General features: G+C 42.5%; 12 protein-coding genes across 15 annotated transcripts; 5 read left to right on the plus strand and 7 right to left on the minus strand.

Annotated features, from left to right (window-relative positions):
* Window positions 1–11,585: 11,585 nt before the first annotated feature.
* On the minus strand, window positions 11,586–17,102 carry and1 (actinodin1). Its single transcript, XM_084566633.1, has 6 exons — window positions 16,963–17,102; window positions 14,993–15,037; window positions 14,474–14,619; window positions 13,435–13,848; window positions 13,052–13,306; window positions 11,586–12,933 (listed from the first exon to the last, which is right to left on the minus strand). Exons 1-6 carry the CDS (start codon window positions 17,033–17,035, stop codon window positions 11,899–11,901), a joined length of 1,968 nt encoding a protein of 655 aa, XP_084422759.1. The 5' UTR covers window positions 17,036–17,102; the 3' UTR covers window positions 11,586–11,898.
* Window positions 17,103–21,080: 3,978 nt separating this feature from the next.
* On the minus strand, window positions 21,081–26,476 carry cops9 (COP9 signalosome subunit 9). The gene is made up of 3 exons (XM_084565911.1): window positions 26,215–26,476; window positions 25,405–25,477; window positions 21,081–21,293 (listed from the first exon to the last, which is right to left on the minus strand). The coding sequence occupies exons 1-3, from the start codon at window positions 26,275–26,277 to the stop codon at window positions 21,256–21,258; spliced, it is 174 nt and encodes a 57-aa protein (XP_084422037.1). The 5' UTR covers window positions 26,278–26,476; the 3' UTR covers window positions 21,081–21,255.
* A 224-nt stretch (window positions 26,477–26,700) lies between these two features.
* On the minus strand, window positions 26,701–28,312 carry otos (otospiralin; the record flags this gene model as incomplete). Its single annotated transcript, XM_084565964.1, has 3 exons — window positions 26,701–27,137; window positions 27,780–27,803; window positions 28,255–28,312. The coding sequence occupies 3 exons, from the start codon at window positions 28,310–28,312 to the stop codon at window positions 26,950–26,952; spliced, it is 270 nt and encodes an 89-aa protein (XP_084422090.1). The 3' UTR covers window positions 26,701–26,949.
* An 836-nt stretch (window positions 28,313–29,148) lies between these two features.
* apodb (apolipoprotein Db) lies at window positions 29,149–33,154 on the minus strand. Its single transcript, XM_084566202.1, has 5 exons — window positions 33,074–33,154; window positions 31,939–32,054; window positions 31,727–31,848; window positions 30,974–31,059; window positions 29,149–29,702 (listed from the first exon to the last, which is right to left on the minus strand). The coding sequence occupies exons 1-5, from the start codon at window positions 33,111–33,113 to the stop codon at window positions 29,470–29,472; spliced, it is 597 nt and encodes a 198-aa protein (XP_084422328.1). The 5' UTR covers window positions 33,114–33,154; the 3' UTR covers window positions 29,149–29,469.
* A 1,438-nt stretch (window positions 33,155–34,592) lies between these two features.
* Window positions 34,593–111,860, minus strand: arhgap21a (Rho GTPase activating protein 21a; the record flags this gene model as incomplete). 4 transcript variants are annotated; one of them, XM_084565613.1, is made up of 24 exons in its annotated part: window positions 34,593–37,384; window positions 38,319–38,350; window positions 40,585–40,690; window positions 40,795–40,836; window positions 40,925–41,050; window positions 41,147–41,236; window positions 41,365–41,438; window positions 41,538–41,616; window positions 41,858–42,016; window positions 42,109–42,251; window positions 42,352–42,500; window positions 42,589–42,653; window positions 43,037–43,336; window positions 43,532–43,651; window positions 43,969–44,005; window positions 44,368–44,470; window positions 44,592–44,738; window positions 48,899–50,903; window positions 54,788–54,842; window positions 55,680–55,758; window positions 56,577–56,669; window positions 67,980–68,001; window positions 71,490–71,678; window positions 111,783–111,860. In XM_084565613.1, 24 exons carry the CDS (start codon window positions 111,858–111,860, stop codon window positions 35,708–35,710), a joined length of 5,970 nt encoding a protein of 1,989 aa, XP_084421739.1. In that variant the 3' UTR covers window positions 34,593–35,707. The 4 variants fall into 4 exon arrangements, with proteins under 4 accessions (XP_084421739.1, XP_084421738.1, XP_084421737.1 ...); XM_084565612.1 differs by lacking the exon at window positions 111,783–111,860 and adding an exon at window positions 76,595–76,823 and having other exon boundaries at window positions 44,368–44,440; XM_084565611.1 differs by lacking the exon at window positions 111,783–111,860 and adding an exon at window positions 76,595–76,823.
* Window positions 111,861–119,896: 8,036 nt separating this feature from the next.
* prtfdc1a (phosphoribosyl transferase domain containing 1a) lies at window positions 119,897–129,791 on the minus strand (the record flags this gene model as incomplete). The annotated part of the gene is made up of 9 exons (XM_084566203.1): window positions 119,897–119,944; window positions 122,929–123,005; window positions 123,416–123,462; window positions 123,686–123,768; window positions 124,086–124,103; window positions 126,750–126,815; window positions 128,821–129,004; window positions 129,088–129,194; window positions 129,762–129,791. 9 exons carry the CDS (start codon window positions 129,789–129,791, stop codon window positions 119,897–119,899), a joined length of 660 nt encoding a protein of 219 aa, XP_084422329.1.
* An 864-nt stretch (window positions 129,792–130,655) lies between these two features.
* On the minus strand, window positions 130,656–132,653 carry enkur (enkurin, TRPC channel interacting protein). Its single transcript, XM_084565731.1, has 5 exons — window positions 132,385–132,653; window positions 131,900–132,045; window positions 131,583–131,800; window positions 131,285–131,431; window positions 130,656–130,907 (listed from the first exon to the last, which is right to left on the minus strand). The coding sequence occupies exons 1-5, from the start codon at window positions 132,462–132,464 to the stop codon at window positions 130,734–130,736; spliced, it is 765 nt and encodes a 254-aa protein (XP_084421857.1). The 5' UTR covers window positions 132,465–132,653; the 3' UTR covers window positions 130,656–130,733.
* Window positions 132,654–133,232: 579 nt separating this feature from the next.
* thnsl1 (threonine synthase like 1) lies at window positions 133,233–142,453 on the plus strand. Its single transcript, XM_084565730.1, has 3 exons — window positions 133,233–133,243; window positions 138,210–139,612; window positions 139,903–142,453. The coding sequence occupies exons 2-3, from the start codon at window positions 138,239–138,241 to the stop codon at window positions 140,704–140,706; spliced, it is 2,178 nt and encodes a 725-aa protein (XP_084421856.1). The 5' UTR covers window positions 133,233–133,243; window positions 138,210–138,238; the 3' UTR covers window positions 140,707–142,453.
* A 6,035-nt stretch (window positions 142,454–148,488) lies between these two features.
* Window positions 148,489–153,015, plus strand: LOC311503137 (patched domain-containing protein 3-like). Its single transcript, XM_084565675.1, has 4 exons — window positions 148,489–149,325; window positions 150,461–150,582; window positions 150,958–151,103; window positions 151,323–153,015. The coding sequence occupies exons 1-4, from the start codon at window positions 148,606–148,608 to the stop codon at window positions 152,894–152,896; spliced, it is 2,562 nt and encodes an 853-aa protein (XP_084421801.1). The 5' UTR covers window positions 148,489–148,605; the 3' UTR covers window positions 152,897–153,015.
* Window positions 153,016–156,850: 3,835 nt separating this feature from the next.
* gpr158a (G protein-coupled receptor 158a) lies at window positions 156,851–217,966 on the plus strand (the record flags this gene model as incomplete). The annotated part of the gene is made up of 12 exons (XM_084566776.1): window positions 156,851–157,749; window positions 170,601–170,706; window positions 188,072–188,174; window positions 191,652–191,878; window positions 194,071–194,139; window positions 208,935–209,044; window positions 210,387–210,625; window positions 211,972–212,110; window positions 214,745–214,850; window positions 215,335–215,481; window positions 215,584–215,667; window positions 216,129–217,966. The coding sequence occupies 12 exons, from the start codon at window positions 156,851–156,853 to the stop codon at window positions 217,944–217,946; spliced, it is 4,047 nt and encodes a 1,348-aa protein (XP_084422902.1). The 3' UTR covers window positions 217,947–217,966.
* An 18,510-nt stretch (window positions 217,967–236,476) lies between these two features.
* Window positions 236,477–245,354, plus strand: anxa13 (annexin A13). Its single transcript, XM_084565861.1, is given in 13 exon segments — window positions 236,477–236,667; window positions 236,669–236,674; window positions 236,680–236,748; window positions 237,733–237,808; window positions 237,890–237,984; window positions 238,076–238,246; window positions 238,326–238,359; window positions 240,788–240,867; window positions 241,130–241,198; window positions 241,292–241,393; window positions 241,591–241,666; window positions 241,918–242,030; window positions 243,672–245,354. Coding segments are annotated over 13 exon segments (1,104 nt in total). The 5' UTR covers window positions 236,477–236,574; the 3' UTR covers window positions 243,792–245,354.
* A 7,279-nt stretch (window positions 245,355–252,633) lies between these two features.
* On the plus strand, window positions 252,634–259,542 carry LOC311503325 (coiled-coil domain-containing protein 106-like). Its single transcript, XM_084565981.1, has 5 exons — window positions 252,634–253,040; window positions 256,486–256,703; window positions 256,975–257,187; window positions 257,283–257,489; window positions 258,702–259,542. Exons 2-5 carry the CDS (start codon window positions 256,496–256,498, stop codon window positions 259,079–259,081), a joined length of 1,008 nt encoding a protein of 335 aa, XP_084422107.1. The 5' UTR covers window positions 252,634–253,040; window positions 256,486–256,495; the 3' UTR covers window positions 259,082–259,542.
* Window positions 259,543–264,242: the final 4,700 nt, after the last annotated feature.

The following is a 264,242-nucleotide window of genomic DNA, read 5'->3' on the forward strand; positions in this document are numbered from 1 at the left end:
TAACAGAAGCAATGAGAGCTTAGATAAGACTATTGTAACAAGGCCACTGAATTTGCGGAGGGAATATCGGGTGATCTTCATGAATATATCAGGATAATCTGTCACTCACTCTTGGCTCAAGTACAGTACACTCCTCAGCTTGAAATATGCATGAATCTCAAATTTAAATTCTTGAACAACAAGAACATAAGATGCAGACTGAAAAGCAGATTTTTCCTTTTTTTACATATTGTTTTGTGCACAGAAATCTAGAGCGATACATACGTTTTTTTCAGGTCTTTGACTCCCCACCAGGAAATATTGTGTAGAGACAAGACTGGCACTAAACACATTTCTTTAGTCAATCCTATACCCGCCTTCTCTTGATGATGTCTCACTGCATTTTCCTGCTGAGTCCTGAACTCTGAGACTTTCTTGTCAGCTCATCTGGGGCCAGGAACGCGAAGGAGAGCTGAAGCAAGAGGAAAAAAAACATGACAATGCTTTTTTTCTCTGGGAAGGGAAGGCAGTCGCCCACCTTGACCCTGCTTCTGTTGTAGGTTTCTTCCCGTTAGGAGTTTTTCCCTCCACGCCGCCACCAAGTGTTGCTCAAGGGTGGAATTTCTAGATTTCTCTCTTTGACATAATGACGTTAAAGTGTCCTCAGATTACTTTTATTATGATTTGATGCTCTGTAAAATAAATCTCCTTACATATTTGTATTGTTAAATTGTCAACAAGCAGAATAGTAGATTTTCCTCCTGCTAGATTCAAATGCATACTCATGAAGAACTCATCATAAGTTCAAACGCAGCAAAGATCTGACAAAGGAACACACTGATTTGGTTTATTTTTTTGCAAACAGTGTTTGCAAAAAATTTCAGCTGTTGATTCACTGCGATGACCCACTGGTTGGGCTTAATTTGGTTCAGATTTAAGCTGCTATATTAAGGGTTTAGTGAAATTGGAAACATATTTTATTCAGTCTTTTTTACATGTGGCTGTGGCTCGGGTGGTCGAGCATATTGTCCACTGACAGGACGGTTGGTGGTCTGATCACTTGGTCCCTCCAGATGCCGTTGTCATTGGGTATAGGCGCTGAAACTTGAACTGCTCTTGATGGCAGACCTCCTATCTGTGTAGGGTCCTAATAAGAAGCAGTTATTTGCTACCATATTGTGTGTGGCAAACTGTACAAGAACCAACAGGACAATGATAAAGGAGTAGGGAGATATACTGACACAGTACACTTTAATTGTGTTTCCTGTTTCTGTACACATTTGTGTACAGTAAGAAAAGTTAATGTGTTTTATACTGTGGGTGGTACACTCATGTCAGAAAGGCATTCAGATTTTGCAATCTACAACAAATCGGTCATTAATAATTCAGATGTTGAAGTGGATTTGTTTTGTTTTGTAGACTTGGAGCCACAAAAAAAGGTGTGTACTCTAAAAGGAAGGAATTATAGGAATAAAATTGTCTCAAACCAAAGAAATGAACGCTGATCTTGGCTCTTTATCTCTGTTAAAAGCGTTGGGCTGCAGGACAGAGGAGGAGCCATCTGTTGCAGTTTTAAACAGCTGCTCTGCCCGTCCGATGCACACGCACTCACACAAACACAAACCCGAGGCATCGCTGCTCCAGATGGCAGCGCTTTCACGGCCAAGCATGGAAAGTATGTAAAATGTACACAGAAAGAGGCAGGCCGGCACAATTCAGACACGCATAAGATTACGTAGTTGGACGGATTTTATTAGAATGGACTTTGTCACGCCGAGCAAATGGCTGCTCCACTTTCATGCCCACCTCAGATTTAATTTCCAGGGCGTTACTTTAATTAAATGTGCAATAGGTGACACTCGGAGAGAGGCAGAGCTAATGTTACTTCTGTTAACTGCTGCATGGGAGCAAGTTTGGAAAACAAACTCAAGTGGACTAGAAGAACAAGAACACACAGACCTGGCAGTGTTTTAAAAAGTGATTAATATTTAATAGGACGCGTCGTTAGCGACGGATGGTCCCCTTTTGAGCGGCGGGATGATCAATGAGTGCTCACGGTGAAGGATGGCAAGATAAACACCAGAGCACTGCCAAGAAGACGGCGGGATGCAGGGACATCTATCACACCAAGGTTGCCACGACAACCTGTCGCCGGGCGACCGCTTCCTGGCGCTTGGCTCTGAGGGCCGTGGCCCTTGAGCATCCCACGACACCAGATCCAACTAATTAGTAATACAATGGCGAGGAGGAATCAGAAGGGGGGGAAAGTTGTCGAGTGAACACACGCACACATCTGGCCTTCGAAAACTCTTCACTGGTTTGTTCTTCCAGACAACAACACGCTCGTAGGCCGCACACAGGGAAATGAAACTGAATTACATTTACATAATAATGTCTGCACATGGATCGAATAATGGTTCCCAACATACCTAATACATCTCAGTAATTAATAGTAATTTTCATGTAAATTTGGTATGAAATTAGTTCATGGTTTTTAGTCTCTGAGCGACCCTGCTCCACAGTGATAAGACAACTCCACCCCACCTCCCTCTTCCTTGTCCTTGTTAGACGATTTCTGTTTCCTCAGGGAACATACAGTAAGTGACTGAACTTTGAAGAGAAATCATTCAGTGCCTCCCAGCAGCAAATAAACAGTACAGTCAAAGCACAACCATTACATTTCTTTAACTCTCCACAATCCTGACCTTGAAAACTGCAGCAGAAATGAGATTCAGTCAATTAAGGATTAAAAAAAAAAAAAGATTTTCACTTCTGTTTTTTTTTTTTGTTTTGGCAATCAGAACTGAGCGAACAAGTCAAATGCTGAGTGTTTCAAAAAAGGTCCGTACTCTGCAGGTCTGTAACGACCTCGACCGAGAGCAGAAGCACATTCAAGCTGCAGGAGAGCTTGTAAAATAAAAACTGAATAACGCTCAGAGGTAGCGCCTTTTTTTTTTTCTCCTTTTTAAATCCCCTCATATTAATATCGTGGACTGTTCTTGAGTCTAATCCTGCAGATATAGAACCTAAATCTGCCTCTGAAATCGCTGACTCTGTCTTCCTCTGACCTCTGTCTGGTTGTGAGAGCAGTGACGATGCAACTCAGGTTGTCTCTTACTTTCTGTAATACTGTATAGTATTAGCTGTATCTAAAGTGCCTCCAGGTATAATTTGGTTTTATATAAATAAAACTGATATGAAATCCTGAGTCAATACCTTCTGTAACCAGGGAAATGTTTTAGAGCTGAAATGTTGTCTTGTCTATAATAAAATTACTTTGTTTGAATGTGGCCAAAGCAATAAAGTCAGTTCTAAAAGACTGGTGGTGGATTGGGGTTTAATGAACATCTGCGGTGTTGCCAATCAGACACTCGTATGACCACCTAGAGTTGGAGGAACCTGTTTTCTTTCTCCAGTGAATGGCGCTCTAACAACCCATTATCAACCAGAGGCTCCAGTCTCAAGGTGTGAACGGGGGTAAACTTTGTGGGGACAGATGTTAAGGGTCCATGGTCTGAAACCAGGAGCTTTTACGTGGCTGGTGTGAACAATCATACTGAGCCCAGTCCGCAACGGTGGTTGGTTGGTTCGTTTGCAGTGTGAACACCAGTCACCCAAGAACCAATACAGCTACCTCATACCTGTTAAAGACCTGATGCACCTTCTCATAATATATCCAGAAACGCAGTTTTCTACACAAACCGCAGATGCTTGATCAAACTGAACAACCTCTGGTACACGAACAAGTTATAAACCAATCACAAAACTGTTGACAGGAATGTAGTGTTGTAGGCTGGGTCAGAACTCTATCTTGTTTGCCCCGTGATTAGGACCGAACCAAGGTTAAATCCCACATGGTAACAATATTGTATGCATGGTGGAACAGTGGGTAGCGCTGGTGCCTCACAGCAAGAAGGTCCTTGGTTCGAGTTCCCAGGCAGAGAGGGCTCAATTCTCAGGGCCTTTCTGTGTGGAGTTTGCATGTTCTCCCCATGTTTGCGTGGGTTTTCGGCCACTCCGCTCCCATCATCAAAACATGGGTGCTAGGTGCCGGGTCAGGTTGGCCCACAGTGGTGGCGCACGCGGTCGCAGCGGCTCAGGACTAACCCTCCATCCGACCATGCAGTTTCGCTGTACATTGTATAATGACAAAATAAAGCACTTTACTTACTTAAATGATTCCCTGAATCAAATGAAGTCCAGATGTGACGACACCTAAAGACTGTAAATTAATGGAAGATTATATCTCAGTCCACCTCTTCTGTTCAGAGAGGGGTTTTCTAATTTGACGTAGATGCTTCCTTTACACCTCTTTCATCTTCTCTTTCTAAAATGTTGTCCTCTAATGAGTGTCCTATGATCCTTCTTGTGTACGTGGACAGCTGAATCTTGCCCGAGACAAAACAGGAGCAAAAACAAAAGTGAATTTTTTACTTATAGTCTGCAAATATCCAATAACGCTGCTTTATATCTACTGGTTGTGTAAGTAAGAAGCAGCAGCAGCAGTAAGAGGTGATTAAGTCTCCACTCTGCTCCTGTGACCAGAAATTGGTCACTACAGATTTATTTTACACCATTTAACCTTTTTCCAACCTGGTCCGTGTAATGAGAACAGACTGTATGTGTTATTAAAACACCACCTGCTGCTATTTTTGGACGGCGGTGGAAGAGGTCACGTAGCGCCGCTGTGATTCAAATAGATGTAGCATTTGTTGCGCTTCATTTCTTTTGCATCAAGCTTTTGGAAAAGGTCCAATGACATCAGTTTGTTTACTCTCTCACTGTAATAAAGCTCTTTATTTACACTTTTATTAGCTGTAAGTTGTTAAATCTACTGTTTTGCTGGAGGGTTTTCTGATCTGTGGCTCGTTGATGGGGACACAGAGACCTACTTTATGTCAAAATTGCCCCAAGTGCCTCTTATCTATTGTAGGGATGGTCGTTAGTTCGGGGCTCACAGCTATGGAGCTGCTCCTGAACAATCACTCTCATTACCCACACAGTCACTTTATTTATTTGGCAGACCTTGTTATAATATAAGTCACCATAAAATGATTTATAACTTAAAGTACGGCATGGCTGAGCAAGGTGAAATCGATAATCTTTATGACGGACTAATGAGGAACTTTGTTTAAGCAAGATTTAAAAGGACATTACTTAATGTGCGACCTTTATCGACCACCACCGCTCTCCGTCCGACCAGCTCATCATTTCAGATCTTGCGGTACAGTGTGTTTCTGCATGACAAATATACCTCTCTGACTTGAAAAAGGGAGGAAGAAGATAAGGAGAGTTGAACCCTTTCTCCTTCACATCCTGATAATCGGGGATGCGCTCAGAAATATTAATGCGCATCGAGACATTGTGAGCCCCGTCTTTTCAGCCGGGCGCCTGCTGCTTTGTTCGTTTTCTCACCTTTTCTCCTCCTCATCATCTCACTTTTCTCATGACTGTTCTTTGTTTTTACCATCTTTCCACCAGTTTCTTCCTCGCTCCTGCTCTGGGTCGCTAATTGGACACGCGATCAGAGGTGGACCCCCTCGACGTTTCATCCCTCCTGGTGCTATTTCCCAGTTCTGGACTCAAAGTGATAGAAGTAGCACCTCGCTTTTTTTTTTTTTTTTTGGCCATGCTGACATTTCTGGTCATGTCCTGCACTCTATTAGGTAGAATATCTGATTTAATCCTAATCTTACTTTCAGAGCAGGTACAGTTTTAAGTTCCAGAGAAGGAAGGTCTCTAATAAAGCTGTGTGATCTTTATTTAATTTAAAAAAAGTTGCTGCCTCGTGATTTTCTGCAGATCGAGATAATAATACAATATTACAATATTTTTGTGTCACACTTAGAGAGAGAGTTTTTGTTGAGCTGAAGGGGTTTGCATTCTAGGAAAACCTCCAGAGAAATGGGATGAAGAAAACAGTGAGCAGTCGTCACCTGGTTGCAGTGCAAAAGACCCTGTATTATCCAGCCAAATCAACCGAGCAACTGTTGCTGTGACGTCTAGGCTGACTGGCTAACTAGACAATGTCACAGTGCGTCGATTGAGTTTGGTTTTTCACTGTTCAACTCCGGTTGCAATATCATTTTCCAGCATCAGCCGTTTTGGATGTTAAACTACTTGAGTAGTAATGAAAAATAAACTTAGTCCTCTCATTCAGTTCATCAAGTTTCATTTTAGATGCAACAAATTGAGCAATCAAGAGCAGGCAGTGATAGTGGAGTTGATACTGTGCAATGAAGTAAATTGTTCACATTTGTACTTCATACACAAAAAAGGCAATTAAATAACTCTCTATTTAAATTACTTATTTAGGAATGATGCTCATCTCTGTTACCGCTTTCAGTAAACTGAACTATTGACGAGGTCTCTCTGCATGGAAATCATGGCCAGTGCTTCTGTGTTTTGCGGGAATATCTTGATTGCCAGTCAAGTGGCTCTTGAAGTGAAGGAAAAAAAGAAGAAACTGGTTATGTAACAGTCCTTCAGATGGCGCTTCCATGTCTGCAGCTAAAACCACGACCTTAACATGAGTCTGTGGGAACACTGCGATCGATTTGCAACCGTACTGAAATCGCCACTTGAGGCGATGTAACGATATGGTAAAGATTGATCGAGGAAGTTCTTAGGCTGGCCGGCCGCAATCATGCAAGGAGAAGGAGAAGAAGCATGTCAGGAGATGGTTAATCCATCTTGAGTAGTGCAAGGCTGCAAACATTTAAACATCAAGACAGCTTACTGACCTTCTACCTGAGAGGAATTAATATTTACCCTAATCCATGCAACATAAAACAAGCTATTAAAGTGCAATAGCAAAGAAATTATTTCTTGCAAATACACTGGTTTCATGGTGCTACATGTGTTGCAAATGATGCACTTTAGCAGCTGATGACAGGACAGAGGTGTTGAGGATGTTCTGTAATTAGTTTGACAGTGTGATCTATTGTTAGTCTCAGACAAATAATCGGCTCTGACTCTTGTTGACGGCATCAGCGGTGACTGACGCTGACCTCGTCTCCACAAGAGGGAGTCCCAGCTTGTGTGTGTGTTATCTGCAGTGCAGGGGGTATGACTTTGTGAGCAGCTGGAGGCAGACCGGCTCAGATATATTTAGGGGTGAGCATCTCTTCCAGTCACACACGCATGAGCAGAGGAGACACACGCCGTCATTCACTTCTTCATTCGCTTGGATGGAGTTTGTCTCACGCTGTCGTCTCTTTGATTTGTTGCTCTTCTGCCCTGCAGGAGTCTGAGGAAGAGGCGGAGGCGTTATCCTGTTTCTCCCCACAATATGTTTTTTTACTTCTTCCTCAAAGTCGAACCTCAAGTGGACGAAACATTTTAATGTGGTGGCTGCCTGTAATGTCACAAAATACTCACATTTTCCATTATAAAGACACAAACGGTGTAACGGTGCATATTTGGGAACATTCAGTGCATAACATAAAATTATTAGGATGACATTAAAGGTCACACAAGATGGCCTCTGAGATTAATTTGATGTTACATCCTACATTTTCAAAATAAAGGGCACTTTTTTTTATGAAACTGACTTTCCGACGATATCTGAAAATGAACAACACTATATGCTTTGGAGGGGAAATAAATCAGATAAACACAGGGAAGAATGCAGGCTATAACCAGCCCGTCTGCGAACAGCAGGAAGAGAAATCGATAACATGCAGTCATGAGCTTCACTTTGAAGGGAATGTTTGTCAAAGCAGATTTACGGTAATTCCTCAGCATTAAGTGTTTTCCTGCGGCCAGATGATTAAAACACAATGGTCAGATTCAATATTGTAGAAAGCATGATGATAAAAGGTTTAGTCTGTAAGCAGATGCCCATTTTATGAACTTCATGGAGCCGCAGTTTAAACTGCACCATATTATCTGATAAAATGGTCAGATTAGACGACGTTGGAGCCATAAATTCTTGCATTAACATGGCTGAGACACATGATAGACTATGATCAAGGATCATAATTGTGTAATGTAATCAGGAAGGCCAAAAGAATGAATTCAGTGGTGTGGATAATCCTAGTTATCTTGTGTTAGGGAAAAGAAAAGTGACTGCAAAGAGCAGTTCTGAAGCTCGGCGCGGCATCTCCGGCTGTCGCCATCTTGGCAGTCCCCATCTAAGGCCCTCCTTCTAAGTCCAGACTAATTCAGAAATGGGCAAAACATTTTGACAATAAGTGGAGCTGAGGAGAGCGCGTGACTTTGAGGCAGTGACCTAACAATCTGTGAGGTCACCCACCTGACACTCAAAATGACCATACTTTTGATTATGCACAACTTTAAGCCTTGATATTATTTAAAAATTCTCTCTGGTGAAGTCATGATGAACACAGAAATAAGCTAAAGAGACCAAAAATATATCATACCATATATGTACACGGGTTTATTTCTGCTGTTAGTTGAACATCTTAAACTGTCTGTTGCCAGAAGAAAGCACTGAGAGCATAGAGAAGCACTGAACGAAGAGAGTTCAGTTTCCCCAAGATGGCGCCCGCCTGGATAAGCGAGCCGGACGTGAACGGTACTGTGTTCCTTTTTTAATAAACTGCCTGTATACTTGCAAAGTTCTCAATGGTTCGGTTTACATGTAGAGACCCTAGTTATGCTACCGTGTAAGTGTGGTGATATTGTGAGCCTTGTTAGAACGGTCGAACTCGGTACACGTGTTATTAACCCCAGGTTCATTTTGCGCCGGAGTTCCCCTTTAACATATAAGACTAATGGAATTGACTCGCTTTTGTAACCAGCCTCAAGTGGCCATTCGAGGAACTGCAGTTCTTCATACTTAACACGTTGGCTTCATATTTCAGGTTTCAGCTTGGCGGGAGACCTCAGGAACAGCGCTGGGATGTGCAGCAGTTTTGCTGAAGTGGCATCACTTCAATTTAATGTTCATCAAATAATGAACGGCAGCCCAAAAAATTGCATATAAAAAGAGCAAATGTGGGGACAAATTTGTTTTCTGAACATAACGAACCCACAAAATGACTTTATATTATGAGAAGCGCATACAGAGGTTGTTTAATTTTGTACCATTTATATGTGTAGAAAACAAACGACATGTGATTCACACATGTTTTCTGTACTGGCTAATGGAGCAGGATGCTAACATACACGCATCCTCTATGCCCAGATTTGTGGAAGAGCAATTTATTTTCATACCTTTTGGTCTAGAATGTTTTTTAAATGACTATAATTGACTGTGAAACAATGATGTAATTATCTTAAGGCAGATGTCTTTAGTAAAACCTTTAAGGTCAGCTGCTTGTCTTCAGTGTTTATTGTTGCATAACTCTGCACCCACACACCAGCTGTAGGCAGAAGTTTTACTGATGTGATAGTGTACCTGACTTAAGAGTATCTCTTTGGTGGCAATGAAACTTTTATGTATCATATATCATTTTTAATTACACTTATGTCCTGCAGTGTTTGTGTGTAGTTGCATGTTTGCATAATAAAATAAATTCAATCCAAGATATATTAAGGTATGGATACCTCAGCAAAAGTACTAATCAGCTCAGGGATCACCACATTGATCTCTTGTTTTAGTCTCAAGTGTGTTATCTTTTATTTGCCTTTATTTGTTTTATATTTTAAATGTCCCTATCTTCACTAATGTAAAGGTTGAGTTGCCATTTTCGGCACTGCGCTATCTCCAACTCAGATGATGGAAGGCAGACATCTTCTCATCCTTCTGCTTTCTCGCACTAAATGTGATTTGAATTCATTTGCAACTTTGATTTTTATCAATTGATCCTTCAACTGGATTTTCAATGAATAAATATGAGCAGGCAGCACACAGATTCTCCTACAAAGAAGATGTTTATCATGGTTAGCATTAAGAGGTTTTACTGTCATTTAAGCAAGATGCAGCAAGCAGCAATATATGTTGTTGTTATTTAATCTTCCTGGGACCAACCGTTTTCATCTGCAGCTTCTGACATTTCCAGAACAATTAAAGTAAAAGTTGAAATATTGATTTTGCAAATACCAAGTCTGTCTAATATTAGCAACAGTTATGATGTGCTGTCTCCACTTCTGCACCCATAACGTCTCTTAACCCTGTCCTGTCCGCCACATTCTCCCACATCTTGTCATCAGTGTTTTCAGGTTCTATCCCTGCTGGATGAAAGACGAAGCGATCAACACTTTTTTTTTTTTTTATTGGGAGCTAAAGTCTGAAGTTTTCTACCAAACTTTGAAAGCGCTACAAGAGCTTCCCTCTGGACGTCTGAATGGCAGCTGCTGTTAACGTGATTGAGGGCTCTCGGATCAATGAAGTGGAGCCTCTGCTCCCTGTGACCGTCCTCACGCTGCGTTTTTGGAGTTGAATGAGAGGACCATCGTGTCAAGCGAGGATAAGACGAGGGCAGAGGGGCTGATGAACCCCTTTGGAAAAATAGCAAAAAAACAAGCCTCAGACCTGTCAGCCAAAGATCAAGTGTTATTTGAAAATCGACTTGCTTTTATTTTGTCTAGATGTGAGGAAAAACTGAACAGAGAGGTGTTCAGCTCCATGTGATCAAATCCAAAGATAAAGTTTTAATGTTTTAGTTCAGTTCGTAAGTTTTTCACTACAGCATCATTAACAACTAAAATTGTCTTTTAGATGTTACTATTATAAGAATGAACAGGAGTACCAAGGCAGAAAACACGGTTGTTGTATTACAGGTGAGTATGCTGACATAATGTGTAAATATATGAAGTTTCATAAAAGAATTGTGCAAAACATTTGGGTCGCAATAGATAACTATAAGCAATTAAGACTGGAGAGGTTGGTGGAGCCAGAACCATTGATCCGAAGCACAAGGCTTCAGGCCAAAGACACTCGCAGAAAGGCAAGAAGGGAGTGGAGGTGTGCAGCAGTTAATGTGTCATATTACTCAAGTCGGTAGGTTATACTAAGGTATCCCGTAGTAAAAGACTTCTGCTACTTCTATAATTATAGAACAGATATTTCCTACAGCGAGAAAACCAGGTGTTCTTGTAGAACACAGTATAATGTAGAGTACTCCAGCGGTAATGTGTTTTTAGATGGGGAAACTCTTGTGCGGCGCTGGTGCGGACAGCCTGTCATTTTGCAGTGACATGATCTTATTTTGTATGTCTTGACTCAGTATTTGCTGAGTCCAAACGTATTTATGAGGAGCTTTACTTATGAAAACAGTTGTATTAAACTTCTTCCTGAACTGAAGCTATATCAAAAGAAGAAATGTGCTTTTAGCTCCCAGGCCCAGTCAGCTCATTATTTTGAAATGAGTCAAGATGTATATCTTTTTCAACTGGTAAGTCAACTATAGATGTATACAAAAGGAAAACCAGTACCGGGCGTTTGTGGTTTCCTTTCATTGCCGTTTTATGTGAACACGTCAAAAATGTGACGCCCAGCACACAGTAGTGCTTCATCACTGAATCAGTTTGTCTGTACATCTGCGCCAAAATGTCAAGATCCATTAAATAAAATGCAAAAAGAGCTTTCTGAAGCTTTTTATTAGAACAATCAAATGAAAAAAAAAAATCTTTACATAATAAATCACTGACAAAAAGCAACAAACAAATCTTTAAAAAGTAAGATGCATAGATACACAAGCAAGGCTGAGGAAGTCATTACACAAATGAGTGTTTGTAATGAGGTTTGAGGTGGAAAGCAGAAAACAATACGCCAAAGCAAACATGTCTGAAGCAACTAAAAGGCAGAGAAAGCCAGGTGTGATCCGTGCTCCTACAGCAGGAAGCCATGTTTGGATGTACTTGCTTATTGGGTCCATTGACTTCACCTGTGTCCCATATCTGTTCCAGATAGAGCTGGATGCTTGGTGCGTGAGGCGTTCAAGGGCTAAGCAACAGGAACGCACGGGACTGTGTATTCATGTCCATCTGCATGCATGTGTGTTGGCGTGTTTATTTCTTGCGGTAGTCATCTGCATAAGCTCTGTGATCATCCTGCTCGGGGTACTGGTCTCCGTAGCGTCTGAGTATGTCCTGGAGGCTGGGCATACCCTGCGAGAATGGCTGGTAAGACATGTGAGGCTCCTCCTGGCCGCTCTGGTAGGGCTCTGCCTCATACTGCTCCTGCTCCTGCTGCTCGGTTTGATGTGCGCTCTCTGCTGCCCCCTGGTTGTGGTCCTCCTCGGCGTGGCGCTCGGGCTGGGTCTCGGCGGGGGACTGCTCGGGCTCGTAGCGACGCAGGCGGCAGTCGCGGTCGTACTCGGGGTCGCAGTGCGGGTTAGGGGGCTCCAGGACTCCGTTGCGGGTTCCATCAGCGTTCAGGTGGGGCTCGTAGGCTTCAGCAGGGTAGGGCATACGACGGTGGACTCCAGAGCGGGGCTCATTGGGCTTCACGGGGTAGCATTCGCGGTCGTAGCCGATAAAGCATTCGTAGCCCTCCTTGGTTTTACCTGGTGGGCCCAGAGGGTGGCGCGCTTCTGGGGCAGGCTCCTCATAGTTGGGACTGGCAAAAGGGTACTGATGTCTCGGGGTGGGAGGGCCACGGCGATGCATAGCGGCCATTGCCTCACGGATAACAGAGAAAGGGTCGTTGGGGTTGGACTCAGGAGCCGCCTCCATACGTGGAGCAGCCTCCATGCGTGGAGCATATGGGTCATTAGGTTGAGCTTGGGCCATGTATTGGCGCAGTCTGGCATATGGGTCGTTGACAGGAGGTGGGGGGGTGCTAGCCTGGCGGTACATAGCATAAGGATCAGTAACTCTGTTAGCATTTGCATAAGCATCCCTAAACATGGCATAGGGGTCGCTGTTCTGCTCAGCGGCACGAGGAGCAGCACGAATAGCAGCAGCCTGCTCTTTTTCCTCATTTCTGTACTCCTCTGGGGGAGTAGCAAATTTGGTTGCGGTGAGAGGGTTGCAGCCATCTTCAAAAAGAGGGTTGCAGGACCCAGGCCCAGCAGGGGCAGGGGGATTAGGAGCACGAGGAGCCTGGAGGGACAAATCACAATTAAAAACACAATCAGGCATAAATGCAAATAAAAATATAAAACACAACGCAGTTAATATCTCTTGAATGAAAATTATTAAAAATTATAATTAAGCGCACCACAAGAGAGGCAGCGTAGGCACAGTAGGGATCGCGGAGCGGGTCGCAGTTGGGATACTGAAGATAAAGACCAGAAGGAGCTTTCTGAACCAGTTTGGGTTTGCAGGTGGGGTCTTTCTTGGGGTCACAGCCGAGGTGGGCGTATGAAGGGAGGGGCCCGGCAGAGGGTTTATGCCCATAGGCAGCTCTCAGGTGGTACTGCAGACACTCCACATCATCAGAAGAGCAGATACGCAGCAGCTCGGCCTTCTGCTCCTGAAGCATGAGGAACACAGGCAAATGTTTAAGCTTAGCGTTAAGGAGAGGGAAAAACCTTGCAGTTAAAAATGAGTGCATCACGATTGGATCCACTAGATCCTCTTAATCGTTTACCAGAAGCATACCTTGGAAAGGAAAGGCACTGCGGATGGAGCATAGTAGTAATAGCCAGACTGTGGGTCCTTGGCTGGAGCAGCAGACCGGACGTACATAGGGGCAGGGGCCTTGACTGGTGCTGGGGCAGGATTGGCAACTGGGAGCACGAGGGGCAGGTAGGGGCTCTTGCCCTGCACCAAAGCCATGTACAGGCAGTGGGGGTCCTTGGTGGGATCACAGGTCTTTATTGGTGCAGGCTTGGGGGGCTCTGGTTTAGGTTTGGGCCTGGTGGTAGAAGATGCCACGCAGTTAGGGTCGTCAGACTCTGCGCAGGACTTGTAGATCTCCCCCAGGTGGGCCAGGTAGGCCTTGTAGGAGCGACGTCCTTCGGCACGGTTCTTGTTCTGGAGGTAGGCCAAGTAGATGCGATCCATCTCCTGAACCTGAGGAGGAGGAGATGCTGCTTAGTACCAAACACCTACTGTTACACTTAGATGCCTCTGTCTCCATGTGGAACTGAATTTATTGGGAATAATCCACAGAAACCTCTGAAGATTATTATTTTCCATGTTGTGATTCTTTGTTAGGAATATTCTAAAAACAATAAGGGAGAACTGCTGCAGGATACATTGTTTTGTGAACTTTAAAGCTGTATTTATTTACTTTTTGGCCACTAGGGGCAGTGTAACCAGCAACACAACACACACAAGACTGATTTACAGCTTTACAAAAGGGAGAACACCGTATATCAGCATTTTAAGATATTTTAGGCAGTCAGCTTTATTTTGGTTCCTACCAACTCTTGAAGAACTCTTTAGCTCACAAAGTGGTATTTTTAGTGGCTAGTCGCTAATTTTGCTGTTCAATGCCAATGACAAGTAGTGTACAGTGGAAAAACCAAAACAATAAGCTAAAAAAATTCTAAAACTACTGAGCTGAGGTTAACAGCTGCTTTGGAAGACACTCTTTCAAAACAGAACAGAGCTTTGTTTCATACTTAAAAAATAAAAGTTCTGTAACTTTAAGACTTTGATACGAAAGACACACAATAAAACAGCGTTTACTCACTGCCTCCTGGTTGCCGTTGTCAGTGAAGAATTTGTACCAGCCCCAGAAGTCAGAGTGCTGATTGTACCAGCTGATGTTCCTGCGGTTGCGGATCAGTCTCCTTTGCAGCGCTGCAGCATCCGCCCTCTCCTGAATACTTTCCCCCGCTGAGGACAGGAAAGAAAGAGGATCGGAGAGAGGCTCGGACGTCAAATTCAAGGACTTCCCAGTGACTTTTCAAAGTTTCAGCCAAGGACTTCTTCGCTGCTTTTATTTTGAGGTCAGACATGATTACGGCCTCTGTGGGAAATTGCTGCTACATCATTTTAGATATCAATCACAGGTTTTAGTGTTGACGCTACATTGAAGCAAGGTGAGGTGCAGTGATAAATTTGGGCGTCGAGCTCTAATAATACACTCATGGGCTCATTTTTCAATCACTTTCATGGTCTTTCACCGCTGGGAAGCTGCCACTGTGCGCATTTTAGAAGCAACAGTTTGTGTTTGTTTATTTAAAGAGAAAATAAATCACATATTCACCATCTCCTTTGGGCTTTTGAGCAATCGGTCCAGCAGACAAGAATGCTAGAAAAGTGGAGAAAAACAAAAAACAGATGTTAAGTGGAGCGAAGATGTAGGTACATAAGCGATAATATGACATTAATGAATCATTTCAACCTGTAAGTGTTTGAGGTTTAAACAGGGCAGAGGTAATTGGCTCAGCCTGAAGCGCAGGGACTCTTTGTAGATTTTATAGGGGAGCCTGCAACATCAAACCCCATGCTGTGTTCTCAGAGACCTGTGTGCGTGTGTGTGCACACATGTATATGACCCCCATACAGCAGATTCAGCTCTGCTCTGGGTTTCTTTCATCTCCGCGGGGTAAAGGTGTTAATCCCTTACAGAGGCAGAGGAAGAGGAGGAGAAAGAGGAAGAATAAGAAGGGAACGGATGAGAGGTTTAGAAAAAAAAGAAAAAGATGCAGGGGGAGGGGGTGGGAGATGAATCAGGGTTACGTGACGCGTGTCGGGAAAAACATCAATCTCTTAAAGAAGAGTTTTGATAAGCTTTGATGGAGTAATCAGAAGGAAGGGGTGTGCGGTGAAGCGTGTAAGGTCACGGGAAGAGGGAAAGGTTTGAAAACAGAATTAAAGGAGAAGCGAAGGTGACCTGAGGTGATGATGGGGCGACGTGGAGGAAGGAGGACGGTGGGCTAAATGATGCTGCCTCAGTGTATCCGCTGTATTATGTTTTACGAGCCCGTAAAAGAAAAAGAAAAAAAAACGGCTGGCACATCTGGAAACAGCAGCGCTTTAAGAGGGTAGAGGAGGAGGTGATGCTGACAGGTACTAATTTTTTTACTGGACCAGCACCGATGAAAGAGACCCCTCCTCCGGCTCCTTCTACAGTTTTCCCCCTTTAACCATTTAACCATCAGTGTAACTTTAAAACCCATTTAGATGAGACATAAGCAGGGCCTTGCCGCCCTCCTGTAAATATATCAATCATGTCAAGAGCAAACTGGAAACAGGTGGCAGAGGAGCGGCACGTCTGCATGTTACTGATGATATATGAACATCACAGGCATGTTGGAGCCGGATTATGATACAGCTGTGGCTATGAACTGGTCAAGGGCAGATAACCCTTCAACAAACAAAACCTTTAGATTTAGACTCGGGTAAAACGTATTCAGAAGGTTCGTTAAGATACGTTTTATCATTTCATTCACTCGCTACTGTTTTCTACAGTTTTATAAGCACAAACGTTGAATAAGCCCATCACAGAGTGTGAGAAACATGTCTATTTTATCAAGTAAAGTCTCTGAATTATGACAATTTTTTTGCCGAGTGGCACAAAGAAGTGGTGAAATCTGCCATTTTTCATCAACGCATCCCTTTAATAACAATAATCAGCACTTGCATGATTCATACGAGCACCCAGTACACTGCAGTCCTCATTTAATGACTTATATCACACTCTTTCCGTGCTCTGATCCGCAAAACCGCTTTGGGAGAGAGAGATGTTTCTTTGTGTGACCGTCAGCTGTGATTGCAGATGCACATGTGTTTACTCAAGTACTGTGTTTAAGAACAGCTTTGGGGTGTGAACAGGCAGACTTTAAGGGCTCCTTCGTTTCTCTAATAGACACTTTTATAAGTGCACTCACCTTTCAGAGCATCCCCGAGCTCTGGGGACATTTTTCAGTGAGTTTTGCTGTAAAGAGGAGCTCAGAAAACGGGCTGGTTCTGATGAAAAATGTGCAATAATTTTCCACTTTATGGACTAAAAAACAACTTGAAAATAATTCTAATAATCCTCAGTTGTACTCCTACATTAAACCACCCAACACTATCTGTAATTTTCAGCAAAGTTTGCTCTAATACTTTCATTTCTGTACCATTTTAAAGGAGAATTTTCATTGAGACACTTGTGTATAACCTTGTATCTGACACACTGACCCTGGTCCCGTGGTATTGTCCCCCCTGTCCCACTGCCCACTGTGTACTCACCAGGCAGCAGCATCACAGCCAGCAGAGCGGCGATCATCACACCGGAGAAGCTGGTTCTCCTCTGTTCAGCCATGTTTGAACCTCCTTTCCCCTCCTGCTGAGACCAAAGACACGGACAGTGATGGGAATAACGGCGTTATTTTTTTTTCAGTAACGAGTAATCTAACTAATTACTATTTCCTCCGTTACAACGGCGTTACCGAGAATTAAATGTGGTGCGTTACTTGCGCTGTCAGCCAGCCACAAGAGTGAGCTGTAAAGGTGTTTTTCGTTTTTTGTTTTTTTCCCATCTGGGTGTGGTCGGGGTGGTAGCCGCATAAGTGACAATGATCGGCTAAGGTAGGGTAAGATGGTAAACCAATCAGCAGCAGGGCAGTGTTGGGCAGGTGTTGTTTACATACAGAATTGCAGTATTACACAAGCGATCAGAGATGGCCTGCAGCAAATGCGGTTTGGAGCATTCAGAGGTAAAGGTGGAAGTATAGGCACTACTTTAACCTTACTGAGTTAAAAGGCAAGGACGTACACATGAAGTGTACATTACGCTCAAGAAAAATCAAATTATTAGACGTATTTAAACATATTTTAAAAAAGTAACGCAATAGTTACTTTACCTGGTAACTAGTTACTTTTACAGTGGAGTAATTCAGTTACTAACAGTTAGAAGTAACTAATAACTATAACTAATTACTTTTTAAAAGTAACGTGCCCAACACTGGACACGGATGCTCAAAAGGAGGCTTTATTCGCGTAACTTGTCACTCAATTTGAGTTTTGTCATTGATGTATCCTCAACTTTTCACTATGCTCTTGTCACGTTATTTAGTACATTTCCCCACATAGCTGCAGCTTTTAAGCAGATCTCTTACCACTCCAATCCTGACCTGCACTTGTGGTCACCTGGAGAGCTGGGGAGGTGACCCCTGCAGCTCGGAGGTGAACTCTTTAAACAAACATGTTGTTTCCCGGCTCCGGGCCGCGTTGAGGCTATACTGATTTGTCGTCGTAAAACAGAACCAGCTGTTCTTCAAACTTCAACCTGAACTTGAAACCTTCATGAAGCACCTAAAAACGACCGGAGCAAACGCAGACCCTCTTACCTGTGGTTGTTTTATACCAGCGCCTGCAGATCCGGACTCAAAGGAAGGCCGGCTGGTCCTCCAGGTGTGTGCCTGTGTGTGTGTTTGTGTGTGTGATGGGAGACTCCTCGTGCAGCCGACTGTTCCTCTTACAGACTGCCCTGACACAAGGGTCCCGCAAGGTTTTAAACCGAGCCCGTCATCTCTGACACACACACAAAAAGGCACACGAGTACCACCTGAGGGGGTCAAGGGCCGCCTCGACAAAGAGGCCTGATTGGCTGAAAGTTTCAGCCAATTGGAGGCACCGTAATTAAAGACGGGGTAAATGGAGAAGGTGGGAAGGTTCGGGGTAGAGTTGGAGACGTGGAAAATGGGGCTGAAAGAAGTCGCCTTAAGTGTGTATTTTATTTATTTAGTTTTTTTTTTAATGCTCTTCATAATAATTACCTTTATATTATGGGATGGAAATCAGACTTTTAAGATGGAACAATAACCGCTGCACAAGTAGAACAAAGGCTACAAAGGGGACAGAGAAGATGAAGCGGTAATGAAGGGGAGTCGAGGTGCCACATAAGCACTTCTCCTCAGAGACCTCAGCCAGGGCCAAACCACAGCTTCTGTCTCAACCTGAACACACACACACACACACAAACACACACACACACACACACACAGTCCAGGCACAGCTGGTCTACACATGAGGAATCTGATAATCTACAGTTTCCTCCTCAGTTTAACTGTTCAGACACGCCAGCCTCGTAACACACACGCACACAGAGAGAGCGGCCGTTTCAGTGGAAAAGCTTTTGCGCTAGCTGTGATGCATGAAGCAATGTCATCATATCTGACAGGACACGCCTGTAATTCAGTTTTGACATTCAGCAGCGTTATGAGGTTTGGGCTTCAGGGGAGGTTTTATTAGCTTTTGGAGGATTTTTCACTGTGAAAATATAAGTTTAACCCAAAATAAATCGAGTTATTTTCGGCAGACGAAGCTAGTTTTTAGGCATTATTTCATTGTAGTTCAGAAAGTGTGCACAGTCTCTTAAATTTAACACATCCAAGGACTGAACTATAGCTTTGGTACTTTTGAGGATGTTTGGTTTGGTTTCAATTGGTTTGGTTTGTTTCAGCTAAAAACCCTAAAGAAAATGATTTTACTTCTTGTGTTTTTCTTTGTAAAATACAAATTAATAATTAAACTGAATGACAAAAATAAAGCTTTTCAATACAAATACTATCTAAAACTTTAATAATCAAGGAGAACTATGTGAAATCTCTTCCTGTATTTTTACAGCAAATCAAACTTACTCTACAGGACTGAAATGGTGCCATTTTCCTCTGAAGTGCAACGAGAAATGAGCTGGAACTTCATATATGACTTTAAAGATAATTAATAGGCGTCCAAATTGTTAATTTACTGCCCCATTAAATATAAAGTAACCGTCCTAATTTCAGCTGAGAAGGTGCTTTTCATGATCTGAACCTGCTTTGCTTTTTCACGTTATTGGAAAAACTGGAATGAATCTGATGTGCATTGTTAAAAAGACGTGTGTCAAAAATCTGTTAGAAAGTCCTTGCTGATACTGTTAAGTTGTAGCTGGTTTGTGTCTTTAGAAGCAGCAGCAGACATTACTTTGTTTCACTAATAGTTAATGTTTTAGTGTTTTGGCTTTTGTGGCCAATCAAACTTGCAGTTTATAGATCAAGAAGAAACCATCACCCATTCAGTACGCCCTATATGAAGGACAGTCAGTGATGAGGAGTAAATTGAAATGTATTAATCACTGTCAGCTGTGAGGCGTGCTTTTGGCAGCTGTAAAATTTAACACACTGCATTGTGGGATTGTTGGCAAAAAGTTATTTGTGTTCGACTTTTGGGATTATACTGTATATAGTGAATTAAGTCACACTCAAAGTATCAAACATTAAACAGATATGGAACAGGCTTTGACAGAGACATGGTGCAGTTTTTACTTGGACCAGAAAGCAAAATTCAGGGAACAAAAGTGCTACAAACACCACAGATTCAGTATTTAGCTTTAGCTCGGAGAGAAGTTTAGATTTTAAAGGCACGTAATGACACTAAAACAACAAAAAAATGTGCTTCTAGTTTTTGTGGCGACACTTTGAAGAAGCCCTTTCCTGCTTTAAAAAGCGGTGCGCTATAAATTGTTTTCACAGTTTAGTGGCTGGAAACTAGGACTGTCACTGCTGAAAACTGGTGGAAAACCTTCCCATTAAAACGAATGATGATGATGATGGCTGTGATTTTGTGACTTTTCCTTTTTCTAAGTCTCTTTTCTGAGTAAATTCTGCAACATAACATGTTATATTTGCTGGAATTTGTTATATGCAAGTGGTTTTACTTAATTAAAGCGTGCAATGAGGGCAATGTGGATTAATTTCAGGGTCACAATATCCCTATAGGTTGGTTGCAGCTAATGTTGTAATTTTTTTTTCTAAGCATCTTTCTTGGTGAATTATGCAAAGTGACATCTGTAAATGTGAACTAAAGCTTCTTTTTTTTATTTTTTTTGGTGCACTTTCAGTCAGTGAATGCAGAGTGGCCTGAGCTCGGTCACAACAGATTAATTTTAACAGACTTTTCTCTACGAAACTTCACAAGTTTATTTCACAGTCAGTAAAACACGTTGAACCTTAAAGTAAATTTTCCATTTTATCGATTTATGAGACGTGACAGCTTCTATCTGGCTCCGTTATTCCACATCGACTTTTTAACTGCTCTGGTCAGCACCTGAACACTTCCTTTACTATGTTTTATTTTATTTTATTTTTTTTAGCGTTTCCACATTTTTTTCCAGCCCCTTTCCTGTCCCATCGTGCCCCAACTCAACATTTAGTGGTCATGTTAACACTGTATCTCGTATATAATTACGTTGGCCAACAGGTGTTTCGCAGAGCCCTCAAACCTGCAATCCAGCCGGGGAGCAGATTCAAACACGACGACGCCAAAACCATACTCATAATTTTCTCTAAAGCAGGAATGTAAGGGATCCTCAGAATTCACAGACATCTGGTTCAGCAGGACAGCTTTTATTTTGTAAAAAAACAAAAAAAGAAGTCTTTATTTCATTAGGCTGAGTGACTTATGGGTAGAAGACTGTACAGAGGGGAAAAAAAGGGGAGAACATGGAGCGAGAATACGTTTTCTTCATTTCTTTCATGTGCAGGCGTTCAGAGGCTGTCGTCACTGCAGGTCGTCGTCATCGAACAGATCCTCAAAGTCTGGAGATAAAAGAAGACATTTAAAGTGAATCCAGCTGTTTCAACATACACTACGAGCTAAACATGCTACAAATAAAAGCTTTTCTTGACTCTAGCTGCTCAGTTTAGACGACACATGATGGCATGGGAGGACTTTTATCCATGTTTTGTTCTTAAATAGTGTCCAAACACACACAACGTCTTTTATCCTTCTTTAAGAAGACAATGATCTTTTTCTCACTGTGATAAAAAAGATAAGAGATAGAAGATACATGAATTGAACATTAGGATATATCCACGTATGTGAAGCTATATCTATCGTGTTTTTTTGGTTTTGTTGTATTAATTTTAATATCTTTTGACCTGCACATTAACTGAATATATCAGCTTCAGCTTAAAGACATTGTGATGTTGTGGTGATGGGTGATTTGTCACTTAAAATAACCCAAATAAATCTTACTACCTAAAGAGTTTTCAAACATTATTTCATTTTAGATTAGAAGGTACCAAAGGCCCAAACACATCTGGTCTTTTTAACAAAGATTGGTTCAAGCTTTTTTTTTTTTGGTATTTCATCTTAACTTCTGACTCTCGTTCGGACACATAAACACTTAAGACACTGCGTCAGGCATCATGGAGGATTTCTTCACTTAAAAACAACAAATTTTTAAAAAAAATAAGAATTTTAAAGTTGGACAGAAAATGCATCATTTTGTATTTTGAACTTAAAATGTGGCTAAATGCAGCGTTTATCTGTTATGTTGGCGTTTATCATTCTCAAAAAGACAATGACATTGTTCCCAATATGACAAAAAGATATAAATTAGATAAAATAAATGATCATTGGTTCAAGCTTCACATGCAGTAAACGAATATTTCTTTTCTCTGGGGTCATGTTTGGACAGAGTTACTAATTTGTCCGTTCTGAAAGGCAGATAATTTATGGTTGAATCAGTTAATTGGGAAATATATGGACAAACAATCATTAAAATACTCGGTAGTTGCTTGAAAAGGAGACGACCTGGCCACTTCACATTTCCTCCAGTCTCTCCAGTTGAAAACATGACTACAGATGAGTTTATTAGAAGACTTTACGAGGCCCTCCTTGCCCTGGGAGTTTTTAAAATGGACCTTGACACCCGGCACGTCCTTTCAACATTTAAAATAATCCAGACCAAACAGAATAAGTCTTTTAATTTTAAGATTTTTCCCAAACTACCACAGTATAGGCAGATCTAACTCACTGTGTCAGATTAATGTTTACTAAAGAAGCAAACAAGTCATTTCCAGTCCACATCTGGTTACAGTCACACCAGATGTTGTGGAGCTGGTCTCTTTAACAGGATATTTGGGGGCCATAAACAGTGTTTTAGTTTTGCTTTGTGCTGGCCAGTGGACGTGAGTCACTACAAACACCACGGGATAAGACGGGTGCTTTCACCTCGCGAATAATTTTAGAAAAAACAAACATTGCGGGGGAAAATCTTCTAAAACACCTGGATGAACAGTCACCAGACATTTAAAATTCACTTGACGTTGAGGAGCAACGGGGGCAAGAAGTGATTTTATTTGTGCTGACCAGTTGCGATGTTTTGAAGAGTTTGTAGCCGACGTCAACGACACACTGACCTTTAAAGCTGTCCGGCTTTATTACTGTTGTTGAATCTTGTGAAATACTTGGTTATATAGGCCGTCTAGTAGCTCTGTGTGAAGACTGTATTCATGTAACTCTGTCAGAAGGCTGATTCAGCACACAAGGCTTCAGGCTCTGATTTCCAGGAACAGGACATTCCCGTGTTCGCAGTAATGAGGCGCAGCCAGTCCTTTAGCTACTCATAACTACTAAAAAGAGACTCCCTTTAACATATCTTATTATGTGTTTACAAAAAAATGTCTTTCACACAATTGAGATGACTTCATGCTGTCATGCCCGCAGAGCTGACACAAAGCAGGAAGTCTCTTTGAAGTAAAAGTCTGGTTGTGCGTGATCCCACCACCTCTGTCTGGCTGTAGCCACAACAGGCATCAAAATGAGGCTCCACATGCATCTGAGATTCAATTTTAGTTTCGCGCACTACACTATCACTCGGGGCGCAGCAGAATATTACATAACAGCTGCTGACTCTAAAGGATGGATCTCTTTAAGAACAATAAACAGCGCTGGTTGTGGTGTCTGCGTCATGACGTGGGTGCACGCTACCTATTGTGGAACAAGCCGTTAAGTCTCTTTCACTCAATGAAAGCACACATAGAGTTATTGTTTATATCTCCATCCAGACATAGGTTATTTTACAGACCTGCACAAAGCTTACATTATAACTGCGACCCTGAAAACATCCATACACTCAGTAATCTCTCCGCTGTACTGTATGCAGCAGGAAATGCGTTAAACTTAAATCCACATTGCTACTTCCCTACCGCAATAACATTTCTAATCAGCCACATGCTACTATTTTTTTGGCAGAATTACACACAGCATACTGATTCAGTAATTTATTTTGTTAATGCTTGTTTATTATTTAGTTAACAGCTACAAGGGTAACATATTTTAAAAGGCTCTCATTGCTAAAACCGGTGACTTCCGATGCTTCTCGGTGATCATTTTTAATTCTGCGTTTTGTCTCTCAGTGCAACAAAGACAAACTTAGTTTATGCGGAGGAAATCAGTTGAGTATGTGTCCAGGACGCTTTGTGTATTCACACTAGTAAACGTGTCTTGGATGTTTTTTCACACTTGTACTTAAAGCTGGTCACTTGCAATCAAATCACTCAGAACGGATGTTAGGTCGGAGACCCTGTTCAGATCTGCTAGATCCCCTGAGACAAACCTTTACAACGTTAAACGACCTCATTCTGATTAGAAGAATATGTAAATATTTGAAATGTGAACCTTTTAAAAGTGTTTAAGGTAGGATTTGATTCCTGTAGATGTTGCATTTTGGATCCGGTTCAAGATTTGCACGATATCCCAATTTTTGTAAGCTAGAGGTGCTAACGAAGCTAAATGCATTAGAAACATATCTGTAGCCTTTGTAGCCAGATGTCACTGGTTAAAACAATATATCACTAACAGCAGATCAGATCAGCTGAAAAAACTAAAAGGATTTAAAAGGATTTGGATTCAGTTTAATGCTATTCACTCCCTTGTTTAAGGCCATTACTGTAGTTTTATCATTTAATGACATACTGTATGTCATCATAACCATCTATTTCTGAAGGAGGCTAACCATTACTATACTTAGCGTGCATACATTTTCAGCTGGAGGGAACCGTGTTAACCCGAGTGATGTAAAGGGAGTGCGTGTGTTTTAAAGCAGCTGACTGGCGAGATGTCCCGCAGAGTTTCAGTCTGACAGCAGCTATAAACCCACTTTACCATCCTCCTCCCCTCATTTCTGTCCCCCCGTCTTTTTAACAATCAGCTCTTTTTTTTTTTCTAGGTCATGTGCTCCTGAGCCAAAACTCTCCTGCCGGCAGCCAGCGTTTGCAAGACGGAAAAACAGATTAGCTTGGTGTTTTTGTGCGCCCGTGTTTACGTGCGCTCGCACATAAACCGGCGTTTAAAGGGAACAACGGGATTTTCGAGGGTTAATGTGGGAAGACAACGTTGCTACAGGAAGAAGCTGGATAATGAGCTTAAGACTCCAGTTCCCATTGCAGCGTGGCAGTAATCTGGTTTCTCGCCTTCAGCCTTCCATATTACTGGAACGCTACGAGAACGTATCGGCTTTAATTCATTCAGAAACGCTCCTACTCGTCTGACACTGCTGCCTCAGATATTTTCTTACTTTCCACACGTGTTGTACTTTAAGTTACACATTCGTTCGCTTTAGTTTTTGTTTACTTATCAGATTTTCCGACTAGAAATCAACGGTAGGCATGTTAACCTCTGGCCACTAAAGTAACTTGCACATATACACATTTTAAATCTGTGTGTCCTTACAAGAAGACATTTCTTAAGACAAAAGAGGACTCGTAAGTTTTTGTTGAATTTCTGCTAAAGTCTGCAAGATTCCTCCTCAGTGCACGCAGCTCTGTAGACGTATATAATAAAAGAATAGCTTCCACACACACACTACTACAGTGTGCAAACTGAATCATTCAGGCAAACGTGCAAGAAACTGTGTCTTACCATTAAAGAAATCTGAGTGCACTGCTTTTTCATTGGCTGCCAGGTCCATGAGCAGGCCGCTGCTGCCTCCTGCCTGTTAACACGCAACAGTACAAGCAGTCATTTAACATGATCATACTGTACACTCACAGTGCTTATACAGTAGATTACACAAGAACAACATACACTTTGGACATAGAGTAATAAATTAAATATGAAACTGGCAGTTATTTTTCATGCAGCCTACTCAGGAGTCAACATCACTGACTGAAAGGACTTAAAGACAGTTTACAGGTAGAAAATGACCCACAATGTTTTGTGGACATGCACCTCCTGTGAAATAGTTTTTCAGCCAAGTACACAAGTGCACTGTAGCATCAGTGTCCGATTTATTAAACGTTGTAGCTGTACAAAACATTGCTCATCATGTTATACCAGATAAGCGCACAATATGTATATCTGAGCTTTAAATTATTTCACCATATCACTGTTAAAAACATCATAAAGAAAGATATTGTTAGCGCGTATGGTGATTTGTGGTAGCAGTTTTATTTATGTTTTGTTATCAGTGTACAAATGACAGCACTAATCATTTAACTTAATAACCTCTGTACGTCGTTTGTTTTGTTTTTTTTGTACGTAAATCCTATTAAAATGTGTACGTGCTCGATATCACTAAATCCTAACACTGATCAATGATTAATTAACTCTTGTTTTACAGTAAAGTTGTCAGCTGGAGGTTAGAGGCGAGTTAAACGCTAAAGTAGCATTTAGCCTAGCTAGCTAGCGTTAGCATGTTCGCAGGTCCGTGTTGTTTTCGCTCCAACTAACCTCGTCCAGATCAACGTAAGGACCCGCTCCTTCAGGAAACATCTCGTCCACAGCTGGCTTCATTTCGCTTCAGTAACAATTCACAAGAGGTCAGCTTGAATAATATTGAAGCTTAGAGTTTGCGGCTAGCAGCTGGGCAATCGTAAACAAAACACCTGTGTGCAACTCTAATTTCTGCCCGGTTTGCGCTACTAGCTCTTCGCCTTTGGTTCCGCTCTCCAGCTGTAGTGACACGACACTGCACAGACTAACAAGGGCGTTAAAGCGATATTAGTAGATGTCATTATTTTTATCGTGTGGATTTTTATTGTAAGGTTGCTAATTTCTATAACTTGCAAACACTGTAATGTCATCTGCTAACATTACACAAATAAAATATATAAATATTTCGAGACATTTAATGGCTGTACATTAAGGAAATGTATTAACTTTGAATAATAATAATAATAATGAGAAGAAGAAGACAAATTGTTTTAGACACTTTTGTAAAATGTTTTATTTATTTGTGGCACTCTACATGAGTATAGTAAACAATCCTACAACAGGTCTTTTTATTCTATTTCCATTCTACCTGTGTGGCTATGCTAAAAACAGTGACATATTTGGGAAAAGAATAACAAAACAAGTTGTATGCTCTCCCTTTCTTTCATTTAGTTATTTATTTTTTAATAATTCCCTTGTTTGCTCCTAATCTTTCCCTTGATTCCTCCATCTTCTGGTTCCTTCCGTCCCCTCTCAGTGTTCATGCCCTGCGTTGGTCTCGTATCCCAGAGTGTCTCCGAGGTGCTGGTGGGCGTAGAAGGCCCGGGCCATCTCGTTGATGTGGTTGTAGGCGCCGATGGACCTGAAGTATTCGACGTAGTTCCAGAAGTCAGAGGTGGAGTAGGGCCAGTAGGGAACAGCTGGTGGTTCTTCATAAGGCGCTAAAGAGACACGCGGCAGGATATGAAACAGCTTTAAGGATAAATCAGCTCGGATTTCAACACTTGTTTTGCAATTTACCCTAGTGTTTGGTCTAAAGTTTACAGTTACAAAGTTTACAGTAAAAATCTTTTCCTGGAGGTTAGATAAGACTTCAACGTTCACCGCTGTTGTGGAACGGAGAACAAGAGGCCCTGAATGTCGTTACAGTCAACAGGGACAGGGCGTGAACCTGTAGATAATGTAGGTGAAAATCCTAGAGCCGGGAGCGAGGGGCGGGGTACACCCTGGACAGGTCTGGGGTAATATTAGTATCCAAGTTTCAAGTTTGTTGTAGGACCATGTTTGAATCCAAATGTAGGACTGGCATCTACAGTAGGTTGTTTACTACTCGTTTGGCTTTAAACAAAAAAGCAGGTGCCACTAATTCATTTGCATATGAGCTACAGGTTATTGACAATTATTAGACGTTACATTTATTGTGATTTACAATGTTTTCTATAGCAGATTTATGAGAAATTATAGAAAAGGTTTGTTTCAATTTTCAATTTTTGGCTATCACTCATGTACAGAATATGTGAAGCATGTGTTCGTTGCAAAGTATGAAGGTGTCCAAGAAAAGATTTATTCATAATAAACAGTACCTCCTTCTGGGATGACTCTGGCCTCTGTGAGGTGGAGAGATGGGGGTGGGGGAGAGAGAGGAAAAAGAAGTTAACATTCCCAAACATTCCACAGTTTCCCGCGCACAAAGACGGGATTCAGGTCTGGAAAACTGAAAACCGGGCTTCCTCCCAGAGGGAAGCTGGGATACCTGCTCCCTCCTCAAATATTATTGCTGACAGTTTGCACACACGCACACACATATATAAAAATGGTCCGAACCAGAAGGAATTCATCAGGGTAAGTCGGACAGAGTCGTCTTTGTACGCAAAACAAAATGCTCTACATAGATGCACATCATGTGATTCACAACTATTCTGAAAAGCATTTTGCTCATGTATCTGACTTTGTCACAAAATTTTATCCCTATAACAATTTCACTGCAAAGATATACTATAAATACAGCAACTAGACTACAGCTTATTATTATTATTATTCAGAGATTATAAAACTCACCACTGAGATGACAGGCAAAGAGGCAGAGGAGAAAACTGAGCAACACCAGTGGCTTCATCTTGACGTCCTAAATCAACAAAAACACCATCACGCTTTCGTTTTCTAGTCTTTGCAGAAAAAAATACAAATCTGCCATTAAATAATAACTAATAAATCAACAAACTGTTCATATTTTCCAGAGAACGAAATCTAATTCTGCAGATGTTTACCTGTACAATGTTTGTGAAGCCGTGCAGAGAGACGCTGCTGCTCAACGGATGGTCGCCTGCGGTGTGAGGGGCTCAGCCGAGGAAGAGCCAGCCGACCTCCAACACAAACACACGCACGGACCAAGCCTCGCCCAGATTACACTGTACCGGATTTACCCAGCCCTCCTTGATATCTCCAGCTGGTGTGAAATGCTGTCCCAACATTGCTCGAAGCAAACGGTCTGAATGATCTTCGTGTGTCAATCCGGACCTTGGAACAACAACACTTCAGAGGCAGCTGGACGGGACAGAGGGCACCAAAAGATCTGATAATCAACTTGGAGTGAGACGTCCAATCAATAATAACCTGAAATCAATTCGGAAGGCGAGCAGGCAGCCAGTTTGAAGAAAGCAGCATCAGTGGAATACAGATTTTTGGATGTGTTTATAAATGAATGCCAGAGAGCAATGAATAATCTGGTAGTCTTATAACAGACTGGTTATGAGTGGTGAAAGACACTTTTTGTTGAAAAGAACAGATCTAATCCTTTAAATATTTCTGTGTTGACAAATTCAGGATTGAACCATTGATTTAACATGTTTGTGATCAATTTTTGAGGTATTTGTAGGACATCAAGCTTCTTTATAACTTGTTTCTTTAAATGTTGTCCGATAAAAGACAAAATCAAAATATATTCAGACCAGCTTTAATGGAAGATGTACTGAGCAGCTGATACATAATTAAAATATGAACTTCTTTATATCTTTATAATGGAAATCAAAGTGGTTAAGTTGCAATAATTACAATATTGTTTACAACAAATTGCGATCAAGTGCATTTGTTTACATTCCTTTCAGTGGAAAGTGTATTACAAAAGAGACACTAGAATAATTCTTTATGGTCTATTAAAATATAAAATATTACGCAGCAGTAGTGTGATACAGATTAAACTATACTGGATCTAACGAGTAGGTGATATATAAAGACTTCAGTCGGCAGAGGCAGAGAGAAAGTCTCCTCCAGTCCCTAGTCATCCTTGCAGCCCGTCTGATCTGTGGCCTTCATCCTGAAGAGGTCGATCCCTTCGTTGATCAGCACCTCTTTGGCGTAATACACCGTCTCTGCGGGCAGGAAGCGTGAGCGTCCGAGGATCCAGGCGTAGTCGATGTGGAAGATGCGGAGGATGTCCGTGCAGGAGTACACGACGGCCACGCTGGTGTAGTCAGTGGTCAGGACCCAGTATGGACTGTAAGGAGTGACTAGGAGCAGAGAAAAGGGTCGTTACATTTTCTAAATCAACATTTCTATTGATTTATATATATATAAAAAAAGCATGCAACAATATATTACAAATCCTAACAAATGGACACACGTGCAAAATGGAATAAGGAATAAAATAATGTAATTTTTACAATATATTGAGTAAAAAGTGTAACATTCATCTTGAGTGATCCCCTGATCATATTAAAAGAAATCATTCAATCATCATCGTATGTTTTAAGTTTATTTAACAAAAAGCGGTGCCTATATGTAAAAATAAGACTTTTGTGACCAGCTATCACAAGAAAACTGTTGTGATTTAGTTTCTGTGCATATTTGCTCTTTAGTTACCAAAACCAAGCAACACTTGAAATTGCACCATCAAATTAAACAAAATTCTTAGATAAATAAATTCAAGTATCATCTGCATAGAGACTGATGATCTAAGAGCCTACGGCCAAGATAGTGGCTGTGTGAAGTTGTACCACAGCGCTTTAAGCTAAATGCTAAAGTCAAAGCATGCTAACAGGCTCACAAGCAGTTATGGAGGCTAGCTGGACATCAAATAAACTATGGGACAGAGGATTGACAGTTCGATCCCCGGCCACATGCTTAAGTGTCGGCAAGACGCTGAACCCAGACTGTGTGGGTAGATATGTTAATGTGACCTAAATAAATACCAGCCATTTACCATTAAGTGTTGAACACTTACATTTTTATCTCATGATGGCGCTGGACAAAATAATTAAGTGCCTCCCAAACTCTGCATGATTCAACCTCCTGGGAGCATCTACCAAATTTCATGACAATTCCTCCAACAGTTGTTGACATATTTCAGTCCCGACTGCCAGCCCCATCCATTTCAAAAAACAAAACATCAACCCAAGATGTCTGACGTGACCCATGAGACATGAACCTGGTCAGCCATCTCAAGTGATGTAACTGCTTAGGACAGAAACATCTACTGAGATCCAGCAGCAGGACGAGAATAAACACTGATGCAAGGCTCTCGCTGACAGACAGACTCATTGTCCACGACAATTACAGATGAACTGATGCTACTGTGCTCACATTACTGTCACTCTAAAGGTATGTGCACATTTAATGAGTTCAGATGAGCTCAGCAGAGATGGGAAGCTCTGCTGGATGTGAAGCGGAATGTGACTTTTCTGGATTGTGGTTGGATTGCATAATCATTTTGATGATACAATGGTAGGCGTTAAACTCTTGACTCCTTATGGAAATAAAAAACAAAACAAAGAGTACTTACAATATGAGAAGCTGACTCCAAGTTGTGCTGGCTCTCGTGGGTCTGTAACCACAGCTGTCCCTTCTGCTACCCTCACCTTGTCTTTACTGAGACACATAAAGACAATGAATTGGAATCACTTCCATAAAGTAAGTAGACAAAACCCAAAGATGGTGAATTCACAGAACCCTTGTTACATTCGTAATTCTCATTTCCCCTCCGTACTCCTATGCTGTTGGCTACTCTGCTGCTACGTCTTGTTTCCTCTTGAGCTTGCTGACATAAAACACATCGCTACTCGTGTGCCGCAGGAATAGAAATCAGATTTAAAACTCTGTTTTACTCCAAAATACAGAGACGTTTTCCTGCAGCTGATTAGCGTCATCAGCATTGTGTGAACTCGTGGCAAGGACTTACATGTAACCGACGTCCATTTATGTTTAGTCCGGCTTTCAACAGATGTTTTTACCATTACTTCTGAATTATTGCTGTAAAACATGTGAGTACATCTTCCATCACTCTAACTATAACTTGCTGCCGATATTCAAGTTGCTTTTTCCTTTGGCTAGCTGTTTCCCTTTGTTTCCAGTGTTTGTGCCAAGCTAAGCTAATGGGTCGCTGCATCCGGGTTCATATCTACCATGCAGATAAGATAGTGGTATCGCTATTCTAAGAAAAACTGAAGCTGTAGTGAAAAGCTACACGACCTGCTTTAGAGTTGAAAGCAGTATGACACTTAACAGCAAGTGAAGTCAAAAATCGATCAGTACTCACTAGAACTGAGAGTTCAGCACTCGGATGGTTCCATCTTTCCTGATGGAGTAGTTCGCCTCGATGCACTTTCCTCTCTCGAAGGAAGCAGGGAGCTTCTCAATCTCATACCACCTACCCAGGTACTGTGAACGCAGACATGCCAGTTAGTGCACCGAAGCTCACCGTGTGCTGTGTGTGCATCTTATATTGTTATATATTTTATATCGTGTTACCTGCTCGAGTTTGAAGCTGGGCTGCACCTTCGGAACGGGACAGGGACCCCAGTGATAGGTCTGAGCTGAGATGAGAGGGAGCAGCAGGAGGAGAAGGTAGACGGCAGACATGTTTCCTTTAGGAGACAAGAGATGAGCTCAGACGTCAAAGGTGAATATAATATAAGCGACGTCTGTAGCTGCTCCTGATCCCTACTCCAGGCTACATTAGCTGCTAATAGTCAGCTTTGGGTTGCATTCTGGGTAATGTAGGTGCTAGGTTTTTATTAAGGGAGTAACATCAGACAGAGATCTGTAGCTGCTCCTGACCTCCACTCACAGTCAGCTGCTCAGGGTCAACGTTTGGGTTGTATTGTGGGTAATGTAGGCGCCAAGTTTTTATCATCAGCCAACCAAATGTCGCAAAGTTAAACTCTTACTTGTGTCAGAAATTCATAAAATATAAAATTAGCTTTAAATAGAGAAGTAAACAGTTGAATAAATGATTCAAATGTATTTAAATATAAAGAAAAGTATCATGGCAAATTACTGTTAATAATGATACTGTGTGTTGTTGTTACACCTGAATGCAGAGTGTTTGTTAGCACGCAATGTTGACGCCCTTCTAAAGGGTTTAACCTTACAGGTAAATGCACACAAAGCTCTATAGAACTTTTGCATACCTGAAATTGTTTGCATTTCAGCTGTTATTGTTCACAGTACAGTTGTATAATGGTTGACTTGGAGTTTAAGATTTAGTGAAATAAGATAGCAGAGAAAGTATCTCCATCTCTGCTCAGGTCGTGATTTTTTTCTTTTGTCTCTTTACACAACATCACATGCTGCCACACCTGTTCTTCTGGTTTCACATATCAGCTTCACGCAGGACACTCTTGCCTCTTATTAACAGCACCATAACAATAATAAAAATGTTATATTTAACAGTTTCTAAATGGATTTTAGACAAATGTTGGAGAAAGGCCTGTGAAATTAAATAAAATGAGCAAATACTCATACTCATCATACTTAAAACAATGAGGATTCAACTTAAAGGAAAAACAATTCTGGTATACTGCAGAAAATAAAACAAGTTTAGAGCATATTAATTATTATAGTTCAAAGTGCACTTTAATTCCCGTGATTAAATGTGTCTTACCTGAGCGATGTGAAGGTGTCTTTGCAGGTCCGAGGCTCATACAAACTGTCTGGGCGTCTCGAGCTCTCCAGACAAACACTGGCTGGCGTTCACGTTACGTCACTCGGACGGCACGAGGCAGCTCGTTAGCTAATTGCCATCATGCGCAAATTCTCGCGTAGTGAAAATGCAGACAGTCTTTATTTTCATTCATTCAGTTCCCACTATGTCCACACTGCTCTCAGTTCCTTAAGTGCATTCATTGTTATGATTTAATTGGATTTTTATTTATTTATTTATTTTTATTATTTAAGATAATTAACATAATCAGCACGTCTTTTTAAAAACTACACATTCCTACTGTAGATTTATATAAAATAAAAATATATTATATAATTTATATTATATATCATTCATAAAAGGGCTATTACTAATTACTAGTTATATTGTTATATGCTGTATTACATTGTCAGTTGTATAGAAACAGGAAGTGTTCTGTTGCCATCAGGTTGCCATGGTTCCACCAAGTTGCATTCTGGGTTGCAACTTGAACTTCGTGTTTTTCAGCCTAAATCTTTGTATATGTTGGAGAGTTGCGTCCAAAATGTAAACCGAAATAATTCTTACCAGTTTATAAATGCTAAGAATCATTGATTTTATTAATAACTATCGGTGTATTACCTTTATACCGTTAAAATCTTTAAAGTCGTATGATTCTTAAGCAAGTTCTGAAGTGTTCGTGGTAAGGTCTAACAATTTTTTCCTTTTGTGAATTACATGCGTTTCCGTTACAAAAGTATGTGTTTATAACAACTTCTGAATTTACAAAAATGTAAATTTGAAAGTAACTTAGGAGTCATAAGTTATGACATAATTTCCCCTTTCGTTTCACCGCTGTGCAATTCTTCAATGAACCACGGGGTGGCGCCAAAGCAAATAAAATAATAAATTATTATTCATTCTATCTTGATCAGATACAATCAAATAAGTCAAATAATCTTCATGTTATCTCAGTAAACACTTAGAAATAATCTGCAATCTGCATATGTGGTTACTACCAACTATAACCTCACATGGTGACAGGAAAACCTTCTAAAAATAGTTTTTAAAATGCAAAATTAATACATTTAAGCACAGTATAGTGACTGTTACTGAATAAAATCTCACTTAATTATTGAAGATGGTCGCTTTTTTTTTCTTTTTTCGTTTTGTTTTGTGGTTTAAAACTGAAATCCAACTTTTTTGTTGACAAGCTGTTCCTGTCAATTTACTTTATTGACCTGTGATAAATACAAAAAAAAAAAAAACATTAACATCTCAGAAAAAGATTTAATGTGTTCCTGGAATACTTGAGCCCAGAGGGTGTCAATAATTTGTTTTCCCAATTTAATTTAATTCAAAACATATTTCCAAGCGATGCAAATATAACATTTGTGTCTTGATTAGTAAAAGCGGGAATAACTTGTCATAAATGGCTTTGATTTTGGTGCATTACTCTTCCCAGATGTTCCCAAACACAGAGACCAAACAGACACGAGAATCTAATAAAGATTATTTATTTCCAGTGTTTGTTGAGGGGGGGAGGTGTTGCACCCATGTCTTGCTCAACACAGGCGAGACGTTCACTCTTCAGCAAACGGCTGTCTCATGCAATTTTCAAAGACGAATCTGTCGTAAAATTTTCTCCCAGTTTTTAAGCGCCCATGCGTTTTTTTTGTTGTTTTTTTTTTTTTTACTGCACTTTAAAAACACAGAAGATGGGGGATAAAATAACTGAAACATAAACGCTGACATAAATCTGAATGAGTTTAACTAAAAACAGGAAAATATCTGGAATGCCTGTGAGGTTGTTCTCAAATTCACAGCTGTCTATAAAAACAGTTTTCTTAAAAAAAAAAAATAAAAAAAAAAGAGAAAAAGAAAAGAGGCACTTTTTTTCTTCACACATATGTAAAAACTTACTTTTTGGACTATAACTTGACAAAACAATTTGGAAATAAAAACTACTGTACCAAGCATTACATACTATAGTATCAGCATTTCATTACTTTTTCAGTCCTTGTTTGATAAAACTCTAATAATCCTCAGTCAGTCCTTCAAGCTAATATCTGGCTGTTGTGAGTGTGCTGTGAAAAAAAGAAACTTCCCACAGCACCCAGCTCAGAAAGCAGCCCTCAGTTACTCCACGTACTTCAAGTACAAGCAAAAAAAAAACAAAACACATACATATTGTTTTGAAAAAGACAGTATTGTCACAAGCAACTAGTGTTAGTCCAAAAAGAGTTATACATTCTTCATACTTCTTCTAAGAGGAAGAACTGAACCTAGAGAAGTGCTTCCTCTTGCATTCTTCAGTAATACTCAAGTTGACCGTTTCATGTCCTACTGACAGTAAAGTCACATTCTTGCATGAGTAGTGCTGCAGGAGACAGTCTGTGTTTTTGTTTTTCCAGTATGGCAGCGGAATAACACACATTAAACATCTCTTCAGCATTATTCCAGGAACAATCATGAAAGCTTATACACAGTATGTACAGTAGATACATAAAGTATACTTTGTAGAAAAAATATTGTGCGGTAGCTAAAATACACACATTCACTCTGGTTTTTCCTCTCTCACATACACACACACCAGACAAAACCGCTCCGGTCGTTTCACAGATACTGGTAGAAGCGTGAGCGGACGACTTGCGCTCCAGAGAGTTTGTGTGGGTGAGCGTCTGCCCCGATGGAGGCTTTGTTTTTGCTCTGAAGCCCGCTGCCGTTCACTCCTGCGAGCGGCTGAGCGGTCGGAGAGGCTGGAGAGGGCGGAGGTCTTTCAGGAGCGACCTCCTGGGCTTCTGGGTGGTCGTCCTCCGGGACGGCTTTGGGCGCAACCTCGCCGCTGGACTCGGAGCCCTTGCACCGCTCTCTGGCGATCCAGTCCCGGATGGAGAAGTCCTGAGAGGAGCACCGTGGCTTGAGGCGGTCTAGAGCGGATAGGTCAGCCGTCTGGTCCACCCCGCCCTGCTCCCTCCAGTCGTTGATGACCGCCAGCTCTGCAAAGTCTCTCTGCCCGCCCATGGTGTGCCTCCGCCGGATGTTCTTCTTCTTCCCCCGAGCGTCAGGAGTTCGGCTCTTCTGGGTGAACATGTCGTCAGCAGATGTTCGTAGCCTGAACTTCAGCCGCTCTGTGATCTTCAGGTGCCAGGCTGGCTCGGCACGCTCCGACTCGCTGCGAGAAGACGAGCTGAGGCTGCTCGTTGACCGGCCTTTCTTCATCACCTCCAGGACTCGAGACAGCCGGGTGGAAGACTCCGTCCTGCCTTCACCGCGCTCCCCGCTCCCAGCAACGCCCTCCACTGATGACTCGCTGTCTGTTTTCTGTCTCAGCGACCACCTTCTCGAGAGGGTGTCACACTCGATCATCCTGTGCGACGGGAAGAGACGGCGTGCTTCCAGTTTCGGTGTGGTGCCGCCCTCAGCTGCGCCGCCACCTCTCGGCTCGGTCTTTCCCTGACTCTGCTCGGGGCAGGGCGTGGACTGGCTGCTGCCGCCTCCCGGAGCGAAAACCGGGAAGTCGCTCTCGCTGTCCGTCTCCATGGGTCGTCCCTCGCTAATGAGCTCGCTGCGTTCGTCATCTGCCTCCTCGCCACCCTGCAGCTCCGGGCTGAGCGCGCTGGACTCTGCTCCGGTCAAGAACGTGATGGAGGAGGTGGTGGAGTAGTCGGAGGTGATGGAGCTCACCTCTGCGCCAGCCGACGCCCCTGCTCCAGCTCCAACCGCCAGTCCGACGCACGCAGGTAGATCGGCTCCGACCGTCCACTTTTTCGGTCTTGATCGTGGCACCGACGCTCCAGAGCTCATGGTGCCGAGGTCTGAGGTGTTTTCATCCAGCTGTGACGGAGGATCCGATAAAGATGATTTCCCCTGAGGACCTGTTTGGAAGATGTTAGGAGAGCTGGAGATGTTAGGGGACGGGGAGGGTGAAGGTGAGGGGTGTCTGGGTGGAGTCTTCTCCTTCAGGAAGAAAGAGTTTCTGTGCTCTCTCTTAGATTTAGGATTGAGCTCCACAGTCCTCCCGTTCTCTTTCCTCTCTTCTGCCCGTGCTTGCTGCTTTGCGTTGGGTTTGGCGTTGGGGCTAGTCGGGCTCTGCGTCTCAGTCTGGAGGCCGTGGTGGTTCGCCTTCTGCCCGGGGATTTCCTTCTTGAGGAACACAGAGTCCAGATCGTCGTCTGAGCTGCTAGGCTGCGGTTTCTCCTTTGACTTCTTTCTTTTGCGACTGGCTGCAGCAAAGATGGAGGACACCAGGAGCTCTCGGCTGCACTGGTCCTTCCCTGAGCCCCAGGAACCCTGCAGAGGAGACGGATACCAACATGAGGACTACTATCGCAGAGAAACGCAAAGCGGACACACATGAATCCTTCACCCCTGCCTGGAAACTTAAATTCTGTACTCCACCTGCTCCCGTGAAGCAACACAAACCAGAGAAGTGGACAGAAAGAGGAACATTAGCAGCGTCACAAACAGGGAGCACGTTATTGTTTCCATGCCGGCCTTAAAGCAGAAGCAGGAAAAACAGCAGCGCAGCGTGAAGCCTGAACTCTGCCATGACCGGCGTTAAAGCTGAAGAGAAGCAGCCGGGCGGCAGCAGTGCAATGATGAAAAATATCTGCGCACTCATGAGCTTCTCGGCCACAAGTGTTAAGCCTCTTTGTGTCACTAGACACGGCTTCTAGGAAAGATTCCTTTAACGGGGATCTTTTGCTTTGTCTGGTCAGGATGAACGTTTATGGCTCAGTTCCACCACTTTACAAGCATGTTTTCCTCTTTCCTACAAATAGATTTGAGATTTCTGCCTCCTCACCAACACTAGGGATCTGGGCAGAGTATAAATTGCGGCGGTCACAGCACTGCCTCGCTGCAAACACCATTTCTTGCACAGAAAATAGTTCCAATGCCAATGTTTTTCGGTTATTTCGAGCCAAATTCTGTTTTCTACTTTTGGATGTTTCTCAGTTTCTAACCAGCTGTATTTGACACACTGGACTGGCTTCATAATCATAATCTTCATAATCTCCAGTGCTGTGAGTACCTTAAATTAAAGTCTATTCCAATGTCTGGGATGGATGCAGAAAAGAGGAACATCTCAAAAATGAAGCAATCACAACCATCTGCGATGCTCGATACCGCTCGTGATTCGGGTCATACAACCCTCGCGGTCTCGTCCTACCTCCTGTCACCCTACATTATCAGACTCCTGAGACGCTGGACGACACACACTCACCTTTGATTTAGCTGAGTCACTAGTCGGCGAATCTGTGGGCGAAAGAGAAAAGAGGACACGTTAGGCGATTTCGCAGCACGGGCGGTACATGAAAGGAAGAGGGGGAGGTGCAACGTAGGGGAATGAATCGGAAAGACAAAAAAGAGGAGAGGACAATGTTGATGAGAAGAAAGCACGACTAAGACTGATGAGAGGCGAGCACACACATGAGCAGACGACAGGCCATGCCGCACACAGGGACAGACGAGCTCTAGGTTACACTCAGGGCCACGTCTACAAGGCGCGTGATGTTCTTTCCCCGACTCGGACGCACGCCCGAGTTTCCGTCTGTGATTCTGAGTGCAACTTCAGCGATGAGCACGTTTTAAACAGCAGCATAACGGACGATGCATCATGCAACACGAAGGGTGGCGAATGGGTTTTGGTGTGAGACGATTTAACTTGAGTCCTTTTTGTGTTTGTGACCTTTTACACAAATCTGCATGTTGATATCTTATGAAAAACATTTTGAGCCTCGTCAGATCAGTCGACCGATTAAAAAAAAAAAAATTTAGGTTAAGATGTGGACCAAATGTCTCGGCTCGGCTTAGGATTTCACTCAGTGACTATGTTTACATGGACAACATTTATTCAACCTGAATGAAATCATTCTGATCACTACTTACATATTAAATAAATGTGTTTGTCAAATAAGTTCCACTCTTATGGGGCATGCAAAGTGTCTGTGAAGGCTCTCAGTCATCCAGCGTCCACTGGTTCTCCCTCTGGAGCCTCAGGTCTGCTAGAAATATAACATCAGTTGGAGCTAATATTTTCCTGTTGGACAGATTATCAAATGTTTACACCACCCCCCCCCTTCAATCTGACGGAGCTCGTTCTGATGGTGGTGGTCACATGAGGCGGTTTTATTCTAATTATTAGTAAAGTACTAATGTCCATGTAAACAAAAACCTCCGACTGTTAGAGAAAGTATCAGAAAACCTTTTATAATTTAGGAAATATTAGTCTTTTATGTTTTACTGATGAAGCGGAGTGAGGTGACATGAGCTGCCATGACAACAGTGACATGGTGACGACAGACGACCAGGAAAAAAACAAAAAAAACATAAGACTGAAATCAAGGTGACAGGGGGGTCACAGAGGGGCTAGCTATATGAAGAGAGTGGACACTACATGATGTAGAGAGAGTGTCAGCAAGGAAAGCCTATAATCAGTCCTCACCTGCTCTGTAATCACATCCTCTAACTAAAATTTGTGTGACGTAGCCCATAGCCAAGCCCCCCTATACACCCCTTTAAAAATACAGATGATGGCACAATATGCGGGTGCACACTGACCGGAGACGTAGAAACCATACCATGCTATCTCTCCCGTTGGCAAGCTTGCGAGACAGTGAGGAGAGACAGCGGAGAGCCTTTCAGACAGTAGCACCGGCCTGCGTTAGGTATACTGCGACAGAACCACAACACCGGACACTGTACAGTACCGTGTAGCCGCTTCGCTTCCCCTTTTTCAAACGTTAACGCGTTTGTCTTTTCTCTTTGGCATTTCTTGCGCTTAAAAGAGCTGCGGGTTCCTGCAGACTAGGCAGCTACACTGGGGGCAACAATCGTCCTTCTTCCTACAGTTCCAGCTGTCCATCACGGACATTATAGAGTCCATCAGTGACATCATGGTGTGATAGACTCCGCCCACTTGGCCTGTGTCAAGATCAGTATGTGTGAATGCTGGGAAAGCCTTTAGGACACCCGACAGAGCCTCACTAGAGACAGAGGAATCAGAGGTCGCCTTTCACTGTAAAAACATCTCTTTCTGACGTGGGAAAGAACATGCCTTATTAGTGCAACAGTATGCAGGGTAAAGGAGGGAGGAGTTTGACCGAAAGGGGGTATTAAGGGGCAACAGGATGATTATAGTTAACTGGTTAAAAGCAAATACCGAGGAGGGGGAGTAGATCTCTTAAAGCAAATGAAGAAGCGAGACAATTGGTTGCATCGTTTCAGGGATGCAAACAAATTGCCCACTCAAACCCACACAGGCATTTGGACTCATGGTTAGCCATAGACATTTCTATCTAATGGCAACAGCAAAAGAAGCAAAGGGGGGAGAAGCTTGGTCCAGGGAAGAAGCAGCGTTATCATCAACATTTGTCGCTAGTTTAAAAAACACACAACCGGGGGCGCTCTTTGACCACAGTGCTCCGCAGTGAAAGGGCAGAGAAAGGTAAACCCACCACAGAGTCGGTCTGCCAAAGGCAGGACGTTACCTGATACTTCACCCTGCGACGTGCCCGTCCGGCCGATGTTGGTGAGCAGGTGGTCGATGTTGGGGACAGGCTGGGACTCCACGGCACTCTCCTCCTGGGACACAGTCTGAAAGGAGCAGATTAGGGATCAGATACAGATAGACGCTCTTCAGTGTCTATAAGAATAAAGTATTTTAAATAGAATTTAACGGCAGTGATGCCTGTACCCACCACTGGATCTCCATTTCCAACTTCGGTGAAAAACCAGTCATACTTGAAGAAAGAAATATAAACATTAGAATTTTAAGTTTTTTGTTTTATATGTTGTGAATCTGTGGCGTTTGAAAGATGGGGCGCTCACATTTTGAATGAGGGTCTCCACTATCTTGTACTGGTCCGGCATGTGCGTCACCATGTGGGTCATGTTGTCCTCGGTGGTCCGCACCAGAGTGGGGCCGAACACGATGGCCAGGTTCCTTGGCTCCATCTAAAACAAAGGAAAAGTGATTGCGCGTCAGTAATCCTCCGTGACGGTTGAGCGAGATTTTTTAAAAAACAAAATTGGTCACGTTGAGTTTAATACCTTATTTTTCTCTGAGTTTTCAGCCACAGTCTTTAGATGAGCTGAGAGGAACTTGAGGGTCTCGTAATGATGATCCGGTAACTCGTGAAGCTGTAAGAAAACAACAATTAAATCACTTTTTGCTGCATTTAACACAAAACTTAATGAGTTTCCGTCACTCCAATACACATAAACATATAAATAAATAAATAATAGAATACAGAACTATCATAACTCACCAGCCTCTTAATCACTTTCAGTCTTTCCACTGGGTCTTCTATTCTGTTGGCATCTATAAAGTCTGCGTACCTATCTGCAGGAGGAAATAAAATAAGTTACCAAACCTCTATTTTGTTTTATTTTTCAGGCTGCAGTTCTCATTCTTGACCACTAGATGGCAGAAGCAGCTCACCATTGGTGAACAACGGCTCAGGAAGTTTCCGAAAGAAGGACTTCAGCAAGCTGCTGATCACATTGAGGTCCCGCCATTTCTGTAAAAGAAAATCATTATGTTTTCTTTTGCTTTCACTACTGCACACCATCAGCTGCTGGTTCGTCCAGAAATACCAGCTCACCCTGCTGCCACTCAAATATCTAATTTTAAAGGCGAGCGTGCAACAATGTCACGTGCAGCTCTTTTTCATGCGGCAACAACAAGAACGTGACTTTGTGTCACGAGGCGCCAAGGAGAGTTTAATTAAAGCAGCAGCCGATCAATAACGGGGCACTCACATCGTCCTGGATATCGATGTCGTTCATGCCCTTGTTGTTGAGCTCCTCCTGCATGTTGGAGATGGCGGCGTTGTTTCCAGGCACTCTGTAGATGCCCGTGTACTCCAGTCCTCTCTCCTCCACCAGCTTACAACAAACCTCCACGATCAGGGGCACAAACTGGAAGACGAGGGAAATATTTAAAAAGCACATTTAAGGATACGAATCCAGAGAAATGCTGTATGCATAACATAAATAAAATCAGCAGGAACCTTGTTGGTCTGTGCAGGAGGACAGTCGTCCAGTCTCACTCCAAACGTGACTCCAGGGGACGGCTTCTTCTCGAAAGGCTTCCTCATGAGTCCCGGGATGCCCTTCCGCCATGTTCCTTTATCCTTCGGAGGGCTGGTGTCATCTGCACACAGATTTTATAATACACATCACTCTCATTCTGATTTTATACGGTATATTTAAAGATATCATGGGATATAAGAGACACTAAACTCTCGTCCTACCTTTGTGCATGCTCTTCTTCTCCTGCTCTGGTTTGGGTGAATGTGGACTCGTGGCTTTGGCCTCTCCTTTGCCTCCCAGCAGCGTCTGTCTGATGCTTAGCGACTGCCGTGAAGGTCTGGGCGACGGCTCTGTCTTACTTCCAGTCGGGCTGCGTGAAACATGAACAAATCAGACTTAGCTGCTTCTGATCCCCCCGCCCTGGACCCACCTACCTACCCTCTCCCCTCGGCCCATACCTCATCAAGGTGTTGTACTCCTTGATCTTCCTGCTGATGAGGTCATGGCTGGTGAAGGCCGCGTTCTGGTAGAAAAAAACAAAAAAACAAAGGGCAGAGCAGAACGGACGTGAGACACAATAGATTTAAGTTTAAGGCCCTGCAGGCCTTCTCTATATAACCTGCTGCTATCAGGTGACACAGGTAAGACCATAGGAATGTCACAGTATGGACAGCGTGGTCATGTCCTCAAAAGAGAGGAAAGACTGGCTTAAATTACAAATGGGGGGGGAGAGCCACACCTATTTTAACGCAGCACAGGAAGCATATATAAAGAAATATCAAGGTCTACCTGTGCAAAAACAAACAATGTGCCTCGCTATAGAGCAGGTGTATATTATTATTTGAACTGCCTCTTAATTTTTAATAAAGTACAACTGCCTCAACAGTCAATATTCATGATTCGTACCTCCTCATCCAGGTTGCTGTTCTCCTGTATGACTCTGATCCAGGCCAGCATGTCCTCTCTGTCCTCAGCCTGGAACAGGTACTCACAGTCCGACGTGGTCAGCCTCAGCACGTTCTTCCGCTTCGTGTCGCTGTAGGAGATGTCGATCAGACAGGCCTTGATGCTGATCGGCACGGGCTCGTCCACTGCCTGGCAGTTGGCGTGAGCCTGCCCCTCCTTTTTGTCTTTATACAGACAGAGGTAGTGGCCCCTCAGCACGGCGTACATCTGTTTCCACGGCCTCATACCCCCTCCGCCGCGCTGCACCAACACGAATAAGAGGGGAGTTTAAAAAACTGAAACTGTCTTTTCGGCGAGGACTCTATTGTTGGAATCATAACACACAATCATTGCCTTGAGGGCAGACCCGTCACTGTTTATACAACAAGTCATAAAGTAGGTCAAGTAATGATTTTACTTGTGTGTGCTCGTAGTTTATGAAGCAACAGTGCACACCTTTCCCTTATCCGTGTGAAGCTGCTTGAAATGCAGCAAACCCTCCTTGGTGGCGTCGCAGAAGATGTCCGACGAAGAATCTCTCCTGGACCCTGAATCTTCTGAGGACCTGTCCACGGCCTGAGGAGGAGCAGAAAATAAAGCGGAAGAAAACTTTAAAAACAGAGGAGCTTTGTGGATCATTGCTCTCAGACAAAAGTTGAGCAGAAAAATTCAAACTCCTCCACGTTTTCAATCAATTATTTGCCAAAAAAGCCTGACGCGTCTCGCTTTTACAGCTGTTCCATTTACATAATATATTCAAATCACACAGGATAGAACTTTTATCTTCGGGGTGTGAGCTCAAGAGCTGATAGACCGTGTAGCAGGAAGTGCAGATAAACCCGCCATCTGCCAGGTAAGAGCAGCTGAGTTCATGTTTGGTTGAAACAACTCACCTTCCTAAGAGTTTTCAGACCAGGAATCAAGGACCTCCTAAAGGGAAGAGGAAAACAAAAGTCACGACAGAGAAAGAACTGAATGTGTGATGAGATGCGTCCAAGTGAGAGAGGATTAAGAATGAGAAATGTACCCGTTTAACAGTCCAAAGTCCATTTTACTGGCTTTGAATTGTCAAGGAAACATAATCTGTGAGAAGTCTGTATCGCCCGTGGTAAAATAAACCTGTTTTTGTTCTGTTTCTACCTCCAAAGTCATTGTGAGGCTTATAATCTGCTATTTTTCATATATGTAAATATACTGTAGGTAGGAAAGGTCATTGAGATACATGTCAAGTTTCACATGTGCCATGACCTAATTATTTTGTACTTTGTGTGGATGGTGCCAGTAAAACTCACCCTCTGCTCTCCTCCCGGTAGTTATCGAGCCCTTCATCGTACGACTTGGACCGCTCGGTTTTCGTACCAGAATCTGACTCAATAATTGTGAGACGGAGAGAATCTATTAAAAGAGGGTCAAACAATTATTTGACACTGTCCAAGAAAGCTGCACTGTTAAGATTTCATCAGCTTGACCGGGGCTTTGACGTGAAAAAGGAAAAAAAACCTTAACAAAATCAAACCTTGGTCGTGTGACAGCTGGCGTCGAATGAGAGGGGATGGCGAGGGGGGGCTGGGCGGGATGGTGGTGATGACGGGCGTTCCAGATATCACGGCGGAGGCAGGGATGAGTGTGCTGTCCTGGTCAGTGCTGGGACTGGACGGTTCATCTGAAGACAGAAATGTGGGAGTTAGCCAAGGAAATGTTTCTATCTCCTTTCAGCTTTAATCTGACTCATAAGAGCAAAAATGGGAGAAACTGAGCTTAGTATTAGTTTAGGCATCTGGCTGCTGTTTCCTTTGTAACCCAAGTCCACCCCAACTCCTCCTCATATGTGGTTTTGGTCTTAATCCATGTAATTTCTGTGTCACTGATACCTGCTTAGTTTGCTGATGCTCTCCTGGGCTTGGGCTTTCCATGTAGGGACATACAAGGACAGGGAAACGATCCCTACAACCAAATATAATTCACTGCAAATGCAAATAAGTTCCTTGACTAAAGTGATCCTGACATGACTATAATTAGTTTGTCTCCTCTCCACCGCTACTGTGAGCAGGTGATAAAGTAAGAGTAATCCAGGCTGGGAAAACATCACTAAGAAAGCTTTACACAGGTTTATTTAGTATAAGCTTGCTATTTATAAGGTATGTGGATGACAAAGGAATAATCTTCATCATAAAAACCTTTTAAACGCTGTTAAATAATACTTTGACCTTCATATCATAACTTTCCTTATTACGTGTCTACAAGGTTAGGGTTAGGGAGGGGATGCTGACTTCCTGCTTGGAGCATGAATGAATGAATCTTCTGTTGTACAGCGTACTTAAACACTTAAAGTAGATTCCCACTCTTAACAACCAATTTTATGGGTACTGACCGGAAATGTCTCCCTTGAAAAAATAATTATAATTAAATGAGAGTAGGAGCAGGTTTCTATTATGCTGTAAATGCAAGCATCAAATTCACCTCAATAAAGGTTTCACACAAGGCAGTATAATTGCGCGATAAGCACAAGATGAAAGCAAAGCGATGCAGACAGAGACGCGGTCATCCAGCAGTGACGCACACACCTTTGCCTCTTAACTACACATATACAGTGCAGTCGGCCAACGTTACATCACCACAGACAAGACTGGGTCATAATGTCTGATATGCAGTATCGGCGAGATGGCAAGCCCTAAAACCAAACTAGGAGGCACTGAACAAACACTTCCATAGATGAATCATATCAGCAAACGTGTGGTGATGCAGAGCGCCAGGCGAGACTGGACGGCATAACAAACTCTTTGTGAAGAGCAAAGGCAAAATTACTTAGCAGATTTTTTGTCTCGTGATGCCAGGCAGAGAAAATAATATGAATTCATCTTATAAAATGTCACTGTTGTTTAACTGTTATAAAAAAAAAAAAAGTGCAGAAACAAATTGTTAAAAGCTAAAAAAGATCTAAAAGATTAAATTCCTCCGGTTGCCAAAGTACTGATGCACATCTTCTACGTTCAATGGCACGACTTAATACGAAACATCTGACGTGTTTGTTGGTTTGCTACAGATGATGGCTGTGAAGTCTCTCTCCGCTCAAACCTCAAAAACATCTCCCATGACACTGCAAACCTCATTTCTGCCAAGGCAGCCAGATGCCCATTTCATTTAATCACTTGTTTATATACCTCTAATTCTGTTTCTGGGAAGACGGTGGCAGCCAGTGAGGTTTGACACGCACAGTTACAATTTATTTTCTAAGCGATGTCAGGTTTAGACATAAAGATTGATTTAGCTTAAAACCAAAAAGTGCTGCCAAATCAATCTTTACAGGAATGCAAAGGCCAGGGGATGGTTAGCTTAGCATAACGACTGGAAACAGAGTTAAACAACAATCCTGGATCTGTCCGAAGATAATGCCGTTTTAAAAACCGTGGACCATGTGGATTTCTTTCAGTGATTTTTTATCAACTTTTCCATCTGGTTGTTATTGTTTTAATGACTTTACAAACTTTACAAAATAAACAACATTTAACCTTTTAATTAGCCACAGTATCTTTGGATGTGCTTGTAGGTGGAATTTGGTCTTTACAAACAGCCTGGTTCAGTCCATTCTTTATGCTAAGCTAAGCTAAGCTAAGCTAAGCTAAGCTACAGGTCGTAGCTCACACTTGGACATTTTATCAGAGAATTTTAGTAGTTTTCTCATCAAAATCTCAGCAAAAAGGGCAAATGACGCATATTTTAAACAAAATCAAGAATATCAACCATCATACATAAAGACCGTGAAAAAGGACAGATTGTTTTAAAGATGTCTCTTCACCCTTTGAAAAAATACAAATCGCTGGTGTTAAGAAACACTTGGGATCTTAATCTAATCTAGATCTTAGAGCAATGCTCTAAAAAGCAAATGCTTGTTTGTAGGGAGACGAGTGATGATGTAAGAGGATGTGATTAACCCCAGACAAGAGCTGATCTTATTGGGTGATAATGAGTCTTGGCATCTTGTTCATGAGGTTGTTGAAGGAGAATCCATCCGCTACTAAACAAAACTCAACCTGTTATCTTTGGAGACGCTTGTACAGTAGGTGGATTTTGTTCTCTGGAAACAGCCTGGTGGTACCCAGGTCAGCGCAGTCTTTATGCTATGCTAAGCTAAGCTAAGCTAACTACAGGCTGCGGTTTAGTTAACTGACAAAGAATAACGGATAGTTTTACTGTTTTCCCATGACGCTTACAAAAATAGTTTAAAGCTCTGAGATCATAATCGAATCTCGATCTAAATCCAGTGAACTAAAAAGTGAGCGCTTGTTTGTCTGGCGAGAAGTGATGATGGAGGAGGATATGATTAACCTCCAGCATGATCTGCTCTCACTCGATGATAATGAGTCACCACTGAAGACACAACTAAGGAACCAAGGTCGAGTCCAAGCTTGTCAGCCGCTGAAGCTGGCAGAAATGTGAACAGACAGAAGACGCATCAACACCACAACATGCGAATACAGCGATCAGTTCAACTCAGCCGTGTTACGAAAGCAGCTTGTGATGGAGGACGCGGCAAAGGAAGAATCATCGCAAACAAGAGAGGACGTGACATGTTGCATGTACCGTAGCAGCACTGGCTATGCTCTGTTCCTAGCACACAATGTTTGGCAGGCAGCTAATGCACAGCAGTTGTTCCACTTATTGTTTGGAGCAGTACTATGAAATCTAACTGAAGCAGATTGCTGCAGGAATGCTCTTATTTCTCCGTTATGTCACACTCCATTAGGACGACGTTCTTGGGTTTCTCTCTCTCTGTGCAGCACGGGAGGAAACATGAGACGTTTCGGGCAGTGTGAGTTTGTGTGTACCCAGTGAAAGATGATTTGAGTACGTCATGTTTGCCTGCAGTCCAGTGTTGTCACATAATCACACACCTGACATCAAAATGCCGCCGGGAAACCGTTTCTTTTAGCATGTAAATACCTACACAACATGTGAGTGGAACTTCAGTAATGGAAACTATCTATTGAAATAAAAATATGACATTGTAAACATGTAATGACATTAGAGGCTTTACATTCTTGTGTGATGATACATATGATGTCATCCAGTCACAACTGATTTCCTTGTACATGGCAAAGTGGGGCAACAATAGACAAGCTTCCACTTGATTTTCAATGCATTCTTGTGATTAAACGCATCAGCTACTGAAGCTGTCTCAGTTGGGTTTTTTTTTGTGATCGTTTTCCACGGAAAGAGGAAACATAACACATAATAAGGAAGATATTTAACGTACGGCAACAGTCTTACACCACGTCAACTCAACAGTACAATCCATGCATGAACTGCAGATGATGTACCTGCTTCTTTACAAGTTGCAAATAAAGTATTTACACATTATCTCCGTTGCAACTGCAGTGGAGGTCCTATGATGACATTTTCAAAATAGAAATACCATCTATCACTTCTTAAATGTCAGTTTCCATACACACCTTTTGACCGTGACAAGTGTGTGTTTTGTTTAACAATCTCTGTTAACGTTTCAAGATTTATTTTTGTCTTAGCGCCAGCAGTTAGGCAAGGGCTTTCCCCACATAAAAATACATGCAGTATTTCCTGATTTCCATCAGGAAGTGTCAGTTCAAGTAATAAGTAAACAACCACTATTAGATTCTAGTTGAGGATTTTAATGCCAACTTTTGGATTCTTGATTCTACAAACAAATTTTGGTCTGATCCTGTGTGAGAACGTTTGTATAAGAGCAATATTTACACTTCAAATTGAGGTGTGAATTTGGTAGTTTTTCACAGGATTACCACATTATTGATGCTATAGAAACAAGAAGAAACAGGAGTGCAGTCTTACCTATGAAGGGGATTGAATCCAGGGAGTCATCCAGGTTACTGGAGCCAGACTTTTGTCGTGTGTCTCCCAGCCTTCTTAGATGCATCTCTCTGCAGCTCTCATTAGACATCCAACACATGGCTCCATCTGCAGAGCCTGCCTTTACCAACGGTGGCGATTTATGAGTCACTCCTCTCTGGTTGTCGTTAACAGCTAGTACGTAGGACGGAGGGCGAACGTGAGAGTGAGAGTTTTTGTCCCTTCTTAGGACAACGACTGTCGCATCAGGTCCTTCTACACCTTCTGCAACGCCGCCATTAGTCCGTACAAGTGCGCCGGTGGAACTAGAGGTTTCTTTCACCTTTGGTTTTTGGGACACGGCTCCATTAGTGGCGGGGGAACTGGAGGAAGAGGCGACGCTTTGTAGCTGTCTCTGTGTGGGCAGTTTAGAGGAGGGACCTGAGCAAGAGGAGGATCTGGCTGCCAATCCGGCCTCTGACCTGCTCTCCATTTTCAGACTGTCAGCCCTGGCCCTGATCTGCAGGTGTGGCGGCGAGGGGTAGCCTAGGTGGTTTCCCATGTTAGCTCTTTGGTCTTTAAGAGGGTCTGTGGTTTTAGTAGGGGATAAGGCAGGTGAGGGGTCTAAGATGGCGTTTTTGACGGGGAGACGTGAGGGCCTCATTAACAAACCATGTGTACTTGATGGTAGTGAAGAATCTGTTGTACCTTTAGTAAACACAGGAGCAGCTAAAGGTGAGTTCGATAATAAACTTCCTCGCCCTTCTTCCTCTGGTCCAGTGAGACTCCTGTTCTGATGAGGTAAAGCTCTCAGGCCGGCTCCCTGCCTGCTAGCTCTAGCTTCCTCTCCCCGGCACAGCAGCACCCTGTCCTCCAACCCTGCCTTGTCTCCAGAAACAACCCCTCCCAGGTCTACAGGCTGCTGGCCCAGATAGTCACAAGACCGCGCCCGAGGTTTGGGGACTCCTGTTGGGGTGGAAAAAGGCAGAGCATCTTGGGACACGCTGCGTGGCCAGTGCCTAGTTGGTATCGTCCTTTCTGCTCCACTTCCTAGCCTCTCCTGGGAGGCGCTGCGTAATGGAGCTGCCACTGCAGTACTCTGACTACCGGCATCCACCCCACGGTCATTGGATGCGCTCCTTCGTTTGACCTGGGAGCCTAGTCCCCCTCTTTGACTGGTACAAGAAGCAGGTGGAGTGCGTTGCTGCGTGTAGGCAGAACTGGAATTGGTAGCTGCACGCAAGCTGTCCAAACGCTCCTGGATGGTTCGGCAGCCGTATGTGTGCAGCCTCTTGGCGTCAATATAGTCCTTATAGGTGGTGTAGTTTCTCCAGTCAATGTTCTGGTGTGGAGAGGTGGAGGGGGCGGTGGGAGAGGGTGAGTAGTGGTTGGCGCTTGGTGAAACGGCAGTGGAGAACGTGTCTGGTGAGGCAGCAGTGAGAGGGGCCCGTACAGGTGGAGTTAAGGTGTCGGGATAGACTGTAGGTCTAGAAGTTGATGAAGGGGAGTAGACTGGGGTTTCTGTGGGGCGGGAAGAGGGGTACTGTAACTGTGCACCCCCGGGTACTGAGGGAATAAGGGGTCTGGGTCTAGCTGAGCCGGAATCTGCTGAAGGGCCGCCGTACCGGTTTTCCTCTGTCCTGTGGCTGGGTCCGGCCCGAGCCACCCGGGACCCTTTGTCAACTGGATCAGGAGTCATGGCAACTGTCCTCACGTTCTCGCTACAGACACACGCCACCGTCTGAGACTTTGACGTCTGCTGGGGGGGAGGAGACGGGGGAACGGGGATCTCCACCCGATAGCTCTTCTCCGTAGGCCCCCCTCGTCTTCCTGGTCCCTGCGCCGCCCCTCTGGACGTCTCGCCAACAGAGCCAGGCTCTGATGACTGGGCCATGCCCGCAGCTTTAACTTCTATCCGTGGGTAGCATATGGGAGGGGGCTCTGGGATGTTCCGGGCATTTCCGCTGTACGCCTCATTTCCTTTGAGGTATGCATCCTGGGAATACGCCTGCAAGAGATTACGGGACATATCACTGCGGTTGCAGAGGGGTTTAAGCGCTAAAGTAGATCATGTTAAAGCCAGAGAGGGCACATCTAACCTGGGTCAAGATAAATTCAACTTTCCTAAAAGGCACTCACGGAGCAGAGGGAACTGCTGTAAACCTTTCATGCACAAACAGCCAAGAATGCAAAGAGTGTTTGATTAGGATTTACCACTGTTAGCTCATTTCTTTGTGATGAATTTATTGCCACATCTCAACTTCACGTTTCTAAAATGACCACAGTTTTAAAACGGGGCAAGACTGGTAATCTGTGAGTCTCATTTATTGACAAAAGTCTGTGTGTGAGCTGATGAGATTATCAGCAACACAGACACCGCTACCACATTCCCTCAGCCAACCCTAAATGACAGATGTACCGCTGGATTCAGCCTTTCCGTAACAATAAACCAACAGCCTTATAAAAATAGTGCTCGAGTAATATTAAACCAAGCTTTAAACCAAGCACTGTTAACAGTTCCTTGGTCTTTTCCTAAGAGGCAGCAAACAACCATGGCACATACTGAATGCCATTGAAAAGCAACAGATGTGGATAAGTGGGTTAAGAGAATGCCAGAGAAAGAAGGAGAAAGAGAATCAACAATAAACCCGTGGAGAAAAGAGCGAGGATTAAGCTGGCAGGCGCCTACCCACCTTAGGTACCGGAGAGTGAGCCCTGAGGCATGCGGAGAGGGTGAACGGGGGTCTCCTCTTTCTGCTGCTGCCAGCTAACGTTACTTCTGTCAGCATGGCTCCACAACTCTACTGTCACTGTAGCAACTAACTCCCCGATCCAAACACTTTTCTAGTTACAATCCTATTCGCTCTCCACGGACGGCTTCAGAAGAAAACTCCCGTCTGCGATTCAAACAAGATATACTTCCACATCCTTTCAGCGCGCTTGAGAAAATGAAAGGGAGTGAGTTGTGGCGCTGGACTTTAATCAATAGCACTCTACCTGCGGTGTCAGGTTACAGCTGCATTAGCAGCAGCGGCGGCGCAAGGGTTCCTCCCTCTGGATAAGTCACAGTTAAATGCAAGCGCATTTCCTTATGATGGAAAGTACGGAGAGAAATGTTTGAGGTCTGCTGACAGCTGACTCAAGCTGTTTGTTTTTCCATCTACCTGCTATTCAGGAAAAGAAAAAAACTTACCCACGTACGCTAATAATAATACTCCACACAAATAATAATATGCCACAGAACACAAAGGGAAATATGTTTGTTGTTTTAGGTTTGCCTACATGTGCAAAGCTCTAAACGTGGTGTTACAAGAGATGTGAATGACCAGGAAAGTTAGTATGATTTCCCTCCTTACCAGAGCAGTGATATCCCTGGAAAACTGCAGTCCACAGGTTAGATAAGGGCAAGCAGAGATAGGAAAAAAGGGGAATAAAGAGAAGTAAACAGGTGAGCATTAAGAGGAAAGAGGCCACAGATGGAGGTGAGACAACTTCTCTGACTTCAGCAAACGCTAAAAATACATCTCACTGTGGGAACGCTGGACAAAGGTATCTCAGTCAGAGTCGAAGTGAAAAAAATAATAAAGCGTAAGCTCCAGCAATGTTGCGGCGTGTTTGTTTTTGTTTCCTCCCAGAATTTCTTCCTCTTACCCTCGTCCACTTCTTCCAAAAGCGTATTCTGCTGGCTTTCTTCCTCTGTCAACATACTTTGCATTTCTTTCCTTTGCTCTGTCACCCTCACCTGCTCACTGTGGTACCTCCCCTTCCACCCTCTGGCTTCATTTTACTCGGGGACTGTAGTGTGCTCCCTCCACACTCTTTCCTCATCTCTGTCATCTGTCAGATGCTTCTGCGCTATCATACGTTCTCTTTAGGGTGAGCATAACTTCACGCCTGCTTGATCTGCCGCACTGGCTTCCTTCCCTGTAAACAGTTTGCTGAGAGGAGTCAGCTGACTGCAGCGGCGCTCCCTCCGGCCGTGAGTGGATCCCAAAACAACACAACACACTTAACAACAGACACATTTTCTGGTACTTGTTGTTATGCATATGCCTTCGTTGATCTTATCAAACTAATACTGATGTAATTATTATTAATTATTATTAGAATATGAGTCTAGTACGCCACTGGATAGCCCTACAACCAATCAGAGCAACAAATTATGTGACGTACACTTCTCGACAAAATATCTTGATTGCCATTAACATCAAGTCACGAACACAACCTGTGTCAATGCTACATTCTGTTAGTCAATTGACCCTTTGTTGGACTTCTGAGTGGTCGGCTGACCACCAATCAGAAGTCCCCTTTATCAAGCCCCGCCTCCTCTTGTTACTTGCTACTAAGGGGAGGAACCCTCTGATTGGTGGTCAGCAAACCAATCAAAAGGTCAGAAAACGCTCAATTAATATTTAAAGGAGAACTACTGTTTTTTACAACCTGGATAATAAATACTATCGTTTTCTCACCCATATAACTTTTGTGTCATTTGCACTCGTTCAGGAGATAATTAGATCAACGTATATCCATATAGTGGGAGTGACTGGGGCATCGACACGCAGCCCCTAAATAACGCATTATCTGCCACGAAACTCGTTCATTCCACCAATATTTTGTTATGATACGCTAGTGCTATAACAGGTAACTCCGGACTCAACAGGGAATAGCACTAGTGTATCATATCAAAATACTGGCGAAATTTCGAAGTTTCGTGGCACATAATGCGTTATTTAGAGGCTGCGTCTCGATGCCCCAGTCACTCCCACTATATGGACAAATGACACAAAAGTTATATGGGTGAGTAAACGATCATATTTTATGCCAGAAATAAGGTCCAGGTTGTAAAAAACAGTAGTTCCCCTTTAATACTAGGAACATTTGTCCACTACCTGGCTCTTTTTTGCACATTCATGCACAATCTGTGCAGTTCCTGTTATATATTTTATTTGTTATTACATGATTTTTTTTTACTACTTTATTGCACCAAACACCAGGACAGGTTTCTTGTGTGTTAGCAAACCGTCCAAATGACTAAAGCCCATCTTTTATTCTACTTTAATAACATCTTAAGAACTGTAAAGTAAAAACACAAGCCATCAAACTCTGGATTTATTTTGACTCTTGTTTTCCACAAAGCGGCTAATTGCCTCATTTGATTCTCTCGGCCTCGTGAGCGCTCACACTCATTCCCAAACGCCAAAAGCAAGTTTCTGTGGTTTTTGGTGAGCCACGGCCAAGCTAACGAGCTATGCGAGGAATTTAGCAACACATGGAAAGATCTGAATTTCACAAACAGAGGTGAGAAATATGTGGCGACTGGTTGGACACGACTTGGCGTCGTTTTTATCGTCTGTGCGGCTCTGGACCCTGACTGATGTCTCGAGTTGGATGTTTAAGTCACGGAGTTCATCGGGCCCGATCGGCAGATTTTGATCGATGCTTTTCACAATTAGATTTACATTTTTGAGAAGTAATGGTCTTCAGGTTCGGCATCAGAGTGGTTGGAAAAACAGATGTGATTACAATAGCTTGAGTTGTTCTCCCTGAGGATCAATCCTGTGGTTGTATCCTATGATCACAATGTGGGTCCAGATGAACTGTTTCTGATTGACTCAAGTTAGCATCCACTGGAATCTGAAAAGTTATGTCCCCATCTAAAGACTAAAGACAGAGGACGTTGCCTTTCTTAAAGAAACTGTTTCACATATTGGCACATAAAGTAATTTCAGTTCACTTCAACCTAGTGTAATTCCTGTTAATCAATTATTGTGGCTGTATGGGTCAAGCTAACTTGGCAATAGGATGAATAAAATGAAGAAGAAGTAGTTTCTGTCAAATAAATGTCACATGTTTGAAAGTACTTGTAAGAATTACTGATGATTGAAAACTTACCAGCTGTAAAATGTCCTCATCCTTTGGCATCACACAGAGCTCCAGCGAGGCATCACTGAGGGATGATGAAAAAGACACTATTATAACACATGACTCAAACTGTGGACAGGTAAACACTTCACTATAGAGTATAAAATCATAGCTGTGTTTTAATGAACTGGAAATGGATCAGTGATAAGAAAACAAATTTCTCCGGGAAAGCTCTTGCGCAATGTCTCCCTTTCTCTTACTAGACACAACTACTTGCCAGTTCATTAGGTACACAAGTAAAAACAAATACACTCTAATATAACAGTCCTGCTTACATTTCGGAGGCTGTGGTTTGTTTGCCTGGCATACCACGCCATTGGGCGAGTTTCAACACATACAGAGAAAAAGACTTTCTCTGCTCGCAACTGGATAGTCACACAGCCAATCAGAGCCGTTTTGTTCTACATAGCTGTCGCTCTTCGGTCCATCCACCCAAACAGTTTGATTGGCCTTGTAGATCTTTGCCGGGGCATAATCAGTTCTCAGTGGAAGGACTCCAGACCAACGTTCCCCCTTAATAATTATGCGGGCAGAGGAAATTGGGGCTGGCTTCCGAGCTAGTGGTTTGTAGTACTGTTGAATTTTATTGTGTTGTACTGCACCAACACACACATTGTCACTTTTAAATCAATCCAGTTCAACAGCAACACAAACTACATCCCCCACAATGATCACACAGTTGAATTACCACCTTTCCGATGCTGTTTCAACACAAACCGAACATCAAAACAGCCGTGAAGCTAAGATTTATTGTACGACTGTCATATTAGACAGTGTACCTAATGAACTGGCAATGCAAGTGATTGTATGCACGCTCTCTCACTTAAAATGAAATTAAACACGCGGGAGGCGGACATCTCACCTGTTCTGGATCAAGGCTATGACCTGGGAGTACGTCTTTCCAATGATGCTCTCTCCGTTCACCTTCACGATCCGATCCCCTGCGCAGAATGAAGGCAAGAAATTTACAAACCTGCTGTTTATCGCCAGCAGCATCAGCTTTTGTTTCTGCACCGTTCAGTAAAATGATCTGAAATCCAGTCAATATGATTATTGAACAAAGAAACCACTCCGGAGCAGCTCCTTCCAGCACAAACACATCCTCCGTGTTTAGATTAAAGGAGAATACCAATACATGTTTATTTGAAAGACCCCATGCTGGGATCCATGTCCATTCAAGTTTTCAGAAGATGGCCATCTCACAGGAAGCGAGGCGAGGTGAGTTTAGGGGAGAAACTAGATAATTGTGGGAAAACATTGCACTCCCCTGTCCCAGGAGAAAAGAGGAGAGCGATACAGATAAAGGCAGACAGCTTAAAGGGCTTGTCCAGACCACTTAACATTTCCTGTAACACAGAGTGCTAACCTGGCAACACTGCTGACAGTACAAGGCTTCAGCTTCCACCTCTGTTTCAGGGGAACTGCAAGGAGCTGACTCATGCTTTCACCAGAAGGGAGTTTTATCCAAGTATTTTTATCCTCGCTGCTTAAAATTAGACGTGAATCATGTTTTAATAAAGCGAAGAAAGAAGGTACGAAAGGTTGAAATAACACGTTCCACTTTATTCAACCCCCCACAGAGGAGCCATCTGTTATTTTGTAACTCATATCTGTTTATGAGGAAGTTACCTACAGTAGAGACGTGAAGAAATCTTGGCATCAGGCAGCGCTTTTGGGAGTTAATCACAAAAAGGAGTGCAACGGTCCCCATGGAGACTGTGTGCATGTGCTACGAGCGTTAGCGCGTGTCCGTGTGTACCTGTACAGAGTCCAGCTCCGTGGGCGGGGCCTCCCTCCTTCACTTGCTTGACGAAAATGGTGTCCATTGGCTCCAGACGGTTCCTCTGTCTCCCTGGCAACGAGAGAGAGAGGGAGAGAGAGCGGGCGATTGGTCACACGGAGAGGAAGCAGCAGAGTTACAAGTAGGCCACGCTGCACTGAAACATCTGGGAAGATGTTACAGCTTGAAATAGTTTATTGTCGATTTATTCCACCTGTTTTCCCCTTGCTTTTGATTAGAAGCACTGAAACGACGCAAATGTTGATAAAAAATTGGAAAATTGAGGCAAAAATGTAAAGTCTAACCTGTTTTTTTATCCAAAGAGTTACACTTTAAGGTATCATTAAAACTGGAACTACTACTTCAATTTAGAGAAAACTATGCCATTAAAATAAAATGACGTGAAGATTTGCTTACTTTTTATCATTTTCAACTAAAGCTGCTAAATTTAGAAACTAGTTTCCTGATTGACCGGTAACAAACATCTCTTGCTTTAAGGAGGTCATGAATTCGTCTCCACTGGTGACGGTAATGCTGGAATAACGCAAAAAAATGAAGGTCTTGGTTTTGGCTAAAGAGCATTTCAGCATTTGTATGATTGATTACACTTCTCTGTAAAGACACATGTTCTTTTAGTACTTTTAAAATGCATTGAAAGATCAGGATTGAGTGTTTATTATCAGACTTTAGCTAACAGCTTTTTTCTTTATTATGATTTCTGAAGCATTCATTTGCTCCATGAGAAAAAAAAACCCAACATTTACTAAGCGTTTGTGTAGCTTCATACATTTTTAAACGTGTACCAACAACAATTTAAACCACAAACTAATTTAATTAACTACAAAAAGGCCAAAAAAATCTAATCACACATGAGTCAACAGAACTAAAAAATGTTTGACTTTATTGCTTAGAGAATAACTTGAATGATTTAAGTGATAATAAAAAGTAATTGCTCAATAATCGACTAATACTTTCAGGTCTGTACTTGTGCGTTAACGAGCGGCGCTACTAAACTTGCTCTTCCCTAATGGCAGGTATTTATGAAAAGAATTCAGCTAAACACAAAAAAATACTCCTTTCTTGTCACAAAACAAGTCTTCAAATCTAAAACGATGTGTCGCTCCCTCCTGTTTTCACAGGACAAGGAGAGGTCACTGTATGCTGACACGGCTGCATGCAAACAATCCACAAGGGGGTTTGGTTTCAGCACGGCATGTCGTGTGAAGCGCACTGAGGCAAAGCCGGCAGAGCGAAAGCATCTAATTAAAAGTCTGTGTGAGATATATAAAACAAATATATAGTATGTGCATTGTAAAAGCTCAGATGTAATTGTGTGCGTGCGTGAGATAAAGAAGAGGCAGTGACGTTGCCTTTTCCCAGAGCTGTAAGCCACAATCTGAGCTTGCCTCAGCTCCCTCTTGGAGCCTGCAGGCTTTAGGGAAGCGCAACATCAGAGCATCGCACCGCTCTTCCCTCGGGGAACGCCCGGGAACGTTTTCACGACTGCCCTGCTGCAAGTGCACTCAGGAGATACATGTATTTACCAGTCAGAGGTAAATTAGACTTTCAGGGTTCTGCAGAGCCCCGAACAGCTGGAGCGGAGCAGATGTGGGTTCAGTTTGCTGCTACTTCAAAGGTGAGGAAACTTGTAACATTATACGTAGTCTCAATCCCCTTTCTCCCTAAAATCACAACCATGCCAGACTACATGCACATACTGATGCAAACCTGCTGGAAGGAAACATGCAGATGTTTCCAGCAGAGGCTGTTGTAACATAAGCGAGTCACCTTAAATGTCCTCTTTCCCTCCAAGTCAGCGTTTATAACACATTTGAACTAATGCGCTGCACTACCGCCCCCTTATGGCTACAAGAGTTACTGCAGGGGATTAAAATTCACAGCGTGCGATATTAACAGATTATCTGTAAAATAATCCCTAATAAAACGAACCACATCAACAAAGAGTTTAAATGACACCCTTTCCGTGGTTAGAAAGTCCAGAAGTTTATTTTAACCTCGCAAAGAGAGTCATCAGGCAGAGCTGTGGTTGGAAAAACAATTCTGCAAGCTAAAAGGTCACATGTTTGATTCCCTGCACAGCCAGAGAAAGTGATTCACTCTGAAGTCAATAATTAATCCACTGCAGAGTTAGTCTGGCAGCAGTTGCAGGCTTGTTTGTAATCCAGCAGAAGGCAGTAGAGGCCATGAAATTACTCAACTCTCAGGTAGAGGGTGAAACTGATAAACCAACTTTGTATTTACGCTCATGTTCGCGCTGCTACGATCTTATTGGTGGGTGTTCGCACGGCAAAAACTCCACTTCACAGAGAAATATTAAAACGTAGACCGATGCATTAAGGTATAATGTTACCGACACTATCAAGGACAGATTCGTGTTGAAGGTCCAGATGTCAACAAACACCATAGGCTGATTCCCAATCTCCGAGCTTCGACTCAAATTGGATTCTGGAGGTTCCCGTGCGCCGCAGCTGGATGAGCGGGATTAAACGTGGAAATCTAAAGCTCTGGATGTTTTTTTAATGCTCCCAACAGTCTTAGCAAAACATTTAAACTACTGTGTGGATTAATGAAATGCATCATCCCGCCTGAAAATGACTTCGAAAACACAAGTTGAGTAACTGCTGCTGCTACTCTTGGGGTGGTGCACAGAGGAAAACGGTTCACCGTCGGACAAACAAAAACACCTCGTACTCCAAGCTCATAGAGGCTTTTCCACTTCACTTCATCCCTTTAGATCACAGTTTGAAGTTGTATTGATTTTTCAAACTATATCAGACGGCTCAGATTGAATTTACCTCATCAGCAGCATTCATTACAGCATATGTAAGTGAATTAAACTACATTCTAACTAGATTTCTGTTGGAGTTTATTCCTGCCTCACTCATTCATGGAGTAAAACAAGACACGCGTGTTTTGTTTAAGTTATAATTGTGTCTAATGAAAGTTACTGATTGTAAGTGGCACTAATATTAAAATGGGGTTATTCATTGTATATTAGTTATATTAAGTTATTCAGAAGAAAAGCATGAAAAGCCCATATCTGATAGCCTGAACCAACAAATGTTATGCATGTTATTAAAATATGATTCATGGTTGGTTTTAAGTTGTTTGGCAATGCGATTAAGCAAGAAATCAGCACACATGTTCCAAAGAGACCAGGAAATATTGAAGAAATTCAGCGAGGTGCAGCAGTGACAGGTGGAAAAAACACTTTGAGATGCTAAGTGGGCGGCGACTGTTTCAGTTCCTTGACTTATGACGAATTCCCCAAACGTTTACATGCAAAGGCCACACCCACCGTCCGTGATGGCGTGCTTGGAGCAACTGCGGCGTAGACGGTATTTTCTTTTCAAACAGAGAGCACCGCCGCCAAGAAGAGCTAGCTCTGTCCACACACCGGAAACTTTTTATGTTCTGCTCGTTTCGCCTATGATGAACATTTGGGGTGTGGGAAATATACAGCGGGGGTTACCACGGCAACCGGAGACCGGAAGGTCCACTACAGATAAAGCTACAAAGTGATGGGTGACGAGCAAATCACTTCATATTAGGACAGGATTTTATGTCTCTGTAGAAAAACATGAGTCTAAAAATCTTCTTAACTGAGAAAATACCACACGTTTTTTTGTTGGTTTCTTCTTTTATGTGAAAATATACAGTCAGTTTTATCCTAGTTGTGTTCATTCATTCATTTTCTGTAACCGCTTGTCCTCTGATTGTCGCGGGGGGGCTGGAGCCTATCCCAGCTGTCATTAGAGGGACAGCCTGGGTACACCCTGGACAGGCTGCCAGTCTATTGCAGGGCTCCTAATTGTGCTTAAACATTATTTGACAGTTTGACCCTAGGCTTAAAGTGAAGTTCATTCACATCCTCATTAAGGCTTTATATGCATCTGCTGAATGTCTTATATGTTCTGTGCATCCCTGCTAAACCAGCCATCAGCTCAGATATCAGTCGTTTCTTGCGGCATTTTCCTCCTCTAGCAGTTCACTCTTAAACCCCTTCTACTGGCGCTGCTCTCTGGCCTCAGCGAGCTCCGGCTTGGCTGCCGTCCCTGGCTGCACAGCTGGGCCTGGTTGTGTGGGCCAGCTCCCCGCTCCCCTGTTGTTTTGGGTTAGATAATGTTATTCTACAGAGGGCTGGGCCCGCTGCCCACTCGCTGCATTAACTCTGGCGTAATACCGCTCTGCCCGACGCGCTGCTCTGTACCATTTGTGTCACTCTTGCATTCAAACCACCACACCCAGATGCAAATGTCCGAATAAACAAAAATATGCAAAAAATGCATGCACATGGGTTGAGCGCTACGTGGGAGGTTTGTGTTTAGATCTACTGGCAGGTGTCTTCCAGCAGAGATATATGATAAATGGATGCATACATTTCTTTAAAAATGAGGTCCCCCTCAGCGAGGGAAGGTCAAAGCACAAGTACACTTTCCATAAATCCATAAACTACGACTTCCTTCAAAGGAACAGCATGTTTTGTTGTCAAAGAAAGACGGCAGAAGATAAAGCCCTCGTGAAAATGAATACGGCAATTCTGTCTTCCATTCCCACAAAGAAACACTGTGTGCAGTTCACACGAAGCAGTCCAAACACAACTCCGCTCTGAAAGCCTAAACTCTGCTAAAGCACCTGCGTAGCCGAGCCCTGACCTCTTTGAAATACTTAACAAACTCACATCCTCACAAAGTGACGCTAAAGCGACCTCAGACGGACAGGTCTCATTTCACTAATCGCTGCACGTTGTAAACAGCTTTTTGTCAGAAGCCTGAGCGCACACACTGGAGCGGGGTACGTCAATACGCCTCTCAGCCCCTCTGTCATTACCATTCCAGCTAACTCAGGTGTGATTAAACCGCATTTGTGGCATCTTTCCACAACAAAGAAACATAGCCTGAGCAGTGCTGAAACTGATATTCAAAAACAATCAATACAACCAATTATGTCTGACGAGAGCTCGCTGCTCGTCCAAAATGTTACGTAAGGGAATCCAGAAAGGTGACTGGTGACGAGTGAGCAACGACCCTGTTTTCTCTCACTAGTTTTCTGAACCAGACTGAAGAGACAGTTCACTCAGTCTTGTTCTGTCCTGGCGTGCTATTAATCCGGACAGATTGTTTTGTTGTAAAGTTACGAACACACCAAACCAACATCCAAGAACTACTTACTAACAAAAGCTGATCATGATGTTGGCTCATGTCTGGACCATGAAGTTGCACATGAACACACCACAAAGACGGCAGCCAACGGCAAACAGGCACATACACCGATTAGCCACAACATTATGACCATTGACGGGAGTAGTAAATAACATTGACCGTATTGTGACAATGCAATGTTCTGCTGGGAAACGTTTGGACCTGGCATTCATTCATGTGGATGTTACTTAGACATGTACCACCCACCTAGACCAGACCAGGCACCCCCACCCTACATCAATGACACTCCCTGACACAGGCACACACACAAAAATGGTTTAGGAACAACTAAAAATAAACAGCAAGAACAGCACAAGGTATTGACCTCGCCTGATCCACAGAGGATATTCAATATTAGGCAGGTGGTCATAATGTTATGCCTGATCGGTGTACGTTCTGCACCTGCATTAAAAGGAAATGACTCTCCATACCAGCAGGTGGCAGTAGTCTGAATTCATCATTCAAAAAAGGCAAACCCGAAGAACTACTAGCTGAGAAACTAGGAAGAACTTGAAACTGTCCTGAAGAGGTGGCTTTAACTTTGTAGTTTAGTTTACTTTCGTCACTTCTGTTTCTCTTTTGTCTAATCTGAGTCAGAGTAATGGCAAACCGTGAAAGACCATATGCCAAAACTTGGGACACCATTAGCTTTGTGTGTCAAGTTTTGGAGATACTCGCTGTAGAGGTTTTTGCCGGAATATAATAACATTTAAAGACGCCAGAAAAATACATTTAAAAAACAAGAAATCTTTCAGTCTGTTTCTACATTACCTAAAATACAATTGTGGTATTTTTTTGTATATCAAACATACTACCACTGTTTCGAATCTGGAACACAAGGTGTGGAAACCATTAAAAATATAACTGGACAAAAATCACGTAACATACAGCGTGGCTAAACTCCTGCAGGTCTGGGATCAATTAAGCCAAATAAGTCACTTCCAAGAATACGGCATTTCTAACCTGGGAAAGACAAGCCGATGTAGAAACACATGCCAATGTAGAAACACAAGCATGATGGTCCCGCTCCATCTGTCCACGCGTCCTCTCGTCACAACACTAACACACACACACATGCCTGGTGTTTTTCCCACCACGGCAGGAAGGTGGTGGAGTACTTTCCATCCCCTTTTTTTTCTAAGAATTACAAATACCTAAACCCACCCAGGAGAAAGAGGATATGCGCTGACATTACTCTGACACACATACACAGCAAAAAAAGGGAAGAAAGAAGGAAAGAAAAAAGTTGATTCAATGTTTTGTTTTCTTTCTGTAAAACAAACCCAACTATCCAGAGAGGGAATTTAAGTTCAAGAGACGGAACAAGTGACAAACATCTGGAGACCTATTAAAAAAAAAAGGCCTCTTGTTTCTTGGAACCTGCCGAAATGAACTAAAACCATCCCCCTGGATGGCAATTATCCAATCGTAGCTAAACAACAATAACTAGGCACCGCAGGCCTGTCATGGTTCTGATTTGTGAACATGTTTTTTGTGCAATGCCAACTATTAGCTATTAGTTTACGCAAAGGTTAGAAGGTCTGTTCTTCTTTTCTTTGTACATAAACATGTAATATTCACAGCCAACCAAAACACTGTAGAGGCCCACAGTTTCTCTTTAAAAACAAACAAGTATGCAAGTTATGCAACCGAGCAGGACTATGTTTGAATGATTTATTATCATGACGACTACCTAGCACTGCAGTGCAAGAACAATGCAGCTTTCTGTTTGGACTATCAGCTGGTGAGGAGTACTTTTCCGGGACATGCAGCTGTAGCATCACGCGTTTAACACGGCATCAGCCTTCAAATTGTAGGAGGATCGATACTTCGGAAGAGACTGGATATAAAGATGGGAAACTGAAGGCTGACGCTACGTCGTTTTGAAGCTCAGTGTGGTGGATCTGGATGTCGCCATCTTGGCAGTGCCTGACTAACTCAAAAATGGGTCAAAGGTTGGAGCGTGAGTGGAGCTAAAACAGACAGCTAGCATCACTCAAAGTGGCCATGTCCCTAATAATGGGGAATAATAATGAATTCCCAACATTAAGCCTTGATATAATTTAAACAGATAAGTTTACTTACTCGCTTTTGGAGTCAGCCTCAAGTGGCCACTTGCGGAACTGCAGATTTTGGCACTTGCGATTTCATCTTTCAGCTGCTTGTTTCAAACAAGTCAGGGAGAAAAACAGTGGCTTAACCAACTAGCTGATAAAATCAGCAAATGACAGTTTCGAGATAATTTGCCAGATAGAAAAAGAAAAGTCTTCTTTGTCTGACAGAAATTGAGAACCAGTTCTTCTGCATCTTGACAGGCGCAGCAACCGTAAGTCTAACTGTATCTCCCTTATTATATATAAATGTCACATTGTCTATGTTTCTGAGGGGCATGTTTGTACAACTGCACAAGTTTTTAGATTTATAATTACTCGTGAGTTCTTTGTACGAAACAGCGATGAATAACTAAACTCGCAGCCTGAAAGAAATAATCGTATTCCATTAAAATGAACATTTTGGCAGTCCAGTGTCACTTCAGAAGGAGACGGCGGCAGAGAGGAAGAATGAAAAGCAGAGAGAAGAATAAGGGAAGACAAAAACTTTGGACACAGCTTTGTAGAAAAAGGTGGGGCAGTAAAAAGGCCCACTGGAGAATAGAGGGGAATTCTGTTTGCTTGTGCTGCATTACGTTCCCTCTGCAGAGTTTGTGGGAACAAACCAAAATCTGACTAAAAGACGAGGGAGGAAATATAGCCTGTATTTGAAGAGGGGGAAAAAAAAAAAAAAAGTTTACAGTTGAATGAAAAACAAATATTTGAACAGATGGAGACATTTTTTATGTCGCTCCTCTTGCTGTGCAGCATCATGAGCGTTGCACAAAACTGCCCATTCGGATTTCGCCCTTCAACAGCTCGCTTAAACACACAGCCGACGAGAGGAGGCATGCAGGAAAGAGGGAGACAGAGAGACAGACAGGAGAGGGAGGGAAGAAGAGAGGAAGTGAGATAGAGGGGATGATTTGGGATAACAGTCCACTGGTATGTATACAAACCGTTGTGAAAGGAAATAAACAGATCCATGTTAGCTACACATAAAGTTAGGAGTATCCACGTTGTTGTTGTTGTTACTTCTACTGTGCGCCTACACACTGTGCATCAGTGTTTACCTTTGTTTATCTGTGTGTCTACATTGGTGTGTGTGGGTCTGACCGTGTGTCTGCTTTCTGGAGGTTTGAAGTGTTTCCAGCAGCAACACCCAGCTAGTCAACATGCGGTCAGCCGCCCGCAGCCCCTCCCACTCTCCAAACACCAATAGCCTCATCTCACACACACACACACACACATACACACACGCATACACACACTGGCCCGGAGTCAAGAAAATAAACTGCAGTGCAGCGTGTTGGGGAGGCTGCAGCGGACTTCACAGAATGCAGCGTCTTTTTAAACATTAAAATAACCAAACACATGGGATGTATTATCTGTCTGGGTTTGTGTGACACTATATGTGTGTGTGTGTTTGTGTGTGTGTTCACATGGTTTTTTGATGATGCTATGAGTGTTTTGGAGCGTATGTTGTTTGCTATGATTGTGACCAGCAGTGTCCTGTAGCTGTCACATAGCAACAAATACCAAAGCCGCTAATCAAGTTAAGATGAGAGGTCAATAATGAACTTTTAATCGCAACTTTGTTAGCAACATTTTGCAATAGAAATATCAATATTGTCTTTTGAAAACGCTTCAGACCTACAGAGCTTTTTTTATATGGACCTTTAAAATGTTATCTGCAGGCATAGGGATGTTAAAAAGATGTTTCTTTTTGGACCTTAATTGTAGGTTTGACACTAAAACAACTCCAGATACAGCACCTCCTTGTCCAGCATTACAATTAACTGCAATATGTCATGCTTAATGCTCAAACTGCAACTCTAAATAGTTAATGTCATAATGAGTTACATCTTCCCACAAAGTTTAGACCAAAAAGCTAAATCAAATAAGTATTATTTTCATATAACAATACTTTGAACAGGTCCTTTGTTCCCAATAGAAAAGCAGGATGCCAACAAATGTGATCCTGATATAATCATCAATGTCCATGATAAAGAACAACATGTTAATACAGATTTTGAATTATCCAGAGGTTAGGTCCAGTCAGACTCTGCCAAGATGGCGACGACCGGAGACACCACTCTGAGCTTCAAAAACCGCTCCTCAAGAAACCTACTGGTGACGACATAAACGGTTTGTCTATCTTTATATTTAGTCCACGGTCACCACCATTAACAACAGCTGTCACCGATTCAGCCCTCTGTGATGTTGACCATGGTATTTCTGAAGATCCTTTAAAAAAATTGATCTTGATTCAGCCGGGAGTCGGGTGGAGTTGGGCGCTGCCAAGATGGCGATGGCCAGACTCAATACACTGAGCTTCAAAAATGCTTCTTGAGGAAACCTATGGATAACGCTGGTTACCACCAAGTGTTACCAGATCACAACCAGGATAGAAATATTCAAGACTGACACTTTCAATTAAAAGAGTCTGGTCAGTCAGTAAATATGTCTATAAATGTTTGGAGAGTTTGGTCTCTCAACTTAAGAAAACACTGAATCTGAACTAGACATTTTTTTTATCCATTTTACGCTTTACATCAGTTTCACTTCCAAACTTTTCTCAAACCATAATAGTACACCTTAATCCTCCAGTATAGCTGAAAGAATTTACAGTGATTGCGTCGTTGGGATCGTATGTCCTACTCCAAATGTTTATTCTTGATTCATTTCGCTTCGTTGTGGCTTTTCAGGGAAATTCTTCACATTCCTGATATCAGTTTCTGACATCCTGCTACCTGTCAGTATCATCGTCCCTGCAGGGTCTCGACGCCCACCGAGAGGCAAAGAAGGATTTATGAACGGCTGGAAGTGAGCCAAGTGACTTCCTGTGGCAGCAGGAGGCGGCTCTCCAGGCGAGGCTCATTATTCTTCATCTACTGAGCCTCACCACGGATGGCTCTCGCGATGTAGGATTTAATGACACGCAAGACACAGTCGCACACGAGTTTTACGTGACCGCTTTCAAGCAGAGTCAAATAATCTCAGTTCATAAACTGCGCTATACTGCCATGCAGGAATGTGCGCTCCCTAAAGGGTTTCCTCTCGCCGCAGCAGGGCCCCGTGTGTGTGCGCGCGCTGTTTAATATTTTTAGGCTGAACGAGGCGGGTGGACGTGGAGGGGTTAAAGTGGGTGGAGAGGGGGTAGCATGAGGAATGTGACACCACGGGCCAAGAGGGATGATGAGGGACACTTACTGGAATCTCTCAATTTCCCGTTGAGAGGGATTTAAGAGTCAGATTTATCACAAAGCGCTCCCTACACTCACCCTCCTTTAACCTTGGACCTTTATTTATTTTATTTTTTTTACTTTCACTGTCCCCTCATGCCATAATAATTTACTGAAACACACCTGGTAGGGCTTTGGGGCCATTACAAGGCAAACAAACGGCTAATGATGGTTATCATCTCCACTTTCTCTATCGATTTCAGACTGCTTTTAACAAGAGAGTTCTGAAAAACACCATGGTTAGATCAGAAAATACAAAAGCAAAAGTGTTGGTGTATATGTGCAGACACCGAGCGGGTTTAAAAAAGGATGAAGAGCTGCAGAGCGTTCCTCCAGCATTCACGCTGTGCTGCAGACGTGAGCAGAATACTGAGAGACTGGAATGACAAGCCGGATGCTCAGAGGAATGCCGAGGCCTTGCCAAGCCAACAGCACAGACAGCTCCGACTGCCACTCGGCATAGCAGCGACTTTAAACGGCAGCAAAGTGCAGAACGACACCGCCCGCCTGCCTGACGACACGCAGAAAAGAAAGCCCAGTAACATGCTGTTTCTTTTCTGTGAAAACCGTGCTTTTATAAAGCAATCAGCGTGACCAAATTCCCAGCATTAATGACGTGTTCAAAACCAAGACAGACCTATTTCCATCTACAAAAGAGAGAATACATTAGAGTAATGGACTGTCAATCCTAATTTGATTGCTATTCAGGGAAGCTACTGAAGAAAAGCTGAGAGTAAATGGTTTCTGTGCTTTTCTCATTGCAACACCTGAGGTCCCGGGTCACAGAGTAGGTTGTTAATGAAGCAATTAAATATCCAGACTCACCTCGGCTGCCATTATCTTCATCCTGGAAGAAAAAAAAAGACAGAAAATTCATGTTAGTTTATTTTTGATTCAGTTTCATCAAAAATATTCCCCTTTTTGTGTTTGTATATTCACACATCAGTTGATTTCAACTGACCTGAACATGAATGCAGCTCATTTTCAGCCCCATTAAAAACCCTTCCACTTTCCACAAAATGTTTCACAGCTGCAAAACTTAACATCATCTAACACAAAGCCCAACTGGACTGGAGTTTTTCTTTAGATAATACTGAGAAAGTTCACAGACATATATGACAAGTTGATCAACAGAGAATAAGTTATTTATTATTTATGTAGTTCAAGCCTCACACAAGTGATAATTTGCTGATTTTTCTCGTTTTAATATCATTGTCTATAGTTTCAGGCTTTTTAAAAGAACAAATGAGTGATCTGATCACATGCTGGCGGGTTTAAGTACAGGTGTGAACATATCACAGACTAGGGCTGGATAACACTACTGATTTCATGACTCAGTCTGATTCATAATCAGCTCCAAGATATTTTAGCTTTAAAACTATTTGACGTAGTTATGAAAGAGATTTTCACAAAACTACAGTTGTCATTGGTTTCAGAGATCTGTGGTATTTGTCGTCCAATCAGCTTTCAGAGTAGGTAGCGATCTAGAGAGCGACTTTTTGTACAATAATCTACTGCACACCAAAAGATGTTGGCGTTTATTTGATTAGCGAACACAAAACTATGATTGGTCTTGAGTAGCGGCTCAAGGCGCATTTTAATACTAGGTGGGAACACACCTGTACTTTAAGCTGGGCAGCTTTACAGCTTTACAGTAGTGTCATTAAAACAACTAAACAGAAACACACACATAAAGAAACAGGAGTTGCCAAATCCAAAGACATGCACAGTCATCATCACAAATCCACAGAAAAGTAATGAACAGATGAATTAATGATCCATATAAGTGTTATTTAAACAATCTCTAGAGGAATAGGTTTTACTGACAGAGGAACTATCTTTTATAGGAAAAAAAAAGCCACTTCATAGCCATGTTTGTGTTTTTTCCATTTCTTCAACACGTAAAGCTTTAATTTCCCTCAGAGCCAGTTAAAATCCACCCTCTCCTGCTTTAATCCACCTCCCCTCATTGACACACATATGTTCCCCGCGTATCCTTTAAGACTCCCTGCTCTCCCAAGGCTTTCCTTAAGACTCTCTTCGAGCTAACCCCGATATCCTCAAACTGTGATTAGTCAACAGCTCCAATCCAAGGCCTTAAAAGTAATTAAAAGAAGACGTGATGAATGCACAAGGACTTTTTTAAACCCTCGCCTTGTCACTTGAGGTTGCATAACCTCAAGTAGCTGGTTAGGGTTTCCCAGAATCACATTTTACGACTCTAGACAGTCTAGACCAATCTTGCAACACAACATTTTATTTTAGTTGTGTGATTCTTTCTACAAGGATGAGTAAAAAAAAAACTTTGTGGTTGAGAATTGTGCCAATGCAGGAGATGAATTTGCAGTTTCATATGTTAGAGAACAAACTCCTTCTCAGTTCGCACAGTGGAAGTTAAAGAGAGATCAGAGGAGATAAAACTGGCCCATACTGGACTTAAAAGTGCCCGACACACCGCTGTGATACCCAAGAAGACCTCTGGGAGAAACAGTCTATCTCTTTGGTTACACAAATGTCTGAAAATCCTAACTGTCGTGCCACAGTTTCTCTTTCAACATGCACGACCAAAGCCAAAAGCTATAAACAGAACGTACTATGCTAACTTTGTAGGAAATCCTTCTGTGCAAACAGAAGAGGTTGTCAAAATACACTTCAGAGAAAAGTAAACCTGACTTATCCTGAATTATCACTTACAAAAACTAATACGAGGGAGGTCACGATAAGCTCTGAGAAAGCCGACTCGAAACGCCAGCCCACTATTCCCATTAAAGGAGCCCTGTCGTATGCACCCAAAGCCCTTTAGCCCGTGTTAGTCTGTGCCCATTAGGAGCTGCCGGAAGTGCTGTAACGTTAGGATTAATACCAGAGGGCAGATTGGCGCTGATGTTATCCAGCGGATGGCTGGCAGAGTTCCCAGGTGGGATGAAACAAGTCAGAAAAAGGCGCTGAAAAAACTCTGCCGTATTTATATACTATACACCTGCTACGGCTAAAACTACACGAGCATATTGACTCTGCAGTCGCACTAAAGCCTGTTATTTACTCTAGCTAACATTTAAATAACCACAGCTGTGTTTACATTACAGAATGCAAAGTATTTCCATCAGCTCTTTTGAGTCGGTGCTGCGTCTACTTAATTAAATTAAGAAATCAGATCTCAAAGATTCCTTTTACCGTACGATTAACACGCACACATCCTGTTATTATGACCTCGGCTTGACCGTAGATTGGGAAATCAGAACGTGATCAAATCAGCATTAACGCTGTGGAAAGCAAGCAGAATCTGAAGTGTATGAATGAATAATTTTGCAGAAAGGTGCCTTATAGGACAAGAAGAAAGCAAAAGTAAAAACAAAACAAGAAGAAACAGATAAAGAAAGCTATTGTGAACTGAGGTATAAACTTTCAGAGCAGCTGAGACGTTAATAAGAGTAACACATACTTGAAAATCTCCCTTCCAGTTACATTAAAAAAAGTATATAAAAAATTCCACTGAAGCATGTTATTGTGCAATTATTCACAACTAAATATCTCACAGCCTAAGTACCTTTTATGGACGCCCCTGTCTTTGAAAGTAAAAAATCAATCACATTTATGGTTTAGATGAAGTACAAATATCTGTGTTTTTATATTTAAAACCATGTATACATAAAAATCTAATGTGTGTTATGCTGGATCATCCTGTGTTTCTAACTCTGGGAATATTACTAAAGGAAAAATTTGAAATAGTTATACAGGATGGAGAAAAAAATTACTTCCTCCTTCCTCTCAACTGTTGTGCAAAGGGAAATTGAAGAGCTGCTCATACTGGAAAGAATTACATCTTTACAGATCGGAAACTTCTTTCTTCTCCTTGTTTGTGAAGTTTATTCATAGCTGTGCCCTAAGGTTACTGCAAAATATTTAAAAACTTAATACGTACATGGAAGCTTACTGTCTCAACTCTGTTTGAATGCGTATTCCCATCGCAGCACACAAATCTGGTTTCTAATCCGTATAGACACTAAACAGCTAAATTAAGTCACATTTTACGATTACAATCTGAAAAACTGACCAGCAGTCATAATTCCTGGGACTTTGACAGCGAGAACAAAGTTATCAGAGAAGATAAGAAGAAAGAACGGAAGGAAAAACTGAATGGGAATGGGAGAAAGGCAATAAAACTTGTTAAATGAAAAGGTGCCGCCTTTTTTACAGCTTTCTATCCAAGCATATAAACTCTATTAACAACTAAAAAGGGCATGATGTTTGTTATTTCATATGATGTATATTATGATATTATAAATATTATATGACCCATGGTTATCAGAGAGGAGAGAGACTATGTTCTGTCACCTTGAGTGAATTGTGGACGGCAGATTCGGGCGGGTAGACGATGAAGTGTCGCAGCGTGAAGCCGAAGCCCTGGGAGGTCCGGCGCAGGTGAAGCGTCTTGGGCCCCGGCCAGGAGAAAGGCTCCTCCTCGGCCCCAGGAGAAGCCGTGGCCGACGTCTCGCTCTGATCGCGCCCATCCTTCTGTTTGGCCTGAAAAGAAGATAAGACAAACAGAAATTTGAGTTCTACTCTTCAAAAAGAACGTAGACTTCCGACTGTTCATGAAAACAGGAAAGGACATGTTTTTAAAAGGTTTCGGGAGATGAGAAGATGCCACTTTTATTTCTGTACAGTCAAATTAAGAAAAGTATATCCCAGTTATTGTTTTTCTTTGCGTTTCCTGTTTCTATTTTGAACGTTTCTTCCTTGGTGTTTTGCTTCTTGCTTTACTTCCTGTATTTTCTACCCTTTGATTATTTGATTGGTTTCTCCTTGTGGCTCCGTCCTCATTAGCTTCACCTGTGTCTCGTCAACCCCTCAGCCTGTGTGTGTGGGTATATATAGTCCTGCCTTTGCCATTGTCAAACTGTCTGTTGAGTTACTTGCTTGTTCTGCTCATTTCTTACTCTGCATTTACCTGTTCATGTTTTCTGGTGTTTCTGTTCAGCTCCTCGTGCTTCCCTGTTTTCTGATTTTCATCTAGATTTTGGGTTTTTGGATTAAACTGCCTCACACTGCAGTGCTTTTTGTCACCTCAATCGTTCGGTCGTTGTTTTTATGGTGCTACCCGTTGCTACACATTATAACAGTTATCTCAGTTTACGATAAAGTCAATAAACAATGAGATTCTTGTAGGCAGATTCCTCAATTTTATGTGTAGTACTATAAATGGGTTTAAGGCCCAGACACACCAAATCTCAAGAAGCTACTAGCAACAAAGGCTGAAAGTTGCATTTGAACACACCACAAAGACTGCAGCCAGAAACCAGAAGGGCTACACTAAGCTAGCAGCCTAGGAAGAGCTACGGACATTGTACAGAGCGAGCCTCCCCTGACTCATGCTAACCATTTGGTCTACAGTTTGTTTATTCTATGGATTTTATGATGGTGAATCAGCTGAAAAACCACCAACATGGGTCCAACTAGTGCCAACGCTGCCAAACCACAAAAACTAGGGTTACTGATGCTCAACAACACCGACAAAAGGTTGATCATCAGCTTGGTGTGTCAGCATCTCAAACTTGTCTTTTAGGGATATATGAGCAGAAGGTCAAAGAGAAACACAAAAAATAAACAATACATTGTGTAACCGACATATTTTCCTCAATCTTTACCCTTAAATCTCCTCAAATTTATCTTTATCTCCCGTGGGGAGGTTGTTGTCAGAGCGCCCTGACCACAACACTGCTATTTCCATGTGAGAACAAATTCAAAAACCACAAAAGTGCAGTCACTCCACTGACATCAGCCTTGGTAATTGTGTAAAGTAAAAGTGGTTTTGTGAGAAACAAAGAAAAGTGTGTTTTCAAAGATAAAACAGCCCCCGGCTCTGCAAAGATCTTACTCATAGGCTTGATTTAAAAACACAAGAAATCCCTTGTTGGAATCACAGAGGAGCAGGTTGTTTCAGCTGAATAACAAGGTGTCGGTTTGTGGTTTCAGAAAAAGAAGATAGAGTCAACAAGAGGTTGCATTGTTAGTTTGTACGTTTCAGTGTTTCTTTATGAAAGATCAGTGCATAAATAATTGCTGCTGGCCATGTTTTTGCTATCTGTCATCGCAAAAAACTGATACAATTACAGTGGACAATTTCAAATTTAAACACTAGTAACACAATATCAGTGGGAAGCACTTAGAAAAAACAAATATAGAAACTGTATATCTAACCTCACCTATTTCCACCACAACCTAAATGATTGTTTTACCGATTCTGGACTTTGTCTTTACCTCAAAGACTCTCTTCAGACCTGGTGTTAACATGCCCACAGAGGGATCTAACAATAAGTGATGTGTTGACAACTAGCATTAAAATACATCTCTCTAGACCACTTGAGATCTGATCACAGTTTTGTGCTTCATTATGCAAAAAGCAAGTTTCAGTAAAATAGAATACTGTACAAAGAGCTGCTGTTGTTTCAGAACCAGGAACTATTTGTTGGGTGAGCGACCTGCCACAGTGACATGATAGAAAGTGTTGAATTAGTGTTATTTATTTATCAGAGACCCATATACATTACATATATGGGTCTCAGAATACATAACTTTGAGTGTGTTCACACCTGTACTTAAAGCTGACCACTTGTAATCAGATCATTCAGGTCACATGTAAATACCTCGGCTGAACAGGGCCAAACGTTTTGTTTTCAAAATATTCTGAAACTCTGCATTCCATCAACCCGTGAAGTGAAAATCATCATTTTTAATAGACGTTATGTGTGTTCTCTGAATGAGGCATAACTTCACTTATGCAAGAGTTAGTCAGTTGAGTAGGTCAACTGACTAACTCTGTCATCGGTCAAAGCCATTAAACATGCGCACATCACGAAAGGAATGCGGCTGCAAGTGGCACAGACCATCTCCAGAGCTGTGCTTAAAGCTGGCCACTTGTGATCAGATCAGTCAGGCCATGTGTAAATACCAAGTCTGAACAAGGCCTTACATTTGACTCTAAATTCCATGAAAGTTTAAATGAAGATCTCCTCTGCCTCTGGGCCCTCTCAAAACAGTGAGAAACATATCATCTTCTCTATAGAAGCAGGTGAGTCTCGGTTTAAAATGTATTTTTATAGCTTGACTGCAAATACAGAAACATTTTGTTATAGGAAAACTGGTATGAATTATGTTCAGCTGGGGTTATCGTCACAAAATCTGTCAAAATAATAAAGATTGCCCTTTTAAGCCTCATTGGTGCTGCTCCCTGCCCCTCACATCCATACATATGGCTTAGGTTACTGCACATTTGGGGCTTTTTGCAAGGCTATTTGGCGTGTTTGCATGATGACAGACTTTATCCCCTACATTCCTACTGTGACTAACGCGGGATAAAAACCACCCTTAAACGCTGGCGGCTCTGGCGTTACGTAACGTTTACGTTCATGCCAGCGTAACACAACACATGCCCCGCCATCAGCAGCAAAACTCCCCGTTTCAGACGTTCCTGCAACAAACAGGTGTTTACACTGACTGTGTCTCGAATGGCACCTGTAGCTAGGCTGACAATAGAGTGAGTCATTCGAGTCCTGGTAGTCCACAAACATACAGAGGGAGTACAGGTGGTCAAAATCAAGGTCCTTAGGAAGCTAAACGTTTCAGCAAACAAAAATCTTGAGGTTTCTAATTGAAAAACAAGCATCCTGAACACATCATGGGACAGTTATGTGTAGTTTTACACAAAATGTTCAAGTGACTAAGAAGTAATCAGTTTGTTTATCCATGAAATGTGTCAGAGACCAAGTATAAATGCAACAATACCCCTGAGAATTTACTCTGTTTTGAATCAGTTCTGTGAAACCAAAACTACCGTCGACATAAAACGGGAAATGTTCTGTAACTTTTAATCACAGCCACTGCGTATTGCCCCATCACTAATCCTTCCTGCTGCTGAGAGCTGTCTGAGCAGAGCGACTCCTGTCACATCCATCATCAAAGTAATGATGGAGCTGAACCGCCGCACCACAGGGTGCACGTTAGCAATAACCGCTAACACGTAGCGGCTCCAGGCTACGAGAGGCAGCCAAGAGTGTCGGCCTCAACCCAGATCTCTCCGCAGGCTCTCCTCCTACCAAAATACATCTTAGGTATGGATCCAAAACAAAGACAGTCTCCCCACCGCCACAGCTACTACCCCTTCGCTTTTCTTTCCACACCTCTCATCTGCCTGTCGGGGAGCAGCAGATGTAGAGGTCTCCGGAGACCGGGATGGGTGTGGTTGATGGTATGACTGGTGAAATCACCGCCAATACCCAGTGGAGCTGGAAGCAAGCCACAGTCCATAATGTAACTGAGAGGAGGAGGGAAAGGAGCTGACGCAGTGCTAGTCAGCTGTTTGTTTTGATATGATTTTATGCTTAAAATTTAATGTCACGTTATGCAATAGCTAAGCCATTTGGCTTAAATGCCCCATGGCAGAGTTACACACACACACACTTTCCATCTCTGCCTCTATATATAACATGTTGAATTATACAGCAGCACAGAGTGCAGGGAAACTATAGATTCCCACAATGCCTTGTACAGATTTTCCATATTCAAATCGCACAATACAGTAAATCTGCTCCGAGCAAGGTCACACAATTACCTGATAAATATACCTCAATTATGCATGCAATCTGTTCATAACAGACCCCATTAAGGGTTTGAAGTGTGTGTTGCCATATGGTGCCATGGCCTGCAGGATGGATCATTTGCATGCCTATTCCAGTTTGTATACAAGATGACTGAATTTGAATGGCGTTACTTGCTATTTATTTGAGTGTGTGAGTCACTCCTAGGTTTCCCACTTTCTCTTTCCAAATCTCTCTCTCTCTCTCTCCCCCTAAAGCTTTAGCATTAGTCACTCTCATTTGCTTTATCATAGGAAAATGTGGCTTACATTCCTAAGTTGGGCCCAGCTGACCCAAGCTTTGGTCCACTCAGAAAATAAAGCCTGGCTGTTGTCATAGTTTTAGTTCAGAAGAAATCCTGAAAATATGAGCTGGCCTAATACACACAGCTGGAACAAAAAACAATGCAAAAGTGTCGCTCTGAAACCTCCGTAGGGACCAATAACAATAAACGAAACCTAAACCAAACACACTCCGACACACTCACGTTACAGAAGATATCGGTCAGTGAAACAGGACTACCCTGCTGCTGGAAAGCAGGATGACGCACACAAAATTCCTCAGACAGCACAACAAAGTGTAGCCGCCCCTAACCTCTCCTCCCCTCTCAGATGCTTCCCATGTAAACCTATACGCCTCAGCCAGATACTGATATCCGTTCTACACGTTTATTTATTTATTTATTTATTGTTTTAGGGAGTCAAGGTATTCCAAAATGCCTTAAAGCTGTTAACACATTGTATCCTTGTAATGTCAAAGCGCATGGATGCTCTCCATCTCCATGCAGAACTGTCCTCTCCTTACCCGAGACCGGACGCAGTTCTTCCTGGAGGCTTCTCGAAGCCGAGCCCAGGACACGCTGCGGTTGGGACTGGTGAGCCCCAGCTCCACCTCGCCCCAGTACGCTCTGGCCAAGAGCTGGAACCAAAGGCAGTAGGGCTCTGACAGGCAGCCGTCCACCCCAGCTAGCCGTGCCCAGGGACAACCTCCAGATGAAGGGGATGGAGAGAGGGAGCAGCACCCCTCTGCGTTCACGTCCACATCCCGCAGGTCGGGGTGGTCCTTCAGAGGAACCGGTTTACAGCCTGCAGGCAGCCCGTTCCTCTGGGCCAGCATGGCATAGCCAAGTCTGAGGTGATACGTCCAGGTAGCAGAACAGATCCACAAAAAGTACCTCTGTTTCTGTGTGGTTTAGGTCGTCTTTTCTTCTGGAAAGACTACTCCAAGTTTCCAGCTAAGCCCATTTTACTCCCTCTTCCTTCCCCTCTCTGCCTTGGACTGTCTGCTCTGGTCTCACTTCGGAGAAACGGGGCTGTTCCTCTGGGCGTCCCACAGACACATGATGTTTCCACTCAGCCGAGAGGAGAGTACAGCGGCTGAAAGCACTGCAGAGAGCACGGGCCGACTGGCTGACGCACCCACCCACTCACCACACAAAACTCCCTCTGAAGTATGCACAGACACACACACACACACACACACACACCAGGCGGCCAGAAGTGAATTCTCTTCCTTTCCTGCCTCCTTCATCTCACTCTCCTGTCCCGCTGCCAAAATTAAAAGTTTTAGTAGTTGTGCGCTTGCCAACACGCGCGTGCACTTACAGCAACCAGGCTAATCAATAAATCATAAGAACAAATGAAAGCCAAGTGGGACTAATGCAGGTAAGGAAGCGTACAGGGACTGTGAAATCCATGAGGCACAAAAATGTACAACTAATCCGCCCACCTTCGCATGCCTGCAGCTCATCTGGTAGCTACAAAGGACTGACGCCTGGGTGGCACACATGGTGGTCAGAGGGAATACCGCGAGTGGCATAAACACAAGTAACTCATGGACAAATGATAAAAGGGACCGTACAGCTAAACAGAGTTATATCAGGATGAGTACAGCAAATATGTAACATGTACGGGGAGTAAAATGAAGCTAATTTTCATCCATGTCATAGTTAGGCTTACTTAACTGATGTACGACGTAGCAAAGGGAGACACGTTAAAATAAAACAGGCGCTGGAATAAGGTTAAAGGATCATTTGATGATCTCAAGCTAAAGGCATGGACACATCACACAGACGTCAAAGATTAAAGAACTACTGGCAACCAGCTGTAACGTTGCTTCACGCCATCTGTGTCTGAATCGAAAAGTTGCACTTGAACACACAACAAAGTCTCCAGCAAACGTCCTGCTGGTACATATGTTCCGCTACCGTGTGTGTCACACAAATGAATTGAGTGTCTCTTCTACTTTGAAAAACAGCACAAGGTGTTGACCTGGCCTCCAAATTCACTAGATCCCAAACTGATCAAGTATCTGTGGGATGATCCACAGAGGCCCCTCCCCTCAAATCATAGGACCCAAAGGCCACCACAGGACACCCTCAGAAGGCCCATGTCCATTCTCTGATGAGTGACGACTGTTTTGGAGGCACAAGGGAGACCTACACAATATTAGGAGGTCATAATGTTATGCCTGACCGGTGCATATTGTCCTAAAACGACCTTTAGTTTGGAAAATTTGAATCAGATGAGACTTGCACACATGAATAACACTGCATCTTATTGTCAAACAAAAAGCAAAGGCTGTGGACAGTCGGGAATTTACACATCAACGTACATTATTATTGGGATTACGTCACAGAGTTCATTGATGTCTCTCATTTCAAGGCTTTGCTCCACCTGACGTCCACTTGACTCCAGGTCTCGAAGCAATGCGAATCATTCAGAACATCTGTGCGGCGTCTTTAGCACAACTAAATAAAAAGTAATGTGGACAAAACGAATCCCTCATGGACACAATTTGAGGTTTTATGTGTCACAAAGGATTATCTTCTTTCACCTGACGTCGTTTTCCGAGCAGGTTTTGGCATTTCCAGCTTTTCAAAGTGTCTGCAGACACCAACAAGGATTACATAAGAGATGACGGGAAGGTGATACAGTAAACTACTAACTACATGCGATCCTTTTAAGCCCAAAGTGCGTCTCCTAATAACCAAAGCAACCTTGAGCATGTTAGCGATACCCTGCCTCTTTGCTCGGAAACAATTTGTTCTCAATTATATCCTGGTGGATACGAATGTGGAAATCTAAACTCTGCGACCGACCTGCAAACACCTTCACATCTACAAGGGAATACCTCATGAATCCTTTAAGGCAAACAAACTCCACGGCAGCTCGGCAACCGCCTTTTATTTTTAGGAGACGGTTTGGAGCGGGAGGAGGAGAAAGAGACGGGACCAAAACATCGATTTAATAATTAATCACATTTTCATCTGAGAGCTCTCCGCAGCATTTGTGCCGCTCCAACTGCAACATCAGGACGCTGTGCTGTTTATATAGACTGTTACTAAACACTGAACAAGCCTGTGTGAGGCTACTTTAAGACAATGGATCAGTCTCCAACACCTTGATATGTTTCCAGGGTTATTTATTAGTTGTAGTCAACTAATGTCTGCTAAATGGCATAAATGTCAATACCGGAGTATTTTGATTCTGGGGAATATTTGCCATTCGAGGCAGCAGTCACCGTGGAAATGAAATCAGGAACCACGTCGTGCAATGTTCCCTCTCAGTGTTTGGTTATGAGCGTCTCCTTACCACATTCACTCGGCTCAAGATAGCATGGGGTGCTCGGTATGGAAAAGACGGCAGAAATAGAAGTCGGCAGCTGAGACACTTGACTTGTGGAAGCAAGAACAGGGATTAAGTCTCATAAGAATGACTGTAATCGTATATATATGTATATGAGGACCACACAGTCTACTACACAGACTCATTACTTCCATGAAGAGATTTCAGATCATGTAATGTCCGTCTAACGTAATGGAAATCCTGTCAGATAGGAATCGTATTTGGTGACACGCAAACACCAAAAGAAAACTAGACGCGCCACCCAGGAATATTATCCTGTTGCCGGGACAACAAACCACAGCACAACAATGTCATCCACTGAACTGGGGTGTTCTCCGTGGGTGCTCGTGTGATTTCATGGTTTGCGAGTGTGTCTATGTTTATGTTCGGATCAGCAAATAGCGCCGAGAAGTCCGTGGGTCCATCTCACTTCCTCCGACTTCCTTTGATGTTAGTTAACGCAGAGGCTGATGCCGGTCCAGTTGGCTGCTACGGCTGGATGTGAAAATACAAAGAAAAAGTGAAAACAAGGATTTATGTGTTTGTTTTTTGATTCAGATTGGTTTGTTTGACCAGCAGGGAAACTGTGGCTTGGGCAGAACTCTTTAGGGATAATTTAGGTCATGTAGATGAGAGTAGTCTTTTACAGCCCTACACTTACAATCATCCTGAGATTGTTTGTACTCCTTTAAACCAATCACAAAGGTCTTGGCTGGTGCTAAGCCCAGATAAAAATGATTTGGTAGTCGTAAGCTGCATTTAAAGTGACCTTGATAGGAAGCTCCTCCTTTCAGTTGGATTTTTATTTTATTTTAACACGCAACTTCCTGCATTGTCTTTTTAGAAATCTCACCGCAGCGTCGCATGACTGGTTTCGCACGACAAATCTTGTTAGACCGCTCAATGAGATTAGTCCATGTGTAGGAAGATCCAAAACATGACAGACGCTTCAGGCCTGAAAGCTGATTGGATTTTTAAAAAAAAGTATGACGACAGAGAAGAGCTGGACAGAATCCAAATGCAAGATGTGTCAACTAGAGGTAAAATATCGTGTAAAAGCCAAATCTCTGGAACAAATGACAACATTACTTATGAGACAATCTCTTTCATAACGAAGTAAAATAGTTTTGAGACCGAAATATCTAAAAATGAATTCATATTGAATCCAATACAGACCCTGTCAATTGGAATCAAATCGATTCAGAAAATCAGTGGCGATACCCACGGCTACACTGTTGTTGAGTAGAAGTTGAAGTGTTCCTCAAGCTCGTTGTGCTAGTGAAACAAACGCTGTTAATTGACGCGTCACACAGTGTCGATAAGAACTGAACCCATTTCAACTTTGATACATAGCCCTTTACCCCTGTCACTTAGAGACAAGTGTTAGGCACCACTTTGATGCTTCATAGCTTCATAGCTTGTATTGAAAATGAATTGTAGCTTGTCACTCTATTGCTGCTAGCGTCAATGCAGCAATAAACCAATATTACAGGAGCTCAGGTGAAGTGGAACGACTTGGTTTATTAATCATGTCAATGTCATAGAGTAAAAAGACAAATAAACTTGGACTGATGGTTGGGCATGCAAGAACATCCAGGTTGAACAGCAAATATTTTAAAGATACTCTTTATAGACCTAGGATTCACCATAAGAACCGATCTGGCATGTCTTCACCCACCCTGAAATAAAAGATGGTGTGAGCTTTAAGGCTTTTACTGAAACCACATAATAATGTGACTCAGGACGTATTGCGTTCACACAACCAAAGGAATGCGGACATATGTGACGCAGACCACCTCCAGATATGGTCTAAGATCGGATCTCTCAAGTACGATCTTAATGCGTCCTGGGGGTGTTCGTACATGTCTTTTATGTTGGCCACTTGCAATCTGATTGCCCACTATTGGTCTTGAAATAAATTCTTAAATACTTTCATGAAGGTCGTAAAGTTGATAGTCTTTAATTCTGATTCATCTTTGTGTTTGGATTAGTTTACGGGTAGTTTGTGACCTGGATATGCAAAGACCGCCCCAATTTATTAATTTTAATGAACTGAACATGTGAAACTGTCCATTTTCCTTGAGGCCAAAGTCCTCAAAATACCTTGATATAAAGCAGAGAAAAGAAGAAACGGGTTAATAGGATTCTGGCCATGTTCAAACACACAATAAAACAGCTCTTTAACACCAGCTAGGAAAACTCTTTGAAGAAATTTATGAGACGACACGTAGGCGTAAATTATAAGCAACGTGGTCCATCCAAAAAAAAGCAGTTCCAGCCAATAATACCAGCGTGGTCCAGTTGATGAAATCAACTTGAGCATGGTCGCGGACGCCTGTGAAATTCCACCAGTGGGTGTGGAGGGTGGCACTCGCCGCCCTCGTTGTATGTTCTTGCGCTCACACAGCGCAGTTTGGTTTTGGATTCCCCCTCCTGATAATTCTACAAATGGCCTTGTGGCTTCACACAACATTACCAGAGCAGCCAAAGACAACTTGGAGACCGCGGATGTGGCGAAATAAAGACATGGATGGAGAAATCGACAAGCTTTTTAGAGACTGGTGTGGGATTTTTAAGACCACTCGTGAGCTGAAATTACATTAGTGGTGTGCTGAACCACCAGGACAGAGACAAGTCCAAGGAGCTGAAGCTGTTCTATATTTTGCATTCAAAGCAGCACGTCACAGAAATATCCCCAAAGTCCAAAATCTCACAGCCAAAGTTGTGTTTCCTCAATTGTGAAACTCTTTGAGATGTTTACATTTCTGGAGGACACAACACAATGAAAACCAGGTTGTTTTGCGATGCCGTTTCATTTTAATCCACTCAAATCTTGGAGTCCAGGATTTATTAGATGATTATCTGCAGCTCTGATTTGTGTAACAAAAGAGAAAAAGGGCCTGCGGTCTGTAAGCAGCTGACAGGATTTCTGGACGGGGATTAAAGACACAAGGCACCGACAGGGCTCCAAAAACTACAATAAGTAATTCTGAAGTCTCCGATTGGTGCTCGTGTGTGACCAACTCTGTGTATCTACGGCTGTGAATGTGTGTTTTTTTGTGCGTCTGTGTGTGGTGCCGAGAGCAAGAAGAAAAGAGAAAGTCTTGCAGGAGGATTAGGCTCGATTCAGGGGAGGCTTTTCAGGACTCCTGGCGGGTGTAAGATCTAATCTGGACATGCTGCATCTGGGCTCCGCGAGGTATGGCTTACTGTAACAAAGGACTGGCTAATGAGGGCCAGGGGACAGACTGCTCTCACTGTTCGCCCACACTGCTGCACACCCATAAAGCCCGTCTTCATACAGCCCTGGGGGGGGGGTTGCGAACCCAGCGATCGACTACTGTGGGGAGGTTACAGACTGCAGGTGCTGATCAGGAAGATCCCGTGGCAGACTGATCTTGTTTTAGGCTCAGATAAGTGAGTGTAAGAGGCGATGCTTGAGTAGGTTATTGTGTATGAGGGCCTGTAATATAATTTCACTGCACTCTCGTCTGCAAATGCACAGGAAGGAGGGAAGGTGTTCTGGGTGTACACAGCAGGGCAGGGAAGAAATCACAAAAGAGTAATAAGCAGGAAGCAGTTTGCAGTTGGAAATGTTATAAACAGAAGAAAATACAAAAATATGAAACAGGCAGAATGGAAATATTTCACTCTTCAGAGGGTTGAAAAAGGAAACGAGATTGTAGCTGCGACACACCAAGCCAAGGGTTGGGTGTTATCAATGGTTTGTATCTCTTCCTGGCCTCATAGATAACAGCAGCCGTTCAGAGCTATGCTCTTTTGAGTGACAATCAGAGTACTGCCACCTGCTGGTATCAAGAGTTATTTGCTTTCAACGCCTAGCTTGCCGTTGGCTGCCGTCTTTGTGGGGTGTTCAAGTGCAAATTGTTGGTTCAGACAACATGAAGCGACGTCAGAGCCTTCGTTGGTGGTAGTTCTTTGATTTCGGTTTGGTTTGTTCCTACCTTTTAGACAAAGAGTAAACTGTCAAACCACTAAGTTTATAAAAAATATTATATTATATAACTATCATTATAGCAACATTTGTTGCTTACAGATTCTGAAACACAAGGCCGTGTGGTTTTATGTCACTGGGACAAACCAATGATTATAAAGATGTTGGGCTTTTATGGTCTCTATGGTCACTTTATCCTCCATCCTAATGTTTCCAACCATAAATACAGTCATCTTCACTAATCTCAGCGCCTTAAATGTGACCAATTGATGCTTTTCTCTAACTTGTATAATAGTAAACTTAACATTTTGAAGTTTTGAACTGGTGGTCCCCAACAACCCTAAAACAAGTAGTCTGGGAAAGTCACCTTCAGGTCCTAGAAACCACATCATTGATTGTGAAAACAACCATCGCATGACGTGATTCCTGTAGATGTTGGTGTTCCAATATGCATGGGAGAAAACAGAGCACAGTCCTGTAGCCAAAACATTTCTAACATGTAGGATCTAGCGCGGCTGCGACTGCACACGCATTTGAGTCTTCTAGCTACAATACTTCTCAACGATTAAAATCCATTAACAATACAACAGCTGCCAGTTCTCATGCATGCTTTGGCTGTGAGGAGGAAGCTGGCACCGGCCGGCTTTTCATTTCAAGAAGTAACCAACTCAGACATAAGTTGTGACGTAACAACTCTGCGACTCATGCATGATGTATATGTGAGCCAGTGCATTGGTTTTCTTTCACTGGCCCCCCCCAAAAAAAGAAAAAACAACAATCAAAATTCACAGTTTGCTATGGAGACCATCTGTGCGGAGCAGAGGAAAATAGCATGACAGCTTCAAACTTCCAGGAGAGAAAAAATTCGGGGGATTTCCTTCAGGACGGAGCTAAGGCTGCAGTGAGGGGAGTGTGGGTTGGACACTCACCCAAAAACTGAACGGGAGAAGACAAAAGCCTCAGCCCAGGAGGGGAGGAAGGGGTTGGGGCGGGTGCATGAGCTTGGTGCATTAGCAGGCTCCCCGGTGAAGGAGCCCTGCTTGATCTGGACAATTGTCTCCAGAGGTCCCTAGACACATTCAGATAAATGCCTCTGCCAATCAAGCATTCAGTAGCGTGTGCATTCACTCCTTAGCAGCTGCTCTCACACTGCGAGAAAAGCTGCAAATATGTTTCTGATGAGAGCCCTACCCACACCTCTTGAACCAAAAAACACTGTCGACGTTTAATTATGGCTGTTTTTTCTCCTCGTCGCCCGGACGGTTTTCCTCAGGGAGAAACCATATGGCCCAGGAGAGGGAAGATGACAAAGAGCACTAGATCATCAGAAGGCGCTAATGAAGACACAACCATCCTCCTGTCAGGCTGACACAGTGATGTGAGGTCGGTCTCACTGGGTCATCATGCATTATCTTGTCAGTCTTCACAAAACTATTATTATTATTGCACGCCTGTTATTTCTTAGCTTCAGGATGGAATGATGCGCTACTATATAAGCTGATTCCCTCATCGTCGATCGCTTTGTGGCTGATAGACGGCCGCTGGTGGATGTTCCAGGCTCTGGTTGTCTTCCTAATCCCCCCCCCCAAATGTTTCCAAGTAAAACAAGAGGAATTTGAAGATATTGCTAGTTCTCGTCATATCTGGATCTACCCAACACTCCAAGCCTGCGATCAGCATGGTGAATTTGGTCGTAGGAACCAATATCAACAGTATCAGTTGCTCCCATTGGTTGTCGCTCCGTTCAACTTGGTATTCATCCACCCGTTTTGTTGCCTGTGATTCATACAACTCGCAGAGTCTCTGTTGTGTCGTCTCTTCCTGTGTATAGGCTCATAAAGAGTTCAACCAAATGAACTAAATAAAAATAAAAACCCACTGTTTAGAATTACAATGAACTCTTTCGGTTCAAGTTTTTAATCCCATAAAATCACTGAGTAAATCAAGAAGAAATCCCTGATTCCAGATGTTTAAATGCGACAGATTTGCATGTTGGCCACTTTTCTACACAATCATAAAACAAGCATTTGTAATTTTATTACGGTTTAATTGACTGAAAGATGGATGAATTAAACAAAGAAGACTAGATTTATTCATTGATTGTAAATAACGGTTGCTTTCTTCCCTAATACCTACCAGACTACTATGAGATTTAGCGACTGATTCTAATCTACATCTTATTCATGGAAATATTTCACATAATATTGCATTTGTTCTCTCTCCAATATAAGCACCATAGCGACCGCCATTAATCAGCGCTGTACAAATAGCATTGTTTGGGCTCCAGAACTGTGTTAGTTATCAACAAGAAATATTTGATGCTTCTCCAGTGGGGGAGACTCTGGACGATGTCTCTTTTGATGCTGTTTAACTTCTAAGATCTCACTTTATTTCTCGTTGGCAGGACCTATGGAGATGAGCTGTAATTGCAGGTGCAAATCTCAAAATTGAAAACTGAATATGTATTAATCAAACAAATATATGTTCATAGGGCAATATTTGGGTGTAGGCCTACTGAAGGTCTGGCAGAAGTCTGAACCATGCTACAACAGTGGGAGGCTTTGCATGAATGACCAGGGTTTAACTGTGGGAGCAGTCTGGTGTGAAAGGGTCGGGTTTAACATCTCAGACACAGGATTTGCGAGTCAGCGTAGCTCTGTAGGGTCCGTTGAAGCTTTAGATGGACACCACTATTCATCCAGAGCACCGTAAACCACCCGCATCTGGAAACTTGGCATGGACGTCATCAATCAGACCCCTAGGCTGCTAAGATGTAAGAATAAGGCGTACAGACTAACCAGTCCACCCCGAATGTAAACTTTGGCTTTCCAGACGTCTGAAAGGACCCTTTAAGAAGCGGTGTCTCTGCCGTTGGCGAACGCGTGCTTCATAAAGAGCCCATATAGCAGCGGTGTAAGTTGATCTCGGAATTCCCATAGCTGAGGTTTGAGGTTGGTCTGGTATAGACTCGGAGGGAGGATAGAGGTGGAGGGTCCTCTCATTCCAGACGCATGCCTGACGGATACATAACTACAGTGTAACGGGTGACACGGAGGGAGTGCAGACACATGTAGCTCTGTGGTGATCGGCATTACTAAACCTTTTCTGTTAAAAGTTGAATCATTACAGGGGGGATAAATTAGTCCAGGCTGTCTCTATGGTTCGACATGTGGTGTCTGATGAGAAGTAAACCATATGGGATTAACTCGGGCTGACAAGTAACTGAGTATGCGAGTAGGATGCTGTACTTATCGCCCCTTTAGAACTGGATTATTGCTCAAATAAGATTAAAGGGATTTCGTGATGTATTTCACTTACAAGTACATCATAACTAGGACTGTGATTAAAGATTATTTTGATTATTTTGATCACTTGCTTTGTATGGATGTCAGAAAAAAAGCTAAACGTCAACTCCAAAAGAGCTAAGAAACATCTTCAAATGGCAAATACTTACTTTTCAGATGCGACAGAACCAAAAATGAGGGCCCTACCAAACTGTTTTTATATTCAGGCTCATCAATCTACTAGTCCCTATCAGACTTAACCATCAACACACTACAAGCTTTAATTTGCAGCTAAACAGTCAGCAAAATGTAAAACAGCTGGAAAAAGTTGAACCAAGAGTGACACAAGCATCTAAACATCAGAACATCAGAAATTAGCAGGCACCAGTTTGTCATGTGTGATTTCCCATTTCTCAGTTTTTATTCATCTTATTTTAGTATGACGTTAAAAAGAGACAAGAGACAGAAATAAGTGAAAAGAGCTGATGAAATGTTATTAATCACATCACAGCAATTCTGAAAACCAAACCAAGGCAGAAGCCGACGCCTATGACTGCATCCACCCAGGAACTACTAAACATCATGTCATCTCTTGCACCACTCGCTCGGCTATTCTGGTCGACTGGTGAAATATTCAAAACCGCCATTTAAAATTCATAAGCGACGGGAGAGATGCTACCGAACGCTAAAAATAAGCTGTACTATGTAATGGACGTGAAATATTCATCTTTGTAAGCAACGTCTGGCAAAGTCTCATGTTTGTTCCTCTCACGTGCAGCAGCTGCAGCACACTGCTAAACGCTGCCACCGGAACGAGGGCTATTATTGTCTTGATTGTAGTTATTACATGCGTGACAAATGGCTGGCACGCGGCTTTACAGGGCCAGGCCAACACTTTTCAGGCTTTACTAATAAAACTTTTTCTTTTAAATTTAGTCAAATATGATTTTTAAAGGTTGTCCGAATGTTTCAGCAGTTTGTTTGTCACCCAAAATGCTAATGGTTCCAGGTTCATGGCGCTTCTGTCTGTTATAAATTGAGCATAACTGTTTTGGAAGGTTTTCCCTTTAGGCTGTAAAGATTTGTCAACGTCATAAATGGTGTTGATTATGTAAATACATTGATTTGTGTGGTATACGCCGTCACAATAAGTCTATAACTGAAAATGCCTGCTACCGCTCCCAGTAAATGACTTAATCTGAACATCAACTGCTGCAACGACTCGTCAACAACCCCGATGACATGAATTATGTAACAATGTTGATATGAATGGGATGCAGTTGTTCATCCTCAATTATGGCCAAATGTGACCACAAAAAAGCCCAAACCCGAATGTCAAGAGGCCCAGAAAGTTGGACCACTTGTAAAAATCAAACTGTCCACCATTGTTGAGATGCTCACGCAGAGCAGCTGTGCTTCAGAGAAGATCAGCCAGAAAAACAACGAGAAAGAAAGAAGCCTCAGTGTTTGGACTATTACCGGTAGTTTTGTCTGACTGCTGGTTGGTGATCAGGACCTACCAATTTTAACTTTTATTGGATAGTATCATTAGGTGAAAGTTTCATTCACTGAGATCGTGTTAAAATATAATGTAAATAATAATTCAACTTACAGATAACGTAAGTCCTCCTAACAAAACATCAATGGCATTGACAGTTTTTGTTCTACTGGCGTTTACATTCACAAAAAGGTGCACACCGATACGTAAGACATATTTTTATCTGCAACACCAATGCCATTGCGTGGCTGCAAAGGCATCCAGTGGACTGTAACAGATTCGGTATGGGACAGATCTGGTATTGGTTATAAAGAGAGAGGCACTCTGCTCTGGAGCCAACGCTGATGAGGGACGCTGAGGGACACGCCCTTTAAACAGCACACAATCAGAGCCCCGGGCTGACCAAGAGCTGTAAATTACAACGCTATTATGACCCAGCGAGAGAGGGAGTGTGATGGAGAAAATGAGAGAAACAGACCGAGAGGAACAGAGAGGAAGAGTTTTGAGAAAATGCGCACACTGAGTCAGTGTGGACGTGCGTCGTGTCTCGGAGTGGGATGATGGACCTTGGAAAACACCATGGTGCTTTCCGTGTGTACACAATACTGCAGATCTGCCCTCCCCTTTTCACTTCTCCACTTGCTTTCATCCCTCACTTTTCTGCCAATGGGTGTGTCCTCTGAACTCCCCCCTTCTCTCCAGGCGCCCTTTGCTGCACTTCATCAAACCTCTGAGTTTAGCCGCAGAGCCTTCATCAATTAAGACGTGCACGCCCAGAAACTCACTTGGTGACATCATGTTGCCGTCCCATTGAAAACGTGTCCGCAAAAACCACGGTTGTTGCATGGTTAAGCTCCGACACAGAACATGAGTCAGTGTCGCTGAAGAGAGCAGTTTTTTAAAAACCCTCCTCGCAGATGTGATGTGGCAAGTTGAAAAAGCTGTGGCTGAAGAAACTTTCAGCTCTATGGGAAAAAATGTATTGACATGTCAGCTGCTTTCGTGTTGCTGCAGGGAAAAGCATTCCTTCATAGCTCATCTGGCAGCACGAGACGCAGGTCTGATTTATGTCTGAGTGATTCTGTGCATCAGCACGCCTGCAATCAGATTTTTTAATATCTTGTCTGAGCCGCTTCCCACTTAAGTCAGTGCAGGGGATTGGGTAGAAGTAGTTACAAGTAAAGATGGGACGTGACGGAAGCAGAATGGTGGTGGGTAAGTGCTTTACTCAGAAAAAGGAGCCCCGAGAGTCATAGATGAGATAAGGCCATGAATTCCGGGTGAAATGAGAGAATCCAGATAAACTAAAGAGCCCCAAGAGATGATGGACAGTCAGCCAGGGCTGCAGTCCAGGGTGGGGTTCAAGAGAGTTCGTGTGACCTGCTGCAGACGTAGAGACAGACGTTGGATTTACTGAGGGCGGGGCAGGTGTGACCGGACAAAAATGTCCCGTATTAGCCGAGGAGAGAAGAATGTTGTCTTTCAGCTGGACGCTAACGTCACTTAGTGGTGAATGGACCTCTGGCTGATGATATTAGATGCCTGTGAGCGAAAGGTCTGCCTTGTTTCACTCAGAATAAAATTAAAGTATTCATTCGTTGCAGAGTGTTTACCCAAACAGCATCTCCTTTCAACATCAGAGGCTCTTTACAGCTACCAACAGCTTCTGCTTTTCTTAGACCGGTTCCATTCTGCTCTCTGAATCTGTCCAACAAAACCCGGTTATGTAACAAGGACTTGGGCCAGATGAGCTGAAGAAAAGACTATTTAGCTCTCCACCTCTCTCCCCGCAGCGTGGAGCAGCTCAGCCATTATTCACTGGAATGTTTTCCTCCTGTGTTTGTCCAGGGGGGCTGAGACCCTGAAGCCACATGGCTGAGGAATCACCGCTCTACGTCTGTTTGTCTGTCTGAATCTGTTCTTAATCTGGAGTAAATGAGTCCACGTTGACTGATGAGTAACCCTGAAGAGGAGCCACCTAACAGTGAGCTTCAACCGTCAATTTTACCAACACACACGCGCCTAAGTGAACCGGCCAGGATTCAGAAAAACAGATAAAGAATCATTTTGACATAATGGTATCAGACAGGAGCAGAGAGGAACTATGCTCACATGACATTTTAGAGCAGGAACAGGAAACGGTTACACCACATACGAGGACATTTGATCAGTGTTCTCTTATCGCCATATCGCTCTCAAAGGGAAACTACAAAAACATTTACATACAAACACTTCATGATACCATACCACCATATCAGAACAGGTGGAATCACACAGGGATGCACCTTCTTTAAAATCTCACATGCCACATTAATCACACCTTTATTAGTCACAGTCCGTCGTCATATTTGCATTCTGTTTTGCGTAGATTTGTGGCCATAAAACTTTACGAATTTTTCCAGTGAGCATCTTTACCTCAGCTGTATGGCATACATCAATATCTTCAATATTTACGACCACTTCAGGCAGACAAGAGAAATGTTAAAATTCTCTGTTCTAATCATTTCACCCTTGAAATGAATCTCTGCTTGCAGCAACCATAAATAAATCATCAAAACACACACCATACATAAATTATATGTACAAATATATACAGATGTATGTTCACTAGCACTGTCAATTGATTAAAATATTAAAACACATTTATTTTAGTGTAGTTTTTAATACTCTTATCAACATGGGAGTGAACGAATAAGGATGTTTTATGCAAATGTGTGTTATTATTATTGCAGCAGCCTTAAACAATAACCAGAACTGTCCAGAATATTCTCAAGAATAACCTCAAAGGTACTGGCCTGGAAGCACAAAATGTTTGTGGCAGAAAGTTGGTCTGGAGTCGCTCTGTTGGGAACTGATTATGCTCCGGCAAACATCTGCCAGTCCGATCAAACTGTTTGGGCATGTTTTATGTGGGGATGAATAGCGTGACACATCATTGGTTGTAGAAATATCCAATTGCATGCAGAAGTAGAGTTAGCTTTGATAACCTTAATGCAGTTGGATATAAATTATTCCAGAAGAGAGAGGTCTCCAAGAATATGAAATTACTGCCCAGCCAAACAAATAACTGCAAAAGCGGTGCACAAAATTGTGAGTCAGCATCTATTGTTTGGGATGAGGCACATGTGCGAGCTTATGTGTTACTGTAAGAGGGAAAGAGAAAGGGCTGTTTGTATCGCTGCAAGCCCATATTGAGGGCCAGATGGCTTCACCAGCAAACCCCACAGACTGCCACTTGCTCATATGGCCGGGAGGAGGGGAGTGTGTAATGTAGGAGAAGAAGTCAGTGATGGTGGCGGCGCTGAGCTGGAGCAACTGATTAAGCATTAAATCTGTTTCTAATCCGCTAGCCGAAGACTGAATGATTTCTACCGGGGACGGAGAAGACTTCTACGGATAATAAGATTAAGCAAACAAACAGCGGTGGACAACAGTGACATGCATGTGCATACAAACACACTCTGAGCTTTTACCGGGATGGAAAATGGTATTAGGTTTCAACTTCAGGGTAAAGGTTAAGGGTTAACGTGTGAGGAGCACTAGACGAGACACTCAGCTTTTATGGAGACACAGACAGATGAAGCCAGTGGCTCTTTACAGTGTATCGTCTTGACTCAGACCAGACTGGAGGGTTTCAGTCAATGTCAAACACCTCATTTTATTTCAGAAACCTGCTGTGTTTCTGCTACTACTTGGGCAAGAAAGGCAATAAATCTACATTTTCGAATCAGAAATGACTTTAACAACTGTCCTGGACGTCAAACTTTGATTCTTTTTTTACCGTGTCCACCTATACGTCACAGTAAACTCTCCATTCGAGGAAAAGGCAATAGATATCAAACATCTTGACAATGGCACGTTGATCGTCTCTGAAGTGGACATCGACCCGTCACGTGGCACCACTAAGAAGGCCTCAAGACAACAAGTCATGACTAAATGTCCAGCAAGGCTAAAGTGTATAGAGACAGAAAGACAAAGCAGTAGGGGTTAAGATAAATCCAGAGCTCATTAGTTTTAGCAACTTGCCAGTCTAAACTGGCACAGACCAATGGTTGAGACTGTACGTGACTGCAGGACACCTTGGCACCCATACGCTCACAGTAGTCAGCCTTCAATGGATGCCCAATGTCTACTCTATAGGTGCAACCACTCTAATCCTTTTAGCAGAGACGAGATTAGCTGCTAAACTGAGCAAACCTCACTCAGTCAATCCCATTGACAGGAATGTTCCACCATTGAGTCAGGAATAGCGGCAGGAGTCACTCTGCTCCTGCTGCCTGAAGCCTTTACTGGAGTGAACTAGCTGCACAAGCTAAAGAGGGAGGCAACCATAGAGCCAAAAGGCAACAATGATCAGTAGCACATTATCCTACCGGTTTATGATGACAACGCTGTGGTTAAGGTTTGGTTGGGGCAAGGTCAGAAAGGCGGTTGTGTTTACTGTGGGTAATGTTCAAAGGATGCCTCATAACTCAACCCTTTCTAGCAAGTTCATGAATCATGGCATGCTTTAACAAATGGTGGAGGTGAATGGTACGGTAGTATGTAATTTAGAGTTTTCTTCGTAATTTTATAAAATAACTGAGGAAAATTATGATATTCCCAATGACCTCATCCTTTCATTTGCCTTTGCATTTCCTACGTTAAGTTTCACAGCCGTTAGCTTGCTAAACTGTTAGCTTCTGTGGCTTTTGGAAGCTAACAGTTGCCTAGCAGGGATGTTCTCCCAACTTTGGCATGATGTAATCACGTGAACGGAAAACGTTTTTGTGTACGCAACTTCCCAGTCGTAAAAAACACAAGCTCACATGTCCATTCGTATAGGCAGCAATAGTCCATCATTTGTTGACCCATCCATGTACCCTGACGTCCCTCCTAAAATTACTGCACCTGCAACTACTGCTCAACATTTTAGGACACTTCCTGAGACAATATCTTCCAGAGTCATTCTTCTTGAGTGGGCAGTCTCCTGTAAGGACTAGCAACTTAACTACTGAAGCGCCCTCGATCTTGACGCCATTTTTTTGGCTTTGGAGGACAACATGTGGGACTATTCCAGACATTTCCTCACCATGGATGTTTTGTGACCTTAACCCACTGTGTGCAACCTGTGAGTATTAGTCCAACAGCCTTGCGTTGAGAATGAGGCGACGTCAGTCCTTGTAACGTGAGACCTCAACAGTGAGGACGATGAAGTGATGAGGGGAGAAACGAAAGAAGCGATTAGTACTACAGTATCCAGGTAACGGTCGTAAACACTGTCAAAGCAAGACTGAACAGGGAGCGAATCAAAGCTCGGAACTGCATAATGATATGCTGACAAAGACCAGCTATTGTGGTTGTTAAACAACTAAAGAGATTGAATTACTACGCCTGTTTATATGCATGCAGAATATTACACCTGCCAGCAGAACCCTTGCCATCAGAGTCTAGTGTTTGGCTACTGATGTTTTGACTGGCTGGACTTTTCTTTGCAGAATCTCCTTCCTTCTCACACAACTTCCTCCTCTTTCCCAGTATTAACTAGACAGGACGTCCAAGGTGATGCCCAGCAGTGATATGTTACATCCACAAAGTTGTATTTTTACACTGATTAGCCCCCTACATACTTGGCTAAATAGATTCCGGGCACATTCATTACATATTTTGTTTTCAAGTTCAAGACATTCTGTACTCAGTGAACTCATATATTACTGCCCATCTCAAGGAAAAAATACTAAATCGCAATGTCCACCTACATCTTTTCTCATGGCTATAAAAGCACATCCTGAGGTGATGCTCTCCAAAAGCACACAGTGCTCCTTTCAAAAACACTCTGAGCATGCAGTCTGACGATGGAAAATGTTCGGTAGTAAAAAACGTTGGAAAATCGGGAGCCTAAGAAATACATGCGCCGAGTACGAGAGGGCCAGTGTAGCGCATGCTGTCCAACACAGGTCTCTGAGGAGGGTGACGCAATACAGGACGGGAGGGGATGTTGAGGAGAGAGGAGAGGGGGCACAAATATGTTGACTATTACGAGCTCAAGCTGCCTCCTCCTCCTCCTCCTCCTCCTCCACCGCGTCCGAAGCAGTCCCACCCAACGCTGAGGCCCATCTGGAGCGCCTCGTGACCCAGCTGATTAAAAGCAGTTGGGGCCGTCGGTGAGATACGACCAGAGGAATGTGGAGGCTGTGGAAAGGCCCGGAGAAAGTGTGTCCAAGAGGTGTGCAAATTTCTACAATGTGTATGCGACACTCTGCATGCTCTGTTTGCGCGTTTGAATCACATGTGTGTATGCAGCCACGCGTCCATTAGTGCCAGTCATCAGCAATCAATCAAATCTGAGAAGAAAGGGCCTTGAGCTACGTTGACGGATGCCCCCACTGGGACTGATGGCTTGACTGAAAGGGAGCATCTCTGCACCTGAATTACAGCTCTGGGACCTACTGTTCCTCGACCCCATTGGCCTCTAGACAATAGCACTTGCAGGACTATACGCATCAGCCTCTACAGTAGTCACAACCAGCAGAAACCAAAAGGAGTCTCCTCCACTTAGGCTGAAATTTCTCTCCTGGCTCTGTCTTTCCTTTTCCTACCGATCTGCTGCTTATCCACATCAGACCTGGCAACCTGGCTTTCCGCAGTCGCACCCTCCAAACCATAAGTATTTACTAGCTGCACCCGTCGCGCAGCATCACCCCGGTCTACCGAGGTCCAAATGGAAACCAGGCCGAGAGTCTCATCTCCGCCGGTGGAGCATGATACAAGAGCCGATCTTTACTGCTCTCGCCCCAACAGGGGATCCTCCATGCGGTTAATGTTAAGCTTAACATGTGTTTTACTGCTTAATTGAATAATGAAGCGATGAAGGAGAAGAGAAACCACGCGACCGACGTCTGCACCGAAAAGGCAGCCAGGGGAGGATTGTGCGGCGAGGGCCGAATACTTTGGTTTTAAAGCGGTGTTTCTGCGGCCGCATTCCTGTCAGCGACACTTTCATTATCTTCCATGCATGCTACAGCTAAATCCTGGACAGAGCAACTGAACTTACCACCCCACTTCCCTTTGTCACAGCCTATCCATCAACGTGATCACAAAGGCAACTCTTGTAAGTGTAGCAATGTGTAATTGAATCCATGCTTTGTAATTTAGTTTGGCTAATAAAAGCCAATTCAAGCCATGCTCTCGCTAATGGAGCCCTTTCTCAGTCCATCTGGCTGCCTGTATTTTTCCCGTAACTGCTTGGATGTTTGGCTGCTCTGGACAGCTTTGTTAATTTTTCCGTCCTATTTGTGCACGGTGTTAAATGGTCCTCAAAACTGTGGTGCAACAGGAATTCTGTCTTCATACAAGTACGCCAATCAGTCAAAACATTACAACCGCCAACCGGAGAATAACACTGAGCTCATTACAACGTAATGTTTTTCTGGGGAAACCTGGGTCCTGGCATTTATGTGGATCTTACCTTGATATGTACCATCACCTGAACATTGTTGCAGACCAAGTGCTGGCCCATGGCAACGGCAAGGGGGTGTTCCTTCTACCACGATGTCATGTGCTCCCAACCCAGCCATCCAAATGTTTTAAAAGAAAACATAATTCTTTCATCGCTCTGTGGTCCAGTTCTGATGCTGACATGTCCATTTCAACAGAGGACAGTGCTCAGGGTGGACACCCTGATTGGTCTGCAACTACATAGCCTCATACAAAACAAATGTACTGTGTGTTCTGACACCTTTCAACAGCCTTAGCTCCCCACGTGCATCAATGAGACTTGGTCGCTGAACGCTTTTCCTTCAGAAGATGCAGTTTTGGAGATGCTCTGGTCCAAATAGTCACTATATCCTTCCATTGACATTCATCGGCCATAATGTTATGGCTGATCTGTGTATAGATAAAGTTACTTTTTGCATTTTTGGAAAGAATCGCACAAAATCACTTGACTTGGGAAAATGAACTCACATAAAAAATAGCAGAATTTATTTATTTCGTTCCTCTCTTTCTGTTGACGCTGAATAAATAAAAGGCGTCCTGACGGGACAGGAAATGCTGACAACGTTACACCCTTTTCACTCTACCTCAGCTGACCCTCGACAAACAATAAAACATGTCACAAACTGTCGGTTGTCAGAGCCCCGTCCAGTTCGTTTTACAGCCTGGAAACGAATATTCCACTTGCTGGGCTTCCTAATGTTTCAATAGATCATCCTGTGGAGGAAACGGCGCCAGTTTGACTCCCATAGTAGCTGATGTAGACGCTACACCTATACGCTCGCAACCTGCACAAAAATGCCAAATGTCTAACTATTTTATCTGGGAATTATCAACACAATTAAATCACCAGTCGGGTGAACACGTGCAGGACCATATGCAGAAACAAAACAACACACAGAGAAGCCATTTGGCAGATCGGTCAGAGACTGTGAATGAGGACCCAGAACTGAACACAGCAGGACTCCGGGCACTGATGGCCACACCCGGACCCAGCTGGAAACAATAAAAGCCTCATGCTCCTCATCTCTTCTTCTTTCCCTCTTTCTCTCACAAAACACTTTCAACCCTTGAGGATCTCAATCTTTAGTCTCTTTCACTTTCTTTCTTTTGTTTGCCTCTATCAGACGGTTTTCTAATCCGTGGGCCCCGTATTGCCAAGAGGGAGTGTTCCCCCGAATTGTCTGTCACCAGGGTAAACAGTCAACTAGTGAGCCACTCTCTCTGGCATGAACAGGCCCCTTTAAAAAAAATAACAGCCAAAAGGAAAACAGATGGATGTCAATTGTGTTGTATAGACAGACAATAGCCGTGGAATAGATTTCCATGGTTGGACAGAGATGGGGGAAAAAAAAAAGCAGATTTTCTGTGAAAATGTCAAATTGGTTTTGACTGCAATTCACCACAGTTGATTAATAAATCAGGGCTCGGGCTGTCTCTGCCGCGCCGTCGGACGGCCGTAGCTGCTCTGAATGCTAATGTCTCATCAGCATCGGAACAAAGCGCCGCTCACACGCTGACTGATGGAGGACAGAGGGCATCGTTATCACTCTGAAGCCTGCGCCGTCTGTGCCGCCCCGGCCAATCACGTGCCCTGGCGCTGAGCAGGCAGCCAATTAGCGCCTGTTTTACTGTGGCGCCTCGGGGCTGCGTTAGGTGAACAGGAAAATATGCCGCCCTCACCATTTTTCTGGAGGAGATGGAACGACAGGAGAAGGACACAGTGGCATTTTTCTGCAGGTTTTTATACTATTCTCCCGCGGTTATTGATCCATCTATCCCCGTCAGAGGGGATTGCGAAGGACACGTGACGTCTTCTGATGGCAGGTTAAGATTAGGAAGAGGGTGACCGACACACACCGGTGATCTATGGATTCTCTGTCAGGGCTCTGCAGAGGGATTACTCACTCCCCCTCTGCTCCACCCTCTGACAGTCCTGCATGACGTAACTGCTCTTAGTAGGCTGATCGAGTTTAAATGCACCGTGCACGAGGACGACAAATGAAGCAAACACACACACGCAAAATCACCATAGCAACCCTATTCTCTTCCAGCGCGCCGGATATCTACAACATCGCCTCAGAAGAGACCCCGAGGAGGGGAGTCGGGCAAAAGGGGACAGCGTGTGTACACTTATACATGAAAACAAAACACCTTCCAACAAACACACACACACACATGCATGCTCATACAGCTCCACCCACTGGCCAGGCTCCTCCCAGCTCCGTCTGCATTGCACCAAAGAGAGCTGCATCTTTTCCAAGGCAGTTTTTCACCATCCAGGCCAAGGAGACTCAGCAGCATCCAGCTACTTCTTATTCACATCTCCCCGCTGCTCTGGTTTAGGAGAATGGCACCATTTAAAAAAACAAAAAAAAACAAGACAAAGGTGTTTTTGTGTCACCAAGGCTACACTCTGAGCATCTGCATCCATGTAATTCTTTTCTGCAAATGGCATCGCTGTATGTTTACTGCAGCACTGTGCACATATGCTGCTGGGATTATGTGGCTGCGTGGGGAGGGGGAGAGAGGGGTTACTGTGGCAGTGTGAGGTGAATCAGCATTCTGTTCACGCGTCTTTGCGCTACGACAAGCCGATGACTACGGTTTGGCTGAAATTCACGGCCGCGAGCACGAGAGGGAAGAAGAAACGCTACGAGAAGCACATCTTCTTCTACTCGTTATTAAATGTGACCTACTTTTTGTACAAGATTAAAAACTACGACCTGGATTAATGTGTCCGTGCTCGTCTGTCTTCCGTGGAGTAGGACTCAGCTGAACCGAAACGTGCTGCTTGTAACAAGATCCTATCACAATGCTCAGAAGTGGAAGTCAGAGGTTCTGGTATCTGATGATGATCTTTGTCACAGAGTTTAAAACCGGCCTCTGTGTGTAAACATTAACAAGTCTCAGTGGGAGGCATTAGTTTATGGTTTCATGCCTGAGTACGTCCAAACTCTCGCTTTTCATGTCCACACTAAGCAGTCCCCGCATACATCTTCTCCTTGTTTTGCCTCTTCCACATATATTAAGTTACACAAAGTTTATCTGGAAATCCACTCTATCTGGAAAAGGCTGCGACTCGACAAACTGTCATGTTAGCACTAACAGCAAGAAAGGCCGACTGCGTCTGAGCCAAAAAGCTGCACCTGAACACACCACAAAATACTACAGCCAGCAACCAGCTGGAACATCTTTCTACGCCTGCATGAAGAGAAATAACTCTTCATGCAGGCGGGTGGCAGTGATCCGTATTCATTGTTTAAGGGGTAACAGAAACAGCTACCGTTAGCTGGGAGGCTAGGAAGAGCTAAAAACTGTAGTACAGATATGGCCTCCCTTGAATTAATTGGTCTAGTTTATTCTTTCTAAGTGATCATGTTCGTCATTCGCCACTTCCTTGTTCACTGGTTCCCAAATCTAAACAGCCAATCGGGGTGATGGTGTTTGGCTCAAAAGCCGCCAATAGGAGACCAACTAGCGCCAGTGGTGCATAACTAAGGTCACAGATGCTCGAGAGCGGCAAGTGGACAACTTTTTACTGGGTGTGTCATGGCCTGAATGAATAGCTTTTCCAAGGTAATGTGTAGTAGTGATGTGGGATAAATTAAAGGATTATCTTAAAGGATTATTTTATTTTATTATGACTACCAAATACAGTCGATCAGCCACACTGAACTGCCAGTATCTCATGACAACATAAAGACACGCTGCCATTGTGTTCTCAGGTGATTCAGTGTGTTATCAGATCTTATATCTACAGATCAAATATCTTTCACTATCACGGCAGAAATTATTCCGAAAAGTGTGCTCACGTTTTACAGCACCAACTGATAAAAATGCTCAAGTAAGGGAGGAAGAAGAAACATGTTTTCAAAATATTTTTATGCTTCTGTGCAGATTTTCTGTCTGAAATTGACGAGAAACGGTCATGCTCATATAAAAACAGCATAATTAGATTCAGGCAGCATATTGAGATCTCAAGACGCCGAGGAAAATCCTTCGAAATGATTTGATTTCATGCTTGAGACATGTGTACAAGAGGCAGGCGGCATCCCCATGAATGTCTGGACGTCTCGATTTGAAGATAAGGAAGTGATATGCATGGACTGTCAAAAATAACAGAACCTATCCATGACTAAAACCAAATAGAGCGGACCATCTCAGCTCTTTTCGCATTAAAGATTAAAAGAGGAGAAAAAAAAAAAGGGAGAAATGCATGCCACCCAGGCACATGTACAAGCATGAGCCTGATTAAAGTTGTGGTGTCTGCTCGGGACTGATTTGGAAGTTTTATGACTCCCCCCCTTTCCCTCCCTTTTTCCCGCCTCATCTCACTGCCCCTCGGCTGCTTTCTTATGCTAATGATCGGGCAATTGTGCGGGCCAACAGCCTGGAATTCCTCCCCACAAAGAAGAAATGGAGATGGAAGGAGAGAGAGAAAAGGACGGACAGAGAGACCAGACAATTAGAGGCGCAAATCACTGGCTAAAAATCTGTTTGCTCGTGGCTTTCTATGCAAGTTTATGAGTGTAATTGTGTTTTTAGGCTAAACCGAACAATTATTTTCCATTGTAAATCAATCTAATGCTCATTACAAAGGTATAAAATGTTAAAAAGAAGTGAAAAATAGTCATACAAAGGCGACACCCATTGAAAAGACCTTGTTTTGTCCAATAATAGTCCAAACACCTTCAGTATAGACAGAAAAAATTTAAATATGCACCTTAAAATGTTGGCATTTTTATTAACTTTTCAATCAATCTACTCGTACATGTAGTTTAGACTATCTTTAATTGCTTTGTGACATTTTACAGATCAAATATTCAATGGATTGGTGAAAAAATATTCCACCAAGAAAAAAAAAATAGTCCTATACGTCTATCATTTTAAGTTTTTGTCAGCCTATGCAGCACAGAGAAGCACATGGGAAGCCCTCCCCGCTGTGTTGGGTGTGGTCCATCAATAATCAGAGACGCCGGTGCATGCCCACCACCATCGCACCAGAGAGGAAGTCATCCCCCAACATGAAAAAAGCTCAAACAAACAAAGAGAGAGGACGTGCACACACCCTTACATCCAGCCAGCCACCTCCGCCAACCCTTCGGAGACAGAGAGCAGGTGGGCCAATTAGGGTCCCCAGGGACCCCCCCACCCAGATGCGAGCAAAGCCCTGTATAATTGGTTTCCTCATCTATGAATTATTAATCCTGGTTGGTCTTTGAGGTTTTTGACAGCACAGGGTCGTGACGACGTGCCCTCTGACACAGACACTCTAATGTTTAACACCCCAGTGTCGTGTTAAAAGTACTCCTCAGAACAAAGTGAGGTAGACTTAAATTAATGTTATCTACGAGTGTTTGTTGTTGCAATTTTCCTTTGCGTTGTGTGCTTTAAAAGGAGTAATGTGAAGTCTTGAATGAGGTGATTCATCTCTGCCTGAGGCTAACAGCTTGAGGTGACATTATCCACTACTACAATTGTATGACCAAACTGTTGGGAGTTTGAGTTGCATCATGGGTAATGCAGGCATTTTAACAAAGAGTTGACATCTGTACTTCTGCTGCATCAATTCTGATATTTGTTGATTGTCTATAATGAGTTTGACGATGTTACAACAACGCAAATGGATAATTCACAGTATGAGCGGCAAGGCTACAACACTGGCGCCGAGTTACCGCAGAACTGCTGCTCAAGCGCTCGTTGACCTTGGTGTTGACGTCACCTGATAAAATGTTCATCGTCAAAAACAGCTGAAATCAGCTCAATGTTTGATATGATTGCGTCAGGCAGCGATAAAAAGTCTATCGCCGGCTTCCATTTTAATTTGATAGTAGTTTGTTGCTCTGTTGCTGCCAGTGGGAATGCATCATTAGGCCACGTTCAATCAAAAGTTACTTATAATGTTGCATTAAGAGATGGATTTACAAAGGCCTTGCCTCCAGACAGCTTTCCAATCAAGACATGAACAGGGTGTGAACATTGAATTGTTGGCCTCATGAAGTTAAAGACAATGGGTGACACAGACTCTCCTATCCGATGTGGGAAAGGTGTGGGGTTGAAGTATATCCAAAAAAGCCGAAAACCAGACAAACGGTCTTTTCGTGAAGACACTCATTGAAGTAGCCCCTTTAGTTCTGTAGGGTTGAAGGTGTTTCTAACGCTATGTATCCATCAACATGCTGTTCGGGCAGACCACACGCCGCTCACTGAAGATGCAGACTTAATGTGGCAAATGAAACCCAACAAATAACACTAGGAGGCAGCAGTAGACGGAGAGAGTGGATTTGCTGCCAAATTGGAATGATTCATCAACCTCTCCGGTGAGTAATATGCTTCACATTGTTTCTGAGTATTTGTTTAACTTATATTATATTGCTATTGTTCATGAGAATGTCAAAAACGAGACAATGGCGAATCAATTACTCTTGGCAGGCCAACGTATTAATAGAGCTGGGGCCCTCGTAGTTATTGGTTGCAGTGTTGTTGATTCCCGGGTTCCTCTCTCTCAGGCTCACACCAGGTGTCGGCCCGTAAATATTTCATGAGGCCTTGGTGCTGCGCTACTGGCACACAAAGGCCGGTTTCAGGGCCCTCGGACAGCAGAAACAGAGGCCTATCAGTTCGGCTCGGGACGCAAACAATTTTCAGCACTGCTAAAATTAAATTAAGGGAAGGGGCAAGCCGGCGAGCAGAGCTGCCGCATTGCTCAACACGGCCAGGCTTCTTTTGCTCCACGCATCAGGAATTCCATGGCAAAATGAAAAAAGGGGAGAGGGGAAAACTGCGCGGAACAATGAGCCGCCTGTGTGAGTAAAGCTGAAAAGGCATGTCAGCGATATGAAGTGTTTGTAAGGGTGCCAAGCTGACTTCTGTGCATATAGAGACAAATGGACACCAAGTAGATGACATGACAAAGAGTGCTGTATGAAAGCGAGAATGTCCATATTCATATGCTGAGATGAACATGGACTTAGATCATTCTCTGAACATGGAAAGACTTCGACCTTTACACTTTTGTACTTGACAACCACCCATGTTTAAAGTGAAGAGCTTCCTCTGGAGTGGGGCGGGCAATTTTAGCAAACGAAATTAATAATTTCTCCAGTTTTGGATGGACTGTTACTGCATGACAATGCTTCAAGAAAGCCATATTGGTGAGACTTGCTTCCTAAAATGAAGTTTAAGTCTGTTCTAGTCTGCAAGAGCAGGGACACACAGAGGTCAACATGCCAAGCACTCCACAGTCTCCAGTTCCACACTGCACTTCTGAATGAATGCTGGCTATTAATACCCAAGATGTCAGGGATGCCTTTCCTGGAAAACTCCTGAGAGCATTAGAGGACAGCGAGGAAGGGAAGCTCATAAACATGGCGAAGAGAGGCGACCAAGATCTACAGGTCAAAAAGCCTCTAGTCTGATGCTTGATAGACGGTTGGACAGGCGGAAGGCGACAGGTTTATTGGTGATAAAAAAAACATAAAGGACTGACCTGATTGTTCCAGGCGCAGTACAGATCACAGATCCAGTTGTTGTTAATCATACAGTCGAGAACTTTAAGATGAGCCATTTTCAGTGACGAAACTCAAGCTGCCCAGACACCGGCCCCTCAGCTGTGTGTACCAAACCCCTGCTGAGCCCGCCAGCACCCTGCCGGCAGCGGCGCCCCTCGATGCCACCTTGACGGAGAGGACAGTACGGGGAGGCGAGGAGAGGGAAAGCGTCAGCAGAAGGCAAAGGGTGCACCTCCGCGTCCATCTGCGAGCCCGGCAGGTGTCCCGTCAGCTGTGGCCATCGCTTCATTAACAATATGTTAATGAGTCAAGCTGCACACTATCTCAGAAATCTCGATGTATAGTCTCAGATAATCCCCTGAGGCGAGGGGAGCGGCAGAGAAGAGTTATCACCAGTCCGGTGCAAAAAAGTCCACCTGGGGGGTTTTGACGTGCAGGATCGCCATGGTTACGAAGCGGGATGACCGGGCAAGAAGACGGAGCCTAAAATGACGACGGAGCAGGCTGCACTTTTTCTCTGCGTTTAGGTAACCCACCCTCTTCTGGATGCGCTCTCTCTTCCTGTGATCGTCCCGACTGGCTGTGCCTCCCTGTGCTCGTCTCTGCAGCAGTACCAGGCGGAGGCAGCCTGAGATTCAGAGCAGCGAAAAGGCTCGCTCTAAATCAATGCGAATCCGGCCGTGGCGCAGGACATAACCCGGGACAGAACGATGATGATCTTCTTCTCTCTCGCCGTCGTCGACTTTATCTGCACCTTGAAATATTGCTTGCACTACCTCCAGACGTTCCCGGCTGCCCCGTGAGAAGGTGCAGAGGGGAGGACTGTGCAGGCTAAAACTCCAAACCTGACTGATTCTGCACTTTGTCAGCAATGCGGGACACCGTTTATTTATTTCACTACTCTGCAAAAAATACTTCACTCTACTTTGCAGAAGACTCCCTGACAAAAGACAAGACGAGATGAGTGCCGCAGCCCCCCCTCCACCGGAGAGAGTCCCACGTCGGAAGTGGGCTCTCTCAAGTAAATGAACGCACAGTTTAAGACTTCCTCTCGCCGCGGGGTGTCAGAGGAATCAAGCTTCTGAATGATGAAAAGACGCCGCAAATCATTTTGGTTCGCGAGAAGACGGTATTAAGGGAAACTATCGGATGCCAGTAAATAGTTGCCTGGGACTGTTTATGTTGCTTCCACCCTTTGATGCTGTGTGACGCCCAGATGGTTGTGATTGTGACATCGGCTCGAAGCGTGCTTCATCAGGGAGATGCACTGAGCTCACGCCATGACTAATTAGAGCGAAGGAGAAGCCTGAGGTGGAGTCTAAGACGGTCGTGCATTTTTAATGACACGTGAGTGCTACGTGTCACTTCTGCAACGACCACTCGTCACAAGCCAGAGTATAAATATGAAGATATTGATCCTTAGCGGCGGGAAGTAGTACGAAATTAATGGCATGCTGTAATAAAAAAAATGTCATGTGTCCTACATGTGCTATTTGTTCAAAGACAGACGATCCATATTGTTAGCATATCTTGAGGATGTCAGTCTTTGGCTGAGCAGTCGGTTAATGCCATCTGAAGAAGTTAATACCACATGTGATTGGACTCAACATCAGAAAAAAGAAAAGGCAGTCACATTAAGGCGATGGTCAGCCGTTTGCTATTGTTGGGCCGTCTGTAAGCGTCTGTGGCCGTAGATTTTGCAGCCCCGCGCTGTTGGAACTCGTCGGAATACTGCCGTTAGCTTCTCAGCTGATTCAGCATTTTGAATAGGCTGCAACCTTTGCGCAACTTTTTGGTCCAGACACAGGCGACGCGAGGCAACATCACAGCCGGGCAACGGTCTGGCATGTCTGCACGTTAACCAACAGACTAAGAGCAATATGCTTCAGAGTTTCAAACCAGATACGCAAGTACATGTGCTGAAGTTTTAATGCTACAGAACTTTTATAGAAATAGAAAAGGAGCTTTTTTCAGAGACGAGATTTCAAACCTGGAAAACAAACTAATACACCAGTTAGAACACGGACAATATATTTCAAACTTCACACTGTAAAGATAGTGCTGCCGAAGTGAACAAGGAAAACTCTAAAAACACGATTTGCTGAGATTGTAAATGAGTTTCCCAGACTTTCAAAACATTACGCAAACCTTCAAAACCTCTTTCATGTGGTTAATGTAACGTGCTGTCGTCGTGCACGTTCATTTACAAAAAAAAAGAAGAAAAAAAGACAGCTTGAGTAATCGTGCTGACACAAGACACTGCGGTAGGTCAGCAGGCTACGTACACAGTCTGGTCAGAAAGGTCAGCCAAGTCTCGGAGCGAGCAGACACGGCAACCCTTGACCCACAACACCCACGGCCATCAGAGCAGCTGGGAGATGACCACCTCCGCTCGCACATCATAACTCTTGAAAAAGTTCTTGTTCTCACGATGCGCGAGAAACGTTGCATCGGTCTGTGCCGTCCAAACGTCCAGCTGTCTCCAGGCGGCCAGATTTCTTGGCGAAATTAAACCCATCAAAGCCCCAGTTTTGACATCTTACCCTGAAAACAAAACAAATGTCTCGGGAAGTCAAGGGGATTAATACGAGCAAATCTTCTACCACTCCCAATATATCTAGGCCAGGCGGCACTGCTATTATAGAGATCGTTTTAGTCCGAATTATCTCACTGTGGGAGTATTTGACGCATAAAACGCTGAATGAATAAGACACAGCTGGTTGAATAACATCTACACAATAAACAGCTGTGACGTCATGCAGCACCAACACCCCACCCTCCTCTCATCGCAAGCCAGGAATAGTCCCGTAAAGAGTACAAGCATGTGCCCTGCCCCCCACAGCGAAGCCAATATAATCCAATCGATTGTGAGTTATGGATCCCGTGTCGCCCTCACACAGCCTCCCATTCAACAACAACACGGGGCGCATGTGCTTTTATTATGGATGCTTCTCTTCGGTGACAAAAAAAAAAAACAACAGTTTCCATTTTTTGCAGGGTGACTGAGATGGTTATTTTCTTTTCTGGTGATCACTTTGCCTTTAAAAAGTCAGCAAACGGCAAAAAATGTCCCAAGAACACTTTGTTTTGTTTATCCAGCAGTCGAAAACTGAAAGATATTCAATTTAAAACAGCAGAAATGAGGCTGGAACCAGTTAATGTTTGGCATGTGGTTCGATTATCATGTTAAACTGTTTATTTTTTTTAGCTTGTTAGCATACTTATTAGCTCCGAAAATAAACTTAACTCTCATTCAATGACCGCAAATTTGTGTAAAAAAAATGTGTTTCAGCCTTCCCGGACTCAGCGTGTTTTTACAGCGTTTGGCTTTTCCTCGTGACTCCAGTCAGGCGGTTTTTCTAGCGACAACTGCTAGTCTACAATTAAGCAGCTGCGGTCGTTCTGGGGATGTTTCACGCGTCACATTATGTCCGTCACCGCGACTCGGAACGCCAGCAACCGATCAGCAGAGCGCCGCGGCGTCCAAAACGTGACCGATCTGCCACTCTCCGGGCTTTTCTGCCATCCATTCATGAAATCGCTCCTTCATCAGAGTGCCCCTGTTTCGTTTCCACCGCTGATGCAAACAGGAAATAATGTGGTTTCCTGCCAAGACCTCAAAGCCCACACTAACACCAGGGGTTAAGATATATTAGATACAACAGCACCCTATTACATAAGGCCAGATTTTTATTTTTTTTATATATATAAAAAAACGCAGCTCGTGAACATGTCAAGTCTAAGTGGAAATGTGAGACAATCATTAGAATTGCATCGCTGCAGCCTATACAGTCATTAGCGACCAGCCGCTGCACGGTGCATTACATAATGTGTGGCTTATGAAGCCTGCAGGGTGTAGAATATTACAGGAATTAAGGGAGGAGTGTGAACACTGCCTTAAGAAATGTGCTGCGCGGATCAAACTGAGCTCTTAGTGTATGTGATCTACACACACCACCACCAGTGTACATCATGTCTCCGAGCCATAGATAGAGCCAGATAGGGGGCAAGTGTTGACGGAGAAGCCTTGGGCATGTGTAATGGATAGCGTCTCAGGCTCACTGAGCATTAGGCTGGTTCTGTTCTGCCTGTCTGCCCGCATCTGCAACCCCCCCCCCCCCCCCCCCCGAAACACTCACCATCTCCTTACCCTTTATCTAACGGAGGGATGAGGGCATCCAAGCAGAAGAGACGGTGACACTGAGCCAACTGCCAACAAACAAGGATGGGAATGTTTTTTTGTTTTGTTTTTTTAAATCTTTCCAGTGGTTATATTCTCATCTGCCTTGACACCTCCTGCCCTTCCTCCCTCCCTCTACTCAATCACCCGTCAGTCAGATATCTGTGCTCGTGCTCAGAGGAATAATGGCGTCCGGCGTGTCCAGGCTGGCCCTTTCAGCAGACGGGAGAGGATGACATTCGGGAGTCGCGAGCGTCACGCCTCCACGAGGGGAAAAGATAAAGATGCCGCCCGCCCAGCACACACACACATCCACACACACACATATCCTGGGTGACCTTGATCCAGACGCGGCGCGCATACAGATTTCCTTCTCCAGGAATAAACGGCCGGGAAGTCCCGATTAGAGACGCCAAAACACACAATCCAGTTTAAACATCGTAACGACAAACGGAGGGAAAACCAGGAAAACCCTTCAGAGAGCGCGTTCGTGATTACTCCCATGAGTGTGTGTGTGTGTGTGTGTGTGTGTGTGTGTGTGTGAGTGTGTGCGTGCTTTAGGACAGAAGCCAGGTCACGTCCAGGTCAGCGTCTTGTTTGCTGAATGCGAAAGAACTCTGATGAGGCGCATGAGACGCATTTGCTTTTCAGATGCATGCAAATCAAATCATTGACTGATGAACTGCCACGGCTCTGAGCACTGATAAATCTGTGGGACATTGTCTTTTAAAGACACTGCAATCTCGGTTTGGAGAGTTTTTTTTTTTACATGAAACCATCAAGACTATTACAAACTGAGATCATAGATAGCTTATTTCAAGCTGGGACGCTTCCAGCCGGGAGATTGGCTCTATTTAGTTTCCACAGAAGTCACATTTCCTGACCTCTGAAATTATTTGGAGCTGACCGGCAACCACATATTCCCCTCTCGTAACGGCATTCGAGAGAAAAACGCGCAGCGATTTCCAGCACAGTGATTCCATTTTTCCCTCCCCGGCGCACGCAACAATCATCTTTCCACGGGTTAAATATAGCATCGCAGAAAACACGCGGGAATAGAGGACGGGTGAAAGACAAGCATGTGGACGGGGGAGGGAAAAGAAAGAAAAAAAAAAAAAAAAAAAGGGCAGGGGTTTAGAGAGTTAGGAGGGGCTATATTTAGTGCAAAGCAGGGAGCATCACCGGCCCTCCACTGGTCTCATCCTCGCCAGCACGAACGAGGCACGTAATCACGGATCGATGTGGAGCACCGCCATGGAAACCCCTCCTCTTCTCTAAGGTTTAGATTTTTAATTAGCTTTTCTGGTTCTGTCTTGATCGGTTTCTGAGGCGGGAATGTCGCACACCACACCGATCAGCTGGTCTACAAAGCCAGAAGAGCCTTCTGTGTGGCCTGTTGTTTTCTTTACTTTCGTCACATTTAAAACTGGGGACACAGACGCTCACGGCGCCAGCGAACAGCCAGGAGGCGGGTTGGTGTGTCACAACCCTTAGACTGATCTAAAGTTTTGGTTTAACCCATGAAATGTCCACCCAAAAATCCAAAATCAAAAGTTGTCAGTGAAAGAAAAGCAGCGAACCCTGACTTTGAAGAAGCTGGAACAATACAAAAATGGTGGAAATGCATCGTTTCCAACTGTAAGAGCATACAACTAACAGCAGCTGGTGTTATACATATACATTATACATTCATTCAAAAAAAAATCTTTTGTTTGTCAATCCTTTTTTTTGCCCCGAAACGCTCTGAGATGTAAACAACTGGGTCTCAGCTGCTTCACAGCTATTCTGCTGGTGTGAGAGTGACAGCAGGTCGAGTGAGGAAGTGAATGTGAATGAGGCAAAAGAGAAAGAGAGAGGCAGGCGTTATACACGTGGGGTGTTTTTCTCTTAATGAGCAGGGCAGCTGTGCCTAAATCACCCCAGAGTTACCTCCATCGCTCTGGCAGTAGCAGGGTGGTGTGTGTGTGTGTGTGTGTGTGTGTGTTTCAGGGGTTGTCTAAGAAAAGACGCCCCTTAAAATCTCCCTCATTAGCGAGCCGCGATGATGCCGGGGAGCGGGAGCGGGAGCGGGAGGAGGAGGAGGAGAGGGGAGCCTCGTCCCGCCTGAGGTCTCGACTCTCATTAGACTCCAGGCGGGACGGCAGTTTGCGTTTAAAAAAAGACCTGCCACGCTTTTGTGTAAGGCCCCAGACTGTAAACAAGTGGTGTGTACTCCGACACCGACTCAGGTGACTCACACATTCTGCACCAAAACCAATCTTCTCCCCTTGTTTTGATGAAACTGCAGTAAAAATCAAACGGGTGCCAAAAATATACCGCACGTTTTAGATGTGGGTCAGAGGTTTCAAGGCGCAGATACACAACTTAACTGGCGTAAACCCGTGTCGCCTGTGTCTGGGCTAAAAAGTTGCACTTGAACACACACCGCAGAGTCTACAGTGAGCAGCCAGCTGGCGCGTACGTTCCTGACTCCAGGAGAGCAGCAGTTCATAACCAGGAAGCTTATGCTAGCCGGGTGAGATTTGCTTTGATGGGCAGGCTTCAGGGGGGCTAAGAAGACCCGCCACGTTCTTGTGTAAGGCCCCAGAGTGTAAACAACCAGGCTGAACTCCAGCACTGACTCACAAATTCTGCACCAAAAAAAAAAATTCAAAAAACAGAAGAAGAAACTGCAATAAAAATCACATTCGTGCAAAGAGCTCCCAAAATACGTCATAGCTGTGGGTCTGAGTTTTAAGGTGCAGAGACACGGCTAGGGCGTAACCTCATGTCACCTGCGTCTGGGATAAATAGTTGCACTTGAAGACACCAGCTTGGCGCACAGACTCCAGGTGGGACAGCAGGAAAGCTTGAAAGTCGGGAGAGATTTTTGTTTGTTTGCTGCAGGCTTCAGATAAAAGGACCTGTAACGTTTTCGTGCAAAATGACAGACTAAACTCTCACACCGAGTCGTAAGTGACTCACATATTCTGCAGCAAGAGTTGCTGATTCAATCAGATTTCACTTCGTTCTATTACCTGGTGGCAAAACATTTGCCACACGTCTTAGTTGTGGGTCCAAGATTTAAGGTACAGACACACGACTGTGACGTTGCCAAATAATACAACCCGCAGTCAACTTCCACACGCATTATAGACTCCAGACAGGACGGCGGTTCTTAAGAAGGGAGGCTTGAAAAGTTGGGTGAGATCTGTGTTTGTTTTCGTCTGGCTTCAGGAGACTTAAATGACCCGCCACGCGTGTCATGTAAGGTCAAACTCGGACACTGACTCAAAACGTTATAATCTGTTTTCACTTTATCAATCAGTCTGCTCCCAAAGATATGCTTCATTGTCTTTAGACATTAGTGGAAAATGAGATTGCGTTGATAAGTAACTGATGCATTGTTGATGCTTCTGCTCAACAGCTGGGATGGGTTTGTTGGGATGTGGTGTTGTTTTCCACAAACCTTCTTAATGTGCAGAAACGGATGTGGTGGGAAAAAAAAATCCTCACCGCCGTGGCACTTAATGAAGCCAGAGAGAAGAAAAGGAAATACTCTAAATACTCCAGTCTCATTGTTTCTGAGCACTTCACTTTCTCTGATGTCTCTGCGAAACTAAACGCTGCTTTCACCAAACAGAAACGACCACTTCCAAGGATGCGACTGCTCACTTTCCTCTCCCAAACATTAATACCACCTCAATAACTCCTTAAGATTTATATTTAACTCAAAGTATCAACGAACACCTGCACTCCGTTTTAAACTCCATCACCCAATTCCCAAACTCTGTCAGGATGCTGACTTACCGCCCGCCCCGTTCCCAAAGATTTACGGAGTCCATCCTCGACTAGTTCTGACACGGTAAGAGGATTACAGTCACAGAGCACCGCTGCCATTTTCCTGATGATGGTTTAATCCAAAACACGCCACCGCTGCAATGCCGTTATGACATGCATCGAGGGTGGCCGATGATTACGATGATGTAACCCTGAAGCTACCATGCGTAAGAGGAAGAGGATGAGCTCTACAATGTGCCATTTATCAGGGTTTGGCATGCAGACCCACAAAGGACCCAGGAAGATTAGCGCTGCAAGTATAAAACTCTCTTTGTGCACTTAAACAGTTGTCAGAGAGGGGAAAAAGTGAACCCCGTCACCCTGAGCGCTGGCAGATGTGCCGAACACTTAGCTCACGCTCGCCGTTTCCCTCTCTGACACACTTCTGTGGCGCGACGCTAAAGTTACGTGCGAGGCTTCAGGTGACAAGTCATAACCAGGCGTTTCACACCACGCTCGTCTGGCGGCACAGGGCGCGCATTGTGTTAAAAATAGACGGAATCTGGCCACATAATTTCAGGATTAGAATTACCCAAACACACCACTAAAGGTCATATATGATGTATTCGTAAACACAGCACAAATGAGCCCATCCCGCAGCTGCACCCTTTGAAACAGGGTCTCCTCAGTCCTTAGTCCTTACCTCACAAGACGGGGTTACGGCTCTGTGTTTAAGCTCCTCATTGTCCTGGGGTGAATCACTCCAACGTGCTGCCATCATTTCATTTCAAACCGCAGAGGAGGAAGAAGTCCTTTGGAGCCCACATTGAGGTGAGGGTGAGGATGAAGCCCAATAAAAAATTTAAAAAAAAATTTAAAAAAAGAATAAAATGAAAAAGAAAGAAAAAAAAAGATCCTAATCCACACCGTCTTCCTTCTTCATGTCCATCAGTCGCTGAAATCTACACGAAAATAACAGGAAATAGTCAAATATTAGCACAATATTTAAGTAGAGTCTGAAAAATACTATAGCCACTGAACATCACATTAAAAATAAAACACCATGATAATGCTCATATTAAGTTATTGGCAAATTAGAAATATAGCTTGATAGTAAAGCATGCACATTTCTATTACTGGGGAGTTCATTGTGAGTAACAGCAGGTGCACAGACATCTTTGTAATACTATTTGCACAAAAGGTGGGGGGGGGGAAACAGATTTGTCAAGATAAAACAAGGCGATTACACTCATCTCTTCCAAAACATTACCAAAAACTCATTAAGCCTGAAATATACTACAGCCATTGAACATCACGTTCAACATAAAAACACAACAACCGACTAAATGGCCTCAAACCTTTGTCAAATTAGAAATATTACCAAAGGCAAATCAACATTCAGACCACAAAGGAACACTACTACGATAACATAGTATGACTATAAAACATGATATTTCTATTAATGGGGAGCCGATGGTGAGTAATGACAGGTGCATAGACGATTTGTTTTTATCTACTAAAATCTATTTCCACATAAACTGAATTATTCCCACATGTTTATGCAGAGTAGGTAAACTTTAAAAGTACTCCAGTCATTGAACACATCACATTAAACAAAAAAAAAACACTATTTCTATTAATAGAGAGCAGATAGCGGGTAATGGCAGGTGCACAGAAGAGTTTAACATCTTTGATTTGAACTTCTTGACAGGCGTAATATTACTGTTGTTGTTATATTGGGACATGACAAAAACGAGAGTATCGTTCAGTGCTCTCTGTGGGGGAAGACGACTCTCTTCCCTCCCACAAACTCTCAAAGCAGACTGGTTAAAAGTGAAAAAAACTACAGCCATTAAACATCACATTCAACATAAAACACAATGGGTGACCTTAAAAGATACGCTGAATTAGAAATAATAGGGTTATAACACAGAAATGATCAAAGTAAAATAATCAGATTCTTATTAATAGAGAGCTAACTTTGATTTGAAATCTCTGTAGTAACATTTGCAAACAAGTCGAGGGGTAAAAATACACAAATCGGGACGGACAAATCCCAAAAAACTTTTAGCACACTTGGTAAAATTGAAAAATCCTACAGCCTTGAACGTCACATTGCACATAAACCACTATTTCTATTTCTATTAATGGGGAGCTGATGGCGTGTGGTAGCAGGTGCATTAAACGTGTTTATCATCTTTGATTTTAAAATTTTAAACGCCCGAAAGGCGTAATATCGCTGTCGGTATGGGGTTATTTGCGCACAATGTGGAAATGTCTAAATAAAAGCGGGATTAACGGGGGAAAGTGCAACGAGAAGACGTTAAAAATAGCGGTGAGCACGGATCACACGACGGGACGCTCAACTGCACCCATGCCGTTTAAAACAACCCCTGTTTTGCTTATTTCTCAGCCGCTTTAAGGAGCACGAACCCCCCTACAGCTTCATGTTGACATGCTTACCAGGCGGACGACAGGTTGTTGGTGTAATTGTGGAAAAAAATAACCTACCTGTTAGGAATTAAAACTACCCCGAAGCGACCGGACAAACACACAGTCCATGTTTCTGCAGAGAGCAGGGTGTCGGTGAGGAGCCTCCGTCGATCCAGAGATGGGTTAAAGGGGCTGTCAAGAGATTACAAAGCGGGATATTCAGTCTCCGTTTGGAGCCCCACTCACTGACCGCTGAGGCTCACTACCTGTTAGGAAAAACACGCTGGAAAAAACACGGTAGACGCCCTTCAGCGGGCATTTCTCCCTCAGGCAGACCCGGCGAAAATCAAACCCCCGGTGTTCATTCATTTCCTGTCATTTCCGAGCTTCAAATCGATGCTGAATTTGTCAAAATGCGGACAAAAAAAAAAAAAAGAAAAAGTAACGTGTATTCCTACGTGGTCCCGGTTGGCGGCGCGACAATCTCCATACAGATTGACAATCTGCCGACTCGCCCCCCAAAGCCCCGCCCCTTCCCCCTTTACCCCGCCTCTAGCAGTGATGCCGGCCAATCAGGAGGCGAGTTTAAATTTGGAATTTTGAAGCGGGCCAATTGGAGGCGTTGTTACATAACAATTTCAATAAAGAGTGGAGCTGGTTCATTCTGGTCACTGGTTGAAAATCACTATTTAGTATGCCTACATTTCTTCTTCTGTTAAATTCAGCTTATGTTTAGCCAGTTTCAGTTATATTACTTTATATTTTAAGGAAAATTTTACTTTTAATATAACATTTCATTGTGATGTTTTCTATTTTTTTGCAGATTATAAACCTAAACTAATATTTGCATGTTAAAGCGTACATTAAAATAAGAAACTAAATCAGCCCATGCATCTTAAATAAACTCTTTTTAATTGAACTTACTGTAATTTAACTTACTATACTGTTTACACATTAATTCATTAATAAAAAATAATCAAATAATATAAGCTGCTCAATGGAACCATTGTGAATTTAAACAATACTTTCTTTAAAAGCATTTAGCAAATTTCATGGTGTTGCAACTTTTATTTCATTAAACTCAAAGAGAGTTTATTTAATACCATATTAGTGTTGCAGATATCCTCTGGTACATATTCATACTGTTGTGTATTTGCATGTTTTCTTGAAAACTGCTGCAAAAAGGTTGGTGTTATAATTATACATTGTTACTGAGGTGGAAAGTACATATATATATATATATATAGTAGTCTTTCATGGTATTTTGCAAAAAAACTTAAGTTCCTTCCATATAATATTAGTGTCCATGCTGTCACTCTAAATCTAGAGTTTCTTTCCCTAAGAGGAAATGATATATTTACACTTGTCTTCTTGCAAACTGCAACGAAACAGAGGCAAAGGTCGGTGTACCAAAACTGGTACAGTTTTCTAGTTTAGGACTTTATTTAATGCTATTTTGCAAAGAAAAAAAAAGGAAAACCTTAAGCTATCCTGAATAGTTTTGCAGGAATTTAAATAGTTAAAAAACAGCATGCATGCAACTGTAGAAAGTTCATATATTTGTCCACTATTGTCTCTCTGTTTGTTCAGAATCAGGAATTTCTCTCTCTTAGAGGAACTATTACAGTTACACTTGTAGATATGCTTATCTTTTAGAAAACTGCAGTAAAAAGGAGGAAAGAGCTGATGTAGTAATGCACATAGGACATATATTCAAGCACTAAACAAATCCGAGCTGTTTCTCCTTCAGTTTTGTACTTTATTTCATGTTATTTTGCACAACTATGAATAGTTAAAAAAGATATCTGAGTACGCTGACTAATGGATCAGCATACTGGAAGTTTACAGAGACATTTGTACACTCAAATAAACAGCTATGAGCTAATCAATACTCCATTCAGTGTGTTTTTAAAGCAAGTAAATGAAATCACAGGGACATGAGTGCAAAGGGATAATAAGCCGAGCACATCCAATTTCCTAACGTTCGAACTGGTGAAACATATTTGCCTTTCCATTATCATCTGTAACAACAGTGTCCTTAACTTTATTATGGTGACATGTAGGGCATGCTAGCCACATGGGACTCTGCAGTGCGTGGAAAAAAAAAAAAAAAAAAGAGGGCTGCACAGCTGATCCGGACAAAGACAAAGACTGACAGTGCTCTGTTTGCAGGCTACTCCTGCAGGACAATAGAAGATGGGACAATGGGACTCTTTTGACCCGCACTGGGGCAAGGTTTCCCCGGGTTTCAGTGAGCAGCTATTGTCTAAAGAGCCGGTGCACCCTCACCCAGACAATGGGGAACTTAAACCGATGTAAGTGGGGCTCTGCATTATGCGACGGTTCATATTCGTTTTAATGCAATTTGTTTATTAAACCCATGTGATTAATGACATCAGAGACCACACAAAGACACCCACAATCTGTATCTCTATTGATGACATGTGTGCATAAAAATTCTTCAGAAAACTGTAAAAACTTTTACTGGTTTCTGTTTATGTGGTACTTTCCACTCGAAATGAGCTGCAGTTACTACAACAGAATGGGCACAACACTGCTGCAGACTGAGGCCCACATGTAGTGTTGTTTTTATGAATGATGAAGTGAAGACAGAGGATTTCAGATCAATGAACAAAGCTCAGTGAGTAGTTGTAGTCAGTCTGCAGTCTGCTCTAACTGGCTGTACTAAACCTACTTCCTTCCCTCGAGTAGTTTTCTCGAGTTTCAGTAAGGCTTTGTTAAAGTATTTCTACTCTCACTGCAGATTCTTTTCTATCAAACATATAGCTGCAGAGTGAGAGTGCAGAAGATTACGAGCTCTCTCGTGGCAGCAAAATGTTTGGCTGGATTAGGACATCACATGAGCTCAAAGCCCTGCTGTGCTGGGATTTGGACAGGTGGAAGTGACTCTGCATCAAGACGAGTGAGTGCGAAACAGGTTTTTTAGCAGCCCGTCGTGCACAAACTCATCGTGAATTCATCAAACATACATTACTTGATTCATTAACGTATATTTTTTTTTTTAAGCCGAGTTTAAGAGTTTAAGAGGATCGCTCCACGCTCAGGGTTGTGTAAGTGGATCTGGCACTGAGTTTGATGACTGGACGAAACCCAGCAGCAGTCAATCTATCAAGCCCTCTGGCCAGCCGGCCTCTAAGTGGAACACAATGAACACTGGAGAGGATGTTCTTTCTATTTGTGTACCGAGACACGTCAGTGAAGCAGTATTTGTATTTATGAAGTTCCAAAGCGGGAGAGAAGAGCGTTTTAGAGTCTGGTAGCTAAGCGCTGGTCAAATAAACTCTCAAATGTGGCATTCATGTCGCAAATGCACCAGAAACACAAAAGGATCAAACTCAAACACACAACAGGTCTACCTCACAGCAATGTTTTGTAAGGTAACCATGGCAAAGGCAAAACAATGCGACACAAACAAGCTCTCAATGTGGTGTTGCAGGGCGCCGCCATTTTGGTAGTGCCTGGCCTGACTCCGCCTGACTTCTGGCCAGTTCAAGAGCGGTCACAGAGATGGAGCCGAGGCAGACAGCTAGCAGCCTGTGAGGCTTTCCTGCCTGTCACTCAAAGCAGCCACGCCCTAAATGATGCATAACTTCAAGCCTTTAAACCTTAAATTTAATTTTAACAATTATCACTCCACCTGCAGTTGTTGTGGAGATATTAGCTACAGAGACCAAGATGTAAACATGTTTATTTTTGCTGTAAAGTTTGACATTTTAACATTAAGGTCTACTTGGATTGATTCGCTTTTGGAGTCTGCCTCAAGTGGCCATTTGAGGAACTGCAGTTGGTTGATACTCAGATACCTGTTATCTTCTAGCTTCTATTCTTTATGCTAAGCTAGGCTCTGGCTGTAGCTTATCTGCGTTTAGATGGTGTAAGGTCGTAGTTTACTAATTGTGAGGTGTTTGCTTTTCAGAAATGGTGGAAGTTGCATTTCCTACATGAGGTTCCTACAAGTGCGTTAGCTAACGTTTGTTAGCTTGCTAAACTGCCTCCTGTAGACCAACAGTTGCCAAGTGGCAGTGTTATCGGGATTTACAGCTGACTCTACAGCTTGAACACCACGACTTGTCCAAAAAGAACAAGTTATTAGGACAACTGGACTTGTTCCTGTTTAAACCCAAACTCCTCAGGCTTTTAGAAGTACAGAAGCTACTTGGATGAGTAGCGAAAACGTCTTCAAGAAACTCTACAAGTCCACTTGCCCTTGTTTCAGCTTATTTTTTTGGATATACCATGACCTGGAACCTTCACAGACGTGTCCACGACTTAACAGACAGATATGATAGTTGTATAATATAAATATAATCCTCATCCATGTTGTCATAAAGACAGCAAATTAAAATATACTCCCCAAAATGTCAACAGGAATAAATGTGTTCTGGTGAGGTGAAATCAATCCAACGGCTCCGTCCCTAACCACAGGCTTCATATATCACATGCAGGGATGTGTGGCCATTCAAATGCACAATTCCCGTTTTGTTCCTTTTGTGCCCATCGCAGTTTACCTGTAGCCTACTTTCCTGCGGCCGGCCCCAACCTCTGTTCCCCTGACGGAGCGCTACAAAACAGCAGCATGTGAAACCTGCAAGGCTTTTTGTCTCTTTTCGCTCTGCATCGAGGTGAAAGACAATGACCCGCGAGTTCCCAGGGCAGCGCAGGGGGCATTAGCGCTTGGGATAAGTTAACAACCACAGCCAAGTGCTGATGTTTTATGATAAGGATACATGGGGTGGCAGTTGGAGGTACAATGGGGGCCTTTGTGGCTCAGGATGCACAGATAGCTGAAAACCAGACAGCTGTGTAATTTGTTAAGTTATTTCCTCTGTGTTATCTCACGTCTTCTGCACCTTAGGGCTCACGGACTAGTGATAATCCCGCACTAAATTTGTTGCTTCTCTAAACACATTAGGGAAGATGCTGTTTACCTACTACAAACATGACACCTGAGAGCATTTGGAAACGTGGAGCGCTTCAGACCTCCCAGAACTCTTTTGTTTGCAGTCATTTGTATTATCCAAACAGCGGCAGGTAATTTAAGTCGGGGAGGCCTTGAAGCTGGAGCTGGATCATTACCTTTGGCCTAAAAACATGTTTGTAAAATGGCAGAAATCACACATAAACGCTATAATTTGATTTTGGAAATACTCCATGAAACAAATTGTGGCAATTATATGTTTTTTTTAAATATTTTTTATCTGCTTAAGGAGGAGTGCAGGTCATCAAAGATGTAAGGAATATGTGATGAACTCAAGACTAATGAAACTCATTTTTATTACTATTTTTTTTCCTTTGTCCCAATTGTTTCAGGTATTTAGAAAAATATCTGTGTGTGTGTGTGTGTGTGTGTGTGTGTGTGTGTGTGTGTGTGTGCATTCCTGTTATGTGATGTGAAGGCTGTTTGGGGGTTTCAGGTGATTGAAAATCAAGAGTGCATAGCCTCATGATAACACTCCCCAAGTGCACGCTGTGAAGTGAAGCATGGTCTGGTCTGTCTGTTGACATGCACAATTGACTTTCTTAGTCACGCCAACGATGGCAGCAGAACACACAAAATACCTCAGCATGTGTGTGTGTGCGTGTGTGTTGTATATTTGTCTGTAGTTAGCTGGAGCCGCGGTTCTCAACCTGGGGTCCGAGCCCTCCTAAAGAAGGTTGCATAGATCACAGAAGGCGTGCTAGGCTTTGTCTTGTCCAAATCAGATATGCACATGTTGTTTTTGGTTCTCACAACAAGCCCCACCTTTGTTACCCAGCTCTTCATCAGTTTCAACAGGTTAGCTAGAAGCTAGCTATAAAAGCACATCCTAATTTTCCTAAGTTACAGTCTGAGCTTCACTATTCTATGAATGAAATCTACATCTTGTGACGAGAAGCTACGAGAGCTAGGGACAGTTTTGGATCTAAACTCATAAACATCACGTGAGCGTGTTTATTTGTGCGAGCTTGCTGGAATCCCGCTTTTCTGCGCAGTTACAGGAAAGGGGAGACTGAATGAAGTTTGGGAAGTTAAACTCCATGTATTTGTTTTTTTACGTCCAGCGAGGAAACAAACACATACAGCGTGGCGCGGTTCAGCCTGCCTTCTGGACCCACTGTGTGTTTTCCATGAGTCAGAGTGGGCGTCATCCAGGCGCGAGGATGCCAGCATCCATAAGCTCTCTCCATCTGTCGCCAACGTCCTCTCCCAGCGCACAGCCTTTCTTTGTTCCTGAGCATCTCGGCAACATAATAACAACAAGCGGTGAGGTAACAAGCGTGTCACATCAAACACTGACGCTCTTTTATTTCAAAGCACGATGAATCTTTACAAACACATTCTGCTGGTGTAAAACTGTCCGTAATTTATGGTTTGACTTCATCTCAAACCTTGTACTTCGTCTTCCCGGCTTTGCTGATGACACAGATATGCTGAAAGGAGAAGAGGTTGGAGAAACAAAACATGAGCGTTTGCGTATTTAATGATAAATCCATAGATTCCTGTGCGGTATGTTTCCATCTGAAAAACCTTTACAATTTTTGAAGGCAAAATATTTGTTTAGGATCGGCCCACACTTCAAGAAATTCCATATACAGTACGTAACAATAAAACCTGCAATAATTTGAGAGCAGTGGATGTAATCTACACAGATATGACACATGCATTAATCTAAGTTTGGGCCGTCTCTGGGGTTCAGCGCATATTTCTTCTGAAGGATGAGGACAGATAAGAGGGGGAGAGGTTTGACTCTGCCTGATAATGAGACCCTAACCTCTGCATTCCACAGGTCGCAGTGATTCAAACTTTCATAATGAACACCACCCCCCCACCCTCAAACATGCCACAGACACACCGTACAGTACAGAGCGCAGTGTACGAAGCCTGGGGAGTCAGGCTTAGTGTTTCACATGAGTCAGGGGTAAAAGTGAGGCCACATCTTTGCGGATATAAAAATGGCAAAGTTCACATAGGTTTGCACTTACTAATGTCAGACCGGCTTGAAAGAAATTGTCAACACAGCGGCAAAGAAGACAGAAGAAAGGTTGAACTTCTGACTCCCAGCGTATAGCTTGATAAGTTTAGACTCCTGCAGCCACTTCTACACCACTATAAGCACTCATACTTGGCTTTACGCTGCTAGAATGCCAGACGACGGCTAGTCAAATGTCTTGAGTTTCAATTTGTTCTTTACACAGCGGCTACTGGAACTGAGCAGCTAGTCAGTGTTGAACAGTCGAGTGGAGTAGATGAATTTTCGTGTTTCTTTTACCAGTGATTCTGAAAGCACCATTTTAACTGATGAACCTTCTGTTGTAAGCTGTCTCCCTGTTGATTGTTCTTTTCATTTTGAACCTGTGTCTATTTCTGAGGTCCGTAGTGTCCAAAAAATCAGCTGGTCCAGATAGTTTGGATCCATTTTTTCTAAAACTGGCTGCTGACTTAATTGCTGAGCCCCTAACAAGTATTTTTAATCTAAGCCTCAGCACAAACAAACTTCCTAAAGTTTGGAAATCTGTGTTTGTCCCCCCACTGCTAAAAGGAGGCAAACCCTCACTCGTTAATAATTACAGGCCTATCTCTAAATTATGTATTTTGGCCAAAGTATTTGAAAAATTGATCTGTGATCAACTGAAGGATTTTTTTTGGAACTGAGGAACATTTTAAATCCACTTCAGTTAGGGTTTTAATAAGCAGCACAGCACTGCTACTGCTGCCCTAAAAGTCCTTAACGATGTGTTTGAGGCATTGGACTCGAAAAAGTTCCGTGTGGCTCTGTTCATTGACCTGTCTAAAGGCATTTGATACTGTGGATCACAATGTTCTGTTCGAAACTCTCTTCAAGAATGGCATCTCCAAACAAGCTGCCTCTTGGTTTGCCGATTATTTGGCACATAGAACACAATGTGTTCAGATGGCTGGAGTTAGCGCCACCTTTCTTGAGGTCACAAAAGGTGTACCTCAAGGCTCAGTCTTAGGACCCATTCTGTTCACAATTTTCATTAATGATCTCTGTGCAAACACATCAAATGCCTTATACCATCTTTATGCGGATGATACTGTAATTTACTGCTGCTCACATTCGATTGCTCAGGCATTTGAATTTTTGCAGTCCACCTTTGATGCAGTGCAGATTTGTTTGGAGAAACTGAAACTGGTTTTAAATGCTGATAAATCCAAACTAATGATTTTTTCAAATTCATCTGTTCCCTTGGAAAATATCCCCACAATCAGAACTGTCCGGGGTGAAACTCTAGAGCTGGTCACCAGCTATAAGTACCTGGGATTCATTATTGATGAGGAGCTTTCATTCAAATTGCATGTTAAAAATTTGATTTCCAAATTAAGGGTGAAGCTCGGTTTCTATTACAGAAACAAAACATGTTTTTCCCTCAGAGCTCGGAAGTTTCTGATGTCAGCTACTTTCTTGCCTATACTTGATTATGGCGATGTTGTATATATGTCAGCTTCAACCAGCTGCCTTCAGTCCTTGACTCCTGTCTATCACTGTGCTCTGAGGTTTATCACTGGTTGTGGCTGCCTCACCCACCACTGTGAACTGTATGCAAAAGCTGGCATGCCTTCCCTGGATATAAGACGCTATACACACTGGATGACTCTAGTTTATAAGGCTCTTCTTGGCTTGGTTCCCACATATTTATGCACTTTTCTTCAGAGAACTAGAAGCCGTTACGCCTTACGATCGAATGACATTCTGCATTTTTCTGCTCCTCGTGTTCGAACTGAAACGGGTAAAAAAGCATTTGTCACTAAACTTTGATTGAAATGTTGCATCAGACAAAAAATAACTCAAATTAGTACAAGAAACAACCCTGAATGTCATGTTACCATAATGTTCTTCACTATTTGAGGTTTGCCTGATACTCTTTTCATTCAAGTAATCATGTGGCAACCTGGTCTCAAAGAGTAGTTTTGGAAAATTGCTTTAAATTTGTGGTTCTTACAGGAATGAAAACATATATGTACGTCCTTTCAGAGAGGTACTACATGCCTAAAATTCCAGCTATGACTATATACTATTACACTGAACTGCGAACCTGGTGCGAAGTTTCTGATCCCAGTCTAATCTACGTAAAAAATGGATACTTCAGTGTTTTCAGTTGCAATATTTCTTAATAAACCAGCTCCTATAGGTAGAACTCAAGTAAACGCAACACTGACTGCTGTCACAGAAACCGGACGCACAGATGTAAGAGATCTGAGCTGCTTTGCCTACATGCAAAGTCTCCTCAGGCAGGGAGGATACCTGTTGGGTGAGGGTTCGGGTTTCAGGGAGAGGAGTGCACCTCTTTGATTTAGTGTGTTTACCCTCCCCTCGCGTCTTTCATCCCTTTCTCTCTCCTCTCCTGAAAGGTCACATGCAGTGTGCGGCGGTGACAGCGAACTCGGGGCTTACGTTTAGGTCCCGGAAGTATTCGTTGTAGTCCAGGGCGTAGCCGACAACAAAGCGGTTGGGAATTTCAAATCCGACGTCTATCAGAGGAAGCACAGGGAGGGATGTCAAAGAGTGTCATGATTTGTGTGCATTTCACATTTAATGCAGGGTATTTTATGTTTTTCTTAGTCTTTTGAAGGTCAAAGAATCTGACCATTAGAGAACTTGCAGAAAATGCAGAGTCAGAATTAATATATATATATATAATAAGTATGTCCTTCCTTAAATCTTGTTCTCACCCTCCTCAGCACAATACGCAAGCCGAGAAACCTTGCGGCGAAACCACATTTCTGCTATATTTTGAGATTTACGGGGGAAGGTTTGTCAGTGCTACTTGAACTTGTTAAGCAGCCACTGAAAAAACACTTTGCGAGCAAACACAGACTATATAGTGTAACTGAGTGCAATTCAGAGCTAATTAATACCATTAAAAGGAGGTGATACTTACAGTCTGTCAGACTTTCAGCCATGTTAGGGACCCTCTTCACCAGCAGCCTGGAACATATGAAACAGTTTGTCTTTTTTATTGTAACAGACAGTTGCCAGTGATATTTCTACAGTATTGTCACAGTACAAAGGAAATTAACTTTCAGCATGTTCATCTCCTGCGACACAAGATAGCTACTGTGGACAAGTGGCATCTCCCTCCCGTGCCCGTCACACGCTTGGCATTTCCCTCGGCGGGGAGAAAACACAGACGAGTGAAAAGCCCGCTCACCCCGCGACCTTGACCATCTTGGGTTGAAAGGTCTCCACATGCTTCAGAAGGGCCTGCATGGTCTTTCCCGTGTCGACGATGGCCTGAGGGAAGGGAAGAGCAAAGGAGGAGGGTTAGCTGGCGAGGGATGAAAGCGGGACATTTGAGGTCAGAAAACTAGTTTTCTATTTTTAAACATTTCAATAGATTGATGAGCTGTGTATCGTTTTTGCTTCATGTCCAGGGTGGGAGATTTCCATTTTTTTTAAATAAGTAAAATTGTTGGTGTAAGATAAAGGTATAGCTTGTGTACTCTAGTTGAGATTTTTTTAAAACAAATAAAGAACAGCTCTTGAACTGCTGTTAAATCAAGCGTATAAAGGCATTTTAAGGAATTAGTTTGGCAAAAATAAACACTCACCTCGACAATGAGCACGCACTTGGTAACATGTAAGAAACAGAGAAACACATGAGTGAGGCGTCACCTTTGAATTTTAATAAGCAAAGTGAAAATAAAGGCCGACTTGTTTCCTTGCGTTTCTGCGAGATGGTATCTATAGCAACAATCTTGGCACTATCTTCAGAGCTGTAACAAAAACACAGACAACTCATTCTCTTCTGCGGAGTAATGAACATCTGTGTCTACAGTGAGGAAAAAGTTCTGACCCTGTTGCAGGGTTTCAAACGAGTTCCTGTTCCCTCGGCCCGGGTGTATGGGACTCTTTGTGAGACCGGCGAGGAGTATCTATGGTTTGGGGAGAGCGATCGGAGAGAATGCAGGCGCCCGGCCAATGTTCCCGCTCTACACCTGAACGCTGTTACATAACACGCAGAGACAATGAGTCCACGGGGACAAGGAAAGAACACACAAACTCGAACATAACCAACCTGTCCGGCCTCATGCTGCAGTAAACATACTGTACAGCCGGACGACTACTGGCACTGGTTAATGGCGTCAAAAAATTCGCTAACATGCTTCCTGTCTCTTTGTTCTAACGTTCATTTCGTGAGTCACAAAGTCAAAATAGGCCCAAAGTTAAGTAGAAGGGAGGAAGTGTATAGTTAGGGGTTTGACTGGCACCTCTGGTTCCCTCGCTCCTCTCTTTCATCCTAATATGATCACGTCACGCTGCAAAAAAACAAGATGGCGACAGCATAATGCCAAATTCATGGTCTCTAAAGGTAGCTACGTCCATCTTTCATTATGCAGACTGTGGTCTCCGTGGCTGATTGGAAAAGTTGGAGGACGACCAAGGGATTCATCCAGTGGGGACCAAAACCTATAAAATTTCACGCCAACCTGAAAGTTAATGAAATATTTCAGTGCAGACCAAGGACTAGCATGCCTACAACCTATTCAGAACAAATTCAGTTTTCATTTCTTTTGGGAACTTAAAGGGAAACTTATGAACTTAAAGGGGAACTACTGTTTTTTACAACCTGGACCTTATTTCTGGCATAAAATACGATCGTTTACAAACCCGTATAACTTTTGTGTAATTTGTAGTCCTTCGGGAGATATTTAGATCTGCGTATATCCATATAGTGGGAGTGACTGGGGCACCGAAACGCAGCCTCTAAATAACGCATTATCTGCCACGAAACTCGTTCATTTCACCAATATTTTGTTATTGTACACTAGTGCTATCATCATCTGTCTGTAGATTGACCTACAGACCCCGGATGATGTCTTCTGACCTGGATAATGTTTCTCTGAGCGCCGCACGCACCCGCGACGGTCGGCTTGTTTACCTGTAATTTGCGACTGCTAGTTTTTTGCAACATGGCTGAATCTTTTTACGATTCTGAGATTGTTTACGAACCATAGCAGTAGCAAATTACAGGTAAAGAAGCCGATAACAAATGGTCAATAACAAAATATTGGTGAAATGAGCAAGTTTCACGGCAGAAAATGCGTTATTTAGGGGCTGCGTTTCGGTGCCCCAGTCACTCCCACTATATGGATATACGCAGATCTAAATATCTCCCGAAGGACTACAAATTACACAAAAGTTATACGGGTGTGTAAACGATCGTATTTTATGCCAGAAATAAGGTCCAGGTTGTAAAAACCAGTAGTTCCCCTTTAAGCAGCAGGTAAAACAGATCTACTCTTTGGTTGTATGTGTTTTCTATGTGTATTTTATGGTTTTTACAACTCTTGCTCAACTTTAGTTGTTTTTTTAAACGTGATTCATAAAGAAAACTGACTTGACAGTAAACATTCACATAATGTCCAATTGAAGAAACAGATCACGTTAATTTCACTCGCAGTTCAGCTGTATTCTGAGCGTTTGATGATTAATGCTGCTCAGTGCCATTAAACTAATGGAAACCACAGAGCGTGTTAATGCTACCAAATGTTTACTTTCACTGAGCTGTCTTCGGGTTGCCATCATCACTTCTCGAATTAAGAGATTCTGAAGCAGCACGCTCTGCTTGGAGCTGTGATTCAACACTTCTCTATGTGGCTGATGACTAATTATCCGTTTATCCATAATATATGAGTCTTTGCGGGAGGTTTGGATTCAACATTTTTGTCAAGAGCGCTGACCTCAGTGATTCATGTTTTGTGTGTAAGGTGCCTGTCAGCCTTTCTGTTTTTATTCCCTCTGACCTTGTTCGTCTATTTTGACAGCTCAGAATTCAGGAACAGTCTGTTTTTTAAGCAAATGCGTGTGGGCATATTTGTGCAGCTGACTTAGTAACATGTCTGTCTTCTTCCTATCTCAAAATATAACGTTGCGATGGGGGGTAATTCCTCATGATGTCCTCTGCGGACTCCTCAGTGCTTCCCGGCAGAGCTCAGCAGGGATGAACAGTCGGTAAATCTGCCTCGAGGGAACACTTGTTTGTCTAAAATGTCTGATTCATTGCCCATTTTAATAAAGTGACACTCAGGAGGGTTGTAGGAGGAGGATGTGTACAGGTGTGGTCTGGTGGGTTTGTATACTTAATACGAATAATGTAACTACACGTCCTGATCTAAGAACTCCGGTCCATATTATTCACCTCCAGACAGCCTTACTGACAGCTCCCTCTTGAGGCTAAGATGCTTTTTCTTTTCTTTTTTTAAGACACACACCTTTCCACGCAGAAAAGACAGGTCTCGGCTTCCTATGATGTGCAGGTCCTCTGTTGATTGGTCATTCTGGAGAGGAGAAGACACAAATTCCAAGTTGTACATGTTTTCATGGTTTTGAGTCCACCATCATTATGTTTCTGAGTTGTTCTTTGGGATTTCTCAGGAACACGTTCTTCAAATTTGACACAAACATTCGCTCTGACTCAAGGAGGTGATTCAGTTTCGTTGGCGTAAGCATGTTCTTTGGCCATTACTCAGTAATTCGTTGGTTTATTTCAACAAAATCTCTCAAAGTCAAAACACTGTTGTCAGTCTTCATCACTTATATTATTTTAGTCCTGACAGCGTCCTGACAAATACAGATGTGACCTGCAACTTGACTAGTCGGCAGATATTTGAGTTACAGTAAAGTCTCAGCATGATTTCAGTCTGGAATACTTCCTCGTCCTATTTCTCTCTCTAGCGTTGCTGTCAAGCTTTAAATATAGTCTCCTCTGCTAATTTGAAGAGCCTCCTCTGTAATAATAATAGGTTTATATGTTGACCTTTCTTCTTTTTCAAACACCCGTTAAAAAGTTAAAAAAAATCACAATCAGAATTTAAAGTAACACATAAAACAGTTTGGTGAATGACACAGTATGTAGTAAAAGTAGGTTTTAAGACACAATATAGTCCAAGGTACATGTTAAGTTAGTTAAATTAGTTGTACTGGAGGTCTAACAGGAAAAAGTCTGGACACTCTTCATCTTCAGCTTCGACCAGGAGATAATTAACAAGGCCTTAACGCAACACAAATACATAAACCTACTTTACAAAGACTATGAGATAAATTCCCTGTCGCATAAACAAAGCCGTGCAGCCTCTGGCCCTGCAGGAAGCTTTGAAGAGCGCCGGCTTTGAAGGTGGCTTCAGTCTGTGACAGATTTATCACTTGGATAAGAGCGGCGGTGGCATGAACAACATCCCAGCCCCGGGGGCAGGTCACGTGACTCCGTCATGACCACTGAGGTTGACTAAAGGCGTCATCGCACAGACACGCTGTCCTCCAGTGTAGTAACAGCGTTATGCAGTCATGTTTGTTGACATCAGTTCTACTAATTCTGCTTATAGCTTTTTCTCCATCTACATGTTGTAAGCTGCTGCACACAACCACCCTGACACAAGTAAAATTAATAAAGATGGAATCATTTTTCTCATGGAGCTCCGTAAACTCTGATATTTCGGTCACTTTGTCCTATTAAAAAGAAAAACTACTTGTGTTTGGCTTTTAAGAACATCATTATAGGTTCTCAGTGTAGTTTAACTCAGTTTTAATCAACTTACGCTCCCCTTGCATGTACTTCTAAGTCTGTGATAGCCAGCTCAGATAAAAGTAAGTCCTCTCCCAGCGGTAGAAAGGAAGTAAAGAAATGGACAGAGGAATATAAATCATTTCCTTTTTGATGTGTGCCGTGCAGGAAAATTGCCTTTGCAAATATTTATATACATTCCAGGGGTTAGATGCTGTCATGGGCTGTTTTTCTTGGCTGTAACAACGATTAACAAGCTGGTAGTGTCACAACCTGAGCTTCACAATTTACAGTATTGTCCTGTAGGTGTCCTGCCTGCCTGAGGGTGATTCTTTTTCTAAATATGAGCAACTGTGACATCTGCTGGCTAGAGCAAAAAGTGTCCTATAATTACACAAGCCATGGTAAAAAAAAAAAGTGTCTTTGATAATCATAGCAGTTATTTGTTAAAGCCCTACATCATGCTCAGTTTGTTTTGCCTACATAATGTGCTGAAGAAACTGGAACCAGTGAATATTTGTTAATTTCACACACTAAAACATAATTTCCCTGGTTTTAAACAGTGTTTTGATGGGATTTAGTCAGAGAGATGGCAGAAAATATGGGGATGACTTGCATCGCGGATCCCTGGCTAGACTTTTTATTACAGTTTTTTAAACGTCTATAACAATACCACAATTTTTTTTTGTTTTGTGTATTAATTTCTTAGCACAGAGGATGTTTTTCTTCCTGTCTGGGTTGCAAAGCAGTTGTAAAATTAACTTGTTAGAGAGTTTACCCACCAGGTAGCTCTTCAAACGGATGAACTCCACCCGCGTCTCCAGGTACTTGTTGGTGTTGCGGCCGAGGATCTTGATGAACTCTACCAGATCCGCGCAGAACTTGTATCCTCCCTTCAGGACACACAGCACCATTATGTGGTTTTCCCCAAAGTCATCCATGATGTATCGGGCCAGACGCTCCGTCCTGCAGGAGGAATCACATCATCAACAAACCCCACCATGACAGTGATCAAAAACTCTCTCGAAAAACTGTGATCGTGTTCTTACCTGTTCATGATGACCCCGTGTGGGATGTAAACACTCTCTATGTCTTCGTGGTAGTGTTCGGGGTAAGTGAACAGGTCCAGACTGTAGCCCGGCCAGTCATCTTTTATCTAGGACAGACAGGTTACTGTTACAGTCCTGGAGTATTGTCCAGGAAACAACATGGAAGGGTTTTTTTTTTTAAGGACTAAATGAAATAAACAGTGATCAGTCATAATATTATGACCACCTGCCTATTATTGTGTGTGTCCCCCATTTTGCTGCCCAGACATCCCTGACCCATCAGGCATGTTTGCGCATAAAATCTTCATTCTAATCTTCAATAAGAATTAGAAAAAATCCTTAAGGGGCACTTGTTTTATTTGCAGCTTCTCAATATTTTTAAAATTCGGATTAAAATATATTAAATTTATTCAAAAATCTAATTGAATTTGAAAGATGGAGACTAAAATAAACAATAATGAAATAAAGATAGTAAAAATAATAATAATAATACAGTTACTTAAGTGTAGAACAATTACTTTAAAACGTGACTTTAAAATTAAGAACCTTTACTTTTTTAAATTATAACAAAATAATAACTTCATCAATTCAGAAAACACTGATAGCAGAGCAAATAATAACCATTATAAGTTCTGTTTCATACACAAAATATTTTGACCTGGCATTAAACATACCACAATTCCTTTCATCCCCGCGTTGTCCATCAGTAGAGCTGCTGCCAAGGTTTCGCTGCAGAAGTTTTAGGATTCACTCTTGGATCCAAGTAGCGGTGACCTTCATTGGAAACAGAAATACTGCTGACCAAAATAACACTTTTTACCTTCCACTAAATCGTACAAAAAAATAAAGGTTTAGGTTGTAAATCCTCGCTGCTGAGTAACATTTCTAATCCTTACTCTTTCGCTGCCTTCTCCTCTTCAGCGACCGCTCACAAAATAGAAAAAAAAGGGAGGTAAAGACACTCAGGAGACGTCCTGGTCAGCCGCATGGTCTGCGGGATCACGCTCGAGTCATTTGTGTAAAAGGAAGGCGTTGTTTTGGTCGCGGAGACTTACATGGTTAATCAGCTTCATGTGATGCTATGCTGGCTTGTGGCCGCATCACAGGCCACTGCGGGGGAATGACAAAAAAATTAACAACAAGTACGGGATTCAGTTTCTGTGCAGTAAATTTTATTGAGTCAGCATGGGACTGATTTTAAAGGACACTCTTTAATGTCAAGAAAATGTATATCCAAAGCCAAAAAGGGAATAAACTTAGGTCATGTTGAGAAGAAAAATGGCCAGTTTTATTTTGAAATTCAGTAAGACTTGGGGGAAAGAATACATTTTATTGGTTCTTCTTGTGGACCTGAGAATGACGATGACCCACAATAAAAATATTTTGTTTGGGCTATAATTGTGACAGATTTTTATAATCTTACATTATTTAATTAATTTACCTGTATTTGCCTGTGATTTCAAGCTGCAGTGCAGGGTATGCGATCTGATATACTATGAAAAACTAAAACTTATGGTTCATGCTTCATTTTTTGGTTCAGCTTCACAGATCCCCGAAAAAGCGGCAAAATAATTTTATTTTTCTCATGTGATACTTAGGCAGACATTCAGCACAGCGACTCTGATCTCTTCCGAGGCCCCAATGTCCTAATTATTGGGTATGTAGATGGTTCTGAATCTCTCAAAAAGGTTGATGTCCTTCTCCAGCTGCTTCATTGCTTCCTCGAGCCGCTCCTTGTGGGCTTTCTTTGACAGCGTGTCGATGAAGAGAGAGAGGCCCTGGTACTCATGATGCAGCTTATCCCAGTTCCTCTTCAGGCCCTGGATGACGGATTCAAGGAAGGAAACCCATCAGTGTCACAAGACAGGCAGGGCGATAATTCAACTGTCAGGATTCAAGGCTGTTGTATAGTAAACAGACATTAATCGGAGGTGTTGTCGACAGTAGAGGAGCACTAAAGAGCTAATTCTCCAGCGTGGGTCAGAAATATTTATATTACTCCTATAAAAGCCTCTTTTTAAACTAGTATAAATACTGACCAGAAACTATGTAAAGAAGTGTTTTTCCTAAAAATATTAAACACATGAAATCATCAAATTCATGTCCTGTCCTCTGCCAGTCGGTCAGATGTCTGTACGATCCCCTGCTGCTGTTTTCAGGGAAAGAGCTGCCATTGTGCAGCCATGTGTTTGAGTACCTCCAGGACGGCTTGTCGCTCCTCGTCCGACAGGCGTTTCATGGCTCCCTGCTCCCGCTGTTCTTTAACAAAGTTGTTGAACTCCTCCTGAGCCCTCCGCTCTTCTTCGCTGCGCTGCTGCAGGTACTCAGGTACTTCACCATAATCCTGCAGGTCGGGAAAGGAATCAGGCACCAAAATATATAATTTCATCACTAAAACGAAACATGAACGTATTCTACGTTTTCACAAGTATGACTTTTTGTTTAGCACTCGAGGCTGTTAGAAAAAATATTATGAGCAGTAGTCTAGGAAATACCTTTTTCATTATGTACTTGGGGACGAGTCCTGAGTTTTCAAGGAGCTGCTTGTGTCCCTTGCGGGTGTCCACACTTGTAGGCTGTGGCTTCCTCGGCACTGCTACAGCCGTCTTCACAAAGTCCCTCTTGGTGTGAATCCCCATTGGTGGGTTGTCAGTCCTTGCAGGAACCGGTGGTTTCCTCACAGTGCAACGGGCGTCTTTCGAGTGCTGCGTTTCTGAAAAATGAAGACGGAAATATAAAGGTAAGAAACTCACCACTCACCACTCAAACAAAAAGCCACATGCAGATGAAACAGTCTAATATAAGAACTCACTGTCAGGCAGTTGGGGCTCTTTTGAGTGCTTCTTGAGGTATTTATCTGGAGATGGCACCTCTACTTTTGCAGGTCCCATCATTCTCATTGCATCTTTGCCTGTCTTGTTCTCAAGGACGACAGCTGGCCTGAACTTGGACACATACCTAATAAGAAAAAACAAACAATCACACCATTTAAACATCTTCTCAGAGGTTTGCGCATAAAATAAAACAGAAAGGAGACAAAGTTATTACTTAGTTTTTACTTTCATAGTGAATTAAAATGATATCAGTCAGTCACAGTAAAACCACAACTTAGTAGTTAGTTAGCTCTAACTTGCAGTAATTTTAAAATAAATTATAAAGTTACTAATAATTTCTTGACTAATATTGCTTTAAGGTTATACAGAAGTTATAAGGCTAGAAGTACTTTAGTTAAACCAGCTGATCTCTTAAGCTAACTAAGTTATCAAGCTAGCTAAGAAAAAACGCAGAATAATTTACCGTGGCGCTTTTTGAATTTGACTCTCTTCCTTTGGAATGAGATTGTAGACGCTTTCTAGTGGGTAAATAACCTCAGACATCTTCAGTAAACTCAAACAAAAGACGGACTACACGTTTAAATGGACACCTTAGGTACACAGTAACGTTAAACGAGGTACACCGCCTGAGCCAGCATTAGCTAAAAATTAGTCTGACAACAAAAATGCCGACTAGTTGCCAGGCAACCAGAGAGCAAATGTTGCATTCTCGTACGGTCGTAAAGTACGTTATTATATCTCTGTCGTATCTAAAAAGGGACTATGTAACACGTACGATATGATTTAAATTAAGTTGTGAAAATCTTCTGTAAACAATTAATTTATGCAGCTAAAAAATACGTGCTCATCTAATAAGTATAATATCAGGACTTTTATACCCGTCGCTTGATTATTACGAGTAATGTCAGCTCCCGTACAAACTATTATCTATATCTATATTGTACGTTTGACTCTGTATGTATGGGTTGCTAATTTACCATTTTTATTATATGCCATGAAACTCGGCGTATTCGCACGTTCGTGATTATGGCTTAGAATTACGAGGTTGTAAAACGTACACGTGAATGCAGCACTGTCACTCGTAGGCAGCTTTCGCAATACAAAAATAAAATATTTACATTTGTAAAATGAGAAGTTGCATCGTTTAATACTGCCGAAAGTGATAGCATTTGATGACTACATATAGTGTAAAATAACACAAATCCATTATATTATATATTTGCCCACAAACATTTGAAGAAGCCGTTCACGAAAAACACAATTTTGTCCCTCTAGGCTGGCCGTAGTTGTGTGTGGTTCCTGCACTTTGAGCGTCCTTCCAAGTAAGAGTGTTATTTATCTTCCTGACGCGATAACCTATTGCACTAAAATATGGACAGACTAGTTTATACAAGGAAAAACCATAAATTCGAGTCTGTGTCATGCTCGTTAAAATTATGCGAACGTGAACCAAAAAACGGTTCAAAAAAGGGCTAACGTGACTGTTATTGCTGTCGTGATTGCAGAAACACGTGAGAAGTGTCCCAGCTGCTGCAGGAAAACAGGACGTGATCTAGTCTGAAATGATAGGAAAATGCTGCAAATATTACAGTATTAAAACAATTTACACAACATAAACTACGACCTGCAGCTATGAAACCTTAACTGGCAAAAAAAAAATGCATCCTGTAAATTTCCACTCGGTGTTCAATGTATAAAGATATTAACAGACACAAGTAAACAGCTGTAAGTGCAGGGTGACAGTCATGTCTAAGTGCCAAGGCTAGAAGCTTGTTGGTTGGTTTGTTTGGGGCGCAGTGTGTTGAGTCCCACTAAAAGTCTTTGAAACGCTGACTGCGGAACACGTGAGAAATGTCCCAGCCACTGCAGGAAAACAGACTTAGACTTAGATAAACTTTTTTCACCCACAAGGGAAATTGCTTGGTCACAGTTGCATAGTTGCACATAAAAAACACTCTTAAGAACCACAGATAAAAGAATGATTAAATAAAATAAAATAAAAATAAGTAAAATAAAATAAAAATAGTATAAGCGAAAATGTACAAATTAGCATATGGACAAATGTACAAGAAATAGAGCTGGAAGAATATATATTATATACACAGGGATGATAGTAAGGTGCAATAGTGTCCATTAACATGAATAACATGGAGTTCTCTGTTACACCTAGTCTGACCTAGTCTGAAATTATATGAAAATGCTGCAAACATTTAATTTCCCTCTTTAACTAAGAATTTGCCAACATTTAGCCCAAAGCGCTTCTGATTTAAACGTAAGATAGAGGCGATTGTTTGAAAAACAAATTAGCAAACAAATAATTTTTTTTCCTATTTTAGTGATGCGGCAAATTTATATGTTATTATTTGAATCTGTTCTGCGCTGCACATCTGATGAAACGCGATTAAAATAGTTATATACTGTTACTTATATCTAACTCAAAAAAATGAAGACAACATTTTTCAACCACTTTTTGCAAGTTTAGCGAACTAACTAGTATTTTGAATAAGGAGAACCTAATAATATGCATTTCAACGTATGCTAAAATATTAAGTAGTGTTTGCAAACAACGGGCAATAAATTTAGTAAAATCAATGTAAAAAGCATCAGCATATTAAACTTGATTGAAATAAGTAACATGAAATTAAAATTTAATAACTCATGTACTCTGTTTTATTAATTTTGACCCTTTCTTTGTTTTGGAGGTGGAAGCTGCATCAAATAATTAGCATTACTATGCATTTAACAAATAAAGAGAGATATCAATTTCCAACATTTTTGAAATCACTACCATGTCCAAACAGTGGTAATGAGGTAAATAGTAAGAACAACCAAGACCATGCATATTTATAAGAGAACAGCCAATAAAGGAATGTCCTGCTTAGTAAAACACCTTCACAGTACTGATTCTTACTGTGTACGTAATATTAAAACATTTCAGCATTAACATTATGGACACTTTTGCAACATTTCACAAGCATGAATATCTGACCTCATCTTAGCAGAACACCTTCACAGTAGTGTCTTTTAGTGAGTATATTTTGAAGCACCTCAACTTGAATAACTCACAGGCAGCTTCGCAGTAAATCAATTTAGTGTTTGAAACAGTTTACACAGCGGAAACTATGACCTGCAGCTATAAAACCTTAACAGGACAAACATGCATCCTGTAAATTTCCACTCAGTATCCAATGTATAAAGATATTAACAGACACAAGTAAACAGCTGTTCATAAGTGCAGGGCGACAGTCATGTCTAAGTGCCTAGGCTAGAAGCTTGTTGGTTGGTTTTGTGCGCAGCGTGTTGAGACCCACAAAAAGTCTTTGAAACACCTCAAACGTTTTGTAAAGTTTGGACGGATACTCAAGATACAGTGCACATGTCAACCCAAGGCGTAGGCAGCATGCTTTGGCCAGACTTCCAAGATGACTCAGGACTGGCATTCCCTCAGTGATAATTCCTGCTGCATCTGGCTCACAGCAGACGTACTGTAGATGCTCATATTCTTCATTTTCAGGTCCTCGTGGACAGTGGTCTCTGCAGTCAGTCACCTTTGAGATACAAACACAGTAATTAAGACAAACTATCTCATGTGTTGATCAAAAATGAAAATAAATTAAATAGAAGTTGTGTGATTTAATTCAGATAATGACTGCTTTTGTGAAGACCCATTTTGAAAACTACAAAATTCCACAGAATTGTAATTTGAGATCTTATACATTAGATTTAAGACAAAAGGTGCATTTTACATATGAAAAACCCAAATAGAACCACAAGAAATTCAAAAGACAAAATATCACTAAAATGTTTTCATGTTTGTTTCAAATAAAATGAAATTGGGTGATACATTATACCCTCTGATATTCCAGCTATTGGTGAGATAGGTAGCCAGTGTGATGATGCCCAACAAGGTGGAAAGAGGTTAAAGAAATGGTAAGACACGCAAGAGCCTCTTCACCCCAGAACCTAATGGGGCCTACCGGCTGTGTAAGAGTGCACCAGATGTGCTGAGGTTCCTGTGGAAATTGATGAAGGTAGTATGGAAGAAACAGGCTAATGCTTTTGGGTCAGTACCACATAGTCTGCTATGGGAAGCATTTGACTTCTATAGAGTTCCAGGTAGTATAAAAGCTTAGTCAAAGTCTTCTTTTTAGGTATACAACTCTGCTTTACCACTTTAGAGTACACTACAGCATGGCAGCAGCTGGAGGTAGGCATCATGGCAGGGTGTACAATCTCTCTACTAGCCTTTATAATGGCAATATAGGTCATTATTAGGGCTGCCAAATGGGTGGTAGGTGGAGAAAAGCTGCAGGGAGGACTTACATGGACCACATGACGACTACAACGTCAACCGCTCCTTGTGCCAGCAGATTGCTGGATACGTTAAACAGCAAACTGCAGTGGGCTTGGATGAAAGTGAAGCCTAGTAAACCTAGTAAAAGTATTTCAATTGTTAAAGGAAAGGTAGTAGTTAAGAAGTTTGTTATAAATGATGAGGTGGTGCCCAAAGTGCTAGTAAAGCCAGAGAAGAGTTTGGAAAGATGGCATGACGCAAGTCTCAGTGATAAGGCGCAGTATGAAGGGTTGAGGCAGGAAATGATTAAAGCATAAACCGGTCAGGATTCCCAGGAAAGTTAAAGTTATGGTGCTTGCAATCTGGTTTACTGCCCCGGCTAGTGTATGAAGCCGCTGACGGTGTATGAGGTTGCTCTTTCAAAGGTAGAAAAGTTAGAAAGGATGATTAATTAATTTATCAGAAAATGGCTCGGTGTCCCACGCTGCTTAAGCGGCGCAGCCTTGAATGGGAAAGTCATATTGGAGCTCCCAGTTACCAGCCTAACAGAGGAGTTTAAGTGTGCTAAGGTTAGACTGGAAATGACTCTCACTCAGTCGAAGGATCCAGTGGTTAGAAGTGCAGAGCCCACTGTTAAGACAGGGAGGAAGTGGAACCCAAAAGAGGCAGTACAGCAAGCACAGGCAGCTCTTAGGCATAGGGATATCATAGGCCATGTACAGCAAGGGTGTGGAGGCTTAGGGCTGTGTGCAGGGAAACCTCTGTGGAGCAAGGCATCAGCAGTAGAAAGGAGAAAGATGGTAGTGGAAGAGGTACATAAACAAGAAGAAGCAGTAAGATGCACTAAGGCAGTGTCGCAGGCTAAGCAGGGTCAATGGGTGAACTGGGAGAGTGTGGAGAAAAGGAAGTTGAAGTGGAGAGAGCTGTGGAGCATGGAGGCCAGCACTGCCCACTGTGCACTTGTGTATGCACGCTTAGCCATATTCTGACAGGTTGTAGGGTTAGTCTTTCGTTACACCTGGTGTCACAACCAGGTACTGAAATGTTTAGCGGCTGCAACTGAGGAGAAACGGGTGGAAGTATATTCCATGGCCGTTAACAAAGACAATAGACGCATCAAGTTTGTACGGGAGCGAGAAAAGGCTCGACTAGCAGGCATCAGGCATAACACGGGACAGCTAAGAGTAGGAGGAGCCTGGGAGATGAGGGCGGACTTAAATGAGCAGCTAGTTATTCCAACCGAGATAGCTAGCACCCGACTACGGCCAGATCTGCTGTTGTGGTCTGAGCCAGAAAAGGTAGTCTGTTTCATAGAACTTGCTGTCCCGAGTGCTGTTACAGAGTTGAGGAGCCTAACGGGCGCAATAAAGCTAAATATGCAGAGTTAGCAGCAGACGCAGAGCAGAATGGCTCGAGGGCCCATGTGCAGCCTGTATATTATATATTTACCACAAACATTTGAAGAAGCCGTTCACGAAAAACACAATTTTGTCCCTCTAGGCTGGCCGTGGTTGTTTGTGGCTCCTGCACTTTGATCTTCCTTTCAAGTAAGAGTGTTACTTACCTTGTTGAAATGACCCACTGCACTAAATTATGTGCAAATTACTTTATACAAGGAAAAACCATAAATTCAAGTCTGTGTCATCCTTGTTAAAATTTTGCAGACGTGACTGTCATTACTGTCCTGACTGCGGAACACGTGAGAAGTGTCACAGTCGCTGCAGGAAAATAGGACGTGACCTAGTCTGAAATGATATGAAAATGCTGCAAATATTACAGTATTTAAATTCCCTCTTTACCTAAGAATTTGCCAACATTTAGCCCAAAGCGCTTCTGTTTTAAACGTAAGACAGAGGCGATTGTTTGAAAAATTCATGCTGTTTTTTCCTGTTTTATTGAAGCGGCTTATTTATACTTACAAGAATTGTCTTATGATATTTTCCACTAGTGCTTCTCTTGCGTTGTCACCTTAATGAGTCTGAGTTTTTTTCCAGGGTAAAGTCTGCTATCATTTCATTCCTAAATGGGTTTACTGAAGGAGTGCCAGCTTGCAATAAGAGCTGCCAGATGCTTCCTGAGCCCAGTTTCGGCATCAAAATCATGGTTTTCCACCAAAGCCACCCACCTTGGGGACAAGAACATCCTGCTCATGGGCCTTCCTGGAGCAGGGAAGACCACAGTGGGGAAGATCGTGGCCGAAAAACTGGGACTGCCCGTCATAGACATTGATGATGACGTCTTGGAGATGACATGGAAGATGCCGGTGGCTGCCAAGCTGGCTGCGGTCGGCGGAAATCGTTTCTTGGAGGAAGAAGGTCAGGCCTTGTGTAACTTCTCTGCCTCTGGTTGTGTCGTCTCCCTGACGGGCTCCAACCCTCTCCACTCTGAGGCGATGCAGCACGTCAAACAGAGCGGGCTGGTCGTTTACCTGGACATAGACAGCAAGGACATCGTACAGAGACTCACCATGATGAAAGTGAACAGGATAGTGGGTCAGGAGGCAGGGGTGTCTATGAGGGACATTCTGGCTTACAGAAGACAGTTTTATGAGAAATGGTTTGACGTGCGGGTGTTTTGTGGAGCCGGAGACACTGCGGAGGAAGTAGCGGAGAAGGTGCTGAAGGCTGTGGAGAGATATCAGAACCATGACGAGGAGACTTATGTGTCCACCAGGTGTGACAGAGCAGGATTGTCCAGTCAGAAAACGTACTTCAGTGATGTGGTCATAGAGGGTCTGGCTGCAGACGGAGGCCTCTATGTTCCAAAAAATGGCTTCCCAAATATTGATGCGTGCGAGTGGCTCAGATTAGCTGCCATGTCATACCCTGAACGAGCGTTAGTTTTACTTGAAAAGTGCATCCACCCTATGGATGTCCCCGCTGTTGATCTCAGACCAATGATATTCAAAGCGTACGGGAAAAACTTTTCTACTGAGGCAGTTGCACCTGTAAAACACCTCATCCATAACCAGTACGTTCAGGAGCTCTTTCACGGCCCCACCGCCTCATTCAAGGACCTCGCCTTGCAGCTGATGCCTCAGCTCTTTGCCTACTGCCTCCCGCCCATGTGCAACTACCTCATCCTGGTAGCCACATCTGGGGACACTGGCAGCGCGGTGCTCAGCGGCTTCAGCAGGCTGAGTGGCGCCGACAGACGCAGAACAGGCGTGCTGGTGTTTTTCCCGGAGGAAGGAGTGAGCGAGATCCAGAAGCTCCAGATGACGAGCTACGGGGAGGGGAGCGCCAGGGCCGTCAGCGTCCTGTCAGACTTTGACTTCTGTCAGAGAACCATTAAGAGGATGTTTGGAGAGTCGGGGCTGACCGGGCATCTCGCTGTGGAGTACGGCACCGTCCTCAGCACCGCCAACTCCATCAACTGGGCACGGCTCTTGCCACAGGTGGGTTTATGATCCATGAGTACTTTTCACGCAGGGCTTCTTTGACACAAATTTTGACTTCAGAACTTTTAAAACATAATAAGAAATTGTCAATCAAAATAAAAATCATAAACTGGTGTATTCAATTTGCTTGTTTTATTTAACCGACCCTTAATTAACCCGCATCATCTTTTTTTGTGGCAGAGCTGCTGTATCACGTTTTTTGATTCTGGTGTTTGCATTTATAATCTGAAAGTTTTTGAGTTTTAACGCAGTTTTGTTAACTTTTTTCCCTGTTTTTCGTCTTGCAGGTGGTCTACCACTCCTCGGCCTATCTGGATCTGTGCAGAGACGGTGTGATCAACTTCGGGGAGCCCGTTGATGTTTGCATCCCTTCTGGCAACTTCGGCAACGCCATGTCAGCTCTGTACGCCAAGCAAATGGGCATCCCCATAAGGAAAGTCATCTGTGCGTCCAACCACAACCGCGTCATCACCGACTTCATCACCACAGGCAAGTACAATCTCCAGGGAAGGCCTCTGATGCTCTCCCACTCCCCGGCTATAGACATCCTGAAATCCTCCAACCTGGAGAGATTCCTCTACCACGTCTCAAACGGAGACAGCCGTCTTGTTAAGGACTTGTTCACACGCTTAGACAGAGAGCAGCACTTTCAGGTTCCTGAGCCGCTCCTTGGCAGGATACAGCAGGAAGTGCTGGCTGGCTGGTGCTCTGAGGACGACTGCTTGGCCGCCATCCAGAGCGTTCACTCACAGACGGGCTACGTCATGGACACGCACACCGCCGTGGCTAAAGTCGTTGCCGATAGGCTCCAGGACGGATCGTGCCCCGTGGTGCTTTGTTCCACCGCTCACTACGGAAAATTTGCTCCCGCTGTGTTCAAAGCTCTACAAATCCAAAATATTCCCGAGGATCCAGTTGAGCAGCTGAAGAAGCTGGAAGTAACCGCTTCCAGACCAGAAATCCATAGAGAGATGATGAAATGCTTGAAGGAAAGCGGCAAAAGGCAACACACTGTTTGTCAGGCAGATTACAGTGTGTTGGTAGAAGAGTTGGAGAGCATGATACAGGACTCCTTTTTGAAAGTTATGTAGAAATATTCCAGCTTTTCTACACGTCCACCTTAAATGAAATCAAAATGTCAAAAAATATTCTTTATTTGTCGGGTTTGTAAAATTTATTCAAGTCTGTTTAAACATTTTTAAATCAGATTCAGAAAACTTTATTTGTCCAAGAGGGGCAATTAAGCAAATTCTCAATAGCAAAACCATGAAATCGTTTTTAAAGACGTAATTTAAAAATTTAAAAACTCCTTGTTGTACAGTAATAGTCCTTTAAATGGTTTTATTACTGCATTTATTGATTATGCAAGTTTTCTTTGCATCATTATCTGGAGTCCTAGCCCACTAGATGGGGATGTCTGCTGTTTGCTCTTCGATGTGTGGAATATACTTGTGCCAGCCTTTCGGTAACAATATATGGCCGCTGCCGTAAAGAGGAAGGCCAAGTAAAATGTCAAATTGGGATGTGAAATCAATATCCTCATTTAGGGAGATAGTTAGCTCCTTTGAGTTTAATGATAATTTAAATTGTGCAATATTTTCTCACTGCCTGTCCAGGGACATTGTGTCTTTGATCAATATATTTCTACACCAATAAATACTGAAAGACAATAAAGTTTTTAATAATGGATTAGTGTTTTATCTACTTCATCTCTATGTTAGTACTTATTGTACTGATGAGGGGACAACATGTGTGTTATTTTAATACTGCTAATAAACTGGCGTCTGCAAGGTCCACAGTCCAGTAATAACCACAAGAAGCTGGAGCACTTCTTACCCGCAATCAGTTGATTTATTAACTACTTAGAAAGTGTTTCTTTTCTTTTATTACAATTACATAAAAAAATTAAACTCATCTGTGAAAATACACAAAATGCTATATCAAGTGGCTAACATTTAGAACATATAGCCTTTAAAAGGACTTTAAAAAAACAGCTGGAGCTGATTTTATAAATTCTGAGACTAAGTTGATCATCCTTCAGTTTCCTACAAAGTGGGAAACGTCTGCCAGGCGCTCAGGAATTAATCCAGCCTTAGTCGACTCATTTAAATCCAGGTGCAGCCTCAGCAGCCGTGAGGAGAGTAGGGAGGAAGATACGTTTCATAGATCTCCAGGACTGCTTATGACTGCAGTTGTTAGAATAGATGGAAGGTCCAGGTCAGATTTAACAAAGCACTTTGCCGGCATGGCTCCTGATCTGGATCAGTGTCTCTCTTTGCAGGAAGTGCAAAGAAATGTGTTGTCTTCATTTTTTGTCTTTTTAACATAATTTTTACATGGCCAATGGTATGTTAACATCTCATTTCACACAACACTCTCTACTCTTCTGGAGCTGGCTGTATGTATGATTAGTAAAATGGAAATCTCAAAAATTAAACTGGTCATGCCATGTAATACGCTTTGATTTAATTAAAAATGTACACCCAGCACTGCCTGATTTATCTGCTAAAGTGATTTAACTGTGTCCGGATGCTACATGGCTGGTAAATAATGTTTTAACAGAATAACCTGGACTCTTCTGGAGCTGGGAGAAATGGCAAATCATACCATCTAGTTGTTGTATAGAAATTACTAAATTGTGCACCCAATACTGTCAGGATTTACTTTTATTTTGCCAAATAAGGTAAAAACAAGGCTAACATTAGCTTGCTAATACACAACTCTCATTTAGATTAAGCAGTAATTTAGGTAATTTTGTGTTTCATTTGTGTTCAAAGTACTTAAATACAATATAAACCAGGAAGACTAATTAAACACACACACACACACACACACACATATATACCTTCCTTGTAGGTTAGGTTAGCTAAAAATGGCTGCTTTCAAATGGAACTAATGAGCCTGTGATTACAGCGTTGAACACAAAATGCTACAGAACTGAACCAATTAGCTTGTGATTACATGCACACAAAATGTACCCAAAAGTTGTGAGACCACCGCTGCTACAACCGTCGGTGCCCAGGCACCACCGAGGTTAACAGTTTAGCGAGCTAACGAGAAGGCTAATAATGCTGTCATTGTACAATCAACTCCACTTTTCTGCATTTCATAATAAAACTTAAACTGAACTGTTGCAACAACTACTTGTTAAATATATTATTAAAATGTAAACCCTTTAATTATGATTTGAACTCTTTTGCAAACTGCAGTAACTGACTAAGCTTACGTTAGCGTGCTAAAACATTACTTAGGTAAGATAACATAGTTCTTGGTAGATAAATAAATAAATAATACAAACATTTTTAATGAGAAGAATGTAAACTGGAAAGATTTTAATATTTTTCACAAAAAATACAAAAGATGCTAATATGCTAATATCAATAGCTAGTCACGTTGGCTAAATCAAATATTTCCCCTAAAAAAACTGTATATGCCTGCATATTAATACAAATCTTATTCTAAGTTATAATTTGCAAGTGAATTCCAACAACAATTTAAACTAAATGTTTTACTTCTAGTTTGTTTCCAGTTATATTATCATATTATTTATTTTTTCCATGCTTACATGATTACCTTTTTGCTATGCTAACAATATATAGTACATGGTCCCATACTATAGGCTTCTCAGTACCAACACTGCGCTCATTCTTCCTCCCTTCTTCTCTTCTCCTCTGTGTCTGTGGTTTGCTTCGCTGTGAGCGTTGTCCTTATTAATCAAGCTGCCTGGCAGGTGAATGTGAAGAATTGGTGGTAAGAGTCTGGAGGCGGAGGACGGGTGGTGTGCAGGTGCATGAATGTGTGTGCAAGTGCGAGTGGTGAAGGGAAAGAGAGAGCCAGCTGTTGCTCGGCACCTAGTGACCCACGGCTGGGTGAGCAAGGATAATTGCAGGTACCAGCCTGTTCCCATCTTCTTAATGTGAACCTGTGGCATAATGGAAACTGCTCTTTCACAGCGGAGGGAAATAGAAAAGAGAGAGGAGGAAATTAACGCATCGGAGGAGTTTGGAGAGAAGATCCGGTGAACCGGGTTGATTTCAGGTTCTGTGCCGTATATCTCATTTTTTTTTTTTCTGTTGAAATCCACCATGTCATGAAGGGTTGAGACGTAGATGCAACTGTCAGAGCTGCCAGATCCTCTGGACCAAATAGAACTCGAGAATTACCATATTTCAAAGTGAACACATTCAGAATCCAGTACAACTCATATGAATGACAGGGAGTAGCAATGGGCAAAAGCTGTGGTTCACAATACACCAACAGGATAGCAAGCTTACTGCAGTGAGCTTTGACTACAAGCCAAAATTAATTCTGTGTACCTTGCAACACTACAGAGGACTCATGCTGGCATACAAATGAGGCCTTTTCAGGAGTATGATGTAGAAAGTGAAACGCATTCCCGCGGCATGCCAGAAATTAGAAATCTTAAGTTTGTTATTATACAAAAATTGTTCACATTCTTTGTGGCCAGACAAGTTGCCAAGACTGAATTGTGGTTAGAAAATTGTGAATTTTTCAAAAGTAGTCAAATAAAGACACCACATTCAGTATGCTCCCAAATTCTGAGGTAAAACGCCATCCTTGGCAGGTAGTTGTGTGCACTGATGGCCACCATTGACAGTGTTTGGTCAGGAAACCATTGAGGAATCATGGCCAACACCCTCATGACGCAAAATCCTTTGTTACATTGATATTATATCCCACTTCACAGTCATGATGCAGTTCTACAGGTTTAGTAGGTGTCAGTATGAATTAGAATTATAATGCTATTATTGTCATTGCAATGTCCTTATACAACAAAATTATGATGGCTCACCTTAGAACAAGACTACAAACATGTACATATAACAACATAGCAACAACGAGGAGACAGCCTACAGGGAAGAGGTACAGCATCTGGCCACATGGTGTGCCGACAATAACCTGCCCTCTTAACACAAGCAAAACTAAGGAGCTCATTGTGGACTTCAGGAAGGACAGAAGAAGCATGACCCCATTCACATCAACAGGATGGCGGTCGAGCGTGTCTCCAGCTTCAAGTTTCTGGGGACCCACATCTCGGAGGATCTGTACTGGACCACCAACACCCCCAGAAAGCTCACCAGCGCCTCTTCTTCCTGAGGACACTGAAGGAGAACCAGCTTTCTTCAGCCATCTTGGTAAACATCTACCACTGCGTGATTGAGAGCATCCTAACCAACTGTATCACAGTCTGGTATGCAAGCTGCTCTGTCGCGGAGCGCAAACACCTGCAGCGCGTAGTGAAAACTGCCCAGCGCATCACAGGAATTCTGCTCCCTGCCATTGATGACGTCCAGAAGAAGCTTCCCACGTCCTCCCACCTGACACATGGACTACTTTCCCTCCTGCCCTCAGGCAGGTGCTTCTGAAGCCTCCAGACCAGGACCAGCAGACTGAGGAATAGCTTTTTCCCCAGAGCTGTGACCATACTGAACTCGGACCCCCGCTGACCGAACATTGCATTGTACATTGCATTAGTATAGTAAAATTAGGTAACTGCTGTATATTGTTTATGCACTGCTTTATTGCTCACTTTATCTGTATTTTATATTGCCTAATTCATCATCTGCATATCTCCTTCATAGTAAATTATGTAATGTTATAGTTTCTGTTTATAGTCTACTCACATTTGACACACAAATCCATCTCTACAATATGTTTATAGTACTTCATTCAGTCATTGTGTATATCCAGCTCACTCACATGTATATATGGTCTCACCTGTACGTAGGTTTTGATGCGTAAATATTGTCCATATGCTGTAAAAAAAAAAACAACCTGTACCGTACTGCTTATACACCACAGTATTTATGCCACGTACACTTACTGCCTATTGCACTTCCGGTTAGATGCTAAACTGCATTTCGTTGCATGTGTAATGGCAATAAAGTTTAATCTAATCTAATAAATTACAAAACTACCGTCCTTCCCTGAACTCACGTATAAACTCCATGTACCTTTATACACCCTGCCTTATTTCTGCACACACACTTACTCATTTACGTCATGATGACGTAGGCACGATGGGCAGAGGGCACACGCAGTTCAGTGCAATAATGGCTGTTGGATAAAAAACTGTTCTTGGGTCTGCCCGTTCGTATCTTAATGACCTATATCGCTGTATGTTAAAATGCTTTCTACCGAGCAGTGGTAAAAAGACCACCAGAGTTTTCCAGGCAGATGGGCCTTCCTCAGTGTTCAGAGAGAGTAAAGTATCTGCTGAGCAGTAGAGTTCACAGTCCATTTATGATCCTCACCGATGTTGACCCCCAGAAATTTAAAACTAGGCACCCTCTCCACCTCCACTCCCCTTATCCCCTTTATGTCACCTGAAATCAGTGATGATTTCCTGTGTTGTTTTAATGTTGTCAAGATTCAACATATCACACAGAGATTAAACAACTGAAACGTTATATGCGATGGTTTCACAACCTTACACCAATGTTAGAGAATATTGGATGCAAGGAACTAGAAAATTACTAATTGGACTAAACAACAAGATTCTTGTCAAATCTATTTGTAATTGGTTTCCCCTTTGAGTCAAATGGGAAAGAAAACATTTGGAAGAGTTTATGAGCTTCTTTGTAGTGTCTTTGTTTTAGATGCAAAGGAAGATTTAGTCACAGTGCAAAGGGTAATTAAATTACCCTTTGACCATTGTTATTTTCATTTCCACATTTTCTGTGGAAATGAAAATAAGAATGATTCTCTGCTTAATTTTAATGTCTGCAACAAAGCAATATTATTGTGTACTGACATTTCTTTATGTTGTAATTTTGATTGATTGTGAAACTGTAAAACATCCTTCTCATGGGATTTGAAACAACCTCGCCTGAAGGAAGCCGGTTCTTCAGCACCAGAACAAGTCAGTCGATATGATCTGACGACAGTGAAAAGAGCGTGTTGTAGGAGGCGTTTGTGCGTAGTTATTTTTTTCCACTGTACTGTTATCTTATCATAGAGTATTATTCCATAGTGATGTGTTTTTTTTTGTTTTGTTTTTTTGTTTTGTCAATGATCAACGCTTTCTTTCTGGAAGCAAGAGCGGAACAATCAGCGAACACATCTCAACATCGTGTTCACCCGAGGCTTCCCGGCTAATTACCCAAGACATTGATTTGCACCCCAACATACCTCTGCAAAGTGTGAGGAAGAGGAGGGAGAGAAAAGGATAGCTAATGAAGGTGTCAACAGGAGCTTGCCACCCGAAGATGATTGTATTGGAGTAGGGATTTAACTCATTTGCATTTTGATGCAAACTCCAGGCTGAACAAAACGCATCAGTGCCTATCTACTGTTAACAGTCTTTGATAAGCCCACAGACAAAAAGCAATGATTCAGTTCAAGGTGAACAAAATAACTGTAAGGTCCTGGAGCAGATTGCATTTAACTGATGCCTCCATCAGACTTCTGGCGACCGTCTGCCTGGATCTCCTCCTCTCTGTGATGAAGGAAAGAGAATCCATTTCTCACTCAGAGAATGAGAAATCAATGACCCCAAGATGGATCCGTATGAAATGAGATATGAGCCTCGCCTCGGAGGACTCGGCAGGGCTCCGACTGACAGCTGACTGACAGGGGTTAACTGACAGGAAGGCCGACTGGTTTGGAGGTGTAAAACTGAACCTTGTGGACTCTCACTTCAAATATCATGTGCGATTAAAGGTCAAAATGTTTCATGCTGAGGGTGGCATGATACATGGAGCATGGCTGTTGGTGTATTCCCAATGTATTCCTGTAATTGAACATCCAAGTGCCTTGTCCCCTTACTAATGTTGTGCCTGCCAGTCTTCCCATATAATAAGTGTGTTGTTTGCAGTAGTGAAAGTAGCACATTTATCATTCAAACTATGTTGTACTTTTTATTTGTAGGCTATATCCAAAACCTGCAGCTCATGTTATGCTGATTGATGATTAAATAGGTTGGGTTTAAGCTGAACTAATCTTAAATTTAGGTTTTAGCTAACGTCAATTTAATAGCTTACATTTAGCTAACGTTAAGCTGTGATTAACTTTAAGCTAACATTGAGCTTTGGTTTAAACTAATGTTAAGTTTAGGTTTTTGCAAACGTCAACTTAACAGCTTATATTTGGCTAACGTTAAGCTATCATTAACTTTAAGCTAACATTGAGTTTAGGTATAAACTAATGTTAAGCTTATGTTTAAGATATTGTTAAGTTTACTACGTTTATAGCTTGAACCTAATCGATTTTAAAAGCTTCAAGCTAACATTAAGCTTAGGTTTAAGCAATTTTTTTTGGTAGGCTAGCTTGGGAAATACTACCATGATATGCTAACAAATGCAGCCAAATGGTTAATGTTTAAGCACATGAAAACAATGATACAGCAAATTCACATTTATTCTCGAATTTTCTTCGGTCAGTAAACCTTCCAGAGGTTTGTTAATGATTTATTTTCAAGGTATTCCTGTGATTACTTATTCCAATAATCTCTAGATTTTATTGTTGTTCTATTGTGCTGAACTCAAAAAACTAAAAGTACCGTACTAACTGTCTATGTAAACAACCATTTACAATTCATACAAGTTCAATGAGAAGCCTTTTATTTACCGCCTTATTTTCCTCCTTATTGACACATCACCAGACCAATTAAAATACAAGACATGGTTACCTATGAATGACACGCCTGTTTTTAGTTGCATCGTAAAGTCATAAAATTTGCTTGTGATTTTGAGTTGGGGTTTTTTTCCTCAGAAGTTTCTTCCGTGTTTAAGAGTTGAGTATAATGTCATTTTACAGGTCCTTCTTATCATTTTACCATCAATAAAAAACAATGTTACATGTTTTACTGTTTTGTTTCCCGGTAGAAGGTAAATTATTCATTAATCATTCAAGCCTCATAATAAATAGGTGACTAGGTGTGGTGTGATCTTGACACAGTTTATAAGAATGCGGTGTCCTCGCAGTTTGTGCCAGTTCCTCCACTGTTTGTGCCAACTCTCCTGGTGAAGATGGGCTGCAGACGCACAGACTGCTTTTCAAAGCCTCTCTCTGGCCTTTTTGAAAAACTCGGATCAGCAGTAGGCTCCTTTCCTTTTTATTTTTTCATTATTCCTCTTATCCTCTCAGCAGCACTTGGTGGAGGCTTCGTGTTTCTCAAGGACAGGGAGAACAATGATCTTGAGCAGCAATTCACCCCCAAGAAAGGACCCTCGAAAGTAGCAAGAGCCTTTGTCAGGGAAAACTTTCCCTACAATGACTCCATGTTTTCTGACATAAGGCTGCACGACATGGAAATTTTTGCTTCCCTCATTGCCGTGTCAACTGACAAATGTAATGTACTCAACAGTCTAACCTTTGAGGAACTCATCAGACTCAATGATAAGATCCTTAACATCACTGTGGACAATGGGAGATTGGGTTTCAATGAACTGTGTGCCAAAGTCAACGGAGAATGTGTCTCAAACGCCATCCTGGATATTATTAGCTTTAATGAAACGGATCGAACCCGCATCAACTACCCAGTACATGAACACCGATCCAGGTCAGTGTTCCTGGGTTTTGCGCTAGGTGGAGTTATTACAGACGCCAACGGCTCAGTCATAAGTGCTCAGGCTGTAAAGCTCTTCTACTACTTATCGACTCAAGAAAGCACAGCTGCAGCTTCGAAATTATGGCTGAAAGGATTTAAAGCACTCTTATCAGATGGGCTGGACAGAAAACACATTGATGTATGTATCCCACTCCTACTTATATTTATTCACATAATAATTGGTGTAGTGAATGTGAGTGTGAATGGTTGTCTGTCTCTCTGTGTTGGCCCTGCGATGGACTGGCTACCTGTCCAGGGTGTACCCCGCCTCTCGCCCGATGACAGCTGGGATAGGCTCCAGCAGACCCCCGCGACCCTTAACAGGACTAAGCGGGTATAGAAGATGAATGAATGAATGAATGAATAATTGGTGTAACAATGAAAATGTAGTTAGCATTCATGCATTGATGGATTAGTGACGAGGTCCACTGTGTGGTGGCCCAAAACAACCACACAAAGATGCAAAAATGCCATTAAGAGACTTAAAACAATCACAAAAATATGCAAAAACGCATATTTTATGCAAAAACGCAAAAAAATGAGACTCAGATAAAGCACAAAACTATTTTAACACCAGCTATGAAATGGGACTGTGAAATGTTAACAAATATCGATCTAGAATGATCTCAAATTTACAAAAGACACAGTAGGACCACAAAAAGATTAAGAACAAGGACTGGGACTCTTTCTTTTTGAGCTCAGGTTACAGATCTGATCATTACACTCTTTTCAACTGTCAGCTTGAAAGAAACCCGGTGGGGAAACACTCACCTTTGCTTGGTCACACTGGAAATCAATAACCAGGGCCGTCCAGCCAGGATTTATAGAAAGGTTTACCTCATGTAAGTCAAATTTTATTTATTCTTTTGTATTGTTATAATGGCTAGTAATGGTCAAAATGCTTTTTCTCTACCCTTTAACATGGAGAAATTCTAAATTGAATTTTGTTTCAGCTGAACTTGAAAATAGTTTTTTGAGATTGCTAGACTTTCACTACCTTGTCCCTTAACTTGTCCCGTCCTATATTTAATTAAAAAAATAAATATATAGCTTACACTACCACACTTTACGTCCTTTCTGTGAGAATGTGAGGAGTGGTGTATGCTCCACAAACACAGTTGTGGTAAAACGTAGCACATGATCATAAAATGAATGACACTCGCAGGTTAATCTGTCTGCAGAGCTTTGGAGAAATCTACTGTGCAATACAAAGGATCTGTATAGATTTTTGGAAGTGCTCATGTTGGCTTAATCTCTGCTGTGCTCCTCTGTAGGTGTCTTACTTCACGTCCAAATCCAAGCAGGAGGAGATTGACAGTCACACCACAGATGGCTTCCCTTTATTCCTCATCACTTATACCTTGGCCATCACCTTCTCTGTGATCTCCTGCATGAGGTAAGAAGCGATCAGTGACTGTCACGCCGGGAGTGATTTTTCTGTCTGCCGGCCGGCCGGGACACAGAGCGCTGCTGTTTATGAATGCAAGTGATGCAGGGAAGGCACATGCACGTTGTAAAATAAATAAATAAAAGGTTCAATTTGTATTTAAATTTCATAGATTTAAATGTTTTAGTTTATATTCAGTGTCTGCATGATGCACAGATGATAAAATAATAAGAACATTAAAGGCTCAATTTGTTCCTGGTATCGATTTTTAAAAAATATTTATCAAATAAATCAGAATATATACAACACACAAACTTTGCTAGTTATTTTTATGAGCTGCATGCAGTGGACTTCATCATCTTCTTATGTTTACCTCCCTGGCAGAAGGGACAATGTGAGGAACAAGGTGTGGGTGGCTATCTTTGGCGTCCTCTCCGCCGGGCTGGCAGTCCTCTCCTCTTTTGGCTTCCTGCTTTACATCGGAGTGCCGTTTGTCATCACTGTCGCAAACTCTCCTTTCCTGATTCTCGGTGAGCAGAAAAGCTTTTGTTTGCTCCGCACTCTAGTTTAAAGTTGTAGTCCGGACCGCCACATCCGTCAGTTCATTTACCCAAAAGTGGCAAAACCACCAAAAATTCTAAAGATGTTCTTATGGAGCACCTCAGCAGTTCATTGTGTTTTAAATGGATTTTACAATTAAAACCCAAGTAAAGTCAGAGTACATCAACCCTGGTGGTATTTGTTTCCAGGAATCGGTCTCAACAACATGTTCATAATGGTGTCCGACTGGCAGCACACCAGCGTCAGTGACCCAGTCCCTAAGAGAATGGCTCACACTTACAAAGAAGCCATCATGTCCATCACCATCACCGCCGTGACTGACATCCTCAAGTTCTTCACTGGCGTCGCGTCTGACTTCCCGTCGGTGCAGGCCTTCTGCCTGTACACCAGCACCTCCGTCATATTCTGCTACCTCTACACGATCACCTTCTTCGGCGCCTTCCTGGCTCTCAACGGGAGGCGGGAAGCCAGCAACAGGCACTGGCTGACCTGCATGAAAATACCATCAGTCACTTCTGAACACCGTTCTGAGGTATTCAACATCTGCTGTGTGGGAGGAGGCTATGATAAGCACACTGGAGCGGAGAAAAAACAGCCAGCCAGCAATTTCTTTAAGGATTACTACGGCCCATTTTTGATCAAAGCCTGGGTCAAGGGAGTGGTAATCTTCCTTTACATGGCATATTTAACTGCAAGTATTTATGGATGTTTCCACATACAGCAGGGGATTGAGCTGAGTGATCTGGCAGCTGACGACTCCCACGTTACGAGATTCAATTGGAAGGACAGGGAGTATTTTTCTGCTTACGGTCCACCTGTGATGGTTATTATAAGTGAGCCTTTTCCATATTGGGATAAGACCAAGAGGTTACAACTTCAAGGATGTATGGAGGAGTTTAAAAAGCTCCGGTTTGTAGATAAGGGTAACCACACGTCCTGGTTGGACTCTTATTTGTCACACGGACTGGAGGGACATTTAAACCTCGATGATAAGGATGTTTTTCTCAAAAATCTCCCTGAGTTTTTTGATTCATTTCCTTTTTTCAAGCAGGACGTGAACCTCACTGCAGATTCCATCTCTGCATCCCGATTTTTCATACAGACTGTTGATATTGCCAATGCCAGCATGGAAATCCACATGCTTAACATTCTTAAATCCACAGCAGACAGTTGCCGGGCGGCTTCTTTATTAGTCTACAACCATGAATTCATCTTCTTCGACCAGAACAACGTGGTGGTGAGCAGCACCCTTAAAAGTGTTGGCGTGATTGCAGCTGTGATGTTGGTCGTCTCTCTCCTGCTGATCCCCGACCCCCTCTGTTCATTATGGGTGACTTGTTCGATTGGTTCGGTGACCGCCGGGGTGACCGGTTTCATGTCGCTCTGGGACGTCTCCCTGGATTCCATATCCATGATCATTTTCACCGTCTGCATTGGCTTCACCGTCGACTTCTCCGCTCACGTGTCTTACGCCTTCGTGTCCAGCAAGAAACAAAGCCCCAACGACAAGGCCGTGGACGCTCTCGCCAATCTGGGTTACCCCATCCTGCAAGGCGGCCTGTCCACCATTGTAGGGGTGTCTGTTTTGGCCTTGTCTGAATTTAACATCTTCAGAACATTTTTTAAGCTCTTCTTTCTTGTCATGCTCTTTGGGATGATTCACGGCCTGGTTTTCATGCCAGTAGTGCTGACAATACTCACATGCAGATCAGCAGAAAAAGATGAACACAAAGAGAAGAGTTCGAAAGTCACCAAACTTTGAGCACTCCATGCACTGTGGTTATAGTTTGGCAGATACAATCAATCATGTTCCAAAAAGAATTATGTAATATTATAAACTGTGGTGAAAAAAAAAATGACATTATTTCTATGTTGCACAGTTGCCATAATCAATGAGCCTAATTTATTTGTTTTTAGTGGTATTTAAATTGATCACAGTCTATTTACTCTGAGCTGTTGACTCTATTTAACTATACTTGAAAATAAAGTTTTGATAATAAACTGTTTCTACTTTTTTACCCACTTTTGAACTTTATGACACTGACCAATTAGATCATAAGGCAAATTACTTATTATTCTTCATATTAACATTACAGTCTTATTAAATTAGCCTTATAATCCTACTGCTCATCTCAATGGTCAGCTGTCATAGATATTTGATTCACGTGTATGGCACAAATGTCAACTAATATATAGATATATGAAAGCACTAAGCTAAACCTAAGGCGACTGAACTCGTCTGATTTTTCTTGAGGACATTAAACCCGTCAACCAAGTGGCTACTTCAGTTCCAAATGACTGGTGGGGGGATTTAAGTTGTTATTTGGAGCATCTATGGGACGTGCACACATGTCTAAGGTTTGTTAATGATCAAATACTCACCTGCAATTGGATTTCTCGTTTATCCATTAATGGCCAGAAACTGAATAGGGACCAGTGTTAAGAATGTGCTGTAAATGGCTGATAATTGGTGCGGGCAGACGATCAACCGTGTTGTTGTCTCCTGTCCTTCAGCTGCAGGTGGACTGCTGACCTTAGTAACGTGAGTTTTAAGTCGGCACCGCACACAGATGTTCCTGACAAAAACCTAAACTTCCCACCATTTATTTAGAGCGGAACAACTGTGCTGTAAAACGTCTTTAAGAAAATTCAAGATAAGTCCCGTTATCTATATTTTTGCTTCGTACATATATAGATACACCTGGATGACTGAGAATCCAACTAAATGTGTACAAACTAGGGGTTGAACGACTTTGGATTTTTTTAAAGTCAACTATCATGTGGTAAAAGTCGAGTCGACCTCGTCTAGTCGATGACGTCACACATGAATACACACGTGATCGGCAACTGGTCGACTTCCGGCTTAAAGCGTCATGGTACAGCTGTAAAATCGACTAGTCAACTAGTCTGTACGGACCCTAGTACAAACACAAACCTCAATTTGTCTTAATGAATGAACAAATGAATGAACTGTCATTTACCTTAATCAATGACTCAGACTTTTACTAGACATCTGCCACAACAGGTAATCCTTTTCACATCAGATGTCATATTTATCCCAAACTCGACATAATTAAAGCTGCACCCCGATTTGTGGATTTCAGAGGAACAGAGTCGATGGCGTTCGTCGTGGCCTTCAACTGGCAGTGCATTAAGAATCCATGCAGATGGCAGAAGGTGTTATGTCCACCAAAGCCACAAACACCACCAGGATTTTACTTATTGGTTTCATTTTTGTTTACGGAGCATTTTGAAGGAAGGAGGAGAGAAACTGGGGAACTTTTGTTGTCCAGTGCCATCATGTTTCATATTAAAACACATCAGGGTGTACCGTCACAGCATGTATGGACACTGAAAGATTAATACTATTAAGCCACAGGATGACATGTACTGTGCATGCAAACCCTAATGAAAAGGTCGGTGAAGTATTCTTAGTTTAGACAACAGAAAGCTGCACATTACATTTTTACATGTACATAGCAGCAGATTAACTCAGTAGAAACTCATCATTTCGCCATGAGACTAGTTTGGTGCTTGCTTGCAGCTGTCAACAGACTTTCAGTAAAGAGGAATGCTTCCAGATTTCAAGATTTCCACACAGTTTGAGAAGAGGAAGCGTTGTTGGGTGCAGCTTCCTGCAGCCCGGTCAAAAAGACTCCTCAGGTTGCGACTTTCTGCATCCTTCATGGCCGACGCAGCGTCCGGCTCTGGCACCCTCCGTCACGCCTGTCTTCCCTCACCCCGCTTCCAGGACAAGATGCCTGTCGGCCACACAGCGTGACGTGACATGGCCCTCCGCCCAGGAGGGAGACAGGCCGAGAGGACGTAAGAGCCTGGGCTAAAAAGAGGAGAGGCTGGTGATGAAGTTAAGAAACTGCTGCTTAACGGAACCCGGATTCTTCAAAACCACACCACATGATTAGAAACAGGCTGAAGGGAGGACGTGACCGGGCAAAAGGCAAAATTATCTGGGCAAGGGTAAAAAAAAAAAAAAAAACATTTGGCTATGTATAAAAAAAAGTGTATAAACTGAATTTATAAAAGCAATGAAAAGTGACAACATCCAAGGGGACAATACCTATAGGCAACTCCCCGTCATACAAAGCCAGTTGTGATTACCTCTGTCCACAAACTTGTGGCTTTTTTGTTGTTATCTGAGTCCCATTAAATTGAGTTACATCTGCTAAAATTCCTCTTTATTATTATACGAAACTAATGTTAAAACAATGAAATCGGAAAACATCCAATACTTATTAAAGGCACAGTACACAGTATATCATACACAGATCAGACATAACATTATGACCACCTTCCTAATAGTGTGTAGGTCTCCCTTGTGCCTCCAAAACAGCCGTGACTCATCAGAGAATGGACATGGGCCTTCTGAGGGTGTCCTGTGGTGTCTGGCAACAAAATGTTATTAGTGTGGGCCTTTGGGTCCTATGGGTTGAGGGGAGGGGCCTCTGTGGATCATTCCACAGTTACATGATCAGTTTGGGATCTAGTGAATTTGGAGGCCAGGTCAACACCTTGTGCTGTTTCTGTTCATAAACCGTTTTCGTGTCCCTGTGTCGGACTGCATTCTGCTGGGGATGGCTGCTGCCATCAAGGAGTGTCATTGCCATGGGGTGGGGGGTCTGGTCTAGGTGGGTGCTACATGTCACATCCATCCACACGAATGCCAGGTATAAAGTTTCCCAGCAGAACACTGAATTGTCACAAGATGGTCAGTGTTCTTAACTTCACCTGTCAGCGGTTTTAATGTTGTGGCTGATTGGTGTATTATCACACAAGCAGTAAGAAAAGACACACCCATCCTCATTTATTGTTGTTATTGCCTGTTGAGGGTCCCCAATACAATAATTACATAAGTCTAAACCTTAAAAAATAATATCTTTAATCTTTAATCAACTGTCAATCAAAATGAATGTAATTCAGCTTTAAATCGCGATCAATTGGTTTAAATGAAGTGGTTAATCCTGGTCTGTTTCAGCACCGGACAGCTCCCCCCGCCGCTCCACCGAACGAGGCTCCGTGACTGACAGAAGAAGCGTCCACACGCGGATCAATGGCGCTTCTGGAGCCCTATGAGATGGAGAAGAAGACGGGCTTCGAGGGCGCACGGATCCTGCTGTGTCTCTCCGTGGCTTTTATAGGCTTGCTTAATGCTCGCTGTGGTCGGAAGAGGGCGGAGTGCGTTTGTCATCCAAGTGAGAAGCTCCCTGACTCGGTGCCTCCTAAAAAGAAATATATAAATATAATCACAGCCTGCCCCCTTACCCCTCCCTCCCTTCCTCCTCGTTTTGATTCAGTCTGTGTAGCCTACACGCAGGAGGAGATCGTCCGCCGCACAGAAAAAGCCAAGACAGTCTTGTCTACAGCGCGCGCGTGTGTGTGTGTGTGTGTGTGAGAGAGAGAGAGAGAGGTGGGGGGAAACAGCTGCAAGCGGCAACATCAACAAGCTGTATGAAGCATCTGTAAGAAGAAAAACAAGGGATCTGGCGGAGAAGGATTCCTCACGGATTTCCCCCTTTTTTTACTTTCAACAACAGAGGAGCTTAGAAGAATATCCTACAAGTGGTGAAGCGATGGTTTAGCGAAGCAGTTTGGGTAGATTTATTTTTCTACAGCACACCCGCCCGACGACACTGTAATTCTGCGCAGCAATCCCCCCCCCCCCCCTCCTCAAACATCTGTGGACGCTCTCTGGAGGGAGATGGCTGTTTTCCGGCTGTCGCTGCTGCTGCATGTGGGATTTGTGATCGGATCAAACCACCAATACGCGCGATGGTCAGCGCACGGGGAAGACGTCGGAGCACGGGAGGCGATCGTCGGCGCTCAGACGCACCGTCGGCAGCTGGCGCATCTCCGCGCGCCTCGTCCTCCTCTTCCTCCTCCTCCTCCTCCTCCGGGGGAGACGGCGGAGCTGCCGCAGAAAATCGAGGAGCACCTCCCGAGGGTGGTCACGGCTTTTCTGCACACGGGGGACTCGAGCACCTTGAAGCACGCCAACTGCTCGCGGAAGTACGAGCTCACCTCTCTGCGGGGAAGGTCACACGCCACCCCGCATTACTCCATGAGCAGCGTCCTGGATACGGTGCTGCACGCCACAAACTTCCTCAACATGATCCTGCAAGCCAACAGGTCCAGGGAGCAGAGTCTCCGGCGAGACATTGAGTGGTATCACGCCTTAGTCAGGAGTATACTGGAGGGAGACGCCAAGATCCACCGGGCTGTCGTTACTTTTAACGGGGACTCGTCCTTTGCGGGGCCCTGGGTGCTTCTCCAAGCCACCAGGGCAGGTGGGGAGATAGTCCTCCAAGACCTCTCCAGCATGGCCCACCACCACCTGCACAACCGCACCGCAGACACGGAGTGGTACCACGAAATGAAAGACAAGAAGAGCCCCAGCTTCCATAAGAGGGTGCTGAGCCAAGATTTCCAATCAGTTGACAATTCTTTGAAAAGAGGAGAGAGTTTTATCCCGGACAAGACGCACGTCAAATGGTCTGCGCCCTACCTGGAGTGTGAGAATGGGAATTTTGTTCCACGTTGGCTCTTGACCCTGTCGGCTGCGTTCTATGGACTCAAGTCCAACCTGGCTCCTGAATTCAGGTAGGAACTCAGAGGGTTGAAATCGGAACCTATCTCCATCAAACCACACAGATTTACCTTAAAACACTGTACCCACAGATCTGCAGTGCTCTTATGTATCCATCAAAACTATGTGAAAATGATATGTGTCAACCTAAAGGTGAGTTCAGGTTGGTTTAATCACCGCTCACACCTCCAAACCCGGTAATCACTTGCATCAATTTTGCTCCCCAAACACACTGCAGCTTCCCTCTGGCCTCCTCTCATTATAGGAGGGGGGTTTTCTTCTCTCCTCCAGTCTGACAAGGCGGCGGGGAGCTAAAAATAACCCTGGATGTTACCGCATGTAGCAGTGGTGGAAACCTCTGGCTACAGGCCCTAATTCATTTCTCAAACTCACTCGGCTGCACGCCTTACTACTCGGGGAAACGTGCCCTTTCCCTTTCACTTCTTCAAGAGGCTCGGCGGCTGAATCTGCAACGAGTGCGCTGCCTGAGATGACAGATAAGAGGGGAAAAAAAAAAAAAAGAAGCTGCAGAAGATCAAGAAATGCCGAGACGCGTCGCTTGTTTTCTTCTAATCCATGTCCTAAAGCCACCTTGGCTGCAGCTCGATGTTGTCATGTTTTATTCCAGCAATCCGATGTAATCGTGATAGGCGCAGGAATAGTCAGGCGTTCAGGCTCCACGGGACCCTGACCAGCGTCTTCCCAATGAATATTTAATCCAGATCGCTCGTTGTGTGTGTACCGCCTTCAATGAATCTTTAATTGATACACTCAAGTCGCTCACAGGCAGCCACGGATTGTAAATGAGTCAAAACCTGCAGTGATTGTACTGTATCAAACCATCAGCTACCTGGTGTTACCCCCAGACTAAAGCCTCTCAGAGCAGCTTCCCACACTGAAACTCCAAACGCCAAAGCGATCGGATGCTGACTTTGTTTGAACAGCCAAACCTGTCTCATACCCGGGATATTTTGGATTAGTCTATTGCAGAGGCTTTTCCATTAATGCCAACAGAGCATTCCCCCACACCCCGCCCCTCCCCCCATTCAACTGAAGCCTCCCCCCATAAGATCGGAGGTGTGACATGCATGGCTTGTTGAGTGGCTCAAAGCATCCAGGAGTGTTTCAGAAAGCAGTGCAGAAAGCGTTTTAGAAAGCAGCACCACTCCTACTAGCCTTAAATATTGCAGGTACGCAGGATTGCTAATCAAAACCAACATTAGCATTTAGCCAAATAGTTCAACATAAAGGGATATACAGTTTGCTTAGTTGTACAACTCTCATAGCTGTGCGTTATGTATGTAGATAGTTAGCTTAGCGTTGCTTAGCTTAGCATAAAGACTGGGAAAACCTAACCAGGCTAGTTTGTTTGTATGCTAATAAGTGAGCTTTAGACCCTGTATTCCCACGCTAGGGGTTTCCCTCTGCTTCCAGTCTTTATGCTAAGCTAAATCTAGATTTACGCCACTGCGTCTGATCTGAAGGCACAACGCAGCGCCTCCCCGGAAAAGCAAAGAACAAGCAAAGAAAGTTCTCCCTTCGTTCGCCTCCTACACACCATCCACTCTGGCGTTTTTCTCTTTTCTGTGCTAATGTAATTTCAATAAAAGGAGCCGCTGCTCAGCTCGGTTCCAAGGAACTCAAAACACAGGCGCGGGAATCCCACCGACGACGAGCCTTTCAGCGGCGCAATTACAGAGAGATGTCGACACGTCAGCGCAAAGAGCGGAGGCCACTCTCTTAGACGACCGTTCTGCTCTCCGATGCAGAAGCATTAATCTAGATTAACTGAGAGACCCTTGGCGACGAAGTGAACAAGCATATGTCCCAAAATGTTGAACTATTTCTTTATCAGTAAAGCCAATTTCTACTAAAAGGGAATCACCAAGCTTCATAGTGAAAACGCAAACTAGATGTTGTATTTACAAGCTTTAGTAAACACCATCTAATAGCATCATCAGAGTGACTAATGGCACTCTACCATGTGTTGTTATTGACCGAAGATGCATTGAAATGTTGGAAACTAATTGTCATTTTAATGTGAGTAGATTATCATGCAGTTGTCTTTCCAAAACTGTCTTGAAAGCTTTCATACTCATAGCTTAGTTAAATGTACTTATCTTAGTTAGTTGAGTGTTTCAGCCCCCGCACAAAACAACCCTTTCACATTCTCATGTCTTTTTTTTTCCGGCCCTCATTTGTCTCTTTCTTGACAGCCATCCTGCATCCTCCCAGTGCCTCAGCACTGTGCCAGATAAGAAACAGGAGAGGAAGGGAAGCGCTGGCTAATATAGCCGCCTCAGACATCAGTTCTCCTCCGTTTCCCCTCCAGATGAATACACAATCAATACAGCGATGAATTAATAATGAAAGATGTAGAACAACAACCCCGCGCGAGCCGTCTTTATTTCCAGCCTTTTAATGCTCGAGTCACTTCCTGTTTGGAGCAAGAGGCGACGCGACTTGCTTTTGACCCTCTATGGAAATGAATACATACGTTTTTAGCTCTTTTTGTTTGTTGAACACAGGTGCTAAATGTGAACTGCTGGAGGGGCGTGTGGACATGTGTGTGCGATACATCGACCTGTTGTTTCTGCAGAGGTGTCAGAAATCGCACCTCTCACACTTCGTCTCTGCTTTTCCCGTCTGTTTCTTCGGATACACTCAAAGCACAGGGGAAGCAGCTTAGACCGCACAGGCTGTCCTCAGGCATGCAGTGTGTATCTGCGTGTATCTGCGTGTGCGCTATTGTCGGAGGCTCAGGCATTCTTCAGGATGTGCTGTCCTAATTGGCGGATCAGCCTAACTTCAGATACATGACTGCACAGACACTAATGCTAACACTAGTTTGAACTGAGACAGGAGGTTGTTTAGGTGAAGGCACACACACTGCACTTCCAACTTTAAATAGTTACCATTAAGTTTCCTTTTCAAAAAACGGCATAAAAAGAGAAGAGAAGTAAATATCAGCACATATTATGGCGTTTTTGGAGAGGACACTTTTGTCCCTTAAATTTAACAATGCAACAACTTAGGTTACACAGGTTTGAAATATCAAAATATGTTAAAAAAGTGCATCCTTTGAGAGTTAAAAGTACAACCAAATGCTTAAAACATACACTTTTTCCACACATTTCTCCAAAGGCCAAATAAGCTCTAATTAGGCGGCGGGATCCTCTTCATTTAGACCTCACTTTGCTTCACAGGCAGCTTGAGTGTGGACAGCCTGAATGCTTTGGGATGCCCAGCCGTCTAACAGGAGCGGGAGGCCTCGGAGCTCCAGGAGGAGCCAGCAGCATCTGCTTCCATGGACACCATCCAGAAACAAATAGCAAGAAAACCCCACAATTCCCGAGGCTAAACGCAATCATGTTTGATGCTAAACTGAGATGAAAGAGGGTAGGAGTGGAGAAAAAAAAAAAATGCATCCAGAAGGAAAATTAGTGCAGATTTGCTTCTCAGCGAGAAATATTTCACAGAAGGAAGCTTTTAAACCCAATGAAGGATGTTTAGCTGAAATAAGGCTGTAAGGTTTTCTGCAGCCTGAAGGAAGCAGGGGCTAAAGATCCCCGAGGTGCTCCTTCTCTCACTGCTGACGTCAGTGGGACTCCACTGCTCAGTAAGGTGGCCTGTCAATACGATGCCTTCAGATAGTAAATGTCATCGTTACAGAAAACCCCGGCTACACAGGCTGGTTGTAAGGAGATAATATATTCCTAATAATACTGCTAATGATGGGAATAATCTCAATGATTCTGGTAGTATTACGCTGATAAATCTGTAATATTGTTACTGTAGGCTTATCCTTTAGTAATCCCATGTGAGGGAAATAGAGCTGTGGCACTACAGAGGCGGGAACAGAGGACTGTGCTGGGAAGTTTGTTAGCTATTTAAAATAAAATCTTATGGACAATGGAGGATTTACGAGTTGAAAAATATTATGCAGCTTTAAGATACATGTCACTAAATAAAATGTGCCATAACTTTATATCAGAAAGATACCCCCTGTAATATCTCCATGCAGGGATCATTATAGTTTGTCCTGTTGTATCCTGAAACTATCAGCAGCAAGAAACTAGTTCAGTATTCAAGGAAAAATGAAGGTTTAATGTATGAACACACCAAACTGGCATCGAATAACCTCTGGCAACGAGGGCCGACTGCGACGTCGCCTTGTGTCGCCTGTGTCTGGACCACAAGGTTGCGCTTGAACACACCGCGAAGACTTCAGACAATGACGTGCTGTCATTCATGTTTTTTTGTCTGCGTGAAAAGATATAACTATTCATACCAGCAGGTGGCACCAGTTGGAAATCGTCATTCGAAAGGCGAAACCGGAAAAGCTGCTATTAGCTAGGAAGCTAGGAAGAGCTACAAACGTACAGAGCTGACCTCTCTCAAATCATGCTGATCAGTTCATTCACTTTAGAAAACATTTAGTTAAGATTGAATCAATATGTAAAAGGGAATAGCCTTTTGTGTGCCCTTTGAACTTTGTCATTTTATTTGCTTTAGTCACTTCTATTTTTTTCTTCTCGCCGCGCCCTGGTTCACTACAGCTAATCAAAGAGATCTCTCGGATGGACTTGTCCGTGTAAAATTGACTTAAAAAGTAAGCAACAGGAGTCCAACTAAAGGCAACGCTCTGCAAAACACCTGAAAAACTATAGAGCCACAGACTTTCACTAATAGTCCGACACTGGAAAATGGCCTACCATCAGCCTGGTGTGTAAGGGCAAATGTTGAAGTTTGTTCTGGAAGTTGAATAAGGATGAACTTCGCTAAGGATAAAGTTGTATAATTAAATTTTTCTGGAATTGTGAGATGCAGCTGCAGATATTTAAAGTATTTTAGATGATTAAAGATACCTCCCACTAAGCGCTGATTATTTAGCAAGCCCTATTTAAATCTGAGTCAGCCTCAGATGCTCTTTATCAGAAATGTACTGAACAGTCTTCTGATTGGCATTTGGTCTGCAGAAGATGGCTTTTAATGACAAGAGAGTAAGAACTATAACGGAAAGTGCCATCTCTCGAAAATGGAGGCAGTCTTTATTCCCTTCCTGTCAAAGCTTCTCCGCCACGGGCGCCGTGTCTCTTTTGATGATCAGCGACACAACTCAATAAAATGACCCAGGTTGCACTGAAATGCTGGTAGACAAGCAGCATCGTGCCCGGCGGCTTGACTCACATTAGCTTCAGCGCGTCCTGTCAGCTTAATGCATTTCCATCACATAAGAGGCATCTTTCTCAGAGAAGGCTGCGTGGTCCTTGTACTGTGATTGTTTCCACGACGTAACGCACAAACTGTGCCCTTCTGAAAAGGACAGCAGCGTGTTCCGGTCGAGAAACGTGTGCAAGTTTGTGTGGGTGCATAAGTCCTTCGGCCACACAGATAAGCTAAAGGAAGCTTGTGTGTTTTCATCTTGTTTGCATTATGTTTGGTTTATCTATGCACAATTGGAGATGTCAGGGATTAACTCCTCTTCTTCACAAGAAACCACTAGCCTACACACGGATTTATTAATTCACTGTAATTATCACTGTAAAAGACGGTGTTAACATGTGAAAAAAACATAGATAAGTTGCTGATGGTGGAAAAAAAAAGCTCTCAGAGGTAGTTACTTCCTAAATCTCATAGTGCAGCTTGAATCAATTGTTACTCAATAAAAAAGCAGTTACTTAAATATTAATTAAAACTGTACCTTCTCACACTCCAGTCCACATCTAAATTTGTCTCCTCCACTTGTCACGTGTATCCTTAAAGGGATAGTTAAGACATTTTGGAAGTGTGTATATTTACTATTTGGGAAGTTAGATGAAAAGATCGATACCCCTCTTGTGTGGATTCTGAAAACGTGAATCCATTTTTCAGCCTTCATGCTGAGCTAACCATGCTAAGCTAGCAGTTAGCTTAGCACAAAGGCTAAAAATGAGGAAACAGCTGGCCTACTCTTTAATAGGTTGCGAATGTCTCTCAATTTTTTTAAATAACACATTATATCTTGTTGTAAACGATTCAACTGCTATGGAGAGATATGCTGATCATTACTTGTTTAGCTTAGCACTACTGACTATGCTCAGAAGTCCCCATAATGAAGAAAACTGGCCCACAAAACCTAAATATGCTGTATCTTGTATCCTACAGGACATGACATTAAGAGTTTTTGAAGGTGATTTTCTTGTCTTTTATCGATGTTTAGCTCTTTTAGCTCTCCTCCTTGTGCTAAGCTTCTGCGAGGTAAATGCTGCCTTCAAATGGAACTTGTTAGCATGCGCTTATGACACAGGAAGTCTAGGACATGAAATGGTTGATGTTCTAGTGCTAACATCAGTCTGAGGAAAACGATTGCCAGTGGCGTCCTTTCACTTTGCTTTTGCTAAACGGTTAGCATCTTGCTCAAGCGCTTGTTCTTCTCATGTTCTGTTTAAAAAATGGTGACACAAACGTGATTGGTTGATGCCATTGCAGTTTGAAGAAAGGTGAAACCAGCTCCACCTTAATATGTAGCACAGTCACATAACAGCGTGCCACTAATAGCGGTAAAAACAGTAAATACAGTATGAAAGTTAGCATTTAGGACCCATTCTCTGTGTCAATATGGAAGCTAACTGTTGTAAATGTGTAAATGACGCAGTACTTATATTAGCTTCATGCGGGGGCTGTCCTCTAGCTTCACAAGAGGAAGCTACAGTAATAATGGCCCTTAACTGAACTGGTTCAGATCTTATATGAATCTGAGTCCATTGAAAAAAATCATCTTAATTTCAGCTCAGTTTTTCAAGATGCGATTTGTTGAGATTTAGATTTGGACCTCTGTGCTTTAAAGAGAGGTTGAATGGGCTGATTGGTTTCAGAGTCCACATTTTCTGCCCCTGAATAGAGACATATGACTAATAGCATATAGTCCTGACATTCACCATTCATTCATGATTCCATCAAAGACTGACTCGTAAAAAAGAAGACACACAGAGGCCTTCTTTAAGAGCAGGTTTTATCCTTTTGTAGCCGGCAAGCTATTATGCAGATATGTCTACAGTCGACTTCATAATGCTTCGGCTAACATTAGCACCTACTGACCGGCCTGTCAGAAAAGACCGGAGCCCCTGCTGGTGGGATGCTCCTCTCTTTGCTGGCTTGGCCTTTAGACCCACAAAGAATGGAGGATGAAAGGAGAGAGCACTTTGTTTCCTGGGGCACCACTATCTCCTGCTCTCTGTGATAATCCTGTCTTTATGCTCGAGGGCCTTGATGGCCACCATGATGCCTCTGCCCATGCTCCTCGTTGCCGCTCTCAAATTACGATCCAGCCTTTGTGCTGCACACATACTCAAACCCGGCACACTTACACTTTTATTTTTTTCCTTTCACAAGCTATTTTATACACCATATGTCCACTTTGGCTGGGATGCTGAAGACTGCATGGAGGGTTGAAAGCAGACGCAAAAAGATGAGGCGACTGCAAAAACAGTATTTTCTTCTGAGTATAGACTCACTTTAAAAAAAAAAAAAATGCGAGCGATATTTGAGCTGCCGCTAAAACAGACATTTTGATGAATCCTCTGCCATAAACTGGCGCTCATATTCTCCTGCTCCGTGTTTCAGAGCACCGTTTCCCATCCTTATTACATAACACAGAACTGGAGGTAATTTCTCAGCAGCGCAGGAGAAAACAGCGAGGTCAGTTTGCCCCAAGGCAGGGCCGGAGCAGCAGATATTAATAACACAAGTACAGGCAAGGAGAGCGATTCACTCGCCTGGCGTCCACTGGGAGCTGGGTGTAGTAAACCAGCGGCTCCTGTACACCTGGAGAACACGCCACAGCAGCAGTATTCGTGGATGTGTGTGAGTGAGTGCATGTGCCTGAGAAAATGATCTCAGCAATAAAACGTTTTGTCATTTGATATGGAAGAAATCAGGAAAAATTTAGTGGTTCCTGCCGTTTATTGCAGACAGGCGTCAATAAACATGTTAGCATGCAAGTCGTTTTGAGTTTCTGGCTGTGCATAGACATGGAAACCATTGACTGACAAGGAGTCCAACATTATTTACAAAAAAATATACATATACATACAGTCATACAACAGTTCAGATAGCTGTGCAACACTAGGTAGGGTTTGGATACCAAGGGCTTGCTCTGAGAACTGTCAAGCTAACCCGTTAGCATAGCACCTGCTATCTGAGAGGTTAGCTGCCTTCAAATGGTGTTTATCGTGTTCATGAATGAACTGGAAAAACGGTGTGGTAGTTGACGTTTTCAGAAATGACAGAAGTGGATGTTAAGCCAATATATTGTAATTTAGGCATATAACATTTGACAAAAGTCCTCATCCTTTCATTATGAGTATATTTGTTAGCTTGCCTTCAGTTTGGACACCAACGACTTGCGGCTGATGTTACCACTTGAACGCAAAGCATTTTGTGTACTCAACTTCCCATGTCATAACCACAAACTACATTTGAAGGCTCTCATAACAGAAGGAAGTCCCTCCATTGGGGAGCAGATGCCATGATTGTTTTCCGGTCCAAGTGAGCTTCACCTGAGAGTTAGCTTAGCATAGTCTCAAAAGCTGCTTTCAGCACTACGGCAAGGTAAATGAAGATCTTTCTTTCATTCAGAGTAGACTTTTTCTACAATTTAACTGACCCTGCAGCAATATATTGGCATTCGTGCATGATCTATGTGTGAATATCATGGCTAAAGTGTGGACTGAAAGTACATTGGAGGAAACTAGAATTTTCTGCTTTATTAAAAAAACCAAACGTCTTTATGATCAACCGAGGAACATCTGTGCCTTTTTTTTCTAATATGACGTGAAAGCATGTGCAGTTAACAGGGCCAGTACATGTCAGTATGGAGTTTAACCTCTCATTTTGGTACTCGGCTTCACAGTCAGTCACAGTTTTCCGGCATCACCCTCTTTAATTACAGACCCCACGAGCTCTGTCTTTTTTATTCCTCCTGAAAGCGATACAGCAACACTGACAGTAGCTTCTGCCACTTTCTGGTCTGTTTGTTGTTTAGCTGAGTTTCCACAGGAGATGGTTCGACTGAGGCGTTGCTATGGAAACCACACTGCCTGTTCATGAAACCCAGCAGTAGACAGGACAAGGTGTTTGTATTGAGGTGCGAGTCCCAGCTCATGAGAGAGTACAGCAGCCAGACATATTTACTTTTCTTGTTTCAGAGAGTTGATAGTGGCTTTTTAATTCTTAAGTCAGACATTTTTTTCTCAAGCTAACCCAGTTATTTGATGTCAGTACTTCATACAGTGTTTTAACACTTTTTATTAGTCTGTTTTATGTAACTAAGTGAGTGCTTTTATGAAATATTTAGGCTAACGCTTGTGGTGTGGGTCCATAACTTCCCAGTTATATTTTTCTATTCATGTTATACAAAAATATAATTAAAACAAATATAATTCTTGTTTTTATAAAAATTAGTTAGTGAGTTCTGGCTTACAACGGCCCCCTCTTGTTGAATTCGTTCTTATTTATTGACTTATTTTTAATTCCAGCAATTTCATCACATCATCTGTTGGGTTTGGGTGTATGGGAGCAGCTTCCACTATTCCAAATAAGTAGGAACACTCATTGTGCTAACAGGCTGACAAACGATGTTCCATCCTATTTCATATAACTTCAATTAGAAATAAGATCTAAATCAGTGCATTTTTTTTTAATAGCCAGAAAAATATTTCTCCAATAATCTAATGTCCTCTGACAGCTCTGGAACGTATGACCCAATGATGCTGGTGCAATTGCACAACATTTGCATGAAGGATCTACAGTACATCTGGAAATATTTGGCTGAGCTTCTGTTTAGACCAGTGCAGACAATGTACTACACTGGACTGTAAAAGACAGTGTTACAGATGGATTAGCTATGGATCCGTGATTCTTCTGCATTCTTATCACCAACTAGAAGGCTCCAACCCTTTTTCAAGTCGCAACTTCTGTGTTACTGTTGCTAGGCTAGCCAAATGATAGCCATGCAGGGATCCATTCCTATAGAAAAGCTTTAAAAACCTGCGGAGGAAAAGAAGTTCCAATGTTTCGCCGCCTCGTTACCACAAAACTCAACTATTACAGCGTTTTCAACATTTTTCAGTGGGAATGGACCACTGCATGGCTACTGTTTGGCTAACGCAGCAACAACAACATGGAAAGTCGGTTACTTGACAAAGAATAGGAGCCATCTACTTGGTGGTGAGCAGACCAATCAGAAGACCAACAAAGGGTCAAATGGGAGAAATTGGTCCTTTGAGAAATTCATGATATTATCTCCTCGCAGGAATAGTTTTCCCAACCAGGTTGACATTGCGATATGAACATTATAAATGAAAAACATAAGATTGTACCATTGCTACAGTAGGACTGCTATGGCACAGCATGTATGAGAATGTCTTATTACTTCATCAAAATTGCAAGAAAAGTAGAATGAAATGTGAAGAGGGCCGCTCATTTAAGAACATATCCCAGGTAATAATGTTCCAAGATCACCAGGGACTCTTTCACAAAGTTGCACTGGGGGCAAAAAGCATTAATAATACAAACCATTGCACTCTAATTGAAACCTTATTAGCCAGTGATCACTGGTTCAAATTTGTACCATATTAAGGGGAAATCAACCCTAAAACAGGAGTAACATACTGCACGTCCTTTCCACTGTTCAGGCTGCAGGCCAGAATGAAATCATCTATTCGTACAAAATGGAAAGTTATCTGTTAATCCTTTAACAAAATAAAACCAATGTGAATGTCTGTGCTCAAAACACACATCACACGAGGAGATAAAGGTCAGTACAAAGTCAGCCTCTGATTTGTTTGCAGTGAAGCAGCTGCAGGTTTTGCCTGATTAAACAGATTACAGCGCTGATTCAGTTGCTCACTTCAGAGGAGAGCGGCGAATTTTATTCATCCTACAACAAGGTGTATATGTTAAACGGTGATTTCTTAGTAAGAGCATTCAGTTTTCCTGTCTCTTTAATCGCCTGTTCTTTATGTAAAACGATGCGTGTGAGAAATTTGTACATGCCGAATGCTGGATCACGGAGATGTCTTTTTTCATCTGCACACATTGTCTCGGTGTCATGACACTGGTCCTGCCGAGCTATAACTCTCAAGAGCCGTACAGCATGTCTTCCACAAAGTTTAAAGCCAGTATAGATTTTCTAACAACACTTGCCTCGGGCGGTGCTCCATTTTTAAGTCTACCAGGAGGGAAAGCCTGTATGTATGTGGGCTGAGGTCGCTGAGAGACAGTTCAGCTTTCTCGTGGAACAGCACACGTCTGAAATATATTGTTAAATAAGCAGGATGAGGACTTTTGTGTGTGTGTATGGTTACACACACAATATATCATGCCTCTTGGTTTGCCCTTTGAGCTTTACCTGTCAGGTAGAAGAAACACACCTGTGAAAAGATTTGTAAGATACAGAGAGACTGACCTTCAGAATCACAGATGCTCGCCTTCTCTTTTCATAGTGCTTTAGGAAGCTAAGTAAGTGTAAATCCTCAGGAGGCCTGCTGGGAGGTCCTGTCTGACTGAGTGATGAGCCTTTTCTGTGTTGAGCAACCTATCAACGGATACGTTTACTGCATGGATAATCTTTCGTCAACCTGATCTCTTTTTGTAACCTTACGCTTGTAACACTTGCTGCAAACGTACAGGAAAACTTATATTTATTCCGACCAGAGAGCAATTATTGGATCAAGTGTTTAGATTGTTATAAGGCACATTGTTTTTCTTGTTCAGCGGATTATCAGAGGTCCAGTCTATTCAAATTAAAGTGGTTCTGATTATGTTGGTTATTAGATTAATATTGGTGGGCCCATTTTGAGGAAGAGAGGAAATTAAAATAACCCCATAATTTTCTGCTGTGACATGTGTGCAATTTGAAAAAAATAAAATCAATCTTTCATTTTGATTTGCATTTTTTTGTTTATGTTATATTTCCGCAGTAAATATAAATGATTTCCAGCATCTTGGCGGTGTCGCGGATGTAAACAGGAAGTATAGTGTTGCCATGGAGACTGTAGTCAGTTAGCGCTGGCTTATCACTTTTAGCTCTTTAAAGAATATATTTTTAAAATTCTGGACTAACTAGCACCATTAAAAAGTATGCCGAATTAGCTGTTAGCATGTTATATTGCCATTATACTCATGAAAGTGAAGGCAACTGTCAGTGAATTACTTTAATATAGTAGAAAGCTTAAAACGTGATGATTTTCAGGTAAACTCTGTAGTCACGAGGAGCGTTATTTTACGGTTTCTAAGCGGATTCATGGATGTAATTAATATTCGACTTGATGTTCATGGACGGTGTAAGTCGCACAAGGTCTAAAGATATGTGTATCATGTGTGCGGATTTCACCTAGTTATGATTTCGAGAGTAATATTTCGGACGCAGCCATTAGCCACTAAGGGTATAAATTAGCCTAGCTTAAATAGTTTGTGCCACAAATTGGGTTGGGGTTAGTTTGTTTAGACAATATTTATATTTCTAATATTAATATGGAGTTTCTGCTTTTGTCAATATTGTTTATTTACTCTTGTTTGATAGTAAGCAATTGTATTTGGCCTTAATAGCTCCACCAATGCCACATTTCAATTGTTTTATCCCCTTTTTTAAACAATAAACATGCTAATAGCTACCTGGCTTGTCAGTATTTATTAGGTTCCTGTTGTTTTTCTAGCACGTAACACTAGTTTTGGAGGTTTGTAATTTTCTAACACAGTTCATTCCCAAATGTTGTACCTTAAAGGTACAAAAAAATGAACACACAACTTGTAAAATCATTCACTTTCCATGACACTCTTAATTCTTCAAGGTCTGGGTTAATGTTGTCCTCCTGTCTTGCAGGGGCGTGGTGCGAGTGGACATTAATCTGCAGGATGTTGATATCGACCAGTGCTCCTCTGACGGCTGGTTTGCTGCAACCCATCGATGCAACCTGACTACTATGGAGGTGAGTGTGCTGAACATGTGGATTGGACAGAGGATTGATCTGCTCCGTAAAACTGAACTGTAATGTACACCCACTCAGTCACATCTCCACGAGGCACTAAATGGAAAAGCAGTAAAGCTGAATGTCTTGTGACAAATGGATGGCTATCTGATGCTCCCTTAATGATCTTGTTATGACCAGCAACAACCTAACGAAACACTGCAGGGTGTCTTTCAAGTATTTGTACATAAAATGGTCTGTTTTTTTATTTCCATTACTGTTTTGAATGTTCTTCAAAACAAATAACCCGTATTCTACAGTATACCATAGCTTTGACATCTACAGTTTAAAGAATCACTTGATATCTATCTTCATAAATGAATCCTACAGTCTGTCAAGGCTGTGGGAAGGATTTCGTTTTGGTCACACATTAATCTTTCTTAAAGACACATGCACCTTTTTCTCAGCTATTACCTCTGTCGAGGTTATGTTGCTATGAAATATGATGTATTTGTCTGTTGACACTGAAAGCGCTGCTTTGCGTGAAACTAGGTGGACAGATGGGCAAAGTGATTTTTCAGTCATTAAGCAGCTAGATAGATATACAGTCGACGGGCTTGCTTCAAATCTTAAGGGCTTGATCCCAGGGTCAAGAAGTATATTTAACTTAGAAGTTAAGTGATTGAGAATGGAGATGGAGGGTGAGATATATGCTGGCAGATGAGGAAATAGCCATGGTAATTTTTTTATACTGATGAAAAATATCCCGTCTCAAGACCTCGGAACATGTGGCTCTTGTGACAAGATGATAAAAGTCTGAGCACTCGGCTGTTTTTAAGAGGGTGTCATATATATACGCCAATTTCAACAGTGCTTTAAAGATTAAAAGTCAAAAATGTTATGTTTGTGTTTTTTATATCATTGATTCACATGTGCTGTTTGATATGAATTAAGAATCAGAATCAGCTTTAATGGCCAAGTATGAACACATACAAGGAATTTGACTCCGGCAACTTTTCTCTCTAGTACAGAAGCATCTTAAATAAGTGAAATAAAATAAAATAAATCTCAATTTGTACACATCAAATATAGGATAATATATACACCAAACCAGGGTTATTGTACAGTGAGTATATACAACAGTGCAGAGTTATTGATTATTGTTCATGTGGATGGACTCACACTCTGTGACTGCTCAGAGTTCAAGTTTTTTGAGATTTTTTTACTGAAAACACCAGAAACTGAGCTTTAAAACACTAAAACAAGATGCTCGTCTATCAATTCCACTTTCAAAAGTTCAAGTTTATAAAAACTGTGGTGAGGGAAGAAATATCAGAAGTGTTTTAATCACCTGCCCTGGCTAGCTAGCAGCTAGCTTCCCAGCCGAGGTGCCCTGATGCTTCCTTACCTGCCGTTTGAGTCTCATCTTTAAGAGCGATAGGTTTCGAAGACGTTCTGTAGATCAGGCTGCTTCATAATGCATGTGATGTAATGGATTGCAGTGAGCCTCTTTGAATAATTAATCACCCTCTTTGTCTGAGTACTTCAGTGGACAGTCAGTGCCAGAGACATTTGACATAGTGCCCGTGTATACGTGTGTGCGTGTGCGCGCGTGTGCATGTGTGCAGGGTGAGTACAAGGGGAGAAATACATTGTTAATGGTATGGATTTTGGCTGGGTTTGCAAAAATAATGATCTCTGTGTGCCTACAGTGCAGGAGTGTGTCAGGAGTGCGCTTGCTTACAGTTGAATGATGAAAGCTGGCATGTTGCAGGACGTGTCCCGTCTTGCATGACAGCTTTATCATTCAGAAGTGCTCATTATCGCCACACTTGCTGGATAAACAACATGGTAAGGGAGTGGAATATATGACGGGGTGCACCGAACAAGAGCAGCAGTCAATTCAGACGCTTCGTTATTTCTTGTGAATCGAGTTCCTGTCATAATTCATGCATAAAATATCTGTCTGTGGACGTAGGAATTACCAGCGAGCCATCTATGATGTCTGTTGAAGCTAACCACCTACCTCCCCAGTCCTAAAGTGTGCGACCAGGTAAATTAGAGGTGATACGGGAGGCAGATGTCTCTCCAGCTATGAATAGAATGCACGACTGCAGTGTAATCAAGTCTTGTAGCGCTGTGTGCGTGCGGTAATGTGATAAAAACAGTACTGGGAGGGATGCCCTGTATTTGCAAACGGGCATTCATTTTGTTTTATTGACTTTTTTTTTTTTCTCTCACCATGCAGGTATTCCCTCTGCATGTGCAGCAATTTGTGGTTTAATGGGTTTCTTTGGGGCCATTTAAATATCCACGTTAGGATTATTCTCTTTGTTTTATTGGAGACAAAGCAGTTGTTCGTCCTGGAACGGTTTATTTACTTAACTGTTTCATTTACAGTACACACATTCTCAGATGCTCTTTTTAACATAACAGTGTGTTAAGCAATGCAGCAATGGCACTTTTGTTATGCATGCGAAACTGCATCAGAAGAAACCATGGTTACCATTCGTCGCATATCCACTGCTTTCAAACGGCAAATTTGGAGACACTCGTAGTTAGTAGTGGTGACAACAGATTTAGTCTAGAGGCGCTTATATGGAACTGCGTGACCTAAACGCAAAGACCTACGCACGTAGCCTACGTCGGTTCGAGCCATTTATATTTGTGCGCTGGTCAGTCTTGCTCGCTCTGTAACAACGCCACCCCAAACACTGGTCGGCGCTGTGTCTTTTTTGCCAGTCGGGTTAATTTTTGTTTCTACTTCCTGCTTCACTTGCAACAATGGCGACTGAAACTTTCGCTGAACACAAGTCACACAAATGTCCTTATCTCCAAACCGTCTCAGTTAACCTGATCGATTCTTTATTTATTCCAAAACAATCAATTCAAAAATTGTGGCGATGGAGAAGCAGCCGGAGCACTAAAGTGGAAACACGCTACTTCAAAGCGGACCAATCACAACTCTTGCGCTCTGCATCGCCGCGGTACGTAGTTACATTTCTGGAGAGGTAAACGTCAGCTACGGCTGTTCAATTTGTTTTAGTAGCAATTGATTCACCATTTTGCATTTATATCTAGATATCTGATAGGAGATTATTTAATACAGCATTTACCTGGGAATGTCGCCACAGGCACCCCAATTCATAAAAATGCAAATATACAGTATAAGTGGAATAGTTTCATCCATCAGCTATAGGCTCAGTCACCATTATATTACCTCATTAGGTAATATATACAGACTTAACAGACATTTATTTAAATGAAAATCTCAGAGATTGCCACTTAAAGTGCCGCCATTCCAGCAATTGAATTTGACAAAATGTAGTTGTTTCCAGACAGGCAGCCAGCCGTCTCCCATGGCCTCGCCTCGCATCCTGCCTCTCAAGCTGCTGTTTGCCCAGCCAAGCGTTCAGGCAGCCCAAACTCGGATGGAGGCAGATGCCACGGCTGACTGATCCACCAGGCAAGCAGGCGACGGCAAAACAAAATGAGGCGCAGGCTATTGACAAGAAAAAGACAGTAAACTCAACAGCCTCAGAAGTCCATGATTATTTGAAGGCAATGCTATTTTTAAAAACCCGGCAACTGTTCACAGCTTTCTTTGATTCCTTCCTCATGTGGCATTTTCACAAAACCTGACTTACATTTGTAGATAGATGGACTCCAGTATTTCCATCTTTTGGAAGTGTTTAAATAACATAGCATGAAGAAGAAGGTGATCAACTACAATAGTATCTTAAATTCCCATTTATGATGTTTGAGGTAGATGTGTCCCTTTTTCAACCTCTCATCTCTCACTGACGTCGCTTCCATTAGTGTGTTTCACCGTTCTTCAAAAGTCTAGGACTTTGCCACCCTCGGGCACCTCTCATACGAGAACGTGGTGATGAATGTTTCAATCAATTAGCTTATTGCTCAGAACAAGTGGTGGGGCCCTGGGGGACTGTAGCCTGTGAAAGGCAGTGACACATAACCTGAATGATTACTGCACCCAGCACGACAAGGACGCCTGACTCTGCTGCGTTTTCTGTTGGGGAGCGAGGGACGCTAGCTTTAATAACTGAGAATGATATGAAGACATCAGACTTAACGTTATACATTTAGAGATTTTCGATTTATTTATTTATTCTGCAGTGTAAATATTTTATGACAATTGAGCTGTAATATCTGGAAATTTAAAACAAAAATACATCCTTTTTTGTGGAAATACAGCAGACCCCTACCACATCTATTCTAAAGTCGAACCTGTTTTTAGGGATGGTTTGTCTTTGGTCCAAAATATCAACTTCTCTGAGACGGATTGTCATGATTTTTTACAGAAATTCAGAATGACGTGGTGATCCTGTAGCATTCTCATATGCACTTTCATGATTTACACGTTTGTGCTTGTAAGTGAAATACCAAGAAAAGTAATGACATTCTCATCATTGTCAGCTGTAATTTATGCTAATTAGCAAATGTCCCCAGCTCTGGTTGGCTCTCCCCTTTAAAAGGCTTTAATTACGTCTGAGTTTCCACAGAGCGACAAGCCAATCATCTTTAAGAACACATGTGCATTTACCCTGGATTAAGAGCTTGAAGGTTCAGATCTTTAGATGTGTGCACTGTCCATGGACTGGCAACGGTAACTACAGAGATATTCAGATGTGCACATGTGTTTTCAGAGTTATAAAGCTGTTTTAGTCTTGTTAGCCAGTTTAGAGGAGCTACAGTCCAATTATTGTGGTGGCTACAGGTGCTGTTTAAGAACACAACAGTAACCACGTGCCTCCATCTCCATTTTTGTCTTAATTTTATGCTTTTCCCTCTACAATGCTATTCCATTCCACACATTCACACCTTTCCTGCTTTCCCAAGTTAAAATACTGTAGCTAAAACTAAAACTACCCAAACAACGTCCTTTACAACACTCCCAAAACACAAAGAAAATAGGTGCCAAACCACTGCGTGGCAGAAGTCGCTTCATGGAGTTTCTTGTTTTGTACACTCAACAGCATGTGTGGTTTATTTTTGCCTGTAGTTGAGGAGCTGAAGTGGATATTTGGGCTCGGTCTGTTGAATCACTGTTACATCTTGACCTTGGTTCACAAGGTCGTCCTGGCCTAGCCTGCTATCATCTCAATCACATGCTGATTTTCCCTCCGTGTACCCTGTGCTGCAGAATTAATAACGCCATGAGTGTTCATCAACTGCTGCTGTCCTCCTGCTCGGTCTGTGCTCACCTTCTGTCTCTCTGATCTTCTGTCTTTTTCTCTTATTTACACAAGTGTTGTCCCCACTTGTGAGGACATTGCCCTGACTACCATACGTTCTTCCCTGGATGCTCATCTACCGTGAAATGTCTATCCCCATTTCCAACATTTACTAAAACGTAATGTCAATCTTAAACTGACTTAAACTATTAATAAATAATAAACGACACTGAGACTAGATTTGATTATTTTTGTCCCTTGAATAATATCTCCCCCAGTGGTACTGGGTGAGATGTTTAGTGTTCAAGACACAATTTTTTAATTGTCATTATCTTGAGGACTAAACTATAATATAACAAAATGTACGTACCTCTCCCTAAGGCATAAAAATACCCCATCACCGATGAACATCAGCCATAATTCGTTAGATCACCGCTGGTAGGAAACAGTTGCCGAACAAGCTAACACTTTTGCAAGCTAATGACATAATGTAGGAAATGCTGAGGAATAATACAAGGATGCAGCTGTTAGGAAGACAACTCTACGTAATCAAATTACAAATTACAGAATTGTGAATACCACAAGAGGCTGTTTGTGTAGACTTTTCATTTTTGCCACCTTCTCCTGAACAAATATTTGTCCTCACATTGTGATCGATGCCCCCTAACACCATACACATAGCCATGGGAAGGATTAAAGCATCAATATGGACCAAAGAAAGAAAAACAGCTGATTGGCATTGACGTACACCACAATCCTTTCATGTCACGCATTGTTTTCTGTGATTTGTCTCATTGTCTCTTGTCCCGCAATCTTTCCTTGCAGGCTGCCTATAACTTACAGGGAATCAGACAAATCAAAGGACATGTATTGGGCGCGTTGTTAACAAGCTCTTTATCTGCGTGGCAGCTGCTCCAGAAGAACATGCATCTCATGTGTACTGGCTAAAGGGTTAACAGCTTGGAGCACTTTTATTCGGGTAACACGGTACACCATCAGCTTAATCTGGCTCATTAATTCATTTAGCATGCTTATGACAGTCCAAACTGATGGGATTCATTTTAAAACACAGACATTCATTAATCAGAGTGTCTCAAGCAATATTGATTTGAGCTTTATTTGCATGCAAGGTTTTCTCATTCTTTCCCATAATCATTTGAGAAAAGTACAAGACAATTAGCTTTTTTTTTTTTTTTTTTTAAATAGACGGCGACTATGCTATAATTGAAAGTCTGCATGACTATTCCCCTGCATAAAATGCCCTCTGAACACAATACCGAAAGTAATTAAACAAGCAATTAAATGCTACTTTATATTTAATTTGTGTAATTTCATAGTTTTGTTTGCCAGTCTCTCGTTTAAGGTACATGGGATCACAGACAAAAGCATTTGCGCAGGTTTTAACACCGTAATTTATTGTGGTATAATTATTGCTGGCCAGCATTTTTAACGTATTGTCGGTATTGCTAATTGTTATTAAAGAAACGACGATAGATCCTAAAAGCAGAATTGTGGACTCTTCTTAAATTCAACACAATTGCCTTACACCAGACACTTTTACGTCACATTCAGATATGTCATTCTTCCCTGGATCTTCATTTTTCTCTACGTGCTCCAGTCTCCGAGCCCCTCTGTGAATAAAATACGCATTAGCTGAACAACGGTGAGTAACGTTTGTCTGCTCGTTTCTCTGACAGCGTTCCCATCCAAGTGTTCCCCTCTGCACTCATTCAACAAAAATGCTTACCACTTCATCTGCAGCCTCGAATCGTAAGCTAAAAATAGCAGTCTTTTTTAGCATCCCGGGAGTTTCCCCTTGCTGTTGTAAACTCATTTGTTGTTATTCGGACAGGGATTCCCTCTAGGGAGCCCCGTGTCAAGAGCTGTGTCACGCCGTCTCATCGCCCTTTCTACCTGCTGGTCTCATTCCAGCAATTTGGAAGGAAAGCCATGGCTTTAAACATCCTAATTAATTACATTCCTTGCTATGTTGGCGGTTGGACTTTTTCTGGAGCCCGTAAATGACATAATGGCTAATTATCTACAGTGATCTCACCAAAGCTGTCATTATGCTTCACGGTTGATGTGGGTCTTTGACAGAAAGGAGATAGGATACTGCTGTGCACAAACAGGTTTAAATTCACCCTTCAGTTTAGGCAAATGCCTTGGTGCTGGTGAATTACCGAGCATTAAACCTAAGGAGGAGAGAGTCGTAGGTATTAAAGGAACAGTATGTAAGAAATGTATTTCAATTAATCATAAAATGGCCCTGATATGTCACTAGACATGAAGAAATCATGTTCATTTCAAATACTTATATCACTGACAACAGTGGTCTGGCCAGGATATTGTCATTTAAAAGTGAAAGTTGCAGCCCTCAACTGATGTTGATGTTGTCATGTTGTGTTTTGGTCTGAGGCGCCACCCTCCACCTATCTACCAATCACGAAGTCAGTAGTTTCGTCATCCGGGTTGCCAGCTCTGCTCTAGTTACTGCAGCTGCAGCTACGAACGTGTCGGATAAAACATGTATAACGTTACGAAACCTAAGACCTCGTTATGAATCCGAACTACGTCGTGACAAAGTCCGAAATAAACAAGGATTTGTATAGGAGATGCCTTTGAAAGATGGAGACGGCTGAAAACGGAGAAGAATTTGAAGACAGACGCCAACGTTGCTAATTTTCTCCTGGCTAACTTACTTGTACATAATGTAAATGGACATTTAAAATATTCACGACAGTCGAACAAAGTTATGCATGTTCGTGCAAAGTAACGTTACGTTAGCGCATACAGAGGAGGTGGGTCATCGAATTGAAAAGGTAAGGAATTGTTTGGGAAATAAAAACGGCGAGTCGTCATTGCTAACATTAGCAATGCATTATGAGCCCGTTTCTCTGTCATTATGCTGAAACGCCGAGGAAAACAACATTAGCACGTCGATTATGGCAATGTGAAACGTAATTGAGACGTATTGAGTAGCCTAACGTTACCTCGGTAACCTGGCAACCTCGAGTCAGGGGGGAGGTTGGAGGGGATACACCGTTCTACAGTATTTTGAAAGTGATTGCAGTACCAGTTTTGGCCAGTTTTGGCCACAATCTTACATACTGTTCCTTTAAGTCCTAAAAAATGGATACAAGTTGATTAATGATTTGTGTTTATAGATGCTATAGATGTAAGTTATGCTTATAAATATGTTCGTCAGAGATTTGGATCTGTTGTGCTAGCATCTAATGTAGCGTCAAACAGAAATGGCAAGCAGGGTACAGAGGTCTCGGAAGCTTACCACCAGCTTTTTATCCTATAGTCTTTAGACCAAACTAACCCAACTGATTTTTATTTTCAGGGTTGTCAGATTTCGCGCAGCTCCCTCTGGATCCACAAAAAGCTTCATGCAACCATTCAATTATTAAAAAAAAAAAAAGAAAGCAGCATTTTCTACATTTATCTAAGAATAACCCAAACTCATAGAAGGTTCCATTTGTCAGAGTTATGCTGTCATCTGAGGATAAGTGAAACCACTGATAAACAAAGATTTAATCCCACACTGGACACGAATAAGACTCTGTGTCCTAGAGGCCTGTCTGCTAAAGGCGAGTTAGAGGTGGAAACATCAGTGCAGCCCTTCTTTAGCCGCTGTCCCCGCTAATTGGCTCTGCGGATAATGCTGGCACTCTGAATTTACATGGAAACACTATGAAGACTTGAATACACTTGCCTCCGGGCAAAGTCTTACATCCACTCTGCCCGGCCGTAGCGGCACGGCGTTAACCGAGGGAGAAAGCAAACAGTCAGCCCTCGGAGGACGAGGAGAGAGTTGAATGTAGAGGTAAAACGTTTGTCTGGGGGACCCATGAGATTGGATGTGAAATGAGTACAGCTCATTTAAAAAGAATAAAAATGGACAAAGGGAGAGTGTAGGGCTCAGACAAAAAGGAGACAGCGAAATTATAATCTGCCTTCACGTCAGTAGCTACTACGCCGCCTACCTGAAGACATTGTCCACAACAGGTTTCACACCATCCACTCATTTTTCACCACTTACCTGGATTCCCATCATGGCACCGGCAGGTTTCTTCTCAGCCACATCCTCGGCTCATCCGGTGAGATCCTGAGGCTTTCCTAGACCAGCTGAGATATATAATCCCTCCAGTGTGTTCTGGGTGCCGTCCCAGTTGGAACTGTATAGGGGTATTACCACAGGGAGGCATCTCGGAGGATCAGATGCACAAAACCGGAAAGTGCAGTCTTCATTTCAGTTGGTACCGTCTCTCTTTTGAACATACTGGATCAACAGTAACCTGACACATTTAGCTATAACATATAAGAAGAATATGAAAAAACACCAACATTTAAGCAGGATTTAAATAAATTACAGTGTCATTAGAAGGAGTTTACAGTTTAGTGAACAGCCTCTTTAATCTATCCATTATTTATTCACTGTCCTTTAGGCAGCCAGAGCTAATGATCTTTTTTGTTGTTTGTTCATAACTGTGTTCATGAGCTGTATTTATTTGCTGGACTGTCTCTTGCAAGATCCAAGAGTCAATATTAGTGCGCATTTTACTGCGAGCACGGGATAAATATGTGCCCGGCCATTTCACTTTGACACTTACGTAAGCCGTGAATGTGATTATGAGAGCAGTGTCCCAACGGTGTCTGTTGTGTGCACTAAGGAAACCAGTGTGTTTGCCTGACCCAGCCTGATGGCAATGTTAAGCTCCCCTCTGGAGTGTTTATCTTGCTGGTGTTTTCGGCTTCGGTATTTGGACTGCACCCAAAAGCGAGACCCTGCTGTCCACGCAGCTCTGCTCTGGCTAACTCCTGCTAGTTGACCTCGTTTAAAGGGCTGGCTGGCTGGCTGTCTAGCTGTCCCTCTGAGCGCAGAGCCACAGTCATCCAGCACTCTGCAGCGTCTATGTGACTGTGTTGGCTTAGTGTGTGTGTGTCGCCTCTGTTTCTCTCTGTGTGGAGTAAATCACAAGCCTGAGATTCTGGTCAGAACTAGCTTAAAAAGAAAATTTGACGTTAAAAAGCTCTTTCCTTTTGCCCTTTCTGTCCTGTTCACTTTTTCTCGGAACAAACACACACAGCTACACAAAAAACTGTGATATATTTTCTGCAGTCTTGCTGCTTTGACTTATGAGTCTATTCATCATGAAGAATACAGTGTCATCGTGACACTGTACTCGCAGTGTCAATTAACCAGAGGGCAGTGTGTTATCCAACTGGTAATACACTGGTCAGGCATAGCATTATGACCACCTAATGTTGTGTAGGTCTCACTTGTGCCTCCAAAACAGCTGAGAATGGACATGAACCTTCTGAGGGTGTCCTGTGGTGTCTGGCAACAGGATGTTTTTAGTGGGAGCCTCTGGATCTTATGGGTTGAGGGGACTGGCCTCTGTGGATCAGGCTCGTTCCAGTGAACACAGATACTTGATTAGTTTGGGATCTAGAGAATTTGGAGGCCAGGTCAATCGTTTTTGTGTATGTGCCTGTGTCAGGCTGCATCCTGCTGGGGATGGCTGCTGCCATCATTGCTATGGGCTGGGGGTGTCTGGTCTGGTCTTGGTGGGTGGTACATGTCTAAGTTGCATCCAAATGAATGTCAGGTCCAAAAGTTTCCCAGCAGAACACTGTTTTGTCACATGATAGCCAATGTTATTTACTTTTCCTAAACTGGATGTTGTAAAATTATCGTACAGACTTGAAAGTCTGTCTGATTTTGGGATATAATATAAATTAGATATCAATGTGACACCCATTCGGTGGGGCAGCACGGTGGCCTTTCTGTGTGGCGTTTGCATGTTCTCCCCGTGTTTGCGTGGGTTTTCTCCAGGCACTCCGGTTTCGTCCCATCATCAAAACATGGGTGCTAGGCGCAGGGTCAGGTTGGCCCACAGGGACTTACCCTCCATCCGACCATGTAATTTTGTTGTGTGATGTATTGTGTATGTGTTGTATAATGACAAATAAAGCCCTTTACTTTTGCTGTTTTGTAACCAGTTGGAGCAGTTTGTATTTGAGTGGACAGGTTAAACTTGTTGTAGACCTAATTATTTGGGCTAAAATTTATACGACTTGGGACTTCCACCAATGTCCTCAACATACTATTTTTATAGTGCAACTCTTTGTTTATTTCTGCTAGGATTTAAAACTATGTTCTTCTATTTTATAACCACAAACACGGTTTTATTATTTTCGTAACTTCCTCATCCAAGACGAGATACCTTGGTGATATCACCAGAGTTTCTATCAGACTTAACAAAGCTCCTCTAAAGCCACAGAAGCCATTATACAACTTTTTGCTAATGGTACTCCCAATGAGGAGTCACTTTATTTCAGTGTATTAAAGCAATGAATGCTTGCATGCTTTTATTTTTATTGCCTGGGTCTCATTAGGCTAAGGGTCTAGCAGTTGTTTCTGTGTTTAACAGACCATGTACAACTTTGTATTCTTCTTTTAAAACAAACTCGAGCTCGCTGCTTTTTCTAATTCCCCTGGTGTCTGCATACGCATGTCTAATTTACAGCACACTGCACACATGTGCTAACACCCACTGCACTGTACTGTACGTTCAGGATAAATTGCCCTCCTCCTCCTCCTCCTCCTCCTTCGAACCTTCTTTTCTATGTATTCCATAGTTCAGTCTGTAATTATTGGATGGTAAGCTTTCCTCAGGGTTTATGTTACACTCTGTAGGATCATTACAAATACCTACAGACGCCTATTAGTGGTTGATTAGTGGCACTATGCTGGACCGGAAGAGCGCGTGGGCTTATTTCAAAGACAGGAAGAGTTCTCGGCAGGCTCTAATTAGCCAGCAGAATTAAGCTAGTTCCTGGTTTCCTGGTCAGGTGGAAGATGCCTGGCCTCGGCATCAATTAGTGCTGCTCTTGGAGTTGTTTTTTTATTCCCCTGCCTCGTGTCACAGAGAGGTGACGGAGGAGAACTGCTGGAGGAAGTATATGCATATAAGATGGTGTATACATCTGTACTGAGCGCTACAGTGCTCACTAGGCTTTGGCAGTAACTTCAGGTCAAAACATACCTTCTCAGTCGTAAAACCTGATTTTCAGTGTTTTGATGATGTCGTAACGGTGAATACAATTAAAGTAGTATGGGTGGTAACCTGGGGGGTCTGACTATACCCTGGGCTCTGTCTTCTTGGCTGACCATAGAGCTTGTAAAGCCCAGGGACAGATCTTCCTCGTTATATTTTCTCATTTTCACATTTTTTTTGCGTCGTCTCTTACAGCTTTAACAGACTTGCCGTCTGATTTGCGCTTTATATCAGTCACAAATCTGCCCATCTTGGTACATTGCTTCCTTCCCATCTCCCATCTCCTGTCTCTTTTCTCTTTCTGTGTCACTGTGTGTCTTTCTCGCTCTCTATGTGTTGCTTTGTGTCTTTCTCGCTCTCTTTGTGTCACCGTGTGTGTCTCTCTCTGGTTTTGCCACTAGTCGGTCTGTCACATGAGCCAATCTGGGGTGCGTAGTTGGGACACAGTGCGTGTCACGTCGGTTCTGCATGATTTCTTTTCATTTTGTCTTTATTTCTTAGGCGCTTACTTACTTTATGTATCTTTTTTGTGTGTGTGTCTGTGTGTTTGGGTGTGCTTGTGTGTGTGGGTTGGTAATGAAGCAGCTCCTCCCTGTTTGGGAACCACTGCCATACACCAATAGTGCAAAAGTTCAGTTTGTAATGACCATAAGTCATCCTGGGATTTTCTTCTAATTATTCAGATGTTAACACATGAGTGTAAGTTTTATTAATTTATTTACTTTTTTCTAAATATAGAATATTTTTTGCAAACTAAAGGTCATAACATATTACTGCCCAGAGGTGGTGTAAATTCAGGATTGTTTAGTCTTACTCAGCCCCATAAAAATATTTAATGAAACAGAGAAAATCACTCTTTGGTTGAACTTCTCACAGTTTGTTTCCAGAAAGTTTTTTTGGCATAGAATTTAATATGCCTGAATCCTAATAACAGCCGTCCGAACTTTTGCACAGTTTGCATCTAAGGTGAAATGAAGATCTTGTTCCTGCTTTTGTTTGAGATTAATTCAAACAAATCGGACAATATGAAGGATTAAAAATCTGCCATCAGCACTGATATTACAAACCTTAGAGAGGCGCAGACATGTCTGGCGGCGTGTTGTAAGTGCTCCGTCGCAGGCAGACCATGCTGGTCTGACAGCGTGACGCACTCCGATAAAAAGGCCCTCGCTCGCGGTCACACACATGTCACCATGGCAATTAGCATGTCAGAGAGTGTGTGATTGGCAGCTGCTGCAGCTGCGGTGTAAACAACAAGGAGCGGTGCTGGTAGGAGAACCTGGGGTGTCGGAGACATACGGTACGAGCTCTGGGTGTCTCTCGTACGCGGGGCTGTCATAAAGAATAAATGAGCTCGATAATCTTTACTTAACTCTGCAGGTAAAGCTGGTGACAGCAGTGTAACAGCCACTGTTATTGTTCTTTTTTTAACTACAGGTAATATTATGTAACTATCATCTCAGGTGCACATAACAAATTACATATAGATTAGTTTTTATCAGGAACAACACAGATTCTGGACAATCAAACGCATCATTCACATTCTTATATTGCAGACCGAATTAATTGTCTGTAAAGTGATGTGATTTCTGCTCTCCAGCAATAGAGTTTGTGCCTTCTGCTCGTTACGGAAAGAACAATATGGCTGCCTAACATGCTCTCTGTCAACAGAACTTCAACCATAATTAATAGCAGATGTCATGCTTATAAAAGTAGGTCACTGCCTGTGTGTGCTTAATTTGAAATACTATAACAGAAGGTTGCCTTATAAGCCGAATCTATTTAGCCTTATATACTGGATGTTTGATAATAGCATGATGCTAAATGGCATATTTTGTGCGTATTATATATATATATTGGTATATTGATTTTATAGGCTTTCCTTCGCTGATTATTTCCTCCAGCAATATATCAATCATTTAGATTAACACATAAAGAAATTAGTGAAAAATATATCTTATCACAAAAATGCAAGACATTAAAAGCATCTCAATAAAAGGTGCACACTAGATCCCAGAACATAGAAATGGAACTCAAACGTTGTGCCATTTAACCAGGAGGCATCACAAACTGCACAACCAAACCATTTCAGTCCAAATTGATATTTTCTACAATCAGTGCAAGTTTTCCAGAATCAGTCATACCTGTCTGTTGGAAGTCAGAGGGAGAAAAAGTCAACTTCTCGACCGACATACGTCCAAAAATCCAATTTTACAGTTGGAGAAGCTGGATTTCCAATTGCTGGCGGACATACAACAATAAAGTGACTAAAGTTCCTTTAAAGGTACATATGCATCAAAGCAACATCAATGAACCACCAGTAACAAAGGCCAACTGTGACATTGCCTCACGTCGCCTGTGTCTGAACCGAAAAGTTGCACTTGAACACACCTCAAGGACTACAGCTGGCACGTACGTTCTGCACCTGCTTTAAAAAAAAAGATAAACCTTTATACCACCAGGAAGAGCTACAAAACATTGTACATTGCCGGCCTTTCATGCAGATGAGTTTGTCATTTGTCACGTCATTGTCAGTTTGGTTTCTCTTTGTCGTGCGCTGGTTCTTAAAAGCTGAAGAGCCAATCAGAGTGATCTCTCTGACCAACTCTTTCTGCTGCTGAATCAGCTGAAAGCCACCAACCGGGACCCGGCTTGTGCCAACAGTGCGGGAAACTTTGCAGAGACCAGGACCATAAACGCCCCCTCTATGGCTCAAATGGCTGACTTTTGGCTTGGTGTGTCACGCCCTACCTTTATGAAACATATCGTTTTATTTCTTGTTCTATCAATGATCTTAGAACGGAAATATAAACTTACATTATGCCTAACAAGCATCCCATCCAGGTGCCTACATATACCTTGGTGTAGATCTTTTCCATTGAGGTTCAAAACCTGCATTTTATGGCCCGTTGAAACACTCTGGCTTCTAGCTGAGATGACATCCTTTGCATCCCCTCCCCCATCTCTGCATCCCAGACTGCGTCCCCGTTCAACAAACTCCATGTACAAGCCCCTTCATCAGTCACCGCAGCAGGCAAGAGTGGGATGCACTGCCAGGGCTATTACAGGCTCTTCCTGTCGCACACACTAAAAATATGCATACACACACACAAGCACCTGTCTCTTGCTGTTTCTTCCAGTGTCTCTGTGAGGTGAGAACATTAACAGTGGCAGACAGTAGCTGCAGCACGCTCCACCTGTCCTGAGGAGACAACTGTTGGGGAATCAGAGATTAAATCAGTTCCCTGACTCATGTTGCACCCCAGTCCTCGTTTAAAGCTGCACCAGGCAGATCTTTATGAAGGAATGCACGAATCAGCAGCCTAAATCAAAACGACAGATTTAAATGTGTCAGTCTATCATACAGACTCTTCTTAGCACCGCAAAGTTATGTCTGTCTGCCGTGTGCTGTTGGTTTTTAGAGATTTTTGTTCGACAAAACACCTGCTTGGTGCAGGAAACTTGCAGGTTTTTATCAGCCAAAAGGCTCTGTAAAGTTTAGAGATAGGTGATATCTTTGTGATGTACACAGATCAAGCATAACATTATGACCACCTTCCTAATATTGTGTAGGTCTCCCTCGCGCCTCCCAAATCAGTTCTGACTCATCAGGGAATGAACATGGGCCTTCTGAGGGTGTCCTGTGTTGTCTGGGTCCTATGGGTTGAGGGGAGGGGCCTCTGTGGATCAGGCTTGTTCGTGCATCCCACAGATATTTGATCAGTTTGGGATCTAGGGAATTTGGAGGCCAGGTCAACACCTTGTGCTGTGTGTGCCTGTGTCAGGCTGCATCCTGCTGGTAATGGCTGCAGCCATCAAGGAGTGTCATTGCTATGGGGTGGGGGTGTCTGGTCTGGTACAATACAAACTCACTGAGAAGGGAAGCTTTAAAAAATTAATCACAAGGAATTTCATATGAATTTAAAAAGAATAAAAGGATGTCCTGAACCTTTTATCTACCATTTAAGATCACTCTACGATGGTGGTATACGTTCAACATTTTGGGGCTAATACATGCAATTATTTAGTATTAGCTACAGCGGTTTATTGTTTAAATAAAGTAGCAGCAAAGAGTTATACATAAGTTTATGATTTTAAAATCATGAGGACTATGTTGAAGGCCATCGCCGCTGAAACGAGGAGCTGTCTTCAACAGATTAGTGTAGTGCCACTTCAGATACTTTGGTCTCTTCAGTGGAATTTATTTGAGGAACCCGCTCTCTGAATAGTAACCTGGTAATTACCTTGTGCTTTAGAGTCTTGGCCGCCCTCTCAGCCGGCTTTGACTGAGGGCCCCACACTCTCAGGCTGAGAAATGCATTCAGACCTAACCAAGGACCTTGAGAGACAGTCAGAAATAGCTGCCTCTTAAGACGTGCTGAGTCCAGTCCGCTGTGAAGAGCGTCACAGTGACTGGTGCTTCATTTAGACGCTGCCGTCGGCCTTGCCTCTAGATCTCTCAGTCAGGTCACAAACACTTCATAGCGTGTCAAGTGTCAGCTCAAGTACCGTCGCTATTCTGGGCTCCTCGTTGTTTCTTGGGACTCATAAGTCATTACCATCTCCGCTTAAGAAAACATGTTTATGTCTTGTTTAAATAGAAAAAAATAGAGGGTCCGTGAACTAAATGTGTTTATATAGAAAAGTAGATGGGATCTTATTCCCACATGAAATAAAATTATGGTTATTCTCTAATCAGGCGAATAAGTCTGTTCTTAATTTAGCTATTAATTATATCTTGTAATTTGGCAAACGGCACACAAAGTCTGCCGAGGATGCCCCCTGACGCCCCTCCTGTTTTTCTCAGCAGCCCTCAGTCTGTTTCCTTCCAGACTTCCCATCAAACGGAAGAGGCTTCACTAATTTAATATCGAGTAGCGAGTTAGATAGAGAGAGGATTCTCACAACTTAAATAATTAGACCCATGTCCCTCCCAAAAGACATTTGATCCCACAGTCTGCTCGCTGAATTTCATCTGCAGTCTGTGCTTTTGGTTTAGCACTGACACATTTTAATTGCCCTCCTCAGTCTGCATTAATAGTTGATTTTAAAAGTAGTTTTATTTTTTGTGTGTGTGTGTGTCTCTGTGACGTTGACGTGAACACGTTCTTCTCTTTCCAGTGTTTACCGATCCGTGGTCATGGATTCGTCCTCGACAAGTACAAGTGCCACTGCAAGAAAGGCTTCTACCATCCCAACAGGGTCGCTGTCAATGGCTTCACAAGTAAGTCAGGGCAAATCTGTTACTGTAAGGTAACTGATTCCTGCTTGTAGGCTTTATTGATGCGGTTTCTTTTAAAGTGAAACTGTTCAGTGTGACCGTTTTCTGGTTCCTCAACTTGTAACACACAGATTAAGGAACATAACCAGGCAACAATAACCCTTTTTTCACAGCGGACGTTTTGACTCATCGTAACAGGAAAGTCACGAGCTGCACTGATAACATTAAAAACCTTCTCCGCTCCATTAAGTGGCTGATAAAACATCCCCAAACTAACAGTTTAGCAAGCTTAGGGCCTAATGTAGGAAATGGAAAGTCTTAATGAAAGGATGAGCAAAGACATATCACACAATTACAAAGAAAACTCCATTTAACTCTGTATAACTAAAGACATGAACGTTGACGTTATCAAAAATTTCCTCATAAAATTGTCAATACCACAACAGAGTGCCGTTTATCTGGTCTCCTCTCATGAACTCAACAAACATGAAGCCATACCACTTGTAGCTTTTTATGGAGCTACTTTCACTAAGAAACTCTGACTTTTGTTTTGTTTTACATCTTCAACAATTTAAAACTTTAATATTTGTCTGAATACATTTTAGTGAATAAGGTCAGTTTACTCATTGAATAACATCTTACAGCATACATTTGTTTTATCATCTGTTTGGAGGCAGTTTTCACATTCTTCATGCATATTTTCACTCAGATTCAGTTTATATTGTATAGTTTTAAGAGAATGCATTGCAAGCACTTCTCAGTTTTCATGGAGTCATTTTTTTGTCACAGTCAAGATGAGTTAACAGTAAGCTTGTGTCATTAATTCTGCTTAAGGGTTGCGTTTTATAACTACGACTGTCAGCTATTTGCGAGAACCGTATCTGCCCTGTCTGGAAATTGAAGTAGCCCCGGTACCTGGGGAGGCTAATCTGGTTCGAGATGGGAAATATCTTTTTAATGGTAGTTACTTTCTCCAGTTTATTCTGTCTGCCGTGAGTTAATTAAAAAAGCTTTTGCAGACACAGAACCCCAGTGGTTTTCACCTGCCCTCCACCACGTTCTCGGCCATACCTTCATTTTATTTCTCATTCCCTCCTGCTTCATCCCACTCAAACCTCATATACCCATCCGTTTTCCTCCCCCTCTTCCTTTCCTGCGCAACCGTCTTTTACACTAAAATCCTTCCTTCATGCAGAGAAAAGCAAAATGCTCACTCAAAGAGAAAAAATATCTGCTCTGTCTACTTCTTGTGCTGTTTGAAGTGCACACCAACTTGCGCGTTCAAGCGTGCAAGTCTGCACGAAAGCCCTGTGTGTGCATGCATTCGAGAACACAACAATGGAGAGGAAAGGCAAGGCTGTTAGCGAGGCGTAATGCGGCAGTCTGGCCTACCATGGGGCCAATAACAAACCTGTTAATCCACGAGGGAACATCCTTGACGCTCCTGTGCAGAGGAAGCCTGTGCAACTCACTTTCCTTTGTCTCCCAGTGATCTTCCACTGTGGATCCTGCATATACGCACAAGAGAGGAAGAAGTTACTGCTAAGCCTCCTCTAACTGCCACTCAAATATAGCAGCAACAAACCAATGAGAATGAGCTAAAGGATATGAGTCATTGCTACGGAGATAAGTAGTCCTTTTGAAGGGATCAATGATGTGCAGAGTCATAGCTTTGAAAAATAGGCCAGTTTCCTTTTAAAGGCAAAATCCCTGCAAATCTCTGAGACAATGGCTGTTTCCAATAAAGCCACTATAAAAGCCCCATAAGTCCAAAATTTGTTATCTAGCCAACCATATGGGCATCTCTCAAGGCATTTCTACAGAAACCAATAACAAGTCCACTGGCTTATTGTTGGGTTGGCTTTGGTTTTTACCTTAGAATACCCTGAGTGGGATGTTTTTTCCGAGTTTTCAGGAGTTTTTAAAGCAGTTTCTCTTGCACTCGCAGCACATTTCCACATTGTTGCTGTCCAATCTGACCAAACTCTTCATTTTAAAGTAGTTATCATTATACCCCAAACTCAGTTAATTAACTACTTCTCCCAACCAGATTTTGTACCTAGATCCAAAAAGCTTAAACTCCCCGTTGTCCCTGTACTTGCTGAGAGAAAATAACAGTGCTGGCACGTCTGTGTGTGTGTGAGTCACAGTCATCAGCCGTGTATGTTATGCCAGTGACTGAACAAGCTGAAGCAGTGTTGACTTTTCATGTTCACACATATGGATCCATCTCTCTCGTGTTGACACAATGTCAATGACTCCTTGTGAGGTCAGAGAGGGATAAGCACATATATACACTCAGGATGCTTCACTCTGACATAGAAGCACTTCATCTCAAAAGGTCCGGAGGAAAATTCAATAGCTTGAAAATTTTAACATTATAGTTTTTGCTGCGCAGTCTGTTCCTTTCCTTTTTGAAATCATGGAACAAGATTTGAATTATTGTGTAAAGCCTAAACATGTCTAAACAAAAGCATTACTGGTCAAGTACCACTATCATTTAGAGTAACTTGAAGTGGCACAATTTATCCATTACACTTAGCATATTATCAACTACTTTACATTCATCGTAGTTAAAGGTTGAAAATCTGTAAGTTTCAACAATTATGACCATTTTTCTAACTTACTTTTAGTAATTTGATAATTTCTTTGAGCTAAAGGTGTTAATTGTTTCATTCATTTTAAACAGTTTTAAACCATCCACCATCTTTATTACTTTTATCAATCATAATCGAGTTTTTAAAAACGTTTGTAGTTAACAATTGCAACAATATAGGTAACTTACATTTAGCTAACAATTCAACTACATATCTAATAGCTATTAGCTGCTTCTCTAAGCTAACAGTGACAAATGATTATTCATTTCTTTTAGCATTTTGAATTGCTTGTAGCTGACAACTAGCTGTTAATTATTTTTATCCACCAACTTCAATTGGTTATCCTCCTTTTAGCTAACAGTTTCGATGGTTTATACATTTCTTTTAATTACGAATTTCAACTACTAAGCCATTAACATTTGTAAACCATTTAGCCATTTTAGTTGTTTTATCATTTCTTTTAGCTAATGTTTCAAATGTTTTCCTCTTAAGTTTATTTAAGAAGTAGTTTTAGCCAACAATCTCAATTGCTTATCAAATAGCTAATAGCATTTTTTTTTAGCTAACAGTCTCATTCTTTATTATAATTCCTTTTAGCAATTTCAGCTACATAGCCATAAACTTTTGCTAACAATTTACACTTTTACGCCATTTATTAATTGTCCTTGTCTTGCCATTTCAATTGTTCATTCATTCCTTGTATTCACTATTTAAACTAATTAATGTACAGTACTGTACCAATATGTATCTTAATTTCGTTGTACCTGTACAATGACAATAAAGACATTCTGTTCTATGTTAGTTAACAATTTTAACTTTTTATACATTCCTTCTAGCTAATTTTGTAATTTTTTTCTTTGCTTGTCAATATCTGCTTAAACAGAGGTGGGGAAAAAGGGAAAAGCTGCAGAAAGCGGTCCCAATGCAGATGAGGGGTCCTCCAACGACTGCCTGCCGTGCCAGCAGGGCTGTGCCTACTGCAAAGACGACACCCCCTGTGTGGCACGAGAGGACGGAGCCCTTCGCTTGGCTGTGCTCTCCTTCCAGTGCCTCTGCATGCTCATCGTCTTCATTAGCATGGTGCTCATATACCACTTTCGTAGGAACAAGGTAGGTGTTATTGTCCTATGGATACATTGTCTGATTTTTATAGACTCTGATCCGTTTATTAAATTTACCTGACATATTTAAGAATACATTTTGTTATGGATACTTACACTTATGTTGGTTCAGGTATGTCAAACTTAATTTTCCCTTATTTCAAGAAAAACACTATACAATAGTGCCAGAAATGGTCTCAGTTTTTGCAACATTGCATCCGTTATATGTTTGCTGGTTTCTGGGCCATATGGTCATCATCAAACCCTTTGAATGGATGAATTAGTAATTCCATATGTGGGTGGTCACACACACACAAAGCTTTGAAGTAATTTCAAACAGCTCAGACGCTTCACATGAACTCAAAATGAGCACCTTGGATAGCGACCAGTGTGTGCAAATGAGAATACCAAAGCAAATTTACATCGGATCTGGTTAACTTCATATTTAATTCATATTACTGATGCATAATTTGCAAATCTGTCTTTATTGTGAAATGTAAATGTTGGCGCCTGGCTGGTAGTGTCGTTGTTGCTGTTTATATCAGTTAACTTTCTTAATTAATGGGTTTGTATTGAGTATTAAACTCGTGAGGATTCGCCTAAAAAGTCTCCACATTCCTGACATGAGGACATCTAGCTGTCTCAAGCAGAATTGAACAAAAGATCAATCCTTTTATTAAATCAGAGCTTTTATTAGAGATTTGTCATAATTTAAAGGACAAAGTTTCTGTTTGAAATCTCTTCACAGGCTTTCTATTAATTAAAAAACCTTTGTTTTCATATAGGAATGACTTCATTTGTGTTGCAGATGTATGTTTTTATTTAATTTTGGACACGATAAACATAAATCTTCTGTTGTATAAAGATGGGGGCTTCTGTTTTCCTTTTTATATATTTATAAATGGGTGACACAGCTGTCTTCAGCTCTCTGAAAGCACCCTCAGGCATCTTGTCACTTAGAGGACGATATGTTGCGAAATATCTTACACAAGAGGTGCAGATAAAAGGCCTGAAATGGTGGATCATTCTATATAAAGTCACAGAGGGAGGAGCTTTTCTGCCACTTTGGTCTCTTACAACCAACGAAGAAGAAAGCTTTACCCTTGAAATATGCCTGTAATATTGCAGGCTGCTTGAGGTTAGTTATAACCTCCTGCAATATAAAGGGCATTTTAGTCTGTATGGGATACATTCAGCACAAGTATTCTTTTTAGCATAGGAACGGTTTGGACATTAATTCTGCAAACCAAAAACATAAATTATCTTTTATTTAATTAAATATTACCACTTTTTTACTATATTTTTTACAATTTCCAATAATTTAAAGACCTCACTTGTTCTTCCTGCATAAAAAATCACGAAAATAAACAATTTTTTGTAAACAATGCATGTTTATATCAAAATCAAATCAAATCAAATTTTATTTGTATGGCACTTTTCATACTAAAAGCAATACAAAGTGCCTCACAGAGGCTAAAATCAGCAAAGACAAAACACAGGCTAAAAACACTAAGGACAAAACCCAACCCTCCCACCCCCGTAAAAACACAGAGATACACAGAGACACACACCCACCCACACACACATACACACACCCCCCATCCCCCCCACACGTAGAAACACATACACACGCACACGCACACACACAAAGGCTCACACTCACTGTACACGTTAGAGAGAGACATGGCTGGCACTGAGACCTGGAGCAAGGAAAAAGCCACCTTTGGGGGCCGACCGCATCGAGAGGGCCTCCAGCCCACGACTATAGGCAATGCCGCCGTCGAGAGACAGCCCCGACCCGGGGAGACAGGATGTAATTTGGGTCTTTTGCAGAAGCAAAACCACAGAGAATCAAAGTATCTAGCTTAATATAGCATTTTAACTACTTTAAGCACAGATACTTACCTTTACTGCGTTGATACAATCCTGTTACTCTCGTGAGCAGTAATGGATTCAAGCAGAAGTAACGCACTGTGAAGCTGCACCAAATGGAGAGAGAAAAATAGCAACTAGCTAGTGAATGTAGGAGAATTTAGCTTTTACGAACACAAACATTTTCCTCAGGATGTGGCAAAAAAAAAAAAGCAAACCAGAGCTTAAACAGTTTGATTTAAATTTAACTGGAGGCCAGACATTTAGCTCCAACATGTGCTACCGGCCCAGAAAACAAATAATAATTGTGGTATCTTTATGTTTTGACAGAGTATCAGGGCATCAGGTCTCATCCTGCTGGAGGCTATCCTGTGCGGAGCTCTTCTTCTCTACTTCCCGGTAAGCCTGATGCTGTGTGTTTGTGTGTGTGTGTTCAAGCGCAGGCTTGCATTCGTTCACGCGCTCTTTTCTTGACATGTTTACTGGTAATCTACATGTCATGCCCCAGTTGAGCCGAAAATAAAAGCATTCTCTTTGACGTTCAGTTTGACCTTTAGTTCACATTGTCACTCATGTATCTTAAACAGAATCAGAGCTCAGAACAAAGTTTCTTATCTGCAGCAGCGGCATAGAGTGGGATTATACGCCTTGTCAGACGGCACCAACCTCAGTCTATAAATCATACCACTCAGGTGTTGTTTTTTATTTATTTTTTGACAGCTGAACGGAGCTGTGATAAGCAGGGTATTCACAGCCAAAGTGTGCGTGTGATAAAACGGGACTGGCAGAGACAAACATCCCAGGGCTTGTTGGTGACCCCCTGCTAACTATACACGGAGCTGGCCAATGAACCCAGCAGCCAGCCAACACTACCATCTGTTGACCAGCCTCTAAAGCTGCTTCTCACAGACAGCTTTTATTCAGACCTGCACACAGAGTCAACTCCATCAAGTTCTACTCGACCTTTAAACTTTGAAGACTTTTTATTCCATCAAACTTGTCAGTGATGACGTCTTTAATTCAGTGTTTACTTTTATGTTCATGATTTAATTAATGAGCTTTGTCTTTGTCAGCCCCACCCAGCTATTATCTATTTAACACCCAAACTCCTTTTGATGGCTGGGCGGATCAATTAATCAATAATTCCTTTGTTACTCCGTATTATCTGTATTGTACAGCCTATAATATATGAGAAAGACTTTCTTTGGCATATATGGCAGTAAACCAAAATAACACAAGTAGAGTAATCCAAATATCTTTTAAGTTGATAGTGATGCTGGACTCAGACTACATGCGTTTTGGGACAATTTACCTTCAGGTTCATGACTTAAGAATCAAATCTGGTCTTGACATTGCTCGCCATGGAGGTTTGTCTCGGATGATCTGTTAACGTGAAGGTTTACAGATCTGCTGTTAGATTCACTGATGCTGCCGCAGTCAATTAAATATGTTTGATATTTGGGATTAGGATAGTAGTAGACCCTTGGTGTCAAGCGGTGGCAAAGATTCTAGCCCTTGTGGCTAACATTAGCTAGCATTAAAGCTAACCACAGATCTAGCAGAAGAATAACTGTCTCCCAAACCATTTTCTCATCCACTTTGTTTTTGTTCTCACTACAAAGTTACATGAAGTTGTTGTTGTTGTTGTTCTTCTTTTTTAATTTGATTGGTTGTTGTTGTTCTGCCAACTCCCAGACTGGAGCAGATTTACATCAGCTAGTTGAGATTACATGAGGTGGTGCGTTCAGTGTCCCCTGATCTGACGCTATATACTAAAAAATATCCAGTTATGCAAATCTTGTGTGCAAGTTTGAGATTAGAGTGGAAAATGTCTTTGAAGATTCTTCTTAAGTGTGTGATGCAAGAAAATCTAGTACGATGTAAAAAGTTCTGTAGTCTTTCTTTTTATTCATGCACTTCAGTGTAGTAGCGTTATGTAATATGCTAATCAGTAAAAAAAAATACATCCGTGTTGATCACTGACGTTTTTTTGCAAACTTCCGTAGAACCTCATTATTTTCGCCGATGATTAGACTCTTTTCAGCACCCACGTACCATTGATTTGCACCTAACCACCATTATGTCTTCCTCTTGGGTACTTGGGGTGTCGGCTAATTGCAGTTTAGTTGCAATCATGTGGAGCTATATGCTTAGCCAAGCAATACAAGGCAAATGTAATTAAAGCCAACTGATTTAGAGACGGCTAACCAATGCAATTTGCCGCGACAAGGTCCTGGAAAGTAATAACGTTTGAAATTTGCAGAGTGAAATCAAGCCTGGGAGTCAGGTTATTGGTTAGTGAATAAATGAATAGCAGGTCATATTCCTGTATGCGGCTGGTGTAGTGATGACAGAGAATGCTAAAAATAGACAGCTTGCATAAAGGTGGTTCAAAGGAACTTGACTTTGTAGATTGCTCTACAAATCCCACCTCGTTCAGAAATTACATTTCAGTGCCCTGAAATATTCTTGTGAAGTTCAATTTGATAGAAATGGTTGAAATGGCCACTGTGAACACGGATGATATTGTTATGATAATGTGATATCTTGACCCGATCTTGCAAAAATAGCATCTTTCTGCATGGCACGGTGCGGCACGCTAGATTGATCTTCACCCTGATGCATTTCCATGTCTCCCCCTGCGAATCCCACACGAGCCGTGGCTGCGAGGGTGAGGCACATCGCTCCCAATCTAAATATAGATTCAGAAGTATTCCGCCGCTTCTGCTGCTGCTTCTATTTTAAATAATTCCACTGTTATTAAGCAGCAGGAGATACGTCTCATCCTTCCCCCACGGCATTCTGCTTTGTGGAGTAATGCAATTTTTTTCCCCCCTCTTTTCTCTCCCGAGTGTGTCACATGCAATAACTTCAGCCCCCTTGCTTTGAAAGGCAAAGGGGAAGGAGGGAGGTGCAGGGGAGCGCAGAAGGAGAGAGGCAAAATTATGAAAGTGCCAAAGCTGACTATTTCTGTCTGAATGTGAAGATGAGAGAAGAGGGGGGGGGGAAGAGAGCGGACACGCATTTGTGATTCACAATGTGATCCCTGGTTGAGCTTGCCAGCCCTGTGTTTGTCTCTTTGTGGCTTCTTATTGACGCTGCTGGTGTGGCTTAGATCGGAATAAAGTGACAGAGTCTGGATTACTATTGCTGCTTGTTTTCTCAGATGCCACCAGCTCCTGCAGTCAAATAGGAACACAGTCTCCACTTGTCGAGATAGGAGACATGTGCCTTGCAACTTTGGAGAAGGGCATAATTATATAATGATAATAATTATTATTAACAGTAATATTAGACTCTTGTTGGTCACGCTGCAGCTTACGTGTCATACAGTAGCTTCCTGAAGATATAAAATCTTTAATGCAGTGCACAAACTACAGGAGTTTTGTCACCCAATTAACCTCTTCCCACAATCCGAGGAAAAATCTGGTCTGGACTTCGCTGGTCCCCCCAGGTTTGAACCAGATTATCTGATAATGTGAGAGTTTAATGATCTAAATGATCACGATTAATATCAAATACTGTATGTTTGACTTTAAGGATTTAAAGTCTGGATAATTATGTCAGCACTTTTCACAATAACCACTGAGAGAAACAAATTTCCAAATTGCGATTTAAGTTTCTTTACTTACGCCACTTTACATATACAGATAGACGTAAAAAACAAAAAAACAAACAAAAAACAGTAGTTGGTGGAAAAGAAGATAAGGCTGGAAACTATAAAAAATATTTCTGGTGTGTATTAGTGATAGCCTGATGGAAACTTAACGGACAAAGTAGAGCACCTTTAAATAATAAATGTCTATGCTTCCTTCCTACTATTACAAGATAATTGATGTGGCTCTTCTTCAGTCTATAGTCTTCACAGTGAGCAGAACTCAGTTACACATTTAGAAAGATTTTGTTTTTACACTACCATCATCAAAATGTCTTGTGGATGAATGAAGTTCATCCCTCTTGCAGTCCTCTAGAGACTTCCTACTTAGAAACATATGTTGTTTCTTTTTTAATGTGTTACGCATCTTCAAGCTGTACCTTGAAGAGTTATCTGTGTAGATGGAGACATACGTTGTGTGCACACATATATTTAAATAGTTTACTGCTCATCTTATTTGAGTTTTACGTTTGATCAGATTCGATTTACTTTATTTAATTCTCCCTCATCTTTTATCACAAAATCCATTCAAAGTCCTCAAAACTCATTTGAAACCTCCCACAGAAATCTCCTAACGACACCTTTGTTTAAAGACATTAAGTTTGTCATTTACACGGTGCGGGGAGCCAGTGACATCCAGGTGACTTAACTGCATGTAAACACACCACATGAGACTTCTGCTTCCCAGCCCATCTGTGAGTGCACCAGTGCAGGCCGCCTCAGGGACAGCTCTAGCTGTCGCCTTCTTCCTGCATGCTCTCCCCTGTGTAACATGTCACGCCTCCCGCTCTGCTGCTTGTGCGTTCGTAAATGTTATTGCGCATATGTAAAAGTGATAATAATCAATGTGCTATTTTTAATCGTGCCAAGTATTCATTGCTGAGGTGTTTTTACAGCGTGCTTCCCAGAGTTAACTTGTTAATCAGACTTCACTCTCATTAAATGAGCCGTTGTTTCTGTCGTCCTCTTACATTTTCTGTTACATTAACAGAAACGTATAGTCTTTATGGTTCCTTGTTGGCACTGCAAGTGCAAAGAGTTTGAGCAAACAAGTCGATAAAAGATTTTTACATGTAAATGTTAAACTGTTACCTTCAAGCCAGATAAGTTCACAAGATGTTGATTAAGCTAATCAGCTCCAGGCAAATGTGTTTAGATTAGGTGAGCAACTGTTTACTGTGGTCGAGACAAAGTAGCCTACAGAATTGAGGGTTACTAATGTAACTCGGGTTCTAAGAACTCGCTGTCTCTGGTATTTAGGAAGAATAAAACAGAGGAATCATCCCAGAAAAGTTTGTGATGCCCCACATAAAAATTATTCGTTTACAGGATTGTAGACTAAAAAAGTAATAACAGACAGGACAAACACAGATGACTGTTGGTGGGACTTTTTCTTTGCTGTAGAGCGCTAAAAGAAGAAAAGTGATTGTATCCAAAAAACAAAGCTTGATAGAGGCTTTATAAATTACCTCAATTAGTGTTTTATCAGATTTCTCTAACTTTTCTACTTTACAAAATCATCAAGTGACAAAAAAAATCTAATTTCTCTGAGCGGTTACTTGCTACACTCAAGGTTCAGTTTGGTTTAATGTCACACAACTAAAACCAGTTGGTTGAAGAAACTAAATGCCGGTAAGACTTGGTTAAGGTGGTAAGAAAGATGATTTGTGTTTCAAGATGAGAGTCTTTTGTTGTTGTCCTGACCTCGTTGGTGATGGATACGCTGCTTTCAGCCACACATGTTCCATAAAGCCATATGTGCACTAGTACATTAGACATAATAGAGGTTGTCTGGGGTTTTTCTGATGAGGACAGACTGTATGTTTTGTTATTTATGTGATAAGTTGAGAGCTGCCTAAACTTATGACGCTTTTCTCTGAATGTTTACTTGACTCCTTCTTCTGCCTTTCATCCATACTTTTGTTGGGTGCGGAGTAGAGGACATTTGTGAGTTTATAACCCAAGAAAACATTAGTGATTTTTAAATTAGTCATATTTTGCGTGTTATTCCTCTGTCCCTCGTTCCATGTCCCTCCACCTGTCCAATCTCAGCATCGTCTTGGTGCCCAGCTGGGCCAAGGTGCCACCTCAGCCCAACTCCGGGGCTTTGCCGTGCGTGGCAGGCAGACGGGCAGGACTTCACAGCGCATCAGGGGGCTAATGAGAAACAGTATGGCCAGGGGTAATGTGTTTTGACCTGACAAGCCATGAAACACAGTCTGCCAGCCGTTTCTCTGCCCTGCTCTGCTCTGTCTTCCGTCCAAGCCGTCCTGACACTTTCAATCTGACTTAAGTGGATCTGGAGAGTCGCTGTGTGGATTTGCAGCCCTTCCTTCACACTCTACTTCCCTTTCTGCTTCTGCAAAATCCTGAGGATTCGCTCTGAACATACAGTCACTAAGCTGAAGACGAAACTGCTGCAGCTGGAGTGTTTCTTCTACTTACCTGAGCACAGAGATAGAAAGTATTAGAGATCGGAAAAATAAAGATAGCAACACTGCATGTAGGCTGGCCCCTCCATCTGATACGCCTCTTTGTGCCCTGGCAAGATGGGAATATCTTTCTGGATCTAACTGGTGATGAGGAGGGAAGGGAATTGTGGGAGGTAAGTGCGAGTCGGCTCTGGTCTTGACTGTGCAGAGGCCGAGCTGGATGTAATTTACACTCAGCCCACCTCCGGGAGCAGCAGGAGGAGAAGAAACCATTACCTCCCTACAGAAAGCTGCCCTTCCCATGTGGCAGTGAGTGTCAGCTTTCATATAAAAATGGATCTATTGCTATTACAACACCCCACCTCCCACCGGTGCTCCCTCCCACTCTCTCATACTGAAGGTGTTTCATAAATTAGAAAAAAAAGGGACGAGAGACAGGGAATAAGCTGGAGATGATGACCAGAAAAAGCGGGGCATGGGCGGACCTGATGGCTGTCACTATTTCATGTCAAAACATTAAAAGTAGCATGAGAGCTTTGTTGTGACAGAATGATTCCCGAGGCTGCGCCATCCTATTCTCTACTCAAATGGAGACAGACACACTAAATGCCTCAAAGTCATTTTTCTCCCTTTTAGCTGGTAGCAGTTTCCAAAGAAACTGTGATAACAAAAGGCTCATGCTCAGCACTGTCTGTTCTTTTGGCTGGTACTGTCTCACGTTTTCAGAACTCAGTTTGTAGTTGTGTTTAGACTGCATCAGTGACAGATGACTAATATATGAGGTTTTATTTTGGCTTTTAATTTTGGTAAGTGCTGCATTAGAACGAAGTTGCTCTTCTGCTTCTCATTGCTGCCAACTCTGAAAATGTGCAACCATTTAAATCATAATTTAGAATTTCTGCTCAAGCCCTCTACTATTTTCTGAAATTGACGGAACCGATACAGCAAATCAGACAGTAAATAATTCATTTTATTATGCATGATTTAAAAATAAGAAAAGCAAAGATTACATTATAGTCTGATACACAACAACCAGAAACCTGTGCAGCTAATTTCCATTAACATTAAAATTAGCTGCACAGGTTTCTGGTTGTTTACACAACGAGCATGTTTCAGTACGAGTTTACTATTTTAAACCTCAAACTTCCCACCAGTCCCCTAGAACTGAAGAAACTACTTAGATGAGTGGTGAAACATCTTCTCATCAAACTGTAAGTCCAGTTGCCCTTTTTAAACTTTTTTTGGATATATCATGACCTGGATTACTGAGAACCTTCACAGACATTATAGCCTGCTGTACAGGGACAAGCAGATAACCCATGTGGGTTTATTTTAAGCCTCCACCTTAATATTTAAATTTCACAATATTATAGAGAACACAAAATTGACGTAAAACTACAAAAAAATGATATACAGGCAGTAGTACAGAGTAAAACAAGGAAAAACAATAGAGCAGTTCAGTGATTTTTAGGCATCTAACGTTTCAAACAGGATTTTTTATTTTTTTTTTTGTCAAACAGTATTTGGTACCCCTAAATTTTAATGAAATTGACCTTTGCAAGTTAAAACCTTTGAAGAATGAAGCTCTAAGGACAGAAGAGTGATTCTGATCGGGTAGCAAACTTAAGAAAACATATCTGAAAAACCAAAAGTAGTAGAAATAGTACATGCCCCAACCTCTATTACTATATTATTAGCCTCAAAACAACGAGTCACTGAACGCAGATGTTAAAATTCACATCAGCAGCATCAAATTTGATGCAACCGAGCTAAGTTGCTGAGCCAGTCACCTATATCAGCATCTACGCTGCATGTTTTTATGCCATCAGGTGTGATTTAGCAGGAAAACACAATTTTGTGAATAAAGACCTTCGACAGCAATGTTTTTTTTTTTTTTTGTAGTTTTATTATATCAAACTTAAACACAGAGTAATTTGTTGGTACCGTTTACTAATTAATAATCACAGTTAAGCCCCTTCCACATATAAAACGATTTGGTTGCTGGTCACCGTGTTGTGGCTAGTCACTAGTCTATGTTCTAGGCTCTGGTTGCCTGGGTAACCCCTCTTTTTCGGATCAAACCCGTGCATTATAGATTACCACAGCTCTCTTATTTGAGAATAAAATACAGCTAATGCTGCCGTTGCTCCGTCTTGTTTTACCCGCTATCTAGCCCGCTATTGCCATGGTGAACTTGTAGTTATATGTATGCAAAAATAAATAAATAAATAAATAAATTATTGTTGAGTTTGAGAGTTTGCTGCCCGCCCACTTTATGTCACCCAAGGTGTTTTGCCTCTGGTCTCTTGCTGCCCATGGTTTAGTTTTATGGTCTCACTGCTCCTCTCAGACTAGTTTCCAGCTCCAGCAGACAACATTTTTCTTTCAGAAAGATCTGATAAATCCACTACTGCTCATGTGCTAGTGGAGACCAAAGGCAGAGCTAAAAGCAGATTGAATAAAGGTGTTAATATTGGTCACGTGACCAGAGTGCAATTTATTCTATTTTTAGAGGCTAGATGACAGGATTGCTTTCCCATACGCAGAAAAACTGCTCTTGAACACAAATAGACCTTTTACATCAATAAAGCGTGATCACTGATAACTGCTTATTATCTGTGTAGCTGAGCTCGGTGGTCAGAGCTTTAGCGTGTAATCAGTTAACGATGTAACAGGATAAAGAAAGAAAATATATAACCGACCACAGCTTGGTATTTTTACTCTCTGCTGAGAGCAGTGTACTCCTTTCATGGCGTTGAGGAAGAGGTCTGACATCGTGTGATCAATATGTGACCTTCAAGTGAAGGGGGATCAATCCCTGAGGCTTTGCTCGGAAAACCCTGCACTCACACATTAGCATCTTTATTATCTACACATTACAACTTAATTACACCTGCTTGCTGCTTCTTGGTGCTCTTCTGCTACCTGCACAACTCTAATAAAAGAATCCACCCACTTCCTTTCTTTTAAATTCTTGAATATGTCCCTTCTGTCCTACAGTGAGAGCTAATTATCTGAAGCGGCCTAGCACAAAATTATTTTTGATCTCTGTGGCGCTTCTAGTGGGATGTCTTATTTTGGTCCGGGGTGTGTTTCAATCCTCACATGACCCCTTTTAGAGCTCGAAAGTTTGTGTTTTCATGGCATTAAAGTTCCCACTGGCTTGGTTTATGTTTACGCGGTAAACCTGGCTACTCCAGTTAAGGTTAACGCTTAACAATAGTGACAGCAGCAGAAGTAAGCTGATGAAACATCTGTCCCTTCAACTAGGCTTTAAGTTGTCTCTTGAAATCATTCTGGCTAAGTTTAAACAGACAATATTTGAACTCATTCTGATCAGATATTCCAGCTTTTGACATTTGCAAAGTGGTCCTGCTTGCTGTGGAGTGTCAGATCTGCCAAAAATATATGTTTTTTCACCCAGCTTCATTGACATTGTTGATTTAATTCAAAAGATGATGATGCCAAGACACTCCAACACTTTCAACAACACTGCTCACCTCATTTCCCGGCCAATTTTTACAGATTGTACTATAAATATACTTAATGAATAATGAATACTAATATCAACTAATATATGTAATATATGTAAACAGCCCATGGTGATGAGTTGGTACTGGCTTCACACTTGCATTTAGCTGATGTAACAGACTCCTGTGTTCCATTCTTAGGATTTCTATAACATAACAGTAAGTGGAGCAGAATGTGCACAGTCTTTGCCAAACGTAGAAACTCAACAAAACTTCTGCGAACATGGCCGACATCACGATGGCTCCTTGGAAAGCTGCTGCTCGCTCCACAGCTGGCTGGCTTGCGTCACGATTGCATCAGCAGGGACACGCTGGAGTGGGTATCCAGCCCACTGAATGTGTGTGCGGAGCCAGCTGGTGGGTGCTGAAATGAGAGATGATTAGGAATGAAAGATAACCGCAAATTAAGTGACCGAGCGTTGATTGAATGAGTAAGTGGGTGAGCGAATGTTGCGCTTGTCATGTATGTCTGTCTGTGCTTTCGGACTCCCTCCATATTCACTGGTACCTTCGCCTCTGTTAAATCACTGTTAACCAAATAGACAGAGGTGGACCGGGGCAGAGAAAGTACTTAATACACACACATCTAATTGGGAACGAGCCACAGATAAAACAACTGAGGGTCTAGCAAACAACCGCAGAAGCTAAAACACAAGGGAAGCAAAACTTAACAGACACAAGTACAGGGAACTCTTCACAGTAACACAGCAAATCAGAATCAGATCAGAATAAACAGTACATATATATAATTTCTTCCTCAACCTCACACACACGCACTCTTTTTGTTTCTCGATGCTGTTGGAGCTGTCACAGGTTAAAACTCATAACAACATCTGATACTTCCATCAACAGCCAGCAGCTCTCGTCAGCGTCCAGAAAGCAAATCACCCACCTGCTTACTCACTGTCCCATAAGTCGTCTTCATCGGAACATCAGCAGCGACGGGAGCATGCGTTCTAACATCCGCTGTCAGGTTAATATCTTGTCCTTTATGAAACGTCAACTCGGATAAAAGAAAACTGAACTTTAGCTGGGGCGAGGAGAACTTTACAAAGTGTTTATGTGACTGGATGGTTAAATAAATAAAATGAAATTATATATAATAAAAGAAGGTTTTAAAGTTTCGATGAGAGAGCTTTAGATCGGCTCATAGGAGGATTTTCCTTCCTTTCTGTGAAACATACACATGCTATACAACATAAGCATGTTTCCCAAATTATCTAAAGCTTTAAAATTTGGAACAACCTGATTATTTAGCAGGTAACTAAATAATCAATTTTTCTTTGCAAACATGTGGTCTGAATTTCATGCCCTTCGTGTCAGGGAGAGGTGTGATCTGGGCATAAGGTTGCCGGTAAATAATTTCATATTAATAAACAAAAATGAAGCCTCAAGGGTAAAATAAGCCATGGAGGAGTGCTTCCGTCAGCCACTTAGCCATCCAGCACTCCTACAAATGTGCCATTGTGCACTTCCACAACTTCACAAAGTTTAATCTGCGTACGGCAGCTAAATATTACTCTGCTGAAGAGCCTGTCTGGAGAACACTATGCTCTGTTTTGGGGGTTTCACGTGATTAGATTTGGCTTCGAAAGGGTGAATGCAGAACCTGGTTTTGTTAAATCAGGTGTCTGGAGAGCCTGGAGGCCAGGCCAGGAGATACAACTTCATCATCAAGGCACATATTCCTCTGGGACATGTTCACCTGCCTGAAAACAAAACAAAACTCTAGACATTTTCTAAAAACGTCCCCAGTTCCAGATATGAAATTTGAACAGAGGGACACCGGGAAAAACTTTACTTAACCCAATTTAAAAGACTGATCAGGAAACCTGGAATATTCAACTCATTTTCAAATGTTTGGTGGTAATAGAGCTGCACTCAGCATTTCCTGAAGCCTTTCCTGTGCTGTAACTGAGACGAGACATACAGGGGTGGAGCGTGGCGGCTCGAGATTAGTTGATAATTGTCTCCTCTATATTGATGTCCATTAGATAGGTATACAGCATCCAGCTCCTCTTAATCCCTTCGCGTGCACTCAGTCGCGTGCACACACTTGCACGCACATGCACACACACACACACACACATTCACGCATAACACTCGATCCCTTCCCTTTCCCACAGCCCTGAATCCAAGATTCCCAGCACTTAGCATTGATTATTAATGGAAGGTTTCAAAAGAGAAGGAGGGCAGAAACTGATCTTACTCTTTATGCACGCTGGCGTTAAGAGAAACCTGTCTGAGGATCAGGGCCAGACGCTTCTCAGCAGCCCTGCTGATAGAAATTGTAGGGCCAGAACAAATGGTTTGTCTGAGGAATTACACATGAGGGTCATGGTGATATTTGAGGACAATAACTTGGATTGTTTGTGCTCTAAAATATGAGTACTGACATTGGTCAGAGGGGGACGCTGGGGGTTGGGGATATACTTTATTGTATCAAATGAACAGGGGAGAGCTGAGAGTCCTGGGGGAATGAATTGTTAGTTTTGTGTTACAGTGAACGCTTAAACGTGAGCCTCATCATATTCTGTAATATTCACGGTCAGAAACTAAAAGCTTGGCTTGCCAGAATTTTTTGCTGGTGTCTAAAAGGAACAAAACTAAAATATGAAACATATTTTGCTTTGTTTACACTTACATGTATGTCATTTCGTAATTCTACATTATACATCCATTCTCTGGTAGACCCAAGACGTTTAGTAAGCTATACCTTGAAAGGTTAAAGCTGAGTATAAATCACAAACAATGCTAAATGCTAACAATAGCTTTCCAACATGCTAACGTTCACCAAGTTACCATGCTAGCATTTGCTGGTAAGACTTACTTGTCTTATTTGTCTTCAACTGGCGTAGTTGTTCCAACAGTTTGACTCAGAAATATCAACCTAAATCCCTGACCAGTTATTTGCTCATAGCCCAGTGCTTTCTAGATGATAGCTGTTTACTCGTTCGAGGCTCTAGTTATCTGGGTAACGTTCTTGTATATTTCCCACCCCAAACGTTGTGAATGTTTGTTGAAACGAGCAGAACATGAACATACTTCTAGTGTATGAACAGGGCTAAAGAGTCAATTTCTGTGCCCGAATTTAATGGACGCTCCAAGCCTGGTGGGTTTTTTTTGTGGTAAACATTTGGTGTTTACCTGTGTTTGCGTCATATGTCCATCAACTCCTCAATTGCGTTACTTCTAAGTGGTGCGGCTAGAAATCAGATTCTGACAAAAACTCTTGTTCAAACTTGTCAAAATGTGTTGTGTGATTAAAAACTAAACTTTTCCATTGTGGTTTTGTCTGGTTAAAATAACCAGAAGGTGAGATAACACCATTTAAAGAGAAGCTCAAACTGTTAAATGTGTTAAAAAAAAAAAAAGAAACTTTTCATGACGGCTCATTCAGATCATCTGGAGCCTCAAGGGACGAGTGCTGCTGATAACACCTCCCTGTTTCGGTCTCATCGCAAACAACACCAGCCTTAAACTGGCACGTGATCGAGATGCAGCTGCTATTTGGTCGTTTATCTAAAAAGGAGTCATGAGCTCTGTTTTCCCCTGGTGCGTTTTTACTCATCTTCCTGTGCCCTCTTATGTCCCCGTGGACACAAATGTGCGTCAGCAAGTTGCTCAGCGCCTGCCAGGCCTGCTATCTTTTTATCAGCTCCTGTGCCTTTGTGCTTTATTTTGTAAAAAACAACAAAAGGATTGCACCTAGGAGCAACCACACATTGTTATTTAGATATTTACCTTAACCCCATCAGTGAAAGGGAGCTTCCAGTGATTGTTTAAAAAGTATTTTTTGAGATTTTTCAGTCTTGCCAAGGATGCAGTTCAGGCTGAAACACCCCGTATGGCTTTAAGATTAACAACTCAGCAGTCCTCTATTTATTATTTGCTCTGTACCAGATTCCCATTGCAGAGCTGAGTCAACTGGAGCATGCTTTGTTTGAGTCAGAAGTTTCTCTGTTTGCTCGGCCGGCGTCTGCGAGCAGATGAGGATGTGGGCCACCGTTCTTCCCGTGGGGTCCTCGGTGTCCCTTAACTGACTCAAACCTAGTGAGCAAAAATATCCACATGCCTGCGTCTTCGCCGCTGCCTAAGGGAACGTATTAATGCCTCAGCTAATCCGATTAACATTAACAATCCCACAGGGGAAATCGCTGCACATCTGCAACGGACAGATAATTATGTTGCCTCAGATGTTTGTTTCTTTCTTTTTTTCTGTCTGTTTGTTCTGGCTCTTTTCATGTCTTTGGAAGACCATCAGCTCGCTTTGGCGTCGTGAACGGATGGGCGCAGTTTCAGTGAGTTTCTAGGTCTTTGTAGCGAACGTCGGTGGATGCCCTCTTCTGTGTCTCAAGGGCAAGCTTTCTGTGATGTTAGCAGGCTCAGATGGATTTTCTTTTGTAACGCCAAGGGTGGTTAAAAAAAAAATGTCACTGCACTTATTATGACTAATGCAGTTCATAAATTTTCTCTTTGACATCTAAGGGGTTAAATTCTTGAGAAAAAATAGTTTTACCACGGTTAGTAATAGTTGAACGCTTAAAATGATCACAGTGAGTATTTTAAATGTAGAAAAATCACTCTGTCTTTCGTCCATTCAAGGTTTTATTTGAGATATCGCATAGTGTCGTTCATGCTTAACCTTTATATTATGCATTGATTTACATGTTAAGAGCTTGTTTACTTGTATGCTACAATGATTTCAAAGCACTGGCTTACAGGCACTGCTTGTTGGACAGTTTTTGGACAGTGTCAAATCTGAAACTATAAAAATGTGTTGGAGAAACTTTGACCTGAAAATAGTGATGACTCATCCCCACCAGCAGTGACATTGCATTGCATTAGGCGTGACGTTTCGCCTTATCCAGCCCTGTGAGATGCAAGAAGAGGACTTTCCTTTGGGTTTAGTTTTGGAGCCAAGCTCAAGTTTAATTTTTTAAGCCCCGGAGGTTGCCGCTTGGTTTAGTCCTGACCCTGACCACAGCAGCCTGACTAGTAAATCCAACTCAAGGATAAGAAGCCTTGCTCAGACCTTTCAGCCATATCACTTATCAGCAGATGTAACTTTGCTGCTTGGCTTTTTGGTTGTCTAGAACAAGAGGTCGACTGCTTATCTTACATGTCAAGAGACGTGTCACAAGCTGAGCAAACTCCATCTGATAAAGACCAGAAGACAGTGATGTTATTTGTGTAGTTAAAAGTGTCGGTGGGTAATGTGACGGCATTTATAACACGTAAGTTGAGTTGAGTAACAGAGGCTGTAACTGACAACAAAGTGACTTAATGATTAATAATACGACGTACTGTAAACCAAACTGCATAAACCCACTCATGCGGTGGCTAGATGCTAAAGCTGGAACATTTAAATAAGATTACTTCACTGTTTATAGAGACGTCCACTGAGAGCACAATGAGGCAGCAACATCCTACGACTCTGAATTTAATTTCCCAGAGACGGAGGACCCATTTTCATTTAGATGGGAAACGCTCACAGTTGGGCAACTTCTTCACTTAATTGTCTTTTGTGTCTTTTTCAAACCTTTATTATTTAATGCTTCTTCTGTCCTCTTGCAGGTCGGGATCCTCTACTTCCAGCCGAGCGTTTTCCGCTGCATCTTGCTGCGTTGGGTTCGGCTGCTGGGATTCGCTACCGTCTACGGGACGCTGACTCTTAAACTGTACAGGTACTGCACATTCGTCCAGCATCATTGACAATTCCAGGAAATGACTATCGGATTACATCGACCTCTTTAAATTACACTGTGTCTTACGCCTTAATTCCTTGTAAAAGTGAGAGTGTCGAGGCAGCACGTTTCTCAGCTACTTCATCACCGGGCTGTGCTGCTGTACATGTTTAGGAGTGGATTCACTGCCTCATTTAGTGGAGGAGAGAAATCGCCAAGTTAAAGTAATTAAGGAAACACGGGATGCTTTGGACCCAAATGATCTCCATATATAACGAAGGCCTGAATGATGGTTGGCAAGAGTCAAACCGAGAGACGAATGCATGCGAGAGCAGGAGCAGAGAAAGGACTGCCGGAGGATGCAGAGAGGGGGGTTTATCCAGCAGTGAATAGCTGTTAATGAGACAGGGGGGTGGTCTGCTGTATTTATGCACTTGAAATTGTGCATCTGTCTGCTGCTTTTTCTTTTTTCTTTTTTTTTTTGTCAGGTAAATCTGTCAAAATGGCCTAATGGAGAAACTGATTAAGAGGATGTGGCTAATGCGAGCGGGAGCTGAGTAAACCCTTAAAGGTGCAAGTTAACATATTGCACAGATCAATTTTTGATGGGGGGCTCATTAGCGGGCGAGCGTGGTGGACACTTCATCAGTGTGCATGAAGGGCAGAGCCTAAGAATAGTGGTGGCCCTTAGTTCCTGTCATACGGCCTTTGCGTTTGTCACGTGGTATACTATGATATGTTTGCTTGAAATATTGAATTATATTAAGACAATAAAAGACAAAAATCTAGTATTAGACAAAAAAACACCTAACAAATTGTCGGTACATGGCTGTTCTCGTTCATCCAGGTCTTGGTATGTCAAAAAATAAGTAAGTACCTTCCACTGAAGAAGCTCCTCAAATTCCTCCAATTACAGGTGGGCATCTGTTTATTACAAACCCTAGACCTGTGAGTTTTACTGTAGGTGGACACCACACACAGATGTTCTTAATAAAATCCTTAACTTCCTTCCTTACATTAGTCTTTTAGAACTGAAGAATTTACTTGGATGGGTCGTAAAATGTCTTTGGGAATACCAGCAAGTCAAGTTATCTTTGGTTTTGTGGTGTTCATGCATCAGAAGATATTTAGGGGAATTTAGGGAAGGATTGTAACCACTTGGGAGATAAGCAGATTGAGATCTAGCCAATGGCTGTACACAAAGATGGACATATCAGCGATGATCTGCAGCAAGGGTGACATTATCCTTTAATGGATTCTGTCTTTTCCTTACAGAATGATCGTAGTTTAAAGGACCCTTTCTTCTTTATAGCCTTCTCAGTCTACAGTTCTCCCTCCACAGGGTGCTGAAGGTGTTCCTATCCCGTACAGCGCAGAGGATCCCCTATATGACCAGCTGGCGAGTGCTGCGTCTGCTGGGCATCATCCTGCTCATCGTCTGCTGGTTCCTGGTGGCTTGGACATCTGCCGTCTGTCAGAACCCCGACAGGAAGTTGGCTCTGATCGACGTGGGCTACACGCCCGACGGGCTGCAGTTTAGCATGTGCCTCCTGGATCGCTGGGACTACATGATGGCTGTCGGTAAGCCCTGCCGCCGATGTCTGCCTCCGCAGGACGGTGCAGATAGATTTAAATACCTTACACCCTGGCGTTGATGAGAAAACATGGGTTATTTGAGGGATCCATGGCATGAAATCAAGAAGTAATTTGTCAGGCATGATAGCTGTTGCCGTTGAAGGAAAGTAAGACAGATGAGGGGAAGAGTGAGCGATGAGGTGAAGCTAGTTGAGTAAGACAGTTCCTCCATGTACATTTGGCAATGCTCTTATGTTTCCCAAGAGAAGACATTAATCCTCTATCCTGATGCTACACATTTGGATGTTTTCCTGTGTTGCGCACGGAGGAGAGGGCAACCAGCAGCAGATGAAGACGGATGAGAAATCAAAGACGCTCAGAGGGGAGCAGCATCTTGTTTTGAGCAAATGTGCATGCTGGTTTATGTCTGCTGACTCAGGCTTCTTGAGAGGGAGCCGAAGTCCTTTTTGACTTCTGGGAAAACAGATGGACCCCCGGCAGAGCCGACCGGCTGTGATACTGTATACTGAGGACGTGTTTTCATCTGGTTATTAGGAGGTAAAAATAGCTTGGTACAGTGATATGGATGTGTAGGTCAGCTCTGACGTCACCTTAATCTACATCATCAATTCACACACGCAGAGGCGCAATAAATCTTCCAGAGTTAAAAATCCGCACCTGCGTTCTCTCTCCAGTAAATCATTCTGCATATTTCTTTGTTTTTATTTTCTTCACAAACACAAATCCATAAAAAAGACGAGCTCCCAGCCAGTAAAGATTAATTGTTAAGGTTCACACCACTAAGATTAGATTTTTTTTCTCGTGTTCATATTGACTCACCAGAATTCTTGGTGTTTGAAAAAAAAATATATATGTTTTTTAATGTGGTGTCGTAACCAAGGACACAATGGTTAATAAATTCTCACAAATGCTGAAAAATCCACATCAAAATTTTGATTACCCTGTCTCACTTTGCAAATAAACAGGAGCCCATCATGGACATAGCCTAACAGAGGTTGAGCCTTCCAGTTATCAGTCAGTCTGAGCTCCCTGTTCCTATAGTGAGGAACACATGATTCAGCCGTACAGCTCAGGCGGGCCATACCAGCGTGTTTACTGTTGTGGAGCTGGATACCGAGGAAACATTACACGGGGCTGCCACAGAGGTGCACGGGGATTCATTTATTGTCCTGAGAATACAACCACAGCTGTGACAAATGAGTTTGTTAAACAGGGAATTTTCCTGCGTATTGTATGAGATGAGTGCTCTGAACTGTGAGTGAAGTGGGTGGTTTTTCACAGAAATGACCTGCGCTGTGTTCACCGCTTCTCTCTCGTTGTCGCTCCAACAGCTGAGTTCCTCTTCCTGCTGTGGGCGGTGTACCTGTGTTACGCCGTGCGGACCGTGCCGTCGGCCTTCCACGAGCCTCGCTACATGGCCATCGCTGTTCACAACGAGCTTGTCCTGTCGGCCATATTCTACGTCATCAGGTAACATATAACGCTCCCGGTCGTCTGGCTTCCCCAGTGGGCGTGTGTGAATTAAAATGACTGTCAAGATGAGGCTTTTCAAATGGCAAAAAATCATTTTATAATCTTGCTTCAGTGCAGTGCATTCAGTATTTCAGTCGGTTTGTTATGAGTGGTCTGAGAATGAAAATGGGCCGTTTCACATTTTCTCCACTCTCTCTTGCAACAAATTAAAGGACAGTTTAGTTTTTTGGTATCATGTTTAGATCCTGTTTGAACAGGGAGACTTTTAAATGCTGTACATTTTGTTTTAGCAATATTTTCTCTCTTATTTATCCGTATAATTTTTAAAGATGATGTGAACTCACAATTACAGGATTATGGTATTTTCTAAAACGGAGATTTCTGAATTCAACTTTTCATTTATAAGAGGTAAAATGTGTGATATATAGCGATATCTGGCTTTTATTGATCGCACAAATACACAGCTAATACTGTTTGAATAGTATGGCTTCATTCCTGTTGTAAAAGTCTAATTTTGGACGATAATATGTATGTTGTTCTCCCATCTCTCTAGATCTATATGTATTTTGGGGTTTTGAATATGTATATACTGTATGTTTTTAAAAAACAAAAAAATATCTTTGAACCAAAATCAATGTGTCTTTCCAAACACAATGAGCGTCTAGAGACCTCACAACGGTGTATCACCCTTCTAAACCCTGAGCACATTTATCAAAATATATGATCTCCATTGTATTGACGTGGAAGCAGATATTTTAAGACCTCTGCAGGAAAAAGGACAAATCTACAAAGCTAGACTCCTCTTTTTATATCCTCTTTTTTATTTAAATATGAGTTCCTGGCACTTTGTGAACATTGCAACCAGATCCCAGGATAAAATACTAACACAATTACTACCAGATACGCCGTGTTCAGCATACATATGTTGTCACTTAAATTCACAAGAGGTCCTACAGTTAGCGGCTCCGCTCTTAATATGATAGATTTCTTTTGCTATTGTCATTTTGACGTTCATGTCATCCACTAGATTGTCTCATTTCCATCAAACGCCGGCTAAAAGCGCGTTCTGTTCTCTGTTCTTCTGGGAGTCGTTTTTTTTTATTGTCTTGAATTCGGCCCACTCCCTCCAGTCTACATGTCAAGTAGCTGCACCATGCGGTTTATAAATTAGACGTTTCAGCTGACACCGCCGCAGCCATTCCTAGCTGGAGTCCCCCTAATTGAGAGCTCAGCTCCATCGCATTATTTCCTAATGAAGCATGTCAGAATGATTTATGTTTTTTTTTCCAAGACAGCATAAATAGCTGATGATTGGCAACCATCCTTCTGTTGTAAATTAACATCCATTGCCAATACATTGTGTATCAATTGATGGTTTTGGAGGGTTTTTTTTTAGAAGAAATTTGAGTTTTTAACAGATTTGATTGTTTTTGAGTATCTGGATCCTTTTTATTACTTTGCCAACTCTTTTCATGGGCCTCGTATGCCTAGTTGTGACGCTTTCCTGTGCTGTAAATGGCCAGACGAGCCCGCTAATAAATGGGACAGTTGCCTCGTGTGGCAAGAAGACTGGCTGCCACCTGGGGCCACAGTGTACACTGGGGCTTGTTAGAGGAATCCATTGTCCATTTGTGTTACATCCATAACATGCTGTCAGATCCCGTGGTGACCAGTTAAAGCTCAGACTTCCGTCTTGGCTGTGATAGCCATCGGGTTTGATTCTGGTCCAGGTGTGAATGGGATGCTGAGAGAAAATGAAGGGGATATAACACAGCTAGTCATCTTGCGAGTGATGGGGAGTGTTTCGGTGAGGCGCTGCAGGCTGTGACGAGACAGCATGCCAAGGTTATTAAATCCTCATCTGCACAGAAACTCCTCACAAAACATGAAGGAGGGAAGACTTCAAAGCTTTGGGACATTTCATATGCTGGACCTTTGCCTTCATTCATGCCTCAAAGCTATTACCACAGTAACAGTTTTGTTAATTAGCCATTTGCCAACTTCAACAACGTAATGATCTCACTGCGCTGAAAGCCCGTTAGTTCATTTTAAATAAAAGGCTGGATCTCCTCCTCGCACCACTATTGTTTCTCCCAGTAATTATCTCGTTTTCCACCGACTGCTGCGCCGCAGTCAGCTCAGCGTATTACTGTCTGATGTACAAACAGACCCTATCTTGTGTCCAGATCAAGGTCAGTCCCCTTTATCGTGAATCCGGGTTGAAAGAACGGGGAAAATATTGTGTCCTCGCTGACAAAAGGATCACCCATGTGGAACATTATATGAGGCAGTGGAACGGATGACTCGACAGGCAGCGCATAAATCTACTCTTGCTGTTGGTTTCCGTCTCGACCAGCTTCATCTGTATCTAAGACGCTAACTGCAGACAGAAATACTTTCGCACTGATGAGGCTGAGCGGCTTGACTAATGACGCTGCATAAAATTATAGATATTCCAGACTATAACAAACACTAACGCTGTCTGCAGCTGCTAAAATATTTGATTTACGTAAGCTAAATATCTGAATGTCTCTGCTGTTGTGTTTGCTCTCTGGGGGGGGTTCAGTTTCTTTTCTCCTTCCTTTATTTCTTTATCTACTATTTGTTTTTTCCCTGTTAACGTTGTGACAGGTTCACCCTTGCTCCTGAGCTTCATCCAGACTGGGTCCTGCTACTATTCTTCACCCACACCCACCTAACTGTAACAGTCACATTGGGTCTACTACTCATTCCTAAGGTAAATATGTTATGAAGTACACTTCATCAGATTTAGCTTTCTTTTTGTTATTAAAGTCCCCTTTAAAATCAAATTCCTTATGGCACTATTTATGTCACACAGGCCATTATCTGGCCTAACAAATACAAAAATGTACTTTTGTAGGTGTTGTTAATGGTATTTTTGGTTTGTCATTGCCTGGAAAACTATTTAAAAATGTTGATTACTCGCCCTGCACTTGTGGGCGTGTACCAGATTTCTGTCCAGTGAAAGGCTCTCTCTAATGTTCATGTCCCTGCCTTCATCAGCTGGCTCAGGCCAGTGGAGATGACCAATCAGAGAAGACAACCTTATCTATCTGCAAATAAATTGCCCTCCTCTGGCGTTTCAGTACTCTCCTGCAATTAAACACAGCTAAAATACTGTTCTTTCTCATATACCTCAAATTTTATTAGCTAATTTACATGCTAATCGTTAATCTGTAAGTTTCCCGCCTCTCCCTCAGTTCCTGTTTGCTGGCACCCACATGAGAGATGACATAGCATCTGAGGCCTACGAGGACGAGCTGGACATGGGTCGCTCTGGGTCGTACCTCAACAGCAGCATAACATCGGCGTGGAGCGAGCACAGCCTGGACCCTGAAGACATTCGGGTAGGAAGCGCTGCCGTGTGCCTTTGCATTTCCACTGTATAACCTGGTGATACCGTCATAATCTTCCAAAAAATACTGAGCAATGGCAGTTTTTTATTGCAGACACCCGACGAAATGGGCCATCTCAGTTCTATTAATGGCTGTGGCGTAAGGTCTTGCGACAGTCTTTGGGAAAAACGTACCAACGTGAGCAGAGATTTCTGTTTGTCCTGTTAGAGCTGAAGAAGTCTCTCTATCAAAAGATTTGGTTTCCTCCAGCCTACTATCTAGAGGAAGGAGTATTACGATGACATCCTGCTGCTTGAGAGCATTCATTGTCTCGGGTGGAGATACAGACAGAAACACAAATAATTCATGACCTTAGAGGCTGTTTCAGACCTAACACTAAAAAAGCTCAGTTTCCTTATTTGATGCTGTCCAAGACTGTCCTGTCTTTTCTTTTTTTTCAGCACGCTTGTGATATTCCATAGTGCATTATTTAACAACTGTTTGTAGTCACGTGTCATGAAGTTGTACTGCATGTTCTCTGTGCAGTAGACTGTCTGTTTTCTGTAGCACTGCTTTGATCACAAATCCTTAATTTAAAGCAGTTTGTTGTCACTAACAAGACTCTCACCATTTGCATCTGTCTTTGTATTGATGTGTAGGAAGAGCTGAAGAAACTGTACTCCCAGTTGGAGATTTACAAGAGGAAGAAGATGCTGGCAAACAACCCTCATCTGCAGAAAAAGCGAAGCTCCAAGAAAGGGCTTGGTCGGTCACTGATGAGACGCATCACTGAGATCCCCGAATCTGTGCACCGTCAGTGCAGCCGTGAAGACAAGGAGGCGGGAGAACACGGGAGCAATCGGAACAGCATTTGCATGCTGAAGAAGAACCCGTTAGATCCGATTCACCCAGTGAAACCGGCGAAGGAGGAGACGCTGAAGAACAAGGTTTTCTCCCTGAAGAAGTCCCACAGTAGCTATGACCACGTCCGTGACCAGAGTGAAGACTCCAACAGCTCGGTGACAGACAAGATGGAGGTAAACACAGCTGAAGGGTCCCTCCTAGATACACTTATGGGCAAGAAGCTGGTCAAGAAGAAGTCTAGTGAGAACATAAATGTCCCCAGTGAATCTACAGAATCTGTTCCCTTGGTCTGCAAGTCTGCCAGTGCCCATAATCTCACAGCAGACAAGAAACCAATTCACCCTAGAGCCTCCATGCTGCAGAAATCCCTCAGTGTCATCGCCAGCGCCAAAGAGAAGACTTTGGGTTTGACTGGAAAGACCCAGAGCCCAGAGGACAGCAATAAGAAGAGTCAGCCAAAGAGCAAAGATACGAGAGCAAACGCAGAACAAGATAGTGAGTGTCAACCCAAGATGAGTATCAGCCAGTCGGTCGAGTACAAACAAACTACAGCAAAGGGCAGGATCATGAAACAACCTGTTAGTGGCAGCCAGCCTACAATTTGCTCTGATCCCAACAAGGGAAAAGACCTCTATGATCTCTCAGAGGTGTGTCCCTGGGAAGTGGAAGATCTCCCAACTCCGTCTGAAAACAAAGTCCAGAAGCATGTATCTATAGCACCAAAGGAAACCACAACAGTTCACGGGGGTAGCACCAAAGGAGGCAAATCTCAGAAGCACAGAGCTTCTGATCAATCTCCATCGAGTAGCAGGCACTCAAAGGAGATTCAGAGGACAACGGCTGTCCGTGCTGACATATGTCCATGGGAGGAGGGAGGCGAGAGTCAAGCCAGTCCGGTTGAAGGCTCAAAGCAACAAATATCCAGTCAGTCCAAGACCCAGCCATCGCAGTCTGTGGCAGAAGTTTGTCCATGGGACTTTGAAGAGACGCAAAAGACAACAGAGTTAGCTCGGTCGCCAGATATGACAAAGCAGAAAAAGGGTAACTCGCCAGTGGATGGGAGAGGTAGAGGCACCCTTTCAGATCCACACAAAGTAGGAGCACCACTCCAGCCACCAACGTCAAAAGCTGACATATGTCCCTGGGACTACGACAGCACCGCAGTGTCCCCAAGTTCTGAGAGGACACCCAGTCCCTCCCAAGCACCCAAAACCAAGGAGTCCCCTTCAAAAAAGAAAGGCACACCTTCTGCGAGGACACTTGAGAGAGAGAAATTAAAAGACACTGATGACGAGAAAAGTAGAACAAAAGCTAAGGACAAGAGTAAATCTTCAGAGAAACACGTGAGCCAACAGAAAATGGCCGAGGTGTGTCCGTGGGATGTAGAGAGTCAGCAGGAAGTGCCGCTGATAGAGAAAAGGAAAAGCGCTAACGTCGGAGCAGCAAAAGTGAAGCAGGCTGAGGTTTGTCCGTGGGATTTTGAGGATAGGTCGGATAAGAAAGGCACAGACAACAGCGCTTCTGTAGCGAAAGGCGGGGCTGGAAGCGCTCCGAAAAAGGCAGATGTTTGTCCCTGGGACTTCGATGACGGCATATCGAGCAAGAAGGCATGACACTAAACCTTAATGGACCACTGAAATGATAGTTATCGATGTATATTTTTTTTCACTTTGAAATCGTTAAATATTACTTTTTACTATTAGTAGGGTGACTTGGAAGCAAAGTTGATCAAGTTCCACAAGTTGCCTTCCTTTCCGAGGTTTTGTTCCAGTTTTACCTGTTTTGGAAATAAGTAAAACGTACAAAAAAAAACAAAACAACAACTTAACAAAGTCATGATGAGCATTCCAGATTATTACAGGAAAATCCTGAAGATAAATCGTAGACTAACTAATTATGCAACTTTTGATTCAGCCTTTCCACTTCATACACGTTCATCATGTCAACCAACTCTTACTTTTTGTTTTGTATCATCAGCTCTCGGGCGACGGCATGATATGACGGCAGAGATGTAGAGAAAAACGCTTTTCTATGAATAAGAAGTGTGAAATTAAGGTTGACGTCTAAAACAGCAAAAGTAAAAGCCAAAGAATAAGGCGACATTTGCATCGAGGGATGCTGGTCTTGAGGCGGTAAAAGTTTTTTTATTAGTTTGTGTCTTTGGCGCAGAAGGAGGAAAATCAGTTTATAGCACTTTAGCCAACTCCATAAATTAAACACTGGGGACAGACTCTGTCCTCTGTCCTTCTTGTACATTTTGTCCTCTTCCTTTTAACCTTATAGCATGAGATCGCACAGATTATCACACACTGACCAAACTCAGACATGTTTTTCTTTTTTCGTTTAGATCTATTTAATTGTAGTTCTCTGCAGATTAAAATGCTTCCAAGTCTGCAGAGGTGTACTGTATGTGCCTAACTAACTAACGTTGTCTTGTATCAGTCTGGAGGGAGGCGAGAGGCTTCCCCTTCAGCATTTTGTGACGGTGAATTATATAAACAGCATGCACAGCCAGGTATCGAGTAGTTCGGACCCTACCGGTCTATCGACAAATATATAATGTTGTTTTAGTTGACTTTTATAAAATTACCACAGACACTTGCATTCCTGCTTTCATATTTCCAAGAGCTAAAGGTCATGTGAGAGCAGCGTTGTCGGAATGGCTCATATGTTCACGTACGTAAGAACCAAGGAGGGTAAAATACAGAGGGGAAATAATTTGCACCAGCTTTGTTTAGGAATCCAGCATGGGTCTTTGTGTTGCACCAAGTGTGTGTACGTGTGTGTGTGTCTGCAGATGCAATATCATTAATTTAAAGGAAAAATGTGATGCAGTAAGCTGAAAATGTACACATGATTGAGTCCTGCCATCCTGTTTACAGTCCCACTGCCTCAGTAAATGCAAAAAAAAAGAAAGTCAAGCAGGTGAACAGTTTAATTTAACATTAACTGAAAGAATAAGCGTGGTTTATTTAGACTTGGGTTTTATTTTCTGGTTCTGGCCATCAGACGTCAGGTTTTAAACAAACAGCGGTGAAGTTATTACTCAACCTGGTCAGGTGTGACAACAGTGGCTTACTGTAGTTGATCGTTCTGCGCAGTTATGGATTATCAGCCCACCCACAACATTTTAATCTGGGGGTTTCAGTCTTTGGTCGCTCCATTCTCTCCATCTGATTTACTTCAATTTTTAGAAGATACTTGCTGTCATTGGGGATGTTTAGATTCTGCTCTCAGGTTTCTTGTAAAATATATTGACCGCGACCTAACAGCGAGTAAGTACACGTCACAGAAGTCTGTGCTCTGATTGGTCGTAGGATTATCCGATTGCGTTGTTGTTTTGATGATGTTTTGATGACGAGCGCGAGCGGTTTCACTTCATTAATTGATAATTAAAGCCTTTTAGGAAAGAGGTGTTTGTATCTGTCTATCTGGTGTCGACAAGTAAAACTGGTAGCAGTTGCTAGGAGCCATTTGGTAAAACTGTTTTCACACTCATTAAAGAAGTACAGCAACTTATTTTCTTTGCAAATTGACAAATTAACAGCATGTACGCCTTTGTCAGCAATTTTTGACCCAACATTTGGCTATTTTCTCCTCTGACTCTTATAGGGGAAGATGGCTGTTTTTCTTCAGCAGTGAGGTACCGTACTGGATTTCAATAAGGAAATATTACTTGAAAGTAAACTGCAAAATTCACTTAAAGGGGAATTACCGTTTTTTACCACCTGGACCTTATTTCTGGCATAAAATACAATCCTTTACTCACCCATATAACTTTGGTGTCATTTGGAGTTATTTAGATCCAGTGGAGCGCCGTGTATATCCATATAGTGGGAGTGAATGGGGCACCGAAACGCAGCCTCTAAATAATGCATTATCTGCCACGAAACTCCTTAATTTCACCAATAGTTTGTTATGAGTTGAGTCCGGAGTTACCTTTATCATCATCCGGGGTCTGTAGATTGACCTACTAACCTCTGACCTGGATCATCTCTATATAGCACTAGCGTATCATGACAAAATATTGGTGAAATTAATGAGTTTTGCGGCAGATAATGCGTTATTTAGAGGCTGCGTTTCGGTGCCCCATTCACTCCCACTATATGGATATACGCGGCGCTCCACTGGATCTAAATATCGTCCGAACGACAAATGACACCAAAGTTATATGGGTGAGTAAAGGATTGTATTTTATGCCAAGAGTTGTGATGTTGAAACTGAAAATGAAGTGATGACGAGTAGGGAGCAGTGGAAATTGCCCAAATTGAACGTAGAGGGACGGAGATAGAAGGTGTGAACAGATCTTCCTTGTTGAACTTTTGCCTGAGCTTCATTTGAGCCGGAAGTTTGGTGCATTTGACACGCATGAACGTTGACTACCATACCAGATCGCCATACTGTGTGACCTCGTCTGTTTGGATGAGGAGGACTCTGGCGTACGTGGGCGCTGAGCAGAACAATAAGACCTGATCTGGAGGCGTCAAAAGTCATGACGACGTGACTTATATTTTGATGTGGCCTTGTTTTCACATTTTTCCTCAGCCTGTGACGTAGTTGACTACGGTGTTGTCGTAACTGGTCGACACCAAAATAAAACCCAAGTTCTTATTAACCAGCTAACCATCTTTTATGCTCTTAAATAATAAAGGTTAAGCACTCTACTGCTGCCATCTTTATTCTTCTTCTTTTTATGTTTGCATCTAAATCCCTTGACAGTTTAACGGTAAGCAGGTCAAAGCCAGACCGAGTGATTGAGCTAATCGTCTCCTAAACCTTTTGAAGGTTTTGAGTTATTCGTGTTTTGTATCAAAATGTCTAAATATTCCTAGAATTAATCTAATCTCCCTCTTACATTTAAAATGTTGAGCTCCTAGCGACATTTGCAAAAAAAAACTCTGTATTAGTATATCATCTTCAGTGCTTTACGGTTAACCCGTGACAATTTCTGAGCGTCGTCCCTGATTGTAACTCTCCGTAACCGCTGTCAAATTCCTCATGGCGTGATGTCCGAGCTCCGTAGAGGTCCCGTTGTAATTGTCATTAAAAAAGCAGTGCTCGTCAGTGACGTTTAACTTATTTGGCAAAGCTCAACTCAAATATCCGTGTCCGATTTTGTCCAAGAAGCGTGGCGTGATACTACACCTACCACCACTCTGCGTGAAACGTGATGTGTTGAGAAATCACCTCCTGACCTGACGGGGTATTGTGTGTGTGTTTGCCTTCCAGTGTGAGTGTTTGTCGTCACCTCTGCTTTATGAGCTCCTTTCGGGATCTGTCCCCCCACACAGATTGATTTTAAAGCTTTGATAGATCTCTGTGATATTCATGAACCAGATGTTAGGCGCCATCCATCATCTGCATCAGGGTATAGGATCTTATTATGGATATGCGGGGAATCCTAACCCCGTGGTATGACAGCAGCAACATTTCAAAAGCAGCTGTTTTTTTGTTTTTTAATCTGACTTTAGTCTGTGGAGTCACTGCCGGATTTCACTGCCCTGTGTGACAAATAACATGCTGCCTCTTTATTGTCCTTGTAGGAAAGCTGTTTTAAAACGAGGAGATGTGTTTGTTTCGTGATACGGGCTCTCTGATTTTGGTTGACTTGTTTAAAAAAAGAAAAAAAGCAATATTTTATGGCATTTTCAAAGCAAAGAAGGTATTTTTCTGGTGTAAAAAAAAAAAAAACACATGTACGTTCATTTTTACACATATGGCCCATTGACAGATTTAAGGAATCTCTCTCATGCTGTCAGTGCACAGGTTAATGTCCCATTCTTCAGTCGAGTGCCGTAAGGATCCCTCGGTTCAGTCCGTCCATAGCCGTGTGCGTATTGAATTGTAACACATAACTGGTGTCTGTTACTGTCTTGCTTCTCTGGAGATCATCATCGTGATTTATCCCCCTCGTCCTCTGTGAATCGGAGGCCGTCGTTCTTGTGCCACCTCCGCATAGACGCCACCGTGTCCCCGTAGCTCTCTCTTCGTCCACCTGACTGGGTTTTTACCATGGTGCGTTTCCGTTGCCTAGCTGCTTTCATTTAAACCTCACCCTCTACTCTCTTGTGACCCAGCCGAGTCACGCGATGGCAAATACAACTACTACTCTTGCTACTACTACTACTACTATTCAATGCTGTAATGTCGTAAATCTTGTGGCTTCTGCATGAATTCAAGAAATTAGTTGGACCGATGTTTCACTGCCCTTGATAGAACAAAAAAAGAAAAAAAAATTGATCTTTTATGGACTGTTACGAGTTGTATAGTGAGTGGTACTGTCCCCTAACCCACTGTATTATGTGCTTGTTATAACTATTGCTCTATGACAAGCTTATAGCATCGATATATGGGAATATTTGGTAGATTTATATTGTGTTATATTGTGATAGCATGTACATAAAAGATACCTCCTCTGCAATAAATATTTATATGAAAATGAACCGCGTGTTCTCTTGTTTGCTCCCCAAAGTGCTGGGACGCTTCAGAAAACCTCCTGAAGCATCCTCTGCCCAGGACACAAGACGCTCCCATGACGCATTTCTGCTTAGTGAGCATCCCTGTCCCAGGTTTGCTTATTGTTTTCGTGCAGACGTGCAGCTGCAGGAACCTAACAGCCTCGTGCATCACATCCACTTAAGAATATGCGCGTCTTGGCGACCGTCCTGAAATGCTTTCATGGCTCGTTGTGGTCTTTTTTTTCTTTTTCTTTTTTTTTTTTGGACGGAGATCAATGGACGCGCCACAGGAAGCAGGAGATAGAAGATGCTATCAAGCGCTGACTCCAGACCCCTGCAGAAAAACAGAGCGCTCTGATTTTCCCATTCCAAAATAATTATTGGCCAAGGTGAAATTATTTATCCCCTAAGCCGGAGGGAAAGTCTGCTCTATTAATACCTCTTCAGCCACATATATTTTGCACAGCAAGCATTACATGAAAAAAAAAAAAAAATGTCCTTACTGTCGCAAGTGCTGGTATCTCTTAGAGCAGAGAGGCAGAGATGCAGCCAAGTAACGCTGCAGAAATGGGTAATGTTTAAAGCAAACGTGTTAGCATTGATTTCTGTTTACAGAGCACTTGCAGAGCATTTCTAATAAATAGAAGATCAATACGCGCTGCTGCAGGGAACTAAACTAGAGAAACAGAAGCAAACAGTTAACTACGATTAATAAGGTGTGATACAGAAACTATTGATGCCCCAATTAATATTCATAATAATAATTAGCATGTTCTCGCTCATTGTTTTGGCTTTCGTACCCTCAGTTGTAGTGTTTTTGTTTGCTACCGCTGCTAATACTAATGTGGCTGATGGACACATCCGTCTAAATGATTGCTTGCAAATATAAACTTTATGAGTTCATAATCCTGCTGATGTTTTCAGCTCTCTCTACTGCCCCCAAGTGGCCAAAAAAATCAGATGACAGCTTTAAATACACGCTCACCAAAACTGCTACCATCAAATGAATAAAAAATATTATGTGTTCTTTTTTTTTTTTCATTTTAAACATGCAGTATGAAATAATTTCAATTTGTGAACTGAACTGCAAATCTGACATCAAAAGGTAAATAACTTCTACACTGTCCACTAAGTCCGTGTTCAAAAAATTAAAGCTGCACTAATTGTTAGCTGCACTATTTTAATGAAAACATTAATTGACGGGGTTTTCGTATCTTTTATTTGAGTCTTTGGGATTTGGTGTCCTCAATTTTTCTGTTTTCATTCACTACCACTGCTAAATCAACCTCATCTTATCCCAAAAATGCAAATCAGTAAACGAATTCCAACTGTGCGGTATTTAGCAGGGCCAAATATTTTCCTCAGTCATTGGTGAATACTAATGTGGCTGGTCAATACATGTGATCCACCAAACATTTGCAAACAAATCTTCATGAGGTTGTAATCTTGTTGACGTTTACAGCTTGTTCTACTGCCCCCAGTTGGCTGAAAAGTCAATTAAGACAGCTTTAAAAACAGAAGTTCAACGTGATAGCAAGTTTTCATGTAATGACGTGAAACTTATCACATTATAACGTGATACTGATCCGTTTTTTCTGGCGTTGGCAGCAGTGTGCTTCCGTACTTCTATAAATGACTAAACAGAACTTTGCCAAACTCAAACACACATGTGCTGTGAACAGACCCCTGTGGATCTCCTGCGGTGGATGAGAGAATCACAGCTGGACGCCGGTGTGCCTCTTTGTTGTCTCCACGGGACTGTGGGACACGCGGTCCAGCATGACAGGACTTATTTTTACACCTCAGACGGTGATCGGTGCGTGAATCGCAGCCTTTTGTGTTTGGCAGGGCCATGTGGGCAGAGAGGGACGGGAGATGAGAGGATGCTGATTGCTCGGCTGCGGCCAGCATGTCCCTCCGCTGACTCATCTGTCTCTCAGATGTGGGGGAGGAAGTGGGGGGTGAGTGGGAGGAGATGTCGAGGACATCTCCTCTGTCGTGGTGCACTCATGACTCACAAACGGGAAGGGGGGGTTTGCATGCGTGGGTGAGCCGAGTGGGAGACAGACACGTGGGAACACACAAGCTGTACCTCACAGATACACTATATTACCAAAAGTATTCGCTCACCTGCCTTTACTCATTCTATGAACTGAAGTGCCATCCCATTCCTAACTCATAGAATTCAATATGATGTCGGTCCACCTTTTGCAGCTATTACAGCTTCAACTCTTCTGGGAAGACTGTCCACAAGGTTGAGGAGAGTGTTTATAGGAATTTTTGACCATTCTTCCAAAAGCGCATTGGTGAGGTCACACACTGATGTTGGTCAAGAAGGCCTGGCTCTCAGTCTCCGCTCTAATTCATCCCAAAGGTGTTCTATCGGGTTCAGGTCAGGACTCTGTGCAGGCCAGTCAAGTTCATCCACACCAGACTCTGTCATCCACGTCTTTATGGACCTTGCTTTGTGCACTGGTGCACAGTCATGTTGGAAGAGGAAGGGGCCCGCTCCAAACTGTTCCCACAAGGTTGGGAGCATGGAATTGTCCAAAATGTTTTGGTATCCTGAAGCATTCAATGTTCCTTTCACTGGAACTAAGGGGCCAAGCCCAGCTCCTGAAAAACAACCCCATACCATAATTCCTCCTCCACCAAATTTCACAGTTGGCACAATGCAATCTGAAATGTACCGTTCTCCTGGCAACCTCCAAACCCAGACTCGTCCATCAGATTGCCAGATGGAACAGCGTGATTCATCACTCCAGAGAACGCGTCTCCACTGCTCTAGAGGCCAGTGGCGGCGTGCTTTACACCATTGCATCCGACGCCTTGCATTGCACTTGGTGATGTGTGGCTTGGCTGCAGCTGCTCGGCCATGGAAACCCATTCCATGAAGCTCTCTGCGTACTGTACTTGGGCTAATCTGAAGGTCACATGAAGTTTGTAGCTCTGTAGCAATTGACTGTGCAGAAAGTCGGCGACCTCTTTGCACTATGCGCTTCAGCATCCGCTGACCCCTCTCCGTCACTTTACGTGGCCTACCACTTCGTGGCTGAGTTGCTGTTTTTCCCAAACGCTTCCATTTTGTTATAATAGAGCTGACAGTTGACTGTGGAATATTTAGGAGCGAGGAAATTTCACGACTGGATTTGTTGCACAAGTGGCATCCTATGACAGTTCCACGCTGGAATTCACTGAGCTCCTGAGAGCGGCCCATTCTTTCACAAATGTCTTGTTTCACAGTCTGCATGCCTGAGTGCTTGAATTTATACACCTGGGGCCAGGCCAAGTGATTAGAACACCTGATTCTGATCATTTGAATGGGTGAGCGAATACTTTTGGTAATATAGTGTATGTCTTTAATTTCCTATTACTTTCCTAAAATCAATTTAATCATTCAAACTTGCACTTGCAGAAGGAAAAACTGAGGTAAACTCATTCCAACACATTAAGACTCGCGTTTCTTTCAAAGGGAAAGAGAGAAATGTTAATTATTTCTGTAAATTTACTGTATAAACTCTTTATAAGTGGCTAAACTGAAGTTTAATGAAGAGCACAAACAGTAATTTCATCATATCTTGTATTACATATTGGATAATCTTAATAATAATATTTTTGTAGCAGGCAGATCGGAAAAAAACATCCAAATGATGGTTCTTGTTTAATTAGCATGTTTTCTGATCTCCAACTCTGAGGTTTTCAGTTTATTTTTGCTCAAAAGGACGTTTAAAACTTTAAATTTGGATGACCCCACCATCTTCATGGCAAACCTTTCTTCACTATCAAGCCTTTATAAGAATTTAAATGCATTTTCTTTCAGATTAACTTCCGCTCACTTCTGTTTTGTCAGGTTAGAAGTGGAAATTTGGACAAATTCAACTTGTACTATGTACGTCTCTATGTTGAACTGAAGGCTGTTTGACATTGTGTGCACAGCAACAGCGAGGAGGGAAACAGTGGTGACAACAGGAGGAAGAACACTAGAGGTACTGAACACCAGACCAAAATGGTAACTTCCACTTCTAAAAGACTTTCTTGAGACTGAAGTGATGTATCATGTTTTAGCTCATTGTTTTGGTCTTTGTGCATTCAGTTTCACTGGTCAACTGTAGTAACACATCTGTGTAAATGTTTGCTAATAAATCTAAACTTCATGAGGTCATAATCCTATTGCAGTTTACAGCTTGTTCTACTGCCCCCAAGTGGCCAAAAATCGAGTAAGACAGCTTTAAAAACACGCTTACCAAAACTAGTATCATCAGATGAGGGAAATATCTTATTTATTAGCTGTTTTTAATATTAAACACGTAGTATAAGATACCAATAATTGTGCAATTGTATTGTAAATCTGAGAATCCTGGTGTAATGCAGCACCCAGTCATTACGGTCGACGTGCTGCCGACCTCTGTCAGCAGGTACACACCCACCAGGTCTCTTCTGAAGCCACTGTGGTCTGGACTCCCACACAACCCCAGCGGCGGCGAGGAGCACCCGTGACTCAGAGCAGTCCGCCTTTCCCTCCTCCACCTCCACAACCAGAAGGAGGACGGCCGGCGAATAATCCACACTTTCAGCCGTTCAGCGTTCAGGGTTCACGTTCGCAGTTCAATTACTTGCCCACTCAGGCATGCGTAAGCTAATGAATAGGCCAGCCAATGAGTAATTTCATGCCCTCAACGTCCCGAGACGAAACAACTGGAAAAACGGCTCATCAGAAACCTTGAAGCTGTTTTATTATCAGGTAGCTGACGCATCTCTGGAGGACTGACGTCGTCTGAAAACATCCGCCAACACACCTAAAAATGAAACACTCACACCTTTTACTGATATCTGAGAGGCTGTGAAGGTTTATTCATCTGTTTATTTGTCAGGGACAGTTTCCTCCTGTTGTAAGAATTGCGTATTGATTATGTTTGGTCTCGCCTGCATTTCGTCATTCACAAGAAGGCTCAGACGTATACACTCAGAGTGATACTTCAAGTTGCTAAGAGGCTATAGAAAATGAAGCTGTTCAGAGGCCAGACGGAAAATGTGTCCCAATCTTCTCTTAAATCGGTCTGTTACTTCCTGAGCCAAACAACCACTCACGACAAGGAGGAGGAAGAGGGGGGATGTCAGACAGTGGTGTTGGACAATCCTTTACTGAACAGATCCAAGTCCAAATCACAAGAGCAGAAACTCAAACAAGTCCAGAGACTTTTATATTTTGGCTTTGTTTTTAGACGTTGGGCAAGTCTGGATAAAAACACCAGTGTGCCAAAGTTTTCTGACCTTCTCTCCCATTACGTAAAACCTTAAATGTGTCTGCGCAGGTGGAGTTTCCGTGCCACCCAGTGACGGGACCTGACGCTGCCTTCTCCGGAAAAGTCTGTACAAATGGCCCCCGGTTTGCTGTAAGTCGAGGTTTTAACGAGCTGTGACACGTTGGCTGATGATTACAGAAATGGCGGAGGTGGATGGCAAGTTCATACACCGATCAGGCATAACATTATGACCACCTGCCTAATATTGTGTAAGTCCTCCCTTGTGCCTCCAAAACAGACTCATCAATGAATGGACATGGGCCTTCTGAGGGTGTCCTGTGGTGTCTGGCAACAGAATGTTGTGGGGGTCTTTGGGTCCTATGGTGTTGAGGGGAGGGGCCTCTGTGGGTCATCCCACAGATACTTGATCAGTTTGGGATCTGGTGAATTTGGAGGCCAGGTCAACACCTTGTGCTGTTTTTGTTCCTGAACTGTTTTTGTGTGTGTCTGTGTCACGCTGCATCCTGCTGGGGATGGCTGCTGCCATCAAGGAGTGTCATTGCTATGGGGTGGGGGTGCCTGGTCTGGTCTAGGTGGGTGCTACATGTCTAAGTAACATCCACATGAATACCAGGTCCAAAAGTTTCCCAGCAGAACATTGTACTGTGACAAGATGGTTAATGTTATTTACTTCTCCTGTCAGTGGTCGCATGGGCGTGGTAGTGGGGGGGGAAAAGGGGACCTGACTATCCAGGGCCCAAGTAGGGAGAGGGCCCATGAAATAATTTTTTGCTGCGCGCTTCGTGCACTGGCATGGATAGGGGCCCACTGACATTAAGAGTGTACAGGGCCCAGAATTTGGTGCTACGCCCCTAAGTGGTCATAATGTTGTGGCTGATGGGTGCATATTGTAAGTCAGCTTTTAAGAGCTTTATTTATATCTGAGGAAAATGTTCCAGATATTCCAAGCGGCCTCCTCTTTTCTTTAGTCTCAGAAAAAGCCCAGCCTGTTTTAGCTCATCGATGGACAGTGAAACCAGCTGCCGCCCTAATAAAAATAAAGCATTAACGGAACAACTCATGACAACACCTTTCACCACAAAAACAAACAGAGGCTCCTCATGAATGCAGCCTTTTATTATTCCGAACGAGACCAGCCTCCGTTTGGCATCCATTCATGCGATATGATTGATTGCACAAAATTATCATAAACCCAAAGGGCTAATGGGCAATTCATCTCCCCGGCTGACAGGATGAGGCCACCTCTGGCTGGATATTGAGCCGCTGACTTTAGATAATGGACCAAAATCATATTCAGTATTTTTGGAGATGAACTCTGAGAGTATTGGCAATCAATGTTGTTATTAGTGTTACTGAAACCCAAGACGCCATTGATCACCGGGCTCCTCCTCCACAACAGGGACTCGTCAGATATTTATGAGCCTAATTGTATCATATCCTTGTCAGATGATAGTAGTCCCGCTGAAAATAGTTTTACAGTATCGGATACTGGTTACAGGGATGTGAAGTCAGCGTCAGTCCTTGTAGATGTGACAGGAAGTAATGGATTTCCCCCGTGGTCTCAGGTCTTTGTTCAGATGTTCAGATTCTGTGTGATTAACCGCTTAGTGCTGTAGGCATGTGTGTGGGTGTGTCTCTTATTCTATGCCAAACAGACACAACATTATGACCAATGACAGGAGAAGTAAATAACATGGACCATCTGGCCACAATTCAATGTTCTGCTGGGAAACCTTTGGACCTGGCGTTCGTGTGGATGTGACGTGTACCACCCACCTAGACCAGACCAGGTAGCCCCACCCCATAGCAATGACACTCCTTGATGGCAGCACAAGGTGTTGACCTGGCCTCCAAATTCACTAGATCCTAAACTGATCAAGTATCTGTGGGATGATCTACAGAGGCCCCTCCCCTCAACCTATAGGACCCAAAGGACCCCACTAACAACATTCTGTAGCCAGACACCACAGGACACCCTCAGAAGGTCTATGTCCATTCTCTGATGAGTCAGAACAGTTTTGGAAGCACAAGGGAGACCTACACAATATAAGGAAGGTGGTCATAATGTTATGCCTGATTGGTGTATAATATTTACATTAGAGGTAAATCTTTGACTGAACTATTTATGAAGTAGTCCAGCCTCTCTGTGAAAATGGTTCAATCTTCTGTGTTTACCACCTGATTTCAATTGTGAGATCTCCAGAGTGGCACCTGAACGCACCATGAATGTTTGTTAGTTGTTATTTCAGAAAGTTAAATACTCACAAAACAGACCTCTTCTCCACAAATTCTTACCATTATCTTAAATGTCAGTGAGGTTGTTATCTGCTGAAATGTTATGGCTGGATTTCAGGAGCGACGTGGAGGCGATATGTGAGGGTTTCAGCAAAGAGAGGAGCTGAGTGGAAGGTGTTTCAGGCTTTTTCCCCCCCCCCCCCCTGTGTTTGTAATGACGGTGTCCCCTGCACGTAAGAAAAGCAGCGCTGCGGACCGTAATAAAGGTTAGAGATGTACTTTTGTGAATGAATGTGACAATCCCAAGGCTGACAAAGAACCTGAGGCCGACACAACCGCCATGGAGGCCTCACAAAAAGATCTCCAGTGTGGCGGCGGGGGGTGGGGGGCAAATCCACGTCTGCGCTCGTCTGACGATTGCAATTTGTTTTGATTTCAGCGCTCAACCTGCCTTCCTGACTCTCCGTCATCTCTCCGTCTTCCACTGCTGCAGCACAAAGCCCAAGGCCGGGACGCTGGTGACTCACGCTCATGCAGACGTGTGCGAGCGAGCGTTCGTTCTGCTGACGTCGGCGGTCTTAATCACTCAATTATAGCAATTTCCAGAAGGTACGTGTGCTTTATCTTCAGCTTCTCCTGCCTCCAGGTAGCAGGCAGACAGGCAGGCAGGCAGCTGACTGATGGGAACGAGGCGGCCTCTCTCAGGGGCCAGATGTGAGACCATTCACGGTCTGTTAGTCATTCCCTCTCAATCGTTTGGCGCTGGAAACATCTGAATCATAGAGCGAGCGCGGTGCTCTATTCATGTTTTACAATACTCCACAGATAAGATGAGGCGAGGGAACGCGGGATGAGGAAGATAAAGTGAACTTTGAAATGAAATGAAAAGCCAGCAAGAGTGGAGGATGAGTCGACGCTCGAGGTGAATCCTCGCTTCACGTTAAACCTCATTTGAACTGTGTTTCTCTACAGTTTGGTAACTTTCATGATTAAAGGGTTCTCTGCTGATCTGCAGGAGCATCGCACTCTGATATCAAACTCCTCATAGACAGAAAAAAGGTCAATGCATCTGAGGAAATTAATGTTTTTTTATCCGTCTTTAAACAGGAAGACTTTGCAGCTTATTCTTCCCCCGCTCACCAACAGCTGTATACACTCACTGGCCAGTTCATTAGGTACATTAGTGAACATAAACGCATTCAAATGAAGTAGTCCTGATCTAAATCTTCCTTCATGACTTAACTGTGTGATCATTGTGCAGAAGTGCCGTTTAATCTGTATTCGCGTTTCAGTTTTTCAGTCTGATCCACTGACTAAAACGGGCCTGACAAAATAATAGAAACACGTGTCACAATACAATTCAATAGTGCCACACAGCACAGCCTCCAAAGTGGAAACACAGTTGAATCAACAGCTCTCTAAGTTATTTTAAGCTAAAGCTGAACACCATGACCTTCGTGAAGCAAGGACTGAGCGCTGGACTGTTACGTTAGAATGCATTTGTTTGCACAAGTGTGCCTAATGAACTGGCCAGTGAGTGTCCATCGAGCTGCTGCTCATCTCAACCTTTCCCGGCCACTTGTGAATGAAACGGATGAATCACCGTTGATTAATAAATTGGCTGCATGATAGATTCTCTCATTTTGACTCCGGCACTGACCTTGATCCAGACTTTAACTCACGACGTCAGCTCTACTGGACTCGTGGCTGAATCTATCCATCTATCTATCTGAATGGGAGTGGATTTCTGAGAAGGTCGTGTGTTCGCAGCCCTGACAGAAATATGAGTCAGCCTGTTGCTACAGCTTATTATGAGTGGGCTTTGCTACAGCGGGAGATGAATGGATCACCCTGTCAGAGAAGGGGACCACCTTTATTTTTTTTTTGTTATTAATCTCACAGCAGGCCGTGACGTAATGTGAGAATTTAGATTCAAACCATGTATTTAACACTAAAAGCTTAGATTAATGATAATGATAATGTGCAGCTGACAGCACGTGGACCAAAAGTAATGCTGCATTATAGAGTCTAAGGTGACAACTTTAGATTTGGTTTGATTTGTATCATTTTTTGTCCAAGAATAAGTTTACATTTAAATAAAATGAACAATTAACAAGAACAAGAACAAATTGTATTTTTACTTGACAAAAGTCTTGATTGATTATTCAGTTCAGCTCTAGACAAAACACATTCTCACAGAAAGAGGAACATACACGTGAAAACATGCAAATCACTCACACGGAGCCATGACATGATTATTACATGAGTAGTTTTATTCAACTTTTTACACACGGCAAAACTTGAGAATGACGCCTCAAACTGCTTCTAATCTTAACTTCGTCGAGGCCCCTTTCACTGCTTCTGACATTTTTTTCATTTTTGGTGCACAGATGGCTTTAGATATAAAATAAATAAACACTTTTATTCTTTTGTGTCCAGCTCCTCTGGCGTTATTAGCGCGGGAAGGAACACCAAGGACAAAAAGACTTCTTCTTTCCTTCTATTTTTCTGACTGTCTGCAAATGTGAAAACCATTATACCCCCAGCAAATAAAAATTAAAAAAAAAAAAACTTTACTGTTTTTTAAGATCATGAAAGTTTTGAAATTTTCCTTTAAATCACATTTAAACTGTAGGTAGCGGATACGACCACTAGGTGGTGGCGTTGCTCCATGTTTGGCAGATTCATTTTAATTCATTACGCAGTTCATACAAAGCAACAGGTCCTTTTAAAGTCTTGCAGACAAAAGCTTCAGCTTCGCACTTGAGGCTGTTTATTGTTTATTGTTTATTGTTTATAATAAACAATAAACTTTTAAAAGTAGGAAGTAAAAATACGAGTAAAAAATAGAATTACCCCTCTGAGTACTAGAGTTCTCCTTCTGAGGGATGCAGGGCCCCAAAAGGCCACTGCACAGAGAGGAGGACCAAAAGCCTCCACACTGCGGGGACTTCATCCCAGGTAGACAATGCACCGTTTATTAGTCGCACATTGTTCTGCGCAACAAAAGCTCAGTGTGCTCAGGAAGTCTTATGATCACTCTAAACTGAAAGAAATCTGCAGCCTCATCCTGTGCAAATATCAGCTTTCTTTAAATAGAATGAATGAAGTGAAAGTGAATATATTGCTGATCTCCCACGCTGTGACAACATAAAACTAAAAATTTAAAAAACCTGAGAAAACCAGAATTATTAGTTTGGCCTGAGTCAACAAATGAGACCGTCGCTGCCTCCTGCAGTGTTATTAAAAGTTAAACTCCATTTCCACACATTGCATTGGTCCCTTGCAGCGGCTGAAATTAAATCCTCAGTCTGTGATTATTAACAGTAGGAGCTGGTCAGACTCTAAACAAGACGTGTTTGAGGTCAAAACACGAGTCTGGGTCCTGGGCCAGCATGACTTTACAGCACGGAGCTTCTGAATGCCGCCTTTGTTTCCCTTACTCGGTGCGACCTCTTCCACCTTCCACCGCCCGTGAAATGAAGAACATGATACTGTGGCAGAGTAGGGACAGCTCTCTGACTTCTTATTCTTCAAGTTATGTTAGTTTTTTGGAAATATGTCGTATTTTTCTGCATCAAATTCTAATGGGAAGAGGACAAACTCTGTGTTTCATCTGCTACAGCATGAACAGGTGCAGCAGCAAAAACATTTTCTGCATTACATATCACAATCGGACTTGTTCCAGTGCATCCCACAGATGTTTGATCAGTTTGGGATGTAGTGAATTTGGAGGCCAGGTCAGCACCTTGTGCTGTTCTTCATGTTTTTTTTTAGTTGTTCCTAAACAGTTTTTGTGTGTGCACCTGCATCAGGCTGCTGCCATCAAGGAGTGTCATTGCTGTGGGGTGGGGGTGTCTGGTCTGGTCTAGGTGGGTGCTACATGTCTAAGTAACATCCACATGAATGAATACCAGGTCCAAAAGTTTCCCCAGCAGAACATTGTACTGACACAAGATGGTCAATGTTATCAACTTCTCCTGTCAGTGGTTTTAATGTTGTGGCTGATCAGTGTATATTGCAAAGACGTGACAAGTCCCTTTAATTACACGGCTCTGTAAGTGTGACATTACCATGTTCTTAATTGTAACAGTTTACGCAGTAGTTTTTATAGGGTTATGTCTTATTGCGGAGGGCAGCAGCAGCAGCAGCTTCCTCCTTCAATGGGTGAGTAATTATAATGTAGGGACAGTGAAATACCAATGGTTAGAGTGTAGGCAGGCAACGCTGGTAATTATACTGCAGGAGAATCAGTTCTTCGGTGGACGTTCACTGAGCGTTATAGGCAGAGAAACTGTTTTAGAAAGTCTGAACTTAAACTTTAACCTAAAAAGACAGTCGGTGAAAGTTTGTTGAACTTTAATCTGTCACCAAATGAGAAAAGGGACTGTGGTTGAGTCACAGTTTTTGAGTTACAGCACAAAGTCACAAGCTGCTCACAGTTAGTCAAGCCTGATCCGTAACGCAGCAGACAGTTTGCTGAGCTATTATTCGACTGGCTGATGGTGTCACACCAAGCAGCAACTTCAGGGACTGAAAGCTTGTCAGTCCCCATAACGCATCCATGTTAAAATGTACTACCCTGTTGTGACACACATTTGGATTTCATTATAGGATCTGTCTTACAGACGCAGAGAAAGAAATACTTCTGCACGTAACTGTATAGACCTAAAAAAGCCATTGTGTTGTTGACAAATTCAACTACACAGTGAAAATGAGCCAATATTACATATCTGTGAGGTGCAAAAGTAACCTCTAGGATTACAAGATCATTTCAAGGCCAATGAAAAATGAATGTTCAACCTGAGTCTGAAGCTGGAAAGGATACCGGTGCTGTGGAAGACATCCTGGAAGTGCCGGTGCCCAAGAAGTCCATCCCATCTGGCCTCAATGATTTAAGACCGGTTGCACTGACATCACAGGTCATGAAGGTCCTGGAGAGACTCGTCCTGTCTCAGCCGAGACCCCTGGCGGCCCTTGTCTTGGGACCCTCTTCGGTTCGCGTATCAGCCTCATGTTGATGTGGAGCGCTCACTCTCAGCTCCTCCACTGTCTCCTGGATTACTGATTACTTGTCTGACAAGCCCCAGTTTGTGCGGCTGGGGGGGCTCCCTGTCTGATACTGTTGTCAGTTATGTCTCCATTTCTGTTCACTCTTTACAGCTCTGGGTCCTGCCACCTGCAGAAGTTCTCTGATGTCTCTGCAGTGGTTGGGTGTATTAGAGATGGACGGGAGGTGGAGTACAGGACACTGATCGGAGACTTTGTGGAGTGGTCCCAGGCAAACCACCTACTCCTGAATGTGGACAAGACCAAGGAGCTGGTCATTGACTTCAGGAGGAAGAGGACACCAGTGGAGCCCATCGCCATCCAGGGCCTGGAGGAGGTGGAAGTCGTGGACCACTATAAGTACCTGGGAGTCCACATGAACAGCAGACTGGACTGGAGGGACAACAGTGATGCTGTGTACAAGAAGGGACTGAGTAGACTCTACTTCCTGAGGAAGCTTAGGTCTTTCAGCATATGCAGCAAGTTGCTGGAGATGTTCTACCAGTCTGTTGTTGCGAGCACCCTGTACTTTGCTGTGGTTTGTTGGGGGAGCAGCACCAGCAAAAAGGACATAAGTAGGATTGACAAACTAATCCGAAAGCTGGTCAGGTCATTGGCAGTGAGTTGGAGACTTTTGTTTCAGCAAGGGACAGGAGGACACTGGACAAACTGCTCTCCATCATGAACAATCCATCTCATCCACTACAATAGAGGGGCAGCAGAGCTCATTCTCCAACAGACTGATCCAGCTCCTCTCTCACAGTGAACACTAGGACTTCTTTCATACCATTCTCAGTCCAGCTGTACAACAACTCACCTTTCTGTAACAGATAACTCCATGTTATTCAAGTTAATGGTCACTACTGCACCTTACTATCATTCCTGTGTGTGTAATATTCTTCCGTCTCTATTTCTTGTATATTTGTTCATACGCTAATTCAGTAAATATTTTACTATTTTTATTTTATTTTACCAGATTTTACTTATATTTTATTTAGTTTAATCTTTCTTTTACTTGTAGTTCTTAAGAGTGTTTCTTTTTATGTGCAACTAAGCTACTGTGACCAAGCACTTTCAGTTGTGGATCAATAAAGTTTATCTAATTAGTTATTAAGTCATAAATTATATAAATGAGAATTACTCCTCTAACAGTTGAGAAACAAAGGTCCCCACGGATCAGGGGACACTCGGAGAAGCCAGCCGGAGCTGGACACGTAACACGTGACTGGGTGTAAATGGTTAACGGGACGGCGCGACGGTCGGTAGTGACGTCACGCTCCGGTTTCTGCTGTCCGGCCCGCAGTTTGTTCAGAGGAGGACTAAATATCTAGCGAATCTAGCCAGCTCCTGTCCCTTTACATCGACTGATCGGATTAAACGACGCAGGAAAAAAAATGGGCAACTGTCAAGTAAGTGGTATCGTGGTTTTTATCCCTCTCTCTCTCTCTCTCTCTGTCTGTCTGTGAATGCGCTCCTAGTTGGAGAAATTAAACCAGAGCAGCTCGTGTTTCCCTCTAAGTGTGAGCCGCTTGATTTGGATCATAATCCACGCAATCATTACTACTACCCATAAATACTATGTCAGTGTGGTCATTTGGTACCAAACGTGTTCTCTCTGTTGCCTTTTTACGGGTTTCTGTTTTGACGCGCGGCTTTTTTTTATTCGCTTTCAGTCTCTTATTCCAGCTACGCTGCAGCAAATTAAGAGTTAAAAATTAGGATTCCTAATAGGTGCATATTTCTTTAAATATGACGAGATGTCAACGTTACGTTAAACGACACCGATCGACGGTGTCTGGCTTTTTACGCAGAGGAAAGGGCCACTCCTCTGCGGAATTCACCACAGCTCCGTTAGATGTGAATGAGCGTCGCTCCGTTTGTGGGGGGAGGGTCTCTCCTTGTCGGTCTTTTCATTATTGGACCTTATAAATTCATTCATTAGCAGCGGGATTAAGTATAATGGATCTGAAAAAGTTCATTTTTTATCATGTTTTTACGCAAGTTGCCTTTAAAAATGTGTTTTACAGAACAGATGATTAATAAAAGTGTAGACCAAACCAAAACTGAATGATTAACCACACAAAAAAAACACTTATTTGTTGAATGATCAGCTTCAACTCAACCCTCATTCTTTTTATAAAGTTGTCATTTTCTGCTGGTGATGATATAAACTCCTCTCCGTTGCACTTTTAATCCACTTTTGTAGCTGCCGGCATTCATGTGGCCTCCACCAAGTTTGTTTAAAGATCCTGAATTCCTTCACCAATGCATTGTACGCTCCCCTCCCCCATCTGGCAGCTGCTCTTGCTCTGCTGCCACAATCTCCACTTACACAATTATCGATACGGCCCCTATGTGTGATGAAACCCGTGCATTTCTTCTTTCTTTTTCAGCCCACTGTGTTTCCCTACGAGGATTTCGATGTGATGGCCGACATCAAGGCCATCCGCAAAGCCTGCAAAGGGCTCGGTAGGTTTGAAAGAAATGCCTTCGCGTTCTAATATAACGTCCCTGAACTTGAAAGTGTTATTGTTGTGTCTGTCTTTTCAGGAACCGACGAGCAGGCCATCATTGACATCCTGGCGAACCGCAGCTCAGCTCAGCGCCAGGAGATTAAACAGGCCTACTTTGACAAATATGATGACGTGAGTAGCTCTGTTGAAAAAAGAGAAGCAAGAAGGCCTTCACCTCCTTGTGTTCCTTGCTCATGTCTAACGTTTTAAAAATGTGTGACAGGAGTTGGTGGATGTGCTGAAGAAGGAGCTGTCGGGAAACTTTGAGAAGGCCATCCTCGCCATGTTGGACCCGCCCGTCATCTACGCCGTGAAGGAGCTGAGGAAGGCCATGAAAGGAGCGGGCACCGACGAGGACGTCCTGGTGGAGATCCTCTGCACCTCCACCAACGCTGTAAGCTGCAAGCCGACCATCAGCGAGTCAAAAGATGAATGAACATAAGTGATTTCTAACTCTTCATTGTGGTCAACAGGACATTGCCATGTTCAAGGAGTGCTACTTTCAAGGTAAGCCAACAAAAGTAGTAAATAAATTGTTCTGATTCAGTAATTATGTTGAAGTTACTACATATCTGCAGTTCCCTTCTTTGTATCGTGAACTTTGGAGGAAGTTACTCAGGGTGACTCACTTTATGCTGACCCCTCATTCAGTATTTCTGTCCCTATGCAGAAATGCAATGTCACTCAGTTTGTTTAGTTAAGGCCCATCCTACTGCAACTTCCTGTTCCCCATGAGACACTGCTGATTGTAGATGATTATATTTACCAACATGTAATTTCTTGTTTCACTACTCTGTGGTGTTTTAGCATTTCTAATCATACACAGTGACCTCTGTTTCTTATCCAATGTTTGAAGTGTGTGAGTGAAAAAACAGCATAAATCTTGTTTAAATGTCTTTAAGAATAATTAAAGGGGTAGTTTGGTTTCTTTGAAGTGTATGAAGAACTGATCCATAGTCAGCGTACAGTATATGGTGGTCAGCATACCCCCACTTGGGAGCAGCAGAAAGAGTGTTGACACCGGATCCAGGAAACTAAAACGACACCTCTATCTATATCATCTAAGTGTATATTTGGAGAATTATCCCTGCTTTTCTTGGTGCTGGTCAACCTTTTTTGATGGAGTTTCTTGCATCAATCCATGTTGCATTTTAAGACACAAGCCTCTTTGACAAAAACAGTGACAAAAAAGCAGTATTACCTCACAAAACAAAGGAGTCGCTGGTCTGCCTCCACCTCAGTTAGTTTCTGTTATTAAATTACTTAAGTGTTGTTGTCATGTTAATTAGGATTAATTAGCATACAAAACCATAGACAGTATAACCGCTCCTCAAAAGTGAAGCCAAAGCAAGTAGAGCTCCCCCTGGTGGTTGGCTGCAGTATAGGTCATAAGCTCCACCTCCTCCATGTTAGTGGATGGGACTTGGGCCGAACTAAAACACTAAAATACACGTCAAATAATTTATTTTTATTTTTTTCAAGGATGGTTTCTGTCATTTTAGGTAGTTAATATAATGCTGATGAATGTTCAAGTGTCAATTTTTTCGATAAGTTTAGTTTTAGTTATTGGATGCGACATGATGGCGACTACCAGTTGCCATGCCAACTACCCCGTAAAGCGGTCCCATGGGACTGTGAGAGTTGTTAAAAAATAAATAAGTAAATAAATAAATTAAGTTAAGTATATAATCCAATATTTCATTGTAACTGGTGGAGGTACAGCAGAAAACGCAATTAATTAATCGAAAACGCAAGTTAGTCTAGCGGAAGTGGGACCGGGGGTCTTTGATATCTCTCGGGCCGTACTGCGCAGACTCTGGCTCCAAACTCGAAAGATGGCGCTGCCCGTGTCCCCGGGAAAATAGTGTCAGTTTGGCCGATTAAAGTAAGTGGCGACACGTTGTCCATATTTATACAGTCTATGTTTAAAACAAGCAACAACCTCTGGGACTGATAAAGGAAGCCAACGCCAAAAAACTGCAGTTCCCCCAATGTCCACTAGAGGCTGGCTCATAAAGCGAGTCAATCCGAATAGACCTGTCATGTTAAAATGTCCAATTTTACGGCAGAAAGTAACATGTTTACAACCTGGTACGAAACAGTTTAGTCTCCATAACAAATTTCTCTATTCTTGACAACTTACTTTTATACAACTCACTTGTTTTAGGCTTTATCAAGGCCTGAAGTGATGCATAATTAAGCATGTTGGTCCTTTGAATTACAGGTGTTGTTGTTAGCTGTATGTGTGTAATGCTCCACGTCTCTGACCATTTTTTGAATTAGACCGAAATTATGGGAAAGGCTGACAATATTTTAAATATGTTGTATAGTAAAAGTGATATTGATCTTTTTAGGTAAATAAAATATGTCCACAGATGTTTATTGCTTTGTTTCTGTGCCAGCACTCCTCTCTGCTCCTGCAAGGTAGGGGCGGCCTGACCACCATCTACTGTAGGTAATACACTGACTATACATAAGGGCCTCGAACAAGCACACTTAAAAGAAACCAAACTATCTCTTTAATGCAGTACTATCAATACTTAAAATGTATTTTCCTCTGGAGATACCTCTGGTTTCTTGGTGAGATTAAACACTGTAACAGATCTGACAGGAAGTCTGTTACTTTTGTAAATCCAGGTTTTCTTGCAGATGATTGTACTTACTCTCGTCTTGTTTTCTGATTTGCTCGCTGCATAGTTTTCCTCCTACACGCACTGGGATGGCAGGAGAACAGTTGGAGTTTGTTGCAAAACTTCTTTCATTTCAATATCTGAGAATGGAAAAAGAGACGTACTGCAGCCACAGAGCTCAGTTTAGAAAGATTAAGAAATCTGGGACAATTATTAGAGGGGGTTAAAAGGTAGTTTATTAAGCTGGATACTGAGACATGAAATAAGCAGTATGACCTGCAATTTTCTTGGCGTCACCATTTCAGTGCACGAACGTGATCTGGAAGCAGATATCGAGGGAGATACGAGCGGAGATGTCAGAAACCTTCTCATGGCTCTGCTGCAAGTAAGTGGCCCCGAGTTTCTACTCAGCTCGTGTAACTAAATTCCCCCCGTCTGCCTCTGGACTGACATTGATCTCACTCTCTCTCTCTCTCTCTCTCCGGCCTAACGTGCCCTACAAACACACACACACACTCACACCCACACACACCCACACACAGACACACACACTGGCCTCAGTCCAGACTCCCTCTCATTAGTAAATCTGAGTCCAGATACAGTTTCTTGCAGACAGAGAAAAACTCACTTTCATCCTCCTCTTCCAGGGCAACAGAGACGAGAGTTATGAGGTGGATGAAGAGCTGGCTGAGCAAGATGCCACCGCACTATTTGAGGTACTATTTCACTATTTAGTTTAAATTCATCCTCACAATATCCTCATGATGCACGTATAAGTCTTGAACCGTATTATCGATCTCTTCTCTTAGGCCGGCGAGGGTCGATTCGGAACAGATGAATCCACCTTCAGCTACGTCCTGGCCTCCAGAAATTACCTGCAGCTCCAGGCCACCTTCAAGATATACGAGCAGGTGAGTATTTATGTCCACAGCTGCAGTGATAGTACATGACCTGACGTCTCAGTTTCGGCTAGCATCTTTCACTGCCACTAAAAACTCACAGTTTGGTACCCGTAAGTAGATTCTGAGGACAGTGCGGACGCAGAAAGTGAAACCTCACCACTTTGAGACACTGGCACCTGTTTTCAGTTTCTGTTCTCTCTCCACAGCTCTCTGGGACCGAAATCCTTGACGCCATTGAGAATGAGACGTCTGGGACGCTGAAAAAATGCTACATTGCTCTTGGTTAGTATCAGATAGGAAGAATTAATGATTGATTCATAGATAGGTTAAACTCAGACTATGACCTGAATAAAGAGCACTCACCCGAGAAGTAAATTCCAGCTGCATTAAAATTTAAAGACGCCATAAATCAATAAGGACAGAATATGAAATATTAAAATGTTTGTGAGCAGACAAAATAAACGTACTTGACTTTTATTGGGTGGAGAGGAGCTGCAGCGGACCCTAATGAGAGCCTGTCTTCCTCCCCACAGTGAGAGTTGCTAAGAACCCACAGCTCTACTTCGCCAGGCGTCTGAACAAAGCCATGAAGGGAGCAGGCACTGACGAGGACACCCTGATTCGCATCATTGTGTGCCGCTCTGAGGTAATAATGCAATCTCAGTACGGTCGCGGCAACCAAAAGGATGCCGCACTTAATTTACTGATAATAACCTGGCAACTGTAACACCTGGTCCACAACAACTACTACTTGGTTTTGAGACAATGATACTCTACACTTCTTTGTAGCTCGCACTTTATTGCCACTGTAAACTTGTTATCATGATCAGTTCATGCCCTCTTTCTGGATGGGCAGCAAGTGAATACTTTGTCCTCAGAGTTGATGTTGGAAGCAGGAAATGTTGGCAAGTGGAAGGATTTTAGAGACTTTAACAAGGGACAACTTGTGATGGCTAGTCATCTGGGTCAGAGTATCTCCAAAACTGTAGCTCTTGTGGGTTGTGCCTAGTCTGCACTGGTCAGAAGCTATTTAAAGTGGCCCAAGGAAGGAAGGAAGGAAAAGTGGTGATCCAGCGACAAGCAATGGGCCACAAACTTTGGAACCACAAGACAGCTTTAAAATTGTATGACCTCCATTAGTTATAATGCTGGAAACTATTTTGGCAATCGCTATCAAAATAAATTAAAGGATAATGTTTTTTTCTTTGTTTTTTTTACTTTTGTTTTTTGTCCGATTGAGATCACATACACTATATTGCCAAAGGTATTCACTCATCTGCCTTTACACGTATATGAACTTAAGTGACATCCCATTCTTGATCCATAGGGTTTAATATGACGTCCGCCCACCCTTTGCAGCTGTAACAGCTTAAACTCTTCTGGGAAGGCTTTCCACAAGGTTTAGGAGTGTGTTTATGGGGATTTTTGACTGTTCTTCTAGAAGTGCATTTGTGTGGTCAGACACTGGCGTTGGATGAGAAGGCCTGACTTTTTTAGTCTTCGCTCTAATTCATCCCAAATGTGTTCTATTGGGTTGAGGTCAGGACTCTGTGCAGGCCAGTTAAGTTCTTCCACACCAGACTTGCTCATCCACGTCTTTATGGACTTTGCTTTGTGCACTGGTGCTCAGTCATGTTGGCACAGTAAGAGGCCATCCCCAAACTGTTCCCACAAAGTTGGGAGCATGGAATTGTCCAAAATCTCTTGGTATGCTGAAGCATCCAGAGTTCCTTTCACTGGAACTAAGGGGCCAAACCCAGCTCCTGAAAAACAACCCCACAACTTGACTTGTTGCACATGTGGCATCCTATCACTGTACCATGCTGGAATTCACTGAGCTCCTGAGAGCGACCCATTCTTTCTCAAATGTTTGTAGAAGCAGTCTGAATGCCTAGGTGCTTGATTTATACACCTGTGGCCATGGAGGTGATTGGAACACCTGAATTCAGTTATTTGGATGGGTGAGAGAATACTTTTAGCAATATAGTGTATGTACTGTATTTTACAAGGGAGACCTTAGTTGCATAGTATTAGTTGCATAACATAGACATGCTCAAGTAAAACACATTGACAAACAGATTAGATTTCCAATCTAGTTGCTCTAATCCCCAACCCTGATTATAAAGAACTCGTCTCTTGGATCGGATACATGAAAATGTTGTTGTATTGTACTACACCCATGTTTGATTTTCAGGGCTCATGGTCAACATATTACTGGATGTTTATGTCATAATAAATTAATAAATCTCGGCCTAACATGTACTAACGTGTTTCTTTTTATCACCAGTATGACTTGGAGACCATCAAAGACATGTACCTGGAGAAGTACGACGTGTCCCTGAAGGACGCCCTGAGGGACGAGTGCAGCGGCGACTTCAAGCGCCTCCTTCTGGCGATCTGCCACTGAAACCTGGAGATGTTTCCTGTCTAACAAACTAACCACACTCAGTATGACTTTATGTAAGGCAGCAGGAGGTTGGAGAAGTGTAACGGAACCCTTTACTCGTCTCGTGTCTTGTCCAAACTGTGATTGTAAGTCTGTGTCTCACATTTTTTTTTAATTTTTTAATTTTAATTTTCTTCAGACATTGACCTTGATTCCCTCCAACAGGACTCATCAGTGAGCCAAACTATGTCTGTCAATTACTGCCCCTTTTCCTGGTCAATTTTTTGGTCCAATTTTTAAAACCTTTACCAGGATTTATAACTACTTCTAAACAAAAGCACCAATATTTTTTGATGCTCCACCTTTTTGGATCAAAATCATTAATAGTGATAAAAATGTAAGGAAGCAGTTGAAGTGAGAACGTGATAACTGACAACTGCGTAATGACTGTAATGTGATCCCACCCTGTTGGCAAGTGCTAGCTGGGTTCAGCCAGGCTCCAAACCTCTGCTACCCTCTACAGGATATACCCTACAATAGATTATGGATGGAGGGATTTTTTTGACCTCGTATCAGTACACACGGTCAGTCCACAGCCAAAACAAGCACAATGCTTCATATGATTCATTTTCACTTGTTTCACAGTTACAGTTATTAGCGTTCTTGCTCTGTATTGGATCAACTCCAAACATTTTTGCTCCTATTAATCTCTTAAACTTCAAAAAAAAATAAAAATATCCAAAATGAGCAAACTGTTGACACACTGACGCAATTTGGTGTGATCATGCGGTTCAAAGCTTGATTGGATAACGGCATTATAACCATAAGACATCTCTTAGCTTCAGTACGCCCCTATGCTGCATGTATCAACCCTCCATCCCTTCAATTCTGTGACTGTTATGCCTCACTGCTGTTGCAAACTAATGCAATCACTCCGTATGGCTTGAAGTTTGTGATTTGAAACGAGGGAATGTGAACGTTTGACCTGAAGGAGTCTTTGCTGGCGCCATGAAGGATAGGCAATGTGATATGAACGGATTCACAAAAACAGATTCTATATATTATCGGTTGATTATCGAAAGAAACTATATATTGATTTACAAATTACAATATGTTTTTTTTTTTTTATCCTATACAACTAAAAAAAACTTGACAAATTCAAACACACCTCACCTTGTTATATATATATTTTATATTTTATGACTAACATAGAAGAGTGTTTAATATATTAAACCATTGTTTAGTTTTGGTTAGCTTATAGGAAAAAGAAACCTGATAATGATGTTTAGGTGAATTGAGCAATTTAACATCTGGACATCCAGATGTGTGGGGGCATTTTTGTGTCTACTTGTGGCAGCTGAGATTTGTTTTAGAATACCACTAAGCTGAGTAAATACACAAGTGACAGTGTCAGTATGTGAGTCAGTCACAACACCAACCCCGGACATCAGCTGCTTGCCTCTCTGTAGCCAAAGAGTTTTAATCTAAGAGTTAATAAAGTTTCATGTAACATCATCATGTCGGGCTTCATTTTATTCAAAGTCTAACTGATGGAGATGTTTTTGCACTGGTCAGGACCTCGGGAGCGACATTATGAGGTCACGACTTCACCAGAATGTGACATCGTGAGGTTTCCCTCAACAAAATGCAGGGCCAACACAAAGACACCAACAATCATTCACTCTCACATGCACACCCATGGCCAATTTTAGATTCACCAATCAATCTCTCTGAATGCAAGACCCTACACCATGAACATCCACAAAGCCAACAACACACAAGGGTCCCAAGACCCCGCACCATGAACATCCACAAAGGCAACAGCACACAAGGGTCCCAACACTAATATTTTCAACACATGCTGCATACACAAGCTCAACAACACATAACGGTCTCAAAACCATGCACTATGAACATCCACTGAAACCACGCCCATTTAAACAGGTCGTATTTAAAAACTGGTTTGTTACTCGATGATGTCATGAAGTCACGACAGCAATGTGTGGTTTCCATGGCAACCTCTTCAAAACACTCACGCCCCCTTTTCAAATCTGTCACCAAGCATGTGCTGCATTCACGGACAGGGGGAAATATGCACGCTTGTTAATGAAGCGACAGGTAGAAAATGAGTGACGGATATTCATCAGGATATTAAGATTTGGGGAGCAGGAATCCAAGCCTTTATAAAAGTCAAAATGGATAGCTACTGGCTAATCTAGCATTAATCCATATTAAGTATTTGTCTTCTTTTCTAAAATACTTATTTTTCATTTAACTCTAAAGAGAAAGTGATGTTTTTGTTGCTTGTACACATATTTATTTTATTTTTCATGTAAAATATACAGTGACCAAAAGAGTCTGATATAATTGCAGAATGTTAAAATCTAATTAAAACAAAACAAAACAAAAACTCACATTTCAACTAGTTTCCAACACCACTGATGAGTAACAAACGTCAACATCTACCGAAATCAAAATGGACTGCATTTGCAGGTGTTTGCAGCGCATATGTTGTCAAATTAATGAAGGTTTCTTAATTTTCTTGTGTTTTGTCTATTCGCATGTTAACGTGTAGTGTGCAGAGCTGTGTTGGCCACCATAAAAATATCTATTTTGGATTGTTTGCATGTAAATACTGTGACATAAAAGTTAGAGACAGTATCTGTTTTTATATTATTCCTGTTTAAAACAGGAAAAAAAAAATTACATTTTAACACTGTAAATTGAGTTTTTAAGGCTGGGCGACATATTCAAAACTGTTAAGGACATCCAGGACTATGCAAAGTGCAAAATGCTAAAGTGAAGTGAGGATGCGTTCACAGATATTGTTTGTTTATTGAATACAAATCCAGTAACACACAACAACTAAAATAAAATCGACTTTTGGCGGGTCTACCCTCTGCGTCTTCTGTGTCTTCATGTAATCTTGAAATGACAACATTGTGTGTAGTTCATGGTTCTATGGGACTTTTACCGTCTGTCACAGGACTTATTGAATTCATGTGGCTTAGGAGAGTATTTTATGCCTCATATTGTAGGTTTTAGGTTTTGCTGTCACTTAGACCAACAGCACATAAGACAGTGCTTCGTCAGAAATTAAAAAACACGCCCAATTGTCCTTTTAATAAAGGTAAAGTTATGATTAGTCCGACATCGTATCGAGAAAACACGGTGCGGTGCTCCAGTCGCCTCCGTGGCACCGCCCCCCTCTCACGCATGCGTGGTAATATAGTCTGTTTAAACAGCGGATTGATGTACACGGAGTGAGAGGTCCGGCTTCAACAGGACAGACACGGAGACATTATCAGCACCACTTTTATCCGCTGGACTCTCTTGCAGGTACGTCGTCCTGTGTCCACTGGCTTTCTAGATACAAGTTGAAGGCTTTGATTAGACATTTTTTGCTACAACTGAGGCGATGAAGTGTTTTTGGGTGTGGGCAGGAGGGCCACTTCAGCTGTCCAGAGAGGGCTCAGGAGCTAGAAACCGGCTGCAATTGGCTGCTCAGCTGTTCCATGGCCAGGTGTGTGTTATTCCCTCATTATCCCATTTACAAGGAGCAGATAAAAGGTCCAGAGTTCATTTCAAGTGTGCTATTTGCATTTGGAATCTGTTGCTATCAACTCTCAATATGAGATCCAAAGAGCTGTCACTATCAGTGAAGCAAGCCATCATTAGGCTGACAAATCAAAACAAACCCATCAGAGAGATAGCAAAAACATTAGGTGTGGCCAAATCAACTGTTTGGAACATTCTTAAAAAAGAAAGAACGCGCCGGTGAGCTCAGCAACACCAAAAGATCCGGAGGACCACGGAAAACAGCTGTGGTGGATGACCGAAGAATTCTTCCCCTGGTGAAGAAAACACCCTTCACAACAGTTGGCCAGATCAAGAACACTCTCCAGAGTGAATACAAAGGGTTCACCACAAGATGTAAACCATCTCAAAAACAGGAAGGCCAGATTAGAGTTTGCCAAACAATATCTAAAAACGTCTTCACAGTTCTGGAACAACATCCTATGGACAGATGAGACAAAGATCAACTTGTACCAGAGTGATGGGAAGAGAAGAGTATGGAGAAGGAAAGGAACTGCTCATGCTCCAAAGCATACCACCTCATCAGTGAAGCATGGTGGTGGTAGTGTCATGGCGTGGGCATGTATGGCTGCCAATGGAACTGGTTCCCTTGTATTTATTGATGATGTGACTGCTGACAAAAGCAGCAGGATGAATTCTGAAGTGTTTCGGGCAATATTATCTGCTCATATTCAGCCAAAGGCTTCAGAACTCATTGGACGGCACTTCACAGTGCAGATGGACAATGACCCGAAGCATACTGCGAAAGCAACCAAAGAGTTTTTTAAGGCAAAGGAGTGGAATGTTATGCAATGGCCAAGTCAATCACCTGACCTGAATCCGATTGAGCATGCATTTCACTTGCTGAAGACAAAACTGAAGGGAAAATGCCCCAAGAATAAGCAGGAACTGAAGACAGTTGCAGTAGAGGCCTGGCAGAGTATCACCAGGGATGAAACCCAGCGTCTGGTGATGTCTATGTGTTCCAGACTTCAGGCTGTAATTGACTGCAAAGGATTTGCAACCAAGTATTAAAAAGTGAAAGTTTGATTTATGATTATTAATTTGTCCCATTACTTTTGGTCCCTTAAAAAGTGGGAGGCACATATACAGACTGTTGTAATTCCTACACCGTTCACCTGATTTGGATGTAAATACCCTCAAATTAAAGCTGAAAGTCTGCAGTTAAAGCACATCTTGTTCGTTTAATTTCAAATCCATTGTGGTGGTGTATAGAGCCAAAAAGATTAGAATTGTGTTGAAGTCCCAATATTTATGGACCTGACTGTAACTGAGTGTTTTGGAAAATTTCTGCTTCAAAAGTAAATTGAGATAAGAGCACAGCTTTATTAGTTGGGAAATGGCAAGGAGATGAGCCCAGGTTACCCAGTGGAATTAAATGGGGAGGAACAGTATCAAGTATTTGGGTGTTCATCTTGGTGATCAGTCAGAAATGATGAAAAATTGGGAGGGAGTGGTGGAAAAAATGGAGGGAAGGCTAAAGAATTGGCATTGGCTTTTACCCAGAATGTCCTATAGAGGGCGAACACTCATAATTAAGAATCTGGTGGCTTCTACCTTGTGGCACCGCCTAGCTGTTTTAGAACCTCCAGTGAGTTTCTTAATGAAATTAATTATTATTGTGAACTTTTTTTTGGGATTACATTGGATACCACAGGGTGTCTTATATTTGCCAAAGGAGAGAGGGGGCAGGTATTGGTTCATTTGGAAAGCAGGAAGGCGGCTTTTAGGCTTGAATTTGCACAAAGCTTCCTGTACGGTCCAGAAAAGTTACCATGGAGGCAAGTAGCAGAGTTTATTTTTGGAAAGGTTAGTAATTTGGGATTTGGAAAAACACTTGATTGTTCATGTTTCAACTTGAACTGTTTGTCACCCTTTTATGTCAGTGTGGTAAAAATATGGTGTTTGATGGAATTCGGTAGATTGGGTTTAAGTGATTCACTGTATTGGCTGCTAAAGGAGCCGATTCTCAAAGGTGCTCGCTTAGGCACTTTTTTGGAACAGACACCATCGATGTCCAGGACTTTAATCAGCAAAGGCATAACTACTGTCCAGCATTTGTTAGAAATAACAGGAGCTAACATGGATAATGCCGTTGCCCTGGCAAGAAGACTGGAAATTCGATCTGTTCGAGTGGTGGGACTAATCTTGGACAAATTCAAGAAAGAAGTACCAGAGGAGGATAGAGGGTTGCTAACAGGATGGCCTAATGGACATTTAACACCTGATGAGACAGACTCTTCCCCCAGGTTGTGCATTAGGTCACACCTTACAGACTGTGAAAATATGGGGTTTCTGCTGGAAGCTGGCAGGAAGGTATGGTTCTCACTGGACTCTGTGAGTGGGAAAGACATATATCAGGAGTGTGTCAATCCTTAAAGGAAGAAAAATTAAAAAGCAGAACCGACACACCTTGGAGGGATCATTTAAAGGTTTCATCTAATGTTAAACCTGTGTGGAGCTCGTCATTAACCAAGAACGCTGGTGACCTACAATGGCGCATTTTACATGGTATTGGGGCAGTGAATGCTTTTGTTGCTGTGATAAATCCTGCAGTTTCTGATGAGTGTCCTTTTTGTTTTGTAAAAGAGACTATTTTTCATTGTTTTGTAAAATGCTCCAGATTAGTGTCCTTATTTATAACACTTAGCACCTTATTAGTGCTGTTCAGAGAGTCTTTTACTGAACACATGTTTTTTTTGGTTTCCCTTATAGGGGAAAAAAAAAAAGAAGAAAGGTCAGCTGCTTAATTTTTTCTTTGGCCAAGCAAAGTTGACAATTTATGTAAGTAGAAAGGTGAAGATGGACAGAGGGCAGAGATATGATTGCTTATTGCTCGTTAAGAGTTTAGTTAAAGCGCATGTGCAGGTAGAATTCAACTACTATGTGAAAATGGAGGACTTGGAGTGCTTTTTGAAGGTGTGGGATTTTGAAGGAATTTTTTTTACTGTGAATGAGTTGAAATCACATTTGCAGAAGTGTTGCTTTGATTTAATTTAAACCAACTGTGTTATTTGAAGTAATCTTTTTTTGAGATTGTTGACTAATTCCTCCTGAATAAAGTAGTGTTTTAAAAAATCAAACCTCTCTCTTGAATCCTCCTCTTCCAGGGCAGCAGAGACGAGAGTTACGAGGTGGATGAAGGTCTGGCTGATTCATCCTCACAATATCCTCATGATGCATGTATTACTCTTGAACTGTATTCTCGATCTCTTTTCTTAGGCCGGCGAGGGTCGATTTGGAACAGATGAATCCACCTTCAGCTACATCCTGGCCTCCAGAAGTTACCTGCAGCTCCAGACCACCTTCAAGATACACTATATTGCTGAAAGTATTCTCTCACCCATCCAGATAATTGATTTCAGGTATTCCAATCATCTCCATGGCAGCAGGTGTTCAACATCAAGCACCAAGGCATTCAGACTGCTTCTACAAACATTTGTGAAAGAATGGGTCGCTCTCAGGAGCTCAGTGAATTCCAGCGTGGTACAGTGATAGGATGCCACCTGTGCAAGAAGTCCATTCGTCAGATTTCGTCACTACTACATATTCCACGGTCAACTGTCAGTGGTATTATAACAAAGTGGAAGCGACTGGGAACAACAGCAACTCAGCCACGAAGTGGCAGGCCACGTAAAATGACAGAGCGGGGTCAGCGGATGCTGAAACGCATAGTGTGCAGAGGTCGCCAACTTTCTGCACAGTCAATCGCTACCGACCTCCAAACTTCATGTGGCCTTCAGATTAGCTCAAAAACAGTGCGTAGAGAGCTTCATGGAATGGGTTTCCATGGCCGAGCAGCTGCATCCAAGCCAGACATCGCCAAGTGCAATGCAGATCGCCGGATGCAGTGGTGTAAAGCACGCCGCCACTGGACTCTAGAGCAGTGGAGACACGTTCTCTGGAGTGACGAATCACGCTTCTTCATCTGGCAATCTGATGGACAAATCTGTGTTTGGCGCTTGCCAAGAGAACAGTACTTGTCTGACTGCATTGTGAAAAATGTGAAGTTTGGTGGAGGGGGGATTATGGTGTGGGGTTGCTTTTCAGGAGCTGGGCTTGGCCCCTTAGTTCCAGTGAAGGGAACTCTGAATGATAAAGCATATCAAGAGATTTTGGACAATTCCATGCTCCCAACTTTGTGGGAACAATTTGGGGATGGCCCCTTCCTGTTTCAACATGACTGCACAGCCGTGCACAAAGCAAAGTCCATAAAGACATGGATGAGCGAGTTTGGCGTGGAAGAACTTGACTGGCCTCCACAGAGTCCTGACCTCAACCCCATGGAACATCTTTGGGATGAATTGGAGCGAAGACTGCGAGCCAGGCCTTCTCGTCCAACATCAGTGTCTGACCTCACAAATGCGCTTCTGGAAGAATGGTCAAAAATTCCCATAAACACACTCCTAAACCTTGTGGAAAGCCTTCCCAGAAGAGTTGAAACTGTTATAGCTGTAAATGGTGAGCGGACGTCGTATTAAACACTATGGATTAGGAATGGGATGTCACTTGAGATGCATGTAAAGACAGATGAGCGAATACTTTTGGCAATATAGTGTATGTCTGTCATTTACTGCCCATTTCCTGGTCAATTTTTAGTTCCAGTTTTTAAAACCTTTTCCAGGATTTATTGCTGAGCAACTGCTTTCAAACAAAAGCGCCACTATTTTTTGATGCTCCATGATTTTGGATCGAAATCAATAGTCATAAAAATGTATGGAAGCAGTTGAATGTAACGGCCGATACAGAAGTTCATGTGAGTAATAATAAGCAAAAGGCTGATAAGAAACAGTGCAGCAGAATGTTAAAATCTAATTTAAACACACATTTCAACCACCAGGTTCATCACTTTTGGGGTGTCCTGGAAACATTTCAGTTATTGTTTCTACAACTAGGATCGTGTTTCTGCATTTGCAGGTGTTTGCAGCGCATGTGTTGTCAAATTAATCAAGGTTTCTTAATTATTTTTATTTATTTTTTTAAAGGTGCAGTGTGCTGAGTTGTGTCAGCCACCTTAAACGTATCTATTTTGTTTTGTTTGCATGTAAATACTGTGACATAAAACTTAGACTATATCTGTTTTCATATTACTACTGTTTAAAATAGCAAAAACATACATTATAACATTGTAAATTGTGTTTTAAGGCTGGGCGACATATTCAAAACTGTGGAGGACATGCAGGACTCTGGTAAGGTGCAGAATGATGAAGTGAAGTGAGGATGCGTTCACAGACATTGTTTGTTTATTGAAAACAAAACCAGTAACGAACAACGACCTAAATAAAATCGACATTCGTCTTCTGTGTCTTCATGTAATCTTGTATTTTATGCCTCATATTGTATGTTTTGGGTTTTGCTGCCACGCTTAAACCAACAGTACACACGGCAGTGCTTCATCAGAAATTAAAATAACGCCTAGTTGTGCTTTAATAAAGCTAAAGTTATGATAAGTCCGACATTCTATCGAGCCGCTGAAGGCAGCGCGGTGCTCCAGTCACCATGGCACCGCCCCTCTCTCACACATGCGTGTTGATGTAGTCGCATTTTCCCACTCGTCTGTTTATATTTTTTTGAAAAAACGGATTGTTGTACACGGACTAAGAGGACAGGCCTCAGCAGGACAGACACGGAGACATTATCAGCACCACTTTTATCCGCCGGACTCTCTTGAAGGTACGTCGTCCTGTGTGTTTCAACGGCTTTCTCGGTCCTTTTCCTCCCCTTTAAAATTGCTGGTAATTACAGTCATTAGCATCCATCTTGTGAGGAGCTAATTGAAACCACAACAAGGAGACATGGTGAGCCTGTTAGATATTATTTTTATTAGGTGTAAAACTTCTGTCATGACAAATATGTTGAATTAATTTAATATTTTAGTAATAAATATCTGGAGGTGAACATGACAGGTTTGCAAATGCAATTATATTACTGTCAAAAGAAGGAAAAAAACACCATGAGACGTTTATATCCATTTTAAATGTTTGTTAGCAGGAATTGGGACCAGACTAATCTCTGCAGCTCTTGTGTTTGGGTGCAGCAGCTTCCACATGTTAGAGAGGAACAGTCTCCATGGAAACATGAGTTAAAAACAGTGATGTCCACTTTTTATCATGAACACAAGCAGATAAATTAGTGTTTAGTCATTTTATATTGAATCCAGGTTTCAAGCACCTCAACCTAAACTCATAATGTTGTTCAGGCTTTTTCTTTTACAACTAGAAGAGAAAGGTGATGTGGAGTTGCATTGTGGGAAATGAAGTGTCTCAGTCATCCAGTTTCAGCTTAAACGAAAGCACATGCATTTGTTCTGAGGGTACTTGAGGATGTGTTCATCACTCACACCATTAGTTTCTTCAGTTTGGAAGAAGCCACTTGGAAGAGTGATTGAACTTCTTCAAGAAACCTCACACATGTCCATTTAGGATTGTTTAAGGTGCGATTTCAGAGTTTGGAGAACAATAATAATTCAGGATCTCTCAACTCTTCTGCTTTAATTTGAGACCAGCTATTAACAAGTCCAGATTTTGCCACTGTTACATTAATAACCAGTTTAATCACATTTTCAGGTTAACATGGAATTGTGATGGTAGAAAATATCTCGAGCAACACATACATGTTTGGATCTGGCTATAGGCCTCATATTTCTGTTACACCAGGTGTATTTCTTTTTTAACTTGTCACCGACTTTCCCCTCTACTGTTGGAGTCGTGGCACACCAAACAGTCCGGGTACCATCAGTAGAGACAGGAGAGCAGTACTTGTCTGAATTGTCTGACTGAATTTTGGACAATTCCATGCTCCCAACTTTGTGGGAACAGTTTGGGGATGGTGTCTTCCTGTTCCAACATGACTGCGCACCAGTGCACAAAGCAAAGTCCATAAAGACATGGATGAGAAAGTTCGGTGTGGAAGAACTTGACTGGCCTCCACAGAGTCCTGACCTCAACCCCATGGAACATCTTTGGGATGAATTAGAGCGAAGACTGCGAGCCAGACCTTCTCGTCCAACGTCAGTGCTTGACCTCACAAATGCGCTTCTAGAAGAATGGACAAAAATTCCTATAAACAATTAAACCCAATAAACCCTATGGATTAAGAATAGGAAGTTCATATGCGTGTAAAGGCAGATGAGCGAACACTTTTTGCAGTGTAGTGTATTTTAACTGCTTGGTCCAGATCCAGACAGCGTAACTTGACATCACAGTTGGCCCTTGCTGCCTGAAGTTTTTTAATGTCCGTACCTTAAGGTTCCAAACTAAAATGCACACCTGGGACATTAAATAAATCGAAACACGTGTATGTCTCTCTATGTGTCTCTTAAGTTCTCCAGTAGAAACTGTCCTCTATCTTCAATAGCAGAGACAGACACTTATGTTCAAACTTCAACCTGATGCTCAGGATCATTCGGTTATTTGCATGTCTTGAGTTCTAGCTGGATTCAGTACAGTACCGACTTTTACAATTGCAGTTCATGTACATAGCTAATGACAAACCCAGTAATTATGATATAGTGGAAATGAAAACCTTCACAAAAACATACTATTCTCGAGCTACAACCTAAATCCACAATTTCCTGCTTCTTACCTGCTTCTCCTTAACCCTCAGGCCTCAGTTACTACCCTCTTGAGTCATTAAGGACAAAAATGTCCATAATGATGCCTGAGGGTTTAACAGTGATCAGCTCATGCATGATTCATCGTGCTGTAATGAATTTATTAATGCATTTTATATCAGGAACTCTCACAGCTCTGGATTAATAAATAATTAGGACTCATGGATTAAGTACAAAGGTAAAAGCATTGATTACTGCTGGCGGTAACACCAGATAGATGCAGAGAGGATTGTTTGCCAATCATTAATCATTGGTCAATATCTGAAGGACCATACACATGAAGTTTCGGCTCTGCAGTTCATTTTATTGCAGAAACAATCAAGTGTGCTGAATATGTTTTTATGTTACTATGCATTTAGATACATTTATATTACATGCTTTTATTAGTGCAGCCTACTTACGATGTAAACTGGAGTCTTTATAATCTAATACATATCAATCCTTTCAATTAATATTTTAATATTTCATATCCGTAGTACATTTTTTAAATTCCAAATGATTGTTCTTGTCTAAACACTACAAATGTATATTTATCTAGAAGATCATAGTGTTGACGCCTCTGTCTTGTAATTCAAAGTCACGCTATTTACTCAGGAGCAGTTAAATCAGGACATGTCCATGCTGTCGATAGCTGCTGGCCAAACACTGTGACTTCTTATACAAGTACAAGCAAATATCTCACTCACCATATCTGCATATTGTCTTAATTATATATATTTTTTATGTTTTCAATGGCAGTGAAATAAAAGTTTAAGGTTCAAGTACCAAACATGGCATAGGGTGCAAAATACATTGTTTGAAACTTGACATGATGGATTCCTGCATAATCTCACAGGAAACACACGAGTATACACCGGAGGTACAATTCACTGAGTAGGTAGTACAAATAAAAGAGCCTGCAAGCTCTTTTGAGCTACAGGAAAACTGAAGAAAACAGTTCATTTACCAACAGTAAGCTTATGAAACAGCTGCAGTACTCATTCTTGTCATTAAGAGATGGTAAATAAATATTATAAATAGTTACGAGAACGCAACACACTGCTGTATCAAAGAGCATTTTGAACACAAAACACTGTTCATGCCGTTATTTAATACTTAAAGAAACACAGCTGAGTCATGAAACACATTATGGTGATCATATACTGAATGTGTCAAAAGAAATACTTATTAAATACTTTATTTAATATCCAGTGACAGATCATTATGTCACATCCACCAAAGAAAAACTAAGCAGTCATGTAATCTTTTACTTCTGCATCCCGTAATTCTGACATCCCATCTTATAATTAGAGGATCCACGTCACATACGAGATCTCATAATTACAAGATCTTTGTTTTGTTGCCGTGGAAACCGCTTGGGTCCAAGTTTACTTGCAGCCAGCTGTTGATGGGAGACTACACCATCCACCTCCATGAGGTTAATGCCACTGCCTTTCTTGTGAGCTCTTCATCCTTCAGCATGTGAACATTTCGGACCCAGATAACCCTCCTCTTGTCCGCGTCCAGGTCTGAAGAGATGTCGTCCGTGTGGCAGCAGGAGCCCTCAGGTTATTCCCCCTGCGTGGAGATCGACTCCAGCTCTGTGAGGACCAAAGACCGGCTCAGCTCTCCAATCTGGCTGAAACAGGAACAAGACGACCTCCGCATCATCAAGTGGGAGAACTTCCAAACGGGAGCTTCAGCAGATGCTGTTCAGGACAACACACCCAGCAGCGCCATGCCAGGTAGGAACTGCTGAGACGTTTCTGTGATGACTTCTAACAGGTCAGACCAGTGTTACACACATTTGTGTAGTGTAGAGCGGGAGAGTATTTGTTTACTTGGGCCAACATAAATTAACAGGAAGAATAATTCATCCTCTTGCTGTTTTCTTCCACCAAGCAAAGTTCATTACTTCCTTCTGTCACTGTAACAACAAATTACAAGATAAATTTACCAAAAACAAAATTTATGCTAGTGAAAAAGCTTTGTGATCACGGTGGACCTTTTGTCTAGCTGCCTCACACACGGAGAGCCTTCCCCCAAGGGTGCTGCTGACCATCACCAAGCTGCAGTGCATGCTGGAGAGCAAACAGGAGCGCATCGCCGCACTGGAGCGTCAGGTGGAGGATCTGATGCAAGACCGCAAGTTCCTGAGGAGCCAGATTGAAAACCTAACAAGCAATCGCTCCATGCCAGCATTCGCTTCGCCCAGTCCAATGGTTGAAGGTCAGTGAGTGAAGTGAAGCATACTTGATAATGTTCAGATGTCCTGGATGCTGTCATGCATCTCCTGTGTGATTTATTTTTTTAATTTTTTTCAGTTTCTAAACCAAGCAAGGTGCAGCATTCAGAAAACAAATCTCGAAAGAGAGAAAGAGCTTCTTCTAGTTCCTCCGACAGCAGCGGCAGCGGTTCTGAAGCGTCCGACTCATCGGAATTGTCAGCAGCATCGAGTGAACACAGGCGGAAAAAACACCACAAGGACAAGAAAAAGTCAAAGAAAGGGAAGGACTACAGCAGGAAGAGAGGTAATACTTTTGCCTCCTCAATATGTGTAGACTAGAAGTTAGCTATGAACGGATTTCACTATCAACCATTAGACCTGATGTGATGATCATGTACAAACACCAGGTGTCTGGTTACACAAAACAATCTGCAAAGGAAAAGGTGTTTATCTGTCACACACTAACTTTAACCAATGGGATCAACAAACCATGTCACATAGTAGAAGAGTGCCGAAGAGAAACACAAAGAACTGCAGGAGCCAGTGTGTCCACATAGAAAGCAGACAGGTGTAGTGACTGTGGTTTCACTGTAAGCACATAGTTTGAAGCCTGATTATAGACTCCTGCATGATCTTGCAAATTCAAGATAATCCACCAGCTGTGGGACCATAAGGTCGCAGGTTCACATCCCCCGTTGTCCATGGCTGCTCCCCAGGTGCCACACAGTTGCATCCCACTGCTCTAAGTGTACACACTGCTTTATGAATGAGTGGATGGGTTAAATACTGATAAAAAATGACCCAGTAAGGGTTCAATAAAGGAACAATTACTCAGCTTTACTATTATTATTATTATTATTATTATTATCAAGATAAAATTTGTTGAACAGGTAATAGTAGAAGTAAAGAAAGCTGCTGCGCTGCTAGATTGTCAAGTGGCCAAACAGCTGATTTTCTGTAAGCAATTTTGTAAAACATCAAGTCTCAACATACTTGAGGCAAGTTGAAGGAGCATATAAATGTTACCAGCGTGTAACGACAAACACAAACCTTTGAACAAACAAGAAAGAAAATGTCCACAGACAACAACAACAACAAAAAAGATTGATAACCAGTTGTTTGTCACTTGTTACTGTCCCAGTGTAGTGGAGGACAGGGATGAGATTTCTAGCCATTACTAAATTACAGAAGGCACATGTCTATAGAAAAGCACATGTGTGTCTTTGGTTCTTCAGTTTCACCGCATGACTCCAGCCAAACTAAAGCAGATGCAGTACTCAAAGTCTTTTATGGTAATTATATATGTATTGTGGCAATCCAGCATTATTATTATTGAGTACTTGTATCAGAATTAGGTGCCATCAATATGGGCATATTGTCCTTAATGCAGCAGTCCAGCAATGTTGTTAAATGATGCCTGAGTAGATGACTTCTCTTTTCAAAATATGTAAGACATGTTATCCATAGGCCAGTGTGAGACATCTTGTAGGACTAACATTTCATGTCTGTCCACCAGCTACTGGTGTCCAGTACGTCATTCATCGCTACAAACAAGTCCTGTCCGCCTTCATCAAGAAGAAAAGCATGAGTGAAGCGTTCCGTCATCTCGGAATCGACCGGAACACCATTGCAAACACGGCATCAATTGCTGAACTCCATCTGGCCGGTAAAGACATGGTGCCTTTGGTGGGCATGTTTCGCCAAGGAGAAGAGACTCTGGTCAGTTACGCCCAAAGGTGCACCTTGGTCATCGACAGCGATGCTGACCTGGCTAGAAAAATAGACCAGATGAAAGCCAACAGCGAGCTTTTGCCCATCTCAGGGAAAAGGCCGAGGGTGTTGCATTCTCACATGCAGCAGCTGGGGGGTGCTGCAGAAAGCATATTGATAGGTTGATCATCATTTAATTGCACTGAGAAGAAGTGAGACGTGACGCCATCACAGATTTACCTGTTTTTCTTTTTTGTTTTTCTCCCTATCTGGACAGCTGGTTTTTATGTCTTTATGTAGCATTTACTGCATTTCTTAATTTATTTTTTTAAGTTTCAAAGGGACCAGAAAAACTGATAATTACATTCTAGTTTTCTTAGTTACAATTTCACAATATATAGTTTCTTTAATGATAAAAAAAAAATAGTTTGCAGCCGCTTTTATTTATTTGTTTCTAAAATATATGTGTGTGTGTGGTGATAAAAACACCCACAAGATGGCAGTATAATGTTTACAAATCTCTGTCATTTATTTCAAAATGGTGGATAAACATTTTCCATTTTCCTGCATTGAAGTTTTGTTGGAGGTGTTCATAGACATTGTGAAAATAATTCCTTCTTATCACGTGATTCATATGCTGTAAATAAAAAATGATTTAAATTAAAAAAAAAACACTGTTCATACATGCTGAGTTATGTTTCTTTTACTTGTAAATGTCCTATTTTGACATTTTGACAGGATAATACTGTATATAATGTTTAATAGAAGTATGACATCTTTATCCTTTCAAACGGGGAGTGATAATGACTTCATCCTTGAGAAAATGATGGTAAAGCTTCTTTAAGGTAGAAGAAGACATGATCACACCAACAGCCGTCTTCTGTAAGCTGGAATGAGATCCAGTGCAACTGTAGGGGAAATCTTAGAGGGATATCTCTCAAGGAGTGGGAAGCACCAGTTGTGTGACAGCTTGGTAAGACATCCTTGGCCGATGGTAAGTGTCAGTGCAAAGTGTTGCCATTGCCTTTCCTGCTGTTTGCTTTTCACATGGAGTGACAAATTACTTGTGCAAAGCCATTACTGGGGCTGCTCCCGGGCTGTTTATCTTTGCATGGGACTCTGTCACTGTCACTCCCATTCGCATGCCAGCTATCTGCTTATCTTTCACTCTCACATCCCAATCTGTCCGTCCCCCTCCGCCCCCTCCTCCCGTTCTTCTGTTATGAACTCATTCAGTCATTTCTCATTATGCATCACTCCTTCCATCTCTCCTCACGCCGTATTTTCTCTCCTCTTTTCACCCAAAAGCTGGTCAAAAGGTTGGATGGTGAAGAATTATTTTACGCCAACGGAGGCCACTGTGAGCCGCCTAAAGTCTGTCTCTGCCTGTTTACAACCAGAGGGGACAGGTGCATGCTGGTCTGCTCAGCAGCATGAGGCAGAAACGGGTGGGTGTATCTCTGCCAGCCACTCACCTCTTCCCACCTCCTGAGGCATGCAAAACGTCACTTCTGCTCTCCTCGTCACTGGCACCGAGATTTAAAGGCAGGTCTGCAAATCCTAAAATGAAAAAGCTGTGGTATATGATTATTTTATTTTTTACTTGTCACCTCTGATTTTGTCACTAAAATAAAATGCAGCTGGTAATATTCCGGGGTGGCAACTGTGAATTTGGTGCTAATGACTCGGGGTGATGGAGCTCAGAGTTGAAGATGGAGATAGGATGTGGGCCTAATCGAGCCTGAAGCATTTTCCACTCCTCCCCCGACTCTTTGACTCACACCAGTGTAGGGCCAGCCAATGGGGCCAGCTGGGACTCCATTTTGTTCCCGTCCTGGTTGCAGGTGCCATGTCACTGCGGAGGCTCCAAGTGCCTCATGGCTACAAAATTCAACCCCCCGCCGCTCCCCCTGCCCACTCTGGATGCTCCTGACCTTGACAGAAAGAGCACCTGGACGTTCTCACAGAGAGAGGAGCTTGTAATAACTACCAATCACCGCTTTAATGGTGCAAGTAAAATGTGTTTGAACCTGCTAGCTCAGATGGGCAGGGGTTATGTTTTGTTGATATACTGGCAGGTTGTGGCAGACCTGCTTCGTAATAAATGCCTCAGACATATTATATAAAGGATTACAAGGCTTGTAATGGAGCAAAAGAGCTCAGACCCTTGAGAAAATGGAGCTTGAAAAACGGTAGTATAAAGTCACTATTACAATTAGCTACTGAGATTATTGCTAGGTATTGGGTAACAGTGCTTAGCTTGGGTTGACCTTTTGTTGAGCCTATTGTGTGAAATCCCTCAGATTTAATGTGGTGTATCATAATCGTTGGCTTTCTAATGAAAGCAAAATGAAATATTTTGTGTGCAGATTTATGCTCATTGGTTAAACTTGTAAACTGCATTAACTTATAGCTTTAAGTATAGCCCTCATTCTTTTAGTTTTTAACCACTTCTGTTTATTAGTTTAACGGTAAAAGAAATAAGTATGTTTTAATATTTTGGTCAGTACACATATCCTTTTTGCCAGAAGTTAGATGAGAAGATTGGTACCAGATTGTGTGGTAGGTATTAGCAATTAGCTTAGACTAGCACAACGGAAACAAGGATAAGTGGCACTCTTGGCCAGACATTGTAACTTCCTCATATCAAGTCTTTATACAGATGAGAGAAGTTATATACAGTGTAATATGCTCATGTGTATGCTTTAGATGTGCTTTTAGCTGTTTCCCCAAAACCAGAGGACTGTTAGCCTAGCTTAATATAAAGACAGAGGCAAAGCTAACATGGCTCTGCTCTGAGGACTGTTAGCTAGCTAGCTAGCTAGCTAACAGTCTAGTTTAACATGAAGATGAGGGGAAAATCCCAAGCCAAAAGTAAGCAAACTATTATTTTTAATACACACTCCCAAAATAATATGACATATTTTTATACTAAGAAAATACAGGATAAGATGTATTAATTTCAGATTTAGCTATGTGGATTGGTGTATTCTTTCTTCGAGACTGAGCCAAGCTAGCCTAGCTTTATTCCCCTTTGTGCAGTCTGGTCAAAGCTAATCTGGAACCAGAGGCATACCTGTCAAGTATCCCGTTTTGGCCGGGAAAGTCCCGTATTTTACCCTTCTTTCCCGCCGTCCTCCCGTATTAGTATTTTCCCATAAATCTCCCGTATTTTAACATGCGTTATTAAAAAATAATAATACCCCGGGCCCGGGCGGAGTAAAAAAAATAAAATAAAAATATTCCCAATCTGAGCTCTGTCACTAGCCTCGCGATAACTGCCACCTGCAGTAGCATACTACAGGTACTGTAGATCGCGATGGTAGTGCGGGTAGATCGCGTGCCATTGAATTATTATTATTATTATTATTTGTTTTGATGTTAGTCTAAAACATGCATCCATTGCAACTCCAAAACAAACAGCAAGACAAAGCTTCATCTTTATTTTTACTTTATAGTTGCAACATGCCCTCAGTTCAGAGGCACACATCCACAGCCACGCAACAACTCCAGACTACCGTCTTTCTTAAAGAGACAGCGCTATTTTTGTAAAGGTGCAGTGCACCAATTTTTCTTGATAAAAATAAAAACAAAGATGGATAGAGCTTTTAACACTGTAACAACTATTAATATGACAATTAAAAAAAAAATGTGTATATGTATATATATATATATATATATATATATATATATATATATACGGGTAGATCACTTTGACTTGGTCATTGTAAAAGTAGCTCGCAAGCCAGAAAAATGTGGGCACCCCTGATATAAGGGATACTGGAGCTTGGTTGGGGTGGTGGGACTGCTTGCGGCGGGCGCCGGAAAATTTCCCTTATTTTTAAATCCAAAACTTGACAGGTATGACCAGAGGACTGTTAGCTTAATTTATCAGAAAGCTAACAAAACTATGTCCAAATAAATAAATACCTGTTCTTGTTACTTTATGTTTCTAAACTAAGTTGTCGCCCTTCCTTTAAAGAGAGCCAGGCAAGCTGTATCCACTCTTTGTCCTATGCTAAGCTAACCGGCTACTGCTTCCATTTTTCTGTCACTTTGTCCTCCTTTATTAAATCAGTATCTGTTTTTAGAGGACAACATGGCTTCAAAGTGTATTTGTTATCCCTGTGCACCCTATTGTATATTTGTTTATAGGCTACCTTCAGCAGCGTGTGTCTTTAAGAGTTGTCTGATGTTGTTTAGTAGCAGTTGTGACAGGATCAAGCTTTAAACTCAGTGATACATTCCCCTTAAGCAAAACTGACGACATCATATTTCATGGACCTGACAACACACTAGCAGTCATCACAATTAATTTTGTTCAGCTCTGCAGTTAGGGCACAGTGCTTAAACAGAATCGGTGGCAATTGTTGTGTCAGACAGGGTTCACAGAGACAGATGCTCAAACTGATCTGAATCCCTAAAAACAAACGGACTGGTTGGTTTGGGGATGCGGGTATGAGTGTCTTCACCTTTTGATTTGCCCTTGGTCCTTCCACTAATGAAATCTTAAAATAACCTGCTGGCTGACAAAAAAAGTGGGTCAGCGCGCCAATGTGACGCCGTTTCAATATAAATGCATCAAGGAGTGCATTATGGGTATTTACCCCTTTGGTAGAATTGAGGTGGGGGCCCGAGTCTGCGCACTGGTAGATGCCTATTCTCGTCCTTTTTTTTTTCCCGCACTGACATGACATGCTGATGGATCAGCCAACACCCGATTTTGTCAGCGTGCAATCACAGTTTCATCTTGAGCCTTTACCTGGACATATATTTTTGCTCTCGCAGCTATAAGTGTCCAATCTCTATTAACTGCACGACACCGCTGGATGACATGCTTCAGTGCAGCACACTGTGGAACTGCTAGTGCTAAGAGGCACTAGAGGACGGTGTTGTATCCAGTACACACTGTTCTGTTATTTGTGTGGCCTAACGCAGCGGGCAGACACCCCTCATTGCACAGTTTGCCATGCCGCAGCTGATTAGATTAAGTCTGATGGGTTAACGGGTTACATCGATGAGGGGTTACACATTCAGCCAAAGACATGGATACGAACATAAAAAACAATAACATACGCATGCTCAAAAAACCTGACCAGACAAGGTTTTTTTTTTTTTTCCATGTGGCTTTTTCACTGTACAAGCTGTCGACACTGACAAATAAATCCAGCCAATGAAATAACGGTCATTAAAGGGACTTCTCTTTGTAATTATAGAATGGTTAAAAAAGGGCCGAGATGCTAATCTGAAACCACAGAACCTCTCTACAATGACAGCCATTCTGCCAGCGCTGCTCGATCAACAAGTCTTGAGGTATTGCTGGTGTGTTCTCCATCTGGTTGCCGCT

This window comes from Chelon labrosus (assembly GCF_963514085.1).
Source record: "Chelon labrosus genome assembly, chromosome: 18".
Classification (NCBI taxonomy): Eukaryota; Metazoa; Chordata; class Actinopteri; order Mugiliformes; family Mugilidae; genus Chelon; species Chelon labrosus.

What these genes read in the sequence shown, in the direction of transcription:
- LOC311503137 (XM_084565675.1), top strand. Translation starts at nt 148,606, where the DNA reads ATGGGCTGCAGACGCACAGACTGCTTTTCAAAGCCTCTCTCTGGCCTT. An exon ending in TGGACAGAAAACACATTGAT is followed by an intron (nt 149,326 to 150,460) that starts GTATGTATCCCA and finishes GCTCCTCTGTAG; the next exon opens with GTGTCTTACTTCACGTCCAA. An exon ending in CTCTCCTTTCCTGATTCTCG is followed by an intron (nt 151,104 to 151,322) that starts GTGAGCAGAAAA and finishes ATTTGTTTCCAG; the next exon opens with GAATCGGTCTCAACAACATG.
- thnsl1 (XM_084565730.1), top strand. Translation starts at nt 138,239, where the DNA reads ATGGGTTTACTGAAGGAGTGCCAGCTTGCAATAAGAGCTGCCAGATGC. An exon ending in GGGCACGGCTCTTGCCACAG is followed by an intron (nt 139,613 to 139,902) that starts GTGGGTTTATGA and finishes TTCGTCTTGCAG; the next exon opens with GTGGTCTACCACTCCTCGGC.
- and1 (XM_084566633.1), bottom strand. Translation starts at nt 17,035, where the DNA reads ATGGCTGAACAGAGGAGAACCAGCTTCTCCGGTGTGATGATCGCCGCT. An exon ending in CAGTGCCTTTCCTTTCCAAG is followed by an intron (nt 13,307 to 13,434) that starts GTATGCTTCTGG and finishes CTCATGCTTCAG; the next exon opens with GAGCAGAAGGCCGAGCTGCT. An exon ending in CCTACGCTGCCTCTCTTGTG is followed by an intron (nt 12,934 to 13,051) that starts GTGCGCTTAATT and finishes TTGTCCCTCCAG; the next exon opens with GCTCCTCGTGCTCCTAATCC.
- enkur (XM_084565731.1), bottom strand. Translation starts at nt 132,464, where the DNA reads ATGTCTGAGGTTATTTACCCACTAGAAAGCGTCTACAATCTCATTCCA. An exon ending in CAAATTCAAAAAGCGCCACG is followed by an intron (nt 132,046 to 132,384) that starts GTAAATTATTCT and finishes TTTTCTTATTAG; the next exon opens with GTATGTGTCCAAGTTCAGGC. An exon ending in AGCGACAAGCCGTCCTGGAG is followed by an intron (nt 130,908 to 131,284) that starts GTACTCAAACAC and finishes TCCGTCATCCAG; the next exon opens with GGCCTGAAGAGGAACTGGGA.
- cops9 (XM_084565911.1), bottom strand. Translation starts at nt 26,277, where the DNA reads ATGAAGCCAGCTGTGGACGAGATGTTTCCTGAAGGAGCGGGTCCTTAC. An exon ending in CTTACGTTGATCTGGACGAG is followed by an intron (nt 25,478 to 26,214) that starts GTTAGTTGGAGC and finishes GCGTGTTAACAG; the next exon opens with GCAGGAGGCAGCAGCGGCCT. An exon ending in GCACTCAGATTTCTTTAATG is followed by an intron (nt 21,294 to 25,404) that starts GTAAGACACAGT and finishes TTTTATCTCCAG; the next exon opens with ACTTTGAGGATCTGTTCGAT.
- LOC311503325 (XM_084565981.1), top strand. Translation starts at nt 256,496, where the DNA reads ATGTCGTCCGTGTGGCAGCAGGAGCCCTCAGGTTATTCCCCCTGCGTG. An exon ending in ACCCAGCAGCGCCATGCCAG is followed by an intron (nt 256,704 to 256,974) that starts GTAGGAACTGCT and finishes CCTTTTGTCTAG; the next exon opens with CTGCCTCACACACGGAGAGC. An exon ending in GGACTACAGCAGGAAGAGAG is followed by an intron (nt 257,490 to 258,701) that starts GTAATACTTTTG and finishes TCTGTCCACCAG; the next exon opens with CTACTGGTGTCCAGTACGTC.
- apodb (XM_084566202.1), bottom strand. Translation starts at nt 33,113, where the DNA reads ATGAGCCTCGGACCTGCAAAGACACCTTCACATCGCTCAG. An exon ending in CCAGCTTCAAACTCGAGCAG is followed by an intron (nt 31,849 to 31,938) that starts GTAACACGATAT and finishes CTGCGTTCACAG; the next exon opens with TACCTGGGTAGGTGGTATGA. An exon ending in TGGAGTCAGCTTCTCATATT is followed by an intron (nt 29,703 to 30,973) that starts GTAAGTACTCTT and finishes CTCTGCTCCTAG; the next exon opens with TCACTCCTTACAGTCCATAC.